The sequence below is a fragment of the Macaca mulatta genome, chromosome 3 (genome assembly GCF_049350105.2).
Source record: "Macaca mulatta isolate MMU2019108-1 chromosome 3, T2T-MMU8v2.0, whole genome shotgun sequence".
In the NCBI taxonomy this organism is placed as follows: Eukaryota; Metazoa; Chordata; class Mammalia; order Primates; family Cercopithecidae; genus Macaca; species Macaca mulatta.
The window spans coordinates 138,883,468-139,171,825 of NC_133408.1; the positions used below are offsets into that span (position 1 = coordinate 138,883,468).

Below are 288,358 nucleotides of genomic sequence, written 5' to 3' on the forward strand. Positions count from 1 at the left end.
AAAAAAGGTTGTTTTGTCAAATTACCATAACCAGTATTTTCATCATATTTTAATAATAGGTCCTATGTATTGAGCACTGTTCATGTGCCTGACGCTTTACGACGTAGATAGCATCTAATTAATTCTCGTTTTCTAATCCCAAAATAAGCTTTCAAATTAACATTTTAGGCTCACTTTCCAGAGAAGAAACTGCAACTAAAAGGCTAAGTTTTGATAATGGACACATGGAGAATAACTGATTCATTTGAGAGTCTAACTCACACAATTTTGACCCAAACGCAAGTTTTCTTTTCCATCCTCCAACATAGTTGCAGGCTAAAAATGACTTTCATCCATGCTTTGTCTGTATCAGATTAGCCACCCTTTGAGCAAGTCCAAAGCTTTTTTGCTTTTTGGTTGCTTAAACAAAGTTACAGAAAGCACAGAAATGGTCCCTAAAGAGTATTGCTATGACACCAGGACATTCCCAGAAGCATTATGTCCTTCACACAGGAAAAAGAGAGAAGATCCGTAAGCCACCACTCTAGCAAGGGAGATTTTTCATTTCTTGCATTTATGCATTTCATGTTCTCCTTGCCAGTTTGTATGAGCAGACTTTGATCTTCCAGATCCTGGAAGGCCAGCCCTGATGGCTACCTCTCAGCCAGTCATAGGTCTGATATGTGACATAGAGAGGGACAACCAGGTGGCAAGGAATTGGTCCTTTAGGTCAGATGGTCTTTACATGAAAAGTAGGGTCACATATCTCCAAATATTATAGAATGTGACCTTTTTAATTAAGGAAAAAAATGTTGTTTCCTGTGTGTAAAAGTTTTCTCTATTATTTGAACTTTTACACAAATTATTTTATCAGAGAAGAAGCCATGTGAAAAATTCAGTGAACACAGCTATGCATATTTTCTATGAACACAGTAAATATCATAGACTGCCTCTGACATTGTAAGGATTGTTATCTTCAAATATGGATTATGTCCCATAAAAATAGGAAATCCTGTATTTCCTTTCCTTGAATCACATATGCATTATCATTAAACTGTTTACTCCCTGCTGGGCATGAGCTTATAGGGATAGGTGGTGAGGGAGAGGGAAACGTGGTGGTGGATTGTGCTAAAAAGCATGATGGCTCTGTGGTAAATCACTGAGACAAGACCATTGACTCCCTCCATTTAGGGAATCCCTAGAAGTTTTCTTCACCAACTGTCTTCAAACCTGAGTATTTCACCACAGAATGTCAATTGAAACTTAGGACTTTTTTTTGTTGATGTTGTTGTTGTTTTTTTTTTTTTTTCCAGTAGGTTGTCTGGCCTAACTTTAAGCCATTAAAGTTGAACCAACAATCCTGTTGCTAATAGCAGCTCTTTCCAGCTGTTGACAGAATGTCCTTCACAAGACAGTACCGTAGAATTTCCCATTTCTGTGTGAACATCTTTTTCGCAAAACAAGTAATTAAGTTCAGCTGCACATATGCAAAGCATCATCAATATACAGGCAGTAGTAGGATTCATGTTTTCACTCCTACCCAGCACTTCCCATGTCCTGTTTCTCTGAAGTCTTCTGAGTGCTATTCCTCTTTCAGATAATTTTCTTCACTATTCCATCACCATCATCCAAATGTGCTTCAAGTATTATTACTGACATTGACTTCATCCTTGCATATGTAATGCTGAGTGTGTTTAGGACTTTTAAAATTAATAATATGATGCTTAAAAATTAAAATTTTAAATCAAAGATTTGCCCCTTACTTGTATATTTCTGTCCATTGTGTGAGAGTTAACAGTGAACTGTTCTTGAACCCCTGGCTCTGAAATGCAACCGGGAAGGAACAGTTTGTGACCTTCTAGAGAAATTTTGGCATAAACCCCTCTGCCCACTTGAAAAACAATGAGTATTATTCAACAAGATACTTACACATTAACCTTGCTAACTTGTGTTTAGGAAAAACATATTTGAAAAAAATGCCCTAGTGTCATTATTAGCTTGCCTAAACTATAAATTCAGGCTCTGAAAGATACTTGAGGGCTAATATGTAAGTGATTCTATTAGTGCACTCTTCTTACCAGGGTTTTTTGTTTGCTTGCTTGTTTGTTATTATGGAATAAACAATTTCTCCCAAACACATCTTTCGTTAGGAGCATTTTTCTACAGGAAAGCTATGACAAAGGTTTACTATTAGTCTTCTCAGCTTAACTTGCTTTGCTCTAATCTAGCATATGTGAAATGTCCTTATTCTAAACATCAGATTAAGGTAAAGTTTTTATTGCTGTTGCTGCTCACAACTGACTTCAATATATATATTGTTTTCTCAAACAATGCTAAGAGAGTGAATTTTAAGTGTACCACATACATGATAACTATGTGAGGTAATTTATATGTTAATTAGCTAGATTTAGTCATTCTGCAATCTATGTATACTTCAAAACACACAATGTTTTACACAATAAATATGTACAATTTTATCTGCCAATTTAAAAATAAAATAACATTATGTATGTTTGAAAAAGCTGACTTTAGGGAAGAGTGCTTACTCTGTGTTTGGTCTTCAAATGTAATGAAGATCAATGGAAATATATGCTATTAAAATAATTTAACAGAGTAATGTTTCAAATCTTTGAAGCCTAAAATTATTGCTAAATTAATATCCTTATTTATTTCCTCCATTCTATTGTCATCTTCATTAATTATAAAAGCCTTGTCAAGAATTTGCAAGAAACAGTATGGCCCCAAAGCAGCATTCTTCCCTTTTAAGATGGTTGGGTTATCAGTTAATCATTTTTCATTCAAAAGCAAGCTATATTGCAATTCTGTTTATATATACGTTTTGTGCTACTCCTTTGGGGAAAAAATGGTAAAGAGTCAAAATTGTACTCTCAAGTATATTATTGTTTAGTGAAGAGGAAAAAAGTTGCAATGTGAAAAGCTAGACTGAGAGATCAGAGGGGCTTTTCTAATAGAGCATACATCTATTACGTACATGTATCCACATATTCATACATGTATGTTGTATATATATGTGTGCATATGGATATATAATGTACATATGTAAATATATGGATATGTATGGATATTATATGTATATGTATATGGGAATGTATGCATACGTATGTGTGTGCACATGTGTGTATATACATATGTACATGTACACACACAAATATATACACATACATACATACATAGACACATATATATACACACAAACACACACACAAATATGTATACATACATTCCCATATACATGTACATACAAGATTGAGCTAAATAAAGAATATCTAAAAATGAGTAAGTTTTAACTGGCAAAGAATTAAGGAAAGCATTCAAAGGTAAGGGAGCAGCAACTGAAATGAGCCAGCCAGGGACAGTTAAGAGCACAGTAGGTTTAAATAACTGAAAGCAGAAAGCAGAAGGCCAATGCCCCTGGATGACAGAGAAAAGGGAAAAAAAGAGATGATGCAGAAGTTCAGAGATGGGCCAGATATCACAGTAGTTTCTAAGGATTTATCCCAGGAACAACAAGAAGCCTTTGAAATATTTTAATCTGGGAAGATTCACGATTGGATCTGAATTACATTGAAAAGAAAAAGTCTCCAACAGCAGCATGGTTAATAGATTGAAGAGAGATAAGAATTCAGGTGGAGAAACCAGCAAGGCAATTACAATCGACTGTAATAGCCACATGGCCTAAAAGGATGCAGAAAAAAGTGGAGAAAAACCAATGGATTTAAGACATATTTAGAAAGTAATATCAACAGGTTTAGTGGTGGTAATGGTGTGCGAGGAAATGAGAATGAGATTAATTGAGGAAGTCTCTAAATGGGAGCTAGTCTAGAAATCATTCTATACCCTACCATGAACATTCATTCTTTGGATAACAAATAAGAACACATCTAGCTACATGATTGGTATACAGCAGGTGCTGAAAAGATATTTCCTGAATGAAAGAATAAATAAATGAATGAGTGAATAGAACTGAATCCAATGTCAACACAATTGAACAGTGATACTGAAATGTCAGTATATCTGTTTAGTTTGGTTACCATAGGAGGCTTTCACAAGGCTATGGCAGGGGAGTTACAACACACCAAGTGACACTGTAGACACTGTGAGTCCAGGGAGATACTAGTTAATTCTCACAGAGAAAGGACCAAAAGAAACTAAAAGAAACCCAATACTAAAAGGAAAAAAGCTAAGCATGATTTACAGAAATTATGCAAGTGTCTTGCACACATCTGGCTATGTGCATAGAGCTTGTAATCTAATGGAAACTTGGGTCCCCCTGGACCAAGAACAAATAATATCCACAGGACATAAAGTCCCTCTTCCAGCACAACAAAACAGCAGGCTGGTAGCCAATTATGGTAGCAGCCAAGCAGATGTCCCACTGGTTTTTAAATCAGACACAGAGACTTGGTTTGTTATCATTATTACTTCCATGCTGTAGCACTTATGTTTATGAAACTTTGTTTTGATGTTATCAGAGAGTAATCAGCAACAATCAAACAATTCTTATTGTAATTTTTGACAAGCATTGTACAAAGCTGTATCTAGTGAAGCATAGCTCCATCCTCTTTCTTAGAGCAAAACATGGGAGGATTAAGTATGACGGTCCTGAGGTAGATTGAAAAGTTCTAGCAAAGCTCTGCAATTGAGACCTCCAGCCCTTAAATACACTTCATATATCACTCTTTCACTTTTGCCTACTTTTTAATGTAAAGATTAGAAAGTGACCTTCTTGGCTGCTGTTTCCCTTGTCTAATTCCTTTGTCTGTCTAACACTGCTCTACCTGCATTCTAAGTATAGGTATCTATCAAGATCTAGGCTATATTTTTTCTTTTCTTCCTATATCTTCTCTTTCTTGATAATGCATTTTTCTCTGTGGGTCTAATTTTGCACCTCTGCACAATTAATTCCAAATTTTAATTTTTGACCCCTAAATTTTATCCTAATTGTAAGATTAGTTAGCATTGTTACGACTTTTCTACATACTGGTACAGTGTTTATTTTCTCAATTTTTTTTTTTTTTTTTTTTTTTACTCTTGGGGTGATACTAATATTTACTGCTTTACAATTTAAATAGAGGCTTAGAAAAGTTAAGTAATTTACTCCACTGTTATGGTGCCCCACATGGCCAGACTTGGACCTAGATCTCCATGGACCTGGGCCTTGAACTCTTGGACACTCTGGTGTGATTGACTCACTGTGGTGTAACTGCATGTCAACATTTTGTGGCCATCTCTACTCAGGTGCCTTAAACACACATCTCCCCCTCCCTATCTCTAAGTCTGTGTTCTCAATCTCCATAAATTTCATCACCATAACTACTGTCACTCAGCTTAAAATTGTCACCCATACACCTAACCATCTTCCAATTTCTAACAGTTTTAACTTCACCATATTTTTTTCTATTTGTCTCCTGTGTTTTATTTTTCACTGCATCCACTTAAGTCAGGTTTCAATCACCACCACATTGACCACGGCCATAGCAACCTACTTGATCTTCCTGCATGAAGATTTGCTCCCTTCTCATTTGTCAGATTTATCTTCTGAAAGCCCAAATTTGATTATTTGACTTATTTAAAATAAAACATGAATAATCCTCATTGCCCAGATAATGGACTTCCAACTCCTCAGTATTTAAGGCCCTCACCTATTGTTTCTGTTTTGAATCATCTGTTCTTCAATGAAATTGTCCCTGCATTCTCACTTTGCATCTCTCACTGCTTCAAATAGTTCCTATATCTAGAATTTTCCATTCTCTACCGAATGTTACTCTCCAGATTCAGTTATTCTTAACAAGGTGTGTATACTTGAAGCATTGAAAAAATAATAACATGTCCAATATCCAACCTGGTCAAATCAAATCTAAATTAATGGGTATTTCCCTGTTTAAAAATGACTGCTTATGCTACCATTGGCCCATAGGGTAAATGCAAATAAAAGAAGTCATTTCTTCATGGCATTTTACTGCACCCTGCCAGATAATTGTCATAACATGTATATACATTATATATAGGACCTATATATCATATATAATATATCATGTATAATGTATGATGTATATATAATGCATCATACATGATATATATTTATAAGTATGCTTGCTGTACAATATTGTATATTTGATAATATATTGTATTACTATTTTAATAATAAGTTGTATGAAATTGGATACTATTTGGTAATATATAATATGAACGACACCCTTTAGTATTGGGCAGTGTACAGCAAGCATTACCATATTCAGTAGCACACAGTGGTGTTACCTTAAGATTCAGTGGCAGCACCTTATTTCTGTACTATCTTCTTCATTTCCCCTTGGGCAGCAAAAACCACTCCTGTATTGACCTCCCATAATATTACATATCAGGCTTTATTTTACCTGTCCATTTAAATCTTATTTTATCATACTTAGAAACATATTTAACCTCATTGGTGTAATTGAGGGCTTATTCGTTTAATTTAACAGATAGTTCCCAGATACTAAACAATTATTTAATAAATGGATTTCATATGAATCATGGTTTTAGAAAGAAATATTTCAGATTGGCAAATGTGGTGATTTTATTGATTTTTTAAAATTGTACTTATTTCCAAAGGTATTTGAAACAGCAGTGAATAACATAAAATCAATGGTGACATAAAATAAATAACAAAGAAAATAGTCATGAAGGAGAGGAGATGAATTTTTCCCAAAACCTTAGCTAAGGACAGTTAGTTCACTGGAGCTCAAGCTTGGTGTCTCCTGGCAGCCAGGACCACAAAGCAACTGCTTTGTGTTTCAAATCTCTCATCAGATACAAGAAAATGTAGCAGTCCTTCAGAAGACATCATATTTCTTCACACACTAAACTCTAAGATAACTTCAGTAAGTATGTCTTTATAAAAGATAAACATTAGGCCAGGGTGCGGTGGCTCATGCCTGTAATCCCAGCACTTTGGGAAGCTGAAGCAGGAGGATTTCTTGAGCCTAGGAGTTTGAGACCAGCTCCCCTGACAACATAGCGAGACCTGTCTCTACAAAAAATAAACAAAATTAGCCAGATGCAGTGGCATGTGCCTGTAGTTCCAGCTACTTGGCACGCTGAGATGGGAGGGTCACTTGAGCCCGGGAAGTCAAGGCTGCAGTGAGCTATGACTGCGTCACTGCACTTGAGCCTGGGCAACAGAGTGTCTGAAAAAAGGGAAAAAGATAAATATTAAAATATTAAATGTCTTCAAAGTATTCTAATAAAGGGTTCAGAAGTAGAGATTATCTTCAGATATTCAGAATCTATAATACGTCACATGATTTGGCCCTTGATTAGTTCTCCAGCCTTATCTTTTCCATATTTCACTTCATGTACTCTACCAAAATACACAGCCCCTTCTGGAAAATGCCAAACTATATTCCGCCTGTGGACCTTGCACTGGCTGTTCAGTCTACTTAGAATCCTTTGCACTCATACACTTGTGTGCCTGTTCTGCTCTCTGTCTTCATTTAGTTACTATTTCAAATAACCTGTCGTCACACTCTATCATCTAACCCACTTTATTGCATTTATTTATTTATGCTACCTCATTTTATTGCACATTAGTTTGTCTGGTATTTTAAAAATCTTTAATATCTTTCACATGAAAATGTAAGCTCCTTGAGGCCAGGGAAGTTTTACTGTCTTGTTCACTGCCATATCCACACTGCTTAGAAGACTACTCAGCACATAGAAAACACACCAGAAATATCTGTTGGCCAGTTGAATACACTATTTCTCATATATTTACTTTTCACATTAATTTACAATGAAAAATGTTTACAGTTTAATGATGAACTTTAATTCTATGAAATAATATCTGTGAGGAATGAAAAATCTATAGTCCCATACATAGCTTAAAATTGTTTGTTGGCCCAGCACAGTGGCTCACGCCTGTAATCCCAGCACTTTGGGAGGCCGAGGCGGGTGGATCACGAGGTCAGGAGATTGAGACCATCCTGGCTAACACGGTGAAACCCCGTCTCTACTAAAAATACAAAAAATTAGCCAGGCGTGGTGGTGGGCGCCTGTAGTCCCAGCTACTCGGGAGGCTGAGGCAGGACAATGGCGTGAACCTGGGAGGCGGAGTTTGCTGAGAGCTGAGATCGTGCCACTGTACTCCAGCCTGGGCAACAGTCTCAAAAAAAAAAAAAAAAAAATTGTTTGTCATGATACATAAAATGATAGGAATGAATAGCAAAAAAAATAAAATAGCACCCCTAATGTATTCATTTTCTGTCGCTGCATAACAAATTACCAAAAACTGAATGGTTTAAAGTCATACCCATTAATTACCTCATAGTTCTGTGTGTCAGAAGTTGAGCATGGAATGGCTGGATTCTCTTCTCAGTGTCTCACAAGACTAAAATCAAAGTTTTGGTTGAGTTGAATTCTGATTTGGCACTTGGGGTCCCTTTTAAGTTCACAAGATTGTTGACAGAATTGAGTTCCTTACGGTAGTAAGACAGGTTCTCCTTCGTTGCTGGCTATCAGCCAGATGTTGTCCTCAACTTCTAGAGGATGACCTCAGGGGCTATTTTCTCCTTCCACTTTATGTATTTACTTATCTATTTATTGGTTGATATATTATATTTCCCAGTAAGCATAAAGCATTTATTAATTTAGTTTTTGTTATTCTTATTTTCAAGTAATATTTCCAAACATTTTCTGACCTGTGGCCCATTTTTATATTTATGTAAACCCTCCAGTTCTTAAAAATATTATTCATTTTAATATTATAAGATAAAGTTAGATTTTTAATTATATTAATAAATTGTTAAGGATTATGTATTCTTTAATAATACCCCAATGAAGAGCTAAATTTGATTTTTTCATACTAACAAATAAATTTTACTCTAAAATAATCAGCTAATAAAAGCATAATGTGTTAACACATAAATTAAGTTTTAATGTACTGTGTTTTAGAACCAAATATATAGTGAAAAGTAACCTGAAATTTAACTACCTTTTTGGTCATCAAATATAGATAAACACTTCTTTTATTAATTGCTATTTGAATTTTTGTATTTCACACTTTAAATTGTATTATTTTGTTTTTCATATTTCTAGTATTTAATTTCTTAATTATGAGGTAAGAAAGAAGGTGCAGTTTGCTTAATGAATATACTTCTCCATCCATGTGAATTATTTTTATGCTAATAAATAAAACATTAAATATGTGTGTGTATATATATATATATATGATACTACATTTTCTTTTTGATAATTGGTTTTGAAATACCAGACAACACTTCTTGCTTTGTTGGAATACAAATCAACTGAATGTAATTTTCAAATCCAATAAAGATGGTGTTGTAAATTTACAGAGAGAGATTTCTCTACTTTCAACTGTGATTTTCAATATACTTATATTTGCCAATACCTTTAACCAATGATATCTAAAATAACTTTAAAAGTAATAATAATAACGATGTAAAATTGAATAAAGTTTGAAGGTCTCCTTACAGCTAGGACTGTTCAGTTTGATAAGTTTAATGTGTGCTCATTTGATAACCACTAAGAGGATCTCAAACTGTTTTCCTTTTTAAGCAGTTAGAGTCCGAATGGATTTTAAAATCGAAATGGAAACAGACACATTTACCAGTTTTGTTATTGTTAATCCTTGAATATTGGAAACCAGTGGTTGGGAAAAACTGCATTATAATAGTAGACAGATGAGAGTTATAATAGAAAGTAGCTAATTATTAAACCATAAGATATGCATAAATAATTTGCTTTGACATCTCAGAATGAGATGAGGAAATGCAGAGATAACAGGATATTATGTAAAGCTTTGAAAAAATCGATAGGATTTGAACATGTGGAAAGGGAAAGAAATGAGCTTCTAGGCAGAGCAAACGGTTTAAAAAAAGACTTGGAGGCCCTTAAACATATGGGATATGTACATGAAGCAGAGAGGCATTAAGTTTGCCTGAAGCTCTGCCAACTCAAGAAGTAGGAAATCATTTTCAAATTTGGGGAAAAAAAAAGAAGAAAACTGAGGAAATATCACAGAAAATGTTAAATGCTTGGCCAAGGTATCCATTCAGTAAGAATTGGGAAGACACTGAAAAGGTATGAAAGGTTAGTGCAAAGGTTTATTCTCTTCATGTTTGGCATATCTTGGCTTATAATTCCTCATTGCTTCATTATTTCCAACTGTCCTTGAAAACCTAAGTGTCCCAGATTTGTAAAAAAGAACCTTACAATGATATTCAAGGTATCTGTGGTATCTTTTGCCTTGATGTTTCTATTATTATTATTTTAAACTTTGCAATTCATTATTTTCCACGATCTCCCATTTCCTTATTCACAAATTGGCATTAAATTGCCAGATCTGTATGCTTTACCCTGGAACTCTAAGTTTATAAATTGAATATGTTTTGCCATACTATTTTGGGGTTATGATCTAGGTACCTCTAAGAAATACTTTTATTTTAGCAAATATTGTATATTCTTTATAACAATTTACAATTAGAGGAAGATAAGGGGTGGCATGTCCTGTTCATGTATCTTATTACCAAATTCAGATTATAATCAGTGGTCATATCCATGGTTCAGGAGGTGACACAACATATAGCCAGAAATCAGTCATAAATATGAGGGCATAGGAGAAGAGATTTCATCTCTATCAAAATTGAAACATTTTTAGCAAAAAACCTAAGACCTAATAATATTATATAACAAGATATTTTTATAATTGTGTGTGAGATACATTTCAAATAGCCATTTAATAACTCATTGCTATAGTCTCTTAGATGACAAAGAAAACTTACACATTTTCTGTTCATACTTGTTTGATATATTATCAAAATTAGGGACTGTAGTCATAGATTCCTGAAAGAAGTGAGCTCAGGTTAGTGACATTAACCCTTGCCTTTCTGTTTGTAGATGTGATACAAAATTTTAATCTTTGATGGAATATTTCTGACCAAAATTAATATATAAAGTATATGCTAATACTTGGTTTTAATTCTGGTTTATTACCTTAATGTCTTAATTGATCCATAAACTTGAACACCTTTTGCATTACAGAACACACATGTAAGCAATTTTGGAAGCTCTTAAAATTAAGGTTGGGGACTTTCACTAATATTTTTAGTTTGCTTTTTATCTAGAAGTTATATATTTTGTTTTGTTTACATCAAAAGAAGTACAGTGAATAACATTGTCTGTGTTTTTGCTTTTCCCCTTAAATGATACATAATAGAAAAATTTAATAATACAAGGAGAATATTAAGCCATGGAAATACTCAGCTATATTTTAAAGACAATTATTAAAAGTTTACCTGAATACTAAGCTACACTTACAATGCAAATTGGAATGTTTCCCATAGACTTTTTTTTTTTTTTTTCTTTGCATGGAGATCACAATTAAGCAAGTTTGGAGTGTGCTGTCTATTTTTTTCTTAGCTTCATCTGGTATCTCCATATACTGTTTGTCTCCTTCTCTTTCCCTTTCCACACTATTCCCTTAGAGCTTCCTTCCTTGTCCTTAAGAGATTATTCCAAGCTGCCAGTTCAAGGACTCTATACTGTAATGCCCTGCAAATGATCGCATGGAAGCTATTGGTAGGTATAAATTTTAAGATAAAAAAGAGAAGCAAATAAGAAGCCATAATCTAGTCTAAAGGAAACATCTGGTCCCTACCAGAAGTGATGTGCTAAAAATGAAACACAGACCTGTGGGATTTGAATTTTAAGTTAATAACAATGACCACAATATAGCAATGAGTGATTTAAGCAGCTAAGATTTCAAGGTCTAACTCTGGATTAAGGTTTATATGACATTACCCCTTCCAGGAAACTTTGAAACATAGGAGATTGATTGTTAAATGCAAGCAAAATTCATAAAGCAGAAAATATTTGTGATACTTGTGTTTTTGATCGACAGCAGATACAGTTAGGCCTGCTCAGTCTTTCTGTAAACTTTTCTTCCTGTACAGTTAAAAGTCAACTTTATACTCATTTTGTTCATCAAGACAATATCTAAAATATCTTTCATTATTATTTTTTGTCTTTTGACTTTATGTTGTGGACATTTAAGAGAGTAGAGATAATGGTATAATGAGCCCAGGTGATCATACCTCAGCTTCAATGTTTATCCACATTTTGCCATTTTGGCAGTAAACCACTTTTAGACATTCAATCTAAAGACCTTAACATAGAGGACAGACATGATATAAACGGATATTTGAATATTGGAATTTGGAGGAAATCAGAGATGAGATAAGAATTGCAATGACCAAGGTCAGAGGTCACTAGGAAATAACAGTCGCTAAATTTTATGTTTGTATTACATGCATACCAATTCACAACACAGAACTGATTGAATTTATTTAGCTACTATGTGCTAATTGTAGTGTTAAAATATCTGCAGGATCAAAGAGATCATATACAACACCATGTCCAAAACGGTCACATCTACTTTTCTTGATGATAGCTCAAATAAAAACTCTATTCCATTGCCTTAATGCTAAATAGAAGCTTTGGCACATTACAATATAAATTCCCTTGGAGGTTTGGCATAGTTATTTGCAGGTCATGACTCAGTGTTAGCCAGTTTACCCTTGTTCATCTTAGGGCCTGTCACATTGAAGGCTTTCCATGAAATTGACCTAATGAATTGTTTCAATACGTAATGCAATAAAATACATTTCTAGGTACCAGTATAGGCAATTGAGAGATGTGTTCAGATTTTCTATTTCTTAATAATTCAATCTTGGAAGATTGCACATGTTCAGTAATTTATCCATTTCATCTAGGTTTTTGCAAATTGCTAGCATATAACTGTTCATAATAATTTCTTGTGATCTGTTGTATCTTTTCCCTTAGATCTCAGCATTCTCTCCAACGTTGAACCATTCTTCGTGAGTTCATTGGTACAGATATTCTAGGTAGGTCTGACTTTTGAGAAAATCCTTGGATGAGTTGTGATTATGAAAATCAGACTGACACACACATGCATAAAGTAATTAATTCAAAACAAATGCAAATTAATAAATAGAGCCACCTCAAGTCACACATAAAGCCAAATGCTTTGCTCAGGATTCTACAGCAATTAGAAGCTGACTCCATCAGACTCTTGGTCTTTTGACCACACTGAGTTTTTATGTCCAAAGCATAACCTAAGGCTTATGTCCCCTCATTGTTCAGTTTATACCTATTCTTGTATCACCACTACTTCTATGCCTCCCTTACAGCTTATAGTTCTCATTAGCCACTAAATTAGAAGCCCCTGGAGAGAAATGATTATGGCTTTGCAGTCATCATTGTGCTTAGTAGTAAGTACCCAATAATATATTTGATTAGCAGTCAGAGAGCTAACACATTAACCATTTCACTTAAGCCTCATTAAATCTCTTATGTGAAGAGCACTACAGTGCAGGTTATTGACTAGATGAGGAAACTATCTTATTTATCATCCAGGTATTATTCTTTATCCTTGTTCTCAGACCAAGTGACACCAAATGTCAAAATGTTGTTTGATTATAATATCCTTCCTTATCTTGGTAATCAGCTGTTTTTACCCTTAAAACTTCAGTTCTGAATGGGGAATAATTGTCTAATAGATTATCCATGAATCTGTCATACACTGTCAGATATTTTCCAAACACTGCCACTCAAATGACTTCTCAACACTCAGCTGCCTTAATTAACCTTTGAGATCAAAGACCCCATTTTGTTTTTTTCAGACAGGGTTCACTCTGTCACTCAGGCTAGAGTGCAGTGGTGCAATCATAGCTCACTGTAGCCGCGACCTCTTAGGCTCAAGTGATCCTCCCACCTCAGACTCCCATCACTGAAATTACAGATATGATGTGCCACCATGCTTAGCTAAGTTTTATTTTTACTGCTTTGTAAATATGGGGTCTCACTATGTTGCCCAGGCTGTTCTCAAATTCCTGGGCTCAAGCAGTCCTCCTGCCTCAGCCTCTTGTGTCACTGGGATTACAGGTCTGACCCACCACACCCAAGTCACATTTTCTCATATATGAACAAAAGGTGTTAGAATCCTGGGCCCTGAAAGGTTAGATTGTAATTATATGGATTCTAAACTTGGCCTTGAACTCATCATTATATAAATTTGAACTTGAGATGCACAAAAGGCCTGAATTTCGAATCAAAGTTTTTTTACTATGCTCTGCAGATATTTGCTCTCATCAATATCTAGGTATAGCAGACAAAATGCAATATAATAAAAGGTATTTGGAAAATCAGAAAAATTCTCCCCCAACCCCAAATAAAAAAGTAAATCCAGTAGAATTAAAGCCTAAATGAATGAAGAGGATTAGACTGTCATGATCAATTTAGGAAGTACAACTACATTAAATCTATGATCCCTTAAAAATTTTAATAACATTTATTTTTTAAATTATTATTATTATTATTTGAAGACAGTTTTGCTCTTGTTGCCTAGGCTGGAGTGCAGTGGTGCGATCTCGGCTCACTGCAACTTCCACCTCACGGGTTCAAGCAATTCTCCTGCCTCAGCCTCCTGAATAGCTGGGATTACAAGCAAGCACCACCACGCCTGGCTAATTTTGTATTTTTAGTAGAGACAGGGTTTCTGTGTGTTGGTCAGGCAGGCAGGCAGGTCTCAAACTCCTGACCTCAGGTGATCCACCCACCTCGGCCTCCCAAAGTGTTGAGATTACAGACGTGAGCCACAGCGCCTGGCCAATTTTTTTTTTTTTTAATTTTTTGATGCTATGCAACAGTTGCTCTTTGCAAAGTGCCACTCTCAAGTAATAATAAGTATCTCACTGGAAAGAAAGATACAAAGGTAAATTGAGTGATCATCCTTAGATAGCAGGATAAATTATATAGATATGTTTTCCATTTTAATTATTTGCCTGATTATCTATAAAGGGTGTGTTCAACTTTATAGAGAAAATAACAAAAACTATTAATATGTAAAATGGAAAATCATGACTAGAAGCACAATATAAAGACAATGGTTTGAATATTATTCCAAGGAAATATCACTTTAGGTTACCTGCTAGAGTTATATTTACACTTTTAGTTTATGTAAGAGTATAGCAATAAAAATGCAAATGTTTATTTACATATGTTAGTATAAGAAATATAACTGACATTGTCTCACAAACTGTTTTTTACAACTATCTTAGGAGTATTACTTCAGTTTAAAATTAGTATTCATTCAATTTGGGGGCAGTTGGTTAAGTAATTGAAGATTCCTTACAAACTTATACAAAATAGTACTTCAAATCATTGCTTTCATAGATTTGGATCATTTTTTTTCCTTCTTGTACCTTCCTCTCCCGAATCATCTACAAAATCCAAGATTTATACAGTTTTGATAAAATAAAAAAAAAACAACTAGTTTCAAAGGCCAAGAACTTGATGGAGAGAACAAGCAGAATGATTCACGAACAATTGTCTTTTATCTGGAGGATTCTGTAAATGAAAAGAGAATAAATACATTTCCTTCCTAGAGAAATCAAGCTGGAAATAAACAGAATGAGCTTATATCCTGAATGCTGACATGTTTTGTAGACCTCATTCCCAAAATGTCTCTTTTTGCAATACTAACACTATTTACAAAGTCTTGGGTACAGATAACTGATAACATTAAAGCTTCTGACAACAGAGATTATTTTTTTAAATGTCATAATCTTCAGGCTGTTTGACGAGAGACAGATGAGGGAACTTAGTGCCTTTCTCAACTATCCCTCACCACAGTCATTTTGTAATATTTATTGTACATAAAAGTAGAGTGTACTGATCGCTCATTTTTTTGCCAAATATGTCAACTTAAGTGAAGGTGATTTTGGAGGTGATCAGAAGACAATGGTGCATAAAATAGGAAAAATCCAGTATGAATGGGGAGCCCCTTCCTTTCAATTTTTAAAAAGTGACATTTCAGAGATTGTACGAAAGAACATTCTCACACTTTCCCAATCCTCCTATAATTATTTGAGACAAAACCTGCAATGAATTTCAGATAAAAATGAAGTACAAACAATATCAATGAATTCACCAGACAACCCCCCCGCACCTACACACACACACACACACACACACACACACACACACACCCTAAATTCAGGGTGCGTGCTCTGCGTTGCAAAATACCTATCTATTTCTTGCTTTTGATCATGGATCAAGTGGCCTAATAACTTCTGACATGATTAGATTCGGAATTTTATTGAAACCTCTTTCTATCAGCAAACTATAACAGCATGGTTGTATCTATTGGGCTTCCAGTGCAATGTGGTAGCTGTTCTGTTCATTTCCTCTTTTCCCCTTTACTTTGCCTGTTCCTTGAGCTTCCTCTATTCACTTTGTCCTGTACCACAGTATCTGATTACATGATCAAGGCACTTATGCAATGTGCTGACACACCTCCTGCCTTCCTGGCATTGTGGCCAACATGCTTAGGGTAGAGATTACCATGGGAATTTCTGACTGGGTCTATGTATTTAAAATAATTGAGCAACACATACAATATCAGCAGCAAAGTGCAAAAAGTGCTGGAAAATAGAGGAAAGGATAGAGAAAAATGCTGAAGCAGTAACAGAAGCAAAGATAAATGGATATAAGATGGAAGAAGATATGACAATGTCTTATAAAAATCATAGGTCTAAGGTCTAAATTGTAGTTCCTGTTCACAAAGAGCAATGAGAAATTCTGAATTCTATTTTTTGTTGTATATGGTGAAGTATCATTTTTTAATTTTATATATTTATAAGGTACAACATGATGTTTTAATATATTTATACATTGGGGAATGATTAAATCTGGCCTATTAACATATCAATCACTGCACATACTTATCCATTTTTTGTGGTGAGAACCCTCAAAATCTACTCTCTGGGCAGTTTTCAAAAATACAATACATTGTTATTAACTATCGTCCACATGGTATATAATATAAGTCCCAAACATTCCCCCTGTCTAACTGACACTTTGTATCTTTTAACCAAGAACTCCAAGCCCTCTTCCTAACTACCCAAGAGGGGTTACCAGCCCCCTGGTAACCACCCTTCTACTCTCTCTACTTCTGAGTTCCACTTTTTAAGATTCCACATATAAGTAAGACTGTGCAGTATTGGTCTTTCTGTGTCTGGCTTATTTTATTTAACAATTCTCGGCCGGGCATGGTGCCTCACGCCTGTAATCCCAGCACTTTGGGAGGCCGAGGCAGGTGGATCACGTGGTCAGGAGTTTGAGACTAGCCTGGCCAGCATGGTGAAACCCCATCTTTACTAAAAATATAAAAAATTAGCTGGGCATGGTGGTGCTTGCCTGTAGTCCCAGCTACTAGGGAGGCTGAGGCAGGAGAATTGCTTGAACCTGGAAGACGGAGGTTGCAGTGAGCTGAGATGGAGCCATTGCACTTCAGCCTGGACAACAGAGCAAGACTCTGTCTCAAAAAAAAAAAAAAAAAATTCTCTCCAGGTTTATCCATGCTTTCAGAAATGACAAGTTCAGTCTTGATGCAGTTCTGTCAAAACCATCCCCAAGAACCTTAGGAACCTCACTTGCACAAGCTCCCTGTGTTCTCTTTTCTGTTAAACGGAAATAAACATATTTGGCCTGCTGATCTTGCAGTCTTGTTCACTGTGGCATGACCCAGTGCCTGTAATAAAGCTTGGGACGGAGCAGGAGCTCAGTACAGCTGTGAACACCCAGAATGAAAGCCTTGCAAGACTCAAACACTCAGGGCTCTTCCTAGGCAAAAATCCGAAATAAATGGAAGTCTATTCTGACTTCCTTGCCTCCCATTCTCGTGAAATTTCACTATTTTACTATTGGCCTTTCCCTGTCCCATGAAAAGGAGCTCTTGAGTCGTTTCCATTTGTTCCTTCATTTGAAAAGAAACACTTACACTGTTTATTTAATTTTTATGGTAGGTAAAACTTAATCATGGGTCACAGAGATATTAGTATGTTAAGGCTCAGTTTTATTTGGAGAAAGGGCTCTCTTTATTTCATAGCTAAAGCCATGTTTTAAATTATTATAGCACTATACTGCTCAATTCAAAGGAAGACAAAGGGCCTGAGATCAGGTGTTAATGACCAAAAAAAGTGATCAAAGAGAACTGTGTGAGAAGAAGCTGGGACGGTAAGATTTCAAAGCAGGAAAGTACAGAGCTGGAATTACAATGCAAAGAAGGAAACCAGTCACACAGAAGACACAATGTCACTCTATACTCTGCATTCAGGCTTCCTCGGGTTGTCTAATATTTAAAGCCTGATGTAGCCCAGGCCCAAATCCAGGAAACTTTTTTTAAGGTCTGTGTTGAGTGGGAATAGGGGCAAGGCAGGCACAGGGGTAGGAGAACTACTTTCAGTAAAAATTATATATTTGCCTCACAGTTCTCAATAGAATATTACAAATTACATATTCTTGATTTGAAGGGGGTAAATTAATTTTGTATAAATTTGATTTTACTTACATTCTATTAACTAAGACATTCAGTTACATTTTGAGCAATATATCACTTATATTTTAACTATTTTAACCCATATTATCGAGATCCACACATTTTGGAATGTTTTCTGTTTTAATGGAACCATGTGGTTTTAAGATGTTCTTCATGGGTGGCTGACGTATTCTGCTATTTATTTGGAAGAACTTGAAAATTATTTTATTGTTACCTGTAGGTTTATTTTGTTTGGCTAAAGCCATCATAAACTTCATTATTCGATGAGGCTCTTTCAAACCCTTTAGATTGTATGTGTATTTTTTCTTAATGTGGTTAACTGGGATAAGTGAACACGATGGCAAAATACATACATTTCATTGCTGCTTCTGCTATATTCTTTTCAATGTTAAATATTCTGTAATTCTAGTAAGTGTGTGACTTTATATATTTATGACCAAGTTTTAGTGTTAGATTGAGCCCTTAGAGACTCTGTTTTCCAAGCAATAATTGATATGTTTTAACAGTTTTAATTTGGAATAGTTAAAACATCACTTAGCATGGTTTATTGCCTGTAATAACCACCTGTGAATATTTGTTGTGTGAAGAGACTTCAGTTTAGTAATATTAATATTGAATAAAACAATACAAATATGTTTGCTATTTTGCTGTTTTCTATAAATAATGCTTTGATGTGCAAAGGAGTCTTTAGTTTCCCAGCTTTAGTCCTACTTAGCCCTCTAGACTCAAGTGTTACTTCCTAAAAGGTGTCTTCCTGGACCCCTAAAACTGGGACCTTCCTGTCCTGAATGCTTCCTGTGCGTATTTCTGTTCCTGCAGTTGTCATGCTATTTTGTGTTAATGCTGCTCTCTCTCTGTGCCTGTTTTTTTCCACCAGACTGTGAAATTCTTAAAGGCCAAAAATATAGATTATAATTCTTGTACTCTCCATGCCTGGAATATAAAATGTGCTGCGTATTTCTAGAATAAATGGATAAATGAAAATATTGTCTCTTTTGCTAGATGACAATCCATGATTCCACATCTGTATAAATGAACAAACGTGGCCGTGTAAAAGTTAAAGTACTCTAAAGATGAGGTTGTTACTTCCTCATTTTAATGCAGCCCTCTATATATGCCCCAACATTTCTATTGAGCAACTTTTGTGTAAGATAAATGTATTCAATGTAACTGTCTGGGAAGATAATTTGTAAGAACATATTCTTTTGAGAGTTCGACATTGTGTTCACTTATCTTGGTTAACGACATTAAAAAACTCAGTTAAAAAAGTTTTTATGGACTTTATTATCAGAAGCATAGCTGCCATTGTGCATGAGTACATGTGTGTTTCTCTTTACCGTCAAGTTTTTCTGATTAGAAGTAAAATCACATTCCTTTTGGAATCCAGATATTTTTGGTGTAAGACAAGCCTATTTTTAAATTGGCATATCAACACTCTTAAGCTCCAAACGATACTCTCCATCTTCCTTGAAAGAACTGCATTTGACTAGATTGGTTCTCCAGGTTCTCACACACGGTGTCCCCCTAGCATTTGGAGCTGGGACCACTTATTTCATCAGAGGCTCAGTCATTTCCAATATACTGGACTGGGCTGGCTCACACCTCTAGGTCACAGGAGTATCTCATGTTCTGGATCAAGGAGCAATTATGCTGCCTCTATAATAGGCCTTGCCGCTGATGTTGCTTTTACTTTGGTACTCTGGTTTTGAGTACTGGGGTCCATAATTTTGTCTCCATAAATCCTTCTAGGTATTAGATTCTGTACCAGAAAAATCACTTTCAATGAACTAAAGTTCCTGAACTTATTTTCTCCTAACAAGGTCTTAGAGAGCTGCTTTGCACATTCTCTAATACATTCTATGCCTAATATAAGAATATTGATTATCTGTTTGCACCAGATATGAAGGCTTTACATAGACCACCTCATTTGGAATATTTTATTTAATCCAATGAATACAAATCAAACCAAATACTCGTGAGTATTTCTTGTGCGAGTTGATGGTAGGGACTGTTGTTCGGCTCATAGAAGACAGCAAGCCTAGAGACTGGTATCTACCAGTCAGATCTTCCTTACTCTTTGGTACATCCCATCCTGGGATTCACAACTCCATTCACACCTACATGTTTGATACCTACTGTGATATACCCGGTATCAGGGGCCTACATTGCAACCAAATGGAGTAACTTGCTTTTCTGAACCCTATGAAATCAAGACACAAATGCACAGTAGGCTCCCTTCTCCTTGGGCTTTTCAAAAATTTTTCCCTAATAAAAATGGAAAATGGGATTGCTGCGCTCATCAGCACTAACCTTATATCTCTGGAAGTTTTTTGTTCCAACCAACTATACCATACTGTTAATATTCTGACATCTGTTTTACTTGGTTCTTAAACTCAAATTTTTCTCTTAGGAGCACTAGCATTAATTCTTAGACTCAGACACACTATAATACTTTGACCTGTAAATCACCTTGGCTGATTTTCTAACATTTGCCCTCTGGCATCAGGCACAGTGACGGAAGGACAAAGAACTCTCTGTGCTATCACTACAGGCTCAAAAATCCTGGCCCATTACTGGCCTGGTCCCCCACTAAGTCACAGAATAGCATATTCTCTTTTCCTTGCCTGTATGAAGCTCCAAATTTTGTAGAAAAAGAATTTTCTGAGATATTAGTTTGTATCTGTCCCTTCTGTATCTCCTTTTATCCCTCTTCCAAGTAGATGCTAAGAGCTTTGAAATTTCTTGTCAAAAACATTCATTTTTAGGGGATAAAAACAGAAGCTGCCTGAGGCCAACTGCTCTCACTGTCTTTTGTAAAAGCTAATGCTCACTGAAAAAGTGATGCTAATGACCTGGAGAAAAATGTTAAAAGTATGGAATATTTTTAAGAGTGAGAATTGTGGGGACAATCTCCAGCTTCTAGGAAGGAGACATGAGACTGGTAAGATGACAAAGACCCAGGTTCCCGCTAATAAGGGGAGACACATTACAGAAGGAACAGAAGATAAAAGAACCACAGGAGCAGGTAGTGGTGTCTCGCACTTATGGAAACAACTTTATAATCATAGCCTCAGGTCTATCAGTTGGACAGTTAAGTCTCTGAATGCCGCTGAAGACTTTTGGAAAGCCAGAGAGATGGCACTACTTCAGACTCCCTGAAAGCAGGCTGCCAAGATGGTGGAAACTGATTTAAAATGGAAAAGCATTGTCCTGGGTCTTCCATCAATGTGTGGCCCTGTGACGTGCGCAGATAGTGTGATGTAAAGGAAAAAACCACCAGATCTCTGATAGTCTTTTTTCACCTGAAAAAGACTATTAGGTTTTATCTCTAGTGCTCTGGCACACACAGTGTCCTGAGGTTGCACGAGAAAATCAAGCCTTTGTTTTCATCCATTATGTGCAATAATTTCTTTCTTATACATCTAGAATGGTATTTCTACTACACTGTCTTTTGGAGAATTGTTTTGTGGATCAGATGAGAAACTTGGTTGAGAAAGTCTTCAGCAAGAAAAGAGCACTGCCGTCTCTCAAAGAGAAAACATTCCTGATATCATGAAGAAGAAAGGGGAGAAGTTGACTTTGGTGGAGGGTGGAGGGGCAGGACTCCAAAAGGCCCCAAAAGAAAACCTTCCTCTAGCTTCATTACCCTTGGGGAAGTGGTAGGATCAAAATGGTTTCAAGCTGAGCCTTGAGAAGCATCAAAATTCTTGGTTTCAATAAAGGATTTTTGAAGCGACAGAATTCCATAAACTCAAGAGCACCAAGAAGACTTGGTCATTGAACAATTAATAACCATCAGTGAGAAATGTAGACTAGAGCAGCCTCCAGGGGCTTAAGTGTAGATTAAACTTCAGGACTTGTCCATGACTTGGACAGGAAGGAAGAGAACCTTCACGATCACAGAGATTGAATTAACCTCCAGCCCAGGGGCGTGGGTACTCAGAATATAATTAGAGTTAATATAAAGAAATGGGGCCTCCTTTGCACTCTTTGTTTTGTGACTGTAAGGTCATATTTACTACAAACATACCCACTGACATTGAAGGCACCTACTCTGAGCCCTATTGCTGCTAACTCCTGCCAGGTGGTTAGAAGATAAGGACTTAGTAAATCTCCCAGAGAGTAATGCAATGTTCACCAATCACCTATAACTCAAGGGCTCCTTCTTTCTTCCCCTTGTAAACTCAGGCTCCTTTCCACAATGAATATAAAGAGTCCCCCTCTTTCTTGATAATGGGGTCCAAACTTCTCACTGTCATGTTTATTAAGATCTAACTCCCGTTGCCCATTCCTGAGCTTCACTATTTTCTTCAATCTTTGTGCATTTCTGTCCGTTCTACAATTATTGATAGCCTGAAATTTCAGTTGCTTCCACGATATCCATTTTCACGTCTTGCCTTATGCCTACAGAGAGCCCTACAATTTGGATCCTTAATTCCACCAGCCTTTTCTATTATTGTCCTCTTGATTCAACCTGATCTCCCTGATACTGACCTGCAGTACAATGCGTGTCTTCTGTTCTAAGCTTTGAAACTAAAACTGAATAAACACTCCTCCTAATATTCTGATACTATTATTTGATGTGACATAGAAGCATTTTAAACTGAACAGATGACACTATAAAACCAAAACAATTTAATGATATAAAGGAAACAATAATAGTGGCATAGGTTTTTGGGTTTTGTTGGTTTTACTTTTAAATATTTTCTCAATTTTGTTTGTTTTAAAATGACAGATATTATATATATTTATTATGTGCAACATGAATATATATATTGATATATCATATATATCAATATACTTCAAAACATCACATTGCATATGATGCACATCAAGTTGCATATATATATACACACATGCACACGCACACACACACACACACACACACACAGTGGAATGGCTCAGTCTAGCTAATTAACATGCACCATGTCTCACATGATTATTTTATGGTGAGAACACTTAATATCCACTCTTTTGCATTTCCAAGGATAGAATATATTGTTATTAACTTTTGTTCTAATGTAAAGTGTATCTCCCTAAGTATAATATGGAACCTATCACATTTATTTCTGCCAACTAATCAGCTTCTGGTAAAACTCATACTATATATCACCAGTGTTTTGTTATTTTTAAAAAACTTAGGTTGCAACAAATACTAGTGAGCAGAAAATTAATGTCTTATAAAGGAACTTCTTTATGGACACTATTAATCATATTCATTGTCCTGCCTTTGAAATTTGGGTTCTTCTATACTAAATAAAATCTGGATAACTTAATTCAGGAGAAACCACTAAAAATGGCTAGAAGAATAGAAGTATTAGAAAAGTAAAAACACAGTTGGAATAATTAATATGTATGTAGTACATAAGTGGATATGGTTGGGTGGTGACCATCACTGAAGGTATGGTTTGTTAATATAAAATACAAATTGATTTAATTTGTATAAACATTACTGAATAATATAAAGCATTAAGCATGGTTTTAGAATTATCTTAAGAATATTCTTTAATACAAACTAAATCATCTGTCTTAGTAAGTCATCATGATTCAAAAGGCAATTAGAAAGATCTGGGAGACCATTCTAGGCAGAGGACACTACAAGTGTTAATACGCAGGAGAAGGCCTTTGGAAACCTTTGGAAAAGCTTTGGATATTAAATACTAAGACGATGGGTATTATGAGGATGTAGTAAAGAAGAAGAGATTGATAGGAGATGAAATAGAAGAAAGACAAGTCAGATTAGAAAAGGTTTGTAGGCCATGGTAAGAGTTGTGATTTTATCCAATGAGTGTTTGGAAGCAATTTCAAAGTAGCACAATATAAGAGAAAGAGTGGAAGCAAGGGACTCAGCTAAGATACTAGTGTAGGAGGCTATGTTATCTTTCAAATTTAGTGTACAGACATGAATACTAGTAAGGAAACAAAAGGAAAAGCAGTATGCATAGACTGTGCTTTATTGAAACTGATTAGGCCACCATAGTTAACGAAAAAAAGTAGAGTTTTATAAGAAAAATAACCCCCATTTTCTAATGATGGAATGTTCCAGTTTGAAGGATCTTAGAAGTCATCTTGTTCAACCACTTCATTTTACATATGGAAGCTGAGCATCAAAATTACTTTAAATTACTTTTAATATAATTTTGCACAGCTTTTTCTATCTTTCCCTATTCACTTAAAATTACACATTGAAAGGGCCTCAAGATGGCTGAAGAGAGGCATCTAGCATTCATCTCCTCCACAAAGAAGAACCAAAACAACAAGACAATTGTACTTTGAATAGAGCATTTAATAGCGACACTGGAATTCAACAGAGAAGTGACAAGAAATATGTGAGACATGGAAGGAGATGGAAGTGAGACAGCCAGCTTACCTGTGACTGGCTGGGAGCTCAAAGAGGCTCCCTAGTATGGGGAAAGTATAAGTGAGAGATCTGCAGCAGTCCACACTCCTATTGCAGAATTCTGCAACCCTAGACGTGAGAGAGGCCCCTGACCCTCACAGGCCCTGAGACTAGCATAGGGAGCTTCCTGGAGACCATGCAACAGGATTGCTTCATAGATGGAGCACAGGCTGGGTCCCACACACCTCTGGATTCTTAAGCAGCTGCAACACAACACCATTTGAAAGCCCAGCCTCCCCCAGGCTGCATCTTGCCATGGGGGTCAACAGCCTCTGCATCTTCACTCCCCTGGAGCCCAAATAACACCTCCCCACATCCACCTACAGGGATGCAGTGGCGCAATGATGTTTGGATCCAGCATAGCATGAGGGTCTCTAGTGTTCTGGCACACACAGTGTCCTGCACTCCATGTAATGAACAGTGTAGTACACTGGGATACTGACCCTTAGAGAAAGGGAACCGAAGCGCATACTCTTCCAGAGCCTGTATGCTGCCTGCCCGGGACTGGTACCCCTGACGGAAACCCTATCTCCCCATCAGCAGGGCTGCAGGGCACTTGCATATACCCTGGAAACTTGCTCTCCCAGTTGCCACCATTTCCACCACTGCTAGAGGATGAAGCACATGCTCCCTGAAACTTGAGAACTGCCTGTTGATGGTTGCTATCACCAATAACAACCCTGTCCCACTACCCCAGCAGCAGGGCCAGAGTTTACTTGTATGTACCCCGAGGAAAGGCTCTCCCTACCCACTGCCACCACTGCTGCCACCACCTGAGCACTCTGCTGGGGTCCTGGGAATCACTTCACCCTGCATATCACAGCCTCCACCTGTGCACACCACTGGGAGTTCTGAAGACTGGCCCTCCCAGCCTGGCACTACTTACCACAACGCCTGAGCATGCTGCCTATGGAACAGACGACACACAAATGAGGAAAAGAAAGGTCCAATTGTTACCACTGCAGAAAACCATCAAATCACAATCATAAACAACAAAACAGAAAGAAAGGAACAAAGATACACAAAACAACCAGAAAACAATGAATAAAATGACAGGAATAAGTCCTCACATATCAGTTATAACCATGAATGTAAATAGATTACATTTGCCACTTAAAAGTTATAGATAGGCTGAATGTATTTTTTAAAATGGCCCAACTATATGCTGCTTACAATATACTCACTTCAACTGTAAAGATATATATAGACAAAGTAAAGAGATTTGAAAAAATGATATTCCATGCAAACAGCAAGGAGGAGTAGCTATAATTACATCAAGTAAAACAGATTATAGGTTAAAAAGAGTCAAAAGAGACAAAGAAGATCATTATATAACGATAAAGGGATAAGCTCAGAAAGAGGATATAAAAATTCTAATTACACATGTACCCAACACTGGAGCACCTAGATATATAAAGCAAATATTATTAGTTCTAAAGGGAGAGATCTCTCAGCAGTAGATAGATTATCTAGATAGAAAATTAGTGAATAAACATTATATTTAAACTGTACTTTAGACTAAATGAAGATAAAATACATCTATAGAACATTTTATTCAATATCTGCAGAATATACATTCTTTTCATCAGCAAAGGGAACATTCTTCAGGGTAGACCATATGTTAGAACACAGAGCAAGTCTCAACAAATTTTTAAAAATCAAAATTATACCACAAATCTTCTCAGAGCATAATGAAGTAGAACTAGAAATCAGTAAAAAACAGGAACTTTGGAAATTAAAGATACATGGAAATTAAACAGCATGTTCCTGAATGACCACTGGGCCAATGAAGAAATAAAGAAAAAAATAAATAAAATTTGAAACAAATGAAAATGGAAATACAACATACCCAAACCTATAGGATATAGCAAAAGCAGCGCTGAAAGGAAAGTACATAGTAATAAATGCTCACATCAAATAAATAGAGAAGTTTCAAGTAAACAACCTAATGGCGCACCTCAAAGAACTAGAAAAGCCATACTCAGAAATCGAAGGAAGAAACAAGGTCAGAGCTAAACAAAATGGAGTCTAAAAAAATGAGAAGTTAGAATTTTGAAAAGATAAACAAAATGGATAAACCACTGACTAGACTAGCCAAGAAAAAGAGAGAGAGAGAGATCTAAATAAACAAAATCAGAAATGAAAAAGGGGACATTATAACTGGTATGACAGAAAAACAAGCGATCAACAAAAACTACTCTGAATACCTACCTCTATGTTCACAAATTGGAAAAACTAGGGAAATCACATAAATTCCTTGATATGTACAACCTACCAGTTTTGAATCTGGAAGAAAGATAAAAGTAAACAGATCAATAATAAGTAAAAAGATTGAATCAGTAACAAAATGTCTCCGAACAAAGGAGATCCCAGGACTAGATTCCTTTCCAATTCTACCAAACTTGTAAAGAAGAACTAACACCAGTTCTCAAACTATTCCAAAAAATTGAAGAGGAGGAAATTCTTCCTAACTCATTCTGTAAGGCCTGCATTACCCTGATACCCAAACCAGACAAGTACACACACACACAAAAAGGAAACTACAGGCCAATATCTCTGATGAACATATATGCAAAATTCCTCAACTAAATACTAACAAACTGAATCCAACAGCCCATAAAAAATAATGGTACACCATCATCAAGTGGGATCTATCCCAAGAGTACAAAGATGGTTCAACACATGCAATCAATAAATATAATACATCACATCAACAGAATGAAGGATAAAAACCACATGATCACCTCAAAATAGACGCAGAAGCAGGATTTCATAAAATTTGACATCCTTTCATAATAAAAACTCTCAAAGAATCAAGTCGAGATGGAACATACTTTAACATAATAAAGGCCATACATGAAAAACCCACAGCTAACATCACAGTGAATAGGCAAAAGCTGAAAGCTTTCCCTCTAAGAATTGGACCAAGACAAGGATGCCCACTTCCACTACTCCTATTTAACATAGTACTGGAAGTTCTTGCCAGGACAATCAAGAAGGAGAAAGAAATAAAAGGCATTCAAATTAGAAAAGAGGAAGTCAAATTGTCTCTCTTTGCATATGAGATAATCTTATATTTAGAAAAAGCTAAAGACTCCATGAAAAAGCTCTTAAATCAGATAAATTTAGTAAAGTTTAAGGATACAAAGCAATATACAAAAATCTGTAGCATTCTATACACTAGTAATAATAAAACTGAAAAAGAAATAAAAATACAATCCTATTTACAATAGCTATAAAAAATAATAAAATAACTAGTAATAAATATGACCAAGGACGTTAAAGATCTCTGCAAGAAAAACTATAAAACACTGATGAAAGAAATTAAAGAGGATACAAACAAGTGGAAAGGCATCTTGTGCTCACGAACCCAAGGAATTAATATTGTTAAAATGACCACACTGCCCAAAGAGTTCTACAGATTCAATAGAATCTCTATCAAAATGCCAATGAACACTTTTCACAAAAACAGGAAGAAATACCCTAAAATTTGTAGGAACCAAAAAAGAGCCCAAAGAGCCAAAGCAAGCCTAAGCAAAATGAACAAAGCTGGAGACATCACACTACTTGACTTCAAAATACATTACAACTCCATAATAACCCAAAGAGCATGGTATTGGTATGAAAATGGACACATAGACCAATAGAATAGAATGGAGAATGCAGAAAACAATCCACATGTTTGTGGTCAACTGATTTTCAACAAAGGCACCAGGAACATACATTGGGGAAAGGATACTCTCTTCAATAAGTGGTGCTGGGGAAACTAAATACTCATTTGCTGAAAATTTAAACTAGACCCTATCTCTCATCATATAAAAAAATTAACCCGAAATGGGCAAAACTATAAAACTACCAGAAGAAAAGATGGAAAACATACTACACAACATTGATCTAGGTATATCTTATGGCTAAGATTTCAAAAGCACAAGTAACAAAAACAAAAATAGACAAATGGGACTATATTAAACTAAAAGCTTCTGCATGATGAAGAAAACAATCAACAGAATAAAGAGAAAACCAGTTGAATGGAATAAAATATTTGCAAACTATTCATATGACAAAGGACTCACATCCAGGATAAACAAGAAACTGGCCGGGAGTGGTGGCTCATGCCTATAATCACAGCACTGTGGGAGGCCAAGGAGGGTGGATCACCTGAGTTCAGGAGTTTGAGACCAGCCTGGCCAACATGGTGAAATCCCATCTCTAGTAAAAATACAAAATTTAGCCAGACATGGTGGTGGGCACCTGTAATCCCAGCTGAGGCTGAGGCAGGAGTATCTCTTGAACCCAGGAGGCAGAGGTTACAGTGAGCCGGGATTGCACCATTAGATTCCAGCCTGGGTAACAAGAGTAAAACTCTGTCTCAAAAACAAACAAACAAACATAAGAAACAATATACAAGAAACTCAAGCAACTCAATGCAAAACAATAAATAATCTCCTTAAAAATTGAGCAAAAAACATGAATAGACATTTATAAAAAATCATACAAGTGGACAACATGAATATGAAAAAATTCTCAACATTACTAATCATCAAGGAAATGCAGGTCAAAACCACAATGAACTATTATCTTACCCCAGTTAGAATGGCTATTACTAAAAAGACAAAAAATAACATGCTGAAGAGGGTGCAGTGAAAAGGGAACTCTTGTACACTGTTGGTAGGAATGTAAATTAGTTCCCTATTATGGATACAGGTATAGATATTTCTCACGAAACGAAAAAATAGAACTACCATATGATCTAGCAATCCCACTACTGGGTATTTATCCAAAGGAAACGTAATTAGTAGATCAAAGAAATACTTGCATTCCCTCTGTTTATTGCAGCACTATTCACAGTAGCAAAGATACGGAATCAACCTAAATGTCCATCCATAGATGAACGGATAAAGGAAATATGATATAGATTCATAATGGAATGCTAATCAGTCATAAAAAAGAATAAAATCCTGTCATTTGCAGCAACATGGATAGAACTGGAGGTTTTTATGTTAAGTGAAATAAGCCAAGCAGAGAAAGACAAATATTGCATGTTTTCACTCATATGTCAAAGCTAAAAATATTGACCTCACAATAGTAGAGAGTAGAATAATAATTACCAGAAGCTGGGAAGGGCTTTGGAGGAGATGGGATGAAGAAGGGTTGGTTAATGGGGACGAAAATACAGTTAGATAGAAAAAATACGTTCTAATATTCCATAGCAGAGTAGGATGACTATAGTTAACAACGATTCGAACAATTTTGAAATGACTAGAAGAGAGAACTTGAAATGTTCCCAACGTATAGAAATGATAAATGTTCTAGAAGATGGATACCCTAAATACCCGGACTTGATCATTACAAATTCTATGCATGTAAAAAAATCATACAAATGCATAAAAATGTGTGAATATTATATATCAATAAAAAAATTAAAGCACATCATTTACCCTTCTATCGTACTCTTGATTTCTTTAAAAAAAAAAGTATGGCTTGTAAACTCAAGATACTGGATAATCTATCAATATTTCATATTATTTAAAAGCTAACAAAATGAACAAAAGAAGAACCTTCAGTTTACGGAAGGTTTCAACACACTTCTGGAAAGCGATAAAGGGATAGGAAATGACAGAAAAATAAAGTAGAACCTGGGGAATCATGCCCTGAATATACACAGAAATAACTGCAGGGAGCAGCCAGACAAGCTGGGTTAAATCTTCATTTATGTGAGTTAAATCTTCATTTATCAGTAGAAAATATTCTAAATATATAATTCAAAAAATAGTGATATAACTATAGTATTTAGAAATCTGGAGGTAATAAGACTAGCTAATACCTATTCTACATGCCAAAACTATTCTAAAATATTTTAAAGTACTAGAACTTTTAAGATTGATACTTTCATCTCTATTATTTGATGACAAAATGGAGACACCAGAAGTTATGCTCAGAGTTGTCAAGCTAATAAATGGGGAAGCCAGGATTTGAATCCAATAGTTTAGTTCCAGATTCCACACTATTAGCTATCGCATTATTCTACCTGTACATATAATTGTGAGGGTAACTACAATAATAAATAAAACTAGGAATAGTTAAAGGAGGCTATGGGAGATGGGAGTAGGAGCAGGCAGAAATAAGACATAGTTTGTACCTTTGTTTTAAAGGGTCTATGCTGTTTTTTAAAATTAATTAATTAATTTATGCTATCTTATTTTTTAAACATTTGCAAATATTCCTTAGACTTAAACAAATATAATTTTAAAAACCCAGGATATTACAAGCATTGAATAATACTGAGTAATATTAATGTAGTCAGATTGGCCTAATATAGAATACATGAAAAGTTTTCTCTCTTTTTCATAGTTTCTACTCTAGGTTCATAAAGATTAATTTCAAAAATTTTACAAAAACTTTTACAGACATACAAAATGATTCTCCACAAATCAACAGACTCATATTTTTAAGCTTCAAATATTTCTATGACTACACTGGGTAATATTTAAAAGTGTTCATAGGATGAAAAGCTTAGGCCTAAAAAGCTGTAACTTAAAATTACGGTGAGTATATACAATTCAGATCCTCAGTAACATTTATCTCCTTTCCCCTACACACTTAGATTCTAAGAACAAAATACAGAAAAAAAAGTTCATTATGTAAAGCAATCAACACCAGGAATTGATGACCTCACTGTGTGAAGGCCACAGAGTCCCAGAGATGATAATTATGTAACGCAAACAATAATCACTTAAATTGAAATTAGTATTATTTACATCACCCCTAAGCCATCATCTCCATGTATAATTCACATGTTTTAGTGAACCAGGAAAATATAACCAAAACAACACTTTGAAAGTGATAGTTTAAAACAAGGAGAAAATTAATAAACTCTAACAGTTTTCAACCAAGTACAGCAAAAATTAAGTATGAAGTTTTAAAAAATATATATATAGATGGCTGGGTCATTACTTGGAGACTCTGTTTAGTAGGCTAAGTGTGCTGCAGAGAGATTGACAAAAATAAAATGAACAATAACAAAAACACCCTCACAACTAGAATTTTAAAACATTGATCTGGTTATTGGAGTACCTAACTTTAAAATAGATGATTTCCACCTGAAATAATCTGGTGATCCTGCTGGAAATAATATCTACTCCAAACATACAAAAAGTGTAATATCCAGCCAAAAAGAAAAAAGTCAGGAGTTTACTTTATTTGTGCTGTTCCCATAAATTCTAGGAGAAATAAAACAACAAACAGGATAATAGAGAGTACATATATTAAAGAGTACCTTTGGGATATTTTCTGAAACAACTAAAATCAGACATTTAGTTTGTTTAAAGTTTGCCTACCAAGTTTTTCATACTTCTACCTTCAAGAGGTGGATCTTAATTCCTTTCCTCCTGGGTGTGGGGGCTGAACATGGTGACACATTTTTCTGAGGTGGCCGTGTTTAAGGGAGAGCCTGCAATGCTGCAGCAAGCACGTACAATAAAATACTCCACCAATCTTTCCCCAAGGGGACCACAAGCCATTTACCAGAATAGTTGTACAAAAGGTGGGGGAAATACCTAGACCGTTTTAGGGCCTCAAGATATAATTTGACATGGATACCCTGGAGACATAAAAGGAAGGATGATTCCCCAGTTAGGGTGTGGGTTGAAGTAGATCCAGGTGATAAAAAGACTCTAGAGCCCAAGTCCAAAACGCTCTGTGGTTGTTTCCTCGATCTCTAAGTGCTGAATGGGGGTGGATACGTTTTGCAACTGACAAAACTTTTGTATTGGTTTCTTCACCTATGGAATAAGAGTCCTTAGCATAGGGTAAGAAAAAACAAGATAATGCCCATAGAATTTCTCACTTCTGAGACTTCAGAAACAAAACCATATTCTGAGTAGAATTGCAGGGATTAGTACCTTTCTCAATAATTTATGTGTGATGGTTATCATGACATTCCCATTAAATTCATTTGAATGGCTTTTGCAAAAACTCTATGGCTGGTAATGGTCTACTATAGACTAAACCAAGTGGCCTCCATTGCAGCTGCAATGTGAATGCGTTGTTTTATTTGAACACATCAACACAACATATAGTACTTAGTGTTTATCTATTGATCTGGCATATATTTATATATATATGGCAATCCCCATCAATAAAGACAATACAAAACATCATTATGCTCTTACATGGGAAGCAGTAACCACCCATGGTCATGGAGCAGGCTATATTAAATTGGTTGCTCTCTGTCTCTTTCATAATACAGTACACAGGATGCATAATCATCTTTACATTCTGCAGAACGTCACTCTGTTTCTACAATGAAAGAGAATATAACATTACGCAAATTGGACCAGGTAAGTATAAAGCACAAGTATTCTAAGACTAATTAGACACAGTGATATTGTGATTTATAATAAAAAAAAATATACATTTGGTCTTTGTCCCATTTCTGGCACAGAGTTTCTAAAACACTTAGAATTTCCTAAGTGATAAGAGCAATAAAGGTAAAGGAGCATTTTCTATTATTCATAACAATCCCTTTTTAACCACATCTGAGTTTATGTTAATGAGGTGATTTCTTGAAAATTCACTAGACCTAAGAAAAGAGATAGATAGCAACATCATAATAGTGTGGTTGGGGGAGAGTGGCCAAGAAGGCCAACTAGAAGTAGTTCATGTGTGTGGCTGTCATGGAGAGGAATGGAAGAGGTAAGTAAATCCAACACCTTCAACTGAAACATCCGGGTACTCACATTGGAACTAATCAAGGAAACAATTCAGCCCAAGGAGAATGGAGAAAGGCAAGGCCGGGTGAAGGCCCACCCAGGGGGCCAAAGAGAAGCTCCCCTTCCCTGAGAAACAGTAAATGAATGTGCAACCCTGGAAACCTACGCTTCTCCCATGGATCTTTGCAACCCTCAGGTCAGGAGGGCCCCTATGAACCCGCCCACCAGGGGCTTCAGTTTGACACACAGAGCTATCTGTCTCAGCAAAGGAGCCACTTATGCATGCATGGGGACCTGGGAGCTTTAGATAATCTGGCTTTCTGGGCATCCCAGCAAAATTAGCTGCAACTTTGGCAAAGTGGGAGGTTAGACCCCTGTACATACCCCTAGGAAAGAGGCTGAATCCAAGGGGCTGAGTAGTGATGGTTTGTAGGTTTTGCTTCCACAATATATAACACGTTGGCTTGGAATTCCAGCCAGCCACTGGTAACAGCTTTGTGCTTCCCTGGGACTGAGCTCCCAGAGGCAGGGGCAGGCCACCATCTCTGCTGTTTGGGTAACTTAGCCATTATGGCCTTTGGGCTTTGGACAGTCCAAACCAACTGAGGACAAAAGGGATTTCCCCAGCGCAGCACAGCTGCTCTACCAAAACATGATCAGACTGCTTCTTTAAGTGGGTCCCCAATCCCGTTACTCCTCACTAGGTGGGATCTCCCAACCAGGGCCTCCAGCCACCCCCACCAGTGTTCTCTGGCCAACAGAGATTTAAAAACTCCTGGGACAGAGCTCCCAGAGGGAGGGGCAGGCCACCATCTTTGCTATTTGGGCAACATAGCCTTTCCAGCCTTCAGGCTTTGGAGAGCCCAAGTTGACCAGGGTTGGAAGTGGTACCCTAGCACAGCACAGCTGTCCTACAAAAATGTGGCCAGACTGCTTTCTAAAGCAGGCCTCAATTCCATTCCTCATCACTGAGTGGACCCTCTTAATGGGTCTCCAGCTATCCCCACCAGTCTTCAGCTCACAGAGGTTTCAGGCCTCCCCTGGGACAGAGCTCCCAGGGAGAAGGGTGGGCCTCTATCTTTGCTGTTTGGGTGAATTAGCCGTTCCAGTCCTTAGGCTTCAGAGTATCTGAGGTGACTGGGGGCTGAAGAGGACCCTAAGCACAACTCAGCTGCTTTACAAAAACATGGCCAGGCTACCTTTTAATGTGGGTCCCAGATCCCATTTCTCCTGATGGGTGAGACCTCCCAACCCGGGTCTCCAGCTACCTCCTACATGTGTGTTTGGGCTGACAACAGGCCCATACCTTCCTGGGACAGAGCTCCCAGAGGGAAGGGCAGGCTGCCATCTTTCCTGTTTCACAGCCTTCACTGGTAATATCTCCAGGTACTAGAAAATCTGAGGTGACTAGGGACGGGAGTAGACCCCCAGCATAGCACAGCAGCCCTAAGGAGAAGTGGCCAGACTGTTACATGAATACCTGTTCCCCTGTCTCCTCACCAGGCAGGTCCTCCAGGTCTGGGCCTCTAGCCACTTCCTGCCAGAGTGATCTAGCCAGTAGCAACTCAGCAACTCCCCAGACACAGAGCCTTTAGGGGCAAGTGAAAGCCTCTCTGCCACTGCCTCTGCAGTGGAAACATTCTTGCTACTCTTGAACTAATAAAGGAGCAAAGATCCTAAGTACCTTGTCTACACCTCCAATAGGCTGCAGTCGAACCAAGGAGATGGGGCAAGTCCATCTCCCACAGTAGGGTCCCACATACCCACAATTCTTGTCACCAGACAGGGAACCTCTGGCTTGGGCCCACAGCACAACCCAGGGCTGATTACACTGAGTGATTGCTAACCCGCATCTTTCTGGGGTTGAGCCCCCAGGAGACAAGTAAAGTGATGGATCAGCAAGCCAGCTCATGTTGTGCCCAGAGGGTTTCGTGCAGGAGAGTCTGTAGTTGGGAAGTGGCCAGGAACGGCCATCCCCCTAGGCTTGACTTGCTCAATAAAAGACATTAGCCCTTGGGGAGTTATCAAACCTGATCTCTGCAGGGAAGTCTTGCACATCAGATAGGGCTGGTCTGACCTGAGAACTCCTTAGTCTGCTGGCCTCTCTTGGTGCCCCAGCCTGGCCACACCTGTTTACAAGGAAGTCTTAGGTGGCCTGGGGGCCCATACCATAGCTTCTGTGCCAGTAGACCATGCCTGACCAGTGAAGAGTTCCAGTAACGCAACCCCTAAGGCCACACACCAGCCCTCACATTTTCTTCCCATACTGCAGCTTCCCCTGTGCCTATGGCATTTCCGCACATCACTTTGTTGGCACAAGTTTGCACAAGTGGGTTTTGCTTTAATTGTCCCACCAGTACGTGTAAGTGCAATATTTCCTCTGACCCCTGTGGACCACCATTGCAAATGGAGCATGGTGGGCATAGAGCCAGCAAGCCCCATCCCTGCCAGCACCCTGCTTTTGTGCCAATGGTGCACAGAGAACAGGGGATCCTCCCACACATGTGGCCAGCACCTCATCCCAAACTAACACCACATCCTGTGCAACAGCACACACAGTCTCCATCAGGGGCACCACCTGCTCCCCCTCTAACTGCCTTGCGTCTACCACTGTGGTGAATGCCCACAGGGAGGCAGGCACTCCTACACCCACTAGTACTTGGTTGTAGCTGCTGCACCTTGATCCTCCCAGCATGAGGTTTGAAATTTACCTTCAAACCTCAAGGAGCCAGAAAAGAAAGTCAGGGCTCAATACAAGTCCCTCAGAATTACAGCATGCAGTCCAGGAGTTGGGAGCTGAAAGTTCACTCCCTAAAATCCTCCAGAAACGAAGCCAGTTAGCTGAATCCACCTTATATCACAATCAAACCCTCAAGGTCATCAGATAAGATAAAAAAAAAAAACATCCAAAGGTCAGCAACCTCAAAGTTTGAAGGTAGATAAGCCCACAGAGATGAGAAATAATCAGCACAAGGATGCTGAAAACTAATAAAGCTAGAGTGCCTTCTTTCCTCCAAATGACTATATCACCTTTCCAGTAAGGGTTCAAAATTGGGCTGAGGATGAGATGGCTGAAATGACAGAAGTAGAATTTAGAACATGGATAGGAACAAAGTTCACTGAGCTACAGAAGTACCCTATAACCCAGTGCAAGGAAGTGAAAGATATAATAAAACATTGCAGGAGCTGACAGACAAATAGCCAGTATAGAGAAGAAAATAACCAGTCTGATAGAGCAGAAAAAACACACTACAAGAATTTCATAACACAATCACAAGTATTAATAGCCAAATAGAACAAGCAGAGGAAAGAATCTCAGAGCTGGAAGACTGTCCTTCTGAAATAAGACATGCAGAAAAAAATTGGGAAAAAGAGTGAAAAAAAATGAACAAAACCTCCAAGACACATGGGATTATGTAATGAGGTTGAGTCTATGACTGATTGGTGTACCTAAAAGAGATGGGGAGAATAGAACCAACTTGAAAAACATATTTTAGGATATCACCCATGAGATCTTCCCCAACATAGCTAGAAAGACCAACATTCAAATTCAGGAAATGGAGAGATCCCCAGTAAGATACTCCACGAGAAGATCATCCCCAAGACACATAATCGTCAGATTCTCCAAGATCAAAATGAAGGAAAGAATGTTAAAAGGCAGCTAGAGAGAAAGGCCAGGTTGCCTACAAAGGTAGGCCTGTCAGACTGACCTCTCAGCTGAAACCCTACAAGCCAGAAGAGACTGGGGGCTAATATTCAACATTCTTAAAGAAAAGAAATCCCAATCCAGAATTTTATATGTGGCTAAGCTAAGCTTCATAAGTGAAGAAGAAATAAGATTTTTTTCAGGCAAGCAAATGCTGAGGGAATTCATCACCAGGCCTGCCTTGCAAGAGCTCATGAAGGAAGCACTAAACATGGAAAGGAAAGACCTTTACCGACCACTATAAAAACACATTGAAGTACAAAGACCAGTGACACTATAAAGCAACCACATAAACAAGTCTGAAAAATAACCAGCTAATATCATTATGACAGGTTCAAATCCACACATATCAATAATAACCTTAAATGTAAATGGGCTAAATGTCCCAATTAAAAGACACAAAGTGGCAAGCTGAATAAAGAACCAAGACCCATTGGTATGCTGTCTTCAAGAGAACCATCTCACATGCAATGACACACATAGGTTCAAAATAAAGGGATGGAGAAAAATCTACCAAGCAAATGAAAAACAGAAAAAAGCAGGGTTGCAATCCTAGTTTCTGACAAAACAGACTTTAAACCAAAAAAGCTAAAAAAAAAAAAAAAAAAAGACAAGGGCATTATGTAATGGTAAAGGGTTCAATTCAACAAGAAAATCTAACTATCCTAAATATATATGCTCCCACACAGGAGCACATAGATATACAAAGCAAATTCTTTGAGACCATCAAAAAGACTTAAACTTCCACCTAATAATAGTGGGAGATTTTAACACCACATTGACAATATTAGATACTTCACTGACAGAGAAAATTAACAAAGATATTCAGGACCTGAACTCAGCTCTGGATCAAATGGACCTATGGACACACAGAACTCACCACCCAAAAACAGCAGAATATACATTCTTCTCATTGCCAGTGGCACATACTTTAAAATCAATCACATTGTCAGAGTAAAACACTCCTCAACAAATGTAAAAGAACTGAAATCATAACAAACACTCTCTTGGACAACACAATCAAATTAGAAATCAAGACTAAGAAATTCACTCAAAACCATACAATTACATGAAAATTAAATGACCTGTTTCTGAAAGACTTTTGTTTTTGTTTGTTTGTTTGAGACAGAGACTTGCTCTGTTCCCCAGGCTGGAGTGCAGTGGTGCAATCTCAGCTCACTGTAACCTTCACCTCCTAGATTCAAGCAATCCTCCTGACTCATCCTCCTGAGTAGCTGGGATTACAGGCATGTGCCACCACGCCCAATTAATTCTGAATGACTGTTAGGTAAATAATGAAATAAAGACAGAAATCAAGAAGCTCTTTGAAACAAATGAGGACAAAGATACAACATACCAGAATCTCTGGGACACAGCCAAGGCAGTGTTAAGAGGGAAATGTATAGCACTAAATGCCCATATCAAAAAGTTAGAAAGATCTCAAGTTAACAATCTAATATCACAACTAAAAGAACTAGAGAACCATGAACAAACAAATCCCAAAGCTAGCAGGAGACAAAAAATAACCAAAATCAGAGTTAAATTGAAGAATACAGAGACACAAAAAACACCACTCAACAGATCAATGAATCCAGGGGCTGCTTTTTTGGTGCAAAAATTAATAAAATAGACTGCTAACTAGACTAACAAAAGAAGAAGATAGAGAAGATTCAAATAAGCACAATCAGAAACAACAAGGGGGATATTACCACTCACCCCATGGAAATACAAACAGCCATCAGAGAATATTACGAACACCTCTGTGTATATAAACTAGAAAATTTAGAAGAAATAGATAAATTCCTGGATATATCCATCCTTCTAAGATGGAACCAGGAAGAAACTGAATACTTGAACAGAACAATAAAGTACTATGAATAAATAACCTACCAACCAAAAAAAGCTGAGGACCAGACAGATTCACAGCTAATAAATTCAGATGTGCAAAGAAGAGATGATACCAGTTTTACTGAAACTATTCCAAAAAATTGAGGAGGAAGGACTTCTCCCTAACTCATTCTGTGAGGCCAGCATCATCCTGAAACCAAGAGCTGGCAGAGATACAACAAAGAAAGAAAACTTCAGGCTAATATCCTTGATGAACATCATTGTAAAAATCCTCATCAAAATGCTTCAAACTAAATCCAGCTGCACATCAAAAAGCTTATCTACCACAATCAAGTAGGCTTTATCCCTGGGATGTAAGGTTGGTTCAACATACATAAATCAATAAATGTGATTCATCACAGAAATAGAACTGAAGACAAAAACCACCTGATTGTCTCAATAGATGTGGAAAAGGCTTTTGATAAAAGTCAACAGCTATTCATGTTAAAAACTCTCAATAAACTTGGTATTAAAGGAACATACCTCAAAATAATAAGAGCAATATATGACAAAGCCACAGCCAACATTATACTGAAGGGGCAAAAACTGGAAGCATTCCCCTTGAAAACTGTCACAAGACAAGTATGTCCTCTCTCACCACTCCTATTCAGCATAGTGTTGGAAGTTCTGGCCAGGGCAATCAGGCAACAAAAAAAAGACATCCAAATAGGAAGACAGGAAGTCAAACCATCTCTGTTTGCAGATGACATGATCCTATATCTAGAAAAGCCCATAGTCTCAGCCCAAAAGCTTCTTAAGCTGATAAGCAACTTCAGCAATATCTCAGGATACAAAATAAATGTGCAAAAATCATTAGCATTTCTATACACCAAAAACAGTCAAGCTGACAGGCATATCAGGAATGAACTCCCAGTCACAACTGCCACACACACATAAAAACAAAATAAAATACCTAGAAAACCTAGGGAGGTGAAAGATCTCTACGCCTATTAAACTACCATTGGCATACTCCACAGAACTAGAAAAAGCTATTTTAACATTCATATGGAGAATAAAAAGCCTGAATAGCCAAAGCAATCCTAAGCAAAAAGAACAAAGCTGGAGGCATCATGCTACCCAGCTTCAAACTATACTACAGGTCTACAGTAACCAAAACAGCATGGTACTGGTACAAAACAGGCACACACTCCTAAAGCTATTGAAAGAGAAATAAAATAAAATAATGAAAAGAAAAAAAAGAATTAGTGAAGCTAAATAGAAACATTAGTAAAAAGGCCAGGTGCGGTGGCTCATGCCTGTAATCCCAGCACTTTGGGAGGCCGAGGGAGGTGGATTATGAGGTCAAGAGATTGAGACCATCCTGGCCAACCTGGTGAAACCCCATCTCTACTAAAAATACAAAAAATTGGCCAGGTGTGGTGGCAGGCGCCTGTAGTCCCAGCTACTCGGGAGGCTGAGGTGGGAGAATCACTTGAACCCAGGAGGCGAAGGTTGCAGCGAGCCAAGATTGCACCACTGCACTCCAGCCTGGCAACAGAACAAGATTCTGTCTCAAAAAACAAACAAACAAACAACAACAACGACAACAAAATCAGTCAACAGGAAAAGCAAAAACATAACACTATTAGAAAATATTTTTCGACATGAGAAACAAGTGAAAAAAATGGAAAGAAAAATAAAAAATTTTTACAAATTTTTGATAATTTTCTAGAGAATTGATAAATTTCTAGAGAATTGAAAAAAATTTGGCAGTTAGCATTATTCCCTAGCAGATTATTTTGTTATCCAAAAAGTATCTATTGAGATTTGAATATGAATTTTCAGCCAAGTGGAATCAACATTTATATATCCTCAAACTCCAAAGCCACATAGATCACATGTTTCAACATGTGCATGTCATAGGACTCTGAGTCACATGCAGAGAATTGGTCATAAAATTTGGTAAATTGAGCAAAATGAAAAGTTTTTATTGGAGATGTGGAAATTGAACAGAAGAGACATGGATGGATAGGAAAAACAGTGTTTAGATAAATTACTAAGTTATATAAGAATACATTTGGTCTCATAAATAAAAGTTACCATGGAAGAAGTATTGAAGTTGAATTAGAACTTTATTTTTGTAGTCCCAGTTACTCGGGACGCTGAGGCAGGAGAATGGCATAAACCCGGGAGGCGGAGCTTGCAGTGAGCTGAGATCCGGCCACTGCACTCCAGCCTGGGCGACAGAGCGAGACTCCGTCTCAAAAAAAAAAAAAAAGAACTTTATTTTTGTACTTTTGTTTGCATGAAAACTATTCCTAAGTTCTACAAAATGCTTATTTCAAACTAAGTGTTCAGTCACCCTGAAGAACTAATTGACTCCTTGAATTAGTCCCAAGTTAGCCATACTGTCAGCTTGACCTGACAAAATTATTCAAGGATTTGTGACCCAGAGTTGGTAACAGCAGTAAAAACAGATCTCTTACTATATTATGGAACCATATTGATTTTTGGATGTCTTATACATTATAAATATAAGTTATATGTCCTGATAGATTATTTAGCATATTTAAAGCATTAAACTATTGAAAGTCAGCATTTTAGAGTAGTATTTTGAGAAATATCAATACCAGTAGCCCCCATTTCCATAGCAACTCAGTCCTTATATGAGAAATTGTTACTGAATTATTCTTGCTGGAAAAACTTATTATCAGGAAAGGTTATCTCTGGGCCAGTGGGATGAAGGCTAATTCTAAGAGAACAGGAAGAGAAACAGAAGGTCTTTCTATATTCCTAATTGAAAGGCAGGAAGTAGCAGAGTGACTTTTCCACTTGATTTTTATCTCAGTAATTACATGTTTACAATTGTTCAGCTGTTCGTTAAAGATGCAGAAAGTTCTCTTGACCTAGAGAGCAAATATTTCTATACCATCGAAGATGAAAATTAATACTCAAACGGGGTTTTAAAAAATCTCTCCCTGATTTGTGGGGTTTTGCCTACAAATTACACCTTTCTGCCTGGTTTTACTTTTACAAAGTTCATGTGATGCATCAAGCAGTGAAATGAAATACTTTTCTGTCAGCTGTCCTGGGGAGGAATGAGGCCTTTCTCCTCAATAGTAATCATGTGTTGCTTGATTCTGAGCACCAGATTCACTAAAAATGCTTTAGTGTTTCATTTCTTCGATATAAATTTACACAGTAGCTTAAAGAAGTCTTAAAAAGATATAAATCTTTTAAGCGCCATTTGAGGTATTCCCAACCTCTCTTAAAATTGCAAACTAAATTAAGAAGGGGTTTTGAGACTACATGAAGCAAGCACTGTGCTATGCCTATGAAGCTGTAGCGGGAAAACTTTCTGGTTTTCACTATGAGAGACCGAATGGCTTTACTTTAAAAGAGTATCCTTCTTCCTCTAAGCTTGCAGATGAAAGACACAATAGTAAGGAGAATGGAGCAGGAGAGTCAGAAAGCAACAAACCTGAAACAAGTGAGACTTGAAAAGAGGAGCGGCATCCACTAATCACAAAATGGAATGAAACATCCCATGTGTGGATGGGATGTGCTTCAGACAAGTGCTTCATGTGTGAAGATGTAGTGTCTTCCTCACATTCATGTTGTACATATGCTAGGAGATGGTATGTGGGGTGGAGAATACTAAAGCAAAAGGAGACACAGATTACAAACTTAGACTTTGGAGTTAGAGAGACATGATTTCTAATTTTGGCTCCTCTACTTACTTCGTAAAATTGAGCAAGTTACTTAAACTGCTTAGCTTCAATTTCCTCAGTATTTAAATGTTAAGAATTACCTACCTCATAGGACAACTCTATTAAGTAATATATTGATGTGTAATTTTAAGTAATATTTAATGCATAGAAATTACTAGTCAGTACCATTCAAAATGCTTTCTTTATTTCACACAACAAAATAATGAGGAAAATACCTCTATTATCCCCTTTGTATATGAGAAAACTCTAAGTTGAGGATAGCGTATCCAAAGTTCTTAGCATAGTAACTTATACACAAGTGGTCTCAATAAATAAGAACAATTGCTACTTAAAATAATGTCTAATGTCTATGTATTTTACATTATATAGGGAAGAAAAGTTTCTTAAACGATGCAATAATCTAATTGCTGAAATTATTTGGAAAGAGAATGTGAACAGTGACAAAACATTTGGATAGAATGAAAGTATCTCAACAAATAATTGAGGAAAACAATAATTGTATCTGCCTTAAGACTTATTGAACTAGGAATTGATGTAAATTGATCAAGTCTTCGTTGGAAAAAAAACAAAAAACAAACAGAGACTCAAAAGAGATTACTCACTAAAAGAATAGAATCATAGAAAGGTAAAACTTCCTTCTCTTACATTTAGCATAGTTTTTCCCCTCTAAGATTAAAGAATGAAAACCTTTGTTTTTAATTTTGATGTCAATAAAATGTAGAACCATTAAGTGTAAACATTTGGATAGAATGAAAGTATCTCAACAAATAATTGAGGAAAACAATAATTGTATCTGCCTTAAGACTTATTGAACTAGGAATTGATGTAAATTGATCAAGTCTTCGTTGGAAAAAAAACAAAAAACAAACAGAGACTCAAAAGAGATTACTCACTAAAAGAATAGAATCATAGAAAGGTAAAACTTCCTTCTCTTACATTTAGCATAGTTTTTCCCCTCTAAGATTAAAGAATGAAAACCTTTGTTTTTAATTTTGATGTCAATAAAATGTAGAACCATTAAGTGTAAACACTATAGGGAGTAAATATCTAGACAATACCATTTCACACATAATCAGAATGGAGCAATAGATATTTAATGATTTTTGCTTTTTTTTTTTAACAAATCAAAGAAATGAGTCAACTTTTTGAGATATATAGATTTTCAGAAGTCCTTCTTTCTTTTTCTCCCAGGAAGCAAGAGAAACGGCTCAGAAAAATTAGTGGGCTTCTTACAATTCTCTGTCAACTTCCCTTTCCAACTTAACATCCTCGTAATTGTTCAGAAAATATTCTGAAATGCAAATCCCAGTTTTTGATATCTATACAATGCTCTGCGAATTTCAATCTTCTGTGTGTAATTAATTTTTTCTTCTGGGTTACATTGCAGGTGAAATGTCAAACAGTTCTTTTTTTTTGACACAGCTGTTGTACTCTAAAGTTGAATTGTGAATCCTATGATTAGCCTTAGAGAAGTATTTAGCCATTTGGCTGTCCTGTGCTTGGTAAAAATACTTACCAAGTTGCTCATAGGAGTCAGCATGATTTAAATTTTGCCATTAAAGGCAGGTATCTGGAATCTGACTATCACTGGGGAAATGGAGGAGGATATCACTCCCATTGTACAAGGAAGACAAAAAGTGTTTATTTCCTTTCATGTTGATTAAATTTCAAAGGGAAAGGTTAAAATGGAGAATATGAAAAACAGAACTTTGGTCCCATATGTTCTCATTGCTTTGTCCTATAAATTTGAAAACACTGTGTGAACTGGCAGCCTCCAAGACTTCCAATAGCAGGAACTGATATAATCTAAAATTAGATGTTAATGGGGAAAGTTTCTGGGGTTATTCAAAAATGTCCTTTTGTTTGTTTCCTTTTGTGTCACTAAGCAAATGTTATAAATCGCAAGTCAGAGGTTGTGGGATGCTTCCAAAAGACATCTCCCTCTTATACTGAGCACAGATTCCAGGATAATTATGGACAACGAATAGGAGTTCATTATGAAAGAGAAGAAGACTCATCACAGTAAACTAGTTGTGTTAAAGAAACAAGTGAACAGAGAGAATTACCACTTAAGAAAATGAAAATGAGGTTTTGTACAATGATAAGGGGTAAATAGTAACAAACATTAATAGTTGGGAAGCTAATGAAAAAATATGACATTTACCAATTTAAGAATAAGAATGAGAGAAAGCTAAAACTAAGAACCTTAGTGAGTAATTGCTTCTGGACAAAATCCCTAGCCTTCAGTCATAAACTCAAACCTGACTTGTCACTAATTCAATAACACCTCTCCCAAAACTACCACTCATCCTTGTAGAAAAATATACTCTCTGCAGTTCCTCTGCATAGAATATGTATTTCTGTTTCATGTTTATATTATTTGGCTTTATACTAAACAAAGTGGACAAATGCCATTCAATTATGCATATTACAAATAATTATTGGTCACATTCTATTTAGCAGGAAAATGTACCATGGTCTTGGTAAATGCAAGTGCAATGGTACTGCCACGGAGGGTTTTACTAGCTAGTGGGGGAGATGGATAATAAATAAAACAAGAAATTTATGAAGAAAGGGCTTATACGTCTATTAATTTGACAAACTGGCATGGCATTTCAGATAGAATTAGGAGACTTAAGAATGCAAAAATGTATGATTGGGAGAGAAGGGGACAGAGCAGGCTGGTGAGGAGATGGTGCTGGATAGGAAAGCCAAGACCTGATATGAGGGGCCTGAATGCCAGGTCAAGGAATTACACTTGATTTTCTAGGGCAGAATCTCAATTGGTAGGGATTCAGAAATCTCTATTTTAACAAGCTCTCGGGATGATTCGTATGCTAAACTACCCAGCCTAATCAAATAAAATGACCCTTTAGTCATTATCAGAGATTATTATAGATTATTTTCCTAAAATGATACAGCACTATTATTGTCTTCACATTCTTAGAATTATTTGTTGTTAAAGTTATATCAGTGATTTTTAAATTGAAACAAGAAACTGTCATTTTCATATCTCAAACATTAAAATATCAGTACCTAACATGTTTCAAGCTAGTTACTAAACTTTTACACGTATTTAAGGAAAATAACATCACATATTATAGGGCTTTCATACCCCAGACCTTAATTATTTAACATGTGAGCTTTATCACAAACCTGTCAAAAATTAGGTCTTAATGAATCAATGTATTTAGTGCCCATTCATGTATCTTACTAACATTAGCTGAGTGCCCAATACAGGGGTCAGGTCTAGTTCTGGACTCTAGAGATACCACAATGAAGGTGGCAAAATCTCTGTGATCAGAGAGCTTATGTTAATGGCCTGAAAGATCTTTTTAAAGTGATCTTCCACTAGACGTGAAGTAGGAAAACATCGATTCTAATTTTGTCTTGGCCCTAAATTTAATGATTTATTTGAGAAAAAATCCAGATTTTCAATCCATGATATAAAAACGTTTATATGTACTTTTACATAATCTCTATCTCCTAGGCATAAAATTTCAAGCTTCTATTTTTCTGCATATTTCATAAACTTCCAGGATTTTCTCAGATATTTATACCATTAATTTTAATACCTTACTTCACAATATCTTTAATTCCATTTTGTTCATTCTCCTTATAGCATAGTTCTTATAGTTCTATTTTATTTATTTCTTTTATCACTTTTGTCAATTTTTACAAATTGTCAGATAAAATCATATGTGTTTATCCTGTACAACTGTTTCAAGGTGTATATACATTGTGGAATGAGTAAATCCAGCTAATTAATATACAAATTCATTCACGTAGTTGTAATTTTTGTAGTAAGAACACTTATCCACTCTCTTAGCATTTTTCAAGAATTCTATATATTACTAATCACCATATTGTGATACATAATAGTATCACTATATTGTACAATAGAGCTCTTGAACTTACTCCTCCCATCTAACTGTACTTTTATATCCTTCGACCAGCATCTTCCCAGACCTCTTTCCTCAACTGCCACAGACCCTGGTAACACCATTCTACCCTCTGCTTATATGACATCAACTTTTTCAGATTCTACATATGAGTAAGATAATGTGGTATTTGCCTTTTGGCCCTTGCTTATTTCACTTAACATTATATCCTCCAGGTTTCATATTTTAAAATGTGTAACCCTGACAAGTATATTTACTGTATTAGTCCATTTTCACATTGCTGATAAAGACATACCTGAGACTGGGCAATTTACAAAAGAAAGAGGTTTATTGGACTTACAGTTCTACGTAGCTAGGGAGGTCACACAATCATTGCCAAAGGCAAGAAGGACCAAGTCACATCTTACATGGATGGAGGCAGGCAAAGACAGAGCCTATGCAGAGAAACTCCTGTTTTTAAAAACATCAGATTTCATGAGACCCAAACACTATCACAAGAACAGCATGGGAAAGACCCACCCTCATGATTCAATCACCTCTCATTGGGTCCCTCACACAACACATGGGAATTATGGGAGCTACAAGGTGAGATTTGGGTAGGGACACAGAGCCAAACCATATGATTTCACCTCTGGCCCCTCCCAAATCTCATATCTTCACGTTTCAAAGCCAATCATGCCTTCCCAACAGTCCTCCAAAGTCTCAACTCGTTTCAGCATTAACTCAAAAGTCCACAGTCCAAAATTTCATATGAGATAAGGCAAGTCTCTTCCGCCTATGAGCCTGTAAAATCAAAAGCAGCTTAGTTACTTTCTAGATAGATACAATAGGGGTACAGGCATTGAGTAAACACAGCCATTCCAGATGGGAGAAATTGACCAAAACAAAGGGCTACAGGCCCCCTGCAAGTATGAAATACAGCAGGGCAGTAAAATCTTAAAGCTCCAAAATGATTTCCTTTGACTCCATGTCTCACATCCAGGTCATGCTAATGCAAAAGGTAGGATCTCAAAGTCTTGGACAGTTCCAGCCATGTGGCTTTGCAGGGTACAGCCTCCCTCCCAGCTGCCTTCCCAAGCAGATGTTGAGTGTCTGTGGCTTTTCCAGGCCCATGGTGCAAGCTGTCAGTGGGTCTACCATTCTTGGGTCAGGAGGATAGTGGCCCTCTTCCTACAGCTCTACTAGGCACTGCCCCAGTAGGGACTCTGTGTGAGGCCTCCCACTCCACCTTGCCCTTCTGCACTGCCTTAGCAGAGATTCTCCATGAGGACCCCACCCCTATAGTAAACTTCTACCTGAGCATTTAGGCATTTTCCTGGTTCTTCTGAAATCTAGGCAGAGGTTCCCAAACCTCAATTCTTGACTTCTGTGCACTCGCAGGCTCAATACCACGTGGAAGTTGCCAAAGCTTGAGGCTCACACCCTCTGAAACCACAGCCCGAGCTCCACATTGGCCCCTTTCAGCCATGGCTGGAACAGCAGGTATGCAGAGCACCAAGTCCCTAGGCTGTACACAACGCAGAGACATTTCCCCCATTGTCTTAAGGATTAATGTTTCGCTCCTCATTACTCATGCAAATTTTTGCAGCTGGCTTGAATTTCTCCCCAGAAAATGGGATTTTCTTTTCTGTTGCATTGTCAGGTAGCAAATTCTCCAAACTTTTATGCTTTGTTTCCCTTTTGAAACTTACTGCCTTTACGAGCACCCAAGTCACCTCTTGAATGCATTGCTGCTTAGAAATTTTTTCCACCAAATTCCCTAAATCAGCTCTCCCAAGTTGAAAGTCCCACAAATCCCTAGGGCAGGCACAAATTGTCACCAGTTTCTTTGCTAAGACATAACATGAGTCACCTTTGTTCCAGTTGCCAACAAGTTCATCATCTCCATCTGAGACCACCTCAGTCTGGACCTTATTGTTCATATCACTATCAGCATTTTTGTCAAAGCCATTCACCAAGTCTCTAGGAAGTTCCAAATTTTCCCACATTTTCCTCTCTTTTTCTGAACTCTCCGAACTGTTCCAACCACTGCCTATTACCCAGTTCCAAATTTGCTTCCACATTTTTGGGCATCTTTTCAGCCACGCCCCACTCTACTGGTGACAATTTACTGTATTAGTCCATTTTCACGGTGCTAATAAAGACATACCTGAGACTGGGCAATTTACAAAAGAAAGAGGTTTATTAGACTTACAGTTCCACATGGCTGGGGAGGCCTCACAATCATGGTGGAAGGCAAGGAGGACTAAGTCACATCTTACATGGATGGCAGCAGGCGAAGAGAGAGGTTGTGCAGAGAAACTCCTGTTTTTAAAACCACCATCAGATTTCATGAGACCCATTCACTATCACAAGAAGAGAATGGGAAAGACCTGCCCCCATGATTCAATCATCTCCCACTGGGTCCCTCCCACAACAGGTGGGGATTATGAGAGCTCAAGATGAGATTTGAGTGGGGACACAGAGCCAAACCATATCAATTACCTATTATTTCATTCCTTCTTCTTATAACGGAATTTGTAGACCTTCTATGAGACAGAAAGCGAAATAAAGCATTCCTCAATTGTTTAAGGCTTACAATTTCTGGATGTTCCTTCTTGAAAGTCTTATAGGAGCAGATGAAGAATCATAAGAAACTGTACTCTACTCTCTATGAAAAATATTTCCTTTACTTAAACAAATTGTGTTTTCTTTCAGCATAATATTTCCAAAGTACAAAGGAAATGAGAAAAAAAGAGAGAAAAAGAAAACAATGTTGGTTTCAAATATTTATGAGAGCGTACTAGTTTTGAAACTAGACCAATTGTTCCATAGAATGATGTTTATAATTTCTTGGAGTAAACATAGAAATTAATCCTCCCAGTCTTAAAACTTGAGAGTTACACTGGTCTTACCTGAGTTACCTTCTCAGGAAACCAGCCATCAGGCCTCCCAGATTATATCACAGAGCTGAAACTTACCAGATCACTGCACCTAGGCAAAGAGAGGCCAGACTCCTCACTCAACATGACTGTACCACCTGCTGCCTGTTGACCAATTTCTCTGCCTTGTCAATCTCTAATTTCCATTTTCTCACACATGGATTCATGTCTTCCCTGCTATATAAACCTCTAATTTTAGTCAGTGAGGGAGATGGATTTGAGACTGACCTCCCATCTTCTCAGCCACAGCACCCAGTTAAAGCCTTCTTCCCTGGCAATACTCATTGTCTCAGTGATTGGCTTTCTGTGTGGTGAGCAGCAGGACCTAGACCAAATCCCCAGTGTTTTGGTAACTTTTTTTTTTTTTACCTAGTCGTCAATTTAAGGCATTTAAATTAGCAAGTATTATTAAGTTATAAATTAAAATACTGTTAAGAATATTTTTTAAAATTTAAAATACAGTGAAGAATAAGCAAATAGCTAATTACTGTGACTGTTTTCTTAAAATCACAGGCAATAATATAAGAGAGGGCAAAGTAGGAAATTATCTATAGCAATAAATATGCTCATGCATTCATTTATTTTCTCACTGATATGGACCTTTAGTTAGGAATGCAGTCAGATAGCCAGTAAATATGTTTTAAGGATCTCCTATGCCTTAGGGACTCTGGAGGAGATAAACGTTTAAAAAATATTTTAAATCTTTTTTAAGACTATGTCAGCATGGGCATGGTGGCTCGCTGTTTTAATTCCAGCACTTTGGGAGGCCAAGGCAGGTAGATCACTTGAGCCCAGGAGTTCGTGACCATCCTGGGCAACATGGCTGGGTAACCCCATCTCTACAAAAAGTATAAAAATTAGCCAGTCGTGGTGTAGTCCCAGCTACTAGGGAGGCTGAGGTGGGAGGATCACTGGAGCCCAGGAGGTCAAGGCTGCAGTGAGCTATGAGTGTGCCACTACATTCCAACCTAGGTGACAGAGCAAGACCCTGTATAAAAAAAAAAAAAAGTTAAAATTAAAATTAAACATGTTTTCTGTTCAGAAGGATCTTCCAGGTAAGTGGCCTGACTTCCATCGTTTGTTATTTGAGAAGTAGGAAAGAAAGAAGACTCTTGGAATCCAGTGGGAGGGAGAAGGAAGTACAGAAAGGGTAGGTCCTAACAGAAATTACAGCCTTAGGAAGATGTAATGGGTTTCAAAAAATTTATAACCCCAAACCCCCAAATTGCCTGTTCCATACAGTTTTCTATGGATTTTAGCTAAATGAAATCAAGAATAACTTCATACCCAGAAAGGCTTTCCCAAGAGTGTAGAAAAAGCTGACTGTGACTCTTCACTTTGTGTTTGTCTTGAAATTCCTTTTGGCTGGTTGTCAAAGATGAGTCAATAGGCAAAAGCCTTAAGGAAATCAGGCTATAGGCAAATTGCAGATTTCATCAAGGAAAGAAAATGTTTTACAGATACTTATCAGTCCAATAATGCCCAAGTATTGTGCTCTGCATGCCCATTGCCTAATAAGAGAATAAAATGCAAGAAAATTTATGGTCAGGAGTATTCAAAAGGATATAAATGAACAACTTGGGATTTCTCTGCAAAAATTTCAAGCAAATGTTAGCAAAAACAGAATCATTTTTATTCTTATCTGTCTACAACTATTTATATAAGAATGACTAAATCACTGATTGAGGGTGAATTAGCTTAAGGTTTTGGAATCCTTTGGTGTCCTAAACAAAACTGAATTTTTAACTAAATATTATCTTTCATGTGATTCCTTTGCATTTTTCTCTTAGAGATCTAATACTAGTCTGCACCGTAAGGGTTTTTTATGCCTTTGAAGAAAAGCGAAAGAGCATGTTCATAAATACTTTTTGCATTTGTTTACAAAGATAGTTTCAACCGTGTTTAAGGGCCCCAGAGTTGATGAATTGAGGACAGTTAAAACTAAATATAGTCATGTTAAAGAAGTAACTGGACAGAGGAATAAAAACAAATAAAATAACATAGCAGATCCAAGGTGGATTGATTCAGTCAGAAACTCATCAGTCATATAATTCTGAAGCTACTGTGATGTCCCTTCAAAAAAGAAGACCTCAAATCAACCTTTATACACAAAAGCCTCCCGGAAAGTGTGATTAATCTTCCCATGTGAGATTTTTGGTGCCTCCCTTATGGTCTACTTGGATTAATGTGGATGTGATTTGCTTGATGGAATTGGTCAGCAGATTATCTGTACTTTATAGTTGGCATATCATGGCTTATTTGTTGAGATCTTGGAAAACACTTTTTTTAAGGGCAGTTCATTTATTGAGCATGTAGTATCTTTCACAGATAAATACTTTGTTAACCTATATTAAAACATTTATTATTTAAAATTTATTTCTGTTGCTTGTTTATTTTTATTAATTATTACCTTATTGATTACTCACAACAATCTTGTGAATTTATCTGAGTATTTTGAACCATCTGTTTATTGGGAAATCGATTTTAAATCTTTAAAACCACTCAAAAGAACAGATTTTCTACGACTTTCAGAAATCTCTTTTACAACTATATAATGTTTTAAAGTATTCTCATCAATTCATATGTCCATTCATTACTCTAATAAGTCTTATTGAAGGCCTTGATGTGCCAGGTACTATGAAAGTTTTTTAAAAAAACAGAATCACTCTACTCAGGAAGTCCTCAGTTCAATTCAGGAGACATATAATCTTACCCAAGCAGTGTGGTAATAATTTCAGTGGAATAGAGTGGCTTCTACCACCATTTACTTTTTATCGATTAGAGAGATGAATTATTGGAAGATGCTGAAATAAGTGAATGAAATCAGGAGTAAGAATGAGGAATATATATATATATATATATATATATAAATTGATACAATATAATTCTGTGTGTGTGTATATATATATGTGTGTGTATATATATGTGTATATATATATGTGTGTATATATATACACACACATACACACACACACACACACACACCACATCGCTTTCATCATAGGAAAGAAGATGTATTTCCAAATCATGGGAAGAAAAATAGCTTTCCTTGACCCTTTCTGACTGTCCCTTGAGTAGTAATTCCTATGGAACAAGAAAGACAGTGATTGATTTCAGCTGTGCTAATAGCTTTTGGCCTGTGACTGAAGCCTCTCTCTTCCTTTCCTTTCTATTTACAGCTTTAAAATAGCTCAACAATGTGACACTGTTCTTTAAAATTCTGAGAAATAAAAAGTGAAAAGAGGGTAGTAAGATAGAGAAACCAATAACATAGAGAAACCAAACAAACACATTTATTTAATGAGTTAACTTTGTAAAAGTGCCCAAATAGCTAATTTTTAGAAGTATAGCTAATGTGGGAATGTGAGACACTGGGACAAGTTTGTGGAGAAATTTGAAATCACTTACATTCTATCAGCTATCTATCAATCTGCCTATTCTACTCATTAGCAGAATTGGTCCTGCCTTGAGAATATTGCCTACAGAAGAAGAAAGTCAAGGCTAAACTAGAAAAGAGTTGAGCAATAGTAGGAGATGATTCATATTGTCATTTAACACAATGCTATAATCTGCATTCTCAGTAGTTAAAAGCATTAACAATAAAATTCTGAAAGTAAGACTTTGTCTTTACCTGTGAGAAATAATCTAGAGAATACTAGCACATCAGTTAGGAAGACAAGTCCACAAATATCTGGAAAAAACTGGTAATAAAGAAATATTTCAAAAAATAAAAAAGGTTTTAGAATTTGACTAGCACTAATCTAAAACATAAAACCTGAAATAAATATAGTAACTTGCAAGCAATTTACAAACTGTCATCAAAGCCTCCTGTGAGAAAGATTTCCATTTTCACTAATGCATATACATAAAAAGACTATATCCTTTTATATGGGTTTATTCTAGATGATCACTGGAAATTTAAATAAATAATCACTTCTTTTGAGAAAATAGTTAAATAATGCAAAAGATAAATTACTTAGTTTTATAGAAGAATTTCATTAATGGCAATAGGTTGGATATGCAAATATTATGAAACACCCAATTATTTACTTTTGTTCACATAACTGTATATAAACGCATTTCTGATGTAATTACACTTAAATACACATAATTTCTTATTTACTTTTTAATTATTCCCCAATACTCTATCATCAGCATTCTGTCCTCCTCATTCTAAGAATACTCTCCATGTAATTGTATTCACGTATAATATGTCTTAATCCATTCTGGTTGCTATAAAAAAAAAACCACCAAAACCTGGTAGATTTATAAAGAGCAAACATCTAATCCTCACAGTTCTGGAAGCTGGGGACCCCAAAATCAGGGCACAGGCGGATTTGATGTCTGGTAAGGTCACTTCCTCGTAAAAGAAGGCTTCTTGCTGTGTCTTCACCTGGTAATAGGGGCAAAGAATCACCCTGGAGCCTCTTTTGTAAAGGCACTAAGGCCATTCATGAAGGCTCCGCCCTCATGACCTAAATACCTCCCAAGGCTCCAACTCCAAATACTCTTGCTTTGGGGATTAGGTTTCAACATATACAATTTGGGGTACATAAATATTTAGACTATAGCAGTGAGCAAGAAATAAATCATTATTTCAAGTCACTGAGTTTTGACATTGTTTGTTAATGCAAGTATGACTTGTTCTATTTTGACAGAGGCAGAGCCATACAATTCTATTAAATCAATAATTTCAAGAGAAAAACATTCCAAAAAGTTAATGTTCATATCTTAGGGCCATGTCTAACCACATTCAAAGCAACAACTTTATTTTTTCAAGAGAGCAAAAAGAATACTCATTTCAACACAGAAACCACTCATTCTTTCAAAAAAATTTGAATGTCTCTGATATGTCAGGCATTATATCAAGATCCACCACTACAATGGTGAATAATATTTAACATTTCTAGTCCTTTTGGAGCCTAAGTTTGAAGAGTTAAAAATTAAATTACTCAGTTTTATGTATTCATGAATGTTATTAGCATGGTAAGCCAAGAGTTTTAGGGGAAAACATAAGAGAATATTTGACCTAGTCTAGGGTAGAAGAGAGGGTTTTAAATTTTTTATTTTAAGAGGATAAGACGTCAAAGCCGTCACTTGAAAGATTAGAAAGGGCTGTCTAAATTGGGGGAGTTTAAGGCAGTGAGGAAGTACAAGGCATAGGGAACAGTTTGTCCAGCATCCTAGAGTGCAGACAAAAAATGTATATCTGTGAGGCTAAGATGCTTAATGTGACTAGAGAGGGAGTGTGGTGTTAGAATTTCCTGTTAGTGTCACAACAGGATACTTATGGAGAATTCTAACAAGGTCTCAGCCAACCCTACAAGAAGCTCTGGGATGGTGACCTGAAAAGAGACTAGAAGTTATGCAAGAGCTGGATAATGCAGTAAGTAGTAAGACAAACTGCTGCTGGCTGAATTGAGAAGCCAAGTCAAGCAAGTTTTCAATGTGGCAGCCTGCATGAATGATGTGTGTGTGTGTGTTTGTGTGTGTGTGTGTGTGTGTGTGTGTGTGTGTGTCTTCCCCAAGGTATGTGTCTGAACACGTGCAGTTAACTTATGATATTCTTCACTTGTGAGTTACTTGGAAAACTGTTAATGCAAGCAAAACCATAGATGTGCTTTTCTCCAAGGACACTGAAGGAGTGTCGTAGTGAAGGAAGATGATGAGAAGAGTGTAACAATAAATAAGATCAATTGGTTTCAGAAGAAAATGAGTGGTAGGAAGGCCACTTCTCAGTAAACTGGACATTTACTGTTGTCAGTTATGACACCAGTTTATTATTCTGCCCAATTGCTCCTATTTCGTATCCTCCTTTCCATATCTTTACATGCCTCTAAGTCTTTACGGCCTTCTGCTCTAATTTTTAGTAAGACTTGCTTTTAGAAAGTGATCTTTAACCCATTCACTGCCAAGTGGAAACTATAATAACAACACAAATGACTTTGGTTTCTGGAATACAACGTTCATTGGGAAATTTATCTAAGGTTATTTAAAAGTTTATATTTCTCAATACCTTAATTTTTTTGTGCGTGGAAGAAATGGTGATCCTTTGATCAGACAATCTAATAATCTTCCGTCCTCAAAATTATTGTAAATCACAAGTGTGTCCATGTGGCTTTGGTGAAATCACTGTGTGTTAAATACTCCATGTGAATCAATAATAATATATTTTAAACATATTGAACAGGAACTATAAGAAAATATGAAACCAGTTAATATGTTACTATAGTAAGTCAGGGATGAACTGTCTGAACAAAAGCAGGAGAAATATGAATGGAAATGAGCCTTAGACTGTAGAGAAATTATAGAGTTAAAAATAGAAAGATGGTTTCCTCGAATGTGGGAATGAAGTGAAAATGAATGATACATTGGGCAGTTGAGTCAAAGATAGTACTATTTAACTCATAAAATGCAGTGTGAACATGTTTGGTGGAGGTGGTAGTGGTGGGGTGGTGGTTGTCTGCTTTGGACATACTTGGCTTGAAGTATGTTTCTGATGTGGTTCTCTGGGAAGCTGACTATAAAACAGGTTAACATGAGGGAAGCTTAGGTTCAGCACCTGTGGGGGGAGTGACAGCAGCAGAATTACACAGAGAAGGGCTGCAAATGGGCTTCAGTGCAGTAGTAACAAAGTCTCAGCCAACTCCACAGGGAGCTCTGAAGCTGGGATGGGCCTTCAGATTTATCCCAATTTGAGGCACCAGTCATTGGATGTAGGCTATCCCTCATAGGAGCATGTGACCACGGGTAAGGTAGATATTTTTAGCTAAAAGAAATTTCTAGAGAGAAATGACAGCTCTCTGCTGTTAGCATTCTAGCAACTAGGGGGGTAGGGGAGGTAAGTCCAGTCTTGTTTGGCTGGGCACAGCATCGTGTAACAGGATACTGATGGGAAAGTCTAACAAACCTGTCATTAGGCTACTCAATATAAAAGAACTGTGTTGGAGATATAATCATTGTTAATTATTTAGGCAGGTGCTATCAGGACAACTCTTTTTGGCACAGGACAAGGAAGAATACAACTTTGAACAACTGCCACGTGCCTGTTCACTCACTTGCAACAACAGATTTTGACATCATCATGTGTAGATAAGAAAACTTAAGCCCAACAAGTTCTGTCTGACTTTCTATCACCCCATTTTGCTTACTAAGAAAGCTTTGATAACTTCCATTTTCAGGGATAGAATAGGTCTGAGTTACGGTGTTCTGTCTAGTGGAAGAGTTTGGATGAAGTATATTTTGAAAATGGGAAGTTCTGGGAAGCCTCTGAGTTTTAAGAAAGAATGTGCCAAGAGAGGAGAAGAAAAGAACTCTTAAAATGAGGTAGAATGATGCAAATAACAATTTCGCTCACTTCACATTAGGGTAACTCTCTCTTTAGAGGGATTGGTTTTAGGTAAAATAAAAGCCAATTATGATGCAGTAATGTCAGCTGCCCATTCTAAGCAAACTCCACGGAGGATAACAAAGACTTTCTCTACATTCTCCCAGTGGTTTGCTGTTGCCCATTATAGGAAAAGGTTGAGTTTGCACTACTTCTTGAAGCTAAAACAAAGGAAGGTCAATCTGATTCTTCCATATTTTGCATCTGACTCAAATTGTTTGAGTCAACAAATAACAAAATAGAAATTTAATTGACTGCTAGATCCATGCACACGTAGAAGGAATGTTCTATTTCACATTGCACAAATTTTCAATTTTAAAATAAATACACTCTGATATCCTGAAAATGCATGAGATTTATGATGATATTTCACATTTTAGGACAAAGAGCATGTTTTGATAAATAATTCAAAAGTCCTGGGAGATTTTGCCTAGAACAACAAAGAACATAACAGAAATGTGATAAGATACAGGACGAGGAGGGTGTATTAAAGTCATATAGCAGAAAGGTGAGAATGTCAACCTCCAAAACCATGGGGGTTTTTAAAGGGGGCATAGGAAAATATACTTAGCCGTATTAAGGAGACTGAATGGGAAAAGTGACAGCAGCTGGCTAGAAGCACTATTACCATGATATAAATAGGGTTCATCATGGTTCGAACCTGAAGATGAAGAGTTCCATATTTATTTACTTTGCAATTTGGTGTCATCCTAGCCTTAATTCTCTCCCCATACTTCTAAAACACACTTCATTTTTAAAATAAAGTAATGATCTCTCCCTTGAGTATTAGTCATGAATTTTCAAATGCCTATTATACGTTTTCTTATGGAGATCCTGCCATCATATCAAATCAAACAAATAAGTGTTAGTCTTATTATTTTGTATTTCGAATGTGTTTCCCTTCACCTCCAATCTTGTTCATTTATATTAACATTATCCCAATTTAGAATAAAAAAGAGGCCTTACTATTTTATTATATTACAATACCATAGCAAACTCACCAGCATGATTACTTTTGTTTTACAGATGAGCTGAGTATATGATTAAATCCACAAAACCAGGGAAGACACAATTTGAGCCCAAAACTCTCTGACTCCAAAAATAGTGCTCCTTTCACAGCACCAAATTTTCATTCCATGTTCTTTTCCCATGAAGCATCTATTATTATCTTTTTCTTGATATTATTTCTAGTATTTGGACATTTTAAAATTACTTTCCCATATTCAGTTCAGTACCCTAATTCTCATCCTTATTTTCTAATGTTTTAAATATTGTAATAGAACTCTTACTTGATTCTTCATTTCTATTTTCTTTTCTGTCTACCTATGTAGTATGGCACTGGTATATTTTTTTTCTTAAAATGCTGCTTCTACTTGGCCATTCCCTTACTCAAAAATATCTATTAGCTCCTTCCAACCTGTACCATAATCCCTTACTTTGGAATTTGATGCCAGCCACAATCCTATTTGAATCCACTTTTTAAATATGTATTTGTCTTTTATTGCTCTTATACACACACAGTTCTCAAATCAAACTGACCTCTTCATGGTAATTCACCACACTGTCTCTCAATCTCACCTATGTCTGTGGAAATTCCTGCCTCCAGATCTCAGGACATGCAGTTTTCTTCAACTGGAAAAATCATAAATGTTACTCTATATTGGTCTTCCAGGAACATGCAAGGAGTTTCTAACATTCAAAAGAGCTTTGTAAGTCTCTAATTTTATAAGGAAGGAAAATAAACTTTCACAAGATTACATAATAACCAAGAAAATAGTCTATCCAGGGATGGGTACAGAGGAAAGACCACGTGAGGACACAGCAAGAAAGCAGCTCTCTGCAAGCCATGGAGAGAGGCCTCGGAAGAAATCAAAGCTCCCAACACCTTGAACTTGGATGTCCAGGCTCCAGAACTGTAAGAAAATCAGTCCCCGTTGTTTCAGCTACCCAGTCTGTGGTATTTTGTTATGGCAACTCCAGCAAACTAATATATGCCAGTATTTTCGGGGTTTTTTGTTTGTTTGTTTGTTTGTTTTTTGACAGAGACTCACTCAGTAGCCCAGGCTGTAGTGCAGTGGCGTGATCTCCACTCACTGCAAGCTCCGCCTCCCGGGTACACGTCATTCTCCTGCCTCAGCCTCCGGAGTAGCTGGGATTACAGGTGCCTGCCACCACGCCCGGCTAATTTTTTGTATTTTTAGTAGAAACGGGGTCTCACCACGTTAGCCAGGATGGTCTCGATCTCCTGACCTTGTGATCCGCCCATCTCAGCCTCCCAAAGTGCTGGGATTACAGGCGTGAGCCACCGTGCCCTACCTTATTTTTGTTTATGTTAAAGTCAATATTAATTGAAGTTGACAGATTAAATTTACCTAAAACAATTTAATTTCCACCAAATATTTTAAGAGCATTCATTTATCCATATCATAACCAGTAACTGAACTTATTAATCCTGCCTTTTGGCAAATGTGGTTGTCCTGCAATTCAAACATCCTCAGTATTGCTGGTAGAAGTATGAACTATGTCTCCTCACAATATTCTCTCCATCTTATTACCTAAGGAAATTCATGAAAGAATCAAACATAAATGGCTATGGACTGACTTACTCCCTTTGTGCTGCTATAACAAAATACCACAGACTGGGGAACTATAAATAAAAGAAATGTATTTTCTCACAACTCTGAAGACTGGCAAGACCAAGATCAAGGTGCCAGTAGGTTTGGTTGTTTGGTGAGGGCTGTGTCCTTTAGAGGGAGGAACATTGTGTCCTTACTTGGCAGAAGGTGGAAGGAAAAGTGAAAGGTGCATGAAGCCTCTTTTATAAGGGCCTTAATCCCGTTTACCAGAGAGGAGCCCTCACTGCCTAATCAGCTCTGTATTGTTGGGAAAAAGCTGAATGTTGGGGAAAAACACTAAGGCAGGGCTTGCATGTCTGACATAGTATCCTCTGGAATGTGTCTGGACTTGCTGACTCCTTGCTTCTAGCCCTCCTAGGCACCTAGATTCATTGTATTCCCGTTATCTCAAGTAGCAGAACATGTTCCATAGAAATGCTAACCCATCACAACTGTAGATCATGCACCTACCCTTTTGACCCATACATCCTCACCACCTGTTTCTTTGTTGGATTACCAATAAATAGTGTGGGCTCCCAGAGCTAGGGGCCTTCACAGCCTCCACAATTGCGATGGCCCCCTGGTCCCACTTTACTTCTCAAACTGTCTTTTTCTCAATCCTTTGACTCTGCCAGACGTCGTCGCCCCCACAACCTGGTGTTAGGTCTGATCACCCCAACACTGTATTATTCTATTTTCATGCTACTGATAAAGACACACCCAAGACTGGGCAATTTACAAAAGAAAGAGGTTTATTGGACTCACAGTTCCACATGACTGGGGAGGCCTCTCAATCATGGTAGAAGACAAGGGGGAATAAGTCACATTTTATGTGGATGGCAGTAGGCAAAGAGAGAGCTTATGCAGGGAGACTCCAGCTTTTAAAACCGTGAGATCTCATGAGACCCACTCACTATCACGAGACTAGCATGGGAAAGACCCACCCCCATGATTCAGTAGTCTCCCACCACATCCCTCCCAAAACAAGTGGGAATTATGGGAGCTACAAGATGAGATTTGGGTGGAGACACAGAGCAAAATCATATCATTCTGCCCTGGCCCCTCCCAAATCTCATATATTCACATTTCAACACCAATCATGCCTTCCCAGCAGTCCCCCAAAGTCTCAACTCATTTCAGCATTAACTCAAAAGTCCACAGTCCAGAATCTTATCTGAGACAAGGTAAATCCCTTCTGCCTATGAGCCTGTACAATCAAAAGTAAGTTAGTTATTTTCTAGATACAGTGAGGGTACAGGCATTGGGTAAAGACAGCCATTCCAAATGGGAGAAATTGGCCAAAACAAAGAGGCTACAGGCCCCCTGCCAGTCCAAAATTCAGCAGGGCAGTCACATCTTAATGCTCCAAAGTGATCTCATTTGACTCCATGTCTGACATCCAGGTCACACTGATGCAAGAAATGGGTTCCCATGGTCTTGGGCAGCTCTGCCCCTGTGGCTTGCAGGGTACAGCCTCCTTCCCAGCTGCTTTCATGGGCTGGCATTGAGTGTCTTCAGTTCTTCCAGGCACATGGCACAAGCTGCCAGTGAATCTACCACTCTGGGGTCTGGAGGACGGTGGTCCTCTTCTCACAGCTCCACTAGGCAGTGCCCTAGTAGGGACTTTGTGTGGGGTCTCTGACCCCACATTTCCCTTCTGTACTGCCGTAGCAGAGGTTCTCCATGAGGGCCCTGCCCGTGCAGCAAACTTCTTCCTGGGCATCCAGGCGTTTTCATACATCTTCTGAAATATGAGTGGAGGTTCCCAAACCTCAATTCTTGACTTCTGTGCACTGGCAGGCTCAATACCACATGGAAGCTGCCAAAGTTTGGGGCTTGCACCCTCTGAAGCCATGACCCAAGCTCTGTGTTGGCCCCTTTCAGCCACTGCTGGAACAGCTGAGACACAGGGCACCAAGTCCCTAGGCTGCCCACAGTATGGAGACCCTACCCTGGGTCCGGCCCCCAAAACCACATTTTTTCCCTAGGCCTCTAGGCCTATGATAGAAGGGGCTGCTGTGAAGACCTCTAACATTCCCTGGAGACCTTTTCCTCATTGTCTTGGGGATTAACATTTGGCTCCTTGTTACTTATGCAAATTTCTGCAGCCAGCTTGGATTTCTCTTCAGAAAATGGAATTTTCTTTTCTATTGCATTGTCAGGCTACACATTTTCCAAACTTTTATACTCTGCTTCCCTTATAAAACTGAATGCCTTTAGGAGCACCCAAGTCACATCTTGAATGCATTGCTGCTTAGAAATTTCTTATACTAGATACTCTAAATCATCCCTTTCAAGTTCAAAGTTCCACAAATATCTAGGGCCAGGGCAAAATGCCACCAGTCTCTTTGCTAAGACATAACAAGAGTCACCTTTACTCCAGTTCCCAACAAGTTTCTCATCTCCATCTGAAACTACCTCAGCCTGGACTTTATTGGCCATATCACTATCAACATTTTGGGCAAAGCCATTCAACAAGTCTCTAGGAAGTTCCAAACTTTCCTACATTTCCTTGTCTTTTTCTGAACCCCCCAAACCCTTCCAACCTCTGCCTGTTACCCAGTTACAAAGTCGCTTCCACATTTTTGAGTGTCTTTTCAGCAACACCCCGCTCTGCTGGTACCAACTTACTGTGTTAGTCCATTTTCACACTGCTGATAAAGACACACCTGAGACCTGGTAATTTACAAAACAAAGAAGTTTAATTGGACTCACAATTCCACATGGCTTGGGAGGCCTCACAGTGACAGTAGAAGGCAAGGAGAAACAAGTCACATCTTACGTGGATGGAAGCAAGCAAACAGAGAGTTTGTACAGGGAGACTCCAGTTTTTAAAACATTGGATCTCATGAGACCCATCAACAATTACGAGAACAGCATGGGAAAGAGCCAACTCCTTGATTCAGTCTTCTCCCACTGGGTCCCTCCCACAACACATGGGAATTATGGGAGCTACAAAATGAGATCTGGATGGGGACACTAAGCCAAACCATATCAACCTCATAAAGAGCCTGCCTGTTAATACTATCCCATTGGTCAAACCTGAATTCAGGTGGTGACACATTTGAACCATAGCATGGTGTGTGTATTCACTAAGCCACTTATAACTAATGATGTAACCAGGAGTACAATTCAGATTTTTTTGGTTCCAAACTCTACAGTTTATCAATTAGTATGGGTGATAAATGGATATATACATAATTTAAATAAATCAAAATAAGTTTCTTAAACAGATATATTGTTGAGTTTTGAGTCACTCAATTCTGGAGACTAAGAAGTCCTACAATCTGTTGCCTGCAAGGAGAAGATCCAGAAAAACTGGTGATGTAGTTTGTAGGCATGAGAACCAGAAAGCTAGCGGTGTAGATTCTAGACAGAGTCTGAAGAGTCTGAAGAAAAGATTGATGTTCCAACTCAAACAGTAGGCCAAGATCGCCTTTCTCCTCCTATCAATTCTGTGCTTTGCCATGATGGAACTGTTACACAAGCAAGTTTTTTAATCTCCTGCAAACAGCTGCTGTTAGCAATTCCGATGGGGGAAAAATGGGTGAAGATTTTTGCAGTTCCACACTTCAGCATAGAACTCTAAAAGTCAAACAGTGCTAAATTTCAGCATGGCTCTTCACAGCATTATGAAGTTACTTTTTCTAAGTAAGAGGAAAAAATATATTTCATTAATAGTTTGTTAGCTTGATTAATAACAAATATTTAGACATGTAGTACATGTCCCTCAAATGACACTCTAGCTGAAAATGTTATAGGCCTGGCTGGATTCAAGAATTAATTTTCAATATATTTTTAAGTTGACCAATCACCAGTATTTGACAGACTGAATCACCCCCTTCTTTTAAAACCTTTTCATTATTTGGCTTCTAGGAGAACAATACATTTTCCCGACTTTTTAATTTTCGTATTAGCTGCAACTTCTTAAGCTCCTTTAAGTTATCTTGGGCATAGTCTTTGGAATTCTTTTCTTTTCCAGTTTTACATAATCTCTCAATTATTTCAGCTCCTTTTGTAGCTTTAAAGGCCATCAATTCCTGATGACTCCCAAATTAGAGTCTAGTCATGATTCTGAACTCTAGTCTCATACGTGAGATGGACAGATTGAACACTTAATTTAGCTAATAATTATTTCAAACCTATTATATTCAAAATTAAGGTATTGATTTTCTGCCTTAGTCCATTTTCTGTTGCTATAACTAAATACCGCAAACCACAAAATTAGTAAAGAAAATATGTTTATTTAGTTCATGATCCTCAAATCGGAAATTCCAAGAGTGTGGAATCAACATCTGGTGAGTGCCTTCTTGCTGCATCATAACATGGTAGAGGGCATCACATGTGAGACAATAAGAGCAAGGGAGCCAGAGAGAGCTCATTTTGAAGGCAGAGGGATTAAGTTTTCAATACATAAACTTTTGGGGGACACATTCAAACCATAGCGGTTTTTCTTCTCCAAATATGCTTGCTACAGTCTTTCCCATCTCAATTGTTTTGAATTTAAGGCAGTTCATAAATATCTGTGTCTTTAGGGTTAGTTATTGGTGATTTCTTTTGTTCCTTTGTGCCATGTTTCCCTGATTTTTCTTGATCCTTGTGGCTGTGCATTGGTGTCTGCACATTTGAAGAAGTAGGGACATTTTTAGTCTTTGCAGACTGGCTTTGTCTGGGAAAATCCTTCACCAGTGAGCCCATCCAGAGATTCTGGGGAAGTGATGTAGTATGGTCTATGGTCAGGCTTACTGCCTGAATGCTTAGTTGATTGGTTCAGCAAGTGAGTGGGCCTGCCAGGTTCTATGGAGACTGGCCTGAAGCCTGGGTTTACAGGGGCTGACCTGGCACCAAGATAAGACATGAGCCTGAATCCACAGGGGCTGGCTTGGAGCCTGGCTCTGTATGGGTGATCATGGATGTTCAGTCCACAGGGACTGACCTGACCCTACAGTCTAGTGGGGTGGGCCAGATCCTTGGTCTACTGGAGCAGGCCTGGACATTGGATCCACAGGAACCTGAGACCACCCTGGTGCTGGGGCGGGTATACAGTCTGAATTCTGGGGGCCTGAGATCATGAGTGCCGGCCTGGAGTCTGGGACTTTTGAGACCTGTCTGGAGACAGATCTGTGAGGGCTAGATTGGAAGGTGGCTGAGTGGGCCCTGGCCTGGAGGCTAGGTTTGTGATGGCTTGCCTGGGTCTGAGGTTGTGAGAATGGCCTAAAACCTGGGACTGCAGGTTTAGTCTTGGAGCCTGACTTCCTGGGAACCAGCTCAGTGCTAATACCTACTGGAATGGGCCTAAACCTTAAGTTTGCTGGGACATGAGGCCACAGGGGCTAGCCTGGAGGGTGGGGCTACAGGAGCTGGCCTGGCACTGGGTAGGCCTGGAGCCTATGTCTATGAGTGCTGGCCTGGTGACTGAGACCAGGAGTGTCAACCTAGACCTGAAGTGGGCCTGAAACCTGGAGCTATGTGAGCTAACTTTGTTCTGGCTTGGTATAAAGGCTGAGATGGGCCTGGAGCTTGAGGCTACAGGGACAGACCTGATGCTTGGGAGGCCTAGAGACTATATAGCAGGCTATGACTAGGACTGCAGGTACTGGCCTGGCACTGGGGCTGATGGGACCAGCCTAGTGAGCAAATGGACCTGGAGGCTTGGTCTGAGGGCACCAGCCTGGATGGTGGTGGGGGACTGGCCAGTGCTCAGTTTTATTGAAGTGAGCCTGATTTGGGGGTCCAAAGCAAAGCCTTTTGCTTGCTTTTCTTTTCTCCCATTTGGAGGGTATCTCTCTCTACTCTGTACAGCCTGGGGTTAGGGGAGGGGTGGTGATGGGTAATATAAAACTGTGTTTCCTACTCTCTTTGATGTGCCTTTTCTTATTTCTGTGCTATACCCAGGTGCTGTAATCTTTCTACCTGGTTTCTCTAGCTCTTGTGAAGGCATGTTCATTCATGGATAGTTATTCAAATTGATGACTCTGCAGAGGGGTGAGCACAGGAAGTCCTACTCCACCATCTTGCTGCTATCCAGTCTCCTTCCACCCCAATATATAGCACATTCTTCCTTACAATTACTCAGGCTCCTTTCTTTTGCTCAAACTGCACATCTTTTAGCGAATCCTGCCAGTTTTACCTGTCAAAGCTACCAAAAATCTCACCGATTCTTAACATTGTGATCCTCTTGCCTACATTATGTTGTCTTCACCTGGATTGTTGCAAAATTTTTCTAATTTTTCTGTGTCTGCCCTAGATCACTTCAGGGTATCTTCAACATGTTCATATCAGTTTACTCCCCTCCTCAACACCCTGCAATGTTTTTCAGTCTCTCACAGAGAAAAGCCTTAGTCCTGACCTAATCTAAGAGGCCCTCAGCAATCTGGACAGCCCACACCTGTGCCCACTAATGCTCCTTCCTTCCTTCCTTCCTTCCTTCCGTCCTTCTGTCCTTCCTTCTTTCCTTCCTTCCTTTCTTCCTTCCTTCCTTCCTTCCTTCCTTCCTTCCTTCCTTCCTTCCTTCCTTCCTTCCTTCCTTCCTTCTTTCCTTCCTTCCTCCTTCCTTTCTTCCTCTTTCTTTTCTTTTCTTTTTTTTTCTGATGGAGTCTTGCTGTTGCCCATGCTAGAGTGCAATGGCATGATCTTGGCTGACTGTAGCCTCCCCCTCCCAGGTCCCAGAGATTCTCCTGCCTCAGCCTCCCAAATAGCTGGGATTACAGGGACCCACCACCATGCTCGGCTAATTTTTATTTTTAATTTTTATTTTTTGTATTTTTGTATTTTTAGTAGAAATGAGGTTTCACCATGTTGGCCAGGCTGTCTCAAACTCCTGACCAAGTGATCTGCCCACATCGGCTTCCCAAAGTGCTGGGATTACAGGCCTGAGCCACTGCACCAAGCCTCTACCTTCCTTGTGTACTACTCTTCCTACACCCACTCTACCCTAGACACCCGGATTCCCTTGCAGTTCTCCAAACACGCTAGGCAAGTGCCTGCCTCACAGACTTTGCAATTATTATTTTCTTGGCTTAGATTTGTCTTTCTCCTGATGTATGTGTTTTTCATTTCCTAAATTCTTTAGTGTCTTTGCCCAAATGTTACTGGAGTTAATATTCTGCTGTACCACCTAGAACCCCTTTCATGACTAAGACACTCATTCTTACAGCCACTGGAAGTACTAGCAGCTGAGTTCCCCTCCAGAAATTGTCCTTAACCAAAAGGACTTCCCTGGCCAGGGTTATAACTCCTACCTGAGGGCAGCCACATCCAATGACTTGGATAACAGGAGGGTGAGGGTTCACGCTCCTTTCAGTTTTAATGCTGAAGAGTTTTTCCAGTTATAGACTCCCTTTAGAATCAGCAGAGTACTCTCTTGCACCTCCACTGTAGTTCAACTGTTTCCACTGCCCGTCTTTTTCACTCCATGCAGTTATATTGGCTGATGGTGTATCTTATCACTCTCCCATGTTATGCAAATATCTGTCTTAGATTCTGTTTCCAGGAAACCTAATCTAAGAGAGTTGGCGCCAGGAGTGGTCCTAGGATGCAGACTCTAGAAAGGGATATTGAAACCATATTATCCAACCCAAACCCCACCCCTCAGCCAGCTGGGCAATTAGGACCTCATTACTACTCGTAGGTGTGTTACTTGTAGTTCCTGATTTGCAGTAGCAGAACAATTTTTTAAACTTTCATTGATAGTGACCTAAAACAGAATCTGAGTAAGAGGCAATGATGGGGCAAATTTCAGAGTTTGAGAGGTGTAGGAAAAGTGGAAATTGTAAGAACTGTAACACTGATGACTGTTGCTGAAAACTATCAATTCACTAGAGAAAGACAACGGAAGGCCAACAGTGGTTAGTCACTAATTTAATATAAAGTATAAAAGCCAATGGGCCTTTTTGGCTGCATAAAAACAAGCACTTATCTCCTTCAGTGGAGAAGAGGTTTGAAAACATAATGATTAGGTACAGGACTTAATGAGAAAGATAGCAAGTTCCATAGAGGACTGAATTTTCAAGCTTGTTAAATCTACTACAACAAGATCAAGGTCTTCACAGGGAAGGAGTGGGACCTTGAGATTTAGAATAAGGATGCCCTGATGCATCAAAAGATTGAATTCTTAAATTCCCCTGGACCCTTTGGGCTGGAAGACGTGGCATACTTCCTTTTTAAAGGCTAGTAATCCCTCTTGCATGAAGCCAATGCCCAGGCCCTTGTCTCATAAGATAACATGCACTTTAAACCTTAGTGGGGATCCATGTTTTCTTCTCCTTTTGGAGAACAAGTTAATAAGTATAATCTACTTACACTATACCTAGCCAGGGAAGTTCTGGACCTGCTAACAGAAGAAAGAGACCATGTACCACCATATACCAAAAGAGCTGCAGAAGCCAATGTGAAATTTCAGGAAAGATACTGAATTCTAAGAGTGCTAAATTAAAGGAAGGTAACAAATACAGTTGGATAAAGAAGGCATATCAGAGAGAGGCCCTTTTTTTGTATCAGATTCAACACCCTGAGAGATAGCATTAATGTTTTCTAAGATGACTCTTGGAAGCCTGAATATAGTATTATACTATGACAAATGGCAGAAGAAGGTGGCAAAAGACTCAGTTGACATATTAGAAAGAATAATATTAATACGTAAAGCTGGAAAATAAATGACTTCAACAAGTTGCCAGAAAGGTTTATGTGTGCTAAAATTTAAAAGGAATCCACTAGTGAGAGGGGTTGCAGCCAGTGTTGATAATAGAAAAAATAGTAACATACCTCGTCTTGTAACTGAAGGCCGGTTCCACTGATTTTATTCTTGAGCTAACAGTGGGAAAATGGTCAAGTCTCTTGTCTTAAAGAAACCATTTCAGGCCGGGCGCAGTGGCTCTCACCTGTAATACCAGCACTTTGGGAGGCTGAGGGGGGCAGATCACAACGTCAGGAGATCGAGACCATCCTGGCCAACATGGTGAAACCCCATCTCTACAAAAAATACAAAAATTAGCTGGGTATGGTGGCACGTGCCTGTAATCCCAGCTACTTAGGAGGCTGAGGCACAAGAATTCTTGAACCAGGAGGAGGAGGTTGCAGTGAGCCGAGATTGCGCCACTGCACTCCAGCCTGGTGACGGAGCGAGACTCCGTCTCAAAAACACAAACAAAACAAAACAAACCCCTAAAAAACCATTTCAAAAGTTTGGGCTGAGGACAGGGATTAAAAAAGGGGAAGCTTGACATGGGAGGCATGCAGGAGTTGTGTAGAGTATAGGGGCTGTCTGGTTTGCTTCAATGCCTATTTTGAGTTTTTGCCCACCTGGAGTGCAACCTGGTGTCATCTTGACAGCTACCGAGTTGTAGATTATCCAACTTGAGCCAATCTTTATATGGAGGAGAATTCCGCAGCTGGGCCTTCATGCCTGGTTTGTTTTAAATTAGCCCCTGGAATTTCTTTTTTTTTTTTTTTTTTTTTTTTTTTTTCCTGTTTTTTATTTATTTATTTATTTATTTATTTATTTATTTATTTTTTAAATTTATTTATTATTATTATACTTTAAGTTGTAGGGTACATGTGCATAACGTGCAGGTTTGTTACATATGTATACTTGTGCCATGTTGCTGTGCTGCACCCATCAACTCGTCATTTACATCAGGTATAACTCCCAATGCAATCCCTCCCCCCTCCCCCCTCCCCATGATAGGCCCCGGTGTGTGATGTTCCCCTTCCTGAGTCCGAGTGATCTCATTGTTCAGTTCCCACCTATGAGTGAGAACATGCGGTGTTTGGTTTTCTGTTCTTGTGATAGTTTGCTAAGAATGATGGATTCCAGCTGCATCCAAGTCCCTACAAAGGACTCAAACTCATCCTTTTTTATGGCTGCATAGTATTCCATGGTGTATATGTGCCACATTTTCTTAATCCAATCTGTCACTGATGGACATTTGGGTTGATTCCAAGTCTTTGCTATTGTGAATAGTGCTGCAATAAACATACGTGTGCATGTGTCTTTATAGCAGCATAATTTGTAATCCTTTGGGTATATACCCAGTAATGGGATGGCTGGGTCATATGGTACATCTAGTTCTAGATCCTTGAGGAATCGCCATACTGTTTTCCATAATGGTTGAACTAGTTTACAATCCCACCAACAGTGTAAAAGTGTTCCTATTTCTCCACATCCTCTCCAGCACCTGTTGTTTCCTGACTTTTTAATGATTGCCATTCTAACTGGTGTGAGATGGTATCTCATGGTGGTTTTGATTTGCATTTCTCTGATGGCCAGTGATGATGAGCATTTTTTCATGTGTCTGTTGGCTGTATGAATGTCTTCTTTTGAGAAATGTCTGTTCATGTCCTTTGCCCACTTTTTGATGGGGTTGTTTGTTTTTTTCTTGTAAATTTGTTTGAGTTCTTTGTAGGTTCTGGATATTAGCCCTTTGTCAGATGAGTAGATTGCAAAAATTTTCTCCCATTCTGTAGGTTGCCTGTTCACTCTGATGGTAGTGTCTTTTGCTGTGCAGAAGCTCTTTAGTTTAATGAGATCCCATTTGTCAATTTTGGCTTTTGCTGCTGTTGCTTTTGGTGTTTTAGACATGAAATCTTTGCCCATGCCTATGTCCTGAATGGTACTACCTAGGTTTTCCTCTAGGATTTTTATGGTATTAGGTCTAACATTTAAGTCTCTAATCCATCTTGAATTAATTTTCGTATAAGGAGTAAGGAAAGGATCCAGTTTCAGCTTTCTACTTATGGCTAGCCAATTTTCCCAGCACCATTTATTAAATAGGGAATCCTTTCCCCATTTCTTGTTTCTCTCAGGTTTGTCAAAGATCAGATGGCTGTAGATGTGTGGTATTATTTCTGAGGACTCTGTTCTGTTCCATTGGTCTATATCTCTGTTTTGGTACCAGTACCATGCTGTTTTGGTTACTGTAGCCTTGTAGTATAGTTTGAAGTCAGGTAGCGTGATGCCTCCAGCTTTGTTCTTTTGGCTTAGGATTGTCTTGGAGATGCGGGCTCTTTTTTGGTTCCATATGAACTTTAAAGCAGTTTTTTCCAATTCTGTGAAGAAACTCATTGGTAGCTTGATGGGGATGGCATTGAATCTATAAATTACCTTGGGCAGTATGGCCATTTTCACAATATTGATTCTTCCTATCCATGAGCATGGTATGTTCTTCCATTTGTTTGTGTCCTCTTTGATTTCACTGAGCAGTGGTTTGTAGTTCTCCTTGAAGAGGTCCTTTACATCCCTTGTAAGTTGGATTCCTAGGTATTTGATTCTCTTTGAAGCAATTGTGAATGGAAGTTCATTCCTGATTTGGCTCTCTGTTTGTCTGTTACTGGTGTATAAGAATGCTTGTGATTTTTGCACATTAATTTTGTATCCTGAGACTTTGCTGAAGTTGCTTATCAGCTTAAGGAGATTTTGGGCTGAGACAATGGGGTTTTCTAAATATACAATCATGTCATCTGCAAACAGGGACAATTTGACTTCTTCTTTTCCTAACTGAGGAATTTCTTAAACATATAGTTAGATGTGTGCATTGTGTAAGTTTAACAAACACACAGTTAGATAAATGTGCATGGGCTAAAGGAGTGTATGGGAAAGAGACAGGAGTGCAGTTTCACAGTACCTTTCAAGGCCATATTTTAAGACTAATGAAAAATATTTTTATAGTTTGTTTCAAGGTTCCATCTTGAGACTGGGGGAAAGGAGGAAAGAAAAAAATAATTTTTAAAATGTGCTTGAAGCTACACTACTTGATGAAAGTGTTTCTGAACACCTAAGCATCATTTCAAAGCATGGGGATAATATGATCTCCAAATAATAGAGGTCAGGTGCCAGCATTTAATTATGATAACTGAAGTAAATATAATGTGGTCATAAGAGTCAAGATCAGAGCAGCAGCCAGGAGATCTGGACTTGCAGAGACCTATGGAAATGATCGGTAGAATTGATCAGTGTTCTTAGAGCCAAAATAAATGAGCTGCTTATATGAGTATTGCTAAATACAAATAATCAGAAGCATCAAGGGTAATCATTAGGGGGCTAACGGTAGCCAATCAATAAAATGGAAGCCATCTACAGGTCAGGAAGTGGTTTCACAAAAAATCAACCCCACCGGTACCTTTACCCCTTACTTTTAGTTTCCAGAGCGGTAAGAAAAAGAAATTTTTGCTGTTTAAGTCACCCAGTATGTGGTATTTTGTTATGGCAACTTTAGCAGACTAATACATCATCCAGTAAAATAAATGAAACCTTGTTACACCCTAGAGGAAATGACACACATTGTTGTCAGCATAAATATATGAAGGACTCAGGAAGAGTGGACCCCATCGTATCTTATTTAATTTAGGAGACTAGCTGTACAAGTCAAACAGGTCCTGGCAGATGACAAAGTACTGCTACAAGTGGAGCTAAGTAGTAACCTTAATTGCAGTTGCTTTGCCCATTGTGGCATCTTTGCTAGAGCAAATTAACAAAACGTCAAGTACATAGTGTGTGGCCACTGATTTAGTGAAAATCTTTTTTTCCACTCCTATCTGGAAGGAGAAACAGAAATAGTCGTATTCATGTGAGATAAATGGCTGTAAGCATTTATGGACTCATCCTGATTTATATTAACATTCTCATACTCTGTCATAGATATTCCAAAGAGTCCTGAACTGTCTTAACATTCCTCAGCACACTGTATAGATCCACTGTATTGATAACATTATGTTAATGAGACAAGATGAGCAAGAAGTGACAAGTGTATTTGGAAACCTTGGTAAGACACATTAACTCTAGAAGATGGTCAAAAGCCCTAAAGAGATTCAAGGCCTTGCCAGATCAGCAGAGTTTCTAGGAGTCCAGTAGTCTGAAACATGCCAGGGCCTTTCTCTGAAATAAAGAACAAATTATTGACTCTTGTACCTAATCAAACACCACTTGTAAGTTTCTTTGAGTTATAAAGACAGTATATTCCAGCTCCACCTTATTGATAAAGGTGACACAAAAGGCTTCCAGAACAAAGATTTCAGCAAGTTTAGGAAGTCATATGAGAAGTTCTGCAATATGAGTGACTATGTCCCAGTAGACTTACAGTACTAGAGCTGGGTTTCTTAACCTCAGTACTATTGACATTTCTGATCAGATAATTCTTTGTTGTATGTGGCACAGGGGTGAGGGGGTGGGGTGGAGTGTCCCAGGCATTGTAGAATTAATGGAAAGCTCTATTGGAGAATCATAAGGCAGAACCATAGGGAGCAAAGTAATGCCATCTATAGCAGAAATATATACCATTTGGAAGCACCACTTTTATGTTACTGAGCTTTGGTGGAATTGGACTATTGGAAAATAGGACATCAGGTGACCATGTGATCAGAGCTACTCATCAGGAGATAGGTTTCATAAGAGCCACCAAATCATAAACTTGGGTGTGCTTAACAGAAATCCATTGTTCAGTCAGAGTATTATATTTGGGATTTGGCCCAACAGAGGGCACAAGTAATCTGAAAAATCAAGTGACACAGTCACCAATGCTCCTCCCTTAGCTGACATTTATAGCCAGGTAATGAAGGAGGAAAAAACCCAAGCTAAGCTCAAAGGTGGCTCAGCTTGAGAGACAAGTATAAACAATAATGAAAGAGCTGGTGTGTCATTTGCCTTCTTTGGGTGTAACCGAAAGTCACCTGTGAAAAAGAAAGCCTTCCAATGAGTGGACCTGTGGTAAATACACCTGATTATGCACTTTGTGTGAAAAGATAAATTACTCTTAAAACAAAATGAGCCTGGATGGTAGCTCACGCCTGTAATTCCATCACTTTGGGAAGCCAAGGTAGGAGGGTCACTTGAGGCCTAGAATTCAAGACCAGCCAATTAACAGAGCGAGACCCCATCTCTAACAAAAAATTAAAAAGTTAGCCAAATGTGGTGATGCACACCTGTAGTCCTAGCTACTTGGGAGGCCAAGGCTGCGGGGTAACTTGAGCCCAGGAGTTTGAGGCTGCAACAGCCGTGATTGTGCCACTGCACTCCAGGCCAGGCAACACAGCAAGACCCTGTCTTAAAGAAAGAATTTAAAAAAGAATACAACGTAAAATGTATGTATGGATAGCTGTGAATGAATTGGCTGGATGCTCTGGATCCTGGAAATGAAATGACTAGAAGGTGAGAGACAAAGAGTTCTGAGGAAGAGAGTGAATGAACCTGCTGAAGGTTTGTAGGGCATGTTAACACCCAGTAATGAGCATCCAGCATGGAAGAGGCTTGGAGTAACCAATAGGCAGACACAAAGATCCCCAGTGCTAGACTAATGGGCTTAGGAATGGAGTAGCCATGGTGGCAGGGATGGAGGTTATGCATGAGCCTGACAGCATGACCTCCCACTTACCAAGGCTGACATAATTACTGCCTCTGCCAAATGTTCTACCTTCCAGCAACAAAAATTAACTGAGTCCCCTATAGAGCACAATCCCGTCAGAATACCAATCATTTGTCTCTACTCTGGAAGAGACAGACATCCACTTTGACTGGTTATAACACTCTCCTGGGGTTTAGAGACTATTTGATCTACTGACCCAGACAATGGACTCAATTTGTAGAAAAGGAGACATAACAGTGGACCTATAACCAGGGAATCTACTTGTCCTATTTCATGTGGCACCAACCAGAATCTGTCAGCTTGGAGATGACAGTCATCCTGAGGATACCGTATACATTCTAGATGCATTTTAAAAAATGATGCAATGCTTGTGTCCCTAAGGTCACAAAGGACACACCTGAGAATTATGGGATGGAAGTAGAAGTGACCTCACTTACCATCTTTCCCAATGTCCCATGTGGGGAATCTGTGCTTCCTACATCTACAAAATTCAACTTTGTGGGATCTAGCTCTGGTTTCCAGAAGGGCAATCCTTCCACCAGGTGCACAATAAGGGTCCTATTAAACTATAAATTACAGCTGTCTTTTTATCACTTCAGGCTTATTTGTGCCAAGAAACCACTAGGCAAGGAAAGGAGTCACCTACCAGGTGTGAACAATTGACCCTAGTCATTAGGAGCAGGACTGACTACTGTTACACAATTGCATCAGGCCAGCATACACGCGGCACCTAGGTGACCAGGTGAGATGTTTATGGATAATTCCCTGCTCAACCTTAATAGTAAACAGCAAGGGCAGCAGCCACAGGCTGATAAGGGTATGATGCTCAGGGGCCTGCAATTCACCATGAAAGAATCTGCATCATCTCAACAGATAAGTCACATACACAAGTACAAGTGTTAGTAAGATGACCACCCTTTCCCCAGTTTTCCATGGCTGTCCTAGATTTAGCACTAAAAATCTCACATCCTGAGAAACTCTGTAGTCCCAGTCCCAGTGTTGATTTGCCCATTTTAAAAGTAAAAGTCCCAAGTTTCAGGGACTCTTTCAGTTCTGGAAAAACTTGGAGAGATGGTCACCTTAGGTGTTAATGTAAGAGAAGGAAACCTCGCATGGGTCGAAGAATAGGGAGATGATGAATCACAGTTGCAGTTTTGAGACCAGCAGCATTGACAAGGGCTATAGTTTGAGTCACTGAACACCTTCTTGTAAGTTTCCTGAGGAAAAAGAGTAATTGCAGTCTTTGGGCATGCCCAGATGTAGTGAGTACACTCAACTTACTTGCATCCAAGTAATACAGGAGGTGAACTATAACAAAAGCTCAAGTACTTTGCCCATAGTTCCTCTTCAAGGTTAAGAAATCACTCCCTTGGCTGATTGATAGGTCACAGTTTAGGCCTTGCTCAGAAATGACCCTCAGAGAAAAGGATCAGTTTTATCCTCTTTCCAGGGCAAACACACATTAAATTTCTGTTTCTTGAAAGAGATACAACAGTCCAGTCTTCTTGTCTCTTTTTAGTATAAATCATACAACTACCTCAGCTTCAGAGCTCCCCACAAGGTTGGCTGAGTTCTCTGTTGCAACTGCTGTGTATCCAACTCCTCCCTCTTCCAATACTGCTTCCCTCACTCACTTATGAGGGTGGTTTCAAAGAACACTTTCTATAAAATTCCTCTATGTGTTTTTCATCTTAAAGCCAGTTTTCAGAGAACGTACTCTAACACGATTATTTTTTTAGTGAGCTTTTTTTCTGGACACGTTATGTGAAATTCTAATCTTTCATCTTCAACTCCATCCCCATGCTCCTTATATCTGTTCTCTGGTTTTCTTAGCAATTGTCACCATCTATAATTCTATACACTTTACAGATGTATCTTATTGTCTGTGTAAATTTTAACCTCACAGACATGTACATACACAGGTACAAATACTAGAAATTAAGCTCTATGAAGGCATGTGTCTAACTATTTTGTTTACTGCTGAAACTCTCATTCCTGACACATAACAGGAGAACATTGTTAGGTAAACAGATTCCTAAAATTCCAGAACTAAAATTTCATACTTGAAATCATTTAGGAAAGAGAATTACGCAATTTTAATATGGAGTAAAGAGCTCTTTAATACTATACATCTATTGATCTCCCACCATTCACCATTTCAATAAAAAAATATTTATTTTAAGTACTACTAGCTTAGAACCCACAAATCGAAGAGAACTAGGGAGCAAGGCCACTGGAAAGTGTACTGTCTGGTTGATGAGGAAGGACAAAACAATTGCAGCAGATTCCTTTAGAGATCTGAGAAGTGAAGAATAGCCCAGGCTGGGCCTGGTGGCTCACACCTATAATAACAGCAGCTTGGGAGGCCAAGGCAGGAGGATCCCAGGAGATTGAGACCAGCCTGGGCAATATAGTGAGAACTTGTCTTTACAAAAAATTAAAAAATTAGGCAGAGTGTGGTGGCTCATGCCTATAATCCCAACACTTTAGGAGGCTGAGGTGGGTGGATTGCTTGAGCTCAGGAGTTTGAGAACAGACTGGGCAATATGGCAAAACCCTATCTCTAGCAAACATACAAAAAAATTAGCCAGGCATGGTGGTGCACACCTGTGGTTCCACCTACTTGGGAGGCTAAGGTGGTAGGATCACTGGAGCCTGGGAAGTCAAGGCTGTAGTGAGCTATGATTGTGCCACTGTACTCCAGCCTGGGTGACAGAGCAATACCTTTTCTCTCTCACACACACACAAAAAAAAAAACTAAAAAATTAAAAATTAGCCAAATGTTGTGACATGTGCCTATAGTCTAAGCTACTTGGGAGGCTGGGGTGGGAGGATCACTTGAACTTAGGAGGCTGAGGCTGTAAGTGAACAGTGATTGTGCCAGCACTACAGCCTGGGTGACAGAGCAAGGCCCTGCCAAAAAAAAGAAAGAAAAAAGAATGAAAGAAAGAAAGAAAAGAAAAGAAAAGTAAAGAAAAAAGAAAATATAAAAGATCACCCAATGGATGTTAGTAGATGTGAAGTGTAATGGTAGGTTCTTTCTTAATGAATGAGTACTATAATGGTAGGTTCTTTCTTAATGAATGAATATTAATATATGAGTACTATATATGACAAAAAAGTCATCTGTGGAAGAGCAAGATATTCCTAGTGAGGAAAAGGAGAATGAGTGAAAACTAAAATGGGACTCCTAGTTCAGAAAGAGTAAAAGCCCACCTGTAATAGAGACTGTTATGAGAAGTACAGATATAACTCATTTTGTTGTGCTTCACTTACTGTGCTTTGCAAATATGGCATTTTTTAAAAGAAATTAAAGGTTTTTGGCATCCCAGATTTCAGCAAGTCTATCAGCACCATTTTTTCAACAGCATGTACTCACTTTGTGTCTGTGTATCACATTTTGGTAACTCTCTCAACATTTCATACCTACAATTATTGTTATATCTATTATGGTGATCTGTGATCTTTGATATTACTATAGTAATCACTTTGGGGCACCATGAACTGTGTCCATATAAGACAACAAACGTAATACATGTGTGTGTTCTGACTGCTCCACCAACTGGCCGTTCCACTCTCTCTCCCTCTCCTTCAGCATTCCTAGTCCTTGACAGAAAACAACATTAAAATTAGGTCAGTTAATAACCCTACAATGGCCTGTAGGTGTTCAAGTGAAAGGAAGAATCACATGCCTCTCACTTTAAATCAAAATCTGGAAATGATTAAGCTTAGTGAAGAAGGCATGTCGAAAGATGAGATGATAAGCTGAAAGCTAGGCCTCTTGGAACAGTTAGCCAAGTTGTGAATATAAACGAAAAGTTTTTGAAATAGATTGAAAGTGCCACTCCAGTGAACACACGAATGATAAGAAAGTGGAACAGGCTTATTGCTGATATGGAGAAAGTTTGAGTGGCCATGGATAGAAGACCAAACCAAACACAACATTCCCTTAAGACAAAGCCTAACCCGGAGTAAGGCTCTAACTCTCTTCAATTCCATGAAGGCTGAAAGAGGTGAGGGAGCTGCAGAAGAAAACTTGGAAGCTAGCAGAGGTGGGTTCATGAGATTTAAGAAAATAAGCTGTTTCCAGAAGATAAAAGTACAAAGCAAAACAGCAAGTGCTGATACAGAAACGGAGGCAAGTTATCCAGAAGATCTAGTTAAGATCATTGATGAAGGTGGCTACACTAAATGCAGATTTTCAATGTCATTAAGTAGTCATATTACAAGAAGATGCTACCTAGGACTTTCAAAGCTAGAGAGGGAAGTTAATATCCAGCTTCAGAGCTTTGAAGGACAGGCTGACACTCTTTTTAGGGGCTAATGCGGCTGGTGACTTTAAGTCAAAACCAATGCTCATTTACCATTCCAAAAATCCTAGGGTCCTTCAAACTGATACTGCTATGCCTGTGCTCTTTCAATGGAAAAACAAAGCCTGGATGACAGCACATTTGTTGGTAGCCTGATTTACGAAATATTTTAAGCCCACTATTGAGACTTACTGCTCAAAATATCCTTTTGAAATATTGAAATTGACAATGCACATGGTAACCCAGAGCTCTGAAGAAGAAGTACAAAAAGATTACTATTTATATACTACTACATAAATACTCCTAAGAAGTTATATAACAAGGACAACAAAAAGTAGCAACTATTTCCTTGTTAGGCTTTATGTAAAACTCAGGTTTGTGTTGTTTTCCAAGTTATCGATATTCCTATACTTTAATTTAAAAAAGTATTGAAACCATGTTCAATGGACAATGAAATTGCACCTCTTGATGTTGAATATATTACGTTTATCTGCAAACATTTATTTTGTTAATATTTACAGTGATTTATAAAAGATTATAAATTGCTGAAGGCTCAGAGGATTGTTAGCATTTTTAGCAATTTTTTTTTGTTAAGGTATGCACATTGCTTTTTTAGACACAGTGCTATTGCACACTTAATAGACTGTGGTATAGTATAAACATAACTTTTATATGCCCTGGGAAACTAAAACATTTGTGTGACGCACTTTACTGTAATATTTACTTCATTGCGGTGGTCTGGAACAGAATCTGCAATATCCTTGAGGTCTGCCTGTGATCAGGAGATATATTTGGATAGTTAGATAGTGCTAACTATATTACTGAGTACATGGTATCAGGAGTAACACAGGAGAAGTAGTAAATATAGAATCATTTGTTTTTTCTAGCCACAAAGGAGTAATAATTAAACTTGCCTTTGGGGAAATTTAGCCTGGCACAATCAGACAGATTGGACTGGGATAGAGTGGAGCCTAGAGCAAGGAAACCTAAGTGAGAGGCTGTTGCAATAATCAGGGCTGAAATTGCTGAGAAATATGATTATGGGAGTTAGTAATAGAAATGTGTTAAAGAGCAATATTTTTAAAATCTTAAAAGAGACAGAATTTGAGACAGGAGCATCCTGGTAAACAGTTGCGACTCTTATCCAATAATCATATATAAAATTCGATCCTAATTCATAAAAAAAAGTAGGAAGGTAGAAATCAACTCCAATGAATACAAATATACATATTTGTGTTACCTATTAGCACATAAGAGCTGTTTAATGTTGGCAATGTAAACTTATTGCACCATCTGAATGGACTCACTTGAAAGAGTAAGGTTTGCTTTATTCCCTCAAGATCAAAAGATTGCTCCTAGGAAGCCCCAAAAGGCAGGAACTCTCTGGAAGAAATACCATGCCTTGAAGCTCCCTGAAGTGTGCCTTTGAGTACCATTAGCAAAGGAGAGATGGTTTGCCTCAAGTTTCATGGGAATATACAAGGAGAAAGGTCATTGCTAAGGCAGCCATGACTCAAACCACCTAGGGATAGAATGCCTGAAATCAACACCTCCTATAAGATTGGAAACAACAGAAAGAGTAACACCAATCACAGCCTGTTTTGGCAATTTCCAGCACTAGCTGAGCCACTGAGACATCCCTAAGATGTAACAACCCCAAGTCATTGAAGTCGACCACATGTAACATCCCCATGAGAAATTCAGCTTGATGACTGTAGAAACACAAGTAATACTGGCAAAAGAGACATCTCCAAAAACATAGATTGAAATCCGGTTATTAAAACCAGGTAGCAAATAACTGCAAGTCACCTGAAGCTATATGTTTAATCATCAAGGTAAAATAGTGGTTACTGAAGCTTTTTAAAGGCTAATGTTCCTTTCTGAAGATTCCACAGAGATCCTAACCAAAAATAGCAAGAGAAAATTTATTCTCATCCTCCATGCTTGTGGTATTTCAGTGGCTATTGGAGCTTAAGTGTGGTTCAATCTCTGTATTTGTTCTCAAATCAATTTTACTGTGATGCAATAAAGAAACGACGTTCTTAAATGTCATTCTCAATGATTATTCTAAAATACCACAGTACTCCAACACAATCTCTGGCTTTTTGTGTGTGTGCATGGGCTTGTGCATTCACGTTTTTGTGTGTGTCTGTGCGTGCAAGTGTGTGTACACGGGGCAACCATCTCTCCTAGCTGGAACATACATTAAGTTGGTACAAAAGTCATTGCAGTTTTTGTAATTACTTTTACAATGGACAAAAGCACAATTACTTTTGCATGAACCTTATATACACGTGTGCGTCTGTGTGCGTGTATGTATGTATAAAACTCTAACATGATGTTTGTGTTTGGCTAGCTTCACATTTGTTGTTTTCAAGAACAAACAAAACTTGTGGTCACAGCATCTAATTTAGTTTTTTTTTTTTTTTTCTGTTGTCATCTTCTATCAGTTTTCCCTCACTGTAGAAAAGTGAGGAAAAGACTGAGGAAACAAATGTGTGACTGTTGGACTAATAGCTACAATTGTATGTACTGACACTATTTAAAATTAAAATTGGGCTTTTTTTTTATTTTTTTTGAGTCACTCTAAAATTGTAGAAAAGAAATCCTAAGTATACTGTCACTAAGCGCAAGAAAGGGCCTCCAGCCTCTATCAGTTTGTCAGCAAGAAATAATTTTGAACATTTACTGTAACTAGTACTGTGCCATATAGCATGTAGGCCATTCAAGCTAGTAAGATATTATCACCATGCTAGCAGAGTTTCCTGTTTTGATTTTCCTCATTTCTTTACATACAGAAAGCTATGTGCCTAAGTGAAGCAGTACGAACCAATAGCTGTAGTAAGCCCAGCTCATTAATGATGCTGCGTCGCAGGCACCCAGAGGAGAAGGTTGAGAAATGAGTCTTTCTTTCCTCTCTAGCTGTCCTGCTCTCTCTCTCTGTAACATAGACATACCTGGAGTTTTATGTCAAGAATATTTTATCACTGATGAAAAATAACATGATAATCTCATAAAGTTGATGAACATTACTGGTTACAACAGAAAAGTGGAAGTTCATCATTTTATACAGTGTAGAAAATGTCTATTTCTACTCCCAAAAGGGTTGGTCAGTTTTAATTAGTAATCCAATTAGGAAGCCCTAGTAAAACACGTATGTTCTTAAGAGCAGGGTACGTCTCTGCCCAAAAGCTATGAGGTATATTTATATTTGAATATAAATTATATGATGTAGCCTGTCAGTTCATTGCTGCCATGGAACATGCAAGAATTCAGTTTATTCAGGATGCTATTATATTCAATTTCTATATAAAAAGCAATAGGCAAAAAGAGATTAAATGTGCTAAGTGTTGCTTTCAGAGCGGGCTTTGTATTCACAGGTGAGCATTAGGCAGTGCAAATCTCCTTCCTTTGGGACAGGCCATTTGCATTGTAAAAACACCACCACATGATTTGCACAAATCCTTGCCTACCCACCACTGCACATCTTTATACTATCATAATATGGCTTTGCACGAATGGAACCCAGGAAGTTTTGACTATGTTTATGTATCTTCAGCCTAATATTTTTAATGTGGAAAAAGTAAACAAAGCAGGAATATGTATTTAATCTGGCAGCCTATTTTCTTGTTGTATGAATATGTAAAAATTCACCTGTTCAAACTTTGCACATGATCCCACAAGAAGAGCACCACTGACAGGTTGGTGGACTGGCTGTATTCTAGCATTTTCTGGTTAAGCACATTCACAAATCCCGAAATGTACACTGAAAGACTTACCTGCTACCACAGGCAACCAACTCTAATTATAAGGAAAATATTGATTATCTACCAAGCGCTTTATGCTTTATATAAATAAAAAACTGTGCAACATAATCTCTGCCCTCAATCCTGAAGATTTTCAAGTACATGGTATCTGTTGGGGTAGTTGCAAGATATGGAACATATTTAGGTGTAATTACTGTTTTTAGTTTGTAGGAAAAACCAAATTACCTGCTGTTTCAAAGAACATTGGTTTTTATTCCCTTGGTACCAAATCAATAAAAGTCCCTCCAGCACAGCAGCTGTTGCTTAATGGCCCTAAAGAGTTAATGTGCTGCCTAAATTGAACATAGTTCAGTGTCTACACCAAGTGGGCCCTCAATTAGTGTTGATGGATTGACTTTCTTACAGATGGTAAAAGCTCAATTTATAGAGATGGATCCTATGAGACTGAAATCAATAATTTAAGAAAACCGTGTTGAATTCCACATTTGTAGCAATACAATATGTACAAATATAAAAACTATACGTATTTGTATCCATTGTTAAAAAAAGATTATTTTTGTTCCCTGACAGATGCTAATAGATGCTCAATAGCTTTAAGTAACAATCTAAGCATAGGCAGACCATAAAACTTGTATAACTTACATGTATATATTCTGATTGTGATATAGGAGTGATTATAAAGAAATCGAAAAGCCAAATATCCGAAGATGTAAGCATCACTGATTAGTAATAATAACTTTTAATCACAGTAATAAAAATTGCCCAGTAGTGAGAAACATTCTATTTGAATTGCTTATTGTAGATCATCTCTAGTGTATAGATTTTTATAACTTTCTACATTATTTTATACTATTCTTTAAGGCAGATAAGCATGTTTTCAAAGATGTACCCGAAGCAGTCATTTAATTTGAAAGCATAATGAACTTCCTCTCTAGCCTCCATCAGGGTGGTATGGTTTTACCACCTGATCAGGTGACAGATGAGAAAGCATCTCCTTAGTCAAAGCAGAATTTTAGAGCATGAGGGAATGGACTGCTGGGTACTTCAGCAGAGCATTACTCTTGCATCCTATGTCCAAACCAGAGCTGTGCTCAACGTTTGAAAAGTTTGAACATATAAACTGACAAGTATCTACTACCACAAGATGGGAAGTGGAATTAGTTCAGAGAGCAAGGAGTCAGCCAAAAGATCAAAAGAACTGGAGAAAAAGCTTCAGGAGGATGCTGAGCGAGACGCAAGAACTGTAAAGCTGCTACTATTAGGTAATTTCTTTTCCCTTTTGCTTTCAAAAACCTGACTTTTTTTTCAGTTGTGATACATTTACTTTTCTCAAACTTTAATTTCGAGTATATTATCATATGGGAAATTTATTATAAAATGTGTTTGGAAACTTAAGGAAACTTTATTTGTACTCTTATCAATATTTAATAATTTTTCTGTTTAGTATTTTATTACATGTTTTTATTAAGCAAAGAGGTAAATATTTATCAGCTTATTTCTGTCAATAATATGATTTCCTCTTATTAAAAGAAAAATCAGATACATTTATTATTTTGTTGCACCCTAATCATTTTCTGAATGTCAGCTTTTTAATACTGAAAGCAATCCTTTAGTTACAATTTATAAAGAGTTATATTATTTTGTTTAAACAGAAATATGTTGAGTTGTTTGACATTGAAGTTAATATTTGTTATTTACTTGTGCAGTTAAAAATCAATTAGTCAAGTTAGAGAATAATGATAAGGTACTTCAAATTATATTAATAATATTACTTAGGCTCCTGAATACTGCCTGCAATATTGCCTGTACACTTGATAAATACTCTACCTAAATCCTTTTAGAACATTTATAGATTCATTCAGGTCAGGATTTATGTCTCTTATTTTTTTCCTTCTCTCAAAACTCAACACAGTGTTTTACCTTGACTATAAATTCAATAAATGTGCAATTAATTGAAAGAATAAAAATAATCTGTATGCAGATGTTTTCTATAAAGCATAAAACATTTTATATGAAGCATAAAACATTTTACGTACAGTTGTCACTGAAACAGAAATATGTTTTTGAAATAAAAATGATGACCTATGTAAAGAATACAAAACAAGCACTTAATTCTGATTCAGTTATGAGTTGTACGTTCTCCCTGATTTTGGTTATACACAAAAGGACTTCATTTTATTTCAGAATTGTGCATATTTCACATAACACATTTCCTCATATTGTAAGTATTTAAACACTTAAATACTTAATATTAAATGAATTAAATACTTAAATGTATTGAAGTATTCTTTCATTGTGTCTCATTTGCTCCCAGTGGCAAGAGTGTTTCAGAAGCCAACTGTGGGATTCCCAGCATTTGCTCCTTAAAGGAAAGGAAACATTCTTGCCACTTACACACAGGTTCTGTGCCAGCACACAGGCCCAGAGCACTTGTCAGTAACCACCCAGAGATTGGTAACTTAGAAAGATGTAGGTTAAGTGCTAATGACACCAGGAAATATATGCTTCCTAACACATCAGATAATTCTCTTAGTTTCTGAGCAAGAGTGAAAGTAATATGGACACAGGCAAAGCAAATGAAAGGTAAAAGGGAAAGATAAGCATTCCTACAAATGCATTTTTATATTCCTCTTGTACTAAGATCAATGGCATAAGAATGGTGATAGAATGTATTAAAAATCTCCATGTTTAAATAACATTTCAATAGATGTGTGTTTTCAATATACCAATTATCTATTTTGTTACATATTCTCTTATTTTGTAAAAATACAATTGGAAAGCCAAAACAATGAAAGAGCTAATACCACAATTTATACTAAGACAAAAACTATTAAACATGCCAAAAGCAATGACTCTTGAGATAAGCATATCAGAGCTGCCAGTCAACTAGAGATTCAGTTCTGATGGAAAAGAACAAGGTAGAAAGGTGGTTCTAGGGGCAAGGGTGGTTGGGGGGAACAAGGGGAAAGGGAGTTGTTGGTCAAAGGATACAAAATTACAGTTAAATAGTAAGAATAAATTTCAAGAGATCTATTGTACAGCAAGGTGACTAAAGTTAATGATGATATATTGTATTCTTGAAAAATGTAAAGAGAATGGGTGTTATGTGCACTTACCACAAAAATAATAACTGTGAAGTAATATATTTGCTAATTAGCTAGATTTAACTATTCTACAGTGTATTTTTACTTTAACATATTGTGTTGTACACAATACAAGCATGCAATGTTATTTGTCAATTAAAAAATAAATTAAAAATGTTTAAAAAGAATATGTATAGATGACTGAAAATACATCACTGAAAATTGAGTCAAAAAGGTTCAGTGTAATGATGGACAAAATAGAGATTTTTTTTTTTAATTTGGAACTGAAAATCAACAGACTACTGACATATATGGAGTTCCAGAATTAGTAAATTTCACAACTCCACAGAACCATTGACTGGGACCCAACTTATTGTATGCAATGCTATCAAATGAAAAATAAATCAGATCAATTATTTTTAGACTTAAGTGGTGGTTAGATCAAGGCGAAAGAGCAACATTTGTACTGGAAGTATAAAAGAATCATTAGTGGGACTATTACATGTTTTACTTTCCCAAGGTGATTACAATTTTATACATTCAGTTTCATCATTACTATGTAAAATACCTGGATTTATTTGGTTCCAACACGATGTTCACTAAACTCCTTTGTCACATTTTATTTATACAAAATAAACGAAATTCTCTTAAGTTGTTCCTATTTCAATTACATTACAAACATCTGACTAAGTTTCCCTTCTGGAGTCCCATCTGAATTCTACAAATGATGATACAATTATCAAATTCATAACAGTCTTATAACAGCTCTACTTCATTCTCATGTTTGGATTGAATTCAAATCTTGAAACTGTAATTTTCATATTCAATTTGACCTCATTAAGACATTATAAAAGTGTTCAGTTGAACTAAACCAAAACTTCCTACTCTCCCACCCTCAAATCTCCTCACCAGTGAAATCTATTTAATTTTTCCCATAATTGAAATGATGTTCTCATTTATCAGTGTGGTCTGAACGGCACTTTTAAGTTTATCAGTGAGTACATGTCACATGGGACTAATCAGTTTAACCTCAGTAGTGACCAGATCCTGAGTCAATACCTACATTTACAAAAATAAGAAATCTAAAAACCACTTTTGACAGATATTTTTCCTGTATGTTGATCTTCATCTAATGAATTTCTAGAAGTTTAAACTCATAACACCAACTTTCCACATTTAACATGTACTGCAAAGCAGATGTAACCATTTGGTATTATCAAACACAAGATTTCACTGAATCTGAAGAGCTATCAAAGTGCGACTTTACAATTAAAGGATCATCTTGCAGACAGATGCCTTTTTTATTACACCTTTCAGACCTTCAGTAAAATTACAGAACAGATGCCAAATCTGTGTTTTATTTTAGCAAAAAGTAGGCTTTTAGGAAACACTGGAGATGACTCACACATTGCTGAGCACATTTGATAACTGCAATCAAGAAAATAATGTCATATGCTTTAAAAAATTCACTTGCAAAGATATTCCAGAAACAGCACATTTTAATAAGAAAAGCAAATTCTAATGGATAAAATATTCTCATTTGTATCTAAGTACGTTTTTAAAGTTTTATTTATAAATGTTTCATTCAATGGTATTTTTATTCAAAGTAATACCTATTATTTAATTGTAAACTCAATATGGATCATGTTTCCATTTTTCCTTTCTTCTCTCTTTATGCTTATTATATCAAATTTCGGTTTGAGTTTATTTTGCTGCATCAGTTTTGTTTGTGTTTTTGCAAATTTCCATCACATGGGCTGGTTAGATTTGAAGCCCCATGGAAAGTATAGGGAAAAAATTAGCTTTCTTTTTTCTTCATATTCAAAATACCCTCTGTGACATTTATATATATAATTAGTATTTATTCTACAAAGTTTCACTTTTAGCTAGTGATTTCCAGCATTACCATGGGAAGTTCATAATAGATGTTCTTTTCTTTTAGTTCTAAAACCCTTTATTTTTATTTTTTCTTTGTGCTATATTGTAAGCATCACACTATTATTATTTTAACGATGTAATCTGAATTTACTGTTTTAAAATATTATTCCACTTTTCTGCCTTTTAGAAACATGAATAGGGATGGGGTCTAGAGATCAAAAACTACTTCAAAGGTAATATATTTATTGTAGTTAACATTTTCAAGCTTTTCAAATGGTTTCACTTATTCAACAAATGGGTATTCTGGAAGGTATGTAGTAGGAGAATTATGATTTTGATGCTATCTAAAGGCTTGTCACAAAATAATCAATAAAATAAAACTTACACAGCAGAATTAGCTAAATAGGTTTAGCCATGGAGCAGAATGAAGAGAATACAATTTAATACTAGAACAGAATGTATTTTTAAACCACCTGAGGTAGAAATTGATTTATTAATACCTTCATCAGGTGTAATGTGTTTTGTATTTCCCAGAGTGACTTTAGGCTAGTCACATAAACTCAGAGAAATAATGGATGTCAAAGTGTTTTGTAACTTGTAAAGGTCTAGACAAATGTAGTTTATTCTTTGGCATAATAGATTCCCAAATCTGAAATAAATCAAATGTCAATAAATGTGTATCATTATTCTTCCATTGTCTTTCTTTTACATGCAACTAAGAGAAGTGAGGACTCAAGACTCAGGTTAAATTAAAGTGACTATTTTTATCCTATGTGTGCTTTTTAATCAGTCTTTATTCTTTTTAATTATCCCTAGATATAAATGGGAGAGATTCCAGGAAACTAGAGTTGTTTCTGAGTTACTGGTTATACTACAAGTTTATCAACTCTAAGAAATTCTATTTTGAAATTTTATTACACTAACATAGTCCATGCCTGTCCATGGATAAGATCAGATAAACACATTCTTTGGAATAATTACATATTAGGATTAACCAATAAGTCCCCTTCTGGTCACTGGTAATAAAAGAAGAACCTTCTTAACAACATGTAAAACAAATTCCCAATAATGTTTCCAACTTTTTGTTTTGCTTTATGTATCCGAATTAAAACCATTCTTTCCTTACTCCGACAATAGTACGTTTTTATTTTAAACATATTTATAAATACTGCAAAACATTTTTATATAGCATAATGGCTACAGTTAATGACACCATATTGTATTCTTGAAAAATGTTGAGAGTGGATAAGTATTCTCACCATAAAAATAACTATGCAAGGTAATGCATATGTTAATTAGCTAGATTTAACTATTTCACAATGTATATATATTTCAAAATGCCACGATGTACACAAAAAATACATACCATGTTCTCTGTCAATTTAAATCACCAAATTATTTATTTTATGTTTCTAGAGGTATCCAATCTTTGGGATGCATGAATGTTCTTAATGCAAATCTTTAAAACTGCTTCTCAGTGAAGTGGAAAGAAAACTTTAGGCAGAAAAGACCTACTTGGAGAGTTTAAATTTTTCTCCAAAATGCAAGGGACTGCTTGCACTACAACAATTTGAAAGTTCCAGATATTTACAGTTTACAAAAAAGTTGTCAAATATTTACAATGTTGCATTTATCTATAAGAATGGCCCAGGGCAGCATCAAATCGTTTCCAATAATGTCCCTCCTTCAAACAAGCAAAAGCACATAGACAAATAATTTGTGTATATTTGACTGATTGCTTTAGATGTATTTATCTCAATTGACCAACACATCTTAAAAACAGGCTCATAACGCACTCACGTAAAAGATGCAAACCATTTAGTAAAACATTCTACACTTCGCCAAATGATTGTATTTGCTAAGGAAGTTGAAAATTCTGTCTTGCTGACAATGACTCTTGCTAACTACAGTTTAACAAGCTCTCTAGTAATATTACAGAACATATTTATATTCATGTATTTTCATTCAAGCATGAATTATTGACTCAAGACAAACATTGTACCTTTAAAAATATTTACATAAGCAACACGAGCAGCTTAAAAAAGTTATTTACCTCTCCATACTGTTAGAAAGGAAAGGTAGCAAAACATTGGAAAGTGTAAGGACTCCATGATCTGTTTCACATAAAATAAAATATACTTCCATTTAACGTATTAGACCCAAGTTCAGAATCCATACCCCTATTTATTAGTTTTGTGCAAAAGTAATTGCAGTTTTTGCCATTACTTTCAATAATTTCCCTCCAAATACTGGTGTGCAAATACATCAATGTAGAATTTGAACCTGAAGAAGTAGGATTAAAGGTGAAACTAAGTTTAAGAATCCATAAGATATGAGAAATATCCATTCTGTTTATTACAAGACGCAGTGCTAATTAAAAAAATGAGGAAGTGATGAGTTTGATTCCTGTCTCAGTATTTTACATTCCAATAGAATAAATTTACTACTTAAAATTGTTAAAGATATCTAGAAATATCACTCTCTAACCAGAATTTTATATTCTATTATCTCTCATACTTTTCCCTATTTAGTGAATTAGTTGCCTGATTTAATCTACTTCCTTTTAAACAGGGCCAGCCATTTCAGCTGTGTTCCTCCTAAAATTCAGGAATATTTCACCTCCTTAATCTATGTTAATTGACATTCAAACCCTCAACCCTGGATAATCCCTCAGAGTTCTCCATTTACCATTGTCCTAATATACTTCTCCCAACTGATTTTCTTGAAAGTAATGCTGTTTAACAGCTTTTTCAGTTCTTAGTGCTGATCTAACCCTGATACCTCTGTAAATTCTTAATTTCCTTCATTCCCAGATGTTGTAGAATAAAACAATATATCATTTTCAGTCTCCTAGCTGACACATATCGTGTTTTAAATTTAGCTGGGCCAAAAATTATTTTGCTTATTCTTCATTTTCTTCTAAAATGCTCCAAAGGCAGCCGATCCCACATTTCCAACATCACTTTCATCGTGACTCTGCCCACAACCTCATCCGTGATGCTCACTAATATACAACAAAACAATTCTAAATGATCATCTCCAAATCTCACTAAATATTCATGTATTCTCTTATATTTTCACTACTTTTAAAGAAGGAGTATTCCATTTTCATTTAGATTAGTTTCAGCCTTTTTGCTAAAAAAGTCTATCACCTTTCATATCTTAAAACTTTTGTTCCATCAATTATTTTTTCATTTTGCCATCTTCAAAATTCTCTACTGGCTTTTTCTTCATGGAAAATACAGATGCTTCCGTTCTTTAGTCTAAGAAATTTTACTTGACTTCAACGCACCCTTGAATTCACCTTATATAGATATCTTTTAAAACGTTTTTATACTGAAACACTTCTCAAAGGATGCTATGCTCACTGCTTCTATTTTCTTATCCTCTTTAGTCTCTTTCATTAATTGCAATGTAAGTTGTATATATGCTCTTCTCTACTAAAAAATTATCTCTCACAGAGTACAGATTATGGCCAATTCACAAAATTCACATCTCAACAATTTTTCCTTTTTCTTCTTCTTTTTTTTTTTTTTTTTAAGACAGGGTCTTGTCACCTAGGCTGGAGTGCAGTGGTGCAATTACGTCTCACTGCAGCCCCAACTTCCTGGGCTCAAGTGATCCTCCTACCTCAGCATCCACAGTAGCTGGAACTACAGGCGTGCACCACCGTACCTGGCTAATTCTTGTATTTTTTGTAGACACAGAGTTTCAGCATGTTGCTCAGGCTGGTGTCAAACTCCTGGGCTCAAGCCATCTGCCTGTCTCGGGCTCTGAAAGTGCTGGAATTACAGGTGTGGTGCTGGAATTACAGGGGTGAGCCTCCACCCCCAGCAATAATTTTTAAACTAAGTCAGACCTAAACAGTTCTCAATTTTATACCCCTGTATTCCTCTCCTCACTGAAGCTTGCTTCTTCTTTCCATCCATAAGTGGATTCATCTACCATGGTTTGTTCTTAAACCTTGGTGGGTTTTAGTCTATACTCTGTTATACTCTCTTTTGAGGACCTCACACCAGGACTTAATTGATATGACTCTAAAATTCTTTCATTTGCTCAATTTGTTGACCCTTATTCTCAAATTTCTTGTATTTGTCAGTGACCTGATCACACTTTGGGAGATCTCAAAATAATTTCCCAAGTTTATTTTGCTGCCCATGTATTTTTACGTTTTCCATGAGGTACCTTGTTATGTCCTTTCCCATTATATCCATTTGATATTTCAATCCTCCTTAGCTCCTCTATGACTATTCCCTCTCCATTGTCCAAAGGTCAACGTTGCCACAAGATTTAGTTTTGGTTCTATCTATATTGGCATAAATCTTATATTTTTCTCTTTATCTACTTCTTCTGTTATTGCTTTAATCTAGGAGAAAATTTTATGAAATAGATACTACTTTCATGATATAGATAAAAAGAAAATGACAACTTAAGAATATAGTTTGGTTTCCAAATATCAAATGTTTATCTACAGCCAAGCAAAGCCTTTTATTTGTATGTGTCAGTTTTAAGTTAGTGTCTGCATTCTAATTTCTATGAGAACAAAGAACATATCTGCTTTTGTTCTTTATTGAATTATGGCATAGGAAAGGATGCATGTATGGCAAATGGAAGAATGACAGAATCAGAATGTAAAATATTCTTGTGATTTGTTCATGATGGCTAGAACATAAGTATACCTTTGCATGTAGAAATGAGCAAGAAGAAAGTCATTTATATGTTATTGCATAGGAATTTTATTTTGTATCTGTAGTCAATAAGAAGATATTGAAGATTTTTTAACTATGTAACTAAAATGATAATACTTGGCTTTTAAAAAAAAAATCAAAGACTACTTTGGCTATACTATGGCTCAAAGATTTAATGAGGAGGATAAATGTAGGTAGGACAGTTAGGAAACTGTTACTACTGTGCAAATTCTTGATGCATTTCTGAATTAATACAGAAATTATAAGTTTGAAAATAAGATTTGAAGAATGTTAGGAGACAAAGTGACAGAACTTGGTGGCAGACTGCATGTGGATGGTAAATGAAGGAGTGATTGGGGTGGAATTGGGTATGGTTGATTATATTACTCACTAGTATGTGAAATGTAGGATAAATATGAGACTGGGGAAAAGGGAAAGGGGTAATAATTTGGGATATTCAACCCTATGTTTTTTTTAGCAGGACCAAATGGAGATATCTACTAGATCAACAGATGGGTCTGAAAATTAGGAGAGATAACTCTAGTAAGAACTACATACTTGATAAATTCAATCCTCCATTTTCCTTATTTTATATTTTCCTTTTTCCAGATATCCTGTGAGTATACGCAAACTACGTGATTAACCAAGGCCTTTTTAAAAATCATTGTTGCAATATGTATTTATACTAAAAAATAATATACATGACTATTCCCACAATTAATGGACACTTAGACAAATATCTATCTACAACAGACCTGTGTGGGAAAAATCATGTAATTCTGTATTTTAGTGTTGTCATTTTTTAGCCTAAAATCTGTGTTAATAAGAAAAGAAAAATGAAATACCTGTTAAAATGCTTCTCAAAATCCAAGAAAGCTCATATAACATTTTTAAACCACTTTATTGAGGTATGACTGATATGCAAAAGCTATACATATTTAATGTATGCAACTTGATGAGCTTGTAAATAAGTATACACCCGTGAAATCATCACCACAATCCACACAGTAAACTCTGTCACCTACAAAAGTTATTTCCTGTCTTCCTATTTACTATTACTATTATTATTATATAAGAACACTTAACATAAGATCTACCCTCTTAGTGAATTTTTAAGTGTACAGTACAGTATTGGTAACTACAGGCACTATAAATATTATCAGATATTTTTAAAATAAGTATAAAATTGAAATTTGGAATATCTAAATAAAAGATCATTAAAAACAAAAGATAGTACGTAGCCACAATATTCTTTCTCTTAAATGAAACACGCTTAGTTTGACTGATGAGGAATTTTACAGATTCATGATGCTTATTTTATCTATATCACAGAAATAGGTATTTATAGTCATATTAATATATCTGATACGTGTTTACTGATATGACAAACTGAAAATCCGTAATATGTATACAGTATTCATCTAAAATATTTACATTAAATCTAATCATCAGAGAATACAAATAATTGAATATATTTTAAAAATTGTCTTAGAAAAATGCCAATGTCAACAAAACAAAATAACGAAAATATTACAAGGGAAATGTTATAAATTAAAAGACTTTAAATAGCATAACGACAAATGAAAGTGTGAAACTTGATTGGATTATGAATACAAGAAATAAAAAAGGTATGGGAAACATTTTTTTGAAACAATCAGATAAATTTGAATATGGAGTATATAGTATTAGATAACATTTAGAATATATGTTTTCGTAAGCATGGAAATAGTATTTTGGTTTTGTAGAAAAATTGTCTTATTCTTAGAAGATGCATTTTGAAATATTTATGGGTCAAATGTCTCATATTCAGCAAAACAAAAATAAAAATATGTTCATATATGTATATGTAAATTTATACATATATGAGAGAACGCAAACAGGACAAATAATTAATTCAGAACAGTGAAGGATATAAAATGCGGGCTTCTATAGTACTATATTCTTCAACTTCTGTAGGTTTTTAAATTAATTATCAAAATAAAAAGTTTGGGGAAAAATAAATGTGTTACTAATATTTTTGGCAAAAGAAAATGTACAAATTTATCTGCAAATTTATTCATATTGCTTTATAAGGGAATTCTATCTAACAGTCCATGGGCAGAGCATTTCAAAATTACATAAATATTTTTAGAAAATTCTTTTCAATTTATTATTTGACAACCTTGACAACAAAATTTGACAAAGACAATGGCAGGTCAATCATCCTCACAGACATAAATATGAAAAGCAAAGCAAAATATTAGCCAACCGATGCCAGAAACACATAAAATGCAAAAAGGAAAAAGGTCAGGGGGAGTTTTGGGGGAAGAGTGATTATCCCAAAAATGCATTTTTAGAATATGATTAGAACATCAATTAATATTATTCACACTATCAAATTAAAAGAGAAAAATCATAGCAATGGTAGGAGATGCCAAAAAATAATTAAATAAAATTCCTAATCAATTCCTGATTTTAAAAACACCAATTAAAGTAGAAATAGAAGAGAATCTCCTTAGTAGCCGGATAAACTATGGGTAAAAAAACCTTCAGCAATTATCATACCTAACGGCCAACATTTAGCATTGTTGACTATAGATAGTGAACAAGGACTTATGATTAATGGGTTTCCTATTAACAGAACAGACACTAGAGTATGGCATAGTTTCCCCCGTTGACCTTCTTCTCTTCAATACTCTTACCAGGGATTTGGGTGAAGGTGGATAAAGCAGGCATTTCAAACTTGAGATTCAGTTTGAAAGGATATAGTGACAAAACCAAGTTAGAATTCCAAATGACCTCTACTAGCAGAAATGCTTGCCACAAATAAGCAAAATGGAATTTAATAAGTATCTTTGTTGAGGTTCAAAATCAATTAGATATGCATGGTTCGTGGAAGAATCTGGTGGGTAAGAGATGTGAAATAAAACAGAAAAACTTTAATTACCACAAGCTCAATATAGGCAAAAAAAAAAAAAAAAAAAAAAAAAAAAGAAAGGAGGCAAACTAATCACGGTCTTTATTAAGAAAATTACTTATTTATAAACAAGCACCAGGAGTGAGGCAGATCTAGGTGACAGAATGCCAGTGCTGTTCATAAATCTGGTATCTATAGCACAATTTTCAGTACCACATTTCAGAAGGACATTGGCTCTTCTATGGGGTAGGTTCAGAGGACAAATAATCTAAAAATCATGTTCCACAAGAAAGGAGGAGTGGATCATATTATACTTGAAATATTTCTTTAAAAGGATATGAGCACATTCTTCAAATAATAGAAAATTCTTAGAGCTCACTATATATTAGTATATGTTCCAGGTAAGTTATATTTGTAATCTAATCCTCCCAAGTCTTAACCCAATTTTGTAATAGAAGAAACTGACTTTCAGAGAGACTGAATTTGATCAAGACACTTAGTCACAGTCAGAAATTAGTGCAAGCTCATATCTATTTAGTGCCAAAACACGATGAATCCAGCTATGTGAGGGGCTGTCATGTGGAAAGGACAGAGAATCTTGATGTCACTCCATAAAAAGGAGAAATAATACACGGAACAAAATTAAGTTGGCCCAAAAGAGACTACCCTAAAAATCTTTTATACCAACAGTCTACCTGTGAATGACAAGCTGACACAGCAATACCAATACGTCTCTGAAAGTACACTGCTTTCAAGGCCAGGTGTAGGGGGCTCATGCTTGTAATTCTAGCAGTTTGTGAGACTGAGGCAGGAGAATTGCTTGAACCCAGGAGGCCAAGTTTGCAGTGAGCCATGATCATGCTACTGCACTCCAGCCTGGCAACAGAGCTAGATTCTGTCTCAAAACAAACAAACCAACAAAAAAAGTACACTGCTCTCATACTAACTTATAAAAAATGCATTTAAAATAATTTCTAACGTGTTGAAACTATTTTGGTATTTATCAGTGCCTACTTAAAAAAAGAAGCGATATGACATAGCTTTAGTGAGAGTCAGAATACATAGTTTCTTTGTTTGAAGACCTATCTGAAACTTTGCATGATTATCATAATCTCTATTGGATTCATTTTTCTCATGCATAGACTGAAGAGATATACATAGCTGGTTGATTTCTAAGGTTTCTTTCTACTATACAATTATGTGATTTTTAAGATCACCTACAAAAAAAAAATCTTATGTGTGATTACAAGTCACAATGTTGTAATCTCATTTTGCCTGTTTGAACAAGTTATCTGAAATGAACAATCAAGCCTTGTGTGTGTTCAATCGAAGTTCACTTACATGTATAAATATTGGGTAGATTTAAAATTGTTTTTAATAGTTTAAGATTTAAAAATGTGGAACAGGATTCCTTATTCTTATTAAAAATAAAATAATTTATGAGTATCTAAGTATGAATTAAGTATAAATGTAAATATTTAATTATTTGTAACATTATCTATTTCAAAGAAACAGATGCATATCTTGTTAAAATTCTCTTGGTACCCCTTGACCCAGAAACTAATATTAGCGATGACCACAATTTGGAAGGAAGAGATTATTTCAGGACACCATCAGCATATGTGAACATGCTGTTACAATGTCTATATTTGGCTCTGTAACATGATCTAATCTTACAAGACTGAAATGACTATTGTGAACTATGACCTAGAATCATTGTGAGAATGGGGCTCAATAATTTATTTTTGAAAGAACTTTGCAATAGAGTTCCAAATAATAAAAGAGATTTTAAGTAGATAGGCTTTTCTTTAGGAATTTTCCTGTTAATGCTGTAATTGACTATACTGGACCTTTACATAGAAGACTGAAGTCACTACATAAAGCAAGGATGGTACAGGCACCTTTTTAAAGACTTTCAAGGGAAAATATCAACTTTTAATATGTAGTTTCATTTAAAAGTACATGCCATTTTTTAAAAAGTGATTGATTATTCTGCTAACCTTGCATACAGCATGAATTACTAGCTAAGTTACAAATAATTGTTATACAATAACATACCCTGTAGCCTTAGAAATACTTTTGGAAATGCCACAACTTAGTGCCATCAGTATGATTACCAAATGGCCATATTTATGAAATACAGAAGACCATTCTGAACGTACATTAACTGACATAGTCTAAAAGTCACTTTTTCAGAAATTTATCATAAATTTAACTAGTCAATAATATAGAGTGAATAAAATAAAATTTGGTTGTGATTTTTTTAATCTGCCCAAAGGTGGTTCTCAATCAATAAAATATTTCTCTATAGTACATATACTGGTACAATTCTGGAAAATCATTGACACACTTTTTCTCATTAGGCTCAATATCTCAAGATAGACAATTCATTTAAAAGACAGTGGTCTAAGTTATTTTCACTTCATTGTAGAAATTATATCATCCTTTAAATAAATTTAACTGACATTGAGAAATGAGATTTTTTTCTCATTTCTAGTTGAACACTTTGGTTGAACAAAATACAACATTAAATATACCTGCATGAGCAAGTACTGCAGTTCCTACTAAGCCCATTGACTTTTCTTCCACATCCCCACTGCTCTGTGATTTAAGACAGTATATGTATATACACACACACACACACTTATATATATATACACACACACACATACATATATATACACATATATGTAGAGAAAGAAATGAGATATTCTGAGATTCTGTCATTTGTACAGGATGATGCTAGAATTTCTAATATTCAGTTCTATTGTTAGAGGTTTTTAAACAAAATCTATCAAGGACAGTTTTATAATATTATTGGATCACTCTTTTTTCAAAGTGATGCACTTCCTACAGCAAAATAGTGAATTTTTTAAAGCCAGCAAACCAGACTATTGAGCAAAGCTCATTCATTTACTGTTGTCACTCTCACAAATAACTCTCAGCCATGCCAAATTATAGGGTCAGTTGTCTTTGGAAAATGGGCAAGGTAATTTGATTTTATTCTCAACTGTTTCATTCTTGGGCACTGCAGTCTCTAGTAAATGGGATGGTTGTTCCCAATCTGGCAGTTTGTGTTTCATTAAGTAAAGAAATTTTAGCAAGTTACTTTGATTTTTGCATCTATCAACTTTGGTGTCATATTTCACTACCTGTGATGGAGAGCCAACTAGCACAAAATCATGGAGAGGTGTGTTCTAGAGGCTTTCTCAAGGGAAAGAATCTATATATCAATACCCAGCAATGCAACATTATTTCCCATAGCTTTACCACTCTTATTTCCTCACTATCACATAAGGTGGACAGCTGTTTCAGACAACTGCAGAAACTAGATACATTTACATATGGCTATGGCAAAAAAAAAAAAAAAAAAAAAAAAAGTTGTCCTGAATAGAATTAAATTTAGGTGTAGCTACATCTGTTCACGGAGGCTTAAGAAAACATTGTAAATCATGCAGAAACATTTCAGTGAGGAAAAAATGATACACAGTACAAAGGACAAAATCTCATTTCTGAAGTATGAGTCAAAGAAATCATTTTTTTTTATTGAGATTCTACTGAGTTAGGCACTGTTCTAGGTGCTTTGGATAAATCAGTGAACGAAGCAGATAAAGATTCTTTGCAATATGAAATTTACTTTGCAGTGATGAAAGACAGAAACATTTTTAAATGATATATGAATTATTCCTAAGCATGTAGAAGAAAAGTGTTAGGAAAAATGTGAAGGTAGAATAGGGAAATGAAGACTGAGTGGGTGAGAGTCGAATTAGAAATTTAAATAGGGTGGGTCGGGTGCGGTGGCTCACGCCTCTAATCCCAGAACTTTGGGAGGCTGAGATGGGCAGATCACTTGAGGCCAAGAGTTTGAGACTAGCCTGGCCAAAATGGTGAAACCCTGTCTCTACTAAAAATACAAAAATTAGCTGGGCGTGGTGGCTCACGCTTGTAATCCCAGCTACTCAGGAAGCTGAGGCAGGAGAATCGCTTGAACCCAGGAGGCAAAGTTTGCAGTGAGCCAAGATCTTGCCACTGCACTCCAGCTTGGGCAACAGAGCAAAACTCCATCTCAAACAACAACAACAACAAAAATCCAAAATAACAACAACAACAACAACAAAAGAAAGGTGGGGATTTGGGGTTACCAAAAGTCATATTAGTTTTGCTTACATAAAATCTTACCAGTTTTAGTAAAACATTCCTGTTGACTACAATGAGTAGTCAAGGATATATCTATGCCTATAATTCCTGAATTTGGGATTTTCCTGGGAAATCTCAAAAATTGGTTTAATTGTGTTACGTTGAAATCTGTCCAAAATTAACAGATACCTTGAGACGTCAAAGATGTCCTGTGACCTAATTTTTGGAACTGCCAGTAATAGATGAAGACCTTTGCCTCTCCTAGAGACATAAAAAATAGTACTCAAAGATCATTATTTTAGATTAGATCCTTGGTCTATGTAGGTCAAGATCACATTTCTGCTGATAAATTTTGGTTGTAGCCTAAGGACACATTCTAAAGATATGATTTCATATCAATTATAAAATGCTGCATTTTTCCACAACAACATTTTATAGAGATTTACAACTAATTTTATCTAAAAATTTTATGAACTAATTTTTATTATCAGCCCTTATCTACTTTTGGTGAATTCCTGGTTTTCTCCTACTGTAAAGCCAAAACTTTCAAACTTCAACAAGTTGCCTGAATTTACTCCTTCCCCTCCCCCATCCCTACATGTCCAAGATTCGTAGGTAAGTTGAAATGTTAAGATTTAATTCTTTCCATACCCTACATATTGCAGTAATTTTCAAATTCTCTTTTTTTAATTCTCAAGAACCATAGTCATTTTTAGTGTGTTTTCATATGGAATTCCTGCATTTTTTTTTAAATTTTTTTGACAGAGTCTCGCTCTGTCACCATGCTGGAGTGCAGCCTGTATTTTTAGTAGAGATGGGGTTTCACCATGTTGGCCAGGATGGTCTCGATCTCCTGATCTCGTGATCTGCCCACCTTGGCCTCCCAAAGTGCTGGGATTACAGGCTTGAGTCATGGTGCCTGGCCACATTCCTGCCCTCTTAATCATTTTAAACATCCCTATATTAATCCTCCCTAGCCCTATTACATTTATACTGCTGGGTCCCTAGCCTATGTCTGATAAACATGTGTTGTTTATGTTTTCTCCTAGTCAGTGGCTTGTCCTTTTACATTCTATTTTGATCAAGTCCAATTTGTTATATTTTTACTTTTTGTTGGTTCAATGTTTCATACACTATCAAGAAAATTTTGGTGGTTAAAGGTTGCAAAGATTTTTCAACTACATATTTCTCTAGAGATTTTTTGGCATTATTTTTTATATATAAGTTTATGAGCCATTTCTAATTAACTTTTAGTACGTTGTGATATGAGTCAATATTCTTTTTTCATGTAGATATTCAGTTGCTCCAGTATCATTTGCTGAATAAATGTAGAGCATCTACAGTAACGTATTAGACTTCTCTTCATGAAAAAACTGCGAAGTGTTCGGGATGCTTGTATTCTCAAATAACATTGCTTTGTGTTTGACTTTGCACTGTAGTCTGCAAACAACTTTATGCTTATTACGTCTTTAGAGTAATCTTGTGAAGTATGTGTTTTCAGTTTGTAGGTGAGGAAATTAAGGAGTTAAAAGACTTACTGAAGATATTACACACACATGCACACACACATACACACACGGACAGAAAAAAATCCTCAAGCCTAGGTCATTACACTTTACTTCAATACTTCTTAGTTTTCATTTCAAAACACATACACACACACACACACACACACACACACAAATCTTAACAACAAAGTAGATTCAAAAATGTCCTGAAAACAACTTGAGGCATAGCATGAAGCAACCACTGATTTTTCCCCAAAGATTCATGCTTTTTATTTTATATTATGCATTTTGTATTCCTGTACATGATGTTTGCAAAGTTTACTAGATACAAAATCAAGTGTTATATTGTATATCGTCAACTAAAATAGCTGTTTTAGATAAATGCAACCATTTCTCTATAACATTACTGCCAGCTCCTCCTTTGCCCAGGCCCTGCTCCTTCACAGAAATGTGTAACCCATTTTGAAATACTCCCATATTGATTCTTACCTGGAGCCTCCTTAGAATTGCTTAGTGTTATTAGCAATATTCCTTTGTTAAAACAGAAGCAATTATAATATCTATATACCAAGGTAAATGGGATGCTGGAGGCAAGCTCCCATCCTCCAACGACAACAGGTTTTGAACCATTCTGAAAAATCAAAAGTTATTACCTAGTTTTTGGGTGTTTTTTTCTTGCTATTCAATCAATAGTGTATATGAGGAGACATTCTGGAAGAATGAGAGTAATCTAGAGACTATGAAGTTGAGGACCACTTTTTTGGGTTGCAAAGCCAGGAGATACAAGCCTCCCAAATTATATTCAAATGCAATAATATATGTTTTCCTTGACAGTGTATAATGTTTGCTTTAGAAGGTACACTAGGAGAGGTATCTGTTACAGATTTCTCATAATAGGAAATTAGCCATATGCAGAAAAAAAATGAAACTGGACCTATATCTCTCACCATATACAAAAATTAACTCAAGATGGATTAAAGACTTAAGACCTGAAACTCTAAAAATCCTAGAAGAAAAACTCTTCTGGATATTGGCCTAGGCAAAGAATTTGTGACTAAAACTTCAAAAGCAAATGTAACAAAAACAAAAATAGGCAAATGGGACAAACTAAAAAGCTCTGCACAGAAAAAGAAATAATCAACAGAGGAAACAGACAACCTACAGAACAGGAGAAAACATCTGCAAGCTATGCATCAAACAAAGGACTAATATCCAGAATCTATGAGGAGTTCAAACAACTCAATGAGAAAAAAGCAAATAGCCCCATCAAAAAGTGGGCAAAGGTCATGAACAGACATTTTTCAAAGACAACACACAAATGGCTAACAGTCATGTAAGAAAATGTTCACCACCACTAATTGTAAAAGAGATGTAATTTAAAACTACAGTGAAGGCCGGGCGCAGTGGCTCACACCTGTAATCCAGCACTTTGGGAGGCTGAGGCGGGCGGATCACGAGATCAGCAGATCGAGACCATCCTGGCCAACATGGGGAAACCCGTCTCTACTAAAATACAAAAATTAGCCAGGCATGGTGGCACATGCCTGTAATCCCAGGTACTCGGGAGGCTGAGGCATGAGAATCGCTTGAACCCAGGAGGTGGAGGTTGCAGTGAGCCGAGATCATGCCCCTGCACTCCAGCCTGGTGACAGAGTGAGACTCAGTCTCAAAAAAAAAAAAGAAAAAAGAAAAAAAAAAAACTGCAGTGAGAGACCACCTTACACCAGGTCAAAATGGCTATTATTAACAAGTCAAAAAACAACAGATACTGGCAGGGATGTAGAGAAAAGGGAACACTTATACAATGTTGGTGGCATGTAAATTAGTACAGCCTCTATGGAAAAACAGTATGGATATTTCTCAGAGTTAAAAATAGGACTACCATTTAATCCAGCAATCTCACTACTGCATATGTACCCAAAGAAAAATATATTATTATTTTTAAAAGACATTTGCACTTGTATGTTTATTGCAGCACTATTTATAATAGCAAAGTCATGGAATCTAAGTGTCCATCAATGGAAAATTAGACAAAGAAAATCTGATATATATAATTGAATCCTACTCAGCCATAAAAAAGAACAAAATCATGTCTTTGATGTCTTTGGCAGCAAATGGATGGAACTGTAGACCACTATCTTAAGTGAAACAATTCAGAAACAGAAAGTCAAATACCACATGTTCTCACACATAAGTGGGAGCTAAACAGTGCATACACATGGACATACAGAGTAGAATGATAGACAATGGAGACTTGCAAAGGTGGGAGCACGGGCGGGGGTGAGGAATGAAAAAAATTACCAGTTGGGTACAATGTACACTTTTCAGATGATGGGTAAACTAAAAGACCAGACTTCACCACTATGCAGTTTATCCATGTAACAACTGCACTTGTACCCCCTAAACCTATGAAAAAAATTAAAGATTATCCATGAAAAGTGATAATCAGTTTTTAATATCTATACAAATTTGGTGTATCAGTTAATAATATTCCTCTTTTTATGTTGCAGGAGCAGGAGAATCTGGGAAAAGTACTATTGTTAAACAAATGAAGTAGGTACACATCTGTCTCAAATGTTTAATATTTGATGTCTGTCCGTGTGTTTGACCATTCTTAAAATACATGCTTTTGTAAATGCTGATTGACAGTCTTTTCTAAATCATGGATTATAACAGAGTGGTCACAGTTCTGTGCAAATATAGCTTGTATCCTTTAGCAGAAAGTGTAGCACTTGAATAATATTATAATTTCCATTTTTTTAAATGTGCCTCTCAACAAGACAAATGCTTAAAGCATTATGTATTACTTATATTAATCTGGGTATATCAAGGGCTTTTTAATGTGATCATTAACTGTAAATATTTTAAAATATGTCAATCAATGATGCATTTGTATTTTTAATCTCATTGGCATTTTTCCTACCTGGGAATAAAATGCTTAATTACTACCATGAATTTTAATGTATTTTTGCATTTGTTTTCTCTACTTTTTCCTTTTTATAATGAAATAACTAGATCTGAATTCCTTAATAAGGAAATAAAGAAAACCAAAAAGAATGCAGTGTGTACCTGAATAAAATGGTAATTGACAAGTAAAGGTAAATGGGTGAAACCTCATGGCTTTGTTACTACTAGAGAATTTTAAAGGATAATTGTTGCTAAAAAGAAGTAAAAGAAGCAGCAGAACAAACAGAAGCAGAAGCAACAGCAGCGGAAGGAGGAGGAGGAGGAAAGAAGGAGGAGGAGCAGAGAGGAGGAGCGGGGAGGAGGAAAGAGGAAGAGGAGGAAAAAGGAGAATAAAGAGGAGGAGGACCATGTTTGAGTGTATTTTTAAAGTATATGTTAAAGGATCTTGTTGTTTGGGACATATTTTAAGAGGGAGTGATGCCCGCCAGTCAATAATGAAATTGGTTCCAATCTAAGCCACTGTTTTCCTTTTATGTGATAATGTCATGTAAGTTTTATATCAACCAATATTTAAGCTTCACTTATCTGCAACCAAACGTTTGATCTTTCCTACTGTTTCTGAAGAACAGAGCTCCTTTATTCTGTTCCCTGGGATCGTACAATTTTTGAGTTTTTAGGACCATCCTGGCAACTAAGTCATCATTTATAACATTACCACAGTATCTGCCTGCTCTTGCCTCCCAGGCTATGATCATGCTTGAACCTTTCTTATCTTTTTTCATTTCTCCATTCTCTGTGAGCTTAAATAAAGAAAAAAAAAGACCAATTATTTGGCTACGTAAAAATTAAAACTTTTAAATATAGTAAACCATAAATAAAATTAAACCAAAATTAGAGAACTAGAAAATATTTACACTAAATATGATAGATTAATAATTGGTGACTAGTATATAAAGGCCCACAGATTGCTAAGTAAAACAATAAGCCTCCCAATATATATAAATAGGGATAGGCTATGAACAGAGAGTATAGAAATGATAAAATTCAATAGATAAATAATGTATTTTAGTGTAACCTCATTAATTATAAAAATTAAAAATCAAATAAATAATGAGGTAATTTTTCATTGTAGTAAATTGACAAACAATAATTAAAAAATAATGTTACCCAGTAAGAATGAGATTTTGAGAAATGGATATTTTTAATTGCTACTTGTAAAATTATATATTACAGAAAATTTATAAAAATAATTTTAATATACATAGTAAGCTGGGAAAATTAAAATTATTGATCTAAATATGTTTCTGAGAATTGTCAAAAATGATAAAATATGCAAAAATGTGAAAATAATTCAAAAATATAAAATATAAAAACCTGTATAAAAGGCTTATATCACTAAGATAATGAAATATGGGATAGAATAAAGTACCACAAATTAAAATAAAACATAAGCAATTAGGTTGCAAAGTTACAGGAGTATTCATTCTTCAATTGCAATATTATATAACTATTACAAATCATGTATTAATCTCATGTATATGAGAAGGTTTAAATATGTGGAAATGCTATGTTAACTAAAAAAACAGGTTACAAAATTGCATGAACATTTTAAATTTTATTTTATTGATTTAATTTATTTATTTGGGAAAGGGTCGCACTCTGTCACCTAGGCTGGAGTGCAGTGGCACAATCTTGGCTCACTGCAATCTCCACCTCTCAGGTTCAAGCAATTCTCCTGCCTCAGCCTTCTGAGTAGCTGGGATTACAGGCACCTGCCACAATGCCCGGCTAATTTTTTTTTCTTTTGGATATTTTTACTAGAGTTGGGATTTCACTATGTTGGCCAGGCTGGTCTCAAAATCCTAACCTCAAGTGATCCACCTGCCTTAGCCTCCCAAAGTGCTGGGATTACAGGCATGAGCCACTGTGCACGGTGCATGAACATTTTAACCTCAAGTATGATCAAATAGATAATTTTTTTAAATGAAAGAACATATACCAGTGTTCAAATAAATTTTCTCTCAATAGTGGAATTTAAAATTCAAAGCACCTTTGCTTTTAATATTGTTAGGCTTTTCACATTTTCTACAGTGAGCACTTCTTTTATTATTTAAAAAGAGCAAATTTCCTTGTTCTGCTTTATCTTTCCTTTTTTCAGTAGAATTTCTGTAAAAAAAAAATCAAAATTTGCTCTCTTTACTTTTCACTTTCCATTTTCAGCCATTTTCATCACACTTTCACCTCTGGTAAGTTGCAGAAGTTGCCATTACGAAGATTATTTATCATGTCATCTTTGAATAGTAATTTTATTTGAAGTCTCCTTAAGTCCTTATGTTAATTCCATATTACATCACTGTTCCCTCTTAATATTTTTCTTCAGCTTCTTTAGAACTCTTTCCCAGTTCATCTAACTCTATCTCCTTTGTTCTTCTAACTCTATCTCTGACTACACTTAAAATGTTAGTGTCTCTACTGTACCGGGAGACACTGGCACTTCTCTACTTACTCTGCACCTTCAAACGAAAACTTCCAGAGTTCTGTGATTTTCACCGGAATCTTCAAGCTGACTGTTTCAGAGTATTTCTTTCAAACTCACACACTTTGTCTAAACTAGGGAGGCAGATACATCTACTGCTATATTGTCTGGCTAGGTCCAAATCAGAATAAACATTAAACCTATCTCCCATCTGGCCTCTATTGCCCTAAAATTGATTACAACACCACCAGCCTACAACGCAATAAATCTCAGCGTAGTTATACTAAGCCTTCACCCTTTCACTAAGTCATGCCACATCTACACAATTGGTCTCCAAACACATCATTGATCTCCATTGGTCATCATTTCTGACCTAGATTAATTCAGTATCTTCCTCAGGAGCTACTACCTCCCTGCCCTTCCCTTCATTACATTATCCACACTGCCATGAACTGATCCATTTAAAGCTGATTGTATCTCCTGAATTCAACTCTTCACCCATGCTATCGAGATCAATCTCCTTGCCATGGCACACAAGACACTGGAGTCCAGTTCTTGCTGATGTCTTCATCCTCCTATCCTATAATTTCTCCCCTCCTACTTCCTGCTTCACTAATGCTGACCTTTTGTAAGTCTGTAGACTAGCACACTATAGAAGGCTGAGCTTCATGGCTAAGATCATGGACTGTAAATCAGATTGTGTTTGTGGTCCAGCTGTACCACACACTAGCTGAATAAGTTGGGGATATTTGCTTAATTTATCTGTGCTGATATTTCTTATTTATAAAATGTAGAACATAATTGTATCTACTTTAAAGGGCTTATTGTCAGAAATATGAAGACAGATGAAGTGCTTACAACAGTGCTTGGCACATATTGAATGCTTGAAAATTGTGAGCATCTACTTGTTCATATTGATCTTTCTGCCTAGAATGATTCTCTGCCCTTTTGATCATCTAGGAATAACTATCCTTGAACAATTAGCTGATTATCACTGCTTCCAAGATGTCTTCTTTGATACCTTACACCAACTCCTAGTAGAGTTTATCACTTTTTATTTTCTATAGCATCTTACTATATGTAGCGTTTGGTCCTATACATTATCATAATGTTCAAAAATCTCTTTATATGCTCTGCCTTCTTATAACTCAGTACTCTTCAACCGAACTTTGTGTGATGATAGGAAAGTTATCTATCTTGCCTTAAAATATGGCAGCTGCTAGCCACGTGTGGCCTTAGTAGCCACTTGAAATGTTGATAGTGTGATGGAGAAATTAAATTTTTAATTTTATTTAATTTTAATTAATCATCTAGTGACTAACATATTATACAGCAGTGCTGTAGTCTATGGTTTGGGAAGGAGGGACTTATATAATGTATTCTCTTTACCACATAACACAGTATGTCACAGAAAATGCCCCGTGAAAGCTTATGAATTTCAACAGACCTAGGAACCAACTCTGCAGTTGGAGTGCTCTGTCTCACAGAAATTGATATATGCAGCTCCTAGAAAAATGATGTTGTTTAAAGTCCCACTTCAACTGGACATTTTAACATCTGTTTTTATAATTTTTCTTTGTGATAAATGTTTCTTCACTTCTGATAGCAGTCAGAACTTGTTTCATGAAGAACACCTAAGTACCCCACGTTTATTCACAGTTGCCATTTTAATAATTAAAATAATTTTCCAAGTTCGATTTGACAGAAAACTGGGATTTCTTTAGTAAACTTATTCTTGATCTACCCATAAAGACATTTTACTGCATTTTTTCTACAGTCTTTGTCTACTTTATTTACTTAAGTTATTTAATGATTCAATGCAGCAAGATAGACATGACCATGTTTAACATAGAAGTTCAGCAATGATTTGTAATCAAATAAAAAAAACAACAAATAACAAATATAGGCCCTGCTTTTACTTCTTTCAGTTGAGATTTCTTGTATATGAAGGTTCTAATATCTTCAAAGACATTAAAGAGGCATTTGTGCTCTTTTCCCCTCTATGCTAAAGCCTTTATACGTGTAGACACAATATAAATATTTAGTAATATGACATCCAAAAAGACGCCTAACGAATACAAAGCACTTCAAGACAATTAAAACATTATAGAAAGGAACAAAAACAATTCTACAATAAAGATGCAAAAATACGTAACTGGCACATGTAATGACTTTAGCTTTTGATAGGTAAATCTATTTTAAGCTATTATTCCAAAACTTCTAGTAAAATCTTGAGTTTGGCTGAATGAGTGGAAGGTAGAGAAGAGTTCAGCCAAATAAAATGTCAGGCATTTCAACTTTTATAACTCAGTGGCACGTACACAGATGGAGAACTGACAAGAGATTTAACACAGGGCAATTACCTGTACTAAAAAAGATGCCTTTGTTGATGCTGTAAATAGAAAGAAGGCACTCCTATTTTCCAGCATGATAGGAAAAGTCATGAATGTTCTAAATGACTTAACTTCCTCTAGACATCAGGTTGTGGACACAAGGCCAAGTTTCAAAACTGTGAATATATCTTTGTCCTGAGAATCTATAATTTTTTTTTCTTAAAAACAAAAACAAAAACAAAAAACAGGCTTTCTAAGTATAATGCTTATGATTTACTCGTTTCAGAAAAGTATGTTAAAATAACAAATCCTAAGTCCTTTTGTATTTATCATGGTAGCCCAGAAAGAAAATATTGTATGAATGACAATGATAATGAAAGTCCAAAGGCATAAAATTGTTTAGATTTAGCATATACATATGGTCAAAATTCCTTTTTAATGAAAATATACTATAATTGTATTCAAGTAACTTATTTTGATGTGCTTTAGTGTTACAATCAATTATTCAACTCACAGAAACTTTTCATGTTTAAATTATAGGATCATCCATAAGAATGGTTACAGTGAGCAAGAATGCATGGAGTTCAAAGCAGTAATTTACAGTAATACATTGCAATCCATCCTAGCTATTGTGAAAGCCATGACTACCCTTGGAATTGATTATGTAAATCCCAGAAGTGCAGTAAGTATGCAAATAATGACAGCTGTATGTCCTGCAATAGAGTTTGAGCCACAAAATAAGAGGACTTAATAAGTTCAATCTATACCCAAAATTTAAAAATATGAAACATGAATTTTGAAACATGAATTATGTTTTGTGTAAGATTTCTTATTTTCCTTGAAGTGAAACTTTTTTACTGTATACTGTTATTCAACATTAGTTGTTTTCTTGAGGATTAAACTTAATATCAAATAATACACCATAAGAAACAAAAATATTGTTTACGACTGCTAAATGCAAAAGTTTATGGCATAAACACAATTTGTAATATCTCTACATTAATTTTTTAGTTATGTCATTTCAAAGAGACTAACAATGTTTAATAATAACACAATAATTATAATTAATGTTTGATGATGATTACAAAGTCTGCATGGCAACAGGGAAATGATTATAATGCTAAGTTTTTTAAAAAAGAATTCAAATTGTAGGAGCAAGCAAATGGTTGTATATTAAGTATATTCAAGTAGTCATAGTTCTGTTTGTAAGGTAACAACAAAATTATTTTCTCCCTACTTTATATTTTGCTATATAGTTATTTTATATTAAAATATATTTGAAATCCACTTACTTTAAAAGTTTATAGGCAAATATATAAAAATATTTGGCAAATGAAACTTATAGTATTATCCAAAGAACCATAGTTGACCCCACCCAAAAAAGAGAAACTGAGTAGAATCCACAAGAAGAACTCACCTATTTCCATATGTCCCCTCCAGGAGCAGCTGGGCATCTGGTTACCTCCAGAGGATGCCAGTTGAATGCCTACCAATGTAATTCTTGGAAACCTTGCTATAGAAACAATAAAAATAGAGAACAAAAGCATAGTAAGGATAAAGAAAGAGGAGTCATTTGAACTCCCTCAACCAGCTTAGTGGACCTTGTAAATGGCCACTGGATCTTGTAAATGACCACTAGAAATCATTACAATTAAAACAAACAAACAAAGGCGGCTTTTCCATGCTCTTAATGTAAAGAAAGGGGAAATCCCCCTTTTTCTTGTCACTTTTCTTCAAAGAACAAAGAAATGCTAAGTATGGTCTTCAGGCAGATAGTTTATAAAGCGAGGAGTCAGATATTTTACTGATTCCCATTTCTAGTTTTCTCCACAGTTTGCTCCAATCTATCTCTCTGGCTACAGTTTCCCACTCATGTGTAAAAGGGGAACTTGATGTTCCCCTTCCCGAGTCCAAGTGATCTCATTGTTCAGTTCCCACCTATGATGGGTGCTGACGAGTTGATGGGTGCAGCACACCAACATGGCACAAGTATACATATGTAACAAACCTGCACGTTATGCACATGTACCCTAGAACTTAAAGTATAATAAAATAAATAAATAAATAAATAAGGGGAACTTGGAGGAGGTGAACTCCAAGATCCTTTTATTCTTTATCTCTCTACGACTTAGTGATCATGTTCTTATTTAAGTGTAGTTCAGTTATGGATCTGAACCTTGGCTTTTTCTAAGATACTAGGATTTTAAATTGACTCTTAAGAGACAACATAGTATAACCACCTTAATTTAAAAAACAAGGATCAAAGAAGATTAGTTGGTTTACATTAAGTAGCTAGAGTTCATGGCAAAACCCACTTCTCCTGGATTCCATTATAGTGCTTTTTGCTTTTAAGGGATTTAATGATTAGAAATATTTTATCTTTTTATCTTAGGCAATAATAGTCACTAAAATAGATGTACCTTCTTAATTCCTTTGAGAATGATTTAATGATGTTTAAATTTGTAGATGCAATATGGTATTCCATGCATTTGTGTCAGAGAAGTTGGAAATCACCTTGCCTATTGCTACTTATTTAATTATACTGTATCCTTCATATGACCCAGAGTTTGTGAAACAGTGATGCTCTGATCACTAAAGACCTGAGCTTTGACCTGGTGTGGTGGCTCACGCCTATAATCTCAACACTTTGAGAGGGTGAGGCAAGAAGATTGCTTGAGCCTGGGAGTTCCAGACCAGTCTGAAAAATATAACCAGATCTTGTCTCTATTAAAAAAAAAAAAAAAGGAGAAGAAGAAAAAAAGGAAAAAAAATTAGCTAGGCATGGTGGTGTGTACCTGTAGTCCCAGCTACTTGGGAGGCTGAGGTGGGAGTTTCACTTGAGCTTGGGAGGTCGAGGTTGCAGTAGAGCTGTGATGTTGCCACTGCACTCCAGCCTGGGCAACAGAGCAAGACCCTGTCTTGAAAAAAAAACAGAGAGAGAGAAACGTGAGATTTATTAGTAAAAGTCTTAGTGGTTTGACATACAGGGGAAGTGAAAATAATAAACTATACACATTGCTGCCATCATGCTAATTAAAAATAAAAGTACAGTTTATTCAAACTGTACATTGAATGGTGTAAATAGAGCAACTTAAGCAGCACCTAGCCATTGCCATAACTTCTCAGGAGTACCTATGTCCTCAACTATCAGAACATCACAATTGTCAGGCACAACATAGTTCATATTTTTATTTCAACTGATGTAAACTCTAGCAGTTTCAACTGCATTCTAGTACTTGATTTTGAGATTAATATACTATGACCTGTTTAAAATTGTTTATTTAATAGATTGATTGCTAAGCACTACCTACATGTGACTTTCAGAGTTCTGATTAGCTTTCAATTATTTATACAAGTACATATGCTTTTATACAACCATCTGCACATCTCCACACAGATTGCCAAGGAGAGGAAGTTCTGATAGAAAATTTATGTGAGCTTTATTAGTCACTGGGTCTATAAGTTTGGACAAGTTAACCTCTCTAAACTTCAGTGTCTGCTTCCACAGAATATTATGGTTTTCCTCCTTGAGTTACAATCACTATTAAAAGAGGAAGCAAAAACATAAGAAATCCACTATAATACAGAGTATTATAGAATGAAAATTTTCAATAAATATTAGGTATTATTATTTTTCAATACTTGTTTTGAATATAGGCTCATTAAAATTTATGTAGTGAAATCTATGCATCCAACATCATTTGAAAATATTATTTTTTATTAAACTATTTATGTGGTAGACATTTAGTTGGATACTGGGGATGTAGTAAGGGCTCAGCAGTAACTGAGATGGAAATAATATTTGTCTTCAGGAGAGGAGAGTTTGATGTTTAACAAATAATTACAAATGATATGCTATTTCAAAAAGGCTGTGCAACTAAATGTGGAGCTCCATCCTTGCTGAAAGAAGGTATTACTAAGAAGGGGAACACTAACATTAAATGCGGATAGAAAAGAACTAATTAGTTTGGCTTTGGAAATGAGTTTGTAAGTTCTATTTGATATCTACATATGTAAGCAATTACAAATGTGCATTTGAAGCCCAAAATAGACACTTTGTCTAGAGATCTAAATCTAGGTGTTATTGGCATGCCATTATACTATGGCATATAATTCATACTAAGAAAGTAGGATGGAATAGATGAAGCACTTAGATTAAGAAGGGAAAGGTATTAGGGATAACAGAGTCTAGGGAAGAGTGTTAAAAAACAAAAACAAAAAAACCACCACAATATTTTCTGCTCACTTGTTAGGAAAAGAAAACTTCAGGGGAGAGGATAGAGGAGTAAATGGAAGTCAGAAGTATGAAATCACAGAATTCAAGAGAAGTGTTCCAAAGGGAATTATCGACACTGAAAGGTCTTCAGAAGTCAAGAAAGGAGACTATTAAATAGAATCTATTGGATTTAGAAATATGGAGCCATTGGGAATATAGTGAGAGAGATTTCAGAAGAATGGTGGACTCCTACTCCTGTGGAGAATGTGGAAAAATTAGAATAGGCTATTGGAACAGTTAAGGGTAATATTTTTAGGACCTATAGCCAAGGAGTAGGAGAGAGATGGGATATGTAGTTAGAGGGGAAGCAGCTAAATGGGGCTTGTTCTCATTGGTTGTGGCTTCGTATTTGATAGACTTATATTTCATAAGCATAAAACTTGAAAAGAGGGTTAAACTGAAGAAACAGGAAAGGAGAAATAATGAAGATACTTAGTAAATAACTACTTATCATTTTGCATATTATTATATCCTATTTTGGAGCATATAGAATCCACTCAACTGACATAAAGGAATTCTGAAAATTATAACACTTTTACTACATAATTTGAGTGGTGTTGTAATCATCTTGGACATAGAACCCTACAAAGTAAACTCTACAATATGAACCAAAAAGCAGCACTGATTCCTCAAGATGTTCTACAATTGAAGTTCTGTGATCAAATCCATTTGGTATATATGCATACAATAACAACTTGGAAATTTGCGACCAATATTACTACTCAAAGATTCTGAAAACCCAGTAGCAACAAAACATGGCATTTTTAACTTAGCGTTTCTCACAATTACTAAGTAAACGACATAGCCTTCCTTTCTTTTGATGTTTTTTCCATGATCTTTGGAAATACGACTGTAGGGTTCAGAATAATTTCCACAAAGTTCTAAGACCACCTGGGATACCTAATATTAATGATGAAGGTCTGAGTAATCTGCAGGGAAAACACATATTTTATTTTCTATACCATGTAATCCCAAAGTTACACAATCTTAAGAGAATGAAGATGGGTTGACAGGTGCAGCAAACCACCATAGCACATGTATACTTATGTAACAAACCTTCATGTTCTGCACATGTATCCCAGAACTTAAAGTAAAATAAGAAATGAATTAATAAATAAAAGAAATATTCTTAAAAAAAAAAAAGAGAGAGAGAGAGAGAGAGAATGAGCCATTCCAGGCTCACTGTAATTCCCAAGCCTTTCCAAATACCTCATAGGGAAATAAAACTTATTTGGGATGCCACTCAAATCCACAGGTTGTTATTTGAAAAATGTAGCAGACAGGATGATTAGAGAAGGCTTCATTGAGGAGGTGGTATTGGGAAGAGACTTGAGTGAAAAAGGAAGTGAACCACAGGAAGGACATGGAGGGAACAACCGTTGAAATGCGCTGAAATGGGGGCTTGGTGAGTTCAAGAAGCAACAAGTTGTTCAGTGCATCTTGAGTCTTGGGGTCAGGGAGAGAAAGGGAGAAAGGAGGGAAAGAGGGGGTCAAAACATGTAGAGCCTTGTGAGTCACAGTAAGGGATAAGGGATTTGGGTTTTCAGTTTTGAGTTTGGTGAGAAATTACTAGAGTTTTAAAAATATAACAATAAAATAGTAGGACTTAAGTGTTCAATCAGTTTGGCCATTATGAGGAAGATAACTTTTCGTAATACCTATACATTCTGGTGTTATATATTTTAAAAATTCACATTTGATGGATAGGCTCAAACCCTGAAAAGCTTTAAAGAATTTTAAATTTAAAGAATTATTTAAATTATACCAGCTTTTCAATAAGCACAGAAGAACATCAAGAATTGAAATACACTATGTTCAATAAAGTGTTATTTATGGTTAAAAAAATAACAACTGTATATTGCCAGAGATTCTTAATGCAGTCAGAACAGTTGCATCACCTTGAAGCTTTTAAAAGCTACCTTTGCAGAGCCTGACATGCAGATTCTGATTCATTTTGTTTAGGTTGCAGTTCTGCTATCAGCATTGTTAAGGGTACACCACATGCTGATGATGTGCAGCCGGGATTGAAAGTCCTCTCCATGGGCTCCACCTATGCATGCACAAATTTAAAAGTAAAAGGTCTGGAGACACAAAAACCAACCTGATAGGATAACTTGCCTTTGTGGGAGGTAGTAGGATTGAAGTGGTCAAGGGAGACTTTGTAACATTTAAGTGTTTAGAACTATATTCATCATACCTCTACAAATAAAGTATATTGAAATTTAAAATAGAACATTTTTTTAAAAAAGGAAGTCCAGATGTGGTGGTTCACACCTGTAATCTCAGCACTTTGGGAGGCCGAGGTGGGCTGATCACGAGGTCAAGAGATCGAGACCATCCTGGCCAACATGGTGATACACTGTCCCTACAAAAAAAAAAAAAAAAAAAAAAACAAAAAACGAAAAAAAAATCAGCTGGGTGTGGTGGCAGACATCTGTAGTCTCAGCTACTTGGGAGTCTGAGGCAGGAGAATCGCTTGAAAGTGGCAGGTGGAGGTTGAAGTGAGCCTAGGTTATGCCACTGCACTCTAGCCTGGGTGACAGAGAAGACTACGTCTAAAAAAAAATAAAATAAAAAAATAAAAAAGTAAAAAAGAAAAGAAGAGAAAAAGAAAAAAGAAAGAAATGAAACAGTGTGTTTGGTTTGTAAAGCTATGCTGACAAGATGTATAATTTTTCTTCTTAGGGATAAAACTGTGTAGTGGTTGTTTCATTGAATCATTTGTTCTAAATAGCACTTTAATAGTGGAAGGAGCCGATAGCATGATGCTAGCAAAAGTGACCAGAGCATATTTCACTGAACTTGCAGTATTCTTTCATATCCATTTAATAGAGAAATGGGGTTTTAAAAATCTATCCTGTGCTGATGCAGGAAAACCAGGTTGAGACTTGATTTGGCCATTTGTTGACAAAAAAGCCAAACTCTGTAAAACACTTGAAGAGATTTATTTTGAGCCAAATGTGAGTGCCATGACCCATGGCACAGCCTCAGGAGATCCTGAGAACATATGCCCAAGGTAGTTAAGTCATAGCCTGATTTTATACATTCTATGGGGATAAAAGTTACAGGCAGATATCAGTCAATACATGCAAGGACCAGAAAGGTAGGATAACTTGAAGCAGGACCTTCCAGTCATAGGTGGATTCAAACATTTTCTGATTGGTAATTGGTCGAAAGAATTAAGTCATTGTCTAAAGGCCTAGAATGAATAGAAAGGAATCTCTGGGTTAAGAGGTTGTGGAGACCAAAGTTCTTATTATATAGATGAAGTCTCATAGGTGGCACCCTTAGAGGCAATAGATGGCAAATATTTCCTATTTAGACCTTTAAAAAGTGCTAGACTCTCAGCTAATCTCACAAGGATCAGAAAAGGACTTGAAAAAGGAAGGGGATTCTCTACACAGTGTAAGTTTCCCCCACAAAAGACAGCTTTTATTTTATTGTTATTTTCTTTTATTCTTTTATATATGCCAAAAAATATATATTTGGCAATAAAATAATTTATTTCAGGGCCTGCTCTATACTGGAGTCAGGTTGGAATTTGGAATCTTATTGCTATAAAGAGTCAGTTTTATCAGTCCTAAGATATCTGTTTTAATGTTTATGCTGATGAGTTGTGCCTGAATTCCAAAGGGAGGAGGGCCTCATGAGGCACGTCTGACCCCACCCTTCCTATCAGGCCTGACCTAGTTTTTCAGGTTTCCCTTGGAATTCTCTTGGCCAAGAGGGATTTCTAGGTTGCAGGGCTTAGAATTCTGTTGCTTGGGGGACTCAGAATTTTGTTTTGGGTTTACACATTGAATATGTGGACCAATGATCATCTGATCAGCTTACTTTTAACAATAAAAGCTGATTGTGAAGAAAGATAGAATACTTTTTTTTGTTTGTTTGTTTTTTCCCCCTTACCTGTGTCTCTTTAACAATAAGTGACCAATGACTGTGGTAACAGCAGAATCTCCTATTAACACCTCACTAAAGTGGATGAAAAAATCAAAGGTATCACAAATTTTTAACATATATTTTAGCTTTTCTTATGTGATCTATTCAGTAAATAAGGTACTGAGTTAATCATTTCTATCTGTAGACTGTTAAGCACGTAGTCTGTATTTAAATTATACATTTTTAAGGCTATGAATAAAATGTGATCAAATCTGCTTAGCATCAATTATGATACTGAACGTGAAAAAAAAAACCAATAAGTGACATACCCTTATTTTTTATACAAAGAGCAAGCAGATTCTTGATAAAATGGTAGAATAAAACTGTAGTCAGTTCAAAATAATAATAATCTGAATTGTATCAGAAAAGCAGCAAGTTCTTATTGAACATACTTCATTGGTAGTGTCAGAGACATTTGAAGTAGAACAACTTCATCTTAAATAGGAGCTGAGGAAAATGAGACTCAGACCCACTGGGCTTCATTCCCAGACAGTTAAGACATTCTAAGTTACAGGGTGAGAGAAGAGGTCGGCACAAGATGCCGACGTAACGACGTTGCTGATAAAACAGGCTGCAGTAAAGAAGCTGGCCCAAACCCACCAAAACCAAGATGGCCATGAGAGTGACCTCAGCTTGTCCTCACCGCTGTACTCCCACCAGCACCATGACAGTTTATAAATGCCATGGCAATGTCAGGAAGTTACCCTACATGCTCTATCAAGGGGAGGCATGAATAATCCACCCCCTGTTTAGCATATCATCAAGAAATCATAAAAATGAGCAACCAGCAGCCCTCGGGGCTGCTCTGTATATGCAGTAGTCATTCTTTCATTCCTTTACTTTCTGAATAAACTTGCTTTCACTTTACTCTACGGACTCGTCCTGAATTCTTTCTTGTGTGAGATCCAAGAGCCTACTCTTGGGATCTGGACTGGGACCACTTTCCTGTCACAGTAACAGCCTGACATGGCACAAAAGGTGCTTGTGTTTGACTCATATTCTGATGCTTATTGTATATACTGGTTTACTGGTTTCTAAAAGTTTGAGCATTTTAGATTCCTTACATGTAAAATGGAGAAAATATAGTGTCTATCTCACAGTTGTGAGGATTATGTGAGATATTTTATGTATAGTTTTGTAAACTGTAATAATATGCACCAAGAGGATTATGAACTAAAAAGGATATCAGCTTTGGAGGCTGACAACAAGGTTAAGTTCAGACTTCTCCATTTGCCTGGACTATTACCACAGTCAATTTAATTATTCTGAAACTCAACCTCTTAATCTTTAAAAAAAAAAATTGTCATAAAGCTATTGAGATTATTAGTTAAAATAAATTACAGACTATAGTATTTATACTATAAACTCAATATATATTTGACTATAGTATTTATACTTAAACTCAATAAACTTCTCTTTCCTTCTTCCCTGGTAAGCTCCAGATCTTATCCCAACAGGACTAAGACAATAATTCCTCGCTTTGCATAAAAAATTCTCACCTCTGCCCTACTGGTTTGTTCCAAAGGCATGCAACCAACAATAGCTACAGGAATGTTCAAAAATATTATAGGGATCCAAATGTTTACCATTCTTTATTTGTATGATTAAGAGGAGGTAACATGATGACCAAAAATATTACATATTAATTTTTTGAAAAAATACAATTTTAGAATAATGAATTCATTTCCCATTTTTACTCTAATTTTTTTTTTTTTTTTTTTTTTTTTTCTGGAGACAGGGTCTGGCTCTGTCACCTACACTGGAATGTAGTGGTGCAACCTCTGCTCACTGCAACCTCTGCCTCCCAGGCTCAAGCAATTCTCCCACCACAGTCTCCCTAGTAGCTGGATATGCACTACATCCCTGACTAATTTTTTTGTAGGAAAAATTTTGTCATGTTGCCCAGACTGGTCTCAAACTCCTGGACTCAAGTGATCTGCCCACCTCAGCCTCCCAAAGTGCTGGGATTACAGGTGTTAGCCACCATGCCTGGCCTACTCTAATTTTTACTTGGCTTTTTTTTCTAGAAAAATTCATGGCAATGATTAAAAAAAGAAGAAAATACCAGATTAAATCAGGTTAATTTTTCTTTTACCTTGGTATAATATGTAGACCTTCTGCAAACTCAATATGAATACAGCAAAGTATTATTATCCTTCTTGATATCATATTCAGAAGTCAGTGATATATTTCAAAATATGCTAATTTCTTCACATAATATTTTATAGTTTTTGCAAAGGAGAACTCTTCTGGACATCAACCAGCCATGAGAAACTTTAGTTCTATTTACCTCGATATAGTTTAAAAAGATGTTTGGTGGAATTATTAGCTAAAGGAATAAGATTAAAATCATCCCATTAAAATACTCTATTAGAAAACAGAGTATGTGATTCCAAATAATACATTCTTATTCTCACCAAAACATTGTTCTAGGAGGACCAACGACAACTTTATGCAATGGCAAATACCTTGGAAGATGGTGGCATGACGCCTCAACTGGCTGAGGTAATAAAACGGCTATGGAGAGATCCGGGAATTCAGGCCTGCTTTGAAAGGGCATCTGAGTATCAGCTCAATGACTCAGCAGCTTAGTAAGTGAATTCACTTTAAGGGGAATTGAAGGTAAAACATTTAAAATTAAGAATTATAATTCTGCATACTTTGCATTTGTAAATGCAAATGAAGAAAATAAATGGTGTTACATTTTATTAGAGTAAAATAAAAAGCAATCGAAGAGAAATGAAAATGAACAAGGTGACATAATAAGATGTAAAAAAATATAAGCAGGGGAGCATTTTAAATAACTAAGCTTAAAACTGCCCGAGAAGATACTATGTTGCAAATATCTTCTCTTGATTAAAAAGAGTTAACCATTATGCACAGCCTTTCACACTAACACAGACTGGTGACATGCACACTGAGATTTTGGGCTATTCATTTCATCTCTATTCATATTAGTGAAATCATCTCCTAGATTAATTTTATTAATGACACATGCCTTGGCTCACTGGGTTGATGACCTTGATACAAAATTCTAGAAGAAATTAATGAATTGATTTCCAAAATACTTGTATACCAGGAGATTCTTCTGGCGTCTCAAAAAATTGTATAAATTTCACTGCTTATATCATCCATTTAGTATTAATTAACCATAAGGAAATTAGGGGCTCGTGACACTATAATTTCATTATCAAAGTGATTTAAAATTTTCTTTTAGTGCTGGGCACAGTGGCTCATGCCTGTAATCCCAGCACTTTGGGAGGCCATGGCAGGCAGACTGCTTGAGCTCAGGAATTTGAAACCAGCCTGGGCAACATAGCAAAGCCAAGTTGCTTCAAAAAAAAAAAAAAAAAAAATACAAAATTAGCCAGGTGTGGGGGCACATGCCTGTAGTCCCAGCTTCTTGGGAAGCTGAGACAGGATTGCTTGAACCCAGGAGGTCAAGGCTTCAGTAAGCAGAGATTGCACCACTGCACTCCAGCCAGGGCAAAAGAGCAAGACCCTGTCACCAAAATAACCCCAAAAAACAATTCTTTTAGCAAGTGATTCCTAAGATAGCCCTGCCACTACATGCCTGCAAGATGTGTGCATATGTAAATATAATCTAATTACTCATTTTCTATTTCCGTTCATGCATATGTGTGAAAAAGTGTAAATATACTTCTTTTGATGAACTCCTCCCACCAACAGAACCTGCTAGCATCATTTAATTAAACAAAAACAAAACAGTAATGTAAAAGTGAAACAAATGAAAAAGATTGGTAAAGACAGAACAATGAAGCTTGCATGACACTTCAGATTTTTAATCACTGATGGACAGAATGATTATGGAGAGAAATAAGCCATATAACAATTTCAAAGGACACATTGCTTTTGGAGGAAAGAGTTTTTCCTAGCTCTCTGATGAAGGAGAGAATGAGTCTCATTTTGTGATTATATCTATCAACTTGAATAACTTTTCATAAGTGTCTCAGCACCTACCACATTTTAATAGTAAAAAGGATCTCTGCAGTGGAGTAAAACATTGCTTTTCTATACTATTCATTGGTAAGGGTAGTCACAATGAGTAAGAAGCTGAATTGTGGAATATTCCCATAAAATCTTGCTCAGTAAAGCTCTGGGTAGAGAGCCAGAGAGAAAGATAGATTAAAGTGGGCTCTCATTAATATATTTAGTCTTGTACAAACCACATAGTTAAAATGAGCAAATAAATAGCATTTTATTGTATTTTCTAGTATTTAATTTTAATTTTTTCCTTTATTTAAACACTTAAAGTATGTTTTACACTGGGACTATCTACTCCATTATAGAGTCATAGTAAAATTTTAAATCTGTTCATCAAGTTAAAAACAATTAAACAATATCAATTTGCAATCATTTTGTAAATGTTTCCTATATGGTAATAGTTTTCAACCACCCAGATTACTGCAGGTGCAACAGAATAACAGAAAAGCTGATTTTCCCTATTTCAGAGAAATTTCATACATAAGCCAAAAAGTAATAATAATAATAATAAAGTGTTATTTTTTGTTCTGCTCTTAGGTGTCCTTAAAAGGAAAGCTTGCTGAGAAAGTTAGTTGAATGCTCATTGCTTTCTTCCAGCAATTAAGAGCAGATTTTTTTTCAAACACTGAATTACACTGGAAAACTAGATATAAAATGAGATTGGTACTACAATGTGTCTGTTTCATATACATTATATAGAGCAAGGTCTCTTTTTTTGGTATAAGTAAGATACTTCTTGTTTCCTCAAATCTAGAGATCCTTCAAGTTAAGGCTAACAAAAAAGTGAATATAATAAGGGAAAGGAATGCCATCGTTGGCAACATAACCTCATCAGTTCCAGAAAATTGAAAGAAGAGGGGTATGGCAGGGACAATCAGAGGAAACATTTTAGTTGATTGCATGGTTTACTAATTGCAGTAAAGCCATGTAGTGTGCCTTTAAAATTCCACGTGCTTTTAGAATTACCATAGACTTCACCAGGAAAAATCCTAGTTTAAATAATTGGAAAATAATTTAGTACTTTTCAATGATCAGATTCATATACGTTAAGGGCCTCTATTTGGTCAAAGCTTTAGATTATAGGCTTGAACTCCCACATTCTATATTTGTTTATTTAAACAAGCATTTTAAATGCAAATTTATCAGTCTGCTAATGCTTCTGCTTTGCTTGAAATCATTTATACATGCAAATAAATGTGTCCTTACCAAGGCTTTCATTTAGTTATCATGAAATGAATGTAATCTTTATTTTGGTAGGTATATTTTTGGTGTCTTTTTGTTTGTTGTTTCTCTTGCATGAACTGACCAACAATATACCTATCACACATGCAGGCTTAGTTAATAGAAAATTCACAAAGGGATTTGCTTGCCAAAATAGAAAATAAATACACTAGCAAATTCTGCCAGTACTTTCTCTAATACATTTACATCTTGATGTATCACTCTTTTTTCAAAAGAAAACTTAAGCTTTTTTAGAATAAAACAAGGCTATTTTCATATTATATATGTTAATATTTTTCATATTATATATGTTATGTGTTTCTGAGTTGTGATTTTTACTCTTGGCAAAATTCCTTTGGGACACTTGTCCACCCTTAATTTGTTTCAGCTTAAAAGGAAAAAGCTCCTCCAAGAATAAATTACCTACATTAATAATGAATTTTTTAAAATAATAAAATGGTTTTGTTTTTTCAATCTTTGTGCTAGGTGCTAAGGCATAACAGCTTCTCAGCATAATCACTGAACAAACAATTTTTAACACTAACATTCAGCTGGATTCTACCTCACACATTCTGCCTCAATGGAAGCATTCGAATCTTATCTTTCTATAAATGTGGTTCAGTGTAATGGTGAAATGTGTCATAAAAGCATTACCATGCTATTACTATTTGTATCTAAAATTTGTACAGAAATAGTGATATTGCTAAGCCACTAAAAGCTTAATATCTACAGTCTAGACCAGTGGTTTTCAAATTATTTTTAAAGCAATAAAACACTTTTTTTAGTATAAAGACATTATCTGGTTTCAAGAGTTAGGAAGCTGAGAGCAGGAAGCTGAGAGCAGGGTTTTTTCCTCTAATTTAACAGACTGTTATAGCATACACAGTTTAATTAGACTTATTCCTGTTCATCACCACACCTAGATCCTGTGAGGAGAAAAAAACACCATATTCAGCCTGATAATTCTAGGAATTTTTAATACAGCTTCCTGGAAGGGGTAAAGACACAGTGATGCATTGATGGAAGAGGAGGTGGGAGTGGGGATAGTGGGTACGTTCACCCTTCTATCCCCAGGAGAGCCAGGTCAGGGTGGGTTTGCCAATTCATGAGTCACTTCCAGCATAGACCAGGAAGAGAGACAAATAGTGCTTCTTTTATTGCGCTAACTAGATATTGCAACGGCATGTAATGGAAATGGCTGAGTTTTGATGAGGCAAATCCATGCAAAAATAACAACCAACCTTTGAATTAGTACATTCAAACCAATCACTCTCATAAAACTGAAAATGCCTAAATTCAAAGTACAGAATTTCGAGGATAATCTAGCCACTACCATTATAAGGCAGCTTTTAGCTTTGTAATGATCCAGGTACTATAAAGAGAAATTTTCTTTCATACTTCTATCCATATACCAGCAAATTTATCACATAAACCACATAAAATACAGGTTAAGGCAGTGTTGATTTAGGTGCCTTTAGAAGAGGACGCTGGGGATCAGCTGTGTACCACAGTCAGCACTCTGCGTTCTGCAACATTCCAGCTACCAAACTTGTAATTCTGATTATCAGAGTTTGGAAAGCACGTCTACAGTTTATCATTTTTAATAGATCCTACACTAAAAATTCATTTATACTGAATCCTGGTTTCTTCAAATGCAAAGTTAAAAAATACACATACACACACACACATATATGTATGTAATATATATACATATGTATGTGTATATATGCATATATGTATGTATTATATATGTATGTATTAATGTATTATATATACACGTACATAATTTTGTTTTGTCTTTATTAGCTACCTTAATGATTTAGATAGAATAACAGCATCTGGGTATGTGCCAAATGAACAAGATGTTCTCCATTCTCGAGTGAAAACGACTGGAATCATTGAAACTCAATTCTCCTTTAAAGACTTGCACTTCAGGTATGATCAAATATCTTTTCTAACTGTGGACAGAAGTATGCGTCAGGCTTAATATTCCCTCATGGAGAAAAGCTCTAGCCCATGTTCAGGTTCAATAATCCTTGGATGTACTCACTAGCTCCAGTTTACCTTCAGTACCACTGTCCTTTACTGTCCTCCTATAGCCTCTCACCCCAACCTCTCATCCTGAGCCTCATCCCTCCTTCCAGGCTAAGATGCTTCTGGCTTGAGCAGGTGGGGGCTAGATTTTACTTTCCTCATTTTTAAAACTGGCACTGTACTTTGGGGAAAAAAAAGAAAATGTATTTAAATAATATACAAGAAATGGGTGCCAGGAATCCTATTTCCTTTGCCTTTCTATTTTCCTATTTGCTTGAAATATTCCTATTACATCTGTTTCCTTAATTTTAAAAAATGCAAATTACCAAGAAGAGAATTATTTGAATATGATACTATTTACTGCAATAACAAGGCATATTTTATAACCATGTTTTGAGTATGAAAATGAATCATTATTTTCATTGCTGTTATATTATCGAGAGCTTCCTAGAAATTCTACTGCAAAATCACTCATTTACTATAACAAGAAATGGAAACCCATACTGTAATGTTAGAAAATATCCCTTAATATTTAAATACCTTTTTGTATGGATTGTGTACAACATGGAATATTAAACATTAATAGCAGGTTCTAGTTGTATTGTTTACTAATGATAAAAATCAATGAAAATATAACTAATAAGATTATTCATACATCGAATAATGGCAATAATCTTAAAGAGCAAAAAACTGAAGATAGAGTGGCATGAATTATTCATATCCATTTGTGAAGAAAAAGAAAATGGTAATTAATCAACATCATAAATTTATTTTAGTAAGATAAAAGCTTCAAGTATTTTAAAGTATGTGTTATATATAATATCTAAGTAGAATATCTATTATGTAGATAGTATATTTTCAACTAATACAGAAAAAAAACTCTTCAAAATTCCTATCTAAATTTTAGGCCTACAAATAGTTAATTTTCTGAAAGATGAGCCAAAGATTAAACCAGGGTAAAGGGACTGCACCGATTGGGATCAACATCCTGTCTTGGCAAACGCAGGAAAAGTTTGTCATCAGTCTTGGCTTCACTATTGTATAGTTCTTTTTGGCAACTACTTTTTCAGATTCCTCATCTTTGATCCAGTTTCTGGGTTTTCCTCTGGGGCCTTGAGTTCAGTTGTTTGTCCCCCTCTGTCCCTCCCACCCCAGTGAAAGCATTTTTGACACTGTCCCTTTTCTGTCTTACTCTCCTTTCTTTTCTCCAAATGTCTCACTGAAACAGACTAGAACTGAGTGTGGGCCTTGACCAAAGTTCCAATTCCAGATTATCTAATAATTAGCAGTAGGAGTGAAGAAGCACAGTTAACCTTTTCTTTACTTGCTTACCTAATGAGTTTGTTGTAAAGATTAGATGAAGTAAAGTCCTAGCAGAGAGTTATAACTTGATGTAGCTTACCTTTCATAAGCCAGTACAACTCTCTGGGTCCTAGATTGTCTGGACCATAAACCGGTTTTGACAATTAATGCTACCTGTTGAATACCTAAAAGCTCAGCACCCGAGTCACGCCCTACAACACCAACCAATTTGCTATTGTCTCAAAAATGATCACTCTAAAAAATTATCTTGTTTATATATCTGTTCTTTAACATTTCAAGCCTTTGCACTTGCTAGTCTCTTTGCCTAAAGTGCTCTGCCTCTGAATCTGCAAGAAACATCTCCTTCTTATCATTAAGCTCCGAAATCAAATTCATCTCCTCATGGAGGTGTAACCATCTTATCTATGTACCATCCATGCTTATCCCTGTCACTATACACCCTGCAACATGCTAATAATTGTTTAACAGCAGGGTTTCTGAGGCAGTAAAGCAATGGAAGGCTTGCTGATTTGTAGCTCTTGATTTTTCTGGTGCAAATAACCCCAACATGGTCAATTTCAGTCAACCAAAGTGATGTCACTAAATGCAGAGTTGAGGAGAAATGCAGATAAACAGCTCTCACTAATTAAGCCAGGGTGAGCCATAGTCACTGCAATATTGATACATCACACTGCTTTCCTTTTTTTAAGAAAAAATTATCAATATATGAGATTGCCTTGCTTCTGTATTAGTTTTCTCTTTTTGTTTCTGTTTCTGTCTCATATGCCCCTGAGCTCCCGGACGCTAGGGGCCATGTCTATTTATAGCTGTACCTCCAGTGCTTATCATAGTGACTAGCACAGAGTAAGAATGCAGGGAATTTTTGCTGAATGAGTAAAGGCACTATGCCAAGCACTGTATGTACACAATCTTTATACTTACACAGTAGCATCACGAGCTGAGTATTGCTATCCATACTCAGGATAAGCAGTCTTGGTTATCCTGAGGCTAACTGGATAGCCTCAAAAACTGGAGGCTAAACTGAGATAAAAGATTTCCCCTCAGGTCTTTCACAGAAGTGCTAGAGATGGAATTAAAATGCATATCTTTCTGTCTTCAAAGACCACTCCTTACATTGTATGGCACTAGTTAGTTGTTAGATAAATTGGGGTGAAAACCATTCTTTTTCTGCAGAGTGTTATTTTCAGTGTTGTTGATTTATAATCTCTTTCAGAGAGAAGGTGGAGGGAGGATAAAATGACAGCCTTTTGGGGAAATATCTTTTAAGTTGGAGGGTCCTGTGGTCCTTTATAAGTCAGTGCTTCTAAAAGCAGGGTACAAGACAACTGTCAAACACATAAACCCTTAGAAAATCATGGTCATTTTCTGAGACATCTATTTTACTCTGAACCAAGTAATATAAACAATCAAACTTTTGAAACAATTATGAATATGTGATGGTTAATAGTATCAACTTAATTGGATTGAAGGATACAAAGTATTGATCCTGGGTGTGTCTGTGAGGGTGTTACCAAAGGAGATTAACATTTGAGTCAGTGGGCTGGGAAAGGCAGACCCACCCTTAATCAGGGTGGGCACAAGCTAACCGGCTGCCAGTGCGGTTAGAATATAGGCAAGCAAAAAAATGCGAAAAGATAGACTGCCCTAGCCTCCCAGCCTACATCTTTCTCCTGCATCAGCGCCCCTCAGCTGGTACCGCCACCACATCAGCCGCCCTCCCAGAGATAGAAAGACGTAGGCTGGGAGGCTAGGCCAGCCTCTCTTTTCACATTTTTCTGCTTGCTTATATTCTAGCTGTGCTGGCAGCCAGTTAGCTTGTACCCATCCAGATTAAGGGTGGGTCAGCCTTTCCCAGCTCACTGACTCAAATGTTCCTCTCCTTTGGCAACACCCTCACAGACACACCCAGGATCAATACCTCGTATCCTTCAATCCAGTCAAGTTGGCACTCAGTATTAATCATCACAGAGTAGAATATAACATTTGCATTAACGTTTAAAATAAAATATTAATTTTAAAATACATTTTTTTCTTACAATAGGACTCTTCAGTTTAGACCTCCAGACCCCCTTTGGTACATAGTCATTTTCCTCTGTCCTTTTGTAGTTTTGTGGTTTATCTTGTGAGGCACTATCTTAAGTCATATACGAAGGTGAGCTATTTTGCTTTCGCATATTATTGATCCTTATGAAGCAATGAGGAGGGTTTCGCTAACTCTCTATTACAGTATCAATGCTAAAATGTAAGGTGTTTGTGAACTGGATTGTGAAACCCAGCTAGAAATTATTTTGATATAATATTCTCTTGGCTGGGCATGGTGGCTCACACCTGTAATCCTAGCACTTTGAGAGGCCAAGGCAGGTGGATCACTTGAGGTCAGGAGTTCACACCAGCCTGGCCAACATGGTGAAACCCCATCTCTACTAAAAATACAAACATTAGCCGGGCATGGTGGCACGCCCTGGTAATCCCAGCTCTGCAGGAGGCTGAGGCAGGAGAATCACTTGAATTCAAAAGGCAGCAGTTGCAGTGCGCCAAGATGACGTCACTGCACTCCAGCCTGGGTGACAGAGCAAGACTCTGTCTCAAAAAAAGGAGAAAACAAAAAAAAGAACATTCTCTTTACTGTGCAACTACCACCTCTTTGCTGTATACTAAAACAGGTTTCAAGATTTTTTGTTTTCTTAAGAGCGTTTGATTTTCCTCTAACTCAAGACAATGTTATTAAAGGCTTTTTCAATGAGGAAGAGGTTAGAAGATACAGTACTTCCTTACTCCAGTGCAAGGAATTTTTCTAAAAACAAGTCTTTATTTAAACAATACAATTTGGAAATATTTAAATTTTGTTACAAAATATTTTAAAATATTTTTTTCTTGAGGAGCTATTTAAAATTATTTAAATACAGTTTTAAGTTTAGCTAGAGCAATTAAGATAGATTAATCCTTTAATCAATTCTCACCGTTAAATAGCTTTTCTTTCAAGTGCTACATAGGATAGTCCAAAAGTGCACAGAGTTTTGGAGTGTACAATTCTGTAGTATTTCAAAATAGGATGCATAAAAGTAATGTACCTTCCAACTTTATTTCAGCAAGTACCCAGGTATTAAAATATATTACATTAGCATTGATTTGTATTCACATAGCATAAGACATCTTATGACTATTTAAAACCAAAGGCTCAATTTACATATTAAATTAGAGAACTCTAAACTTTTACATAGGAACACCAAAATGAAAAATTATCTCTGCCAATGTACTGGAACATAATTGTGTATCATCTAATTCAATAGCAATTACTGTAGGGTTCTTATCAAACCAGAACTGCAGCTGTCAAACTGATAAATTATCTTTATAGATATTAATATACTATGTAAGTGGAAAATGCAGAGCAAATGTAAGCCCTCCTATTGTTACAGAATAATTCCTCAGAACAAATAACTTAGACATGTATTTACAGGGATTTAGCAAACAATTACAGAGAAAAAACTTTCTCCCTAATTTTTCCATGATGGAAAAACAGAATTGAAAGGACCTGAAACTATATGGGAGCTAAGGAAAAAGGGTTAACAACTATTACAACACAGAACTTTAGATTTCATAAATTACCATAACTGTTTATAAGAATGTTTGAGCAGATCTATGATATAAAAGAAACTACAGTTTTCCTGAGATATGATGTTGAATTGTGTATATTGTGGTCATTTGTGTGGCATATGCATCATCTCAGATTACAAGTGAATCTGGCTGTCCACACAGCAGCTACATTTCAATTTGGCTTTGCTAGTCTTTATAAGATCTCGTAGAGCAATAACTCACATATACTATATATTTGTTTCAGGCATGTTTATGATTCGTATTACCAAAATAATAAGTTATAAAATATGATGTCTAATTGATTCTAGTGACAGAACTTATTTTAATGGCTTTATGAATTACATTATTAAATAATCAGAGAATTATTTGAAGTTTCAAATGCACACACACACATTTAGTAGAAAGTATATAATGGTATTAATGATTCTGATGATTTGGAGACCTTGGCTCCCTTACAGTTATAAATCTTTTTGATTCTGATTTTTAATCGTGAGGATTTAAGAGATTAGTAAGACATCTGTGCACATCCTTCCTGTCTGCAAGTATCTACCCTTCTCTATTTTCAAGACGAGGGAAAGATTGGTTAGACCATTTGCTATGGATGTGTAGTGAAGACACAGATCCACCTGGTCTCATATGTAACCATGATGAGAAATTATAACAACTGTGATAGAGACTAACATCTTGAATAAATCCCATTCAATAGAATACCTTAAAATAAATTCCTACTCAGATTGGTTTTTATTTTTATGTAATCAAATACATAGTAGAGAGTGTCAGAAAGTGATTTTTCAAAGATAAGTACATGCTTATAGGATAAGCAAAGACATCTAACAAATTAGCTGCAGTAGCGTTGTTGATTTTTAGCTACTCTAGATTACATACTAATTTTACAAGAATTATAAGGGACAGATTATATTATAATCTATTCTGATATGAAATGTGAATAATCTCGTGATCCAATATTTACCCAACTGTTTAACATAAACCATAAACCTCAAAGCTTTGCCAACCGCTTACTAAAACTATAAAACACAAATGTTTAGTCAACTGTTTAATATAAAGCCATAAAAATCTGATGGTTTGCCCTGTATTAATGCCTTGGGCAATTTAACAAATAATCAGTATTCAACTGTCACTTAAAAGCCTAGCCTATCAATTTTCAGCTACATCATAAATTTTAGTTATTGAAATTTTTTTAACTTTAAGAATTCCAACCAATGTCAGACTTAATAACAAAATACATATTATCCCTCCTTTAAAAAATTAAATTAAAAAGACCAAAAAACCCCACACAAAATCCCAAATGAGGACTGTAAGTTCCATGTAACATCATGGTAGTTAAGATTTATTATTTTATTCAGGCAGTTGAGAGTATTCAAGCATGTCCATTTCCCTCATTAATAATCTACTGTATTTGACCAATCCAAAACTCCAGGCAGCAAATATACATGTTTTTTCTGATTTTAATTTTGTCTCTCACAGAATGGTCACAATGAAGCTTTTTGTTTTGTTTTGATGTTTATACATAAGGGAGACTATTTCTTCAGCCAAAAAATATAAGCAATTACTTCACTTTGGGGATCTTCAAAATGTTTTCATAGGTAGTAATACTTTACAATTCCACAAAATAAGGACTAAATTAAAATTCAGGGGAAAAGCTAAAACTGAAGAGAGAAGTATGAAAAATAAATGACTACAATATTAGCAAAACAAAATGTCACTATTCTTAGAGCTAACATAGTGTCCAAGAGAATCAATACAAAAACAAAACTCCCGCTATTGGTCTGATTTGCTAATGAGCATTTCAGTTCAATAATAGCAGATGGCATTAGAGAAATGATCAATGCTCCCTGGACCTGTCTCCTACGTCAATCTGCACACACACAAAAATATTGCTTATCAAATGAGTCATAAAATGAGAAGATTATATGCATTCAACCTAAGATAGACTTTCCATTTTATCTATATGAACAAAATGCTAAGACTGAGCAATCTTTGTCCTCTCTTCCTTGGGAGAAAGCTAAGCCAATTAAAACATGTTTATTAGAAGCTGCATGATATGCAGAAAGAGCACTAGGCTAAGGGTCATAGTGCACCAGTTCTATCCTTTACTAATTGTGAGTTTAGGAACAAACCACCTTAGCCTTTCAAAGGCCAGTTTCTTCACTTTGGTAAAGAAATGGGTGAATACTATTTTCCCTTCAAAGAATTGTTATGAGAAACAGAAAGCCATGGATTAGAATTTATTTTTCAGGGAGAGCACACAATTCCAATATGACTTTTATTCTACCGTAAGTTATTTTTCCTGCAATTGTTACTTATCACAGTTGTACGTATTTATCAGAAGAGGAGAATAGCTACCTCTTACACCTGTTAACACATCATTAGTAGGCTGCAAAGAAGCTGACTCATCAGAGAAAATTAAGGCATAACCAATGAGTTTGTTGTTACTCTGATTTGCATCTCAGATGCTTCAGATGTTTCAGATTTGGGGAAAAACCATTTGAGGACATTATGTTGTAGAAAATAAATATGTAGGAAGTATATGAGGTTCCTTTTTCTTCCTCCTCCTGGGTAGTTTATGTCCCCCATAGAACCCACAAGTTAGAGTTCCCATATCTTAATAATTCCTACTATTATTTTTGTCATTAACCCCCCACACACCAAAAACAAAACAAAACTATTAACATGAGAGAAATAAGATGATTTTGCTCTGAGATAAAATATTTGGTCACTATGCAGGATATCTGAGCAATTACAAAGTCACCTTAAAGAGAGGAGTTTCTCAGACTTTTAAGATGTAAATATAATCTGAATATATAATCTAATTGAAAATGTGACTAAAAGAATACAAATATCAATTGGAATGAAACAGAAAGGCATAATTGGGCATAAAAGCAGGGAAAAGGAGACTACAAACAAAGGTTGACAAGACTAATGCAAGTTCTGCTTAGTGGAGAAAACTTACCAGAGGCATTCTAGAATTCAATTCCTACAGCACTGCCATCACTGCTGTGGAAGCAGCACATTGGGCTCCCTTAGCACAAACATTCCATGACTCTTTGTCCTGGCTCCATGACTGGTTTGTCATTAAGCAAGGGAAAGGGAGATTTTTTCCCCTGAGGTGGGGATTAGAGTGAAAGAGATTAGGACTATGGAAATCCTTGCGAGTTAAAAAGTCCGTGGGTGGGGTTAAGAAGGGTGGTTTCACTTTGAAAAGCCCACCAGGAGTTTAAACCTAGTAATGGATACTCTACCCTCAGGTCCCCCAAATCCGTAAGTTAATCATCATTGTTCAATCACAGCGTCACATTTCTTTGCCAAAACATGATCCACAATATATTCATATATGACCAAATGGAGCATATATGTACTACATCTGAAACACATTAGGTGATTATCTTCATTAAAAGAACGAAATCTCCCAGAGGAAGGGAGTTTAAATTTTTTGCCCAGTGACCTGTTTGACAACATAGAACTACTGCCCGGCCTGGGAGAAGGATAGACTGCACAGTGAAGATAATTTCCGTCCACTAGTGAGGGTCTGAGCGCTAACTGCAGGCACGAGTACTAGTTGTGCACCTCTGTTCTAAGTAAATACTTATATTTAGCAAGTTAACAACTTTCACAGCATAGCTGTCATAGCCACAGAACCTATTGAACCTATCATGGTGCCACATACATAGCAGCCTCAACAAATATTAGTTGAAATATAATTCTTAGGCAATTTGCTTAAGGGCTCCTCTGAAAAAACAAGAACGCTAAATGTACCTCCTTGTAAGTTCCTGAAGAGGTTTAAATGAGTTAACTGCTGTAAGGTGCTTATATGCCCGACAAATAGTAAACTCTTATTAGGTGTGTTAAATTAAGATTAATTCATTACAACTGGTGATGTGGAACATGAACGTCATGATCTCAACGATTTCTATTTCCACCACATTTTATAGTTTAAATATAATTTATACTTTAAAAGTAATTTCAACAAAGAAATAAATAAAACTCCTGTTTATGAAGTCTGAAAAAAACTAAGGTATTTTGTGGATTAACAAAACAGTTGATGAACAATTTAAATGTCTGAATGCATATTTATCATCCTTGTTTCTGTAAGAATGTCATTTAATTTTTTAACATTAAATGCATTGGTCAATGTTCACATAATGTAACTGTAAAGTCAAAATTTGGTCCCCTTCCTCCATTTATTTTGCAAGCCTGAAACTGCAATTTGGTAATTAGTAGCACACACAATATTCTTTATAAACACCAGATTTAAATTTCCACACTATTAACTATTGAATGCTTAACCATTATCTTCAATATTGTGAGCAACTTCTCTTTTAGTCTACTGCTTAATGGAGTGATTTTGCATTGGTACATTATTTGAGGAATCTTAGTTCTATATATCTTTACTGGGTTCATATATGAAATATGAAGTATAATATATTATACTTTTGATTATTTTCAATAAGCAGATCGGTTGACATTTATTACTCCAAGTATAACTATTACCCTTGAAGTCTGTACAATTTGGATGCTTTTTGGTACTTAACACCTTGAGTTTAAACTATTATGATAGCCCCATAATTTATTTCTTTGCTTCTTATCTCTTCCTCATTAAGTCCAACTTCTGGACTCAGATCAAAGTGATCTAACACAACAACAACAGACAAAAAATGTCAATTCCCTATCTGAAAATCACCCATAGTCCTCTATGGTCTGTAATATTAAATCTTCATTTCTCATGTAACATGAAAGGACCAGTAAATCCACTGCTGGCTGATCATGTGAGGCTCACTCCTGAAGTCCTTTGCTCTTGCTCTTTCCTCTGTCACTTTTGCCTGTAACATTGTTTGCTCCAGATATCCAGTTGGCTTAACCCCTCATCTCCTTAGGTTTTTACACTTCTGTCATCTTCTACAGTTTCTGATCACTCCATTTCAAAGGACAACCCACCCCCTACACTTCTTATACGGATATCTGAAGTCTATTTTCATATGGATATTTCCTATTAAGTCTATTTTCAGATATTCATGTAGGATATGAATACACATCAGATATCCTATATGGATATCTGAAATCTATTTTGAAACATACACACCAATCACTATTACCACCACCACCAGTTTAAAAGCTTAAGGCTGAATCCTTGGTGCCTGGCATATAATAAGTGCTTAGTAATTATTTGTTGAACAAAAGATGAATAAGTGGATAAATGGATAATTATTAGACCATATAGCTCAGTGTTTTTACCTTATTCTTTATGTTCCCAAAACTATAAATAACTTGCTTACCCCAAGCATTCTATGTTCTATCATGCCTTAGTAACTTATACATATTTATAAAAAACATGTGTAAGTTATCAAGGCATGAGAGAACACAGCATGTTTGCTGTGTTTCCTGCCTGTCTATTCAGTTAACATGGAATCTGTTCATTTATTTAGCAAATATTTTTTGCGTGCCTGTTATGTGTTGGGCATGGTGCCAGGAACTAGGAATACAGCAGTTACTAATACAGATAATGTTCCTGACCTCATTAGGCTGTTATTCTACTATGGGGATGATAGATATTGATGATTACCATAAAGGAAAGAAAGTGATGCTATAGAAGGTAAATGGAGGATTGAGAGAGGTGCAATTTACATGGACGCTCCAGGAGGCTTCTTTGTGGAGGAGATACTGATGCTAAGACTTCATAGTTGAGAAAAAAAGCAGGCATGGAAGGAAGAAAGAAATCTTTGTCACAGGAAAAGGAAAGAGACTGTGTGTGAAAGCCCTGAGGCAGCAAACATTAAACAGTTCCTTTGATATAAACCTAACTTTTTGCTGCCTAGCTCCTAGTTTTTAAAATTGAGCCCTCTGTCCACAATGATCTCTCACCAAAATACACAAGTAGAGGAAGGGCTGAGTTTTCAAACACCTTCTCTAAGAGTCATGATCCCTCAGGCTAACTTACGTCTTCCTGTTTGCTCACATTTTACCTTGTACATTAGAATATTTTTAAATAATATTATAGTAACTTATTTGTTTTTTTCTCTACAAGACAGAACGTTCTTTGAAGATACAGACCATATCTTTTCATCTTTGTGCTAGTAGACCTAGCACAGTGTCTAGTACATAGAATGCAAAGAATAATTGTCTGGGTAAACAAATGAATGTAGAAAGATGTAAGAAAATAGGCAAGAATCACAGCATCAGAACTACAGTAACTTCCAATCTTCTTGCAGTTTCTTTTCATTCAAGAGAATATGTCTAAACTTTGATCAAAATCTTCTATGGCTAATGAATGTTTTACTAAAACTCGAAACTCTTTTAAATTTCCCAGTTTCCCAAAGTCAGTGTGTAAATCATTTTACTCTAGTTTGCATGGAGACACTTTTAAAAAACTGTTTTTTCTCTGTGGTCCTTGAGCAGCCATTTGACCAAATACATTTTATTTTTTAATCAATAAAACTCAAAGGAATACCTTTTGAATATACGGGATCACCCATTTATACCTCTAAATGTTAACCTCAATGCACATTTTGGAGGATATTTGTAAGATTTATTATTCATTTGATGTTTTCTTAAAGGATGTTTGATGTAGGTGGACAGAGATCTGAGAGAAAGAAGTGGATTCATTGCTTTGAAGGAGTTACATGCATTATATTTTGTGCTGCACTTAGTGCCTATGACATGGTCCTCGTGGAAGATGAAGAAGTGGTAAGTCTAAAAGAAAAACAAAGCCAGGGTTAAAAGTAATCTTTGTGCTTTTCAGTAGTACTACCACATTGCCCAACTCCTGAAGGTTTGCCAAAGATTTATGTTAGTTCTACATCCTTGTTCACGATGCTCAACATTCACATTTTGCAAATAATAATCCTACCCATTCTCATTTCTGATACCTAACAGAATAGAATGCATGAAAGTCTTCACCTGTTCAACAGTATCTGTAATCACAAGTATTTTTCAACAACCTCCATCGTCCTGTTCCTCAACAAAAAAGATATCTTTCAAGAAAAGGTAACCAAGGTGCATCTTAGTATCTGCTTTCCAGAATATACCGGTAAGATTCTTTTCTTTTAGTTTCATAGTAATATATTTTTGTATAAACATACATTTCCTATCTGGATCTTGGCATTTAACACTTATGAGGATGAAGCTTATGATCATTTTTGAGTCATCTTTATGATCCAAACTGGAAAAAAAAAAAAACAACCTTACAATAAAGAAGAACCCTCTCTACATTATCTACATTAAAGTAAAACCCTAGTAAAATAAACTGGAAGGGGTTAGATGGACCAGGGTTGCTACTCTATAGAATTTATCAAATGACATTGGAACCTGAATTGTCTTCAAAATTATAACAGGAATGCAAATCTTATTCCAAATTGACATTTTTGATGTATTTCCTACTGAAACCTTGTAATGCTATAGTAAATCTCAAAGGCCCTTCAATGTCTGAGTTGTTTCTAGAGATATAGCGTGAATGAATTTGAGAATGAATAATGACATCTTCATTTCTTTCTGGTTTTCTTGGATCCTGGAATTTTAGTGCTAATCCTGTTAGTCAGCGATTGTAAATGTGAAATCCCACAGAACGGCTGTTTCTCCTGCAGAAAGAGTTTTTTTCTTTTTTTGTAAATAGTTGGATGTTCCATTGGTAATAAAATTACATTAAAAAAATTTATTTTTTTGAGATGGAGTCTCACTCTGTTGCTTAGGCTGTAGCCTTTGCCTCCTGGGTTCAAATGATTCTCCTGCTTCAGCCTCCCAAGTAGCTGGGACCACTGGTGCACGCCACCACGACCAGTTAATTTTCGTATTTTCAGTAGTGATGGGGTGTCACCATGTTTGCCAAGGCTGGTCTCGAACTCTTGACCTCAAGTGATCTGTCCACCTTGGCCTACCAAAGTGCTGGGATTACAAGTGTGAACCATCGCACCTAGCCATTTTTATGATTTAAACAAAATACAAATCCAGTTTAGATGTTACTAGGAGCATGGCATTCTGTCAAAACAAATACTTATATTGGTCAATCTACAGTTAGGGCTTATATCTTTTTTCTATAATTATAAATATTTATAATATATCATACATTTATCATGTGATTAAATATATTTTTCATATTACAAATAATATTCAAATACATTGAATATTACTAATTAAATATAAACTCATAATTAAAGGTTTTATATTATATAATATAATAGGACTTATTTCTTAGAGCAGTTTCTAGTTTATAGAGAAATGAAATGTTTCAACAGAAAGTATGAAGAGTTCCCACGTACTTTCTTTCTCATCCCCTCCTACAAGTTTCTCTATTTAGAGAACTGCTTTGGTGTGGTACCATTTGTTAAAATTGATGAATTATATTGATGAATTGATATTAACACATTTTACATTATTAACTAAAGTCCACTTTTTTTTTTTTTTCCTTGAGACAGAGTCTTACTCTGTCGCCCAGGTTGGAGTACAGTGGCGCGATCTCAGCTCCCTGCTACATCTGCCTCCTGGGCTCAAGCTATTCTTCTGCCTCAGCCTCCCAACTAGCTGAGACTACAGGCGCCCACCATCATGCCTGGCTAATTTTTGTATTTTTAGTAGAGATGGGATTTCACCATGTTGACCAGACTGGTCTTGAACTCCTGACCTCAGATGATCCACCCACCCTCCCAAAGTATTAGGATTACAGGTGTGAGCCACCGTGCCCGACCAAGTCCATCATTTAATTAGGGTTCACTCTTTTTGTCACACAGTTCTGTGTGTTTTGCCAAATGCAGGTCATGTATCCAGCATTACAGTATTATACAGAACAGCTTCACTGCCTTAAAAATTCCCTGTGTTCTCCCATTCATGGCTCCTCCCTCCTCACACTCCTGGCAATCACTAATCTTTTTATTGTTTCTATCCTTTTGCCCTTTCCAGAATGTAATATAACTGGAATCATATAACATGTAGCATTTTCTTACTGTCTTTTTTCACTTAGCAATATACATTTAAGTTTCCTCCATGTCTTTTTATGGATTGATATCTAATTTTTTTTATTTCTAAATTAATATTCTGTTCCTTAAATGAACCACAGTTTATCCTTTCAGCTACAGAAGGACATCTTGGTTCCTCCCAATTTTTGGCAATTATGGAAAAAGATGCTATAAACATCCATGTGCAGGCTTCTGTGTAGACATAAGTTTCTAGGTAAATGCCTAAAAGTGTGATTGCTGGATTGCATGGTAAGACTATGTTTAGCTTTGTAAGAAACTGCCAAATTGCCTTTCAAAGTGACTGCACTATTTTGCATTTCCACAAGCAATTAACTCCTATAACTCCATGCACTTACCAGCATTTGGTATTGCCAGTGTTTTGGATTTTAGCCATGTTATATGGCTTCAAAGCTTGTCCCTCATGGAATTTTGCTTCCAGTTACAATAAAGTAGGAAACAAAGATTTATTTCTTTAGAAAGTTTTTATGCTACTGCTCTATCCTGTGTCAAGTCCCCATAAAGCATATTCTGTTATAAAGCCCATCAACAGGTCATTTTTAGTTGTCCTGTATTTTTTAGCCTACTTGTTTTATGTCTGCCTTTTCTCAACTGATTCATTGTACATCCTGCTATTGGACTAAAGTTTCTCAAGCAGGGCCTTCATCGTACTACTGCTATATAACACATCAGTCAAGAGTACCTCTATAGCCTTTTATATCTCATCCTAACTCCTGTTTTGTTAGTAACATAGTCTATAATGTAGCCCATAACATCTATTCTACTTGATTTCCTACAATTCCTCTACAAAAATCTTTCATTTCTATCAAAGTAGATTCTTCAAAGCTCAATCTGTTTCCTGACCCTACCCTCAAGTCTAGTGGTACAATTCTCACTTCCACTTTTTTGCTTGCACTTACTTTCCTCTTCTCTGTTGTAGGTACCTCTCAAAGTCCAGCTCAAATACCATCTCCTTCTGTACCCTAGTCATCTACCTTTTCCATTCGTTTTCTCTTTTAGTGTGTATAAAAACACCCACACCCATACCCACAAACACACACACAGTATTTGATGTATATGTAAGTTTGTATCACTCACTTTGTTTTAGAAATATTTTGGGATTTCTTCTGTATTGTGAGCTTTTTTGATGCAAAGTTTACCTTTTAGCCACCGGGAGCTCCCAATGGGGTGAGCATAGTTCCCAGCACCCTGATAATTGAACCTTGCCTTTATGATTTTGCAATACTTAGTATATCAAAGTAAAATCCTAAAACTTACTGATATTATTTATAGCCTATTCTTTGTAACATACGATTAATCTTTACCTCTTTAAATATTTTGTTTAACAAGGGCCAAATACATTTGAAGATGCAGGAAACTACATCAAGAACCAGTTTCTAGACCTGAATTTAAAAAAAGAAGATAAGGAAATTTATTCCCACATGACCTGTGCTACTGATACCCAAAATGTCAAGTTTGTGTTTGATGCAGTTACAGATATAATAATCAAAGAGAATCTAAAAGACTGTGGGCTTTTCTAATCAACCATTTTCTCTTCCACTCTTGCTCATGTATGCTTTTCAAAATATAAAAGAAAAGGTGCTGTGTGATGTGTTTAGTTTGAATAGACAGTAACTTATTTAGACATATAACTAGCATTGTAAAGCAAAAAGTTTTCCCACAAAAAGGTTTATATATTATCATCTGTATCTGGATAAGTTTAAATTTCTTTGGAACATGGGGAATGGGAGGGCCTTCGATGTCCTTATATCTAAAAACTGATATGTTTTGGTAACTGTAAGAGTACATATCAATGACACTGAATTTTCTTGGAAATAAACTTCTACATGTGGACTATTTTTACTCATAGAATAATGAAGAAATATGGAATAATATTATTTCCATTGGCCAGATTTTGAGAGGCATTCATTTTTGTTGATAATGTAACATGCCAGTACTGTAGAGATTTTGTTTTTTAAGATACAGGGTCTCCTTGTGTTGCCCAGACTGGAGTACAGTGCCACAATCATAGCTCACTATGGCTTCTAACTCCTCGGCTCAAGTGATCCTCTCACCACAACCTCCTGAGTAACTAGATCTACAGGTGCATGCCACCATGCCCAGCTAAGTTTGTGTTTTTGTTTTTTTGTGAGTTTTTTTTTTTTTTTTTGTAGTAACAGTGTCTCACTATGTTGCCCAGCCTGGCTTGAACTCCTGGCCTCAGGTGATCCTCTCTTCTTGGCCTCCCAAAGCCCTGGAATTACAGGCTTGAACCACGGCTCTTGGCCTGGAAAGACTATTGTAAAAGGGCATGAGACATTTATTAGTCAACTACCCTCTGTTAGGCAGCTGCAAGTGAAATGTTCTGTATGCATTTCTTTGTTAATAGGAAATTACATTTACAAAATAAATATATTCAATTTTATCTCCTACATTAGTTTCTTTAAAAAAAATCATGAATGTTGAATTTACTCTTAGAGTTGAAAATTTCAATAATTTGTTTTTTTTTTTGCACTAGCCTGGTTGAATAGAGGGTGAAGTGTATGGTCAAATACACAATGTAAGGCTTTATAAGTGAATAACAGTTTTTAATGGAACACCAATTCCCCACATTTTATTCCAGATTGTCATGGAACATTATTACAATTGATGACCACATGGGCTTTGGGATGATAACTCTGGACTTCAAGAGAGAAAAATAATGTTTTAGTACTCGTATGTTTTGTGTTTTGTGAATAAGAAGTGGGAAGGAAGAACAAGCAGATTTTTAGAAGATAAATGTTGAGCTCCTCCACTGGTACTGTATGGTCTATTCTAACTATCATATTTTATCCTAATGGTCAAAGTCTACTTTTTAACAAACCAAGTTGGTGCTTTAGAAACTAAATCATATTATTTATGAAGATTACAGGTGTTTTTTTCTTTTTATAAATTGTCTACCATTTGCAAAACATTCTTTTTTTTTTTTTTTCTTTTGAGACAGGTTCTCACTCTCTCTCTCAGACTGGAGAGCAGTGGCCCAATCTCAGCTCACTGAAACCTCTGCCTCCCAGGCTCAAAGGATTCTCTCACCTCAGCCTCCTGAGTAGCTGGGATTATAGGTACATGCCACTACTGCCTGGCCAGTTTTTGTATTTTGAGTAGAGACAAGGTTTCACTATGTTGGTTAGGCTGGTCTCAAACTCCTAACCTCAAATGGTCCACCCACGTCGGCCTTCCAAAGTGCTGGCATTACAGGCTTGAGCCACCATTCCTGGCCCTGCAAAACATACTTTTAAAACATGTCTTGGCCAGGCGCGGTGGCTAACGCCTGTAATCCCAACATTTTGGGAGGCCAAGGCTGGTGGATCACGAGGTCAAGAGATCAAGATCATCCTGGCCAATATGGTGAAACTCCGTCTCTACTAAAAATACAAACATTAGCTGGGTGTGGTGGCGTGCGCCTGTAGTCCCAGCTACTCGGGAGGCTGATGTAGGAGAATTACTTGAATCCGGGAGGCAGAGGTTGCAGTGAACTGAAATCACAACACTGCACTACAGCATGGGCAACAGAGTGAGACTCCGTCTCAAAAAAAAAAAAAAAAAAGTATGTCTCACTATCATTTATCCTTCTATACTTCTGGAAAATAATATATAGTCAGACTATTAGGTCAGCTTATTAGATTTATAATGACTCTTTTAAAATATTTAATTAAATTCTTATAAGCTAGGTGAGTTGCAGGGAACATAAATTAAACAATTTGCCAGTCTGCGGTTTAGGTGGATTTAGATAATTCTGTCTCTCAGTGTTGCTACTTCATTTTTCTATGACATGTTTTCCTTCTAAACACATAAAGATAATCATAACTCATTGAATAATCTTCACTAAAGTGCCTGTGGCTTTTTTTCCCAAAAACACAAAGCAATTATCAACAAATACAGTCAAATTTTTAAAATTATATTAAAAAATTAATTTGAAATTCCAAGATGTCAAGCACACATGAAGAAAAGCATGAGCAATCATTTAGTTCAGACATTCCATAAAGTTTTCTAGCTGAGAATCACCATCTGTATGACAACCATCCAACAGTTTGTTGGAGACGTTCAATACTATGAGATTTTAAATAAATATTACTATATTTGATTCATTGCTTTGTCTTTCCTCCCTTCCCACTCTACTTCAACCTGTTCTCTTCCATAAGTGTGAAGAGACGCTTCCATGAAGGAAAATATATCATTTGAAATGTTACTGACTTAAGTTTAGGATTCATTTTTCAGACAATGTAGGTGGAAAGGGTGGGGTCAGAAATGGTTCAATTTGCCTTTCAAAAGTACATAACTCTTGACATCATGATCTGTCCACCTCAGCCTCCCAAAGTGCTGGGATTACAGATGTGAACCACCACATATCTACTAAAAATACAAAAATTAGCTGGGTGTGGTGGTGCATGCCCCGTAGTCCCAGCTGCTTGGGAGGCTGAGGCAGGAGAATCACTTGAACCCGGAAGGTGGAGCTTGCAGTGAGCAGAGATTATGCAACTGCACTCCAGGCTGGCGACAAAGCGAGACTCCGTCTCAAACAAACAAAGTACGTAACTCATTTTGCCCTGTGCACAAAGTGACAGGCATAAATATTAATTTCTGAATATTGTTCTCTGAGAACACTAAACAGTATGTTAAATGACCAAAATGAACATGGAACTTATCTTGACTTATTATTTTTAAAAAGAAAACTGTTAAATTCCTCCCAATATTATGATTTAACTTAAAGAAGTTTTCTTCATCATTGCAAATATTGCGATACTAAACAATGAATTCTAATTAAGAAAAGAAAATTTTTAGTAAAGAAAAAAATTAGATATTTGTATTAATTCTTTAATGATTGCAACCTTTAAAATTTAATTATTTCAGTTTTCACTTTCAAAAGTTTAATATAAAAAGTTAGAATAGAAACACAGCATTTAGGGCTAGTTTTTAAATATAACAAAATAAAATAAGGACAAGTTTGCTTCTACCCTGAAGAAACTTCCACTGAGAACAGTAATGTTGGTTAAAAGGAAAACACGCATTTCAAGCTGAAGCTCAGGCTTCTGTCTGCGCAGTCAGTGCCCTTGCTTTTTGTGGTTGCCGCCCAGTCACATGCTCAAACAAACAAACAAAATGAATGCCACTCAAACTCGCTCAAACATGATTATAATGCCAACACACTGCACTACCTCAGACACAAGATGTGGGCTTGTATACAATGGGGTCATTACCAACCAACCCTCACAGTGATTTTCCAGAAGCATCAACTGGCCAATAGGTTAGGCTTTGCATCCTGGACTAGTGACTAGAGAGTTAAATAAAGATATACTTTTGTGTCAAAATATGGAAGTGGCCGGGAGTGGTGGCTCACGCGTGCAATCCCAGTACTTTGGGGGGGCTGAGGTGGGCAGATAACCTGAGATCAGGAGTTCCAGACCAGCCTGGCTAATATGACAAAACACTGTCTCTACTAAAAATACAAAAAAATTAGTTGGTCATGGTGACACACATCTGTAATTCCAGCTACTTGGGAGGCTGAGGCAGGAAAATCGCTTGAATCCTGGAGATGGAGGTTGCGGTAAGCCAAGATTGTGCCACTGCACTCAAGCCTAGGTGACCGAGTAAGACTCTGTCTCAAATATATATATACACATACACACACACACACACACACACACACACACACACGTTATGGAAGTAATCAACTCCACAAAGATGCTGTACAGAAAAGGGGTTTCAAATTCTGTGGAATCGCCGACATTGATTATGAATATCCAATATCCTGTTGGTTAAAAGAATTATGAACAAATATACTCTTAATAATAGACTTAATAATAGTCTTATTAAAATATCACATAAATGGGCGAACTATTTTCTCAGGCCATAGGCCTGTCCTAATACAAATTTCCTACCGGATGTATCATCCTATTTAATTACAAAATGTATTTTTAAACACTTGCAGAGAATGACTTAGGCTTGACTTAACCAAATACTTTAGACATGAAGAAAAATACATCTTTTGTGTTGATTTATGTGTCTTTACTATGTTATACACTTCAGAATTAGAAGTAGACACATTGGTTAAAATGTATGACTACTAAAAATAATATGTTTGTAAGAATTATGGAAGAAACTGAGAATCCTCTATCTTAGAAAAAGAGAAACAACTCTCTGCTTGGGAAGGAGTAAATATTAACAAGATAATATTAATATAACCTATTGAAGCCCCCTTTCCATTAATGCCTTTCTGACGTTCTTACAAACCAATCTATAACCACATGGGGGCACACTTACATCACGGGTTTGTCCCTCCAACTATTAAAAACAATACATCTAGATGACCAATAACTTTAGTGAAACAATTAATAAAATCTTGTTAAGAATCATAGTATATTTTTGGCCTTTAACTCAGTAGTATATGATAACATTCTGAAAACATAATGTATAACATTTTAGTCAAGTTTATGATTAACAAAGCTACTGAAGCTGCTCCAAATCTGTAGAGTGTTACACAGATATATAGTTCTTTTCACGATCTTGTTACTTTTTTGGTCATTTTCTAACTGCTGTTTTAGTCTAAGTAATTAATAATTTTGTAAAGTGTGTCGTTCAATTTATCTGTATTGTGTTTAAAATCTTGATTTGCTCACAGGGACTAGTAGGATAAATATAATTTGATGCCTGACAACTGTGTTTTGTGAGTTGTAATCAATTGACTGCTTATTAATGTATATCTTTTCAGCAAATCAAAGTAAAATCCCATTCTGCTAAAACATTAACCATTGTATTATTCTGTTTATCACAACTTTTTCCCAACGACCACTCCACCAAATCATGAGGAAAATGAATGCTTTATGACATTTTTCTTTATCACCACTGCTGCGGCCAGCACATTTTTCATTAATAATGACACAATTTTTATTTTAAGCCACATTTGTCACACTAGTTAAGTAATAAATAGAGTCAAATGAAAGAAAAAGGAAATAAAAAGACTCTAATTTAATTCATGGAGGACAGTAATGGCCTTCTAATTATTACACCTTTCAGATAAGGAATAATATATGAGACACAGGCAAAGCCAGTATTTTATGTGAAAGACATTTATATTTTCTAGAGTGGTCAGATTGGAACAAAACCAATCACACAAATGTGATTGAAAAAATTTTTTTCAAAGTATACTGCTGTAAGTTTTCTCCTCTGAAAAAGAAAAATGATCAAGCATTAATTGCATTACAATATCAAAAATAATGAAGAATATTTATATCGAATACATTAAAAGCCTTACCTGGGAGAAAAGAACTAGATGATTGCACTTAGAGTTAGCATAAGAAAGTCTGTCATATAAAGCACCCCATCCTGAATGCCAAAGAAAAAGATGATCTGGGCTATACTCATCTTATTCATTAAAAGTGAATATTTTATTACACTTAAAATATTGGTATACAAGTGTACATTTATATAAAGCACAATGTAGGTGAGATAACTTACCAGCAAAAGAAACAGTTTCATTTCCCTAGGAGTTAGAGGTCTGTGAGTATGTCAGTCCACCTGAATCCACAAATGCTTAGCCTCTATTCAAGAAATAATCCCTTAACATTTTTATTCCCATATATGGTGTGCGCTACAATGATACATGTGGCAGAATAGCATAATCACCTACACTTTTGGAAACAAAAGGCAGAGAATTTTATTTAAAAAAACGTACATAGGCCAGGTGCAATGGCACGCACCTGTAATCCCAGCACTTTGGGAGGCCGAGGCGGGAGGACCGCATGGGCCCAGGAGTTCCAGACCAGCCTGGGCAACATAGTAAGACACTGTCTCTATTAAAAATATAAAAACTTAGCAGAGCATGTTGGAATGTGCCTGTTGTCTTCAGCTACTTGGGAGGCTGAGGTGGGAGGATAGCTTGAGTCCTGGAGTTTGAGGTAGCAGTACGCTATGATGGTGCCACCACACTCCAGTCTGGGAGACACAGTGAGACCCTGTCTTAAAAATAAATAAATAAAAGTGCATAAAAAAACAGACACAAATGCTTATTTCATCTTCACAATTGTGTTCCTTTTCATATTTAAAAAAGAACAAATGATACTGTGACAGCATTCAGCACATGCACCCACAATGTAGCACTTGGCATTTGAGAAGAGAGATTGAATAAGAAAGTCTCTCTGACTTTCTCTCACCATTCTTCCCTGAAGCAGGCCATAAAAGAATTCTCTGATCTTCCTTCTTAGTAGGATCAGAAAGTCCTCATTCTAGAGAGATACTTCCTACACCAAAAGGAAAGAAATAAAGACACAGAGACACTGAGAATAATTTGAACAGGCCTTGCTAACGTCCCTCTTGCTTATTACCGTTAGATCACGCCCTCTTTCATTCAATCATACTTCCACATGACTGTTGTACTAGTCCATTTTTCATACTGCTATGAAGAAATACCCAAGACTGGGTAATTTATAAAGAAAAAGAGGTTTAATGGACTCACAGTTCCACATAGCCGGGGAGCCCTCACAGTCATGGCAGAAGGTTAAGGAGGAGCAAAGGCACATCTTACATGGCAGCAGGCAAGAGAGCATGTGCAGGGGAACTGCTTTTTATACAGCCATCAGATCTCATGAGACTTATTTACTATCAGGAGAAGAACAGCATGGGAAAAACCCACCCCCATGATTTAATTACCTCCCACCAGGTCCTTCCCATGATACCGCAGGGATTATGGGAGCTACAATTCAAGATGTGATTTGGGTGGGGACACAGCCAAACCATATCAACTGTCCAACCTTCATTCAATGTAAGCATTAAAACACACAGTTTTCCCTGCTTCTTTGGGTCTTAATTTCTGAAGACTCCTGTGTCACATAAATCTTGTACTAAATTTGCATGCCTTTCTCTTGTTACCCTGTCTTTTGTAATAAGGGTTTCAGCCTTGAACCTAGTCATGGATGAGGAAAAGATACTGCTTTTCTCCCCTACAACTGCTTGATGATCTAAAGCCACAGTGATGCTGCTTTGCTATGTTTTTCCTAAGATGTTTTTTACCTTAAAATAGTAGTGGAAGCACATATGCAGTTATATTTTGGACTGCACTCCTGGAAGTCTTCATTAAACTTAGATTCCAACAGCAAATCACTAATCCGGTATTTCATTGTGAATTTGTGGCAAAAAGTTTCCCTGAACTAGGCCGGGCACAGTGGCTCACACCTGTAATCCTGGCACTTTGGGAGGCCGAGGCGGGTGGATCACGAGGTCAGGAGATCGAGACCATCCTGGCTAACATGGTGAAACCCCGTCTCTACTAAAAAATACAAAACATTAGCCAGGCGTGGTGGCGGGCGCCTGTAGTCCCAGCTTCTTGGGAGGCTGAGGCAGGAGAATAGTGTGAACCAGGGAACCAGAGCTTGCAGTGAGCCGAGATTGCACCACAGCACTCCAGCCTGGGAGACAGAGCAAGACTCCGTCTCAAAAAAAAATCAAAATTCAAAAAACAAAAACAAACAAACAAAAAAAGTTCCCCTGAACTATATTTTCCCTCTTGGGACAGGTGACACAGTCACTGTAGGGAAGCCTGGGCTATGTTTAAGGACTTAATTTTAAATCTCAGTTTGAGCACCAACCCACTGTGAGACATTGAACAGTTGTTTATTTGAGGTGGTAATTTTTCTTACCCATGAACAGAGAGATTAAACAACCACCACAGACCACAGACCAACATAAACTCAGCCTCTGACTCAGCAATTTATTTTGAAAACTGATACCAGAGTAAACTTGTCTTAACTCTTATTAAAAGAAAACAAAAGAGGAAGAGGAACGGTATGCAAAAGATTTTTAATGAACATTTAAAATATGACCTTTATGTTTAAAAATTGTGATTTCCTTTTCATTTTAGGTTTAAATTGAAGGCTTAAAAGTGTTATTTATTCCTGGGGAAAAGAACCAGATATCTAATGTTGCCTCTAGTAAAGATTTCACAAGGGCAACATTTCATTATTAAGCCTGGAAGATCATCTCTTGTCATCCAAGAGAGGGAAAATGAATTAATGTATAAAAATTTTATTAAAGAATAATGTAAAAGCTTGGTAAGTTACCAAACATCACTGAATTGAATACATAAAATGGGCCAATATCTGTTAGCTCCCAAAAATCATAACGAAAATAATAAAGGTGATTTTTAAAGGAATAATGTGGCATTCATTCATACCCATAGTGTCTCACCTATGTAAGAGAATTAAAAAGTATTTCATAAATTAATAAATATTGAGTCCATATTTTCCACAGTGACCTCTCAGCCTGAAATGGAAATGTTCCAAACTTCAACATCCCTGTCAATATAGGTCTACATTCCCTGCATAGCTGGTTGCCTAAAAGTAATAGTTAAATTTTGCTTTTTAAAACACCTAGAAGGTGACATCATTCCTGGGTTAAAACAAAGTTTCAGAAGTGCAGGTACTCAAGGAAAGTGGCCCTGACGTCACATGTTCGGTCCTTTGCAGGATCAAAGTCCACTTGCAGGATTATCTGCCAGGACTGCCCTCTGCCCTACAAGCCCTGTTGGCGCCTACTCATTCTTTAAATCTTAGGTTAGAGTTCACTTCTTAAGACAGGGTTCTCAAACGTCACGGAATAGAAGTTCATTCGCCTGTATGTACTTCTACAGGTCTTCATAATTTTACTCTTTATTTTTTTTTTCTTTTAAGAAGAGTCTTGTTTCGTCACCCAGTCTGGAGTGAAGTCTTGGCTTTACTGCAACCTCTACCTCCTGGATTAAAGTGATTTTTGTGCCTCACTCTCCTGAGTAGCTGGAACCACAGGCACACACAACCATGCCCAGCTAATTTTAGTATTTTTAGTAGAGATAGGGTTTTGCCATAATGGCCAGGCTGGTCTCGAACTCCTGGCCTCAAGTGATCTGTCCCTGTCAACCTCCCAAAATGCTGGGATTATAGGCATAAGCCACCGTATCTAGCCCATAATTTTACTCTTTACTACTTATTAAAGTTTACAAAGAGATATTTATGTGAGTAATTTTTCAACTTATATTTATTTCTCCATATTACTATACACTCCCTGAGATCAGAGACCAGATACGGGTTTTTCCCCTACTGCTGTTTACACAAAATAGAAACTTAATGAATGAATGTGAATTAATAAACAAATTAGCCAATGATTGTTTACCAAGGTCTCCTAGACAGCTTCCCTATTACTCTTGACTTCCAGAATGCCATACTTCCCTGGTTTTTCTCCTGTATCTCATGTTTCTTCTCCTCAAGCTTCCCTGATCATCATGTAAATGTTAGTATTACTAAAAATATTCACTAGACCATCTTCTCTTCTCATTCTATATATTCTGAGAAATCTTAAGTCTTTCATGGCTTCTTTTTTTTAGACAAGGTTAGTCTCTTGATCCCTACATGCATATCTTAACTGTCTCTTCAAACATATACAGACAAATAAAACTCAACATTTCAAAAAAAAAAAAAAGCCCACGATTTATTGCCTCCACCAAGTCTATCCCTCCTCTGAGTTATTCAAGCTGGATTAGTTGTTGTTCTTCTTGTTCTTGTCCTCCTCCTCCTCCTCCTCCTTCTTCTTCCTCTTCCTCTTCTTCTTCTTCTTTTTATTTTTTAATTGACACGGTTTCACTCCTGTTGCCCAGGCTGGAGTTCAGTTGTGCAATCACTGTTCACTACAGCCTCAACTTCTCGAGTTCAGGTGATCCACCTTAGCCTCCCAAGTAGCTGGGACTATGGGTGTGCACCACCACGCCTGGCTAATTTTTTTTTTTTTTTTTTGTATTTTTAGTAGAGACTGTGTTTCAGGCTGGTCTTGAACTCCTGGGCTCAAATGATCCACCCACCTTCGCCTCCCAAAGTGCTGGGATTAGAGACATGAGTCACTGCCTCTGGCCTATCTTTTCTTTCACATTTCAAACTCTTCAACATGTTTTGTTTATTCTGCATTCTCATTCTAAATTTTTTTTAATGATCTGCTTTTCTCCATCATCACTGCCCCTTGTCTTGTTCATCTCTCTTGCAGAGATTACTGAAACACCTTCTTAAACTGTCCAGCGGCCTCCACTCTTGCCACTTCCAGTGTTTTCACCCAACTACCAGATGCTCTTTCTAAAATGCAGAGCAATTACATGACACAACTTCAAATGCTTCCATGGTTCTCTAATGCCTGTAAGAACAATGTCCAGCTCCCAAACCATTTAAATGTTCTTAATGACCTGGCATCTTTTTACCTGGCTAGACCAATCTTTTACCTTTATAAATACAATGACAAACACCCTCTCTCCCAGAACATTCTTCTTCTCCCTGTTGGTTAACTAACTAACTCAACCTTTAGGTTTTTACTTTTTTAAGACGTGCTCCCTTTACCAGCCAGTTCTTGGCTGCCCGTCTGTCCTATGTGATCTCTGACCAACTTGTACTTTTTCTTCATAGGCCCTCATCACTATAACAAAGTCAAGTAAATCTCTGTGAATAGTACACAAAACAGACAATCACATTTAAATAAGCATAGTTATGTGTATGCTCTGTTACTCTGTGAGTGACAGAGCATGTGTATGTATGTACATGTATGTCGGTGTTAAGGTTTCCAGTTCTGTATTAATGCTCTTGGTGGGAAAGGGAGGAATAATAAAAATGTCTAAGGAAAATGAGGTATTATGAGTAAAAGGCCATCATTTTTTTTCTACCCAATTCAGACTTTTAAATCTTGAGTACATTTGGTAAAATTTCCAATTGGTAAGCTTTACACATTAATTTTATATTCCAAATAAGGCTACATAAAGGTCAGCAATCTCTGTTCTCCCAAAGCCATTTACCTAACTTCATTGGTGTCAACAAAAGTTATACATGCTTCTAGAGAGGAAACCAGACCCTTCACTATTCAAAGTAATGGTAGAATCTTAAAGTCATGTTAAAGAAAGCAACACAACCCTTGCCTTTGCCACCTGATAGATGTTTCTGTAAACAGAGATCCACCTTAGTGTCTCAGAAGGCTTAAGGTAAGATTGCTGAACTAAGGGCAGACATACAAGTCAAATGGATTTTTAGTCTTTTGATAACAAAGCACAGCACATCCGAAAGGTCTGTAACTATTTATCTGTCCATTATATAAGAAACATGAGACTGGGCGTGCTGGCTCACGCCTGTAATCCCAACACTTTGGGAGGCCAAGGTGGGCGGATCACAAGGTCAGGAGATAGAGAACATCCTGGCCAACATGGTGAAACCCTGTCTTTACTAAAACACACAAAAAATTAGTCAGGCATGCTGGTGAGTTCCTGTAGTCCCAGCTACTTGGGAGACTGAGGCACGGGAATCGCTTTAACCTGGGAGGTGGAGATTGCAGTGCGCCGAGATCACACCACTGAACTCTAGTGCCTGGCGACAGAGCAAGACTCCGTCTCAAAAAAAAAAAAAAAAAAAAAAAAAAAGAAAAGAAACATGAATCTTGAAATGTGTTTAGGAGTATTTTTGTTTAGGAGCATTTTTTCAGTCTAACTGCTTGCAAAAGCAGATTTATGACATATGAAGCACTGTCCTTGGAGCAATAAAACACAATAGTAAAGGAGTCAACCTTCAAAATCCTTAAACATTTTGTTTTATAACTTTTAAATTATATTTTTACAATAAATACAGTGTAACCTATTTAAATACACCACTATATTTTTAATAGTCTTTTTCCCTTACTATCTCTGAGCCTTCCAAGGATAGCCTTTGTCTCTTTAATGTCAGTACAGATTCTGAACTGTTTACTCAACCACTTCACAAACCTAAAACATATTTTCACCAAAATATCAGTACTAAATTAAAGCTAGTAACAACCTCTACTATAAACGACCACTGTCTGTAACCTTCCAAGAGATAACAAGGCATATATACCTGATTAAAGTTTTATCACAGAGCTTTGGAAAATGCTTACACTTCAAACCTTGCAATATAACTTGGATAACTAATAAATAGGTTAATGACTTTCTAATGCCTACAATTACAAGTAGATAATAGGGGAACTCTTATTTGTAGTTTTTTGTAATATGAATGTATTTTTCCTTTGAATTTCTCACATTTATATTACATATTTTTTATATCTATTTATCTACCTACCTATCTATCTATCCATCTATCTATCTATATTTTTTAAGACAGAGCCTCACTCTGTCACCCAGGCTGGAGTACAGTAGTGCGATCTAGGCTCGCTGCAACCTCCACCTCCCAGGTTCAAGTGATTCTCCTGTCACAGCCTCCCAAATAGCTGGGACTACAGGTGTGTGCCACCATGCCTGGCTAATTTTTGTATTTTTTCTTTTTAGTAGAGATGGGGTTTCACCATGTTGGCCAGCTGGTCTCGAACTGCTGACCTCAAATGATCCACCCACCTTGGCCTCCCAAAGTGCTGGGATTACAGACAGGCATGAGCCACCATGCCCGGCCTAAAATATTTTTGTATAAAAGAGTTTTCCTCAATGAAATGTACAAGAATATACTTAGCCATTTATGAGAGACTTCTATTGAAATTCAATAGATTCTTGGGGAAGTTTAGCAACTATGATTTTAATACTAAAATTATGAATGAATATTCATGGTTTCATGCTAAGGGAAGTAAAAAAGTCAAGTTCAATAAGAATTTCTTGTGCACCGATTTTTTAGATGTATGTATCTGAAGAGTATGATCATTTTTATTAAGCAAAACATTATATATATGTACATATATAGATATATGTGTGTATGAGTGCACACCATGCCTGTGTGTGTAACTTAGGGAAGTCATCATAACATTTTCAAGTTTCTTCTATTATCCTTCCTTAAACTTATAAATTCATCAGGCCTAGCTACTTCAAGGGTTTTGTCTTCTAGCTGTAAAGCATCAAGTTGCTGAATATAGTCAACTACGTCAGCTCATGCTTCATGAAAATCTAAAACATTTTTTTGCCAAATATATAAGTGTTTTCTAAAAAATTAACTAGTGAAACCTAGCATTTACTTAGTCCTTTTCAAGCTCACAAATTTAAGTCCAACTGATTGAGGGTTGTACCTTTTTTCGCACAGAATTCATGGAGTTTCATTACTGAAAAATTGCATTAAAAACTTCTCACAGATTCAATAAATTTCTACAGTTCTTACACTTAGCCTATGCTATTTCTTAGTTGTATTTAAATTCCAAAAATGTGGTTAGTGTCACTTTCTATTTTAAAAGAGGTTTGAAGAGGGAAATTTTTTCCCATGCATAATGACCAGACCAAATTGCAACCAGTTTGGAATTGATTAAACTCAGAACAAGAATGGTGAATGTACACAATTTGACTTTCTGATGATCATGTAATAGTCTACAAAATGCATTGTGATGTTTACCTGCTGAAACAATGTTTCCACTTTGAAAGTCCATTTTTTAGCCTAAATAAAATCTTACTCGATGAGAGGACTATCTCTAAACTCTGTCTCGGCAGAGGCCCAGCAGATGTCTGTTTATATTACCTTTGTGACTTATGATAACAAAATGCCCAGCTGAGCTCATAGCATTTTATGAGTGTTCCAAACCCAGCAGGTTGGAATATTAAATACCCACATGCTAACTGTGACATTAATCTCTAACCATCAACTGATGAAGGATGTTAGGGTTGCATGGGAAACATGTTTTAGTTTAAATCACTTCATCAAGTAGCTCATGTAGGACCATATTTTATTAAGATTCCAACAAGAGATGTCATGAAGCGAGGAAGTATAACTAAGTATAAATTTTGACAGTAAAAACTCTGTGTAGATATGCAAGTTGTGTGAGCAGAATATAATAAAACTGGGATCCAGAACTCAAAGGACATTATTTATTTTTAACACCTAGCTACATAGAGGATTTTTTACTAAATAGAATGTTTTTAGACTATAAGGGCATTTGTTCCTTTTAAACCCTGGTATCTTAAAGCATAATGAATAGTTTAACTGTGTTATAGACTATTCTGTCTTCTGAGGCAGAATATTTTCAACATAGTTTATCCCTTTCTTAGTGTCTTGTAATCATTATGATGAACAATAGTTACTATGTAATACAATAATAGTCGGAGTTTCAATTTAGGCATGTGGGTTTCATTTTATTCACTGTTATAGGAACTTGTGTATATGAGGAGCTAATGTTAGTCAACAGGAGCAAAAAAACCCTTGCTTTTAAAGACAAAAAATAAGAGGAACATCCTCCCCAGTGTGGAGAAATTATAAATAGAGAAGAGTAGTGACAAGTAAGGGTTCTTCAGTTAGACATCTGGGCTGATATCTTAGCATTCTCACTTACTAGCTGTGCAGCTTAGAGTGAGGCCCTTAACTCTTCAGCATCTGCATCTATAAAATAAGGAAAATAATAACAGCTACTGCTGTTTTTATGAATGAGAAATGAATGAGATAATATGTGTGGAATGCTCAGAAGAGTGCCTGGCACCTGGTACGTGGTAAAGATGAATAATTATTAATGCAGGGGGCAGTTAACATGTAATTATTATATTGTATGATAAAAATATAAAGAGGTTTGTTGGGGGGAGGTGTTTTTCGTTTTTTTGTTTATTTTGAGATGGAGTCTCGCTCTGTTGCCCAGGCTGGAGTGCAGTAGTGTGATCTTGGCTCACTACAACCTCTTCTGGGTTCAAGCAATTCTTGTGCCTCAGCCTCCTGAGTGGATTACAAGTGCACACCACCACACCCAGTTAATCTTTTGTATTTCTAGTAAAGATGGGGTTTCACCAGGTTGGCCAGGCTGGTCTCAAACTCCTAACCTCAGGTATCTGCCGATCTCAGCCTCCCAAAGTGTTGGGATTACAGGCATGGGCCACCACTCCCAGCCAAAATATAGAGAGGTTTTGTAGTATACCTCTTTGTAGTATACCTCTGGTTGGGGAAGGGGAAGGGATTTGAAGAAAGTAGAGGTAAAATGGAAAGAGATTCGGAAGCAACATCCTCTAAGAGGTTAGCATATTAATTAAAAGAATGATCTGACAGAACTTTTTTATATCTATTGCAAATATTGGTCATCTTACCAGTAACACATGACTTTAGCAACTCTTCTTCCATCCTTACCATAATTATATTTGATAATTATATTCATTGTGTTAGGTCTATGGATTATTTTTATTCATTTATTTGTTCATCTATCTTCTATCCATCCATCCACTAATCCATTCACTTATTCATTCATGTTTTTAACAAATAACTATATGAATGGGCACCTTAAAAGTTACTGTGTAATGATTAAGGTTCAATATGAGGTGTCTGTATCTGTCCTCATATTGAGACAACAAACACTCAACCTAACATGCTGTAGACTGAGTGCTTGTGTTCCCCAGAAATTCATATGCTGAAGCCTAATCCCCACTGAGATAGTATTTGGAGGTGAGGTCTTTGGGAGGTGATGAGGTCATGAGGGTGGAGGCTTCACGAATGGGATTAATGCCATTATAAAAGAGTCCCCAGAGAGATTCCTCATCCCTTCCACCATGTGAGGACACAGAGAGCAGGCAGCGTAGTATGAACCAGGAAGTGGGCGGTACCAAATCTGCCAGTACCTCGATCTTGAACTTCCCAGCCTCCAAACCTGTGAGAAATCAACCTCTGCTACTTATACCACCCAGTCTATGGTAATCTGCAAGGGATTAGTGTCCTTAAACAAGATTTTGACATACAAGGTTAAATAAGGTTCAACATATTTCTTTACTGCTATGCATCTTCAAAAAAGGAACACAGTATAAGAATGCTTTCTTTTTGAACTCGTACTTATACAACTCTTATTTTAGAAAATTTAGTTTGGGAAATACTACGCAAGTTAACATCAATAACATTATTCCATGGACTTTGTGAGTGGTTTTTGGAAATGACTTTTTCTACTTCCTCATTTTCAATTCTGTTCAGCATAAAGTGATCCCAAAGCAAATTTCAATGAAATAGGGGACCACTTGTGTCCCTTTAGATAAATCACATACATTGGAAACAGACTTTCTCACAGTTAAGGGCAGCTTTGATGACTGACAAAGGCCAGTTCACAGGGAGGGAGTATTGTCCTGAACCTGGTAAGGCCGCCTTCTGGATAATGGGCTTCTGCCAGCAGCCAGCACTCTTCTTTTCTGAATAGAACTTAGATAATATAGGAAGAAATTTTGTACTGCAATTTTCTTTATGGAAAAAAAAAGCACTGGGTAAGAAGAAGTCCTTAGTGTTCTTCAGGGACTTGACTTTTATCCTGACTCTACATGGTGAATTGAGCATGAAAAAAAGATGGCTATCTTTAAGTTATGAAAAATAAAGATGGCTATGTTTAAAATATGAAATTGTAATGTTTAAACCCAAATCCCACACAGGCAGAAATCTTGATTGTTCCAAAATTGGAACCATTAGAATGTTATTAATCTGATTTATCAGCATTTTAACATGCCAAACAAAAGACAAGATTCTCTCTCCCTTTTACTTGGTAACCACTTGTCCCTTTGTAAAAAAATCAATATGAGGTTGTTCATCTGAGCAAATTTCTTCCTTAATACTCTAATTTTTCACTAAAATGCTGTTGTAATAATCTTAACATTGGTTTCCTCAGCCTAGCTATTTTCCAGACAATTTAGTCCACACAATTGAACCTAGAAAAACGTTAGCACTTAGGTTAAGATTTCCCAAAAGAATATGCCGTCAAATATATGAGACACAGTTGCACCATTGTGGATTAGGATAAATCATATATTATCAGGTATAACCACACTATTAGCATTCAACCTTAACTAGTGTCTCTCCTACCTCAAGATGTAAGTAACAATTTCCTTATCACACAGGAGGACAAACATGTTTCTGTCCTTAGCAAAAAATTTGCCAGATAAAATACAAAATGTATATATGAATCAGGAAAAAAGAAGAGAACATTTATAAGTCTATCATAAATAAACTTTATTTTTGGACTGTGTCAATATAAACTAATGGATAGAAGCAAGAAAGGAAGGTAAGAAGAAAAGAAGAACATAACTTCCTTAAGGCATGTGTGAACAATATCAAGTTTTTTCTAATCACTATGTCTATAATTAATATAAATATAGAGCAGTATTAAACTGCTGTTTCTCAAATTTACAGATTCAGATTCACTGGGTTTCTACCCTGATTCAGTGAAACCCTTAGAGGAATCATAGACACTATTAAGTGAGAGAAATCCTGTTATTTACTCCTTCCTTCTCCCACCTGCTACCTTTGAAAGAAGTAATATTGTGTGATATGAATCAACAAAGTCTATTGCTCAGGAATATAAGATCTGAAGCCAGACTCCTTGGGTTCAAACCCAGGCTGTACTACAAGTTCAAACCTAAGCTCTACTGCTTGCTAACTCTGTGACTTAAATGCTGAGCTTCAGTTTCTTTATTGTTTGAGACAGGGTCTCACTCTTTCACTCATGATGTAGTGCAGTGGTGCAAACATGGCTCACTGCAGCCTTGATATTCTAGACTCAAGCAATCATCTTGGCTCAGCCTCCTGAGTAGCTGGAGCCACAAGCACACAGCACTATGCATAGCTAATGTTTTAATTTTTTGTAAAGAGGAGGTCCCATCATGTTGCCCAGGCTGGTCTCAAACTCCTGGGCTCAAGCAATCCTCCTGCCTTGTCTTCCTAATGCAGCTAGGATTACAGGTGTGAGCCACCATGATAGTTTCCTCATTGTTAATATGACCATAATAATGGTTTCCTAATCCATTGATTTATTACAAGTAGTACACTAATGTGTATGAAGTACATAGCACAATGTCTGGTACATATTAAACATCAAACGGGTACTAGCTGCTATTTCTGTGACTGCAGCTTTTTTACAAATACAGAAGTGACAAAAAGTACACTGAAAAGCCTCTGAAAGACTCCCAGTTTCCAGTCTGACATTGAAGGAACTTGGATGAGGTCACTCTGTCCTAAGAAGTAAAGTTTCAGTTGGCTATTCTGAGACTTTTTCCTCTCCATATACATTTTAGAATCTGTTGTTATTCACAAAATAACTCACTAGGGTTTTTATTGGAATTGTGTTTAATCTATAAAGCAAGCTAGGAAGAACTGACATCTTGATAATATTGAGTACACCTATCCATGAACATGGAATGTCTTATTATTTATTTAGTTATTTGGTTATTTCATCAGAGTTCTTATGTGTGGACATAAGTACCTGTACACAAATGTACTTTTACGTGTGGGCATAAGTAACTATACACAAGTGTTTTGTTTGTTTGCTTGTTTGTTTTTGAGATGGAGTCTCAATTTGTTGCACAGGCTGGAGTGCAGTGACACAATCTCGGCTCGCTGCAACCTCCGCCTTCTGGGTTCAAGTGATTCTCCTCCCTCAGCCTCCCAAGTAGCTGGGATTATAGGTGCCTGCCACCACACCCAGCTAATTTTTGTATTTTTGGTAGAGACAGGGTTTCACCATGTTGGCCAGGATGGTCTTAATCTCTTGACCTCGTGATCTGTCTACCTCGATCTCCCAAAGTGCGGGGATTACAGGCATGCATCACCACTCCCAGCCCCATACACAAGTGTTTATAGCAGCTTTATTCATAATTGTCAAAACTTGAAAGCAACCAAGATGTCCTTCAGTAGATGAATGAATAAGCAAACTGAGGTACAATGGAATATTATTCAGCTCTTAAAAATAAGGCCATAAAGCTATGATAAGTCATGGAGGAAACTTAAATCCATATTACTAAATGAAACAAGCCAATCTAAGAAGACTATATTCAGTATGATTCCAAGTATATGGCATTCTGGAAAAGGCAAAACTCTGGAGCCAGTAAAAGAATCCATGGTTGCCAGGTTGAGGGGAGGGAAAGATGAACAGGCAAAACACAGAAGATTTTTAGGGTCGTAGAGCTACTTCGTATATTATAATCATGGACACGAGTCATTCATTTGTCAAAACTCATAGAATGTACAACACCAAAACTCATAGAATGTACAACACCAAGAGTTCGGCCAGCCCTGCATGAATTAAACTTTTCTCTATTGCAATTTCCTTGTCTTACTAAATTAGTTGTAGCTGGGCAGTGGGCAAAATTAACCCATTGGGTGTTTATGATACCTTTTCTCCCTCTCTGTCTCTTTCTCCTTTTTCCTCCACTTCCTCCTCCCTCTCTTGTTTTGTGTTCCTTCTTTTGGAAGACACATCTTTTATTTATTTTCTTCTTGTAGGCTTCATGAAATACCTACCCTTCTTGTAATATCTGAAAACTGGCAATCTCCTCAGTATCACCTGAACTGGTCTTCATATCTCTTAATACTCCAATGTCCTGCAACCAGTGCTGCTAAATTCTCAAAACTATCACCTTGAGCCTATTATACATTTTTAAGGGTAACTCTCAGATAACGGAAACTATGTTAGGTGGTTCTTGCATTGCTATAAAGAAGTACCTCAGACTAGGTAATTTATAAAGGAAAAGGTTTAATTGCCTCATGGTTCTGCAAGCTTTACAGGAAGCAGCATGGTGCTGGCATCTGCTAAGCTTCTAGGGAGACCTCAGGAAACTTACAATCATGGTGGAAGGCAAACCTGGAGGGAGTGGACATATCACATGGCAAAAGCAGGAACAAGAAAGAGAGAAGGTGGGGGTGGTGGATGCCACACATTTTTAAACAACCAGATCTCATGTGAACTCAAGGCAAGATCTCACTTATCACCAAAGGGATATCCCAAGCCATTCATGAGGGATCTGCCTGCATGACCCAAACACCTCCCACCCAGCCCTACCTCCAACACTGGAGATTACATCTCAACATGAGATTTGGTTGGGGACAAATATCCAAACTATATCACAAACTCTACAAACTTCCTTAGTTTTCTGAACTTAGTCACGTTTATAGATACATTGAGGATAGTCCAATTGCTTTTTGTTGAGAGACAATTCTCCATTAAACTCTTATGTTATTCCACATTCAGGCCAAACAGCCAATTTGCTCTACAACTACCTTTTTAGGAAGGCTTTTATAAACAGAGAGCCAGGGAAAGATGGAGACTTCCTCTGAAGAAAATTCATACACTTTAATTTACTTCCATGGATGGAGGAATCTTTCTTCCAAGAAACATTCCAGAAAAATAATTTAGAGACATTTCTCTCCCCTTCTAGGAGGGGATTTGCATTGTTATGCATTTGATTGCATAATACTCTCATAATGAATTTTTGTTGTTGCTTTATCTTGTTTATATTTTCCAATTTACTTTATCTTTTCTGAGCTTCAGTCTCCTATGTGTAGATTTCTAATAATACTAGAATCTGTATTTTTGGATTGTGTGAAAGATTGAGTCATTATGGCTATTAATAGTAATTAATGTATTACTATAATTGAAATATATTAATTCATACACTAAAATTACTGACTTTTTTGCATTAATTGGATTTGATTACAGATATTTAAAAGCTTAATTTTTAACTCTAAATTACAAATTTGTGATAGTATGTTTTACAGAAATAAATACTTCAATAAAATTAAAATGCTTCCCACATTAAAAAAATGTAAAATATAATTATCTTCCTATTTGTTGCAAAGTTTATGAAGCTGCTTGTTTTTCTTCTACTTTTCATTAAATTTCTACAATTGCTAACATGTCTTTCAGTTTATGATATGTATATGCTGATCATGATTTTCCCATAAATCTGCCGTCTTCAAGTTTGGAGGAAGATTCTGATGCTATTATTATCTAAGAGGTTTTGCTTGTCATATGTTGGTCTAGTTGATCCAAGCAGAAGATTGCTTTTAATTACTATTATGGGGGGTCTTCTTTTGTAAGAGAGACAATGGAAGCAATTATAAAACATCTGGAGAAAACAAAAATATAGGAATAAGACATAGGGAATGCATGCAAATGTGGAAGGTCAGTTTGAAGGACAGGGGCCCTTGTCTAGGTCATACATAGAGCTATGGGATTCGCTGAATATGTGTCATATTATCAACTTGAAAAATAATAGCAGATTTGTTTATTGGAACAATGAAAGATGAAATTGAAATGGGAAAAGGAAAAGGGTAAAGAAAAACATAGGTTTTTTAATGACTGTAATTACAAACCTGAGATGAGTGGGAGATTGCTATTGGGGAGAAAAAATAAAGGTCACAGTAGTCATGAGCCAGTTGGAAGCACCTAGACAAACATACCACACTGAAATCCAAATCAAGAACTTTCCATAATAACAAGAACAGCAATCATTTCATTCAGAATGAATAGCAAAAAGAAAAATTATGACTGAATATATAGTAAGAGGATATCTGAAATTGGAAGAGCTTTATGAAAGAGTTGATGCAGGAATTTTCTTAGTCCCTTTGCTGGACTCATGGCAGGGGCACCTCCTCTACTCGGCCCACTGCACTCCAACCCTTGAGGGAGGGAACATGAGAGTGAGTCAGTGCAGGATCTGGCTGGCTGCACAGGGTGCCAACACAGGAACAAGCTCCGTGTAGGGCCCTTAGCCGGACCAGGCATGTCGCCTCAAGGGGAATGTGGCAGTGCCCATGTGAGGGTGCCTGTGACCCTCATTTGGCTCTTTACCTCAGCCCATAGGGCAGTTGCCCTCCACCAATGACGGCAAAGGGCTGGTGTGACAGCCTTTCTGGGTACCCACACTCAGTGGGTCCTGAGCTCTTGTCCACATCCAAGAATATTGAAGTCACATAGATGGTTGAAAGAAGGTGAAGGTAGAGAATTTTACTGACCAATGAAAATGGCTCTCAGAGGAGGGGGAGCTACAGAAGGGACAGGAAGGGTATATTGGTCATCTTCCAAAAAATCAGGTTGTGTTTTCCCAAAGTCAGTTCATTTCCCCCTCTATTGACTGAGTCTGGAGTCTTTATAGGCACGGGATGGGGTGTGTATGCTGATTGATTTGTGAGTATGTAACAAAGGTTAAAGTGAAAACACCACTCAAAGACTCAAAGGTGGGCACAATAGCATAGAAAACCAATTAGGAAAGGGTAGGTGTACATAAAATAGGTGAAGGGTGGGGATCAATCAGAGGAAAGCACACCAAACAATAGGACAAGTTCTCAATCTAATCCCAGGATTTAGCTTGTAGCTTGGCTTTCAAGTTTAAACTGTCTTCAGCGTGGAGGTGAGGTTTCACCAGATACCCACCCCTATCTGCCTGGGCATTTGATTGTCTCCTGTCACTATCAGGATGACCAATTATAAAGAAATTAGGCTATAGTGAAGTAAAAATCTTAATAAAAAGACTAGAATGATTTTCTTATCCCTTAGATAGCTCATATTTTGCATTAACTCATGATGTTTCTTCTTTTTTCTTTTGGGCAATATTAAACACCTACAAAGTAATATTACCCAAAAGAAAATGGACTGTGGGCTCTCAGTTTTGCTTAGTCTCTATGTGGGCCTGGAAATTCTAGTAGATCTGTTTGCTCAAAAGGGTTTCCTATCTGTCATTCATCATGAGTCTCTCCTATTTTGGAGAAATACTTAAAAGTCATGGATATTTTCATGCTGTCAATATCTAGGATTCATTTGGCCTAAGAAAAGCTGAAAGCTGTGTAGTTTGACAAAAGACATGCCAAGAAAGTTAAATATATCTAGTTCTCCTTTTCCCATGTTTGACATTTCCGTGGAGGAAGGGAGACAAGGAAAGAAGTTGCAAATATATTAGGCTTCTTTCTGTTTTTCTCTGCCTGATATACTCCATGGAATTGATCTTGTGTGTACATTTAGGGAAAAAGTCTTTACATGATTCCAATAAGCCAGATCTCCCTTCTTCCTTTTTTGCCTCCTCACTCTCCCTCACTGAGAACCCCTGATTTAAAGGCAGGGAAGTGGCTTTAAAAATGTACACCCTTTGGGATTCAGCCCTGTTGCTGCATGTGTCAATAGTTCATTCTTTTGATTACTGTGTAATATTCCACTGTGTTGATATGTCATAATTTGTTTATCCATGCACATACTGATGGACATCTGAGTTGTTTCAAGTTTGGGGCTACTACAAATAAAGCTGCTATGAATATCCATGTGAAAGTATTGGCATGGACATGTTTTCACTTATCTTGAGTAAACGCCCTGGAGTGGAGTGACTGGGTCATATGACAGGTGTATCTAACTTTTGAAGAAATGGTCAAACTGTTTTCCAAAGTGGCTGTACATTTTACATTCCCACACCCATGTATGAAAATTTCAATTGCTTCACCCTGCCAACACATGGTTTGGTCATCAACCTTTTACGTTTTATTAATTCAAATAAGTATATATTAGTACCATTGTAGTTTTAGTTTTCATTTGCCTAATGACTACAAACATTGAAATTTTCATCTGCTCATTCACCATTCTTATACCTTCTACAAATGGTGTGAGTCTACTTAAAAATTCTTGTAAAGAAAGTGGTAATGACTGAAATCAAGTTAGTGATTGCGTTGGGACACAGTAGAAGAAGGGACGAGTTGCAAGGGGAACAAGGAAACTTTTCAGGGTTATGGAAATTCTTGTTATCCTCATTAAGGTGAGGGTTATACAGACATACACAGATGTCACAACAAATTAAATTATATACTTTAAATATATGCAACTTATTGTATTACAATTCAGTTATACCTCAACTAAATTATAAAAAATCCAAAAACTTTATTAGAAGTAAACCAAAAGTAAAATTGTAAGCCTCCCAACCAACTGAACAGACTCCTCCTCACAGCCAAAGGTATTCTAAAGTTAATTTGAAAAACTAGTTCAGGCTGTGATGGGAAGTGAGGGTCTGACATGCCTCATTATACTCTCCTCCCTTTGGAATTCAAGCACATTTGACCAACATTAACATGTAAACAGAGACCTTAAGTCTGGTAAGAAACATTCCCTTCTATGGATTCTATCTGCATAATGGGAACCTTCGTCTCCACAACCTCGTATCTCAACCCGGACATTCCTTCCTATTGATTTTAGACAATAACTTAACTCTTTCAACCAATTGCCAATTAGAAAATTCTTGAATCCACCTATGACCTGGAAGTCCTTGCTTCTAGTTGTCTTGCATTCCTGGACTGAACCAATATACATCTTACATGTATTAACTGATATCTCATATCTCCCTACAATGTGTAAAACCAAGCTGTAGCCCAATCACCTTGAGCACATCTCCTGAGGCTGTGTCACTGGTGCCAGGTGAGGTGTCAGAGCCTCAGCAACAGAAAGTGGTTACCTCATAGGTAGTAAGAAGTATTTACCAACAATGTTACCAGCAGTGAATCCATACAGGTCTGCAGCAACCTCAATTCTTGCCTCCTCAGAAGAAAGAATTTGACTGAGGGGCATAAGACAGAGAAAGAGACTGAGGTGAGTTTTAGAAGAGGAGTGAAAGTTTAGAGCAGGAATGAAAGTACACTTGAAAGAGGGCCATGCAGGTGACTTGAGAGAGTCAAGGGCCCTGTATGACCTTTGACTTGGGTTTTATATGTTGGCATACATCTGGGGTCATGTGTCCCTTCTCCCCTGATTCTTCCCTTAGGGTGGGCTGTCCACATGTACAGCGTCCTGCCAGTACTTTGGAGAGGAGCATGCACAATGTGTTTAGTGAAACTACATGCATGCTCATTTGAGGCGTTCTTCCCTTACCAGCTGAATATCCCTAGAAGGCCATATACCATTTAAACTCCACCATTTTGCCTCTTAATGTGCATACTTGGACCCACTTGCCCAACTCCTAAGATCTTATCAGGAAGTTGCTGATCCCCAGTTTCAGGTTTTTTGTATTAATTGGGAGACTGCCTTTTCCTGGTGCTGGCTGTGACCAGTTATTATTTTAGAGAGACAGTTAACAACCACTTCACCATCACCTGATGGTCACCTGACATTCCTGGTGGGGGGTGGGGAGCTCCCTCTCCTGCCATGCTCATGTGTGACTAGCTACCTACTCTAACAATAATATACATAAAACTCATGTTTGGTTACCAAACTAAAGGAAGTCATAATTTATTTTGAAATGGTTGCCACAGGGCCAGCCAACTGAAGTGGCCCTGCAAAGCAGTCTTTTGTGGCAGGAATTTGCATCTGCAGAGAATCTCCATTAATGCAGCTAATCTTTCCTAGATCCCTTTCTAGGCCCTTTCCTGGATCTAGGATAGATTAGCCAAGAATGGGACACCTTTAGTGTTCCAAAAAGATACACTTACCACCTAATCTTTCTGAGGGCTGCTATCTCTGAGGTTTTGTCCGAAGCATGTGAATCAGAGCAACTCCATCTTGAATAGCAGCTGGGTAAAATGAGGCTAAGACCTACTGGGCTGCATTCCCAGAGAGTTAAGGCATTCTAAGTCACATGATGAGATAGGAGGTCAGCACTATATACAGGTCACAAAGACCTTGATGATAAAACAAGTTGCAGTAAAGAAGTCGGCCAAAACCCGCCAAAACCCAGATGGCCAGGAGAGTGACCTCTGGTCATCCTTACTGCTACACTCCCACCAGCACCATGGGAGTTTACAAATGCCATGGCAACATCAGGAAGTTACCCTATATGGTCTAAAAAGAGGAGGCATGAATAATCCACCCCTTGTTTAGCATGTCATCAAGAAATAACCATAAAAAATGGGCAACCAACAGCCTTTGGGGCTGCTTTGTCTGTGGAGTAGCCATTCTTTTACTCCTTTACTTTCTTAATAAACTTCCTTTCACTTTACAGACTTGGCCTAACTTCTTTCTTGTGTGAGATCCAAGAACCCTCTCTTGGGGTCTGGATCGGACCTCTTTCCCCTAACAGTTTCATTGACATAACAAGACCACCTTTGCCAGGCAAGCCTCCTATTTTGCCTCTCCCATCACCTATCTTGCCACAAAATCCTGATTTAACAGCATAATCTGTTTCTTCCCATGCTCTGAACCAACTGTCTTTCTACAACCTCAAGATGGTATATAAGCTTCAGTACCTTAGTGGGGGTTGAGTGTTCATTCTGAAGGCTCCTCTGTATACATGTCAAATAAACGTGTCGCCTTTTCTCCTATTAATCTGCCTCATGTCAGATTTTTGAACCTCCAGAGGGCCAAAGGCCTTGACACCTACACAACAAAGCTTACTTCTTATGGTTAATTTTGAGCGTTCTAAAGCTAGAACTAGTGTATTTAATTTTAAAATGTTGTGTTCATTGAGTAAAAAAATCTAAGATTGCCCAGAAACATAATATTTATCTTTAACCAAAAAGCTTAGTCACTAGATGATTTGAATTTCTCTTCCATTTTTACATTTCTGGCCTGCGTCTTCAGCAACAACCATGATTTTTCTTCTGTTTGGTAATAATTATACCTTCAACACCCCAAAATTATTTTTGAAACAAAGTATTTAATGTAATAGCAGTGTTATGAACCAAATTCATAAAATCACAAACATAGGATGTATCATACTTATAACAAAAACTTGGCATGGCCCAGTAGCCTTCTAACAAAAAAAAAAATAAAAAATAAAAATAAAACCTTCATTTTGTAGTATTATTATGTCCTTTTTAATTCAATCAATGACAAATAGTACTTTCTTATTTATACTCCAAAGTTTTAAATGCTGAAATATCTTTTATGCATCAATGTCCAAGCACTGATTTTACAATATTTTTCTCATTACTCTGAATTTTAAGAATTATGTTTGATATCAGGTTAAAATTTATTTGCTCTTTACATTAATCTATAATCAAGAGTATTTCTAGGAAGCTCTCTTACGATTCTCAAATAGGAGTGACAAAATAGCTCTTTTAACTAATGCATATATAATCCAATAAAGGGTAAATCTATAATCTACGTACTTCATTAAAAGCTTTCTGAAGGCAGGACCCAATTATCAGAGGTTCGGTTTCTTCACTACTTATAGTGGAATCTTCAAAAGGTTTTCTTTGTCTTGTATTATTCGCAACAGAGTAAATGGTTGCATAGGTGGTTGTGTGCTGCTCCCTACTGGAGAATAGCAAAGCCATGAATTCACCGGTAAGGCAACAATGAGCCTTAGTATCATTGTTTTCCCAGCTCTGTTCAAGGTAGAAATTTAGGGCTCAGATATATTTAAGCTTTCATATTTTATGTCCACCCTAGACTATGTTTCTAAGTAATAAAATAGGTTACAAATCTAGTCCACAAACATATGCCACACTCACTCTGAATGTCAGCAGATGATGTCCTCTTTTATTGTATTTATTTATTTTTTTTGAGACGGGCTCTCACTGTCACCCAGGCTGGAGTGCAGTGGCATGATCTTGGCTTGCTGCAGCCTCGAGCCCCGGAGCTCAAGCAATTCTCCCATCTTTGCCTCCCTCGTAGTTGAACTACAGGCACATGCCATTACGCCTGGCTAATTTTTGTTATTTTTGTAGAGACAAATTTTTGCTGTGTTGGCCAGGCTGGTCTCAAACTCTTAGGCTCAAGTGATCCTCCCACCTTAGCCTCCCAAAATGCTGGGAGCCACTGTCCCCGGCTGATGTTCTCTTTTAATTTATGAAAAAGATTGAGGCCAACATAACAGAAGGACATGGATAATGGTTGAAAGCAGAGTTAGACAGGTTTGGTTTTACATCGTACCTTGATTGTCCTGTGATATTAGGTAAGTTGCCTAAACATTAAGCCTTACGTTTTATCATCTATAAAATGTCAGTTATCCCATGAAATCTTAATTATCTCATAAGATTGTTGTGATCATTAAATTCCATGCAGAAAGCACTTACCATGGTTCCTGGAATATAATACATGCTTAATAGGTGTCAAAGTAATAATGAAAATTCAATTCGCTACTCGGTATTTTCTGCAACCCAAACCAAAATTTCTCCAAAGGCAACTTCCCTCCCTACCTCAGTGTATACGTATGAGAATGGTGTCAGGTTCTCTTGAAGGGTCCACCCACACTTGTGTTCTTCGTCTTAAGCTCTATCACATCACCTGCTCCTTTTCTCTATTAATGATTCCCTCTTTTAAACTTCTTTTCCTATGTACCGAATTTTCCTCCCTGAGCACAAACAAACATGCTTTTCTGTTTTGAGATGTAGCCCTATCACAGCCTTTTTTTTTGCGAAACCAAAGTTTCTAAATACGAGTCTGCCCTGGCCCCTTTCCTCTCTCTCTCTCCTTGTTACATAGTACTACTTTTCTCACCCTACCCAAACTCTTATTTTCAAGGTCACCAATGTTTGGTCTCCTTTTTGCCACATTTAATATCCACGTCTCTATTCTTGCTCTCCGTGAGCTATTTGCAGCCTCGACTTGGTTTTCTTCAGTTTCAGAACACAGCTCTCTTTTCCTCCCTTCTTAAATTTCCCCTTCACATTGACTGCTTCAAAATGGACATACCCTTGAATCATCATGTTGCCTCTTTCCATTCTGTTCATTTTGTTTTGTTTCTGATCTTATCTTTATTTTTATCTTATCACTCATTGCCCCTCTGTGAATGAGTCTCATATCCACCATTCTCAGCCACATTTCAGCATGTGTTCTAAAGTCCGATGGCCGTCTTTATTTAGAGAGCTCAGTGATATCTTTTCCCCAAACCGTCTCCTGCTCTTAATTTCCTTATTTTTTACCTTTTATACCTTACTCAGGCTAATGTTCCTAGATTGATCCTGATTTATTTCACCTTCCTATTCCCTATCATCAAGCTTGTCAAAAGTCTTAAATCTCCAAAAATGTTTTCTTTTCAAAATCAACTATTCTTTTGTTTCTATTCCCAGAGCTTCAGTTCTAGTTAGGGCTCTTATCACATGACCCCAAACAATAATTGTCTCCTACCTGAACCCCCTGAAGCTACATCCTTTACATTCAAAGTGGTTCAAACACTTTCGTAAGTTCTGCCTTTCTAATCCAGTGCTTTCTGTATTCCTCCTTTGCTGAACAACTTTCACATTGATGTCGTTTCAGAGTTTTATAGAGTCAAAAGGAAATAAAGTTTGGAAAGTAAATTAGGAATCACATATTCCAACCTAGTCATTTGATTAATGAGAAAATTTAAACCTAGGCAATTTACGCGGTTTACCAGAGGTTGCAAAGTTAGTAGCAAACTAGAATGTAGGCCTCAGATGGCATCAATTGATTTTTCTGTACAATTGTATAATTTGCTGTCAAAAGATTAATACTAATTCCTCAAACTAGTATAAGACCTTTTGTAATCCGGGTTCTGTCAAATGCTCCACACATGGTGTTCAGACAATCGGGTTTATTCATTGTTTCTTAAACACATCTGTGCAAGGCTGTCTCTGTGTCTTTGCTCAGGAGATATATATATATAGATATATATATATCTATATATATATATGAAATTCTCTCTTTTCTAACTCTTACCTTTACTGTAACAGTTTCACATACACCTTCCGTTAAGACTTCCCATTAATTCCAAATCTGTTAATTATTTTCTCTGAGTTACTGTAGTAATAATTGTGTTTTCCTTAAATTTGGCACACATGATTTGTGTTTTTATATTTATTAAGAAAATTGATGCTTTTTCCATAGTAACTCATTCTTCTCCCTTCTTATTGTACAGCAACCTTGTGGTTTCAGAGATTGTTTTTAGTTTCAATGACAGGTACTATCCAAGGCTCTGACATGGAAGGCTAAAACTTAGAATTATAGGATTCTCCTTCTTCTAAAAGTCATAAATCTTGGATGAGGTCCACACCACTGCCACATAAGAACAAGCAAAGTGAAGAAAGTCAAGGGAAGCAGAGGCAAGACTTGCCAATTAGGTTATCCTTATCCTCCCTACCTTAGGATGTGACATTGTGATATACTTATTTTTTATTTAACTCAAAGTGATTTGGATGTGTGGCTACTTGTAGAGTAAAGCAGACTGATGGAAATAATGCTTCTGCTGTCTGTTTCAACAAGACTTTTACATCTGTGGGAGATGTCATCGGTCTCATGTACCTTTTTATCCTAAGTGCCAAACACAAAGCATTGCCCATAATGGGAATTCAATAAAATTTATTGTAATTTGCATAGGTTTACATGCTATGCTTTATTATTCCTATATTTCCATATTTCTTGGTACCATCTAGAAATGCTTCTGAACATGTCCACCTAGCACTTGCCAGATCCCATTAGACTCAGACCAAATGTGTGTATATGTTTATGTGTACGTTTATATACTGATACTTAGTAGATAAGCTCCTAGTTATTTTTAGAGAATAACTATTGCAATGTCTAATACATTCAAATCCTGGGATTCCTTGGGATTCTGTACAACTATAAAATAAATGGAAACCTTTGTGAGATTGGTATTAGAGAAATATTTGACTGCTCCTTGTCGCTACTTCTCTCTGTATGCCTATATTTACTTTAACCCCAGACTTCTCTCTCTGGGCAACATCTGTGAAGTGCTTATACCCAAATTCATAGATCTGACATGCACCATAATCATTTTATACATTAAAACATATTTGTTCTATGCCATCCAATGACTTCGTTTCTTCAAAAATGTTCAAGATGGAAAATAAGTAACATATGCTAATAATATCTTAATAGAGCAGAGAAAGAAAACATAACATATTAATCAGAGCTCTCCTCCACCTTCTAAAAGATACTTGTGTTGGCCAGGCATGGGGGCTCACACCTGTAATTCAGCACTTTGGGAGGCTGAGGTGGGCAGATCACCTGAGGTCAGGAGTTTGAGACCAACCTGACCAACGTGGTGAAAGTCCCTCTCTAGTAAAAATACAAAAGTTAGCCAGGGGTGGTGGCAGGTGCCTGTAATCCTAGCTACTAGGGAGGCTGAGTCAGGAAAATCATTTGAACCCTGGAGGCAGAGGTTGTAGTGAGCCAAAATCACACCACTGCACTCCAGCCTGGGTGAGAGAGTGAGACCTCATCTCAAAAAAATAAAATATTTGTGTTATTATTGTGCATATTAATATAGAAAGTGACATTGCAAGTGAACTTTTCAGAGCAAGTTGGATATTAGATTAAAACATTAGAAGATTTTTAGTAGTATCCACATTTATTTTATCATCCAACACATATTTTGTATCTCTTGTCCTTCTTACCAGAACCTTGATGTCTTGTGTGAAACCACGTCTCCCTCAATCTTAAATCGTGTGGTATATTAGACAGGACTCTTTAGAGAAACAGGTCAGGAGGATGGATATATATCCAGAGATATTTATTTTAAGAAATTGGTTTATATGAGTGTGGGACCTGGCAAGTCGAAAATCTGCGAGTAGGCTGGTAGGCTGAAAAGTCTGAGAGTCAGTGTTGCAGTCTTGAGTCCAAAGGCTGGAAACTCACACAGAATTCCTTCCTATTTGGGCAACCTCGGTCTTTGCTCTTAAAGCCTTCAACTGATTACATGAGACCCATTCATAGTATGAAGGGCAATCCGCTTTACTCAAAGTCAACCGATTAACATGTTCATCACATCTAACAAGTACAATATAGAAACATTTAGACTTTTGTTTGACCAGAGCCTAGCTAGGTTGACACGTAAAAGTAACCATCATGTGAGCTTGGTATAGAATGGACTCGCCAGTTGATTCCAAGAGTCAATTTGTGACTTGATCCTGTAACAATAACGTCACTACATCCTTCCTGGGAATTAAACATAGAGTTACTATATGATGCAGCAATTCCACTCCTATTTACATACTCAAGAGAACAGAAAACACAAAAACGTGTGCATAAATGTTTACAGCAGCAACACAATCTAATATTAAAACATTTTCTTCCCTGCTTAAAGAAAACCTACACTGATCAGCAGTCAATCAGCATTATCACCCACTCCCATCTTCCAGCAGGATCAATTGTAAATCTGCATTCTGTCTCCATAGATTTGCCTATTGTGGAGATAGGTAGCTGTTTACAGCAGCATTATTCCCAGTAGCCAAAAAGTAGAAGCAATGCAAATGTCCATCAACTGATGAATGGAGCAGTAAAATGTGGCACATCCATACAATGAAGTATTATTTAACAATGAAAAGAAATGGCATATTGGTACATGGAATGACTTTTGTGTTCAATGTATGAACCTTGAAAAACATTATGGTAAATAAAGAAGCCAATCACAAAAGGCCACATATTGTATGATTCATATACATAAAATATCCACAATAGGCAAATCTATGGAGATAGAATGCAGATTAACAATTGATCTTGTTGGACAATAAGAGTGTGTGATAATGCTGATTGACTGCTAATCCATGCAAGGTTTCTTTAGCAGTAAAGAAATTGTTCTAAAATTAGATTGTGATGATGGTTGTGAAAGCATGAATATATGAAAAAATACTGCATACTTTTAAATTTAATTTGATTTGATTTTATTTTGAGACAGGGTCTCACTCTGTTGCCCAGGCTAGAGTGCAGTGGCATGAACTTGGCTCACTGCAACCTCAACCTCCTGGGCTCGAGCTATCCTCCCACCTCAGTTTCCTGAGTATCTGGGAGTGTAGGTACACAACATCACACCTGATTTATTTTTAAATTTTTTGTAGGGTCTCACTGTGTTGCCTAGGCTGGTCTTGAACCCCTGACCTCAGATGATTCTCCTGCCTCAGCCTCCCTAAGCGTTGAGATTACAGGCATGAGCCACCAGGCTCGGCTTGCTATGGTGCACTTTAAATGGGTGAATTATATGGTATGTGAATTATATCTTAATACAAATATCAAAATAAAATTAAACACACTTAAATAAATCCACTAAGCATTCAAATAACCTTTTCGAAAATTGTTTTTTCTTAACGCATTTTCATTTTGAAAGTATAACACTCTGGTTTAACTCCATTTTCATTTCTAAATTATCAGTTTAGACTTTCACATCTTCCTTTTTTTTTTTTTTTCTGAAAACTATTCTTGGCACATTCTTGTTTTACAGAAGTCCCGTATGATGTTGCATTTTACTAAATAAGGTTAATTAATACATCACACTCAGGAAATTTGTATGGTAGTAGAACCATTCTCTTTTTTTTATTATTATACTTTAAGTTTTGGGATAGATGTGCAGAACGTGCAGCTTTGTTACATAGGTATACAAGTGCCATGGTGGTTTGCTGCACCCATCAACCTGTCATCTACATTAGGTATTTCTCCTAATGCTATCCTTCCCCTAGCCCCCACCCCTCAACAGGCCCTGGTGTGTGATGTTCCCCTCTCTGGGTCCATGTGTTCTCATTTTTCAACTCCCACTTATAAGTGAGAACATGCAGTGTTTGGTTTTCTGTCCCCGTGACAGTTTGCTGAGAATTATGGTTTCCAGCTTCGTCCATGTCCCTGCAAAAGACCTGAACTCATCTTTTTTATGACTGCATAGTATTCCATGGTATATATATGCCACATTTTCTTCATCCAGTCTATCATTGATGGGCATTTGGGTTGGTTCCAAGTTTTTGCTATTGTGTAATTTATAGATTCACTGCTATCCCCAACAAGGTACCCTTGACTTCCTTCACAGAATTAGAAAAAACTACTTTAAATTTCAAACGGAACCTGTGTTTTATATATTTACTTCTTGTCTAGTTAATTTGGCACTGTCAGTTAATCTGGAATGTAGAAAACCTAGAGAGAGAATTCTGCCCTTATTTACTTTTTTCTAAAAGAAGCATAGACTAAAGAAATTTCATAGAATACCAGATCTACTTTATACTTTAATGTGAAACAGTGCATGCTTCTTTTTAAACCTGCAGGCCAGGTGTGGTGGGTCATACCTGTAATCCCAGCACTTTGGCAGACTGAGTCGGGTGGATCACTTGAGGTCAGGAGTTTGAAATGAGCGTGGCCAACATGGTGAAACACCGTTTCTACTAAAAATACAAAAATTAACTGGGCGTGATGGTGTGCACCTGTAATGCCAGTTTTTTGGGAGACTGAGGCATGAGAATCGCTTGAACCTTGGAGGCAGAGATTGCAGTGAGCCAAGATCGCACCACTGCACTCCAGCTTGGGTGACAGAGCGAGACTCCATCTCAAAAAACAAACAAACAAACAAACAAACTGCAGTGACAACTCAAAGCCTGTAACATTAAATTTTCTTTATTGGAAATTTTCTATCCTAATCCGCAAATGGAAAATATGAAGTGTTAGATGTTTGTGATCATGTACATATGACAGAGTATCCATACATCTTCTAACAAGGTGATTTATTTACTTGTTGAGTAAAAGATGACACCAAGAACAGATTTACTTTTAGCTGTGGTTGCCAGTTATTCCATAGAAAACTTGTCCTCTAAGATAGCAATGTCACATTTTTTTAAATTTAATACTATATATGACCTTGGTTTCATCAAGGTTTTTACTCCCACAATACAATGAAGGTAAGTGACAGGAAAATGGAACTACTTTTTTCAAAGTGAATGATCTGTCAAATACACAGTGAAGCCACTCAAAGTCAAACTTAGCCTGTTTTTGCAGGCACTGCTAAAGTTACTTCAGCATCAATCAAGACAGCGGACAGAAATGAGTCATTTGTTTGGTTTTAGTAGCACATATTATTTTTTATAGGAAAACTCTGAGTATTGTTTTTGGTCAATAGGTCTTACTGAACTATTGAAAGTAATGAGGAAACATAGACCTTGAATTAGTCTAGTCTGATCAGAGCTAAGGATGTTAGCTCTCAATTTTGTGAAATACACATTCAAAGACAGAAATGCAGAGAAATTGGAAAGAAGAAAAAAAGATAAGCTTAGCAGACAGAGAATATCAGAATAATGCTTTTTTTTTAAAAAAAAAAAAAAAAGATAAGAACCTTATCATTGGAAATATGTGACATCTCAGAATAATAGGCCAGTTCTCTTTGTTCCCAGACATGGTTAGCAATGTTAACAGTTTCAATTTCCACTCCTTTTCATATGGATGAATAAGATTTTTAAAAGCATCTTTGTGTATTGCTAGCTAGTTCTTAAAGTTCTCATGTCTAGAGGCTTTTTTTTCTCTTTCTTATTCAGAAATATGTTTCCTTTAGAAATTTAAGGACTAACTTATTTATAATAAGTTATAAAAAGTACTTCCATGGTTTTTAATTTTTTTCTTATGTTTTATCTCTCACAAAATTTCCCCACAAAATTTGCAGACCTTGGGTATGGCAAATATTGTTATATATAATTTATGAAGGGATTGAGGTTTATGAAACTTGAGTATCTTTGCCTATATAGTTTTTAAGCAAAACGATCAAGAAAAATATCAGTCATTTGACTCTAAACTTAAGTGTTCTTTCTAAGATTTTATTCTTATTTTTTTCTTAAAGTATCTTTTTCTCTTTTTTAAATCAGAAGGGTATTACATGCTTATTAAAATATTACTATAATACACAAATTTATAGTGTAAAATGTGAAGAACCCTGAATTCTTATATTCTAGTGCTAATCATTGTTAGAAGATTGGTGTCTATTCTTCCTTTTGTTTTCTTAGTACACACATATTAGGATATTTAACAAAATACAGTTACATAAGTGTCTTAGCTCAGGTTGCTGTAGTAAAATATCACAGACAACAGAAATGTATTTCTCACAGTTTTGGAGCCTGTAAAGTCAAAAATCAAGGTGCCAACAAGGTGGGTTTCATTCTAAGCCCTCTTCTCTTGACTTGTAGGCAGCTTCTATCTTACTGTGTGCTCACGTGACATCCTTGTGACTGTATAGAGAGAGAGAAAGAAAGACAGCAAGCTCTTGGTGTCTCTTCTTGTAAAGACTCATCGGTAATGAGGGTCCTACCCTCATGAGTTTATCTAAACCTAATTACCTACCAAAGACCCCATCTCCACATTCAACTGTTTTGGAGGTTAAGAAGGTTAAGACTTCAACATGTAAATTGGAGTTGGAGGAACAAACATTCAGTCCATAACAATAGCATATACTTTACTGCAAACTATTTTTATAAAGTATATTTGTAAAATATTCTCTGTTTAGTACAAAAGTAATGTATCATTAATTGAATATCCACCCACTAGCTCACCATATAGACTCAGTAAAACAGTTCATTTATTGAAATATTGATGGGCCAGGCACAGTGGCTCATGCCTGTAATCCCAGCACTTTGGGAGGCCGAGGCCGGCAGATTGCCTCAGCTCAGGAGTTCGAGACCACCCTGGGCAACATGGTGAAACCTCGTCTCTACTTAAGTACAAAAAAATTAGCTGGGTGTGGTGGCGGGTGCCTGTAGTCCCAGCTACGTGGGAGGCTGAGGCAGGAAAATTGCTTGAACTCAGAAAGTGGAGGTTGTAGTGAGCCAAGATTGTGCCATTGCACTCCAGCCTGGTTGACAGAGGAAGATCCTGTCTCCAAAAAAAAAAAAAAAGAATTATTGATAAAACAACAACAAAAATGTTGTTACTTATATCATTATTCACTGGACTTGGCAGTTCTGGCAGTTCTTATAGATATAAATATATTAGCGGACATAAAAATTTAACAATTTAAATTTGAATTGAATGTTTCTTCAGAGAAATTCTATGAAGGAATGTCAATCTTGGACTTATATAAGTTAATCGTATAAAGAACTTTTATATCTATCATCTTATTTGATTCTTCCAAGGACTATGTAATCAGAGTAAACATATTTAAACCTATTTTTTACATATTAGAAAATTAAAGCACAGAGAGTTAAAAATACTTGTCTAAAGTCACATTCAAGTAAGAAACAGAGTTAAAATTCAGGCCCAGTCATGGGTAATATACTTTACTTTCTTTGAGGCACTTACAAAATCAAGAAAGAAACAGGTAGGCTTGTAAAGTAGAAACTGTACATTATTCACTTGCAACCTAGAGCTTTTGTTTCCAGAATTCTTTTCAGGCTGCTTCTATACCTGTTTGCCCAGTGTCACCTCTTCTCTCCAGGGCATCTTTCCCAATGCACTTTAAATTCACATATAGTAACTTTCCAATTTTGTGTCCATTTCCTTGGACTTGACACTCTCAACTGTGCCTTTATTCCTAGCAAAAGATTAACCTGGAGAACAAGAGATATCAGCAGGAAACATCTCACCTCTGCTGCGTACTAGAGTTTCTTCATAATTTAGTGGGGGGTGTTCAAAGATTAGAGATAAATATGTATATTAAATATCTGCATATTATAACCTTCAGTCAATAAAAGGTATACAAACATATATCTTTCCTAAAAGGGGGATAGTTTTGTTGATGGTTTTGTTTCTTTCATCTAAAGAGGTCGTTTAACCCTTGTTTATAGCTGTCCATTTAACAAAATAGAACTTGTTCTACCAAAAAGTCAAAAACAACCAATTGCTCTAATGAGCAAGAATTCAATTCTTTTTTTTTTTTTTTTGCATACAATTTGCTTTTTATTGATTGTTACTTCATTTTATCCTTTTAACTTTCATGTAAAATATTATTCCTGCTTTTATTTTAATAGAGAAAAAAACAGATTAAAAATGTGCCCATGGACGTCGAACTGGTGCATTCAGTGGCAACGCTGGAATTCAAATATCAGGACTCCTGCTCTGGGTTTCTTCTCCATGAAACTTGGAGGTAAGATGGAGGTCTTCTTCCACTTGGTTCCCTAAGCTCCTGACATCCTGGAAGTCTAAGGGTTGCTGGTGGGCCTAGCTTTGTTTTGTTTTGTTTTTTTGAGACGGAGTCTCGCTTTGTCGCCCAGGCTGGAGTGCAGTGGCGTGATCTCGGCTCACTGCAACCTCCGCCTCCCGGCTTCACGCCATTCTCCTGCCTCAGCCTCCCGAGTTGCTGGGACTACAGGTGTCCGCCACCACGCCTGGCTAATTTTTTGTATTTTTAGTAGAGATGGGATTTCACCGTGTTAGCCAGAATGGTCTCGATCTCCTGACCTCATGATCCGCCCTCCTCGGGGTCCCAAAGTGCTGGGATTACAGGCGTGAGCCTCCGCGCCCAGCCGGGCTTGGATTCTTAGCTATCTTAGCTGCTTTATGAATGGGGACTTCGGGTTCCACCACTGTTCTGAGTGACTCTGCAGTCAGGTCTGGAAATTATAGTTACTCCTTAAAAGCCACTCCCCAGGGTGGGCTGAGGAGTTGGGCTAAAGGCCTAAATATACGACTTGTGCACCTGCTATAGGACAAAATCTCCCGTAAGCAAACGACTTAGACTTCTGCCTTGAGGAGAGAGAGTAGGTGGGGTTGGGAGAGTACCTTGACATTGCTTCGGGAAGCTGTATTCCCTAACAAACAGGTCAAAGATTGAATCTGAATATTTTTCACTTTCCTAGAGTATCATGCATTTAATAAGTGTTCAATAACTACTAATTGAATTGAATTCATTTGACAAAATAAAAGAAAAAAGTATGGGTCCAGAAATTTTCTTAGGTTAAGGAGCAATCTTGAATTCACAGCTTAATCAATAATGATTTGCAGATTCATTATTCCCCAACTCTCGGTCGGTACTTCTGGCTGCTTATTTATTTATTTATTTATTTATACTTTAAGTTCTAGGGTATATGTAAACTAGTTCAACCATTGTGGAAAACAGTGCGGCGATTCCTTGGGGATCTAGAACTAGAAATACCATTTGACCCAGCCATCCCATTACTGGGTATGTACCCAAAGGATTATAAATCATGCTGCTATAAAGATACATGCACACGTATGTTTATTGCGGCACTATTCACAATAGCAAAGACTTGGAATCAACCCGCATGTCCACCAGTGACAGACTGGATTAAGAAAATGTGGCACATATACACCATGGAATACTATGCAGCCATAAAAAAGGATGAGTTCGTGTCCTTTGTAAGGACATGGATGCAGCTGGAAATCATCATTCTCAGCAAACTATCGCAAGAACAGAAAACCAAACACCACATGTTCTCACCCATTGGTGTGAATTGAACAATGAGATCACTTGGACACAGGAAGGGGAACATCACACACTGGGTCCTATTGTGGGGAGGGGGTGGGGGGAGGGATAGCATTAGGAGATACACCTAATGTAAATGACAAGATAATGGGTGCAGCACACCAACATGGCACATGTATACATATGTAAGAATTCAATTGTTATGACTTAGAAAGAAACTGGAGCAGGACAAGGATTTTACTAATAGTTTGTGTTGTCAAAAAGCACTAAAACTTTCATCAAGGAAGTAACCAAGATGGATCTGGTACCTAAAACATTACACTAATTAATACACAGAAAGGTGGAAAAATCACAGACCATATTTGACCAGGCACTAAAAAGTATATCCCAGGATTCAAGAATAGAATTTGGAAATAAAGTATATAAACACTTAGAAGTCATTAAATATGTTCCTTCTCCCCACAAATTTTTTTGCAATCCCAGACTTTTCAAAAATCTTTTTCTTACTTTCTCATATTGACTGAACTACTAATTGAATATTTATTAGGATTAACATGTCTTATTTTACAATGCAAATTTTTCTTAAAGTGATTGGAAGTGGGTGGGGTTATCAGTTATTCACACGTCTGGTATGAATTAGTATAATCTAATTGCTTTTCTTTACAATCCAGTTGACATCAGATTCAGTTTAAGACTGGGAATCTGAGCAGAGATCAAATATTTAGCACATGGTGCTTTGAAGGGAGCAGAGAAGTTGGTTGTGTGTGTGTGGGTTCTTGGTGCATCAGGAGGCTGTGGACAGTAAAAAGACATGGAGCACCAAGGCAGGGAGAGGAGAGTGTTATAAACAGAACTTGGCTACAGAAAAGCAGGATAAAGCCAAAGCCACTCTGTCCCCTCCTGATGTCTCTCTAGGGGACAGGTCCTTGGGGGGACAACTGAAGTGTAAAATAGGCATTTTCATCTACAATTCTTCATCTTCTATAGAACAACATTGAAGTTTCCCTATTACCAGTTCCTGGATCCCCACCTCTCATCCTTCAGACATCTGCTCATTCTGTGTCCCCAGCTAAACCCCAGAGCCTCTTCACCTGTGACTCAACCTACTATTCCTTCTGCTGTCTCTTTAGGTTTGACTCTTGTGTGGACAAAATAATGTAGGTATTAATAGCACACACAGACTCATTCTCCTACCTTCTCAAGGCTGTTTGCCATATCATTCTCCTCTGCTGAACTAAAAACAAAAGGAAGGCTAAATTTGGAATTCAGAAATTACTTAGCTGGCCTATTTATTCTTTATCCAGAAAAGGACATCACACCAGCATCAGGACCAAACAGACGAAAAGGTCATATCATAATAAAAACGTTCATTTGTTTGACTCACAGCGTTCATTATTTTAGTTCTTGAAGACTATTCTTGGTTTCTAAAACAGAATCATAAAAAAAAATTCCAAACTGAGATAGTTTATCTTGATGTGGGTAATCATTCGTTTATACTTCACTTTATACTAAAATGGAAATAATGTTTTTCTTTCCACTCCACTGTAAGAGTTTATAAAGATTTTTTTTTCTAAGTAGTTCCAAATGTTAACCTTTAAAATATAGACAGATACGTGTATTCAGATAGGTGTAAAGTAGTTTCTTCTTTCATGGAATTAGTAATTTCTACTATAAAGAATTATTTTGATCGCCATACTAAGGTCATGCCATTAACTTTGCGGATCCACACATCTCGGCAATATCCAAATTTATATCTTGATATGTTTTCTAAAATTTTTTAAAATTATATTGATTTATGACATCTTAATTTTTATAGTTTTTTTTTTTTTTTTTTTTTTTTTTTTTGGTCACCCAGGCTGGAGTACATCTTGGTGCAATCTTGGCGATCTTGGCTCACTGCAACCTCTGCCTCCTGGGTTCAAACCATTCTCCTGCCTCAGCCTCCCAAGTAGCTGGGATTACAGGCGAATGTTACCATGTCTGGCTAATTTTTTTGTATTTTTAGTAGAGATGGGTTTTCACCATGTTGGCAAAGCTGGTCTTGGACTCCTGACCTCAAATGACCCGCCTGCCTCGGCAGCCCAAAGTACTGGGATTACAGGCATGAGCCACTATGCCCAACCCTATAGCTTTTTAATTTTACTAACTAGTTGTTTAATAATTATTACTTTCGTTTCCGTGTTTGGTTTTCTTGGTCTTGTTTATTTTCCATAGTTTTGTATTATAATCTGTACTCAATATTTTAAAATCTTTAATCCTTATTCTCATTGTACAATCCACCTGCTTTTATAATTGCAGCATGTATGAGAGGTGTTTTATGCAGTTTTTTACATGTTATAAATTTTTTACTTTTAGCATTTTATCTTTTATCTTATATGTAATTTTATCACTATTTTTTACTCCTAAATTTTTATTTTTCTGATTTCCAATTCTTTCACTTTTTTAAAAAAGTCACTTTTTAAAAAGATACTAATTTATTTTGAACTATTTTATTTTTTCTCATTTTAATCCTTTCTTAACTGCATTCCATTTATTAATTTGTATCAATTTTTCATATTTTTGCCTGTTGTAGTACATTTCATAAATTGTGTTATGATGGTCACAATAATTATGGCCATCTGTTAGGCACATGGACAAAATCCACACCACAAATCAGTCTTGGGAAGCCTTCTCTGATTCACCTGTCTCTGTAGCCACTCGTTTGACAATCTAGATAGATTTCCTATCCTTTCAAGGAATACTTAACCAAACAAGTCCCTAACTAACCCTTAAGAACAAGAGGTTATTTCTTATAGAGAAAATTATTCCCTTAATGCAGATTTTGGTAATATTTGGTATGGTATCAAATAGCAATATTTTTAATATATTGAATATATGATATCAAATAGCAATATTTTAAAATATATTCATTTCACTACATGATGAGCTTGTGTTTGTTGGTGTTTGTTTAATGCCTCTTCTGTGACATAATAAACACTGGCTTTGGGGAAAATGTGGTAACAATCTGCTTTGGCTAGGAAACCCATATCTAGATGATGAGGGACCAGGTGGTACTGATCCTCCCAAGAGACATTCACAGCAGGAAGCACAGGAAAGTACATGCATTTGCTGCCTACTGATGTATCCATTAGCAGTTTCACTCCCTTCCCTTTTCCATAGGTCCATGGAAGAATTCTCCTGGTGTATATCTGCCCCCCTCCTCTCCCTTTCATTTTAGTGGTCTAGGAGAAGTGGGAGAGATAGGACGTTATCTTGAAAAGAATCATTGGTTTACTTATTTCGTGGCTCTCAAAAATTTTGAGAATCTTTTATTGGGCCTGGACCCACTATAGAGATAGAATCTAAGAAAAGTGGAGATAGTTGATTTGCTCTGGAAATGTCCTGGGCTCCAAAGAGAGCTCTCCATCCTCTTTTACTTTTTCTCCATAAGTAGGGATATAAATAAGACATTTCAAAAATTGAAATTATGATTACTCTCAGAGAAGAAATTAGAAAGGCTCAATATGTAAGGAATAAGTTTAGCCTTTTTCAAGAGTTGTCGTAAGTGTTTGAGAACACCTCAAATTCAAACTAATCCTGAGTATAAGCTTAAGTATGCAAAACTGGAAAGTGATGGTAAATGAGGAAGCTCTTATCTAGGTAATTTTTTTTTCTCTGTTCAAAGTAAAAAAATCTGTTCATGAGAAAAAAAAAGATCTAAACACCATCTGCAAAAAGGGAGACAAGAGTGAAAAATCTGGCAGCTTATCTCCAGTTATCCAGGGCAGCCTTGTCCCGTGGATATCAGCCTATGATTTACGTTGCAGACATATCTCCATGGCCAAGGTGCAGCACTGGGCACTGTGGTTTAATGAGACATTAAGACTATTTGATGAAATCCTTGTGTTCCCATATATGTGGTCAATTTCATCATCTGTGAAATGGGAAAAATAACAGTATCTACTTCATAGTGTTAAGTTTAAAACATATCATGTAATTATGTTTCTTAGAACATAGTAAATACTCAATAAATATGATGCATCTTTGTTATTATTATACAATTATTGAACTTAAGGATTTGTAACCACTGTTACAAATATTTCAAGATTCTTACAGACACACATAAAATAACCATAATATTTTAAAACTTTTGTTAAATACAGCAGTGACATTATCGAAGATATTTTTTATCCTATAATTATAAGGAAAAGTGTTGTTTTTCTCTATAGCAGTTGTCTAATTCATTATAATTTATAATTAATCAGTTTGTTTTTCAATAAGCAAGGCATCTTGTTCAATCTGACAACAGACCTTCTATGAAAGTACCCTAATTGTGAACTGTTGTACTAGCCAGCTCAGGCTGCTATACAAAATATCATGCATGGGGCAGTTCGACAAAGAATAATTGTATCACATTTCCAGAGGCTGGGAAGTCCAAATCAAGGTTCAGCAGGGTTCTTTTTCTGGTCAGGGCCCTCTTCCTGGCTTGCAGATGGCCAGCTTACGGCTGTGTCCAACATGGCAGAAAGAGAGAGAGACACACACACTGAGAGAGAGAGAGAGAGAGAGTCTCTTCTTGTAAGGGATCAGTCCTATCAGATTAGGGCCTGACCCTTGACCTTATTTAACCTTAATTATTCCCTAAAGACTTTGTGTCTAGATATAGCCATATTGTGGGGTAAGGCTTCAACATATGAGTTTGTGGTGACACAATTCAGTCCATAGTCACTGCCAATCCCAATTAGATTTGTCACTGTCTTTTGAAGAATAGGCAGCATGCTTTCAGAGTACTCAACTGAGCAGAAGTACAGGAAAAACAATATATTCAGCATGCTCTTTTCTTTAATGAGATCAGTGAGATCCTTATATTAGCATCAGAAAACATTCACCTGCATAGACTAAGATAATTTGTTTTCAAGCTATGAGAAGAAACAGACAGGAGGAGGGGGCTACCTGTTATGTTGTAATGTTTAACATTAAGGACCTATTTAATATTTAAAAGTTAATAGAGAAAGTGTTTCAATCCTAGGCCACATTTGTTTACAAATACTATCCACCGAAATGAATTAAATATATCTCATTATAGAAGGATGATGCTAACTAACCTCTTCTAAAATAATCTCATCTCCATTTTAGTTGGGGTCTTTATGCTTAAACGAAACGTGTTAATTGAGATGAAGTTTCCAGTTGGTGAGTAAATTTGCAAAAGGCATGATAAATTTCATCATTCTTTTGCTGATCAATATTAGTCACCACAGGCATCCGCTTATGTGGTGATTCTCATGTATCAACAAAAAGCCAATATGAAAGTTGACTCACCTATAATCTAGTCATTTCACATGCACAGAACAATCTATCAACTCAAAAAATCCAATATGTAGTCAGTTGCACATACTTTGTATGAACATGTGCATGAACATATATAAAAATTCATGAATTCTCTAGAAAAGTGTAAGCAGAAATCTCTTTATAGGAAATCCAGAACTTTCCAGGAATAATGTCTATATAAGGGATTTTATGTTAACATACAATGGGAAAGATTTAGCGATAATATAGAACTTAGAATTAGAGAAAACTTATATTCACGTTATCTCTAAACTCTGGGGTTTCTGAGAAGAAGGGTTAATGTCCCAAATAGTGAGGATCTGCACTTTATAAGATGAAAGATGTGCTGTAAAACGATGGCTGCAGGTCAGCTAAATACATTTTCAAAATGAAGCACTAATCAAATAGGAAACACCTTCCCCTTAGGCACTAGAGAACGTTGCTGGGTTTTGTTCTTTGACATCACGTTCTCTAAAGTCTTATAAAGATCAATTCAAAGACCAATTGATTTTATTTCTAGTTTTACACATACAGATAATTAAAAATACATCTTGTAAGGGAACAATCATATTTCTTCTGAGACTGTGGTTTATATTGTTACTATTGGTTTGCTTTTGTTTTACAAATTCGGACTTCAATCATATTGTATTTGTTGCACTTAGCTCTCCTTTTTCCAATGTTTGGGAATAATTTATGAAATAATAATTTATCTTAAACAACTTACTTAAATAATGACCCAAGTCATAGTTATTTGTGAAATTTTATAGACAAGTCCACAGCTTGTTTCCACTCTATGCATCAAAACATGGCTGACCATGAGAATAATAAAATAATTTTGCGCTAGGTGTGATTTTTGGCTACATAGAAAATAGTCATTTTAAAAAACCTTTAACACTCAATCCTTTTAGTAACACTGTACTTTTCTATTTTACCAGTGGAAAATAAGCAAAACTCACATATTACTTGGTTCTTTTCTTGAAGCAGCTTTGATGACTTGAAAATAATTCCCGTAACTACAGATGTCTAGTACAATTGGATCTTTATATATTAAAAACAGATAAAGCTATACCCCACCAGTTTTTCAGGAAGTGAGTGGAACACTACTGAGTCAGTCTTGTGGCACAGCTTGAAATAATAATAGACAGTTAGGATTATCCAAGAAGCTCATCTGGGACTGAGACAAGCACTTCCTAATGCTAGTCTCCTGGGCCATCATTCAAATGTATTATTATTCAAGTAGCTAATGAGACAAGAAGAGCTCGAACCATAATTGACTTGTATTCTCTTAGGAGGTCAGCTCTGAGAGTAGATTTAAGTAAATTCCCCAAGTGTACGGTAGATGGAAAGTATTGTAATTAATTTATCAGTCAAAACCAAGCATTGTGAGTTAAAGAATTGCCCAATTCCTTCTTTACCAAGTCCCAGACTCCAACCTCTCTAGGAAAAACTACTTCCACATATTCTGAAATATAAATACATATGTAACTGGAAACATACAATGTGGTATATGTTTACATATATAAAGTATGTGTGTGTGTGTATATATGTAAGTATATATATATATTTTCCAAAGAATATAATGCAAAAAAAAGTTTCCATATATAGTGTAGTATAATTTTAGATGTCATAGAAGCTCAGTTATATTAAATATTGTGATATCATTACTTATACTAATATAAACAATCATATTATTAGTACTATGTTGCATGCACCATGTCCTAAAAACGGATGTTCAGCCATTTTATGGAAATCCTGTCATATACAACATAGATGATCCTAGAAGGCATTGTGTTAAGTGAAAGAAGCCAGACACAGCACGACAAATACCTCATGATCTCACGCATGTAGCAGCTAAGAAAGTTGATCTTCTAGAAATATACAAAAGAATGGTGGTTACCAGAGGCTAGGTCAGTTGAGGAGCAACTGGGGAGTTGAGGGATGTTAGTCAAAGGATACAAAGTTACAGTTAGATAGGAGGAAAAATTTCAAGGGATCTATTATACAGCATGGTGACTATAGCTAATGATAATGTATCATGTTCTTAAAAATGTTGATTGTGAATAAGTGCTCTCACCACACAAATAATAACTACATGGGGTAATGTATGTATATGTTAATTAGACAGATTCAACCATGTTAATTAGACAGATGTAACAATGTGTATATACTTCAAACATCATGTTGTATAGAAGAAATACACACAATTTTATCAGTCAATTTAAGCAAATAAATTTGAAAAAATAAATAAGTGAAACAAAGATATTCCTTCATAAAAACTGATAATTTACTTGCAGAGTTTTTTAAACTAATTGCAAAATATCAGTTCAACATGGCTAAAACTATTTTTCCCAAACTCCACTAAAAAAACAGAAAACATTTTTAAAAGAAAGTATAAAACCACCATCACAAAGCAGAAAGAAAAAGAGATAAGAGCAGATAAAACATTACAACATGTTTTTAGAAGACAGAAAACATACAAATGAGTGATACCTGACCTTTAGGAGCAAAGAAAATTACAATCAGAGTACGATTCTGATGGAAAAAACAAACAAACAAAAAGCATTATTTCTTAAGAAAGCCTGGGAGTTCAAAGTCTTAGAGAAGGCAACTTCAAATATAGGGCAGATATAGGAGGATTATTGAAGGTCTACATTAATTGTACTTAGCTTCCAGATCTGCTCCCTGAATCATTACATTCCTCCTGACCCCTAAAGAGTCTAAGGTTTCATTGTTTGGAATAGATGAGTCAGACTGGTCCCAGACTAGTATAGGAGAAGCAGCAGAGTAGCAGGAGGCAAGAGGCTAAGATTGGGGAATTAAATGAATGTTGAAACTCTCAATGCCTGCCCCCATTCCGGTGCCAGTATGAACTATAGCCAAGTGGATATTACCTGAATTGCTTGCACAGGCAGGAGATCATAGATTCTTCCCTAGGAAAATGAAATAGCCTCACAAAATATAACTTTAAAACATTGGGATTTGGTAGTACACAAATAAAAACGTTATTTAACGTGAAGCCTGGAAGTCAGCAAATACTTATCATGCGCGTGTAGTTACAAATTTACTCAAACGTGAAGAGATAGCCAAGGATCACCAGGCATTTAAGAAATGCCTTCGAGATAGAAAAAACTAAGGTGAAGTAAGTAACAGAAGAAAAGGAACTAGAGCAGCCAGAGAAAATATAACACAGAACTCCAAAATTAATATCTTCAGGGAAGAAGCATATGATATTGTATGCATGTCAAAAAAAGTAGGATTTAATAAAAAGTAGCAGACCACAAGAATAAAAATTATTATAAGTTAATACTATGATAAAAATTTTAAAATTCAACAAAAGAATTTGAAAAAATTAAGGAAAATCTTTCCCCTACACACACACACACACACACACACACACAGATAAATACAGACACACAAAAAAACAACAAAAAGACAAAGTAACATGTCATGGGAGAACAAAAGGTAAGACCATTAGAGGATCATTCTAGGTGGACCAACATCCAACTAAAAGGAGTTTCAGAAAAAGAGATGAGAGGGAGGAAGCTATTATTGTCCAAAATTGAAAGATTGGTGCTCTGGTCACTATTGCCAAGTAACAAGATACTCTAAAATCTAGCTCTTTAAACATTCATTTTATCATGCTCATGGTTAAAGGAGTTGAGAATTTGGACAGGACCCAGGAAGAATGGCTTGTTTCTGCTACACAGTTTCAGGGCCCTCAGCTGGAAACAATGGCTATAGGTTACTTAACAATAGGGTCCTGAAATCATCTAGAATCATCCTCACTCATCTACCTGGAAATTGATGCTGAGATTTTTTGTTTTGTTTATTGAGACAGGGTCTTAACATGTCACCCAGACTGGAGTGCAGTGGTGTGATCATGGCTCACTGCAACCTCCACTTCCCAGGCTCAAGTGATCCTCCCACTTCAGCCTTCCACAAAACGTGCGCATCACTATGCCTGGCTAATTTTTTTTGTAGAGACTGGGTTGTGCCATGTTGCCCAAGGTGGCCTCGAACTCCTGGGCTCAAGTGATCAGTCTGCCTCGGCCTACCAAAGCACTAGGTTTACAGGTGTGAGCCACTGAGCCTGGTCAATGCTGACTTTCATCCTTGACCTTAGCTAAAGCCATATGGACTGTGTCTGAACTCTTCATGTGACCTGGCCTTCCACACAAAATGGAGATTACAAGGTAGGCAAATTTCTTACATGGTAGCTCAAGCAGCCAGTGTGAGTGTCCCAGAAATGCAACATGGAAGCTTCATTATATTTAATGACCTAACCTTGGAAGGTCACATAATATTCTCACCAATTAATGCTCTTAGTTATAAAGAAGTTGTTATATTCAGCTCAGACTTAAGCAGATGGAACAGAGACCCACCTGTTGAGTGGGGGAGTGTCAAAGATTTGTAGACATGTTTCAAAACTGCTGCAGTTTGAATGTCGGAATAAAGGTCTAACATGGAGAATTTGAAAATTTCCTACATCAATGAATTGATAGTAAAATATCAAAATATTTGGAATTAATAGACATTTCTAAAAGTTTCTAGAAAGGGAAAAATAATCAAACATAAAAGATAGAGGATAAAAGTGACATAGGCTTTCTGAAGTTTTTTACTAGAATCTAAGATACTACATCATTGCCTTCAATATTAGACATAATTAATTAACTTTTGACAATGGGGCCAAGACAATTAAGTGGAGGAAAATAATTTTTTAAACAAATGGTGCTAGGAGGACTAGTTATGCATGAGCAAAGTATAAAGTTGTACCCCTGTCTCATACCATGTATAAAAATTAACTCAAAATGGATCAAATGCTTTAATGTAAGAGCTAAAATTATTAAACTCTTAGCAAAAATAAGTGTAAATGTTTATGAGCTTGAATTAAACAATAGTTTCTCAAATATGGCACCTAAAGCTCACACAATAAAATAAAAAAAATAAATTACACTTTATCAAAATTAAAAAATTTTGTGCATCAAAGAACACTGTCAAGAAAGATAAAAGAACTGGCTAGCCATATACAGAAAACAGAAACTGGATCCCTTCCTGACATTTTATACAAAAAATTAACTTAATATGGGTTAAATATTAAAATGTAAAACCCAAAACCAAAAAGCCCTAGAAGAAAACCTAGGCAATACATTCAAGATACAGGCATGGGCAAAGATTTCAAGACTAAAACATCAAAAGCAATTGCAACAAAAGCCAAAATTGACAAATGGGATCTAATTAAACTAAAGAACTGCACAGCAAAAGAAACTATCATGAGAGTGAACAGGCAACCTAGAGAATGGGAGAAAATTTTTGCAATCTACCCATCTGACAAAGGTCTAATATCTAGAATCTACAAAGAATTTAAACAAATTTACAAGAAAAAAACAACCCCATCCAAAAATGGGTGAAGGATATGAACAGACACTTCTCAAAAGAGAACATTTACGCCACCAACAAACATATGAAAAAATGCTCATCATCACTGGTCATCAGAGAAATGCAAATCAAAACCACAATGAGATGCCATCTCACTCCAGTTAGAATGGTAATCATTAAAAAGTCAGGAAACAACAGATGCTGGAAAGGACATGGAGAAATAGGAAGGCTTTTACACTGTTGGTGGGAGTGTAAATTATTTCAACCATTGTGGAAGACAGTGTGGCAATTCCTCAAGGATCTAGAAACAGAAATACCATTTGACTCTGCAATCCCATTACTGGGTATATACCCAAAGGATTATGAATCATTCTACTCTACAGACACATGCACATGTATGTTTATTGCAGCACTATTTACAATAGCAAAGACTTGGAACCAGCCCATCAATGATAGACTGGATAAAGAAAATGTGGAATACTATGGAATATTATGAAGCCGTTAATAAGAATGAGATCATGGCATTTGCAGGACATGGATGAAGCTGGAAACCATTATTCTCAGCCAACTAACACAGGAACAGAAAACCAAAAAGCTTATGCTCTCACTCATAAGTAGGAGTTGAACAAGAAGAATGCATGGACACAAAGAGGGGAACATCACACGTGGGGGCCTGTCGGGGGGGGCGTTGGGGGTAAGGAGGAGGGAGAGCATTTGGACAAATACCTAATGCATGTGGGGCTTAAAACCTAGATGACGGGTTGATAGGTGCAGCAAACTACCATGGCATATGTATATCCGTGTAACAAACCTGCTCATTCTGTATGTACATGTATCCCAGAATTTAAGGTAACTTAAAAAAAAAAAAAAAAAAAGATAAGAGACAACCCACAAGATGGGTGAAATATTTGTATACCCTATATCTGATAATGGTCTAGCATCCAGAATATATAAAGAGTGTTTACAACTCAAGAAGACAAATAATTCATTTTTTTTTAAATGGGCAAAGAAACTGAGTAGACATTTCTCCAAAGAAGGTATACAAATGGCCTACAGGTATATGGAAATTTTTCTCAATATCATTAATCACTATGGAAACACAAATCAAAATCACAACAGAACAACCCAAACAAATTATAGGAACTGATGAATGGATAAATAAATATGGTATATCCATACAATGGAATATTATTGAGCTATGAAAAGGAACAAAGTATTGATATGTGCTACAACATGGATGAACCTTGAAAACATTTTGGTAAGTGAAAGAAGCCAGATGCAAAAGGCCACATATGTGTTATTCCATTTATATTCGAAATGTCCAGAAAGGGCAAATTCACAGAGACAGGTAGGTTAGAAAGAGATGACTGCTTAATGAGTATGTCAGTTTTTTAGTGGGTGGCGTGGGTGATGAAAATGTTCTGAAATTAGATAATGGTGATTGTTGAACTCTGTGATAGACTTATGAATAGACTAAAAATCCTGAATTGTACACTTTATATTTGTTAGTTTTGTGGTATGTGAATTCTACCTACTTAATTTAAAAAGAATATGCCTATATGTGTTTTAGGATAAAAAACTTAATGTACACCTGTATTAGCTTGTTAATTTCCCCAAGGAATTATATGGGAGGATGGGGAACAAAGCAACAGTATTTTTTATTATAAACTTTTAAGCATTATGAAATTTAAAACTACGTAAGTATTTGTTATTTTAAACTTCATTAAACATTTTATTATAATTGCTTTAGTACTATGATTTTAAAATTATATGGTTGTTTGATTTTTTAGAATAATACTTATATATAGTTCAAAGTATTGCTCATTTTGCAAAGTACTTTACTTAATACACACAATTAGAGAATAATCTGGTCTGTGTTAATTACAGCATTTCAAAAAGTGTAAAATTTAATTATAAAGTATATCTAAGCCACATATTTTATGTTGTGTACCAATTGTATATCCCAAGTACATATTGATTTACCATGCAGAGAATCAAACCATTAATTGTTGACACCCAAGGTGCCTAACTGTACTATCTACTGTCCATTCAAATCGGTAATAATTCACTTTTTCTGAGACTATAATGAAAACATTATCCTAATCCAAGGATTTCCCACAGATGCTAGGAAGAAATAGATCCTCTAAAATATAGAACAATCCTGGTTTTTATTACTGTGCTTTGTTCCATTTGATTTGATGGAATTATTGGAGATAACATCTGTAGCATGTAAATGTTTACAAGGAATGGTTAGTCTACTAGGAAAGCATGTAAGTGGGATAATCACCAAAACTCAGCTGTGAAATCCAAAGTAGCTGCTTTCTAGGGAACAGGATTGATCTATAAGAGTCACATAGCTGGAATCTTCCTACAGTAGAGATTATTTTAGCATATTTGTTGGCTGCCTCACTTGTATTTAGCTGTTAAACAGTCATATATATTACATGATTTATGGAATATTAGATTTTATATTCAGCTACATCTCATCCTCTACCTGTTGGGGTGTATTTTGTTTTTGTTTGTTTTTCAGGATGAATGAAATTTGGTTTAAGGCTCAGCTAACATGGATCTGGCTTCCTTATTTCTGCTTTCTCCCTCTGAATTCTTTCACAAAGCACCTCATAGAATATTTTTGTTTAGCTATAGAGGTTAGACCTTGGGCGTAGTGCCTAGTCTGTGACCAAGTACATGTGTTTACATTCGGAATGTTTGATAACTCAAAAATTGATGAAAATTAATAAAAATTGTTACAATAACAGCAATACACACAGCAGGAAAGAGCATCTTAGCAGGTGCAAGTTTACAACAAAGATGCAGAATACAGAAAGCAGAAAGAATGGTGTCAGCTGATAAAGGGAGGAGCAAACTTCACCTACAGTATTCTAAATGGGTGCTACAACTGGAGAAGCCATAAAGTAAAGGGGAATTCCAGAAAAACTAAGAAGTCGAGGAGTGTAAATTGAAGAAGGGCTGGAGTGAGGGTTGGTGCATCAAAGAGTTGAACTAACTGGCAGTCTATAAGGAAGATCCTGTCCTCCAATATCTCAATACTTGACCTACAGTCACATGCTAAGTTTAACAAAAATTGCCAGGAATCTTTCTTTTTATAAAAGTGTCTTAGGAGAACCAGAAAAATTTGTGTGAAAGTTAGCACCACAGAGCAGAAACTCCTTCCTTTTGGCATTTGGGGTGCACCATCAGAACTGCTGGCTCTGTAACATTCACTCCAAACTGAAGAAGTTGTCAGTTAGGAAGTCCCAACTACTTTTTACAGCCCCTAGTCACACTTTTTATTGTTAAATATGGACAGATAATAATGGATCATGTGACATTTGAAAAAAGCTTTATTGTAAAAGCATAGCCAAACAGGTATCAACCTAAAGAAAGAAACTGGGGCAATATTATTATAAGTAGAGGGTGTCTTTGGGCCAAATTTGAGGCCTTCAACTTGAGAGACAGATTCAAATTACCCTGATCATATGCTTTGATTAGCAACAGTTGCAAATGTGCTTTTAAAGGAAAAATGAAGGGGCAGTTTCTGAGTCGAACATAAGCTATTGATTAAGTGTACATTGTCCTTTGCATTGCAGATTCCAGGAACATGAAGATAATGGGTGAGGGTCACATTGTGCAACTTGTGATAGCATTTTAGGAAATTTATCAGTGAGTGTGGAAACTACAGGGAAGGAAAGAAAGAACAAATTGCCTTTAAACAATTCCCCATATGAGGTATGTGCAGGTGGGTGTCCCCCAGCCTCATGACTGAAGGCTCATTCTCATTTCTCTCTGAGTTTGGTAAGTTTTTCACACTTTATATTCTTCAGACAGCTCTGAGCTCCTTTTTTTCTCCTCACAGGAAAAAAATAACTATAGGGAAAACAGATAATTTAAAAAATAATAAAAAATGAAATATTCTGAATATTACCCTCAGATATGTATGAAGATATTCCATTCATAAAACAAAATATAAAGCTATGACGAACAGAATAATAATGAGGTTTTATAACTTAAATATATATTTGCATAAATTAATAATATTAGAAAGAGGGAACAATAGTCAAGGAAATCTTCCAGAATATAGGACAAAAGTCAAGAAAAAACACAGAAAATATAAGAGGAGGCAGAATATTAATCCAATAAATCTGGGACCTAATTAACAGAAATTTTTAAAAATGAGAATAGAAAACAGAGAAGGAAAGAAATTATCAAAAAAATCATAAAGGAAAACTTTCCAGGACTGAAGGGAAGAGACATGAGTCTTCAAAAGGAAAGGGCACAACAAGTGTGAAAGAATGAATTTTAAAATGACCCATCTAGGTATACAATTTAGAAATTTCATAACATAAAGAACCAAGTTCTTATCTATAGGAAAACAGCTTGCTGCATGGCAAGAGTGACGCCATCTTAAAGCGAAACTGCTATGATAACCAACATTTCACTCCTGCATGATAAGCTGTTCTGCAGCAAGGTCTCTAAACAATGCCTGGAGCATAAATAACCCCACATAAGGATGCTTATCTAACTGCCGCCCTTGCCCAGCTGCACATGTCTTTACCATAAAAGCTTGCTAAGTAAAGGGTACTTAATGGCGAGTGGGTGCAGGGATCCACCATCTCATGGCTGACCTGGATATTGCTCTGTTCCTAAGTCCCTATTAAATATTCCTTTCTGAGGAACTGGATTTGTCAGCCTCTTTCTTTGGCTTCTCAGCCCCAGCCGCCTTTGGGGACAGGTTTGTACATACCTGCTCAACACAGAACACTATCCCATTTCTCTACTTTGTTTTTGATTTTACTCCCTTGCAATTTATACATTTTCAAAGAATCTTTCTGCATCCTGAAACAAAGTTTATCTTATAAGCTTTTATACCTGATGCTGACCTCTTTCACGTGAGAACTTTTGCCTAGAAGCTGTCCCTGCACTGCTCTGGGGTTGTGTTCTAAACATGTCACATGTCAAGTAGTCACTCTAGCTGACATCCTGGCTAAGTGTTCATGGACCTCCGCATATTGCCTGTAACTTATTTTCCAATTTTCCTATCACCTCTTTCCAAAATTGCCCTAGATAATCTATTGTGGAGAAAGAGGAAATGTTTTTGTGTTTCTGGGGAGTGGGGCCTTCTAAATAAATTTTTCTGAAAGTTGGGATCCTCAAGTGAGAGCAAGACTTGGGAAGTTTATTTACAACTGTACAGACAGTAAAAAAAAAACTCCAGAGATTGACCTAATTCGAAAGGTATGAATTTATATTTCAAGGGAGAAAAAGGCCTGAAACTATGTACACATATTTCTGTCATAAAATCCAGTGGCGTTGGAGAGATGTATTTACATTCCAAAAAATTACAGTGAGAAGATGGGTTCTTTTTCATCCATGTCTAAGAAGGAAATATTTTTCTCCTTTATTTTGGGAGGGTAGGAGGAGGCAGCTATGTCTTTCTCCCGTACATAAGCAGAGAAAATCAATTTTTCTCCCTTTTTCTCTTATGGTAGAAGTTTGTCTTTCTAGGGCACTGTAATTAGGTTTCATCCTATTGACCAGGGGTACCATTCAGAGTAAAGAGAATTACACAATCATTATTTGCTTCTTAAGTCAATAGTAATAATCTGTATTCTTTTCAGAACACCTCATGCACACATTTAAGATAAAACTGATAAAGATTAATACTTAAAGTTCAAAGCCTATCCTCACCCTCTTGACTGAACTTCAGTCCTCACAACAGCTCCATAGGTAAAAAATCCAAACTCTCAAATGCTATTTATTTATTGACTTATTTTGAGACAGTGTCACACTCTGTCACCCAGGCTGGAGGGCAGAGGCATGAACATGATTCATTGCAGCCTCAACTTCCTGGGCTCAAGTGATCCTTTCACCTCAGCCTCCAGAGTAGCTGGGACTACAGGCATGCACCACCACCATGCCTGCCTAATTTTAAAACTTTTTCGTAGAGACAAGGTCTCACTATGTTGCTCAGGCTGGTCTCGTAATCTTGGGCTCAAGCCATCCTCCTCTCTTGGCCTCCCAAAGTGCTGGGATTATAGGGATAAGCCACTGTGCCCAGCAAATGTTAGCTTTTTAAGGAGAGAAAAAGACACGTTTTTCTATTTGCAATCTATCATAATAACATAATACATTTCAGAATAAATCCGAGATAAGCAAGAAGTAAATTAATTAGTAATTTTTCTCAATGAGATATGTATAATATTGACCTATTTGGAGAAATATATATATATTTTTTCTTTTTTGTTATACTTTAAGTTCTAGGGTATATGTGCACAACGTGCAGGTTTGTTACATATGTATACTTGTGCCATGTTGGTGTGCTGCACCCATCAACTCGTCAGCACCCATCAACTTGTCATTTACATCAGGTATAACTCCCAGTGCCATCCCTCCCCCTTCCCCCCTCCCCATAATAGGCCCCGGTGTGTGATGTTCCCCTTCCAGAGTCCAAGTAATCTCATTGTTCAATTCCCACCTATGAGAAAGAACATGCGGTGTTTGGATTTCTGTTCTTGCAATAGATTGCTGAGAATGATGGTTTCCAGCTGCATCCATGTCCCTACAAAGGACACGAACTCATCCTTTCTTATGGCTGCATAGTATTCCATGGTGTATATGTGCCACATTTTCTTAATCCAGTCTGTCACTGATGGACATGCGGGTTGATTCCAAGTCTTTGCTATTGTGAATAGTGCCACAATAAACATACATGTGCATGTGTCTTTATAGCAGCATGATTTATAATCCTTGGGTATGTACCCAGTAATGGGATGGCTGGGTCATATGGTATTTCTAGATCTAGATCCTTGAGGAATCGCCATACTGTTTTCCACAATGGTTGAACCAGTTTACAATCCCACCAACAGTGTGAAAGTGTTCCTTTTATTGGAGAAATATATTTATAAGTGTCATTGACTAAACATACAGGAATGACTAAAGCTAGAAATTAACATTTCCAGCTGGCTTTAGGCCACATTTACAGGTAAAATGGATTGAATATATTAAATAGTCATCTTATATCATCACTTCTTCTCTGGCTCCCTGAGTAGAAAGAAATCTACTGTGAACAAACAAAATGAATCAAATATAATTTTGTATTTTTAACCAACAGTGTACTTGGCTCTTGTCATTTTGGGGGGTAATTAGGATTTAAACTATACTTTCTAATAAAGTTTCATTGTTACATCATTAAGCTTAACTGCATGGTGAATATTTATATAATAAAGTTGCCTCCTGTATCATTACTTTATATCAACCACATGTATAGACTAGCAAAAATTTTAAACTGCTGGATGCCATTTTGTGCTTAACATTTTTCCACTCTCTTTGGCCTGTGTTTATAGAAAATAAATAATTAGAGTTGCAGTAATTGTAGTCAAATCATTCAAGTCCTGATGCAAATTTTGACAAAAAATTAGAGATAAAACTATATAGAAAATAAACTGGAAGCAACAGCCTAAGCCCCAAAGGTTTCCTGAATCCACCTTTAGTTCGGCATCCCAATGCTTATAGTTTCATTCAGATCATCCAAAGAGCCTTTGTTCTTCAGTTCAATTATCTCTTTGGTCTATTTGTCTTTTGACCACAGCTATCCTAATAATCCCATTTCTAGAAAAATCTATCTCCTTCCTCTACTCCAAATCTTTGGTTGCCAAGCATTGCTAGGGGGAATCAGGAAGCCTTCCATCTCCTCATGATTACTAAGTAACGTTTTTCTTTTGAATGAGCCCATACTCTGTTTAGAACTCTACTTATTTCCTAGACGTTACTAGTTCTTTACCCAAGAGTCTGATCTCAAGTAGTTATTTGAAATCTTGAGCACTGATTTTTGGGTTCCAACATGGTTGAATAGGAACAGCTCCAGTCTACAGCTCCCAGTGTGAATGATGCAGAAGATGGGCGATTTCTGCATTTCCAACTGAGGTACTGGGTTCATCTCACTGGGGCTTGTTGGACAGTGGATGTGGCCCATGGAGTGTGAGCTGAAGCAGGGCAGGGCATCGTCTTATCTGGGAAGCTCAAGGGGTTGAGGAACTCCCTTTCCTAACCAAGGGAAGCCGTGACAGATGGTACCTGGAAAATCAGGACACTCTCACCCTAATACTGCACTTTTCCAATGGTCTTAGCAAATGATACACCAGGAGATTATATCCCTACCTGGCTTGGAGGGTCCCACACCCACCACCCACGGGGCCTCGCTCACTGCTAGCACAGCAGTCTGAGATCCAAATGCAAGGCAGCAGCGAGCCTGGGGGGGGGGCATCCACCATTACTGAGGCTTGAGTAGGTAAACAAAGTGGTCAGGAAGCTCGAACTGGGTGGAGCCTATCACAGCTCAAGGAGACCTGCCTGCCTCTGTAGACTCCACCTCTGGGGGCAGGGCATGGCTGAACAAAAGGCAGCAGAAACTTCTGCAGACTTAAATGTCCCTGTCTGACAGCTTTGAAGAGAGTAGTGGTTCTCCCAGCACGGAGTTTGAGATAGGAGGACAGACAGAGTGCCTCCTTAAGAGTTAGGCTCCCGAGTAGCCTAACTGTGAAACATCTCCCAGCAGGGGCCGACTGACACCTCATACAGCTGGGTGCCCCTCTGAGACGAAGCTTCCAGAGGAAGGATCAGGCAGCAACATGTGCTGTTCTGCAATATTTGCTGTTCTGCAGCTTCTGCTGGTGATACCCAGGCAAACAAGGTCTGGGGTGGACCTCCAGCAAACTCCAACAGACCTGCAGCTGAGGGTTCTGACTGTGAGAAGGAAAACTAACAAACAGAAAGGACATCTACACCAAAACTGCATGTGTATGTCACCATCATCAAAGACCAAAGGTAGATAAAACCACAAAGATGGGGAGAAACCAGAGCAGAAAAGCTGAAAATTCTAAAAATCAGAGTGCCTCTTCTCCTCCAAAGGAACGCAGCTCCTTGCCAGCAATGGAACAAAGCTGGACAGAGAATGACTTTGATGAATTGACAGAAGTAGGCTTCAGATGATTGGTAATAACAAACTTCTCCGAGCTAAAGGAGGATGTTCGAACCCATCACAAAGAAACTAAAAAATTTGAAAAAGAGTTAGACGAATGGCTGACTAGAATAAACAGCATGGAGAAGACATTAAATGACCTGAAGGAGCTGAAAACCATGGCACAAGAACTACGTGATGCATGGAACAAGCTTCAGTAGCCGATTTTCGATGAAGTGGAAGAAAGGGTATCAGTGATTGAAGATCAAATGAATTAAATGAAGTGAGAGGAGAAGTTTAGAGAAAAAAGCGTTAAAAGAAATGAACAAAGCTTCCAAGAAATATGGGACAATGTGAAAAGACCAAATCTACGTCTGATTGGTGTACCTAAAAGTGATGGGGAGAATGGAACCAAGTTGGAAGACACTCTTCAGGATATTATCCAGGAGAACTTCCCCAGCCTAGCAAGGCAGGCCAAGATTCACATTCAGGAAATACAGAGAACGCTGCAAAGATTCTCCTCAAGAAGAGCAACTACAAGACACATAATTGTCAGATTCACCGAAGTTAAAATTAAGGAAAAAATGTTAAGGGAACCCAGAGAGAAAGGTCAGGTTACTCACAATGGGAAGCCCATCAGACTAACAACAGATCTCTTGGCAGAAACTCTACAAGTCAGAAGAGAGTGGGGGCCAATATTCAACATTCTTGAAGAAAAGAACTTTCAACCCAGAATTTCATATCCAGCCAAACTAAGCTTCGTAAGTGAAGGAGAAATAAAACCCTTTACAGACAAGCAAATGCTGCAAGATTTTGTCACCACCAGGCCTGCCTTACAAGAGCTCCTGAAGGAAGCACTAAACATGGAAAGGAAAAACTGGTACCAGCCACTGCAAAAACATGCCAAATTGTAAAGACCATCAATGCTAGGAAGAAACTGCATCAACTAATGAGCAAAACAGCCAGCTAACATCATAATGACAGGATCAAATTCACACATAACAATATTAACCTTAAATGTAAATGGGCTCAATGCTCCAATTAAAAGACCAGACTGGAAAATTGGATAAGGAGTCAAGACCCATCAGTGGGCTGTATTTAGGAGATCAATCTCACGTGCAGAGACACACAGAGGCTCAAAATCAAGGGATGGAGGAAGATCTACAAGCAAATGGAAAACAAAAAAAGGAGGGGTTGCAATCCTAGTCTCTGATAAAACAGACTTTAAACCAACAAAGATCAAAAGAGACAAAGAAGGTCATTACATAATGGTAAAGGGATCAATTCAACAAGAAGAGCTAACTATCCTAAATATATATGCACCTAATACAGGAGCACCCAGATTCATAAAGCAAGTCCTTAGAGACCTACAAAGAGACTTAGACTCCCACACAATAATAATGAGAGACATTAACACCCCACTGTCAACATTAGACAGATCAATGAGACAGAACGTTAACAAGGATATCCAGGACTTAAACTCAACTCTGCACGAAGCAGACCTAATAGACACCAATAGAACTCTCCACCCCAAATCAACAGAATATACATTCATCTCAGCACCACATCGCACTTATTCCAAAATTGACCACATGGTTGGAAGTAAAGCACTCCTCAGCAAATGTACAAGAACAGAAATTATAACAAACTGTCTCTCAGACCACAGTGCAATCGAATTAGAACTCAGGATTAAGAAACTCACTCAAAATCACACAACTACATGGAAACTGAACAACCTGCTCCTGAATGACTACTGGGTACTTAACAAAATGAAGGCAGAAATAAAGATGTTCTTTGAAACCAATGAGAACAAAGACACAACATACCAGAATCTCTGGGACACATTTAAAGAAGTGTGTAGAGGGAAATTTATAGCACTAAATGCCCATAAGAGAAAGCAGGAAAGATCTAAAATTGACACCCTAACATCACAATTCAAAGAACTAGAGAAGCAAGAGCAAACACATTTAAAAGCTAGCAGAAGGCAAGAAATAAATAAGATCAGGGCAGAACTGAAGGAGTTAGAAACACAAAAAACCCTTCAAAAAATCAATGAATCCAGGATCTGGTTTTCTGAAAAGATCAACAAAACTGATAGACCACTAGCAAGACTAATAAAGAAGAAAAGAAAGAAGAATCAAATAGATGCAAAAAAAAAATAATAATAAAAGGGCTATCATCACTGATCTCACAGAAATCCAAACTACCATGAGAGAATTCTATAAAGACCTCTATGCAAATAAACTAGAAAATCTAGAAGAAATGGATAAATTCCTGGACACATACATCCTCCAAAGACTAACCCAGGAAGAAGTTGAATCCCTGAATAGACAAATAACAGGCTGTGAAATTGAGGCAATAATTAATAGCCTACCAACCAAAAGAAGTCTAGGACCAGACGGATTCACAGTCGAATTCTACCAGAGTTCCAAAGAGGAGCTGGTACCATTCCTTCTGAAACTATTCCAATCAACAGAGAAACAGGAAATCCTCCTTAACGCATTTTATGAGGCCAGCATCATCTTGATACCAAAGCCTGGCAGAGACACAATAAAAAAGAGAATTTTAGACCAATATCCCTGATGAACATTGATGCAAAAATCCTCAGTAAAATACTGGCAAACCGAATCCAGCAGCACATCAAAAAGCTTATCCACCACGATCAAGTTGGCTTCATCCCTGGGATGCAAGGCTGGTTCAACATACACAAATCAATAAATGTAATCCGTCATACAAACAGAAGCAAAGACAAAAACCACATGATTATCTCAATAGATGCAGAAAAGGCCTTCGACAAAATTCAACAGCACTTTATGCTAAAAACTCTCAAGAAACTGGGTATTGATGGGACGTATCTCAAAATAAGAAGAGCTATTTATGACAAACCCACAGCCAATATCATACTGAATGGGCAAAAACTGGAAGCATTCCCTTTGAAAAGTGGCACAAGACAGGGATGCCCTCTCTCACCACTCCTATTCAATATAGTGTTGGAAGTTCTGCCCAGGGCAATCAGGCAGAAGAAAGAAATAAAGGTATTCAATTAGGAACAGAGGAAGTCAAATTGTCCCTGTTTGCAGATGGCATGATTACATATTTAGAAAACCCCATCTTCTCAGCCCAAAATTTCCTTAAGCTGATCAACAACTTCAGCAAAGTCTCAGGATACAGAATCAATGTGCAAAAATCACAAGCATTCCTATACACCAATAACAGATAAACAGAGAGCCAAATCATGAGTAAACTCCCATTCACAATTGCTTCAAAGAGAATAAAATACCCAGGAATCCAACTTACAAGGGATATGAAGCACCTCTTCAAGGAGAACTACAAACCACTGCTCAATGAAATAAAAGAGGACACAAACAAATGGAAGAACATTCCATGCTTATGGATAGGAAGAATCAATATCATGAAAATGGCCATACTGCCCAAGGTAATTTATAGATTCAATGCCATCCCCATCAAGCTACCAATGACTTTCCTCACAGAAATGGAAAACACTACTTTAAAGTTCATATGGAACCAAAAAAGAGCCCACATCGCCAAGACAATCCTGAGCCAAAAGAACAAAGCTGGAGGCATCACGCTACCTGACTTCAAACTATACTACAAGGCTACAGTAACCAAAACAGCATGGTACTGGTACCAAAACAGAGATATAGACCAATGGAACAGAACAGAACCCTCAGAAATAATACCAAACATCTATAACCATCTGATCTTTGACAAACCTGACAAAAACAAGAAATGGGGAAAGGATTCCCTATTTAATAAATGGTACTGGGAAAACCGGCTAGCCATAAGTAGAAAACTGAAACTGGATCCCTTCCTTACACATTATACAGAAATTAATTCAAGATGGATTAAAGACTTAAATGTCACACCTAAAACCATAAAAACCCTAGAAAAAAACCTAGGCAATACCATTCAGGACATAGGCATGGGCAAGGACTTCATGACTAAAACACCAAAAGCAATGGCAACAAAAGCCAAAATTGACAAATGGAATCTAATTAAACTAAAGAGTTTCTGCACAGCAAAAGAAACCACAATCAGAGTGAACAGGCAACCTACAGAATGGGAGAAAATTTTAGTATCTACCCATCTGACAAAGGGCTAATATCCAGAATCTACAAAGAACTTAAAAACAACGTACAGGAAAAAAATCAAACAACCCCATCCAAAAGTGGGCAAAGGATATGAACAGAAACTTCCAAAAGAAGACATTTATGCAGCCAAGAGACACATGAAAAAATGTTCATCCTCACTGGCCATCAGAGAAATGCAAGTCAAAACCACAATGAGATACCATCTCACACCAGTTAGAATGGTGATCATTAAAAAGTCAGGAAACCACAGATGCTGGAGAAGATGCAGAGAAATAGGAATGCTTTTATACTGTTGGTGGGAGTGTAAATTAGTTCAACCATTGTGGAAGACGGTGTTGTGATTCCTCAAGGATCTAGAACTAGAAATACCATTTGACCCAGCCATCCCATTACTGGGTATATACCCAAAGGATTATAAATCATGCTACTATAAAGACATATGCACATGTATGTTTATTGTGGCACTCTTCACAATAGCAAAGACCTGGAGACAACCCAAATGTCCATCAATGATAGACTGGAATAAGAAAATGTGGCACATAGACACCATGGAATACTATGAAGCCATTAACAAGGATGAGTTCATGCCCTTTGTAAGGACATGGATGAAGCTGGAAACCATCATTCTGAGCAAACTATCACAAGGACAGAAAACCAAATACTGCACGTTCTCACTCATAGGTGGGAACTGAATGATGAGAACACTTGGACATAGGGTGGGGAACATCATACACCAGGGCCTGTCATGGGGAGGCGGGTAGGGGGAGGGATAGCATTAGGAGATATACCTGATGTAAATGACAAGTTAATGGGTGCAGCACACCAACATGGCACATGTATACATATGTAACCAACCTGTACATTGTGCACATGTACCTTAGAACTTAAAGTATAATAAAAAATAAAAAATAAAAAAATAAAATCTTGAGCACTATCTGTAAATCTTTATTTTATGCTCACTACAATTAGCTTATCTGGTAGTTAGAATCTGTTTTCTCTCTACTAGGTATACTGTCTATTTTCCAAGATCAGCTCTCTCACTTGTGACCTTGATTTCATCCTCCTCCACCTCCCCAGGACTTGCTCCATCAAGCATCTCCTCTACCTTTTGTGCCTTTATAAAACCCTCCCCTCTTAAGACTACAAATAGTTTCTGTTCTTATGTCCTAAATCTACCCTAGATCACAATCAAACAAACATCTGCTAGCCAAACTTCTTTGAAGACTGGGAACCTTCTGATATCTCATGTAGTGCTAAGTTCAGGTTAATCTGTCTTGTCAGAGACATTTGACAAAGACAATGTCAACAGTAACATCCTAATTGCCTAAATAACAGCTAACTTTCAGTTTAATCTCATTTGGTTCCTCTTTGACATTTCGTATTTTATATTTGAGGCTAATTTACTCTCTTTCTTTATTTTTTTGAGACAGAATCTCGCTTTGTCACCCAGGTTGTTGTGCAGTGGTGTGGTCTCGATTCACGGCAACCTATGCCCCCACCAGGTCCAAGGGATTCACCTGTCTCAGTCTCCCAAGTAGCTGGGACTGCAGGCACCCACTGCCATACCCAGCTAATTTTTGTATTTTTAGTAGACACGGGTTTTACCATGTTGGCCAGGCTGGTCTTGAACTCCTGACCTCAAGTGATCCGCCTGCCTCAGCCTCCCAAAGTCCTGGGATTACAGGCATGAGACACTGCACCCAGCCTCCAATTTATTATTGAAATATTTTCATCCTTGATTACCAAAGCACTATATTTTTTCTGATGTTCAAGCTGCCTATATGACTTCTAGCTTCTAAGTACACTTCATGTAGTACTTTTCTGGTTTTTTTTTTTTTTTCAGACTTTTTCTGAATAAATCCCATCAACTCTGTTCTAATAGCACCTGTTAATCAATGAGTGTCAGTTCTTTATCTCTATCTCGCTTTTCTACCTGGCTCACCTGTTAGGAGAAATGGGGTAACCTTTATTTAGAAACAACCTTGTTAGGAATTTAATTTCCATAAGAAGTTGTATTAGTCCATTCTTTCACTGCTATAAAGAAATATCGGAGACTGGGTAACTTACAAAGAAGAGAGGTTTAATTGGCTCAAGATTCCACAGGCTGTACAGAAAGCAGGGCTGGGGAGGCCTCAGGAGACTTACAATCATGGCTGAAGGCAAAGGGCAAGCAGGCACACCTTCACCTGACCAGAGCAGGAATAAGAGAAGAGGGAGCTACACACTTTTAGAGAACCAGATCTAGCAATAACTCACTAGCTATCACAAGAACAGCACCAAAGGGGAAATCTGCCCTTATGATCCAATCACCTCCCACCAGGCCCCACTGCCAACATTGGGGATTACAATTTGATATGAGACTTGGGTGGGAACACAGACCCAAGCCATATCAGAAGTCAATCCTGCATTACACAACTGTTTTCTATAGCCAGCAATCTACAACATGACTGCACTTAAATAACTGGCAGCTGGAAAGTTATTAATGTACATACCAGTAAGGAAGAAAAAATAAAATTCGCTACTGTTTAATATTTTTCAATGTTCAGTTGAACAAAACAATAACTATGGAGTATTACCCAGGGGATATGCAGTATTCTTACAGATTCTCAAAAATTTACCTATGGATTAAGTCAGGCCATAATGATTCTGATAGTTTCCTGAATTGCTTATTATTTCTCCCTTTTCCCAAATTGCTTTTAGTGAACCATTCTTTTGCATAATAGGTTGGTCTGTATTGAGACATAGTGTAAGAAATAGTTCCAGCATACTTATTACAGTTTTAAATTTAAGGATGCTGTGGGTGAGAAACAGTTTTAAAAAGTGAGACAGATTATAACATTACATAGACTCTTCAAATTATTAAGAAGAAAAATATGTGGTTTATTTTCAAAAGTTATACATACCTATTTTACATAATAGCTACCAAGTTTCCTTTTTATAAAAATTTTCCCATGAAACACATTGTCCATTTGATGTCTCCCGTTAATGGCCTTAAACTGATATATATTTAAGAATTATGTATATAGTTGTATATATTTTATCACATAAGCACCTTAAATAACTTATGTTAACAACACAGAGAAACTTTGTAAATTCACTCATCATTGTAGTACAAAATAGACAGTGTAAAAACATTATACTCCCTCAAAATGACGCAAAGCAGTACAGGATTCATTAGGATTTCTTTTTCATTTAACAAATACATTTGCATTTAGATTTGTAATGTCTTCATTAGAAGACTGAAAAAAATTATTAAAATACTTTCAAACAAATATGTAAAACGTCAGAATAATTGGAGGCAATATTATAGAATGGAATGAATTTGACATGGAAGCTGTTAAATATGAATGAATTTCATTTTAATTTTGTTACTGATTAGCCAGAATAATTGTTTTACAGAAGCCTTTGGGCTGTAATTTATTTATCTGTAAAAATGAGAGTTTTGAATGAAGTTAAATTATATTATCTCTAAGGTGCAACTAGCATTCCATAAGTTGGTATAGTGTTACCACTCTCAATCATTGATTGGTGGTTTATACCTAGATTAACTTTGCAGTTAGCTATTCCAAATGTAGCTGCTTATTTAGATATTAAACCCAGTATGTTAGAAAATGGTGTCACTTCTAAAGGATACTACCAAGAACAATGGGAATGTTTCCTTCACAAAATATACATTGAAAGTAGAATCTAATTATATCATTTAATAGACAATGATAGGAAATGCGGTGGTTACAATTTTAGCTATCACATGAATAAATGAATGAATGAATGAATGAATGAGATGTCTTTCATCTATATTCATCTATTATCTGAATAGAAGCAATAAACACTCACGTTTATTTCAAGAGTAACTAATATAGGTGAGAAAGACAAAGAAAAATTTCCAGTTAGTCTAGTTGATAAATTCAGTACTAACTCCTTTGTCATACTTTTGTTTATCCAAAAAATAATGAGTTATATTATAGTAGAACTGTTAATACATATTGATTACTAAAAGTTGAGCCAATATATGAAGCAAAAAGAAAAATTAAAAGCAACTATAATTGCACATTAAGAGAGTATGATCACTAACATTGTAGTAACTTGCTAGGGAGGCAGTATTGGATAGTGGCTAAGAGCATCTCCCTGGAGCCAACCTGTCAGCAGAGTTCCAGCTCTATAAAATACTATTTCAGCCTTCTTCTTTTGTGATTTGGTGTCTGCAACAGTAACAAAAAAGTAGTTCTTTTCCTTTCTTTCTTTCTTTTTTTTTTTTTTTTTGAGACAGAGTCTCTCTCTGTCACCCAGGCTGGAGTGCAGTGGTGTGATCTCAGCTCACTGCAATCTCCATCTCCTGGGTTCAAGCAATTCTCCTGCCTCAGCCTCCTGAGTAGTTGGGATTACAGGTGCCCACCACCACATCTGGCTAATTTTTGTATTTTTAGTAGGGAAGGAGTTTCACCATGTTGGCCAGGCTCGTCTCAAACTCCTGACCCAAGGTAATATGCCAGCCTCAGCCTCCCAAAGTGCTGGGATTACAGGCATGAGCCACCGCACCTGGCCAAAAAAGTAATTGTTAAAAATAAATTTTAAAACTGTTTTGTTCAGTTTTCATACTTAATATTTAACTCTGACAATTTTCCCAAAAATTGTTGTTAAAAATCAACATTTAATAACTGCATAGTATTTACAACTTATGGATATACCTTAATTGATTTAGTAATTCCACTACTATTGAATATTTAGGGTAGTTTTACTATTTTACTATTATAAATAATTCTTTAATAATAAAATAGCCCTTTTTAGTCCTGTGTGCAATCAGATTTATAAGTATTTGGTAGTCATTCTATTCATCTACAAAATCTTTATTCATCATAGTCTTCATATTCACCTAAATAAAATTTGAAAAAATATACTTCAAAATTATTGAAATACTAAAACAGTCTCATGTTTTGATGGAAAAATATCAAAGTTAATTTTATAACATGGTAACATATCTTGAGGAGAGAATATAAGATTTATAAATTCTCACATGCTTCCTTAGCATTCAAACACATTCTTGCATATGCCTATACCATATATAATTTACTGACATCTTAAAATATTAGATCAGAAAAAATAGGTAAAATGTCTAAAGATTAAGTTTTACAATAACTTCATTCTTTTTGTAGCTATTACTCCAATGAGGGAATTTTAAAAATAACTAATGGGTCATTAGATATGTAATGTCATGTTATTAATTTTCTGTTCTTTTGGAATCTATTATTTAAATATTAGTTTATGTAATATATAGTTCTTATATATGTTACCCTATGTATTCAGAATGCCAATTCTTACTCACATTTCCACTCACCAAATTTACCTGGTGAATAAAATATATATGCTCTTCCTCATTAAAGTCTCAGTTCCTTTTTTATCTATTCCATGCAGGAATTATCTTTTTTTTCTATTCTGTGCGGCCTTCTTCATTCTTATTCTCCAGAAGAATTTGTCATTCTTTCTGATTTTATCTTTCCCTTTGAGTATCTGCCATATTACTCTTATTATGCTGCATAGTATATTATCTCCCTTACATTCTCTTGAAATTATGAGCTTCTTGAAGGCAGGGTCCATGTTGAATATTTACACATATCATCCAAGCATGTAGCAATTTAGGCATCTCTGGACTTACCACTTACTTCATTTTGTATATTTAGCACCCAGCACAACTCTTGGCTTAGCTCTAGCAATAAATGAATGAACAGATATTCTGATGATATTTAATGAAAAATCACATTTGTAATTTCTATGCCCTTCTAATTCCAAGGTCTAAGAGGATTTTACTACATTGAGAATATCATCTGAGGTGTAATTGTTTCCTTTCTATCTATTTCAGAGAACCAGTTCTCAAAAACATATTGAGAAAGGAATATAAAATGATAATTGGCAATCTTGCAAGACTGGTATTTTAAAAAATTTATCCTTGGCACAGAGAAAATTGTGATCACAACCTGTCACCATACTAAACACCATTTTTATGATTGTGAACACAATATATTTGGTGGGGAATAATTTTAGGAAGACAAAAATTATCACCCTGATTTCTTAAATGAGAATGGAAAATTTTCTGTGCTATCACCAACATATCAAGGTTATCTACAGAAATGTTTTTAGATATATTGTATATGCTAGGGATATTTTTATTTCTAAGGTTACCACAGTGATAATTACACACAGTACAAATTCAAAACTATGTTTTTAAAAAACAAACTTAAACTCAGAGAAAGTTTAGAAAATATTGAAGGAAAGGAAACCTAAGTATTTATATCTCTGGTGAAGAGTTATTTTAATTATCTTCTAGTGAACCCATGTAATTTTTTGGAAAAAAAAAAATCATGGAAATAGGGCTTGGGCTTGGGAAAATTTATTAAGAAGTTGAAAGTGAAGGAAAAGCATCTCTTCTCCTTTTCTTACCAACACACATTGCTTGGCCTCTGACCCATAGAATCCAATGTCTATTTCTGTCAAGATTGCTTTTGATAACTAATAATTCTGGACCCCTTCAAAGTGTTTTCACTGTGGTAGAGACGTTTTGAAGAAAAGGTGTCATGAAGATGTAAAAAGGATACATCATTAATTGCATGTTTTCACTTGAGTTTGGCAGCTATAAATGGGGTTGCTATTTGGAAAGGGAGTCATTGTTATTCTTTTTTTTTTTGAGACAGAGTCTCACTCTGTCGCCCAGTCTAGAATGCAGTGGCGCGATCTCCGCTCACTGGAAGCTCTGCCTCCCGGGTTCACACCATTCTCCTGCCTCAGCCTCCCGAGTAGCTGTGACTATAGGCGCCTGCCACCACACCCAGCTAATTTTTTTTTTTTTTTTTTTTTTTAGTAGAGACGGCGTTTCACGGTGTTAGCCAGGGTGGTCTCAATCTCCTGACCTCGTGATCCGCCGGCCTCAGCCTCCCAAAGTGCTGGGATTACAAGCGTGAGCCACCGTGCCGGGCCTGCTATTCTTAAAGCACATTCTGGAGCTCCTCATACACTTAGGCTACATCGTAAATTGGCCTTTGTGGAAAATTTTTCTCTTTCAAACAATATTCTCTTTCTCTATTAAATATTCCTTCTTTTGTTTTGAACTGGCTAGTGCCAGTGATAGAAAAAAGCAAGTAGAATAGAACAAATGTTGACATGGAATATTGTTTACATTTTTTAACAATCTAATTTTAAAAATCTTTAAGAAACAGGGCATTTATGGATCATCAAAAAATATCTGATGCAGGTTGGGTGTGTGTGGCCATTATTCCCATTTCACAGATGAATCTACTGAGATTCAAATCTTTCAATGAAGTCAGTTAAGAGAAGGAACTAGGCCTAGAATCTACGTAGTTTGCTTCCAAATTCCATGTTCTTCCCCACCCTTCCAAAAAATAAAACAAAATAAATAAAGAAAAAAGATCTAGAGACCTCAAAGGAAGCAGCAAATAAATCTTCAGTCAATATTGAACATGCTTTTGTCTAGGCTGAACCACTTCTCTTGCACGTGCAGCTGCAAAGGTTTAAACAAAGAAATAAGCCACACAGGACTAACACTATTCTAAGAGGAGGAACTTTCCACAGCGTTGAAAAGTCCTCTTGGTAGCCAAAGAACAGTAGGGGTTCCCTTTTTTATGTATTTCTTTTTGATATATTTCATATATATATATATATATATATATATATATATATATATATATATATTTGAGACAGAGTTTTGCTGTTTTTTCCCAGGCTGGAGTGCAATGGCATGATCTTGGCTCACTGCAACCTCCACCTCCTGGGTTCAAGCAATTCTCCCGCTTCAGCCTAAAAGAAAAATATCTTAAGGGGAGTCATGAGTGCAGAGTCAGGTTCTTAGAAGAGGTAAGCAATTAGGTTTCACCCTGAAACTGGGAAGAAGAGATCCTTGACTATATAGCCTGAGCTATCCAAAGTTTATTTCTACTGCAATGACTTTAATGTCTATAGTCTCTCACTCCCCACGTTGCTACTACATGTACTTCTGCTGCATTACCTATTTTTTATAATTAGGAAGGCATACAATAAACTGGACTTTGCAGAAGTGAAGGAAGTACCAAATGCTCAAAAGCGATCTTCCAGCTATTTGTCTTTTACTCCACTGATAACTACACTTTGCTTTTACATCTTGGGTTCAATTTTACTTGCCCATTCTTGAATAGATATTAGCCAAAATTAATAATTTATCCTAAAGCTACTTAAAAATGCATTGATGTTCTGAAAATGCATTGAGTAGAAGAATGTGGAGAAAAACATATTTAGAACAGGGATCCCCAAACCCTGGTACCAGTCCATGGCCTGTTAGAAACTGGGCTGCACAGCAGAAGGTGAGCAGCAGGCTAGGGAGTGTTACTGCCTGAACTCTGCCTCCCGTCAGATCGTCAGATCAGCGGTGGCATCAGATTCTCATAGGAGTGTGAACCCTACTGTGAACTGTGCATGTGAGGGACCTAGGTTGTGTGCTCCTTGTTAAAATCTAACTAATGCCTGATGATCTGTGGTGGAAGAGTTTCATCCTGAAACCATCCCCCTCTCCCCCACCCCAATCCGTGGAAAAAGTTGTCTTCCCCGAAACTAGTCCCTGGTGCCAAAAAGGTTGGGGACCACTGCCTTAGGGCATGTTGAATTATCTTTTAAGCTGTATCCACCCCCCCACAGAAAAAAACCTATTTATAGGATTTGATACAATAAAACATAATTGTGTGCAAATAATTTAATAGGTCATCCTACATTTTGATTGAAGAATTCAGACAGAAAATATATTCAATTTTTCCATGTGCACTATACTAAAATGCATGCCAATTTCAGTTAAGACAAATTATTCCTTGGGAAGCAATGTATATTAATACATGTGTATGTAGAATTAATATAGCTTCACAGACTGCAAGAACATCAATATTTTCTACCACCAGATGGCAGAAACAAAGCTACAGTATTTTAGAATCTAAAGATTCAAATTATACACAGAAAAAACTAACTGCAGTCTCCATCCTGATTTTATTTTTAGTTGAACAGACAGAAAAATACATTGCAGCAAAATTTTGCTATGTGTTAAATAAGAAAAAAATTTTTGATTAACAAAATTTTTTCATTTGAATGGGCTGACAACTCATTATTTTTCCATCAGTTAGATTATGCTGCCTTCTAAAAGAATCATTTTTAAAAACAAGCTACCACCAGATTTGGACATTAAAAGAATTTCCTTTCTAATCAACATCTCCTTTGGAAGGCATTCTAAATCAATCCCACCTGTTCTCAACTGTGCACACTCTCCTTGCTCTACTTTCCAACGTTTTATCCTTCTTCATTTTTCAAAAACTGATCAGTTGCCCATGCTTCCCTGAACTGCTCTAGATGGTGGGGTTTGCTTACATCATCCTGTTACATATGCTGATATGGCTTCTTGTGATCTTGAATACTGGCAATATAGTTTAAATTCAGTTTGTTACAGTGATTTTTATGTATTAGGTAGTGATGAAATAATCATAAAAATAATAATGATAACAATAAAAAGTAAATGTCCACATAACATATATTAACAACTTTGATTCTAGGAATCCAGAATTATTCTCTGGTATGGTTTGGCTGTGTCCCCACACAAATCTCACCTTGAATTGTAATAAATGCCACATGTCAAGGGCGGGGCTAGGTGGAAATAATTGAATCATGGGGGTAGTTTCCCCCATACTGTTTTTGTGGTAGTGAATAAGTCTCATGAGATCTAATGGTTTTATAAATAGGCATTCCCTTGCACAAGCTCTCTCTTGCCTGCCACCATGTAAGATGTGCCTTTGTTTCTCCTTTGTTTTCTGCCATGATTGTGAGGCCATGATTGTGAGGCCAACCATGTGGAACTGTGAGTCCATTAAAATTCTTTCCTTTATAAATTACCCAGTCTCAGGTATGTCTTTATTAGCAGTGTGAGAACAGACTAATACATTCTCACTCCAGTCATAAAAGGATTTTGATATTTCAATGGTTTCTTCTTACCTTCTATAAGAGATGTTGTGAAAGAGATTCCTAGTTAATAAAAGTAAATGACTTTTATAAGACAGAATATTTAATCATCCATTAGATTAGCTGGAATTTTAAATATCTTTAATGTAACATTAATTTATGTAAATTAATTATTGCTTAATAATTAATCAGGTAAATAGTAAGCAGAATAACATTGAGTGTTTACTTGGTGCTAGAAAGTGCTCCTAGCATTATGGAAAAGGTTAGTTTTCCAAAAAATTTTTAACAACCTATGAGATAAGTGCAATGAATGTTCCCATTTTACATATTCAAAAGCTGAGTCATATTTAGGTTTCCCCAAATCCCACAGGTAATATGATGCTGGGCCCTGATTTGTAAAGGCAGTCAGATTCTTCAGCTGCTTCCCTTAACCATTTCACCATGCACCTGAACTGCCCTATTTTTAAAAAATTATGCATTCAGTATTAATTTTGTACCTTTATTCCACAAATATTTATTGAGTGCCTACTTGGTGTTAAGTATTGAATATTCACAGAAAATTTTAAAAATGAACCTCCCTCGGGCAGGTGTACAATCTGGTGGAGAATATAGACATGAGATTTATAAGGACAATAAAGATTTATGGGTACCATGACACTTATGTATTAGTTATAAAAGCAAAAAGAGAGAATGGATACATTGCCCAGAAAGTACTTTTGGGAGGTGTCTTCTGACAGGTGACAAGAGAAAAAATGTTCCAGGTCAAAGGAGAAAAGACATTGGCACTTTGTGCAGAAGTACGAAAGAGTCACACACATTTGAGGAAATGGTAATAGTTCCTTATTCTATAGGCTTAAGTTTTAAAATGGTACACCATAGGTGTACATATTTATCACAACACATTGAATGACACTTAACAACTGTGCATTTCCCTTTTTTTTTTTTTTTTGAGATGGAATCTCGCTCTGTCGCCCACACTGGAGTGCAGTGGCGCAATCTCCACACACTACAAGCTCCACCTCCTGGGTTCACACCATTCTCCTGCCTCAGCCTCCCAAGTAGCTGGGACCACAGGTGCCCGCCACCATGCCCCACTAATTTTGTTGTATTTTTAGTACAGACGGGGTTTCACTGTGTTAGCCAGGATGGTCTCGATCTCCTGACCTCGTTATCCGACTGCCTTGGCCTCCCACAACTGTGCATTTCTATATATATAAATATCATCTCACTTTAAAAAACTGGGATGCCAATTTTAAAGGAAACAAGGTAGGAGAGAGAGGAAGAGGCCATATCTCAGGTGACTTTGTGTAAGGAGTATGCATTTTACTATACATACATTGGGGAGTTTCCAAAATATTTAGACAAGGAAGTTACATGACCCAAAATGTGTTCAAGGACAGTATTTTGGTGGCAGTATGAGAATAAATTGGAGTGGCATGAAGCATGAGATAAGCAGACTACTCACAAGACTGTTGCAATTGTAAAGTATAGGATGACAGGACTGGTTTAAGGTAGTTGCAAAGGAAATGAAGAGTGAGAAATGGACTGCAAACTACTGATGTGTGTAATTTACTGACCTGTTGAAGGGATACGGTCTAGAGCACAAAAGGTAGGATTATCATGCATCAAGCTTGTCTACTAGGACTAGAGGGAAGGTGGTGACGGTAATAACATAATGGTTATCATTTGTAACTATGGCTGATCACCTTGATTTTCTATATAGGTTTGGATGTTAAGTTAGAAGTCTCCAGACAGAAGGATTGTGGCCAAATAATGAGACACTGTGAGGAAAAGGCAAGGCTTTGTAACAATAGCTATGGAGAACAGAAGAGTAAATTAAGCAGTGATATGTGACTTCCACATATAACAAAGAGTTTGTGGATAGTTACATAGTGATAGTTAAACAGAAAACTAAAGACTGGCAGAGAGAGAATTAACAATTAACTACTGGAGGAAGAAATATCATCCAAAAAAATATACAAGGAAAGAAATGTAAGTGTAGAACACTACATGACTCAGCTGTGAATATAATCACATGATCATAATAACATAAACACTCAATCTTGATCTAAATATTAAATAACATATTAAATAATTGTACCTATATTTGGAGGATTGTAGGTGAGAAAAGACAACGGGGTAGATAGGGTAAGTTAATGTAATAAATGTAAGGTCTCCCTCTTCCTCTGTAGGAAGTCAAGAGCTAATATCAAAAATGGAATGAAAAGAAAAAAATTATATACAGATGCTAGTTAGCAATCTGGTAGCAAATCCCAAAAAGGAAGAGCTAAGAAATGTAAGTGTTGTCTCTGGATTGGGGGACGTGGGTTGGTATTTTGGAAACTACTGGGATTTTTTTTAATTGAAATAAATAATAAGCTTTGTAAAACTATTTAAAATTTTAAAGTATGTTCATGTTTCATTATGACAAAAATAATTAAATTTAAAATAATTTTTCAAAGAAAGCAAGGATGGTGGTTTGGAAGCCACCTTAGTGAATTAGGAGATAACACCTGTCTTATTATGTTTTGTGCTGCTGTAACAGAATACATGAGACCATGCAATTTATACCGAATAGAAATGTATTTGACTCGTGGTTCTGGGGACTGAACCAATATGCAAGTCCAAGATCAAAAGATTAGAATCTTGTGAGGACCTTCTTGCTTCATCTTAACATGGCGGGAGATATGACATGGGAGAGAGAGAGGACCTAACCAATCTTTATAAAAAGGACCCCAGTCTCATGCTAACAAACCCACTCCTGAAATAATGGCATGAATCCATTTGTAAGGTTAGAGTCCTCATGATGTAATCACCTCTTAAACGTCCCACCTCTCAACACTGTTGCATTAGGGATTACACTTCTAAGACATGGACTTTGGAGAACACATTCAATTCACAGCACCACCCTTGTTTTGAGATCCTGTGGCACACTGAAGGTGAGAGAAGGAGCATTCTCCACAAGCTGGGCATCTGAGGAGCAGGTGGAATCATGAAGAGGATGAGTGTCAGTTAACTAGACAAAGTGTAAGGAGCTTGAAGATGGCGAGAAGTTTGCCCAAAGAAATTCAAGAGTGAAATGAAGAAAAATCTGGAAGAATCACACAACTGTATGGGGATTAAAAATCAGTTTTAAAAAATAGCATGTTGGTAAAAATTAACAGACAAATACGATTTTTAGAAATGAGTGATGGGGAAAACTATTTTAATACACTTCAGGGATTATATTTGATGTTGACATCTAAGATATTTTTAAACACCAAAACTTTAATAAGATCTTAATAGTCTTAGAACCCTGGTGACTTCCCTGCCCCTGATTAGAAAGATGAATACTTACTAAAGACAAAAGAACAAGAGAAAAAAATATTAAAAAACAAAGCAAAACCCTGGGTCTGTTTTCTCCTTAGAAGGTTATGGTGTTAGAACAGGGCAGCAGGCTGCTGAATGATATCGAATAGTTCCTAGACCTTACTGTCTTAACATGCACATACAAGCTGACAATTTAAGTAAGAGAATTTATGCCTTGAAGCCAGAATAATATTATTTCCAAACATATGCTTAGGACATATTTCTAACTCAAAAACCTCATAGCAGGCAAAGCAGTGCTGAGAGCAGCGGGTCAGGAGTGAAAGGGAATTGCTTTGCCTCAGGGCAATCATGAATTTGCTCAGTGAAGGAAAGCAGCACGCTCTGGTTGAAATGCGCACGTCTGTCTGTTAGTAGCATTTTGGGAGTTTTGTTTATTTTAAATTCTGACCTTCACATAATTCATTCAAGAAAAGAATACCTTAAAAGTAGGTTAGTTCTAATCCACCCAGTTTGGAATACATATTTCAATATTTCTTAGTGACCAGGAGATAGGAATAGTAAATTTCTGAGTTTAAAGAATTTACACCTATCTTAATTGTTCAGATGTAGACTTCACCTTTTTCTTTATCTTACTTTAATTAGGAATTTCACTTAAAAATCCTAAGACCTTGAGAATAGGAATTCCCCATGCCATCTTGAGTTTTCTATCACTGCTTTTGGAGGATGTAGTCCCACTATTGAACCATTAGATGCTGCAAATTCTTAATTATATGCTAAACCACAAAGTGACTTGTTGATTTTTTAAAACCAACTCTGCAGCCTAGAAACTTACAGAAATATTTTCAACTAAATACCTTGAAATTCTCTCTTGTCCTCTGTTCTGCGAATTCTAAAGAACTCCCAACTCCCTAAATGCGATATGGAGAACTAACTCTCGTTCCCACCTTGTTTTCCTGGAAATATTTCCTAATTTTTCCAGACTAAATGTTTCCATTCTACATTACCTCTCAGCTTAAGGACAAATTACCAGCTCAAAAGTAGTGTCTATCTCACATTTTCGTCAAGCAAAGAAGATATGATCACTCCCTCCTTCCTCCTACAATTGCACCCCAGTGTTGTTTCTCATCTTTTTATATTTTTAATGTAATTGCTCCCAGAAAGCAGCAGCATCAGAATCCCATGGAGGACTAGTTAACACACAGATTGGTCGGATCCAATCACAGGGTTTCTGACTCAGTAGGTCTGGTATGGGGCCCAAGATTGGGTATTTCTAACAAGGCCCCAGATGATGCGGATGGTGCAGTTGAAGAACCACACTTGAGAACCTCTGGTCTCATGTTTTCTAACTCTGACTATTCCAAATGTTACTCCACATGTCTGATGCACCTCCTAAGTGAAGTGTGGCTACATAGTATAAGAAAGAAGTTTTAAATGGTGAAATCTTCTACTTATTAAAATTCATTTAATCATAAAAATGTCCATTTGTACATGATTTCTTAAAAGTGAATTCCTTATATAAAACAGAATATATATGTTTGGGTGAAACAAAAATCTTTCATACTTCAGAGGTTTACAGTCCTTCTATGGAAAATGTGAAGTAATCGTAATCCTTTGTCTCTTCAAAGAATCAACAGAAATTAAGTATTTCTAAGAATGAGATTATTTGTATTTTAATGGCCTGGAATTTTACTTTATTAAGCAAATAGTAACAGTTGACACTTAAGGAATGTTTCTTCAAGGTTTCTGCAACAATGCTAAGTGCTCCATAGTCATTATTTAAGGTACTTTGTGTACAAACCCAAAATGTATAATACTCACTTTACACATGAGCGTGCAGAAGTTGAGAGAGATTAAGTAATATAACCCAGGTTACAGAAATAGGAAAGCTGTAATCCACATTCAAACTAAATCTGAAATTATCCCAGGTAAATATGTATAGTTTGATAGGCCCACCATTAAGCATCAAGGCACTTCTGTTTCAAAAAATAAAATTATTGATTAGATGAGAAAATATTACTTAATGTTTTTTTCTTGACACCTCTCATCCTTAGTCCTCTCACTGAGTTAGAGATAACAAGCATTGCCTCTCAAAGTAATAAAAATGTATCAGCTTAAAATATTACTAAGAAATAATGTTCAGAGATTTCTAGAATATGAAAATATTATTTTTTCATAAAAAAGTGCTTCTTCCTGGGCAGAAAATTGCTTGGAGAAAGAGTGAAAGTAAGAGTATATAATTTCAGCTAAAGATAGTTCCCACTATTCTGTGTAATTAAGCCAACAAGGATTTTAAATCAAGGTTATCCACAGCGAATATAATTCACCTGTTGATAGTCAAGAATTAAACATTTTATGATTACTGCTTTACAGGCAAGCCAACAAGAACAGGCAGACCTGCACAGGAGAGTACAATAGGTCAGCAGCAGGTTATAAAAACAGTTTTCTCACTTCCCTTACTGGGATTAGTGTGTTAAGCATTGTGAGCAGATTAACATATTACTGCAGGACATTTACTAGGGTGATATCCTCTTTGTTTTCTGAAAAACATTCCTTGTATGAGATAAAAATCCATTTTAAGTTCCACTTTACTATCAAGTCATACTGTGAATTTAATAAATATATCTTCAGAAATTTAAGAGGGCAATGCTGATAAATGTTGAAAAAATAAACATTGACATTATTTTGAAGAGGCCTTTGAACATCAGGTTCAGAACTTTAAGGCAACACATTTAAGATGTTTTAGTAAGATAGAAATATTACTAGAGCTGCAACTTTTGAAAAAAGTCTTATTCTCCAATATGTAAATGACAGTCAGGATGCCTGTTTAGGGAGTAGAAATTGAATTAAGGCAGGTTTGAATCTTAGTAGAGATGACAGGAGTTAAAAAGAGAAAATGAAATAATAGAAAGTGTATTGTGGATACACAGTAGGCAGGAGAGGTGACAGTTGCACAAAAACAAAGGTGTATACTTCCTAGCTCTGTCACAAAATTGAACTGTGGTTGTGTTTCAGGTAACTTAACCAGAGCTTGGTACTAATAAGGGTGAATTTCGGGGGAAAAATTAATCATTGCAAAATAATATAATCTACCACATTTGGTTTAAAAAATCTGTTTTCTCAAATTTGCTTTTGCAAGGTTCTTGAGGATACAATCAACCAAGGTACACTTTAAATTAAAGCAGATATATGGATAAAAAAGGAAAAATACAAAGATATCCAATATCAACATTTCCATTAAGACTTGTACTGGGGCATCTGGCCAACAGAATAAGGAAATAAAAAAGAATAAGTATCAAAATGCAAGAACCAAAGCTAATACTATTTGCAGAGGATGTTGTTGTCTATATTAAAACACATAAAAATGAAATATTAATGAGAGAGTTCAGCAATTTTTCTGGTTATAAAAAATAAATATACTAATTTCTGTTCACCATCAAAAAGTGATAATAATGGAATTTAGAAAATGTAATTTGGGGCTGGGCACTGTGATACACACCTGTAACCTCAACACTTTGGGATGTTTGAGCCCAAGAATTTGAGAACAGTCTGGCAACATAGAGAGACCCCATATCTACAAAAACTTTAAAACGTTAGCTGGGTGTGGCGCCACATGCCTGTAGTGCAGGCTACTTAGGAGGCTAGGGCAGGAGGATTGGTTGAGCCTGGGAGGTCAGGGTTACACTGATCCATGATCGCATGACTGCACTCAGCCAGGCTTTCCTTCCCTGTCTCAAAGAAAGGAAAATGTAATTTTGGAGGCAGCATAACTCTGCATCCTGAAGTGTGAGTTGCATATAGTGACTTCCTTCTAAAAGCACAAAATAAGGGTTCGGGGGAAGAAAGAATAATTTTACAATGGAGAAAAAGGACAAACACTACTTCAGACAGATGATCAAGATTATACCAACAGTTATAAATCATGCAGAGAGTAAGTACCCTTGACATGATATGATGAAAATGACACTTTACCCCCATGGTCTTCCTCCCCCAAATTCATAGCCCCAGCCTGTTCATGAAGAAAAATCAGATGAATTTTATCTGCAGAACATTCTGCAAAATATCTGACCAGACAGTAATCCTCTAAATAGCCACAGCCATCAACAGCAAGGAAAGTCTGAGAAAACGTCACAGCCAAGAGGACTCTATAAAGACATGATGACTAAATGTAACATGGTGTCTTCGATAGGATCCTGAAACAGAAAGAGGACATTAAGTAAAATCAAATGAAATCTGAATAAAGAGTGAACCTTCATTAACATTTCTATATCAATATTGGTTCATTAATGGGAGCAAATGTACCACACTAATCTAAGAAGTTAATAACTGGGGAAACTGTGTGGAGTGGGGTTGAGGAAGATGGAAATTTTCTCTTATCTGCTCAGTTTCTTTGTAAATCTAAAACTGTTCTAAAAAATGTAGTCTATTAACTTAAAAATGTAATTTTTATTTATAATATCATTAAAAATGTAAAATACATAGTGAAAGTTTAACAAAAGTTACAAAATCTTTATAGACATACATAATCATCTGAAAAACATTTAAAAAACCAAGATAAAGTCATGCCCCACTTAACAACAGGGATATATTCTGAGAAATGTGTTGTTAGGTGATTTTAGCATTTGGCAAACATCATAGAGTCAACTTATACAAACCTAGATGGTATAGCCTACTGCACACCTAGGCTTTATGTAATAGGCTATTGCTCCTAGGCGAGAAATCTGTATAGCATATTACTGTATGGAATACTAAAGGCAACTGCAATACAATGCTAAGTATTTGTGTATCTAAGTGTATCTAAACATAAAAAAGTACAGTAAAAATACATTGTTATAAACTTATTGGACCATCATGATATATGCAGTCCATCGCTGACTAAAATGTCACCGTGTGGCACATGACTGTATAAAAAATATACCATGAACAATGAATTCAGTGTCTTAATGTTGTAGAGATAGAAATTCTCCTCAAATTGATCAATAGTTTGAAACCAATGTCAGTCAACCTTCCAAAAGATTATTCTGATTATTCTTTTGGAATTTGAAAGGCTGAATCAAAATGTATATAGAGATACAAAGACCCAAGAATAGGTAAAATACTGTTAAAGAAGATAAAAATGTGGGAAAATTTTCTTTACACCAAGTATTGAGAAGTAATATGAAGTTTGTATTAACTAAGATAATCTAGTATTGGTGCAGGTATAAACCAACTGAACAGTACAGACATTCCTTTTTCCCCTCCAGAAAAAGAGCCCCACACATGTTCAGAAACTTGGTTTATAACAGAACTGGCATTATAGGTTAGTGGAAAAAGAGTTTTCAATAAATGGTACTGGGACTACTGTTTATTGTTATGAAAGCAAAAACATTAAACTCTTAAATATAAAACTATTAGTTGTATAATACTTAAATGTGCAATATGAGCTATAAAACTTTTAAAAGATGAGGCTGAAGGTGGTGGCTCACGCCTGTAATCCTGGCACTTTGGGAGGCCGAGGCTGGTCGATTACCTGAGGTCAGGAGTTCGAGACCAGCCTGGCCAACATGGCGAAACCCCGTCTCTACTAAAAAACACAAAAATTAGCTGGGCACGGTAGCAGGCATCTGTAATCCCAGCTACTCGGGAGGCTGAGGCAGGAGAATTGCTTGAACACAGGAGGTGGAGATTGCAGTGAGTTGAGATTTTGCCACTGCATTCCAGCCTGGGTGACAGAGCAAGACTCCATCTCAAAACAAAACAAATAAACAAATAAACAAAAAATATATATGTACGTGTGTGTGTATATATATATATAATATGAAATTTATCTTTATGTTGTCAGTTAGGGAAAGATAAGTAAGATGCAAAAAGTCACACCCACAGGAAATGATTAATACAATTTTATGGCATCAAAAGATACCATTGATAAAGTAAAAACACAAGTCACGAACTGGGGGAAAGAAGATGAGGTAGCATCCAAAATACATGAAGAAATCTTGTAAGTCTATTAAAAGACAATATGATCTAACAGAAAGAAGCAGCAAAAGCCATGAAAAGGTATGTCACAGGAGAGAAATCATGAAAAACAAATATACATATATAATTATGTTCAACCTAAACATTAATTGGGGAAATGAAAATTAAAATAACGATGAAATACATTTCCATACTCACAAAATTGACAACTATGAAAGTCTGACAATATTAAGGGTTAGTGAGATGTGATGTGAATGAAGCTTTTCTAATACGATGATGTGAATGTCAATTGTTTCAAGCATTTTGGAAAACAAATTTACATTATTTACCAAAGTTGAACTTGTAACTTAGTAATTCAACAGGTGAGTACTTACTCTAGAGAACTTTGAAAACATGTCCATTTGAACAAAAATATTCATAATAGAACTGAATAGTTACAGAAGTAGCCTGTGTACATTAATAAATAAATTAATGAATTAATTAATTAATTTTGGTATATGCACATTGCGTTGGCACTGGACGACCATGAGAATAAATGTACTGTATCCTCAAACAACAATATGAATGAATTTCAGGAACATAATGTGTAATAAAATTAAAAAGCAAATAATAGACAATTGCGTGCAATGTAATTTCTATGTAGAACTATGCAAAAGTTAAACAATACGCTGTTTTGGCATAGATATACAGTAAAAGTCAAAAAGCAAAGCAAAGGAATGTTAAACACAAAATTTATGATTTAATTTCCTCGAGCTGAAGGGAAAGGTAATGAAATTCAGAATGATATAGGATAGTGCAAAGATAGAAATGATAATCATTTCTAAAACCAAATGTTGGACAGAGGGTGCATTTGAATCATCATTCCTTACATCTTATACATATTTTATGTTTAAAATGTACTCCATATTTGGAAACATGGTTTTATTTTGTCTTATTTATTTATTTATTGAGATGGAGTCTTGTTCTGTTGCCCAGACTGGAGTGCCATGGTACAATCTCAGCTCACTACAACCTCTGTCTCCCAGATTCAAGCAATTCTCCTGCTTCAACCTCCCAAGTAGCTGGGACTACAGGTGTGCACCACTACACTGAGCTAATTTTTGTATTTTTAGTAGAAACGGGTTTCACCATGTTTACCAGGCTGGTCTCGAACTCCTGACCTCAAGTGATCTGTCCACCTGAGCCTTCCAAAGTGCTGGGATTATAGGCATGAGCAACCGCGCCTGGCTAAAACACAACCAATAATAGCATGGGATATCCCCAAAGCATTTGTAACAAAGTGATTTACAAAATATCTATAAAATATCTCAGAACAAACTTAAATAGATTAGGTTATTTATCTAATTATTTTTGCCCATTTTTCTGACAACATATTAGGAACAGAAGGAAAAAACTATCTGAAGCCCCAACTCTTGAAAGTCTGTGTCATTTCTACTCTATTTCTTACCCTAAGAATGGTAAGAGCTGGGCATTGTGGTATGTGCCTTTAGTCCTAGCTACTCCGGAGGCTGAGGCAGGAGGATCACTTGAGCCCAGAACTTTGAGGCCACTGTAAGCTATGATCATGCCACTGCACTCCAGCTCAGGCAACAGCGAGACCTGATCTCAACAAACAAAAGAAAATAAAAGAATGGTAGACAAGACAAGAGAACATGAACAGGTATGAGAGGAGCATAGAACAAGAATGAGTTTTATCAGGCATTTATTTTCATGTTGGTTGCACAGATAGTGTTCCTATCACTTGATCAGTTGACATGCTCAGCGAATCAGTGTTCTGATTATTCTTTTTACTAGTTAATTAAGATTAAACCTCAATTAATTAGAATATCCTCTCTACTTCTAATAGAAATCTACAGATGACAGAAGAGGTTGATGCTAGAAATTTAAGATGACCAAGAGTCAGCACAGATGTGGTCCAACCTCTCAAAAATCATATAGTCCTTTGGAGCTAAAACCTCCATGGAGATGTTCTATTTCTGCCCCTTGTTTTGCAGTGGTTGCACTGAACCTGAATCTGCTATTTCAGAACAGAGCTAGTACTCTGTTCTTCAAAGGCTTCTACTTCTCTGGCATATACCATGATTATTGATCCTCATAAAAAGCTTCAAAGCACGCTGATGACAGAATGGCCAGAGAGACATTCCTCTGCTTTTCATTTAAGAGCAGGAAAGTTCACTGGCTGGTATATTTTAGAAGACACTTTACAATGGCAAAATAAAAGGATCGTCTACTTTATCAAAGTTTAATGTACTCACGAGAACCAATAAATAATGGAATAGCAATAGTTTCCCATGGAGAGAACTGCAATTTCGATTCAGCATGAGAATAAATAATTACTATTGTAAACAAATCATTTTTTAAAGACATAGAATGATGTTCAACCAAACACACTTAGAGCTGAATTCTGAACCATATAAACGTTTCAGAGTGCTTATGATCAACAGTGAGTTCTAATGTAAAACTAAAGGATGTCAACAGGTAGAAATTAATGAAGATCACATAGATTTTAGCTGCTTTATTAATGCATGGTTCTTCAGAGTTAAAAAAAACACACAATGAATTATATGGGTCATTTTCCATGATTTATGATTCATGTAATGGCTGCTGTAGTTGAACCTATTGACTTGGCTAGAATTTAGTATGATTGTAGCTTTGCAGCAGCATTAAAAGCAATTGCTCATGTCTTAGGAATGTTGTATTATAAAACAAGTGAACATATTTTTAGAACATAATGCTTCATTTCAATGTCACTTGAAAATCCAGCTTATAAAAACCACAAGTCTGGAAGTTGAAGGGAAATATCACGTTGAGTTTCTTAGAAAATTACAGGAGAGTAAAATACTATTATAATATGAATATTTTATTGACATTAATATGCTTGCTCTTGTGACAAGTAACGTTTATTGGCATGGCCTCAATTCCTGCCAGCAAATTTCAAGCAAACATATAATTTACTCAGAATCTGGACCAACAGCACCTAAGATAGAAGCAAACAACTTTGTATCTATTAGACATACATTATATGAAATCATAGAAACTATACATTTTCCACTGTTTGGGGTAATTCTTTTAGCTAATTCACATCTTTCAGATAATTTAGAAAATTCTGTATTTTTTCATAGAAATTTCACAGGTTTAGAAGTTGAGAGACTTAGAATCTTGTGTCAGATCTGCTGCTATTTGAGTAAGTCACTTTACCTCCTTTGGCCTGCCTCAATCTTCTACAAACTGGAAATAATAAATTTATTCTTAGTTTCCTAAACTAGCTGTTCATCAGCATTGCCATATTTAAGGAATTTCTTAAGGATCCTGATTCTCAAATTATAATCAGTTTTGGGTAAGTCCTAGAGATCTACCTATTTTAAAATAAATAAATAAAAATAAAATTTAAAAAACCTCCCCAGGTGAGGATTCATAAACAGATTTGTAAGTGAATAAGCTACATGATTTCAAAGGTACTTTTTAGCTCTGTCATTCAGAAAATATATACTTGTTGATGAAGTTTACAATTCAAAGCACACTCGTTTTAGAATTGTAAAAGATTCCGGTTGCATTCTTATATACCAACAACAGTCAAGCTGAGATCCAAATCATGAACAAACTCCCATTCACAATTACCACAAAAAGAATAAAATACCTAGGAATACAGCTAACAGGGGAAGTGAAAGAGCTCTACAGGGAGAACTAGAAACCACTACGCAAAAAAATCAGAGATGACACAAACAAATGGATAAACATTGTATGCTCATGGATGGGAAGAATCAATATCATGAAAGGGGCCACGCTGCCCAAAGCAATTTATAGATTCAATGCTATTCCCATTAAACTACCACTGACATTCTTCGCAGAACTACAAAAATCTATTTTAAAATTCATATGGAGCCAAATGAGCCTGAATAGCCAGGGCAGTCTAAAGTCAAGGCAGTCTTAAGCAAAAAGAACAAAGCCATTGGGAGCCCTAGGTGTTAGGCTCAAATGTCAGTTTTCTAGGAGCTGCTGCAAGGGTGGAATGGTCCATCTGTCTCAGAACTTGGTGGACAGCTTTATAGTTTTTTGATACCTTTTCAAGATAGATACTTGAGTTACATTCCTGGGGCTTTTCTCTTGCAGGCATGATGGACCTACCTCCTGGTGTGAGGCCTCCTATGGGTCCCCCAGTGGGGATTTCCCCTGGAAGACAGACTCCAAATGGCATATCTCTTCTGGGAATGCAGCCTCCTCCCCCTGGGATGCGAGGCCTTCTTTGACCCTTGGTCATAGAGTATGGAAGTAGCTCCGGAGAGATGTGGGCTCAATTCCTCAGGGCCACATTACCACAGACCTATTTGTTTGTTATGCTGCTCTTCACAAAGCCTCTCTAGATTGTCTGGTTTTCCTTTCAGAGCCCTCTCCCCAGAGAATGTGCCCATCAAGGCCCTAGACTCATTTTGGCCCTCCTAGCTTCCTGCCTATTTCCTGTAAGGCTATACATAGTCCTTTTATTTCCCTGTGGCCTATGAAACTGGTTTATAATAAACTCTTAGAAGAATATATTTAAAAAAAGATGAAGGCATCATACTATCCATCCTCAAACTGTACTACAGGGCTACAGTAACCAAAACAGCATGGTACTGATACAAGAACAGATACATAGAACAATGGAATAGAATAGAGAGCCCAGAAATAAGACCACTTACCTAGAACTATCTGATCTTTGACAAAAATGACAAAAATGCAATAAGGAAAAGGATACACTGTTTAATAAATGGTGCTAGGATAACTGGCTAGCCATATGCAGAAAATTGAAACTGGACCCCTCCCTTACAAAATATACAAAAATTAACTCATGATGGATTAAAGACTTATACAAAAAACCTCAAACTGTAAAAACCCTGGAAGATAATCTAGGCAATTACCATTCAGGACACAAGCATTGGCAAAGATTTCATGACAAACACCAAAAGCAATTGCAACAAAAGCAAAAATTGACAAATGGGATCTAAATAAACTAAAGAGCTTCTGCACAGCAAAAGAAACCATCGACAGAGTAAACAGACAACCTACAGACTGTGCAAAAATTTTTGTAAAGTATACATCTGACAAACAGCTAATATCTAGCATCTATAAATAACTTAAATTGACGAGAAAAAAACAAACAATGCCATTAAAAAGTGGGCAAATGACATGAACAGACACTTCTCAAAAGAAGACATACATGCGACCAACAATCATGTGAAATAAAAGCTCAACATCACTGATCACTAGAGAAATGCAAATCAAAACCACAATGAGATACCACCTCACACCAAGCAGGATGGCTATTATTAAAAAGTCAAAAAATAATATGCTGGCAAGGTTGTGGAGAAAAAGGAATGCATATACACTGTCGGTGGGAGTGTAAATTATTTCAACCATTGTAGAAGACAGTGTGGCAATTTCTCAAAGACCTAAAGACAGAACTACCATTTGACTCAGCAATCCCATTACTGGGTATATACCCAAAAGAATATAAATCATTCTATTATGAAAACACATGTATGTTCATTGCAGCACTATTCACAATAGCAAAGATATGGAATAAACCCAAATGCCCACCAATGATAGAATGAATAAAGAAAATGTGATACATATGCACCATGGAATACTATGCAGCCATGAAAAAGAATGAGAGTATGTCCTTTGCAGGGACATGGGTGGAGCTGGAGGCCGTTATCCTTAGCAAACTAATGCAGGAACAGAAAACCAAATACCGCATGTTCTCACTCATAAGTGGGAACTACATGATGAGAACACACAGACCCATAGAGGGAAACAACATACACTAGAGCCTTTTGGAGGGTAGAGGGTGGGAGGAGAGAACGGATCAGGAAAATTAACTAATGGGTACTAGTTACCTGAAGAAATAATCTGTACAACAAACCCCCATGACACACATTTACCTGTGTAACATTTTACACAAGTACCCTCTAACCTAAAAGTTAAAAAAAATACTCTCGTTGAGGGCCAGGTGTGGTGGCTTATGCTTGTAATTCCAGCACTTTGGGAGGCCACAGCAGGCAGATCACTTGAGGTCAGGAGTTCGAGACCAGCCCGGTCAACATGGTGAAACCAAGTCTCTACTAAAAATACAAAAAAGAAAAAAAAAATTAGCCAGGTATGGTAGCATATGCCTGTAGTCCCAGCTACTCAGGAGGCTGAGGCAGGAGAATCACTTGAACCTGGGAGGCAGAGGTAGCAGTGAGCCAAGATCCAAGATCACGCTACTGCACTCCAGCCTAAGTGACAGAGCAAGACTTTGTCTCAAAAAAAAAAAAAAAACTCTGGTTGCAATTAAATTAAGTTTAACCTTAAATTAATCTTAACATTGAAACTATGCAAAACAATGTCTTAAAAATATAAGGATTTTCTATGAAAATGTTCAGGATCATTATTATGAACACAAACATCACGATAGGTACACACATAGGCCAACGCAGATATGCTCGTGACATGAAAGATTTAATCCACATGTGAACTAAAGAAATTAAATCATGTTTCACATACTACTTATGGGACAGTCTCATTTTACAAGGAAAAATTTTATTTTAATGAGACATTATACTTTTTTTTTTTTTTTTTGAGAGACAAGGTCTCACTGTTCCTCATGCTAGAGTACAGTGGAGTGATCCTAGCTCACTGCAGCCTCAACTTCTCAGGATTAAGTGATCCTCCCACCTCAGCCTCCTGAGTAGCTAGGACTATAAATGCAAACCACCAGGGCCAGCTAATTCTTTTTATTTTTTGTGAATTGGGGTCTGGGTACATTGCCCAGACTGGTCTCAAACTCCCAGGCTCAAGCGAGGCTCTCACCTCATCCTCCCAAAGTGCTGGGATTATAGGCCTGAACCACCGTGCCCAGCCTAAGACGTAAGATAATTAATGACCATGTGACCACGTAGTTTTATTAAAGTGGCATTCCCATGTCTCCTGGTTCCCCTTTACCCAAACCCATACAAATTAACCACAAAACCTGTCTTCAGGTTTTTAAGCTGATTGATTTTCTGTGTGGCGTTATCTTCCACAACCTGATAGAATATTGGAAATTATTTAAGAAAGTAATTTGAGAATAACTAATAATAAACCCTTCTCACTGATGGCACTGACAGTAATTAGGCCACTGAGCCAATTGTGTCTTCAGACTAGTCCTAGTTGCATTATCAAGAGCAACTTTCTATTAACAACAGCCACGAAATATTCATTGACTTCTTCTAAAAGCAGCGTCATATCATTCACATATATTTTATAGGAAAGTTAAAAAATAACTTTCACTTCGTCAAAATAATTACCAATCTGCCAGGCTCGTGCCTGCCAACTCTGGTTCTTATTGGATTTTTAGATGTGACTCATGTATCCATAACTGTGAGTCCACATTAATGTTCTGCCAGAGCCTGGCATCAGCCTCTGCATAGACAATCACAAGCCAATAGACAGGGAATGGAAACAGCACTCTATTGATCTTGGCTTATTTATTCATAAACTAGGAAAGCAGTGGAACAGCTATGCTGGAAGCCTACTTTCTCTTCATGTAACACATTGGCCTAAGAGATCTATAGAGCTTTTTAAAAACAAAGAAGGCAGCAAGATTTAAAATAATAAAAGCAGTAAGTCTTACTTTTGTAATTTCCCTTGCTGATTTTCTTACAGTCCTCCCTAAAATGTTAATTCTATATTTTATAACATTTAGTTACAATTTTATTTATACTTGGTTCCTCTCTGAGTATTGTGTAAAGAGAATGGGTATTGTCTGAAACCAAAATTTATCAGAGAAGTGGCATCTTCAGAGTCTATCATGTTGGTGGTGGCAGTGTGACTGTGTGAGAAACCCTCAAGGGTAGGTGAAACTGAAGGAAAAGTGTCATATTTGGATGCTTTTCAGGAGATTCTCAATGCAGTGCGAAAACCTTGAAAATGCTGGTTTGCTTTCTTTTAAAAAGAAAAAAATATTTATTTAGGCAATAGGTATTTTTAAAAGTGAGAGAAACTATCAGAGAACTGTAGCAGAAAAGCAAGTTAAAAATAAAGGAAACAGAAAAGGAACTGATAGAGCTGATTTGATACTAGAAAGATCACCCAGGAGGCAGCGTGGAGAATGGATTGGAGATGGATGAAAATTCAGCCAGAGGCTTTGTGACTAAGTTACATTTGCATGAAGTCAATGATAGTGGGGGTGGAAAGGATGGATTGGATTAGAGGGATTTTAAGGGGGTATCAGTCATTGCTACCTGGGGCAGGAGGAGGAGGAACAGGAGGAGGAAATTTTGGTGAGATGACCAGTTCATGTTAAAGCAAAGTTTGAATTGCCTACGGCAAATCCTTGTGAAAATATTTACTTAATGGGCAATTGTAGATGTGCTCAGATATCTCTGTCTCATATATACATAAGACAGATTGTGGTGTCATTAACGTAGGTAAATGGAGTGATTGACATATTTACCAAGAAAAAGATAAACTGTAAATGGTCTGCTAGAATTGACAATAGTAAATGTTGACAACAATAATTGGAGACCTTGGTAAATGATACAGCAATCTGATGCTTAGAGGAAAAATTGAATATCAGAGTTGAAGAGTAAATTATAAGTAAGGAATTGGAGACAACAAATTGAAGCCAAGTTTTTAGAAAATTTGTTGGAAAAAGGAGAGTGACAGAAAAGTAGGATCAACAGCAATTTGATTCAGAAACCTTGCATACATTTATAGACTGAAGGGAAAATCATAGAGAAGCTACGTTTGAAGAGAGAAGAGAAAAAGAATAAAATATCAGATGATATTGGAGATAAAAAAGAAATGGCATTCAAGCTCAGAAGCATACATGAAGCTTAGGCAGGAGGGTAGATGCCCCCCTGAGTGTGGGAGAGCTGAAAGACAAGAATGGAAAGCGATGCCAGGAAGTGATTTCGGAGATGAGAAGAGGGGCAGAAAGTCAATGCTATTACGCAAAGATCAAGATTTTTTAAAATAAATTTTTAACTTGTATTATTGAAATGATACATATTTATAGTAAAAATATTTTAATACAGAACATTTTAAAAGAAAAATACAACATTCTTGATATAAATAGAATTGCCCCTTGCCCTTGCCTCCTCTTGCAAGTGGGCCCACATTGGAATGTTTTATAATCTTTCATGCACTGGGAAAGTCACAAATATCACTAATATGCTTTAGGTTTCAGCTCAGTCATTTCTATGTTCCTTTTATCCTGAACTGTTTATGCTAACTCCCCAATGTTTGTCAAATAGTCATCATCCACATCACCGAATTTTTTCATATTTTCCAAACATTTCCCCTATTTTCTTTCACAGACTTGAGTTACATTGAAAGCAAGAGCCACATTCCACTCATCTTCAGAATTCCACAACACAAATTCAGAGCTTTAGACATTGTAGACCAGCACCGTGAAACAGAACCTTTTGTGATGATGGAAATGCTTCTCTATGCTATCCAGTACAGCAGCTACTAGCTACTGTGGTTATCACCCATTTGAAAGGTGAAACTCAAGAACTGAACTCTTAATTAAAATTAAAAATGTGGACTGGACCTACTGTATTGAACAGTGCAGTTGTACACAATTAGTATAGTGGTTCAAAGAATTATTTTTTAGTTGGCTTTTTGGATGGCTGTATTTTTATTCCTTTTTAAAATATGTATTTGTTTTTCAAGGCTTATTGTAAATTAGAAGGAGCAAATTGGAGGAGAAATGACAAAAGAAACAGAAAAATGTTAACTCAGACAAAGGAATTAAAAAAAACTCAGTCTTAATTAGAAGATGGTCAAACAAATCTCTTAACTGATGTTCCCAATGATGGTTTCAAGTTATCTAAGGAATGGGTGAGTACCAGGAAATTTGTGTAATTTCAATCAAATTTAATTTTTACAGTAATGCCAAGAAACATATCATTGTCCCTATATCACAGACTAAAACAAAAAAACAAAAACAAATAAAACCCTTGAGATTCAGAACTATTTTAACAACTTTCCCAAAAGGTGCTAAAAGGTAAAACTGGAATCCTGACCCACCAATGCCAAAGCCTATTTTTGCTCTCAGTATGATGCTCAAATTATATTCATCACACCATACTCTAAACACACACACACACTCACACACAATGTTTTAGAACAAACTTCTATAAAATATTTAAAATATAAGCAAATCCTTCTAGTGAGTAAAGGGATAAATTCTTAACTCATTAGAAAATAATTATCTTCCAAGTGACTTATGGCCTAATGATTCTGGACAGACAAGATACCATTTTTACTTTCATAAGTCAATACAGCTATCGTAAATTTTAAAACTCTAAAAATGTTCTTATATGGCATGCATTACATTGTTTAAATATATCATTTCCCCAAATAAATTTGCTACATTTTCTTTTCTAGGAGAAAATGAAATCGGTGAATTGCAAAGATATTAAGAAAATTTTTCATTACCTCCAAAGAATAAAATTATAAAACTTATTCTTACCTTTTTGTTTCCTGTAAATGTGTGGTATATTCCCCTTGTCCCTCGTGACAAACTTCTCTATGATTTCTTCAATGATTAAGGCCCCAAATGATACATTAAAAATATATACATTTGTTTTATATTTTCAAAGTATTCTTAATCTTCAATTAAGAACTACACTGAAACTCTGTTGACAATGTCAATATGAAGACTGAAAGAGATGTGATGGCTTTAAGACTGGTGCCTATGGGCAAAAGAATATACTTACTGCTTCCAAATGTCTATAAATAAATTATGGTTTCTTAAAGGCCCATGAAATGAAACTTTATTTGTTGTCATTCGTTATCTAATTTCTTAATTTCTTTGTTAGGAATGGAATCCATTTAATGATTTAAATATTTTCAAACATCTTACAACATATTTTTATACTAGAATTCTTATTTGTTTTCAAATGCCTTTCTCATCCTTTTTACTTTCATTTCATGTTTTCCTTCTGAATTATAATTGTGCATTCTATTCTGGATGAAATACTCATATTTCCTCTAAAATATGTCTGGTAAACAAAACCATGTAAAAGTGTACATAAGAGGGAACCTCAGATCTCTTTCATCTGTGATTTTTAAAGTTATCCTTGGCTTTACTAAACCATGGGTTGCTATGGCTGTTGTCATCGCAGTTAAATATAGACTCTAATTTAGATAATCATAGGATAAAACCCAAAGTGACGTACTGTTTCAAATAAAACACTGATACCCCTTCATATACACAATGATGGGAGAGACATACTGTATTTAACATTCAACCAGTTGTCTGGGTATTGAACTCTGTTATTTCGGTAGTTAGTATAAACATAACCAGAGAGAAGCAAATCAGAAGGAAAGCAACAAAAATTTCTGCATTTTTGTGTTTCCTGAAGCAAAAAGGCCTTATTAGGAAAAAACAAAACACTTCCACTAAATGCACCAACATATTCAGGAACGTGTATTGTGGCCTCTATCTGAGAGAATCACGTTGTTGGATTTACCATCTTTTATCCCAGCCCAACAGGTTTGATTCAATTCACATTTATTGAATGTTGTCTTTAGATAAAAGGTGTGTGTAAATGATTCATTATAATAAGGTGTTCTATACACTACTATAGGCCTCATTCTTTCTTCAGTGATAAAGAATAAAAAAAATATATAGTGAGAGAATCCAAAACACCATGGTCTTAAAGCAATCTTTTTCAGATGGAAAAACCTCTAAGTGACTGCCCACACCACCTGGTAACTCCATACTGACAGACAACACAATAATTAGGAGTAAACAAGTCATATAAAACTACAGTTTACATAGGCTTTATCTTTGCAATTATATTAGGCAGCATTTTTACAGTAGGTGTTAACTAAAAGACTGGAAAAGTAAGGTGTTGTGTATAATCCCAAATAACTGACCAAAGGCAAAATCTAACCTTTATGTTTTCACAAAACAGCTTTCTGGCCCACTAGGTATTGAGCCTCTAGGTAATCTTAAACTGAGTCATTACCAGCTCCTATTCACCACGTGCTCTTAATTAAGCCTGAGGAATACACAAGTGTGAATTCAAAGCAACTCAACTGACGGTATTCGGTACCCGACTATAGACTGTAGGTGCACTAAAATATAAACGAATAGTGGATGGTGTATGTCCCCTGTGCAGAACCCCCTTACCTGCTTGTGCATTTCTCTTCCAGCTGCTTTGAGATTTGACTGTTAGCGTCCAGCAGCTAGTCGCCTCTTCCTTGAAAGGCTGCCCTTTAATGAATATTGACTGGCACAGGGGTACCAAAGACTGCCTCCTTGCTTTTGGATGGACTAATCCCGTGATGGACTAACCCCGTGACGGACTAACCCCGTGGTGCAACTTGTGCTCCTAAGTGTCTCCATGCAATCAGAGTTAAGAGCGTCTCCAGCTGAGACTACACTCTCGATCAGCATTTTTTCTTAGCCCTTTCCTGTTTTTCTCACCTCTGTTGATCTGAGATCACGTTCCAAATAAATCACGTTTACTAAATCCTGTTTTCTATGTATTTGAGTCAGTTTCCTTATCTTTAAAATGGAAATAATATCCCGTACTCCAATGTATAGTGGCAGTGTTTTATTTAGAAAATGGAAGAGTTGAAAAAATGTTATTTCTCTTGTCCACTCCTTAACTCTGAGCTTTCTAACAGAAAAAAGGAAAATATTTCTAAACAAATCTACCAATGACTCAGAATTCTTTTTCGTTTCCTTTTTTGTTCCCAGATTGAAATCAAGGAAGAGTTTTTTTTTTTTTTTTTTAAACGTGAATTAATCTTGATAACGTAGTTACTAGTGTTTTAAACAGTTTTACTCAAAACACTTTTGCTCTGAATTGGAGCATTCCATGGCTGTCATTTGTGTTTAGACTGAACAATCCATAGACAGGTACCATGTCTGTTGGAATCACCTTTACATCCTTAGTGTCCTTTTCAGTACCTGGGATAGAGTCAGCATAATATGAATATGTGTTGGCTCAATGGTAGTTCCACTCAAAGCATCAGAACCATTTGAGAGTGGCCAGGCACAGTGGCTCACACCTGTAATCCTAGCACATTGGGAGGCCGAGACAGGAGGATCACCTGAGGTCAGGAGTTTAAGACCAGCCTGGCCAACATGATGAAACCCTGTCTGTATTAAAATACAAAAATTAGCCAGGCATGGTGACTGGCGCCTGTAATCCCAGCTACTGGGGAGGCTGAGGTAGGAGAATCACTTGAATCTGGGAAGCAGAGGATGCAGTGAGCCGAGATCACACCATTGCACTCCAGTCTGGAGTAACACAGTGAGACTCCGTCTCCAAAAAAAAAAAAAAAAAAAAAGAACCATATGGGAGTGGCACTGTGGGCTCTGAAATCCGACAGAAACATAAGTCTCCTCTCCATCTCTTAGCAGCTATGTAAATTTGTGCTTACTTTCTTCAAACTTCACTTTCCTAATCTTTAAAATTGATGTAATAGTATTCATCTCATAGACTATATGGGAATCTAATGAAATAATGTACTTAGCATAGTAAATACTAGATAAATATCAGCTATTGCACTGAAATAGTATTACTATAATCTGAAATTTATACTCCCTATATAAATAGTTGATCATCAGAAGATAGTTCTCAGTGTTACATAGAAGAAATTTTTATAACAATTACCAAAGTACAATCTATAGCAAATTAATGGTAAGTAAAAGGATAGCCTAAAACCAGGATTTATACCATATTGTCTGATTATCAAAAAGACATAATAAGATTCAATAACAAGAAAAGAACCAATTTCTAAGCAGAGGAGTTTATTGAAGGACAGATTAAAATTTGACCAATACAGAAATAAATGTCAGTTTTAGTCATCGTTCTGTGTACAATTGTTCAACTGAACTAGTAACATTTTCTCGGTGGAAATTTACCTCATGCTTTTAATGACAATTTCTTTCTCTCTCTCCCTGTTTGTTTGTTTGTTTGTTTGTTTTTCCTTTGAGACTGGGTTTCCCTCTTGTCGCCCAGGCCAGAGTGCAATGGCCCAATCTCAGCTAATTACAACCTCCGCTTCCCGAGTTCAAGCGATTCTCCAGCCTCAGCCTCCTGAATAGCTGGGGTTACAGGCGTGGGCAACCACAGCCGGCTAATTTTTGAATTTTTAGTAGAGAGGGGGTTTCACCACATTGGCCAGGCTGGACTCAAACTCCAGACCTCAGGTGATCCACTTGCCTTGGCCTCCCAAAGTGCAGGTATTACAGGCGCAAGCCACCGTGCCTGGCCTTCTTTTCTTTCTCTTTTTTTTTTCTTTTTTTAAGATGGGATCTCACCCTGTCACCCAGGCTGGAGTGCAGTGGCACAATCACAGTTTACTGCAGCCTTGACTTCCTGGGCTTGAGTGATCCTCCCACTTTTGCCTCTTGAAGTGCCCAGATTATAGAAACATGATCCATTGTGCCTGGCTAACAATTTCTTAAATAAATCTAAAGAGAACTTGCACATGATATTTGAATTTAGTACTTGGATATTAACCATACTTTAATGTATAAGTGCATAACTGAAGTTAAATTTTGACAGTGGCAAAAAAAATCAAAGATTAAAACTATATTGAACTAATGAAACAGAGTAACTAGGAGAAAATAAAAAACACCAACCAATCAACAAACAAACAAAAACATTACCTGGAAAGCTACTGTGGACCACAGAAGCTGTTATTGATATTGTGGAATAATCAGATATAATGTTAGGCATTCTTCATAAAATTTCTGGCTATTTTTATTTATTTATATTTTTTAAACTTACGATTTTTAAAAATAATTTCAACTTTAATTTTAAATTCAGGGTGTACATGTGCAGGTTTCTTAACCTGAGTATATTGCCTGATGCTGAGTTTTGAGGTATGATTGATCCTGTCATCACAGTACTGAGCATACTACTTAATAGTTTTTCAGCCCTTGTCCCCCTCACTCTCTACCTGCTCTAGTAATCCACAGTTTCTGTTGTTGCCATCTTTATGTCCATGAGTACCCAATGTTTATCTCCCACTTATAAATGAGAACATGTGGTACTTGGTTTTCTGTTCCTGTGTTAATTTGTTTAGGATAATGCCCTCTAGCTGCATCCATGTTGCTGCAAAGGATATGATTTCATTCTTTTTTGTGGATGCGTCGTATTCTATAGTGTGTATATATCACATTTTATTTATCCAATCCACCATTGGTGGGCACCAAGGTTGATTCCATGTCTTTGCTATTGTGAATAGTACTGCATTTAATGTGTGCATGCATCTTTTGGGTAGAAAAATTTATTTTCTTTTGGATATATACCCAGTAATGGGATTGCTGGCTCAAATGCTACATCTGGTTTGAGTTATTTGAAAAATCTCCAAACTGCTTTCCACAGTGGCTAAACTAAATTACATTCCCTCCAACAGTGTATAAGTGTTATCTTTTCTTCACAATCTCACCAGTATCTATTTTTTTGACTTTTCAGTAATAGCCATTCTGACTGGTGTGATATGGTATTTCATCGTGGTTTTGATTTGCATTTCTCTGATAATGTTGAGCATTTTTTCAAATGTTTGTTGGCTGCTTGTATGTCTTTTGAGAAGTGTCTGTTCATGTTTTTTGTCCATTTTTAAATGGAGTTGTTTGTTTTTTGCTTGTGTAATTGTTTAAGTTCCTTACTGATTCTGGATATTAGACTTTTGTAGGATTTGTATTTGCTAATATCTTATTCCATTCTGTAAGTTGTCTGTTTACTCTGTTGATAGTTTCTTTTGCTGTGCAGAAGCTCTTTAGTTTAATTAGATCCCACTTGTCAATTTTTTTGTTGTTGATGTCATTGCTTTTGAGGACTTAGTCATAAATTCTTTCCCAAGGCCAGTGTCCAGAATGGTGTTTCCTAGGTTTTCTTCTAGGATTCTTATAGTTTGAGGTCTTACATTGAAATCTTCAATCCATCCACTTAATTTATATATCTAGTGAAAAATAGGGGTCTAGTTTCATTCTTCTGCATATGGGTAGCCAGCTATCCCAGCACCATTTATTGATCAGGACCTCTTTTCCAAATTGCTTGTTTTTGTTGACTTTCTCGAAGATCACATGGCTGCAGGTGTGCAGCATTATTTCTGAGTGCTCTATTCAGTTCCATTGGTCTCCATGTCTGTTTTTGTACCAGTACTTGCTGTTTTGGTTACTATGGCTTTATAGTATACTTTGGTAATGTACTGTATCTGGCTTTGCTCTTTTTGTTTAGGACTGCTTTGGCTATTTGGGCTCTTTTTTGGTTCCATATGAATTTTAGAATAGTTTTTTCTAGTTCCATGAAAAATGAAATTGATAGCTTGATAGGAATAGCATTGACTGTAGATTGCTTTGGGCAGTACATCTTGGCATTTTTTAATGGACATTACAAATATGTCCCTTTGGGTCTCCTAGATCTGTCTTATATAGACTTATCTAACCCAAAAGCTATATTTATACTTCTCATCTGCTTAGTATAAAGATCTTCATTTAGACACATATTAATGTCATAATTTATTAAAGTTGAAATCTTAAGAAATGAATAAATTTTCTGTATCTTATATCAAACCATTATTGAATATGTTTTAATCATTATTCAATATTCTCCCTAAAAGCATAATTTCCTCTCAGATACTATTACCCAGAAAATACTTTATTCTCCTAATGAACTAATACATTCCCTTTTATAAAAAAAAAATACTATATAACCCATCATACCCAAAAAGCAGTAAGATGAAGGAAAAAATATATTGATTTTATAGTGAGACTCATTTTTCTATTTTTATAGCAATGTGACCTCCCTGAATCTCAGTTCCCTCAAAATTTAACTGGGTAAACTCCATTAGGTTTCAAGGTCTGTGAATAATCCTCTGTGGCTCCTGGCTCCACCCTCTGGGCCTGAGGTTCTGAAAGGGACAAAGAGAGGATGGATACAAAATAAAAGAAGGCTGTTGAAGTCCCCAAATTTTACAGGTAGAAAATAGGCTGATACGACCACATGGTAATGTAAATTGCTTCAGCCACTGTGGAAAGCAATTTGGCGATTTTTCACAGAACTGTAAACAGACCTATCACTTGACTTAGCAGTTCCATTACTGGGTATATATCCAAAAGAAAATAAATTGTTCTGCCAAAAAGGCTCCTGCACCCAGATGTTCGTTACAGGACTATTCACTCAAAGACATGGAATCAACCTAAGTGCCTATCAGCAATGGATTGGATAAAGAAAATGTGGTACATATACACCAGAGAAGAAAAAGGAAGAATGACTCAAAGACTGGTGTCTTAGGTCCAGAATGCACACAACAGATACTTAACAAAAAAATATAAGAATGATAAACACATGAAAGATGTTCCATATTACTTGTCACTAGGGAAATGCAAATTAAAACCACAGTGCTATGCGTCTAGATAACCACCAAAAAGGCTATAAACAAAAAGTCATATAACAAGGGTTGATAAAAATACTAAGAAATTTGAACTCTCATACACCGTTTGTGTGAACATAAAATGAAACTTTGAAAACAGTTTATAAGTTTCTAATACATTTAAACCTACATTTACCATACAACCACAGTTCCACTCCTAGATATTTACCCAAGAGATATGAAAACCTATGTTCCCCCTCAGAGATTTGTACTCAATGATATTCAAAGTAGTTGTATTCATAATGGCCAAAAACTGGACAATTACGTAATGGCCAAAAAAAGGTCTATCAACTGAAATGCAAAAACAAAGTTGGTATATCCATTAAAAATATTACTCAGCAACACAAAAGAATGACATACTAACAAAACAACATGGGTGAATCTCTAAATTATTAAATAAGAAGCCATACATAAAGAAATATGTGCTCGGCTGGGCGCGGTGGCTCAAGCCTGTAATCCCAGCACTTTGGGAGGCCGAGACGGGCGGATCACGAGGTCAGGAGATCAAGACCACCCTGGCTAACACGGTGAAACCCCATCTCTACTAAAAAATAGAAAAAACTAGCCGGGCGAGGTGGCGGGCGCCTGTAGTCCCAGCTACTCGGGAGGCTGAGGCAGGAGAATGGCGTGAACCCGGGAGGCGGAGCTTGCAGTGAACTGAGATCCGGCCACTGCACTCCAGCCTGGGTGACAGAGCGAGACTCCGTCTCAAAAAAAAAAAAAAAAAAAAAAAAAAAAAAAAGAAATATGTGCTGTAGGAATCAATTTTATGAATTCTAGAAAAGATAAACCTATTATAAGACACAGAAATCAGTGTTTGTCAGAGGAAAGGGGTTGAGGCCAGGAAATGAAAGGCAAAGGACTATTTGGAGTCAGAGAAATGTTTTGTAATTCAGGCGTGTCCAATCTTTTGGTTTCCCTGGGCCACATCAGAAGAAGAAAAATTGTCTTGGGCCACACATAAAATACATAACACTAATGATAGTTGATGAACTAAAAAAAAAAAAATCGCAAAAAAAAAATCTCATAATGTTATGAATTTGTGTAGGGCCTCATTCAGAGCCATCCTGGGCTGGGGGTTGGACAAGCTTGTTTCACATCATGATTGTGGTGGTGTTTATATGACTGTGTTTGTTTGTTCTAACTCATGAAGTTGTAATTCTTAAAACTGGTGAATATTGTTGTATATAAATCATACTTCCATGATTAAAAAATCAGGTTAACCACGAAGAAATTAGTGCAATTATTGAGATAGTAACATTCTCACTAGATTGTATTCTGATTTGCTTTCTTAGAGGGAGGAAAGAAATGAATTGTAGCTAGAACACTCAGAATTGCCCCCCAAAATCTGGATAGGCCTGTAGTAGTATCTTCCTCACTTGACTATTATTGGTTTAGTGTTTCCTCTATTGAAAGTGAGGTGGTGGAAAAGGTGAATGTACAATTGAGGAAGAGAGACCAATCAGAGTTATTGTGATAGTTAAATGAGAGATTAGGAGGATCTTATTCAGGATAATAATAGTTTGAATGGGAAAATGTGTTTTGATTCAAAAAATATATTAATGTTTTTCATGATTATGAGCTTGCTTTCCTATGCAGGCATTCACCCTTGGCATATATCCTGCAAAGTCATTCTTTTTTGAGTCATATGGCGCAAATGACATATTTTAAGACACTTATAATAGTTACATTAAATTTTAAAATGGGCTTTGAGTCAGAGTGACACAAAAAGCCAATATTACCAGCAGTCAGAGAAAATTAACATATTGCTGACACTTGGTCCTGTATTATTCTATTTCTGTTCCACTCGCTTTGTCAAAAAAAATTAAGAATAAGATTTTTTTAGAGTGGTAGAACTCACATTTTTCGGGGCAAAATGACATATAATCAACTTTTACATTTATTTCTCTTCACCAGAGCAAGTAACAGTGATCCAAACTGGGAAATCAGTTTGAAATGAAAGGAAACTTTAAGAAGGGTTTTAATAAAAGACTTCCAGGAAAAAATCCAAACAGTTAAACAGAAGTATCCAAAAAATATGATCTCTTCAACGTCATTACAGGGGTGGCTTTACAGATTTCCAGTGCCCAAAAGTCTACCAAGATTTACTCTGTTCCAATTCAAATAACATTTATTCTTCATCAAAGAGAAACATAAAATGCTGAGTAAATTTGTGGGCAACCTGTTTCCTATTCTGAAAGAAAAGTAAATATTTGTAGCATTTATAAAGCTTGCTATAGAATCCTGTAACTGAAAAAAAAAAAAAAAGACTCTGAATGGCATCTTTCTCTAACTGCATAAACAGCTGGCTCTTGGATGGATGTTTGGCTGAAATATTTTACCATCCTGGACACCAAGTTTACTTTAAATGATTCAAGGAATTTGCAGAACGTGGAGATAACATCTGTTACCAAGGTATGTGGAACACATCTACTCCAATTGCTCTTCCAATAAGGGAATCATGCACGTTTTTTAGATCAGCAGAAAAACACAATTTTGAAAATTGGATGACATGATCTTTTGCATGAGAATAATTGATTAGACCAATGAACTAATTGTTGACTTATAGTTGTCTGAAAAACTGAGTTAGTGACTTAGCAAATAGAGTTTCTGAATATCAGAAATAAAGTAGGAAATACTTTTAAAGTCAAATTTAGTTGAAAATGTTTACTTTTTGACATTTTTAACACTATATAATATTTATTCTAGTAATCTAGGATAAATGTGATTTGGGACTAAGTACATACAGTATAATGGATATTGTGCATCCCACCACTAATTTATTTATTTAATCTTCTTCAAGTCTCACATGGAGATTTAATGAGATTTAAACTCATGTTGCAATTTACTTCATGCAATTCTTGCCTTTTGTTTTCTTGGTGTTTTTTTTTTTTTTTTTTTTTTCCAGAACTTTCCGCCTTAGAATAGCAGTGCAGGAGCTTCCATTCATTCCTGCCCACTCTACCCCCATCGATTCCTGAATGTGTTTTGGTTCCTCAAACATGGCTCTCAGCTTTCCATTCAACAACTCTACCTGACAAATATTCAAGTGCTTTAACCAAGTTCGGAGTTGAGAGAAAACTGAGTTATGTAAAAGCAAGACTTGAGATAGAGGACATGAGAGTCACTCATGGTAATAACAGAGGGAAAAGAGAAGAAAACAGGAGAGATGAAGGAGATTATGGAGAAATAATTTGAGAGGATCTAGATGAGCCTGGGAATGTTACAATCAAACTTGCAGTTTAGAAAGATCATGTTGGCAGCTATGTGAAGAAAGGTTTGAATTAAGAAAGCCTAAAAGGAAGAAAAAGAGGACTTTATAGTAATGATTTATGTATGATATTTGACAATAGCAATAAGGAAAACTAAAAAAATTCAGAGGCATTTGTGAGTCAATAGTTCTTGTCATTATTTAGAATAGCGATTATATTATTATAATTGTATATATAGACAAAATTTCCTGGCTATTAGAAGGAAAACTTAATGACATTGTTATTTCCTTTGCCCAAATAATTCCCAAAGGATTCGAGAACTGATTTCTATAAAAAAAAAAAGAAAAAAATTGAAAGAAATTCAGAAAAATATGCTTAAATTTGTGCGTATGTTAAATTTGTGTGTATGAGAATCCAAACTTCAATCTTTTCTTAATTACTAAAAATCATTTTTTAAAACATCCATTTCTTGACAAGGAAATTAGACATGATTTATGTACATTTTCTTCAGTTGGGTCTAATATGCTGTTAAACCTATCCACTGTTTTTTTGGAGACTTTTTGCTCTGTCATCTAGGCTGGAATGCAGTGGTGTGATCACAGCTCACTGCAGCCTCAACTTCATGGGCTCAAGTAATCCTCCCATCCCAGCCTCCCCAGTAGCTGCGACTACAGGTGTGCACCACCATACCCAGTTAATTTTTTGATTTTTTGTCAAAACTGGGTCTCACTCTCTTGCCCAGGCTGGTCACTGATTTCTTAATTTCAGTCATTTTATACTTTTTTTAAGTCTAGAATTTCCATTTGGTTCTTTTATAATGGTATCGAATTCTTTGCCAAAAAGCTCAATATTGACTTTAATTACTTGAACAAAAAATTATTTTACAAATTCATTTATTATATTTCTAATATTTGTACCAACTGAATCTTTGACTAATCTGCTTCTGCGCACTATTTTTTTTTCAATTATCTTTGATCCAATTATTTTATCTTTTCTTTAGACATGCTATTTATTTTTGACTGAGAATAAGAAATTGTATTCCACACATGGAAACCAAGTAAAAGCAGGGAAAGAAGAAATATTTTCAAACACATAAAAGGAAAAATATACAGCAAATTCGGATTTATCTTATTACACTTAGTCACTATTTTACAACATTTACACAGGTCAAGGTTTTAGATGGCTTCCATGAGTTCACAGACTCACTAGAAAGCCCACAAAGACTTCTGAAACTCAGGGCCAGCGGGAAGATAAGGTGAGTAGAGACCAAGAAGAGACTCCCTCACAGGTGAAAAGTATTGGACAGTTGCAGTCCAGGATCAAAGAAGGTGCAAGTTTGTTATTAGAGAGGGCCATCAAAAAGTTCGAGTCTAAAAGTAGACTACTGTTATCACTAGGAAAAATTGGGAAGCGTTTGTAAGTAGAGGCTAAAGAGGTTGAAAAATTGCTGATGGCAAAGGCAACTAGAAAGTTCAAGTCCCAATAGCTTCACAAATTACCCCCATGGAGTTAAGTCCAGCAATCAAGGAACAGAATCAAGAATTACAAGGTACTATCCCTTTCATATGTGTATTTCAATTCTGATCATTTATCATGTACTAATTGAGTCATCAGTATTTCTCACCTTGACCATAGCAATCGCATTTTAACTTACTGGTCTCTGTGCTTCCACTTTTGTCCTGCTGCAACTTATTGTTCATAAAGCAGAAAGGTCCTTTAAAATGTAGGAATGATCATGTCATATCCTGGCTCAAAACCATTCAATGACTTCCCATAACAATCATAATAAAATGTACACTCTTCATCATAGCCTGCAAGGATCCTACAGAACCTGACCCTTGCCTACCTCACCCATTCTGCATGTCATCCAACCTTCTCTAGCCACATTGGCCTCCTCAGTTCATGAGGGTTTATTATTTTATTTTTCTTCATAATACTTGTGTGTTAGGCCATTCTTGCAATGCTATAAGGAATTACCTGAGACTGGGTAATTTATAAGAAAAGAGGTTTACTTGGCTCATGGTTCTGCAGACTGTACGTAAGTTTAGTGGTATCCACTTCTGGGGAGGCCTCAGGAAGCTTCTAATCACGGCAGAAGATGAAGCTGGCATGTAAAATGCAAAAGCAGGAGCAAAAAAGAGAGAGAAAGAGAGAGAGGTGAGGGGAGGTGCCACACACCTATCTCTTGAGAACTCACTCACTATCCTGAAAACAACACCAAGACATGAGGGATCCACCCCCATAATCTAAACACCTCCCACCAGGCCGCGCCTCCAGCATTAGGTATTATATTTTCTTTTTTTTTTTTTTTTTTTGAGACGGAGTCTCGCTCTGTCACCCAGGCTGGAGTGCAGTGGCCGGATCTCAGCTCACTGCAAGCTCCGCCTCCCGGGTTCGGGCCATTCTCCTGTCTCAGCCTCCTGAGTAGCTGGGACTACAGGCGCCCGCCACCTCGCCCAGCTAGCTTTTGTATTTTTTAGTAGAGACGGGGTTTCACCGTGTTAGCCAGGATGGTCTCGATCTCCTGACCTAGTGATCCGCCCGTCTCGGCCTCCCAAAGTGCTGGGATTACAGGCTTGAGCCACCGCGCCCGGCCAGGTATTATATTTTCAACATCAATTTGGGTGGGGACAAATATCTAATCTAGGTCAACTTATGTCCACCAGAACTTATGTAATAGATTTATTTGTTTCTTTTTCTTCTACTAAGATCTGTAAGAGCAGGCAATTTGTTGAGTCTGTTGCTCTCTTTAGGAAAGTAAAAGATTGACTGGAGAAAAGGAAGTGCTCAGCACATCTTTGTAAAATTAATTACTGAATTAGAAGGTGAGAGGTACATGAATACAAGGAGGGAGAGTCAAAGGATGCTGGTCAGATACTAAACACCTTCATATCAGTTAAGTTCAGAGAACCGGAGGGAAATTGAAGTGAAAGAGTGTCCAGTAGCTGTTACTGAGCTGGGGAATCAGGATTTCATTCCAATTCTCAGCTAGGGGATAAACCCGAGACTACAGATACATTTCCTTTATTGGCCTTGGTTCCTAAGGACTAGAGGTAGGCTTGGGTCTCCAGGTTGTCAGGGTGAGCTTGGGGTTATGGCAGGGGAAAATATCAATAAATTTAGCTGTGAGTTCTACTGAAGACAGAAGCAGATGAGAAAGAACTGTTAGGAGAAGCCTACTAGATGTGAAAGAAGCCAATTCTTGCTGATTTTCCCAGCATTCTCCCGTCTCATAAGAATCCTAGAGGTTTTTTCATGACAAAGAACTTTATTCATGACAAAGAGGCACTTCCAATAGTTTGTTCACGCCCAGGAAATTAAAATAGGCCTAAGGGAGAATAGACACACTATGTTCTGGAAAGGGTTGTGCTACACAATGAGTAGTTGAAACCACAGGCTGGGGCTGCATGGTGAATCCAATCAGCTGAGCAGGAACTGGTCTCTTTCTTCACAATAACAGGAGAAATGGTTGAAAAAATGTATTACTACTCAAAACATACACAAAATTAATATTTCAGCCTAGTTTTACCTCCAGATTTTTTTGCTGTTCTCAAGGAGTAAGAGTGGTTACTTGTTATAAAAGGGTTATGATTTCTGTCTTTAAAAAAGTAACACACAGTGTGTGACCATTGCAAATGATCCAGCGTTAGGAGCCACTCATATGCAAAGCCAACTTAAAAAAAAAGGGTTAGAAACCTGCTTACAATCTTTTCTGACTTCAAACTGCATCATAAAACTAGTCAAGCTTAACTCAGTGACGTTCATGCCCATTTATAAAGGCAGTGAAGTTTAGGATCATTTTTCTTTACCCTATCAAAATCATGATTTATAATCTGACTCTGTTCAAAATGTTAACAGTAAAAATATACTTTACTTATTGCTTTTTATATTATTTCTATAGAGCTCAGGATATGAGAAATACAGTGTCCCATGATAACAAGCAAGTTGTCCACCATAAATAACAAAAATTAAAACATAAATACAGGTGACTTTTAAGAACAAAGGCTGAAAGGAGGGAGAAAGGGAGGGAAGGAAGCAGGGGAAGCAGGTATAAATATTATGGGCTAAATAAATAAATACTATGGGCTCTGCTCTTTTTCCTTTCTATGAACATTTTTCAGAAGTCTTAGCTTATTGGAAATTTCTCACAGTTTAGAAGCAAGGGTACAGAAGAAAGATATGAGGAAATGGCAAGAAAAGTAAAACTAGGAAACACTGGAGTATTTAATGAAGACTGGGGGAGAACATAGAGATGGTGTTTTACTTTCCTCCAATCTCCCCAATATTACCTCATAATTCTTTTCAAAGATTAACGTTTGGTTTTGTTTTACTTCTCTATTTTTGCTGCTTTTCTGTATTTTATTTATCTTTTCTATTTTTATTACATAACTTATTATTGTTATTGTTTATGTTATTTCTTTTGTTATGTTCTTTTTCCAGCTTCTTATGTTGAATTCTTGGTTTGTTCTTTCCTTTACTTGTTTAGACAAAAATATACTTATAAATTTATTTGAAAATTTATAAAACAGTACACTTCCCTCTAAGTAGTACTTTAGCTTTCTCTTTCAAATTTTGGCAAGTAGTGCCTTAAGTATTACAAATAGTGAAAATTAAATTAAATAATTTAAATAAATTATAATATTTGTTGATCCCCCTTTATTATTTTAAGCACAGTGGTTATTTAAAATTTTACTATTTAGATTTCAAATGGATTGAATGTTTGGCTACATTTATTTATTTATTTATTTTTGAGATGGAGTCTCGCTGTGTCACCCAGGCTTGAGTGCAGTGGCACGATCTCAGCTCACTGCAACCTCCAACTCCCAGGTTCAAGCGATTCTCCTGTGTCACCCTCCCAAGTAGCTGGGACTACAGACACCCACCACCACACCCAACTAATTTTTGTATTTTTAGTAGAGACGGGGTTTCACAATCGTAGCCAAGCTTGTCTTGAACTCCTGACCTGGTGATCCGCCCATTACATTCAGACTTCCAAAGTGCTGGGATTACAGGCATGAGCCACCGTGCCCACCCAACATCTTGGTTTTTAATTTATAATTTTACTACACTAAATTAAAGAATATAAAGTCAACATTTTTATTCTATGGAATGAATTGAAATTTTCATTATAATACTTTTTCTCCTCTTCCTCTCTTTCTAGGGTTTTTTAAAAACGAGATGAAACTCAAATAGCATACAATTAAGCATTTTGAAATGTATAATTCAGTGACATTTAGCCCATTCACAATGTTGTGCAAGACCGTGGCTCTCCAGTTTCAAAACCTTTCTTCATCCCAGAACAATACTCTGTATCCATTAAAAACTCCCCCTCAACTCTCCTCTCACCCTCTGGTAACTACTAATCTGCTTGCTGTCTCTATGAATTTACCTGTTCTGGATATTTCATATAATAGGAATGGTTTCATGCATGGCTTCTTTTCCTTAGCATGTTTTTGTGGTTCACCCAAATTTTAGCAGCCATCAGTACTTCATTACCTTTTATGAATGAATAATATTCTATAGCATATATGGACCACAATTTATCCATTCATCTCTCAGTGGACTTCTTAATCATTTTTCTACCTTTTGGCGATTATGAATAATGTAAGAAAGTTTCTGTGTGGACATATGATTTTATTCCTCCTGGGCATACACTTAAAATGAAATTGCAGGGTCATATGGTAATTACATATGTAACTTTTTGAGGCACCACCAAATCGTTTCCCACAGTGGCTGCATCATTTTACATCCCCACCCATGTACAAGAGTTCTGCATTCTCCACAACACTTGCCATAGTTGGCTGTTTAATTATAGCCATCACAGTAGGTATGACGTGATATCTCATTGTAGTACTGATTTGCATATCTTTAATTACCATTTATGTTGAACATCATTTCTTGTGCTCATTGCCCATTTGTACATTTTCTTTGAAAAAATGTATATTTATGTCCTCTACCCATTATTTTTATTGGATTGTCCATCTTTTTCTTCTTAAGTTGTTTTCATTAGATTGCAAAACCACAAAACAGTAGTTGCAGTTTTACCATTACTCTTAGTGGCAAAAACTGGAATAACTTTTGCACCAAACCTAATATATATTCTCCATACTAATTCCTTACCAGATATATGATTTGCAAATGTTTTCTGTGATTCTGTGGGTTGTCTTTTCACTTTCTTGATGAGGTCCTTTGGTGCACAAACATTTTTAATTTTTATGAGGTCAAATTCGTCTATTTATTCTTTATTGCTTGTGATTTTGGAGTCAAATCTAAAAATCCATTGCCAAATCCGAGGTCATCAAGATTTACCCTTATGTTTCCTTCTAATGATTTTGTAGTCTTAACTCTTATATTTAGGTTGATCCATTTTGAGTTAATTTTTATATATGCAGTAAACGAAGAGTTCAAATGTATTATTTTGCATGGTTATCCAGTTGTTCCAGCACCATTTGTTAAAGAGACTATTTTTTTTCTCATTGAAGAGCTTAGCACCTTGTCAAAAGTTACTTGGCCACAGATGTTTGGGTTTATTTCAGGACTCTTAATTCTGTTCTGTTCGTCTATATGTCTATCATTTTGCCAGTACCACACTGTTATGGTTACCGTTGCCTTGCCGTTAGTTTTGACATTAGAAAGCATGAGTCCTCCAAAGTTCTTTTTCTTTCTCAATAGTGTTTGGCTATTTAGAGCCCCTTGTAATTCCATATGAATTTTAGGGTTAGCTTTTCCATTTTTGGAAAAAAGGGGGGCATTGGAATTTTAATGGGTATTGCATTGTGTCTGTAGATCACTTTGAAAAGAATTGCCATCTCAACATTATTAAGACTTTCAATCCATGAACATGGGGCATCTTTCCATGACATTATTTTCTAATGAACTATTTTAGTAAATATTCAATGTATGCTTAAATAAAGTATATTCTGTTTATTGACCATGGAATATATATTATATACATAATAACTCAAACCTTTAATTGAATAGATTTCTAGTAATCTCCACTTTATTTTCTGTCTGTTTTATTCTATCTCTTCCTGAGGAGCATATGTTGATATCTTAAACATTAATTGTTGGTTTATCTCTTGACATTCTTGTCAGTTGCTTTATATAATTTGAGGCCATATTGTTGAGTGAACATATGTTCAATTGATTATATACCTTTGCTCATTATTTTTTATTTTTACTGTTATATATAACACCCTTTTTTAGAAAAGTAATATAAAATAGCACATAAATGAAATCACAGTCTTTAAAGCCAGACACCCGGAGTCCAAACTGCCATTCTTTCGCTTTCTTTTGAAATTAGCTTCATTTTTATGAGTAACTTGTTTTTTCTGCCTATAGTTAATCCACCTTAACTTTTCATGTATCAAGTTGTTTTTCATATATCAAGTGTAATTTTTGCAACTTCTTTAACTTCTGAATTTCTTACTTTTTAAAAAAAAAAAAAAGAGGTAAATTCTTACTCTGTCACCTAGGCTGGAGTGCAGTGGCACCATTATAGCTCACTGTAACTTCAAACCCCTAGGTGCAAGTGATCCTCCCACATCAACCTCCCAAGTACCTAAGACTACAGGCATGCACCACTACATCTGGCTTATTAAAAAAAGAATTGTAGAATCAGGGTCTCACTACGTTGCCAAGCTAGTCTTAAATGCCTGGCCTCAAACAATCCTCCTGCCTTGACCCTCCAAAGCACTGAGATTACAGATGTGAGCCACTAACCCAGGCCTGAAATATCAATACTGCCGTCTCAAAATTATTGCAAGAATTAAATAAGGAATCATAGATATAAGGTTTATTATGGTAGTTATGGAGTACTACTATCTCTACTAACCTAATCTCTTCACCTGAAATACTCTTACTTACTCATTGTGTGACAATAACTCATGCTCTCAACTCATTTTCAGGATAACTCCTCTCCTCCTGAATAACTGAGGAGCCTGAATAATTGACTCTATCCTTTGAAACTTATACCCTGAACATGTTTCAGTAATAATTCTGTGACTATAATTCTGTGTCTCATTCTCCTTTCAAGACTGAAAGATATGTAAGGAAAAGTCCGTATCTTCCATATTTATGGCAATTAGCCTCATTTTTATGAGTAACTTGTTTTTTTCTGCCTACAGTTAATCTACCTTTACTTTTCATATATCAAGTTGTTTTTCACATATCAAGTGTGATCTTGGCAGCTTCTTTAACTTCTGAATTTCTTTCCTTTTTTTCCAAGATATATACATACATATGTATCAAATATATATACATTCGAGAGAGAGAGATATATATATAGCCTAATACGATATCTAGCAATTTTTAAGGGCATGCTTTCTGTAGAATTAATAAATAAATGATATGATTGGTCTACAATAGCACTGTCCATAAAATTTCTGCAATAATTAATGTATTTTATATCCATGCTGCCCAATATTGTAGCAAATAGCCACATTTGTCTATTAACCACTTGACATGTGGTTAGTTGGAGTGAAGAACTGAATATTAATATGTTTCATTTTTGATTAATTTTAATTTTAATCACATCTGGCCCAAGGTTACTATGTCATATAATACATGTCTTTCATACTTATGTTGTAAGTCACATAGTTCAGTAAACTCTCCATTAGCTTCGCATCTTATTCAGAGTAAAAGCCAAAGTCCTCATATTGACGTCAAAGGACCTACACGTTAGGGTTCTGTCATCTACAATTCCTCTCTGACCTCTCTCCTGCCTCTCCACCACAGCCACAATGGCTTCCTTGCTGTCACACTCTCACCTCCAGATCTCTCCTCAGTCCTTCCCTTGCTCAAAAATTCCTCCTTTAGGTATCTCTAGGGTTCCCTCCCTCAATTTCTTCAGGTCTTTACTTAAGTGATAGCTTCTGAATAAAGTCTTGAGATCACATCATCAAAAAATTTTACCTCCTTCCTTGTATACTACCCCTCTTCCCTGTTCATTTTTCTCCATAGAAACTGTCTGGTAAACTCTAATTATTTACCTTGTTTATTGTCTATGACCACCTACTAGAATTCAGAAGAGTGGGGATCATTTTTTTCTGTTTATTCATTACTATATCCCCAACTGCTAGAATAATGCTTTACGTAGTAAGTGTTCAGCTAATATTTGTTGAATGAATGAACAGGCATACTGACAAATTTATGAACAATTTAAAAAGTCAGACGAGAGTTGTATCTTAACACTACTTGCTCCCTGAATCTATTCCAAATTTTATGTCAAAATTCAATGAGTTGACCTTAGACGAATTTCAGAATCCCAACATTACAAGAAACTCTGCAAAATGGCATGAACAAATTAAAATGATAGGGAGGCTGATTTCTATCACCCTAACCTGTTATATTTCAAGTCCTTGCTCCTTCAGAAATTTTTCTATAGCCATATCGAAATGTAGAAGAACTGAAATAAATTTTGGTTTTGTAGATACTTCTTACAAGCAAATAATGATTTCAGATTTATGTTCTCTTCAATTTTACAGTTACTACTTACATATCTTTAAATGTGTTATGATTGTGCTATTGTAGATACATTCTGAGTTTCATGGCACACTGTGTTCAGTTTTTGGGTTTTATTTGTTTGTTTTGCTTTCGTTTATTTCTGTGTTCCATTTTTAGGATATAAAGTTTTATACTACAGCTGGGATAGTACTTTCTACTTCATCTCATTCTTCCTTCTGAAACCAACTCCAAATTTAAGCTCATCAAACATGCAAAAGACATTAAGAACAGTAGATATATCCGCTTCCCCTACTATTATTCTTATCCAAGTGCTTAGGAAAAGCTCAAATACCCAGCTGGTTCAAAAGCTGTGTTATTCACTGTTTTGACTGATTCAGGCCTGAGCAAGTATGGCTTCTGTTATTGTCCTGGAATGCTGACACCCAGGTTCATTAAAACAGTTCACCTCTGTTAGAGAGTGTATAGACCCCTTCAAGTATATGCCTAGAAGAAAAGAAAAAACAAACCAGACGTCCCAAACATTATCCAAATTTTAGACATTCAACCAAAATCAGTAGATAATAGAAATATAAAAAGAAATCTCTGAGAGTAATTGTGATTATGTATCCTATCCATTACCTACAGTCTAGGAATATGTTTTGCAAAGTAATTATTTTCAGTCCCAAAACGGACCTATGGAAAAGTTAACAAGTGGCTAAATCCCAAGGATGTGTGTGATGGTAATACTGTCAACCTGATTGGATTGAAGGATACAAAGTATTGATCCAGGGTGTGTCTGTGAGGGTGTTGCCAAAGGAGATTAACATTTGAGTCAGTGAACTGGGAGAAGCAGACCCACCCTCAATCTGGGTGGGCACCACCTGATCAGCTGCCAGCATGGCTAGATTAAAGCAGGCAGGAGAAGATGGAAGAGCAGACTTGCTGAGTCTTCCAGATCTCATCTTTCTCCCAGGCTAGATGCTTCCTGCCCTCAAATATCAGACTTCAAGTTCTTCAGCTTTTGGACTCTTGGACTTACACCAGTGATTTGCCAGGGGGCTCTCAGGCCTTCAGCTAAAGACTGAAGGCTAGACTGTCGGCTTCCTTACTTTTAAAGTTTTGGGACCCCGACTGACTTCCTTCCTCCTCAGCTTGCAGACAGCCAACTGTGGGACTTCACTTTGTGATCATGTGAGTTAATGCTTCCTAATAAAATCCCTTTCATACATACATCTGTCCCCTTCATATATACATCTATTAGTCCTGTCCCTCTAGAGAACGCTGACGTATACAGATTTTGGTACCAAGAGTGGTTCTAGAGGAACAGAATGTGAAGAATACTTTTCTTTAGTTGGTTTTGGGGTTTCTGGAGTTGGCTGCTTAATATGATTATTCCCCAAAATGCTAAGGACTCTACTCCTTATAATATGGAGAGTGCTGATAGCCCTTGGTGTGAACTGTTTAGAGAGTTATGCAGAATAAATGCATTTGATACTCCTGATTCACTGCTCATGAGAGGCAAGGAGTTTAGTGACTCTGTACATAATACCTTTGACCATATGTGGAGAACCAAGGAATATAATGAAGTTGATTGATTGCTCCTAAGTTCGCTGGACACAATGACAAAAGAAAAGGATGATCTCAGGGATTCTAACTCCTGGCTCCGGAAGCACATACTTAACCTCAAGTCTTCCAAGACTGTCCTGAGTGAGAGTCTTATCTCCTATAGACAAAGGACTGAAATTGCAGAAACTCAGGCACGAGCTCTTCTCATGTGAGTGGCTGACCTGCAATGAAAGGTACATGCTCAGTCTCACCAGATGTCTACTATTAAAGTGAGGGCATTGACTGGAAAAGAATGAGACTCTGCAACTTGGAATGGGGATATATGGGAGGACCCTGGTGAAGCTGGGGACACTAAGCTTGTAAACTCTGAGGAGCCTTTTTGGTCAAAAACTGAAGATATTTGTATCTCATGTAAATGCTCACCAAAGAATGACCTCAGCAGAGGAGGATTTTCAGAATCAAGTGGATAGGATGACTCGTTTTTTGGACACCACTCATCCTCTTTCTCCCGCCACCCCTGTCATCGCCCAATGGACCCATGAACAAAGTGGCTATAGTGGCAGGGATGGAGGTTACTCAAGGGCTCAGCAACATGGACTTCCACTCACCAAAGATGACCTGGCAATGGCCACTGCTGAGTGCCCAATTTACCAGCAGCAGAGACCAACACAGGGCCCTTGATATGGTATCATTCCTCAAGGTGATCTGCCAGCTACTTACTGGCAGATTGATTACATTGGACCTCTTCTATCATGGAAAGCACAGCGGTTTGTCCTCATCAGAATAGACACTTACTCCAGATATGGGTTTGCCTATCCTGCATGCAATGCCTCTGCCAAAGCTACCATCCTTGGACTCATGGAATGCCTTATTCACCATCATGATATTCCACATAGTGGTGCCTCTGACCAAGGCACTCACTTTATGGCTAAAGAAGTGCAGCAGTGGGGTGATGCTCAGGGAATTCACTGGTATTACCATGTTCCCTATCATCCTGAAGCAACTGGAATGGCCTTTTGAAGCCACAATTACAATGCCAACTAGGTGACAATACCTTCCAGGGCTGGGGCAAAGTTCTCCAGAAGGCTGTGTATGCCCCAAATCAGCACTTAATATATGGTATAGTTTCTCCCATAGCCAGAATTTAGGGGTCCAGGAATCAAGAGGTAGAAATAGAAATGACATCACTCACCATCACCACTAGTGACCCACCAGCAAAATGTTTGCTTCCTGTTCCCACAACATTATGTTCTGCTGGCCTAGAGGTCTTAGTTCCAGAAGGAGGAATGCTGTCACCAGGAGATGCAACAATGATTCCATTAAACTGGAAGTTGAGATTGCCACCTGGCCACTTTGTGCTCCTCCTACCTCTAAGTCAACAGGCTAAGAAGGGAGTTACAGTATTGGCTGGAGTTACAGTTGGCTTGACTCAGACTATCAAGATGAAATTAGTCTACTACTCTACAGTGGAGGTAAGGAAGGGTATATGTGGAATACAGAAGATCCCTTCAGGTGTCTTTTAGTATTACCATGCCCTGTGATTAAGGTCAATCGGAAACTACAACAACCCAATCCAGGCAGGACTATAAATGACCTAGACCTTTAAGGAATGAAGATTTCGGTCACTCTACTAGGTAAAAAACCATGACCTACTGAGGTGTTGCTGAAAGCAAAGGGAATACAGAATGGGTAGCAGAAGTACATTTGTTTGCAGAACATGGATCATCTTTTTGTTTTGTTTTGTTTTTCTTTTTTGAGACAGAGTCTCACTCTGTTGCCAGGCTGGAATGCAGCCGAGGTGTGATCTTGGCTCAACCTCTGCCTCCCGAGTTCAAGCGATTCTCCTGCCTCAGCCTCCCGAGTAGCTGGGAATACAGGCATGTGCCACCACACCCAGTTAATTTTTGTATTTTTAGTAGAGACAGGGTTTCACCATGTTAGCCAGGGTGGTCTCAATCTCCTAACCTCATGATCCGCCTGCCTCGGCCTCCCAAAGTGCTAAGATTACAGGCATGAGCCACCACACCTGGCCAGAACATGTATCTTCTAAAGCTGAATTCGACTGTATGTTATTTTAAAACCATTTAATGGCTGGTAGTTTTGGTAAAGCAGTGTGGAGAGAAGAGGAAGAAAAGGTATTCAAATAGCAATGAAAAGGAGAAAGAATGAGTAGAGAAACTGTTAGGAAAAGGAGTGAGGGAGACAGAACAAACAAAGATAGATAAGGGGGACAATTGTGGAAATATCATTTACCTGGAGGAGAAAAGGAGAGAAAGATAAGAGAAATCTCTATTGAAAAAGCTTAACCAATGAAGAAAGTAAATATACCATCTCTGTTCTAAGCAAATTCACTTGGACACCCAGGACTAGATATATTGGATTCTAATGAATTTTCAACAATGAAAAATAATTTTACCTTTTTTTCTTTCTTTCCTTTTTCTTTCTTTCTTTCATTTTTTATTTTTATTTATTTATTTATTTTTTGAGACAGGGTCTCACTCTGTTACCCAGGCTGGAGTTCAGTGTCGTGATCATGGCTCACTGCAGCCTTGACTTCCTGGGCTAAAGCAATCCTCCCATTTCAACTTCCAGAATAGCCGGGACTAAAGGCACAGGCCACTGTTCATGGCTAATTTTTGTATTTTTTGTAGAAAAAGTGTCCGACTATGTTGCCCAGGTTGGTCTGGACTCCTGGGCTCAGGCTATCCTCCCACCTTGGGCTCCCAAAATGCTAGGATTACAAGTGTGAGACATTGTGCCCAGCCACTTTGTTCTCTCTTTCTTTTTTCTTTACATATTCTTCCTCTACTCCTTCCATAGGAATGGTTATATTTTAACATTTTATAATATCTATGGGAAGCAACTTCAGCTAGTCTGAGCTGTTCACAGAGTTCTCCTACCGCCATGACCGAATTGTTTACTATGGCTCCCCGCTGCCCTTAGACCAAATGGCTGATTTCATGAGAGTAGGGATGGTGGTTTATTTACCACTATACAGCAGCTAACCTAATTCCTGGCACGTTGTAAACACCTCAAAATGTTAGTAAATACAGTCCAATAATTGATTAGATGTCTTCACCAAATTTTCTAGCCTCATAGCTAAACTTCCAAATATGGAAAACAAAGGAAATAACAACACAACTCCATTTAGAACAGAACAAAGGGAGGAAGGAGATGAAGATGATGTAAGGTGTGATACCTTCTATTTTGCACTGCATTTAAGATTATTTTTATTTTACCTCACAATTTGCCACAAGAAAGCTAGAAGTTTTTGTTTATCCTTTCTACATATTTCAGCTTGGAAATGTTATTTTTAGCTATATATTTATTTTAACAAAATCACACCATGGCAAAACGACTTGGGCACCCTGTAAAATTTATAATGAAGGGATCTTATGTGTCAATCAATGGTGTACAGACATGTTGCTCAGAATACTGCTCCCTTATTTTTCTACATAATGATCACATAATGATCACATTTGGAGAACTGGCCTTTTTCCAGGTCCAATGCGCTTTGCTGTTGGGATCTTACATCCCACTTGATGAGGTCTTCTTGGCAACGTTACCCTACAGCAAAACCATGACATAGAGAGTAACGGCTCCTTGACTTTTGTCCTCCATTTCTGCTCCTTGCTGTCAGCCCCCCAAGCCTTTATGCTATCCCAGAGGGCATTGCTCTTGGGTGGTTACTCCCTCTTCTGCCATTCCTGATAGACTGTATTCCCTGTCTGCTTCCCATGTAAGTGCACGCACGTGCACACACACACACACGCACACATACATACACACACACAGTGGCACCCCTTCCAGCATGATATTCTGAGGTTAATCTTAAAGTCTAACTCTTCACCAGAGTTAATTTATACTTAAAAAAAAACCAAAGCATATATGCAGATGGTTAAAAATCAAGTAATTTAGAGGAACTTATAATGAAAATCATCAGTTGCCTGTTTGAATTCCAGTTTCTCATTTTAGAAGCAGACGGAAATTTTATGGCTTTTGGCTGCTTATACTCTTATTTCTTTATCTTTTAAAAAATCATTTCTACACATAATTTACTTCATGCTTTTACCTCTAAAAATTTATCTTACACTTCTCACCTCTCTCTTTCCTCCTCCAATATATTTCTGTCACATCCTTACTTCCCCTATAATTCAAATTATATTCATCATAGAAGTGGAAGGCTCAAATATTCTACAGCTATTATCATTATTATACAGCCATGAAAACTCATATTTGTGAAGACAAGTTAATAACATGGTAAAATATTGACCACTTAAAATAAAGTAGAAATTTAAAAATGCATATTTATCAATATGGAGTGATTCAAATTCTATAAAATATATAGATTTTATGCAATAAAATTATAGAAAAGAAATACATAATAGAGTTAGTTGTAAAGTTCAATTCAGTAGAATAAGATTATAGATAATTTTAACTTTTCTGTTTATATTTTTTTACATATTTCTAAAACAAATACATATCACTTATAATTTTAAAAATTAAGGGAGAAAATAACCCTTTGATAAGTACAAGGAATTAATACACATAGTGAATTTTAACCCCATGGTAAGGCTAATTTTAGGCCATGTTCCTCCCATTATATAAACTTTGGAGTGCTTATCTCACCCAAACCCTCCTTTTCCACCCAAAATATGCAAACTAATGACAGGCCGGAGATCCAAATCACTATAAAAATTCAGGACATCATCAGAACTTTTAAAAATGAAAATCCAACAGTTTTAATTAAGTGCATAATACATATGTATGAGTGCATTGTCTTTTGTAATAGAAGACACAGCTGTTTGGTATGGGTTTTAAATTTACGATTTAAAATTTTGTAATCCTATGCTAATGACCTAAAGAAAAAAGGAAATGGCAGACAACAACATTTTGCGTTAATCTTAAATGTTCTCAATGCCAGAGGAATCCTCACTATGTCAGTATTAATTAAAAGCATTTTCTTTTACAGTAACATATTTTCTTATGGCTGTGTCTCCCATCTCTAAAAGCATACCAAATTTCTTTTAATGAAGAATTCTTTGTGCATTGCTGAATTTAAGAAATTGTATCTTATTCTCAATATTCAAGATTATATAATCTAATGAACGCAGCTGGAAATATTTTGCATAAAGTAGGAAGAGAGTAGGAATGGCTGAGTTATGTTCTCTCCAGTCCCCAAGAAATTACAGCTGACCCGTCCACACCCTGTTCTGCCCACAAGAGCTTCCTCCCTCCATCTGGGCATTGACAACTGAAACAGGATTTTTCAGATCTGATTCCATCAGCCCACATCCTTCCATTTAACTGCTGGCAGTCTATCCAACTGCCTTTGGGTCAGTCTGGTTGTTTCCTGCTCAGAGAAAGCAGACAAGTGGTAAAACTTTTTGTATGTGTCTCCTTGAGACCGTAATTGACTAGCCACATGGACCTGCCTAGGAGTTGGCATCTTTTCCTTAGAATGAGGAATTTGTGACTTGCTCCTTATTTGGTCTGCTAGCATGGTCCCCTTGGCTTTCTGCTCCCCTTGCTTTTTAGCCAGAGAAGACAGGAGGAACTGCTTATCTCTCTTTTGTTTCATTACCCTATCAGCTTTAGGTCCCTGTGAAAGCTAGAGACTGTCTTCCTCCCAGTCTCTAATTAGAGGTCCCCATTCTCAGGGTTTCTTCTATTCCTCTGCCCTGATTCCTCCACCAAAGTCAGGAGTACCATCAACTAATCTGCAATTACGGTAGAAATTAGGATCTCTACTGTCTGGGATTGAATGGAATATTGACCCCACCTTTTTAGCTTTATGGCCTTGATCAAGGCACTTAACATTTCTGTGCCTCAGTCTCCCTACCTGTAAAACAAATAATACTAGTACCTACATCATTGTTATAGTAAGAATGAAATGAGATCATGTATATATATATATGTGTGTGTATATATATGTGTGTGTATATATACACACACGTACATATACATATGCTAATACAATGCCTTGTACACAGTAAGTTCTCCATAAATGTAGCTATTATTAGTATTATAGAAGATACATAAGAGTTTCATAAACACACACACACACACACACACACACACACACACACACACACATATACTTTCAAAATCCCTGTCCAAATCAGACAGGGCATGGGAAGGGCATGGGAAGGCTATTTAGCAGGAAAGGTAGTCCTAGCAAGAGGGAACTACTTCCTAGCTAACTGTCCCCAAGGCATAGCAGATCATAGTGACAAGCAACTTGTTAATGAAAGCAATGATAAGATGCATTTTCTGGGTCATTCTGAGTCAAAGGAAATTAAGACCAATGACTCTCAGGCTGGCTTAGTGCTAGAAATATTTGGCTGGAGAATCAAACCAGCAGCCAAGGCTGCAGCCTCTACCTCCAGGGCTTAAGCAATCCTCCCACCACAAGCCATCACACCCAGTTAACTTTTAAATTTTTTGTAGAGACGGGGTCTGGCTTTGTTGCCCAGGAAGGTCTCGAACTCTTGGGCTGAAGCAATCCTGCCACCTCAGCCACCCAGTGTTGGGATTACAGCCACCACACTCAACCAGAACTCATCTCCATGTATGAGGATTCCCAGGAGAACTGAGACCCAGACAAAATTTTGGGACTAATTCAGAACAAAAACTGTTAAGCAATTTGTGTTAAGCAATTCATTTGGCAAAAAGCATTTAAGACTTCAGGTCAGTTCATAAGCAAGGGTCTGACTCAAACAAGTCTCATTTGAAAAAGAATAGGTAGATTATGTGTTTTAGGTGAAGACTTGATGACTCATTAGACTTCACGTATCCCTCTGACTCAAATCTGAATAAGTATACTAGCAGGTGGTGATACAGCTACTGGAAATGGTTGGGCTCTTGGCTCTATTCCAATAACAATACTATAATTTCAAGCCAACAGCAAACCTTTCTCCAAATTACACCCACACTATAATCAGCTGCAGAGGCCTTTTGTGACTATTTATAAAGGGTACCCTTTAATTCACCCTTATAATTTAGCTGGTAGCATTTGCTGGAAAAGTTTTAACAGCCATTCAGTGCAAAGCCACTTCTATTAAGTGCACTGTCTCTGTTCTAAGTGTGGAGTACACCACACAGCCATGAAATGGTAACCAATACAACTGTTACCACATTCTGATATGAAAGTCTAATATTCCTCCCTTCTCAGCAATAGCAAACATTTTGGAGGTGCCACAAAAAGAGTCTGGATTGCGTTGGTCTGTGCCTGCCCAAAACCAAAAAGTGTAATGAAATTTGTAACCTTAAAGTCATACTGAGAGAATCCCCATTAACCAGTCTATCTTCTTATCAAAGAGGCACAAGGAGTCCATCAAAGTTTCTCTAGAGCAACTACCGCTCACTATTGATCTGGAGATCTTGTTAAAATGCAGATTCTGAATCAGTACTTTTAGGATAGGACGTGAGATTGTGCTTTCTAACAAGCTCCCAGGTCACCCCAGTGCAGACCACACTTTGAGTAGCAACAGAATTGGTGAGAAGGATGGGAATATTTGGGGAGCATTGTGGGTCTAATGGACACATATGTTAAAATTGTGTCATTGAATCTTTATAGTGGTTATGAAATCCTAATAGAAATTGAGATCTACTGAAATCAGTAAAGCTGATCCTTATACTGTCAGTCTTCATGGTCTCATTATTTTTACCATCATCACCATCACCACAAAAGTAGAGAAATAATATCCATAAATAGATTCAAAAAATAGGCCCATGAATAAGAAGAGGGTTTGCAATTGCACAGATGACATAAATGTGCATATTTTTGCAGTTCATCAGTATATTAGTAACCAAAACTACTCTTCATTCAGATTTAAAATAAAGGAAATCAGCTGTTGGTCTTTCAGAAAGTCAATCTTTTATTCTCCAGTGTTCTCATTAATAAAGTGAAAGAACTTAATTAGATGAATGTATAACTTTCTAAGTGTAAAACACTGTGATTCAACAAATTTGATTTTTTTAATGTCAATAGTTTTTAAGGAACAAGTGGCTTTTGATTACATGGATGAATATTATAGCAGTGAAGTCTGAGATTTGAGTGTCCCCTTCACCCAAGTAGTGTACATTATACCCAATAGGTACGTTTTTATCCCACACCTGTCTTCCACACTCCACCTTCTGAGTCTCCATAGTCCATTATACCACTCTGTAATCCTTTATGTGCCCATAGCTTAGCTGCCACTTGTAAGTGAGAACGTATGATATTTGGTTTTCCATTCCTGAGTTTCTTCACTTGGAATAATGGCCTCCAGCTCCATCCAAGTTGTTACATAAGACATTATTTCATTTTTTTAATAAGCAGCTTTCTATGATATATGTGTAACACATTTTCTTTATCTACTCCTTGGTCAATGGGAACTTAGGTGGGTTCCATATCTTTGCAATTGTGTTGCAATAAACATTCATGTGCAGGTGTCTTTTTGATATAATGACTTCCTTTGAGTAGATGCCCAGTAGTGGGAAATCTGATTTTTTAAATTCATGTGTGACATCTGTCACATCTGAACGTGAATAACACATGTTATACTACATACAACAAAGTACCTTTTCACATGCTCCAAAATTGAGATGAGTAATGATAAAAATAATTTCTTATCACTCTTTCTAGTGTATTATTCCAATCATAGTAACCGGGTTATGAAGTGAACAACCTCAAATATTTGAAGAGGAAAAATGCTTGGATCTGAAAAGGGATTACTTGTATACTAATAGGCTTATTGGTTTATTTTGTGATATTACTTAAAATTTTTTGTAGAAGCTTAATTTTCAAAATGTATTTATTGCATATTGAAAATATTATATAGCTGAAATGAGCTTTCACTTTTTTTACCATACTTTATGTTCTAGGGTACATGTGCACAACATATGTATACATGTGCCATGTTGTTGTGCTGCACCCATTAACTCGTCATTTACATTAGGTAAATCTCCTAATGCTATCCCTCTCCGCTCTCCCAACCCCACAACAGGTCCCCGTGTGTAGCTTTGACTTTTGAAAGAGTTCAACACGATTTTCACGAAAGCTTCACTGTTTCAGCAGAAGTAATTCAAGATATGTGTAGTAAAACACTAGTGAAATGACTATACCTCCCCAAAACTCATACCAACTACAAGTACTTTTTCAGACAACTTGTCTGTAATTTTTTTTTCAAATAATTTTCTTTGACTTGCTGAGAACCCCTCTGGCTTGTGGGAAGCTATTTGAAAAACAGAAGATAAATCAATTATCATGAAAGATTCTACATAGCCGACTTTCAATTATTTAAATACTGTCTAATGTATAATTTCAAGGATTCTACCTTCATTCTTTCTGCCTAACTACCTATTTATTTGCAAACTAGGAAAAGACAAGAAGAAAAGGTGGAAACTTTGTCTAAATATAGCCGTTCTTTTATTTTTATAATGTATGAGAGTATGTTAGGATATTAAACACAACTATTATTATTATATTTACTTGCACAAATTTTGCTTATTTTGATTTTTTCCTACTAATATTTTCACCTTGGCAAAAGATAATATTTATAACAATAATGATGATAATGGAGAAAGATTATAAAAATGAGCAATTGTAAGACATTTTAATCCTCTAAAATATCATTGGTTTATAGAAGAAAAAAATAAACCTCCAAGTGGTTTAGTAACTTGCCTATGGTCACACAGCTAATAAGTGACAAACCTGATACAAACTCTGGTTTTTCTGACTCCTAAGCCCATAGTTTTTAATGTTTCATGTGCATTCCTCAAATTTCTGCCCAAAAATATTTGAAAGGCTTCTTACAACATAGAATAAAAAGTGAAAAGCCCTATTTAATAGAAACTAAGCGATACAGAATGCTTAAAACTTTGGTCTATTCTATGAAAGAAAATTTTAAAATACAGCAAAATACCCCCTTTTCTATTTAGTAATTTGTTTATTCTTTATTTTTAAAGAGAAAATATTTACTTTAGAACAGAAAGAGAAAGGAAGCCTGCGGAATTAAACAGATTTTCTTTTTATAAAAATTGCCTGCTATTTCCCAAGATATTTACAAGGTAATCTTTCCAAGAGGTTAATTTCAGGTGCATGTGAAAATACAAAGTGAAGGAAGTGTTTCTGCATCTGCCCCCCACGCCCTCCCTCCCTCCCTCTCTCCCACACACAATGTTGCATTCTAGGACCTGGAAAGATGCTCAGCACATACTAAGGCCCCAAGAATTATATATTGTTGATGACTGAAATACCCATGGTGTGTACACACCCAAATAAGCCTACCCTCACCTTCAATTGCAAGGAAAACTTTTGGGTCACCAAGTGTAATGTATTCGTGTCAAGCATTTCATCATCAATGCAATTCAACAATGTCCACCTCACCATCTCTTCAATGTCAATAACATGCCTTCAGTTCAAACTTTTTCCCACCTTTTCTTTTGAGAAATTCCAATGGTTGTGTCCTCCTTTATTCTTCACTGTAAATGAGCTTCATCATATTTATTGACACTCAAAGGGACAGCAAGGAAGCATCTTAACTATGCAAGATCCTATTACACTTGCTAAAGTTTTTGCAGCATCTGATATTCCTTTCACTCTAAGAACTTTATTCCGATCCTTTCTTAGACCACAACATACGCTACATGTGATTTGGTTAATGAAGCTATATTGTCAACATCCTAAGCAATGTGTACATTGGCCCCTGGGTATTGTTACTCTGTTCTCCCAACACTTAAGCCACAGTTGACTTCTGCAGTGTCTTATTGTAATCATACAGGCATATAATCCTAAATAATTAAATTAAAATTTTACACAAAGACTAATTCCCATAGTATTCCCCAAGGAGAGAAACATAAAAATATATACAGTTAAAAAAAGCTCAGAAAGGATATATACACTGAATTTGCATAATACAATTCCATTACATGTACATTTTTCACAAATTGTACTCATTTGAAATTTTTCATCAAAGGTAGTGACCATTAATCATTAACAGTGTGCAGAAACACCTGCTTAGTTCATATTTTAACAGTTTACCTTAGGACTTGGTTTCTGGAAACACAGTGGATTTCAGTAGAGGGAACCATTGGGTTTTTTTTGCATTAAAATGACTCTAACTTTTGATACTTTTTAACTTTTACTTTTAATTGACAAATAATAATTGTATATATTTATGGAATACAATATTGGAATGCTTTATGGGATACTGTTATGGGGTACAGTGTTTCAATACAGGTATATATTGTGAAATGATCAATTCAGGCTAATTATCATAATCATCACCTCATATGTTTATCATTTATTTGTGGTAGGAACATTTAAAATCCTCTCTGTTAGCTGTTTTAGTACATTTTTACCATCTCAGAATCTTCTTTCTAGTTTTGATGGAGAAATTTTTCAGCAAATTTCACATCTTTCTCTCTCTGTGACACACACACACACATATGAGCTATAGTAAGATACCTTTCCAAAAATTGATATTAACTGGGAGAGCATCACCATTGAAATCATCACCAGATAAATCTACCTAAGAGTCAATAGTTTTGGTTTTTACCTGCTGTAATATTCTCATGGAAAACCAATGGCTGATACAGTATTTTGGGCATAGAATTATACAACTGAAAGGACATGATATTGAGAAAATGAGTTTAATGTATCCCTCAAGGATGACAAAAAAACATATTCATCTAGTTGAACTGAAATAAGAAATAAAACAATATGTGAAAATACAGATAATCCCATGACTATTATCTCCATGTAGGCTATAACCTACAATTTATATGGAATTATATATTTATATACAAATTAGCCCCACTGATGTGAATACCTCAATGTATTGCAATGAGTTGTGCAGCCTAGATAAGTCAATGATTCAATTAGGTTAGGGGTGTATCCATACCACCTTTACTATATATTGAGCCAGGAGAATTAAATGTACTATTTTCATTTTCTAACTATAACCATTATTTTTTTCTTTCCAAATGCTCAAAAAGAATCTATTGAGGGAGCTGAGTTGCCATTGAAAATTATGACAACATCCATCTCTCAGATTCACTTCTCACTTTGATATTATATTTGGAAATTTTTCCTTTAGGATTTCCAGAACCTTGTCAAATACTCTGCTCTTAAATTTGCCATTTCTACGAAGCACTTCTCAGTGGCGTTTTGAAGTGTTGTGTTTTCTCACCACTGTGTTCCTTAAAGAGAGCTGTCATTGACATTTTGAAAGCAAAATGAAACACATACATTAGTTTTATTTTAAAATTTGACAAAGCACATCTTTCTTTTCTTCATATAATTAATTGAGGTAGATTTTAAATGCATACATCATTTGTGCACCTGCAATAATTTTTTATTGTACATGAAAACTCCACTCATCTCAAGATGATGTATAAGGGTCAATTATGACAAGGTTAATTTGTAACTTTTTATTTCTAACCAATAGCGTTCAAAAGCTAAGAGTACAATTTAACTGTAATAAACACCATTCCCTGATTTTTGGCTAAATATGTTTTGAGATAGTGAATCTCCCAGATTTTCTTATCAGGAAGTGCTAGATTATAGCATAAGAAGTTTGATACTCTGGAAAGAATATTTGTCATTGCTGACTCTTTCCAGTATTTTACCTCATATGCACTCCATCACTGTCTTAGTCTGCTTTGCATTGCTTTAACAGAAAATCACAGACTGGGTAATTTATAACAAACAGAAATGTATTTGGCTCATGATTCTTGAGGCTAGGAAGTCCAAGAGCATGGTGACAGCATCTGGTGAGAGCCTTCATGCCCTATCCTCTAATGGCAGAAGGTGGAATGGCAAAAGAGGGTGAGAAGAAGAGCAAGAGGGGCCAAACTAGATTTTGTAACAAACCTACTCTCGAGATAACCAACTCATTTCTGTGATAATGACATTAATCCATTCATGAGTGCTCTGCCATCACAACCTAATCACCACTAATTGGCTTCTACCTCCCAACATTGTTACAGTGGGGATTAAGTTTTCAGCACACAAACTTTGGGGGACACATTCAAACCACAGCAGTCACCAGATTTTTCAAAATATATTGTGAGTACATTTGCTTTTCTCTATCACTGCTATCACCACTTTAATCCAGGCCACCAATACCCCTAAACTAAAATGCCATAAATGGTTTTCTTGCATGTCATGAGATCTACTTCCAAACCATTTCTCCATACTGCAGCACAGGGAGGACTTTTAAAATGCATTTCAGATAAGATGTTAGTGACTTCTTATTGTCCTCAGTATAAAATACAAGAACCTAAGATTAAACCTACCTCTTAAGTTTTAATATCGGCCACATAGTTACTCTCTAATAATAAGATTCAGCTGTGGGCCCCGCATACATCATAGTCCCCATGTCTTTTCTTATGCTATTGTTTGTGTCTAGAATGCTTTGTGCATGTACGTGCACGTGTGTGTGCATGCTCGTGTGCGCGCACACATACACACACGCACGCACACACACACACACACACACACACACACACACCTGTTCAGGGCATACTGTAGATGTTGTCATACCAGAAATCTATCTTTGATTTCTTCTCCCATTCAGTTTTGGTTACATATCAAAATCAACAGCAAGTTTTTAAAGATCACATTGCCCAGGCTACAATATGATTAAATCAGGGTAGGATCCAGGCATTGGTATTTTTTAAGCTCCCCAGGTGATTCCACTGTACAGCCAAGGGTGAGGCTCACTACATAAGAGTTCCAGCTAATTATTTTTCATAACAACAATCCATCCTATTGAATTCATCCCTTATATTTCACTGCCCAATAATTAATTCGAACCTCCGTTTTGCCTAACCTAAGCCATATTTCTCCATCTTGGCTATAGGTTATTATGAGGGGCATTGTCAGTGCTTTGTCAAAATCCAAGGCCTTAGTTATTTGATCAATGTTTTATTAATGTGCTGAATTCTTTCAAAATACCTATTAATCCTAAATTATATGAGATTTTTCTACATTCAGTAAAACATCTCTACAAATCAAATATCTTTTTCTTTCATATTAATATTAATATAGGTATAAAATAACTTATCCAAACCATTAAGGACCTGAAAAGAAGCATTTAAAAGTCAATTCGTTTTATGTGTAAAATATATTCTTTCATGAATATGTAAATACATGCTAATAAATTTTCTACTTCTCATCCAAAAATCTCAGAAAATGACAAAATACAAAAGGACCTCCACAATATTCACATCACTTTTTAAAATTTAAGTTTTTTTTATTGGCAAATAAAATTGTATATACTTATGTACAACATGTTCTAAAATATGTATACTTGTGGAATGGCTCAGTTAAACTAGTTAACATATGTATTACCTCATCACTTTTTAAATTATTCAGTTCACTTACAGACTCAGTGTTTCCAAAATAGACAGTTTCTTTCTTATTGATATTTCTTTTTGGATAATGATGAACATACCACACAATAGCAAAGCATCTTTCCAGATACTTTTGTGCATAAGGAGATGGCTGTTCAAGGAGTGAGGACCTCTGAGTTCTGATTCTTAGCCCTGGTTCGACATCTATTTAGTCCATGACATTGAGCAATGTTTCAACTTCCCAAGCCTCAATTTTATAAACATCATATAAATGGAGAATAAGTCCATAGGCTGGAATTTCTAGCAGTATTTAAAAATTCGATGAAATAGGTGTGTGCTGTTTCTACAGAGACAGATGCAGACTCAAGGGGTAATTGAAAAGAATTTATTGAAGGGTCTATTTATAAAAGTGTGGGCAGCACAAAGAAACTAACAAAAGGTGGTAAAATACCCAAGGACTAGTCACAACAGGAAGAATTTACCACCCCTAGCCCTCAGAGAACAGAGGAGGGAGCTGTTTCTAGAACCAGGTACGAACCAAACCTGTGGAAGAGGGGCTTGCTGTAGCCATGTGTAAAGGAACACAGTCATTGCCAAAACCCCAAATAGTTCTTTGTAGATTCTGGATACTAGCCCTTTGTCAGATGGGTAGAGTGAAAAAATTTTCTCCCATTCTATGGGTTGCCTGTTCACTCTGATGGTAGTTTCTTTTGCTGTGCAGAAGCTCTTAAATTTACAAGACAAAACAACCCCATCACAAAGTGGGCAAACGATATGAAGAGACACTTATCAAAAGAAGCCATTTATGCAGCCAACAGACACATGAAAAAATGCTCATCATCACTGGTCATCAGAGAAATGCAAATCAAACCACAGTGAGATACCATCTCATACCAATTAGAATGATGATCATTAAAAAGTCAGGAAACAACAGATGCTGGAGAGGATGTGGAGAAATAGGGATGCTTTTACGCTGTTGGTGGGCGTGTAAATTAGTTCAACCATTGTGGAAGACAGTGTGACGATTCCTCAAGGATCTAGAACCAGAAATACCATTTGATCCAGCGATCCCATTACTGGGTATATACCCAAAGGATTATAAATCATGCTACTATAAAGACACACGCATACGTATGTTTATTGTGGCACTCTTCACAATAGCAAAGACTTGGAACCAACCCAAATGCCCATCAATGATAGACTGTTTAAGAAAATATGGCACATATACACCATGGAATACTATGCAGCCACAGAAAAGGATGAGTTCATGTCCTGTGCAGGGACATGGATGCAGCTGTAAACCATCATTCTGAACAAATTATCACAAGGAGAGAAAACCAAACACCTCATGTTCTCACTCATAGGTGGGAATTGAACAATGAGAACACTTCGACACAGGGCAGGGAACATCACACTCTGGGGCCTGTCAGGGAGTGGGGGGCTTGGGGAGGGATAGCATTAGGAGAAATACCTAATGTAAATGACAAGTTAATGGGTGCAGCAAACCAACATGGCACATGTATACCTATGTAACAAACCTGCACGTTGTGCACATGTACTCTAGAACTTAAAGTACAGTAAAGCAAGAAAAAAAAAAAGCAAATATACAGGGAAGGGGCAGGGAATAAACACCCTGACCTCCTTCTCCTCCCCTTCTCTGATCACCTGCTAATAGCTTTCACTGAGCAAACTACCCAAATTCAGCAGAGTCCCAGTAATGCATTCTGTAGAGGTCACCACCAGGGGTACAGAGCAGGATGAAAGGAGATAAATGAATAGTCTGGAAGAACAACTGGAGAACGTTCAGCACAACATGAAAGCTGTTTTAACCCAAAATATGTTCAGTAAATTGTTTAAAAAATATTAAATGAAAATGCAATATAACAGTGAAAGCTATCATTCTGTATGATACTATAATGATGGATACAGGCCATTTTACATTTGTCAAAACCCATAGAATGTACAACACAAACAGTAAACTCTAGGCACATTATGGCTTTAGTGAAAGATAACATATCAATATTAGCTCATCAATTGGAACAGATGTACCACACTAATGCAAGATGTTAAGAACAGGGGAACTTGGTGGCAGGGCAAGGGGTGTATGGCACTCTCTGCACTTTTTGCTCAGTGTTTTCCCTGTAGACCTAAAACTGCCTTTGAAATCTATTAATTTTTTAAAAAGTTATTTTCATGACTAATACTCATTGAAAAATGTCTATTCATACTCCAATTTCCACCAAGTTGTTGCATCTATGAAGATGAGGTGATGATGTAACCACCATATGACACTGACTTACAAGTGGTTGACTCTCAAGCTTGGGAAATACATTTTCCAGATGTATTTCTGGGAGACCTCCAATTGCAGATAATTAGTGTGACTTTCTCTTCTAAAATCTCCATTTCTATCCCTTGATTCACTAATTTAGAAAGACAAAATCCTTCTTTGTCTCTCAGTGAAAGTTCTTCTTAACATACTCTGTATGATCTTTGCTCTTGAAGTGGTTAAGTTTCCACTGAAAGCTAAGCAACTTTGTTTTCATCATATTTTAAATGTGAATGTTCTTTGCCCCTTAAAGAGACTGACAACATAAATTTGGAAATATTTTCATGGTGGTTGTAATAACAGTAGATATATTTTGCTGATAATTTTTCACTATGGTGACAAAGGAAATAAAACATTTTAGATAAAAAAATACAGTATGATTGAAATATATTTAGCTTAAAATCCCATGTCAATTTCTCTTAAAAATCATTTATTTCAACACGATTTATTATACTCGTATGGTAGGTGCTCTAAAATGTACATTACATACCAAAATAATGAGAGTCTACATACTGATATCTAATATAAAGGTCTTAGTATTTTGTATTAATTTGATATAAGATAGAACCACAAGTGTTTGTGAAATCCTGTTACTGTTCTCTTTATATGAGAATTTATACTTTAAGCACAGAATTATAGATGTTATTTAACATCAGATTAGAAAAGAAATCAAATAAACTATGTAAACAAGCAAACAAAAATTAGACTCCATGTATCAAAGCAGATACTAGATACACAGCAACAGATTTTAGAGATTGTTCCTGATTGCACTAGTAGTAGGAACAAGTGTGGTTGGAAAGAATAAGTAGCCAGCTCTCTCTTCTCTAGAGCATAGGGTAGACTCATCCTTTCTCTCCTGGTCCTCCCTCTCCACTGCAGTCCCCTGAAGTCCAAACACCCTGCATCCCTGTGTCAAAGGAGGGCTCTGATAAATGGCTTTCTCCAATAGGCCTGCTTTTGTCCTCAAGGGTTGTCACCAGAGAGCACAGAATCCCCCATCTTCAAGGTGCTGAGGTCTAGCAGCAACAGCTGAGCTGTTTGGTGCTTCTGAGAGATTTAGCATAAATTAGGGCAGTTCATACAGTTTATTACTTTGATGATAAGACTAAGTTCTTAGTTACAGAGCAATATTTCAAATGTGTTTCTATGTCACCTTTTGTACTCTCATGCACATAAATGCAAACATTGTAAGGATATAAATGACTCTCTTTCTCGTGTTATCTGTGTTGTTTGTGTGCACACCCTAGTCCTAGGAAGGCTGAGGAACAAACTGTCACACAGAGATATGAATGCTTTCTGGTTTGCAGCTGCAGCTGTTGTTTGCAGTGCCTGATGCCTTTCACAAGCTTTTTTCCTCATCCACATCTATTCAGTAACTTTGTCTGAAAAAGCTTACCCCAAACTCTGAGTTTATCTGGCCCTGTGACCTCCCAGAAATCCATAGCAGGTTAAAATCTATGGGATTTTAACACAGAAGAGCAGTAGCTCAACTGCTGTTTTAAAAAATACATATATAGGCCCTCTTTAATTTGTTATGCAATAAATAATTTTTAAAAATATATTTCAAAAACTCAATCCAGGATTTGACCCTTTGGCCAAAGGGAGTCTATACAGTTGAGTCTTCTAAGACTTACTTACACAATCTCTGGTTATTTAAGGAAGCGAATTTTTTGGCCAAGGATGGACACTGTAAAATGAAGATAAACAATAACATCTTAGTAGGTAATGGGTTCAGAAGCTACTTCACAATTTGTTCTTGGCAAAATTACCAAGGGTTCTGGGGCTCTGCAACACCCTGGAAAAACATTTAAGGGAAAGGACGCAGCAGGAAAACAGATTACAGCTCCCTCAAGTGAGGGGTGGAATGTTTCTTCTCCTGGAGCCAATGTTTGCATTTGTTCCTGCAGGTCTTCGGAGAAAATGAACAAGGACATCCAGTGGAAGTTTTAGAAACATGTTAATAACTTTATTTTCCCCTGCCCAGGAAAGAGAAAAAAAAGGAGGAAAAAAATTAACTTATTCATAAAAACATATGCAAAACAAAGTAGGGAAGAAAATATGCATACCTACCACAAAATCCCTCTTTAATATTTTACTACTAAATTAGAAGGATAACCACCAGCAACAGCACACATGATATACAATGGTAAGGTAAGAGAGAGGAAAAAATATCAATTGGTTGATACGCATAAGTTCAGACACATACACAAGGAAAACAGGTTAGCCCCAAAATCGTAGTGAGGGTTTAAGCTTTAATAATTTCAGAAGTAGAAATGCTAAAAATGTTAAAAAGAGCATTGTTTGAAGGCTTAATTATTTAGTTTATTTTAGACTTATTTAGTTTTATGCAAGTCAAATAATATCTTTTTAATCTTAAATTTTGTTTCAGTCTACATTTGCTATAATTTACATATGTAAACAAAGCAGAGCTGAAAATACACATAGCAACAAGTCATGAGGTTGGAGTTGGGTTTTACAACTTCGTTCTTCCACTATCTGGTTCTTGTTCCGTGTCTCTCAGCTGGCATTTCTGGTCTGGCTGCTGTTCTTTACCTGGTTGGGTGACCAAATATTATTCCTAAAGTGTTCCTAGTAGTATTAGCAGCAGCAGTAGCAACAGCAGCAATAGGCATTAGTAGTAATGGCTAAGAGTGTATAAAAGCAACCCTAGCAACCCTATTTTCCTTTAGCAATCAGAATCAATCATCTCAGACATTTAACTCTTCCCTTATCCATTGAGTCAGTGGTACAAGGAGCTCAAGGTTGTTCCATGGAATTCTCAATTTCCAGTTGAATAGAAGCATTTTTTTTTTTTGTGAGAATTAAACTCAATAATCCAGCAGAGTTCCAAGTTACAGGAACAGAAAACAAAATTTTTCCTGGGTGCACTGTTGATGTAACAGGGCAGGGAATATTCCCACTCCAGCCCCTTCATTCTCAAAGCCATGTGTCCTGACTATTTTGGAAACAGTATCATGTATTTATTAGTTGTTGTTGCTATTAATTGCTATTGGAACATATTGTACATCTTGTCAGATGGTACCTTGGACTTGCAAGCTTTTATTTGTATGTTTTGGCTCTTCTTGTCCTCCCAGCAGGTGATGTACTGTTTCTTCAGTAGACCATTGGGCTATTTCATTAAGATAGCATCTTCAGACAATGTGGTACATGGTAGCACCAGTAAGTCTCATGGATATGAGTCACTACTTTCACTGTAAAATGAGCTCTTTGGTCAGAAGCCATATTACGTGGGATACCAAGTGAGAGAAGAAGGTATTATATGCAGGTGGTGATGCTGGTGAAAGCAATGTGGGGGAAGAAATACAAATTTATATCCAAAGTATCTGTTCTAAAGGCAATATTTTCTTCCCTTCCAGAATGGCAGGAGTCCAAAGTAATTATTCTGCCACTGACTGGCTCACTAGTCACACTATGAAATGGTGCTATATTGGGGGCTTGGTTTGGTCTACACTATTGGTTGTTTCATTCTTTGGCTGTCGTGTTTGACACATGAGGTTTGTGAGAATAAAAATCTTTGTTTAGACTTCATCTTCGTTATGGCCATTTTATTCATGAATCCAGTGATGAAATGACTAAGAAAAGAGGCAAACTGACTTGCACAGAATGGGTTGTGTACAACTATTATTGAAAGCCTTCTCTGGAATGCTTTTGTGAGTGTTTGCATACACTTTCACTAGGTATCTCTCTTACTAAGCCTCCTACCTTATATCCTGTGTGATGGTTTCCTGTAGAAACCATTCTGAGAGAGAAAGAGTTTATATAGTCCTTAAGTAAGGTGATGAAGACATACTACTGTCTCTGCCAAATGAAAGCAAATTGTTTTCTGTTGTTTTTCACAAATTATATTAAAAAGTTCCAGATAAATACGTGAATATTAACTGTATACTGGATAATAGGAGCTAAATTGATTTACTCCGATAAAGATACCACATCTGGAACAGCAACCAAAATTAGAGTCACCACCTGATTAATTTCACGACAATCAACTGGGATTCTGCAAGATCTGTATGTCTTCTTCACAAAACAAATAGGTGAGTTAAATAGGAATGTGATATTTAAAAATTTACTCTGCATCTTTCACATATTTGATAACGGCAGTAGTCTGCAACTGCCCTTTATTTGGCCTCAATTTTCATTTATCGCTTTGCTAGAGAGAAGCACTCCCTCGGCTTCTATTTTTCCCTTCCTATTATAGTGGTTGTTTTCTAAAGGGCAGAAACCCAATGTGGGGACTCTGTCGGTTGTCGAGCATGACTATTCCAACTTCATAGACATTAGTAGACATTCCAGCTTGATAGACATTATTGGCGGCCAAAATCTCACGTATTGCCTGATCACAGTAAGACCAATGTCACCACAGCAGTTTGAAGCTCCACGTTTTAGGGTCAGTTTGGGGCTTATGTCCAAAAATGTCTTAGAAATCTGATCATTTGCATTATTCAATGCATGGTGTCCCCTGGTAAATTGCCATAGTTTAGTTGATAGAAGGCTAAAAGGATGATTTGTAGCAGCTACTCATGGTAATTTTGTTGGGGTCCTCCCAAAGGGAATCTGCTTGTTCTTCATTCAAAAAGTTCTGGATCTATGTACTAGATTAAATATGGCATTTCAGTGAGAGGCTGTGACTCTGCTTTGTAGTGACTCAATTCAGATCTCTAATCACTAAACCTATAGTTTTATTTTTCAATAAAATATCCAGATCAAGTACATATTATACAAAATGTTAGTAGGCTGCTCAGCTATCAAGACCTAGACTCAGTCAAGCACTCTGCTCTACCCTTCTTCCCTTTACAGTAATTGGACCTCCTTGTGTCTGGCAGTTGGTAGTGCTATTATTTGGCTTCTGTCATTCTGAGATCTTTTATTCCTTTAAAATCAATGAGTCTAGGTAAGAGGCTCAATCTATCACAGTCTTTCCTTGCCTGCAAAGAACAGCCACCACTACCTTTGCAACAATGCTGGATCGGCCTTCCCTGGTATCTCTTAAAGCTTTGGTGAAGGAAGTGTTCTCTAAATCCTCCTCATGGATACAGTAAGGGAAAGTATGTGAGTTCCCCATAAAAAATCCCCCAACATTCCTATTTCCTTAAGAATTTTTTAGATTCATTAGTCTACATTAAACTAAGGACATTCTGGCACCTCAACCTTATTTAATTTAGGTCACTGCTATGCTCAGATTTAAATCAACAGACTGAATAAACTACGAGAACCACTCCCACCTGCTGGAGGTCACAGTCACACCAGAATCTCCGGTAAAGGTACCCATATCAGTAATCTAATCGGGTACGTGGTATGGTATTTTTGTGTGTGTGTGCTGCTTCAAAATGTTTACAGTCATTCCTCCCTACATTCCTGCCCTGGTTTGTGTGAAGGTAAATTTTAAAAATAATGTTTCTGTTTTCGTGTATGTGCCATCTCTCTTGGATTAGACTTTGTAGTTATTCCCAACTTGTCTTGTGTTCATCCTCTAATTATAGATCTGGAAGCAATGAGAGGTAGTAGGTCTTGAATAAAATTGGCATTGCCTTACGAGAGGACACATCATTGAGGTCATTTAGAATCTTCAGGTGAAGGAAGACTAATGTTCTCAAACAGAAAAGATAGGCTGCTTCTGATGGAAATTAAGGATCAATGACATAGGCAGTTTGAAGTCCTCAGACTTTTTGGAATTCATCAAAAAGTTTTCATCCCAATTCCTGGAATTCTACTCTTTCTTAATACCCCAACTTTTACATAGAAGTCCTAGCATAATTAAGAATTTAATTTTCCCTTTAAGTTTGCAAACCACATGATCAAATCCTATTTCTGGTTTAGTATTTAGTACCTCCGTAAACACAAGTTACTAAAAAATGTATTTTTAAGAGCAGTCATAAAAGTTTTGCTTTTCTGATTGTGTCCTGAGCTTGTTGTTTTTCTTTCTGTAAGCTCTTCAAAGCCTAATCTTCATTAGGCACTTAGTTCCAACAAATACCTATTTGCCATTGTTTCCTTTCAATTACCAGTATCCTACTTTCCACAGATTATGGGGTCATTATGACCTTCCAATGACAAATTACAGATTCCCATCTGCAAGGATCTATTTTCTGAACCACATTCTTACATTATCTATCATATCAGTCAGAGTTTGTTCAGAAAAGTGGAAGGCACACTAAATATAATGAGCAAGAAAAAAATGAATAAAACAAACTGTAACCTTACGAAACAATTTGAAAACCTGGGTTGGAAGAGAGAGCAAAGATCTGTTAGATTCAGGAAACTGGGAAGTAAGGAATTGCAATAAACCACTACTTATTTCCTCAGTTGCCTTCAGCATCGAAGTGGGTGATTCAACTGGACAATATTTGGAAAATGCAGGCAAAATTTTCAATCTGCTTTATTATAATCCTACAAATCTATCTATTGCTGCTTACTCAATAATGTGCTTCATTCTCTTTTTTCTGCTAGGAGACTGTTCTCCATGGCTCTCTCACATTTCTGGACATCTTACAAATGAAGGCACTTACTGACTTTATTTCAAATTATCTTTTAAAGGATGTTTATATAGCAAATGACAGAGAAAATGTCTCCCTCTAGGGTGAAGACCAGATGGGATTACTGCTCATTTTAAAAGATTCAGGTACCCTATGTTTAGAATTCCTCTCTTGTACCCCACCCCATTATGTGTGCAGGTATTACCCAGACCTCTTTGTATTATCCTGTGGGATTTGTGTCTTTTAGAACCAATGCAAATGCTGTTACTCTGGTTTTTGCTGTTCTGAATAATAAAGTCATTAATATCTAGCGTAAGAGTCTCACGTCTTCTGCCAGCTTCCATGAAGCAGTGGCAGACAAACATGATAGCTTGCAAGAAGGGTAAAATTTCAAATGTTTCCAGTTCTTGACGTTGAATTTCATTAGTCATAGAAGGACTTTTGTTTTCTGCAATACAGAAAAATAGCACAGAAACAGGCAAAAATAAATAAATATTGGCTGTCAAGCCCCTCTTTAAAAATCTTCTAACAGCTCTTTTTGTTAATGTTAACTTTAAAAATGCTATTGGTTTTGTTTTTTATTTAGATCATTCATACCTCATTCATTTTATGTTTTATATTCATTAAATATTTACTTATAAATTCTCATATATATATATTGAACAATTAAATTGTTACTCTCTACTTGGCTTTAATTTAAATTGGAAGCAAAATCATACATTGTCTCTAATTTATTGCAGTTTTCTTTTATTGTTTTTTCCTAACTCCTTAAGTTGAATGGTTTATATATTTGAAAATTAACTATAACTTTAGTCGCATTTCATAGTTTTTCTTTGAAGTATCCTTATTTTAATAAGTTTCCAAGTAATTTGTCCTGTATAATCTGATTTCTTCGTTTTATTTTATTTTTTAAGTTCCAGGGTACATGTGCAGGATGTGCAGGTTTGTACATGTGCCATGGTGGTTTGCATGTGTGCTATGGTGGTTTGCTGCACCTATCATCCCATCACCTAGGTATTAATTCCAGCATGCATTAGCTCTTTTTCCTGATGCTCTCCCTGCCCCCTCTGCCCTCCTACAATAGGCTCCAATGTGTGTTGTTCCCCTCCCTGTGTCCATGTGTTCTCATTGTTCAGCTCCCACTTATAAGTGAGAACGTGCAGTGTTTGGTTTTCTGTTCCTGCATTAGTTTGCTGAGGTTAATGGCTTCCAGAGTCATCCATGTTCCTGCAAGGGACATGATCTTGCTCCTTTTTATGGCTGCATAGTATTCCGTGGTGTATATGTACCACATTTTCTTTATTCAGTCTATCATTGATGGGCATTCGGGTTGATTCCATGTCATTTTTATTGGGAACAGTGCTGCAATGAACATACATGGGCAAGTATCTGTATAATAGAATGATTTATATTCCTTTGGGTATACACCCAGTGATGGGATTGCTGGGTCAAATGGTATTTTGGTTCTAAAATTTTGAGGAATCACCACACTGTCTTCCACAATAGTTGAACTAATTTATATTCCCACCAGCAGTGTAGAAGTGTTCCTATTTTTCCTCAACCTTGCTAGCATCTGTTGTTTCTTTAGTTTTTAATAATTGGCATTCTGACTGGCGTGAAATGGTATCTCATTGTGGTTTTGGTTAGCATTTCTCTAATGATCAGTTATATTAAGATTTTTTTTATGTATTTCTTGGCTGCATTTATGTCTTCCTTTGAGAAGTGTCTGTTCATGTCCTTTGCTCACTTTTTAATGAGGTTGTTTATTTTTTTTCTTGTAAATTTGCTTAAGTTCCTTGTAGATTCTGGACATTATACCTCTGTCCGATGGACAGACTGCAAAAATATTCTCTCATTCAGTAGATTGTCTGTTCACTCTGTTGATAGTTTCTTTTGCTGTGCAGAAACTCTTTAGTTTAATTAGATCCCATTTGTCAATTTTTGCTTTTGCTGCAATTGCTTTTGGTGATTTCATCATGAAATCTTTCTCCATGTCTATGTCCTGAATGGTATTGCCTAAATTTTTTCTAGTTTTGGGTTTTACATTTAAGTCTTTGATCCATCTTGAGTTCATTTTCGTATAAGGTATAAGGAAGGAGCCCAGTTTCAATTTTCTGCAGATGGCTAGACACTTTTCCCAGCACCATTTGTTAAATAGGGAATCCTTTTCCCATTGATTGTTTTTGTCAGGTTTGTAGAAGATCTGATGGTTGTAGATGTGTAGTTTTATTTTTGAGTTCTCTATTCTGTTTCATTGGTCTATGTGCCTGTTTTTGTACCAGCACCATGCAGTTTTGGTTACTTCAGCACTGCAGTGTAGTTTGAAGTTGGGTAGTGTGATGTCTCCAGCTTTGTTCTTTTTTCTTAGTATTGTCCTGGCTGTATAAGCCTTTTTTTTTGGTTCCATATTAATTTGTAAATAGTTTTTTTCTAATTCTGTGAAGAATGTCCGTGTTAATTTAATGGGAATAGCATTGAATCTATAAATTGCTTTGGGCAGTATGGCCATTTTCACAATATTAATTCTTCCTTTCCATGAGCATGGAATGTTTTTCCATCTGCTATGCTTTATCTGATTTCCTTTAGCAGTGGCTTGTAGTTCTCCTTGGAAAGGCCTTTACTTCCCTTGTTAGCTGTATTCCTCTGTATTTTATTGTCTTTGAGGCAATTGTGAATTGGAGTTTATTCATGATTTGGCTCTCTGCTTGTCGGTGTAAAGGAATGCTTGTGATTTTTGCACATTGATTTTGTATCCTGAGACTTTGCTGAAGTTGCTTAGCAGCTTAAGAAGTTTTTGGGCTGAGACAATGGGGTTCTCTAGATATAGGCTTTCTGTGACTATTGAGGTAATCACGTGGTTTTTGTCTTTAGTTCTGTGTATGTGATGATTTATATTTATTGATTGGCTTATGTTGAACTCACCTTGCATCCTGGGGATGAAGCCAACTTGATCGTGGTAGATGAGCTTTTTGACGTGCTGCTGGATTCAGTTTGTTAGTACTTTATTGAGGATGTTCGCATCGATGTTCATCAGGGATATTGGCCTGAAGTTTTCTTTTTTTTTTTTTTGTATCGCTGCTAGGTTTTGGTATCAGGATGATGTTGGCCTCAAAATATGAGGGAGGAGTCCCTCCTTTTTAATTGTTTGGAGTAGTTTCAAAAGAAATGATACCACTTTCTCTTTGTACCTCTGGTAGAATTCAGCTGTAAATCCATCTGGTCCTGGGCTTCTTTTGGTTGGTAGGCTATTTAGTACTGCCTCAATTTCAGAACTTGTTATTGGTCTATTCAGGGATTCAACTTCTTCCTGGTTCAGTCTTGGAAGGGTGTATGTGTCCAGGAATTTATCCATTTCTTCTAGGTTTTCTAGTTTATTTGCATAGAGGTGTTTATAATATCCTCTTATGGTTGTATTTCTGTGGGGTTGATTTCTTCTTTGAAGTAATGGTTTTTAGAAAGCGTATTTGTGATTCTTCCTTTTCATTCTGAAATTTGAAGAGTATCTGCACAAAGTACTTGTTATGCCAAATGTTGAAGAGGAGAGAGCACTTTATCTGAAAGAACTGTAAACTTTTGCATGTTTGAATTAAAAAGAGTTGGTTTAACATACAGTACACATCAAAAAGCATAATGTTTTACAAATAGATATTTCTTTTAGATCTTTGTACTTACCCTAGATCTGTAAGATATCTTATTTCCTTTTCCCCAACATTCTTTGGAATTGAAAGTGGCACAAAATTTCTAAGAGGTAATTTTATAGCATAAACAACAAAAGGTTTAAAATTTGATCAAAAAACTTCTACTTCTAGTACTATATCATAAGGAAATAATTGCACATGTTGGCAAGGATATATTCAAGAGAATAGTCATTGTAGAGTTCTTTCCTTAGTGAAAAATTAAGAACAACTCTAATATTCATTAATAGATACTTAAGTGAAAAAAGTGATAAATCCACTATTTGAATTCTGTGTGTTATTGAGAATGAAGACTTATATATCTAAAAGGAATGGAAATGTGTTCATGATAAAGGATTGAATTATATGAAAGCAGATTTTGTTCCAACTTACAATTAAAATATGTGCATATTTTGTAGTTATGTATGTATGAGAAGTATGAAGACTCCACATCAAAATGGTATTAGTTACTTGTCTTAGTGTTTTGATTATAGATGATTTTTCTTCTCTTGCTTTATTTTCTAATTTTTTTCTAATGACTGTATATTATTTGTGCAATATTTACTACATTAACACCAAAAGTTTCCTCACTATTTTTCTATACTTCCCTCCCTCCCTCCCTCCCTCCCTCCTTCCTTCCTTCCTTTCTTTCTTTCTTTTTTTCTCTTTCTTTCTTTCTCTCTCTCTTTCTTTTTCTTTCTTTCTTTCTTTCTTTCTTTCTTTCTTTCTTTCTTTCTTTCTTTCTTTCTTTCTTTCTTTCTTTCTTTCCTTCATTCTTTCTTTCTTTTCTCTCTTATTCTTTATTTCTTCTTCTTTTTTCAATGCAGGGCCTCACTCTATCAGCCAGACTGGAGTGCAGTGGCACAATAATGACTCACTATCTTTATCTCCCAGGCTCAAGTGATCCTCCAGCTTCAGCCTCTCAAGTCGGTGGGACTACAGGTGTGTGCCACCATGATCCAGCTATTTTTTTTTTTTTTTTTTGAGACAGGATCTCACTCTATTGTCCAGGATGGAGTGTAGTGGCATGATCATAGCTCACTGCAGCCTTCACCTTACAGGCCCAGATGATCGTCTCACCTCAACCTCTCTGGTAGCTGGGGCTACAGGCATGCACCACCACACCTGGCTTATTATTATTTATGTATTTATTTGGTAAAGATGGGGTTTGGCTGTATTGCCCAGACTGGTCTTGACTCGTGGGTTCAAGTGATCTGCTCACCTCAGCCTCCCAAAATGCTGGCATTATAGGCATGAGCCACCATGCCCAGCCCTGATTTTTTAAATTTTTTGTAGAGACAGGGGTCTCACTATGTTGCCCAGGTTGGTTTCAAACCCCTGGGCTCAAGCAATCCAAAGTGCTGGGATTACAGGCACAAGCCACTGCACCCAGTCCCTTTTCTGTGTTTTCAATGTGTAAAAAGGTGCCAGCTGCTACAGATGTTTACAGAAGGTAGTTAAAAGAGACAAACTATATGAATTAGAAATGCTAATGAAAACTTGCCAAGACTTCACAAGATGAAGATTTTAAAAAGAGAAAAAAAATATCTTTGTCCAAGTATACCACAAGATCACAAGCAAGATCTATGTCTCACCATTAGAATTACAAGCAAGAGCTATGTCTTACCATTAGTGTTAAGTAATCTGAAATGCCTTAAGGGTACTAAGGCAATCATGTTAAAGAATGCTTTACTTTTTACTTAATTAGAGCTAGATTTTAATTATGGGGAAAAGTAGGGTCATGGCTCTTCTCAGTACCAAGCTTCAGGAGGAGAGTTACATAATTTGAAAAACAGAATCTAAAGGTTCTCTGTTTTCATTTATATAAGAAATGATAAAAATAAATAAATCAATAACCCAAACAGGCCTCCATTGCTAAATAGATGCTACTAACCTAAGATATACAATGTAAAAACCTCATGGATGTTGCCCTTCCTGAAAATTAGCTTTCCTGTTTTCCTGCAAATTTAGGAAATAGCTGAGAGTCCCCATTGTGAATGAGAGTGACTAATTGTCTGGGGCTTTTACCTTTGCACTTTCATCCTCCTAAGACATAATTTCCTTGAATCCTAGTCTTGGTTCCTACTGAGCCAAATTCCACTGGCATCAATCCAAATACCAGGAACATATAAACATTCACATGGATCCAACATTATCTACATATTTTCTTAATTGGATCACTGTCATTCTGTACCTGAACTTTGATGTTGGCAAATTGCCATTGAATTTTTCTATAAATATGTGTCCTCTGCCACCCAACTGTAAACTAGCTTCTGTGTTTCCATTGTGGTTGTATTACTCACAGAACTCTATCACCAAGATCTAGCTCAATGCTATTACCATCTCACCATCTTACTAATATATTGGCTCAATAACTATCTTCCGGTGCTTCAAAAAACCTTTAATCCATTTGCATTGTTTCTCCTGCATACAGACAATAGTTGAATCAATTTTAACAAATAAATTCAGAAGCAAAAAATTACATGGTATATCTTATTTCTAGTTTAAAACAACCAATACCAAAGTTATCAATCAAATACAAGACCGCAGACTATCTAACAGAAAATAAATATTCTAAAGTCAGAAACTTTTTTTTCTAAAACAGAAACACAAGATTTCCCACTCTTTACCCCACTTAACTTTTCCATAATAAAATTATTTCTTCCAAAGAGTCCTAAAGAATCTTTCTCCTTAGACTTTCTGTACAGCTGCTTCCCTTTGTCAAAGAAAAATCAGAGTCTAACAATAGTTAAGGTGGTAAAAACAGGATTTACTCGGAAACTACTTCAACAAGAGAAAATGCACCTCAGTATAGAATTGGGCAAAATTATGAATACAAGTAAAAGTGGGAATTTATGGTTAAAGAGCAGTGTAGTTGGTGGACGGAAAATTATTAAGAGGAACACATCAGAGGTAAGTACAGATTTTGGCTGAACCCACCTATTATGATTCTTGCTGAAGGCAGGCCGGGGGATCAGACATCAACTCGGGGATGGTATGGATGAAGAGTTTGGTCAGATTAGAGGGCAACTAGATATCAAGGGTGGAGGCTTCTGGTGAACTTACTTAGCAGAATTCTGGCTAAAATTAGGCTCTTGGAGGATATTCCCAAGGACAGAGCCTCGTAGGGCTCACAGCAGCCGACTAAAAATTTGGTCCAGGGAAAAATCAATGTCAGTTCTTCCTCTTGTTAAAGGGAAAAAGACACATTCTTCTTTCCTTGGAGCAATGTTAAGTCCATTTTGTTTTTGGTTGCCTTTTATTCATTAAGGATTAGCTGAACCATCTCTTGGAACCTGGTAGTAGAGGATATTTGCTGAATAGTGCTAACAGTCAGGAATACAGTGAAAGGAATTTCTATGAAAATAAAAGTAAAATAAGAATAAGTAGTTGGAAACTTCGTTTGAGTCCAGGGGGCAGCCAATTGAGAAAATTTCTAAGTGTTTGCCTCAAGGATGAAAGCGGTAGTCCCACAAATGTCCTGGTCTGTGTTTTGAATGCCTTTGGTGATGGCGTCAGGAGTTCTGGTGAACTTTCTGAGTGGCCCACACAGCAGCAGGCACAAGGTTTGCCCATACATGATCTATTGCAGTGATTTCTTCAAAGTTTATATCAAATCATCCAGCTTCAGAAAAGAGCAGTTATATCTCTTAGTAACTCCAAGTCAGGAGGCTGGGAGAAAAATTGGAAACTTTAGTTTTCAGAATTGTAGCCATGTCAGAGGAAACCAGAATTGAGGACCCACAAGGGTACACTATCGGTTTTTATCAATACATAAAATTTATCTCTACAGTTACTCCCATTTTGATTCTTGTTTACAAAATATGCCTAGTCTCATTAGATTTGGTCTGATTAATTACATATGGGCAGTAAAAATGGTACCTGATTACACAGGCCTTTTTGAGTTTGTTTTGCTGAAAGTCTCATCAGGAATCTCAGATTAGACTTATAGAAGTCTCTTGAGGCTAAGAAGCCAAGCCAAGAACTCACCAACAGACTTCACTTTGGACCTATAGATTTGGGTGAATTCCTCTCTTCTTGAGGTCCCCAAGATATTTCAATATTCCTGGTGCTGCCAGTAAGTGACTTTCCTTATTCACCTCTGATGCTGGGAATCCTGTAATCCAGGTACCAAGGTCGTTTTTCAAAGAGACCTTTGTAAATCTTGGCTTCGTAAAGTCAACTTCAGTTCCTTAAACTAGATTCCATGCACATAATTCTCAAATATGACATTCCAGTTAAAACCTTGGTAATATAACCAATGTTCCCAATTATGTCCTGTTACAAGAAGAAGAGATTCTTATTAAACTTATGCCAGTAACGAATTGCCATGAAAATAAGAGAATTCAATGAGTTTCCAAATTCTGGAGGCATCAGTAGGGAGAACGAAAACTGTTCCATTTCTATTTACAAAAGTGTAGTAAGAGAAAATGGTTCCTTAAATACGGAAAATAAAACATCTAAAAACAGCTATGTTCCAAAACAAAAACCATTCTGCTTGATCTCAGGTTTGCAGTTTCATTAAAACCTGTCAATTTCTCCACTAATGTTTGGCAAATCCTTACTCAGTCCAGTGAAATGGTCTCAAAGTTGTTTAAGCAATGCCAGCAGGAATCATTCTGGGCAATAACTGGTTACAAATGCGTTCAGAGAAGAATCAGAGTGAAACGAAAACTATATGGATGAGAAATACCTTAAACGACCATGATTAAAGATTTTATGGGAATTAATTTGACAACCGGGTGCAGTGGCTCAGGCCTGTAATCCCAGCACTTTGGGAGACTGAGTGGGGTAGATTGCTTGAGCTCAGGAATTGGAGACCAGCCTGACCAGCATGACAAAATGCCATCTCTACAAAAAATACAAAAATTAGCCAGGCATGGTGGTGGACGCCTTTAATCCCAGCTACTCGGGAGGCTGAGTGGGAGGATTGCTTGAGCACGGGTGGTAAAGGCTGCAGTGAGCTGAGATCACACTACTACGCTCCAGCCTCGGTAACAAAGTGAGACTCCATCTCACAAAAAAAAAAAAAGGAATTAATTTGAGAAGGAAATTTGGTTATTTCTGTGACATACGACATTTTAAAAAATAACTGAAATTATGACTGATGATAACATTATACCAGTAAATATGAACGGCAAAGGTAGTGACGAATTTCTATGAACTTTATAGAATTTCTGAAATAAGTATATAAATACAGAATTTCTGAAATAAGTATATTAATAGTATTTACCCATATAAGTATAACATAGGAAAAGTTAAACATTGCTTCTTGTTTTACAATGTTCCCCATGCAATTTAACGTATTAAATAAACCAAATTATTTTTCATGTTTCTCTTTACAAATCATTTGCAATTTCTCAGGGACCCAAAGTAAATCTCCGTCAGTTCTAAAACAAGATTTCATTTAGGGTTTGTTTGGGAAGGCAAAATTGTAAAAATGTAAAAAACCTTAACTCTTTTAAAACTGAGACATGTCAGTCCTCTTAATTAAAAGGCATGAGGGACTTAACACCTGGGTGATGGGTTGATAGGTGCAGCAAACCACCATGGCACACATTTACCTATGTAACAAACCTGCACGTCCTGCACTTGTATTCCAGAACTTAGAATTAAATTAAATTAAAAAACAAAGAAAACATGATAATGGCCAGGCACAGTGGCTTACATCTGTAATTCCAGTACTTAGGGAGGCAGAAGCGGGCAGATCACCTGAGACCAAGAGTTCGAGACCAGCCTGACCAACATGGGGAAATCCCATCTCTAATAAAAATACAAAAATTAGCCAGGCATGATGGTGCACGTCCTAGCTACTTGGCTACCTGGGAGGCTGAGGCAGTAGCACTGTTTGAACCTGGGAGGCAGAGGTTGCTGTGAGCCGAGATCCAGCCACTGCACTCAAGCCTGAGCAATAGAGCAAGACTGTCTCAAAAAAAAAAAAAAAAAAAGACGTGATAGACATGATAAGGTTAACATAAAGCACAGCAATTCTGTACCACCCCCAACCTCCCAAAAAAGCCTTTAACAATCTCTTACTAAGAACAGACCACTAATCCAAGAAAACTTTGTCATTTTAATTTTTCATCAATATGCTTTTGATATTAAAGATTTTTAAAAAATGAACTTATAAATAAATCCATTCAAATCTTTACCCAATTTGACCACACATAAAATTCCTTTTAAAACATTCCATTACCACAAAGCCTCTACAATTTTTTATATACATTAAAGATTTGCTTTCTCCTATATTTTCTTCTTTCTTATTCTGGAACAATGAGCCATTGTATTTTAGAATAAAACAACTTGTGTTTCATTTAACAAAAACACCTTCTGCTTACCTCATACCTTTTTTAATCAAAAACACATCCCATTTTTCTTGCATATTTTGCATACCGAATTGTTTCTCTTCACCTTTATTGTTTCTGGTGGTTTTATTTCCATATGTTGATTCTAATTTTTAACCATTAGTAACCTCCTTTTACAGACAAAACTAGGAAGGATACATTGTGAATTGTCTGTCACATAAAAGTATTCTGCAACAGGCTAGCAAATTTATTAATATATTATTTCACTATTTTTGAAGGCATATGCTTTCTCACAGTATAATTTTTCATTAACAGACTCAAATGTATTTGATCTGTCTATATCATATAAAGATAAAAAGCTAAAAGTATATAGACTCAAACTGATGCTTAGTAGTGTGTGTTTCAATAGTTTATCCTACTTAGAAATTCTTAATGAATATTTATTACATAACTCTAAGGTTGCAAGCCACCAAAAGGATTTTGGAAACTGTTTTTAGGCAGACATACTATAAGAACAAACATAAGTAGCCATCATTTCGAGTTGTTTCTCTGTTAATTATTTTTACATTATTTGACTACTAAACCTAAGTAGAATAAAAATGTATACTCATGTATAATACTGAAAACTCAAAAGACATGCTGTTCTCATTAAATCAACATATTAAACTAATCTTATTTACCAAAGATTTACCCAAGTCATGTGAATTTGAATTAGTTTCTGTATTTCTAGGAGTTTAATGAGTATTTAATTTATACAAGTGCTCATTCATCTCTAAGCCAAATTGAATAGAACTCCTTTAACAGATATTATAAATTAATTTGATAATACCATCCAGAGGTAAGAAAATGTTATGTGTATATAACATACATGTTTAGACATACATAAACATACAGACAGACACAAAGCAAAATCTTATAGCTTTCATTCTAAAATTTTAGCCATGAGTTAAAGATGCCAAGACAAAACTCACTGGTTTAATTGAATACATTGCCCCTCTTTACTCTGCTTTATATTTTTATCTAAAGTGTGTTTCTGACAGATGGAACAATTTAACTTCACCTACTCAATATGAGGTCTAATGCTTTTTACCAATATCTGTAGGGGAGATATTTAAGATTTTTCATTTGCCCTAATATATAATCTGATGGAGGCTGTGGACTCAATTTACTTTTTCCAATTATTAATAGCCTTTTTTCTGTCTTTCTCTTTCCAACCTCAGAAATTTGCTTTTGGAGATCCAGAGACCCTTCAAAATTCCCACTGAGGGCAGAGGAACTAAAATTCAAGTGACTGGGGGGCTGAAGCGGGAAGTCAAAAGTCCAGCAGCATAGACGGGGGGATAGAGAAGGCAAAGATTTGGAGAGGACACGTTGAAGGATTCAGGGGAGTTGATGGGATGGTCAAGGGTGGTACAAGGATAAAGGAATTGTGATTGCAATAGGAGGGGTAGAAAAGCCATGCACTGTCAGGAGATCTTAAGTTTCCTGAAGAGGCCACTGAAGCTCCATATTATCTTTAGTACAATCATGCTAACAAGAAGGAAAGCAGAGAGAGTTGGTGGAGAACAATTCAGCAGGGGTTCTAGAAGAGAGTTTCCAGTCAACTGAGATGCTCCCATGTTCTTAAGTAATGGTACCTCTACACTTATGAATAGAGGACTGGAACTCTGATCTGACTTCTGTTCTTGATTACAGGAGTTTTAACCAGCTCCATTTCTGCACTTGGCCAGTTCACCTCTCCTTAGGCAACCTGGTAGTCCCTGGCTCCTGAGAGGTCACCATATTGATGCCAAACTTAGTGCAGCACCCAATGAGCACAGCTCACTACAGCCCAGAACTCCTGGGCTCAAGCCCTTCTCCCACTTCAGCCTCCTGAATAGCTGGTGTGCACCATCTATACCTAATATCTAGGTGTGCACCATCACATACAGCCCAGCTTCTGTTTCTTGCAGAGACTAGTCTAGGATTCTAACTCAACTTCACTTTGCCGAGGACTCTAATACAGCTTCTTACAAACAGAAAAATTAAGGGCTCTACCCCCAGCTTCTGAAGTATACTCACAATGTTAAGAATAGAAATCCATCCTGTGTGCTTCAAGGGACATCTGGAGCACTGGTTCAGAAGTCAAACTCACCAATGGATCCCTGGTTGGTCAGTCAGAAGTGAAAACAAAGACTTCAATGTGCACATTTGGGTCCCAAGTGAGAAGTTCGGGAGTCCAGAGATGAATCTGATACTATCTGAGTCGTGTTACCATAACTGTTAAAGAAAAAAACACAGACTGGTGGGAGTTAAAGCAGAAAAAACATATTTTACTCAAATACTATTGCAATAAGGAAAAAGACACCTCAGTATAGAAGTAGACTCAATTCCAAATATAAGGAAAAGTGGGAATTTATAGCCAAGGAGCAGGATGGAGCTCAGTGGATGGAAAATTATTAAGAGAAAACATCAGGGACAAGAGGATATTCTGGATATACTGACCTAACAGGATTCTTGCTGAAGGTAGGCCAGTGTGATCAGATATCACCTGCAGTATGATGGGGGATGAGAAATTTCATCAGATATCAAGGGGAATTAGACATCAAGGATGGGGCATTTTGACTAGACCTACTTAGAGAG

General features: G+C 36.5%; 1 protein-coding gene and 1 long non-coding RNA gene across 2 annotated transcripts; one reads left to right on the forward strand and one right to left on the reverse strand.

Annotated features, from left to right (window-relative positions):
* Positions 1-83,083: 83,083 nt before the first annotated feature.
* Positions 83,084-138,985, forward strand: GNAT3 (G protein subunit alpha transducin 3). Its single transcript, XM_001108504.5, has 8 exons — positions 83,084-83,308; positions 102,747-102,789; positions 108,493-108,634; positions 118,601-118,758; positions 123,200-123,328; positions 134,914-135,043; positions 135,233-135,386; positions 138,652-138,985. The coding sequence occupies exons 1-8, from the start codon at positions 83,191-83,193 to the stop codon at positions 138,840-138,842; spliced, it is 1,065 nt and encodes a 354-aa protein (XP_001108504.1). The 5' UTR covers positions 83,084-83,190; the 3' UTR covers positions 138,843-138,985.
* On the reverse strand, positions 109,366-233,352 carry LOC144339900 (uncharacterized). The gene is made up of 3 exons (XR_013415476.1): positions 233,109-233,352; positions 110,748-110,870; positions 109,366-109,465 (listed from the first exon to the last, which is right to left on the reverse strand). It is a non-coding gene; the product is annotated as an uncharacterized LOC144339900 (long non-coding RNA).
* Positions 233,353-288,358: the final 55,006 nt, after the last annotated feature.

Excerpts from the sequence above, each read along its gene's own strand:
- GNAT3 (XM_001108504.5), top strand. The coding sequence starts at position 83,191 with ATGGGAAGTGGAATTAGTTCAGAGAGCAAGGAGTCAGCCAAAAGATCA. Across the intron at positions 118,759-123,199 it reads CTCAATGACTCAGCAGCTTA|CTACCTTAATGATTTAGATA; the intron begins GTAAGTGAATTC and ends TGTCTTTATTAG. Across the intron at positions 135,387-138,651 it reads CTGCTTTCCAGAATATACCG|GGCCAAATACATTTGAAGAT; the intron begins GTAAGATTCTTT and ends TTGTTTAACAAG.